The sequence below is a fragment of the Pangasianodon hypophthalmus genome, chromosome 9, assembly GCF_027358585.1.
Source record: "Pangasianodon hypophthalmus isolate fPanHyp1 chromosome 9, fPanHyp1.pri, whole genome shotgun sequence".
NCBI lineage: Eukaryota > Metazoa > Chordata > Actinopteri > Siluriformes > Pangasiidae > Pangasianodon > Pangasianodon hypophthalmus.
The window spans coordinates 12,814,072-13,061,638 of record NC_069718.1 but is presented as its reverse complement, the minus strand read 5'-3'; the positions used below and the strand labels follow the sequence as shown (position 1 = coordinate 13,061,638).

The 247,567-nt window shown below is 38.4% G+C and overlaps 12 protein-coding genes and 1 long non-coding RNA gene across 21 annotated transcripts; 6 read left to right on the top strand and 7 right to left on the bottom strand.

Annotated features, from left to right (window-relative positions):
• The first annotated feature begins 21,450 nt into the window (after positions 1 to 21,450).
• Positions 21,451 to 30,176, top strand: ldha (lactate dehydrogenase A4). The gene is made up of 8 exons (XM_026919190.3): positions 21,451 to 21,608; positions 24,161 to 24,292; positions 25,681 to 25,798; positions 25,910 to 26,083; positions 26,275 to 26,448; positions 26,614 to 26,731; positions 28,895 to 29,018; positions 29,130 to 30,176. The coding sequence occupies exons 2-8, from the start codon at positions 24,164 to 24,166 to the stop codon at positions 29,292 to 29,294; spliced, it is 1,002 nt and encodes a 333-aa protein (XP_026774991.1). The 5' UTR covers positions 21,451 to 21,608; positions 24,161 to 24,163; the 3' UTR covers positions 29,295 to 30,176.
• Positions 30,177 to 30,374: 198 nt separating this feature from the next.
• On the bottom strand, positions 30,375 to 40,953 carry LOC113529450 (tumor susceptibility gene 101 protein). The gene is made up of 10 exons (XM_026918639.3): positions 40,560 to 40,953; positions 39,214 to 39,301; positions 38,628 to 38,693; positions 38,351 to 38,514; positions 36,852 to 36,978; positions 36,363 to 36,420; positions 36,117 to 36,211; positions 33,762 to 33,964; positions 32,282 to 32,521; positions 30,375 to 32,134 (listed from the first exon to the last, which is right to left on the bottom strand). Exons 1-10 carry the CDS (start codon positions 40,599 to 40,601, stop codon positions 32,045 to 32,047), a joined length of 1,173 nt encoding a protein of 390 aa, XP_026774440.3. The 5' UTR covers positions 40,602 to 40,953; the 3' UTR covers positions 30,375 to 32,044.
• Positions 40,954 to 42,087: 1,134 nt separating this feature from the next.
• On the bottom strand, positions 42,088 to 60,378 carry hrasa (HRas proto-oncogene, GTPase a). Its single transcript, XM_026919333.3, has 6 exons — positions 60,107 to 60,378; positions 50,885 to 51,024; positions 48,501 to 48,679; positions 46,362 to 46,521; positions 45,259 to 45,384; positions 42,088 to 44,169 (listed from the first exon to the last, which is right to left on the bottom strand). The coding sequence occupies exons 2-5, from the start codon at positions 50,993 to 50,995 to the stop codon at positions 45,265 to 45,267; spliced, it is 570 nt and encodes a 189-aa protein (XP_026775134.1). The 5' UTR covers positions 50,996 to 51,024; positions 60,107 to 60,378; the 3' UTR covers positions 42,088 to 44,169; positions 45,259 to 45,264.
• Positions 60,379 to 62,851: 2,473 nt separating this feature from the next.
• Positions 62,852 to 73,642, top strand: lrrc56 (leucine rich repeat containing 56). Of its 2 annotated transcripts, none has more exons than XM_026919657.3 (13): positions 62,852 to 63,114; positions 63,639 to 63,790; positions 63,888 to 63,975; positions 64,715 to 64,775; positions 65,735 to 65,831; positions 66,617 to 66,814; positions 69,509 to 69,701; positions 69,840 to 70,034; positions 71,653 to 71,720; positions 71,848 to 71,993; positions 72,078 to 72,325; positions 72,416 to 72,725; positions 72,909 to 73,642. In XM_026919657.3, the coding sequence occupies exons 2-13, from the start codon at positions 63,653 to 63,655 to the stop codon at positions 73,054 to 73,056; spliced, it is 1,890 nt and encodes a 629-aa protein (XP_026775458.3). In that variant the 5' UTR covers positions 62,852 to 63,114; positions 63,639 to 63,652; the 3' UTR covers positions 73,057 to 73,642. The 2 variants fall into 2 exon arrangements, with proteins under 2 accessions (XP_026775458.3, XP_026775456.3); XM_026919655.3 differs by having other exon boundaries at positions 62,853 to 63,114; positions 71,653 to 71,738.
• A 3,080-nt stretch (positions 73,643 to 76,722) lies between these two features.
• rassf7a (Ras association domain family member 7a) lies at positions 76,723 to 108,682 on the top strand. Of its 3 annotated transcripts, none has more exons than XM_026919201.3 (6): positions 76,723 to 76,841; positions 100,748 to 100,929; positions 101,173 to 102,002; positions 103,985 to 104,159; positions 104,601 to 104,687; positions 107,019 to 108,682. In XM_026919201.3, exons 2-6 carry the CDS (start codon positions 100,827 to 100,829, stop codon positions 107,048 to 107,050), a joined length of 1,227 nt encoding a protein of 408 aa, XP_026775002.1. In that variant the 5' UTR covers positions 76,723 to 76,841; positions 100,748 to 100,826; the 3' UTR covers positions 107,051 to 108,682. The 3 variants fall into 3 exon arrangements, with proteins under 3 accessions (XP_026775002.1, XP_034163199.1, XP_026775004.1); XM_034307308.2 differs by lacking the exon at positions 76,723 to 76,841 and adding an exon at positions 81,174 to 81,451; XM_026919203.3 differs by lacking the exon at positions 76,723 to 76,841 and adding an exon at positions 88,610 to 88,996.
• On the bottom strand, positions 103,654 to 113,132 carry LOC128318832 (uncharacterized). The gene is made up of 2 exons (XR_008302285.1): positions 112,903 to 113,132; positions 103,654 to 104,876 (listed from the first exon to the last, which is right to left on the bottom strand). It is a non-coding gene; the product is annotated as an uncharacterized LOC128318832 (long non-coding RNA).
• Positions 113,133 to 117,489: 4,357 nt separating this feature from the next.
• On the top strand, positions 117,490 to 134,414 carry phrf1 (PHD and ring finger domains 1). Of its 4 annotated transcripts, none has more exons than XM_034307280.2 (18): positions 117,490 to 117,673; positions 118,478 to 118,636; positions 121,152 to 121,265; positions 121,872 to 122,053; positions 122,157 to 122,240; positions 122,841 to 122,974; positions 123,714 to 123,805; positions 123,981 to 124,147; positions 124,972 to 125,104; positions 125,220 to 125,332; positions 125,613 to 125,806; positions 126,103 to 126,228; positions 126,665 to 126,819; positions 127,175 to 130,003; positions 130,590 to 130,672; positions 131,874 to 132,017; positions 132,392 to 132,520; positions 132,671 to 134,414. In XM_034307280.2, exons 2-18 carry the CDS (start codon positions 118,543 to 118,545, stop codon positions 132,821 to 132,823), a joined length of 4,926 nt encoding a protein of 1,641 aa, XP_034163171.2. In that variant the 5' UTR covers positions 117,490 to 117,673; positions 118,478 to 118,542; the 3' UTR covers positions 132,824 to 134,414. The 4 variants fall into 4 exon arrangements, with proteins under 4 accessions (XP_034163171.2, XP_034163172.2, XP_034163169.2 ...); XM_034307281.2 differs by having other exon boundaries at positions 117,491 to 117,673; positions 121,869 to 122,053; positions 123,981 to 124,129; XM_034307278.2 differs by having other exon boundaries at positions 117,491 to 117,673; positions 121,869 to 122,053.
• Positions 134,415 to 134,539: 125 nt separating this feature from the next.
• Positions 134,540 to 140,882, bottom strand: irf7 (interferon regulatory factor 7). The gene is made up of 9 exons (XM_026918699.3): positions 140,654 to 140,882; positions 140,351 to 140,504; positions 138,663 to 138,831; positions 138,505 to 138,578; positions 138,174 to 138,225; positions 137,048 to 137,203; positions 136,444 to 136,836; positions 135,231 to 135,346; positions 134,540 to 135,132 (listed from the first exon to the last, which is right to left on the bottom strand). Exons 1-9 carry the CDS (start codon positions 140,746 to 140,748, stop codon positions 134,983 to 134,985), a joined length of 1,359 nt encoding a protein of 452 aa, XP_026774500.1. The 5' UTR covers positions 140,749 to 140,882; the 3' UTR covers positions 134,540 to 134,982.
• A 6,324-nt stretch (positions 140,883 to 147,206) lies between these two features.
• LOC113530015 (achaete-scute homolog 1b) lies at positions 147,207 to 149,419 on the top strand. The gene has a single exon (XM_026919682.3). It carries the CDS (start codon positions 147,647 to 147,649, stop codon positions 148,223 to 148,225), a length of 579 nt encoding a protein of 192 aa, XP_026775483.1. The 5' UTR covers positions 147,207 to 147,646; the 3' UTR covers positions 148,226 to 149,419.
• A 44,631-nt stretch (positions 149,420 to 194,050) lies between these two features.
• thg1l (tRNA-histidine guanylyltransferase 1-like) lies at positions 194,051 to 199,420 on the bottom strand. Of its 2 annotated transcripts, XM_026919570.3 has the most exons (6): positions 198,936 to 199,420; positions 196,675 to 196,851; positions 195,608 to 195,777; positions 195,257 to 195,345; positions 194,910 to 195,017; positions 194,051 to 194,805 (listed from the first exon to the last, which is right to left on the bottom strand). In XM_026919570.3, the coding sequence occupies exons 1-6, from the start codon at positions 199,121 to 199,123 to the stop codon at positions 194,644 to 194,646; spliced, it is 894 nt and encodes a 297-aa protein (XP_026775371.2). In that variant the 5' UTR covers positions 199,124 to 199,420; the 3' UTR covers positions 194,051 to 194,643. The 2 variants fall into 2 exon arrangements, with proteins under 2 accessions (XP_026775371.2, XP_053092571.1); XM_053236596.1 differs by lacking the exon at positions 198,936 to 199,420 and having other exon boundaries at positions 195,608 to 195,682; positions 196,675 to 196,741.
• Positions 199,421 to 199,764: 344 nt separating this feature from the next.
• LOC128318939 (probable pancreatic secretory proteinase inhibitor) lies at positions 199,765 to 201,062 on the bottom strand. The gene is made up of 4 exons (XM_053237150.1): positions 200,812 to 201,062; positions 200,419 to 200,450; positions 200,221 to 200,333; positions 199,765 to 200,030 (listed from the first exon to the last, which is right to left on the bottom strand). The coding sequence occupies exons 1-4, from the start codon at positions 200,861 to 200,863 to the stop codon at positions 199,985 to 199,987; spliced, it is 243 nt and encodes an 80-aa protein (XP_053093125.1). The 5' UTR covers positions 200,864 to 201,062; the 3' UTR covers positions 199,765 to 199,984.
• Positions 201,063 to 201,734: 672 nt separating this feature from the next.
• nipsnap3a (nipsnap homolog 3A (C. elegans)) lies at positions 201,735 to 207,201 on the top strand. The gene is made up of 6 exons (XM_026919981.3): positions 201,735 to 202,025; positions 202,952 to 203,162; positions 204,078 to 204,239; positions 204,998 to 205,147; positions 205,754 to 205,840; positions 206,084 to 207,201. Exons 1-6 carry the CDS (start codon positions 201,948 to 201,950, stop codon positions 206,158 to 206,160), a joined length of 765 nt encoding a protein of 254 aa, XP_026775782.3. The 5' UTR covers positions 201,735 to 201,947; the 3' UTR covers positions 206,161 to 207,201.
• Positions 207,202 to 207,930: 729 nt separating this feature from the next.
• On the bottom strand, positions 207,931 to 241,299 carry abca1b (ATP-binding cassette, sub-family A (ABC1), member 1B). 2 transcript variants are annotated; one of them, XM_053236764.1, is made up of 47 exons: positions 241,087 to 241,299; positions 238,133 to 238,240; positions 236,868 to 236,961; positions 234,476 to 234,617; positions 234,223 to 234,338; positions 230,257 to 230,378; positions 229,109 to 229,300; positions 227,676 to 227,765; positions 225,685 to 225,925; positions 225,057 to 225,196; positions 224,804 to 224,920; positions 224,461 to 224,655; positions 223,732 to 223,937; positions 223,446 to 223,622; positions 223,131 to 223,353; positions 222,503 to 222,724; positions 221,655 to 221,973; positions 221,371 to 221,545; positions 221,117 to 221,248; positions 220,759 to 220,898; positions 220,539 to 220,676; positions 220,220 to 220,440; positions 219,333 to 219,408; positions 218,965 to 219,203; positions 218,811 to 218,862; positions 218,588 to 218,707; positions 218,337 to 218,485; positions 218,103 to 218,227; positions 217,533 to 217,631; positions 217,144 to 217,428; positions 216,902 to 217,040; positions 216,732 to 216,812; positions 216,470 to 216,639; positions 216,184 to 216,361; positions 215,972 to 216,087; positions 215,734 to 215,878; positions 215,392 to 215,515; positions 214,320 to 214,449; positions 214,093 to 214,213; positions 213,926 to 213,988; positions 213,728 to 213,834; positions 213,489 to 213,630; positions 212,575 to 212,709; positions 212,095 to 212,198; positions 210,507 to 210,599; positions 210,034 to 210,277; positions 207,931 to 209,370 (listed from the first exon to the last, which is right to left on the bottom strand). In XM_053236764.1, exons 2-47 carry the CDS (start codon positions 238,196 to 238,198, stop codon positions 209,227 to 209,229), a joined length of 6,849 nt encoding a protein of 2,282 aa, XP_053092739.1. In that variant the 5' UTR covers positions 238,199 to 238,240; positions 241,087 to 241,299; the 3' UTR covers positions 207,931 to 209,226. The 2 variants fall into 2 exon arrangements, with proteins under 2 accessions (XP_053092739.1, XP_026775779.3); XM_026919978.3 differs by having other exon boundaries at positions 218,965 to 219,167.
• Between the last annotated feature and the right edge of the window lie 6,268 nt (positions 241,300 to 247,567).

Sequence of the window (247,567 nt, the reverse complement as noted above, 5' to 3'; positions counted from 1 at the left end):
ATAATTGTAACTGTGTTATAATGATGCTCATAAACGGTCAGCGTCAAATAAACCCTTCCTTTACTGTGTTTAATCACATTTTATTGGCTACTAGGCCCTATAGTGAGAAACCGGATTAACCAGTTGAAGCCATGCATTTTTTTAGGTAGATCCAGTTTTATAAATTATGATGTAATTTCCCTCTTATTAGGAGCATAATATTTTTAATAATTTTCAGTGGAAATGTCATATTTTATTTCCTGTGACTTAACTTTATTAATATGGCAAGATTGGTTGATGGTAAACCATGCATCTTGTATTGTCTGGCATCCACTTAAAATGCATGAGTATGTCACGTTTATCATTGTCCAGATCATAGAGTGATATTATTTAGCATATTTCTTCAACTCCCCTGAACAGGAACGTGAAACATGACCCTCCATTCAAATTGCAAGTAGGAGTTTTGGAAACAATTTCGATCCAATTTCTGACTTGTTACTAGCCTTTGGTCTTTCATTGTGGTGTAGGAAAGAACCATTTCATTTACATTTGGCTTATAACTTATAATTGAGATAGGATACAAATGAGAACTTGAGAGTTAAGAGTTTTGCTCAAGGACCCAACTGTGTCAGCATCAGCGTCTTATCAGTATCCCAAAGCCTTAACCACTGAGCCCCACTTGTATTTCAGTGGCTGATTGATGACTAGTTAACTTTACTAGTCACTGGCTTTAATCTCTAGCTAATGGTTGCATTATGTACATTGTTACAGTGGGAGTGGGGAAACGTGCTCATGTGCAAAATTACCAGTGACTATAGCTCAAAATAAAGATCTGCCTCAGAAGCAGAATGAAACTGATTGTTTAATAACCCATTAGAGGAAGTTTTAAAAAGAATTGTGTCAGAGGCAACATATTATTACACTATTTTATATCTGACACATTTGTACCTTCACATTTCTCCAACTAAATATTTTACTACCAGCAAGCTAGATAACCACAAAGTTATACACTGACATTAACTAGCCAGCTAGTCACATAGCTAGTTAATAAGCTATCATTAGGTGATAAAAGAGTTTGTGTTTTATATACCTTTTGGAGCTAGGTAACATTCTGGCCTTTTTTCAGTTTTTTTTTTTTTTTCAAAGTCACCACTTTGTGCTCATTCATAAAAGCCAAGCCAGAAAGCAGCACTTAACAGATTGTCACTAGCTTAGGTAGTGGATGCAATGCTTAAAAAATAAGCTTTACCCATTAGCTGCTTGAACTAATGAATTTTCTTCTGTCTCCAAGGTTAAACTGCACAGAGCGATTTTGGGTAGCAGTATAGCTTAAAAAAAAAGATAGGCCAGCTAACGTCAGTGGTGCATGTGAATGCAAAGATTTAGTGGAAACGACTTTGAAAGGGGCAAATAGGACCATCTGGAGCATGTGAAGATAGCATTATACTAACAGCCTCCAGAATGAGTCTTGAATATGGCACTGTGATTTACCTGTTTGCAAAAACCGCACCAAATTCCTTTACCAGCCTCTCAGATTTTCTCATTCAGAATCTCCAGACGGGGCCTCTGGAAACATCTGTAACTGTAGTGTGTAATGATGAAGCTCAGCATCTCCCTGTCTCCCCTGCGCTCTCACCACAGCTTAATCGGGAGACATAGCGAGCGGCCATGTTGTTTACTATTTACACACAGGCAAGCCCGGCCAAATAAGCAGAGTAAACATCATCCACCGTGTGTCTGATTGGCAACTTTCCTCTCTGTTTGTGTACAGAAGCCATCATCCCACCGTGGACAGGATTATTATACAGATCTATGCTAATGGGATGCAGATACCACTGGCAGATAGAACGGCGATGAGGGAAACCAGATGCACAGATCTGAAAAAGGTTGTAATGATGTAGCCAGGAGCCACAGAGCTTCTGTCTGGCTAAGACATCACCTTTGCTTATCAGAGGAACAGGTTTTAAAGGTGTGAGTCAAGCTGTGTGTGTGTGTGAAAGAGAGAGAATGAAAGAGAGACCAGGAGGGCTGACAGGAGGTGAGATTTCTAACTAATGAAACTGGCCTCCATGAACGTGAGTGACAAACGGCTAAACAGAACAAAATTGGAGCGCAAAACTGAAGGATACCTACACTTTTTGCATCATCCTAATACTAATTTTGGCTTGGTTTGATAGCTGAATGGGCCGCACAGGGCTGCGTACAGCATATTAGTCTACACTCACCTTCCAAATAAAAACACCTTTGCAAATATCAATAGTATGAGTGATTACATTGTAAAGTGCACATTTATCATTATTTTGCTATGCTCTTTTTCCTGACCTGCCAAAACACTCCAGAAATAAGCAAGTGCCTGCATGGCACTCCTCCAGCTTGGACTCAATAAAAAAAATCACTTGGAGTCACGCCATCATATCAAGCTTAGTCGAATGGAACTGGCAGACGATTGCGGTTAGCCCAAATAGACCTGAGGACCAGGAAATGGGAAATGGAAAAATAGTCTGACCTGTCCAGACAAAACATTAATATGAAGCTTACTGACAGCAACTGAAAAGCTTTTAATGTGCTGTTTTCAGATGGACTACAAAGAAACTCATGGATCTAAGACCACAGCCAGAGAGCAGCTGTAGGAAACAGCAGTCTAATGGTGGAGTCCAGACATGTGTTACATCTAACTGTCAGAGGTAGCTCTTTCACACTGATCTGACTTTAATTACTGTGGTTACTCTTAAAGCAGTTAAGGTTAAGATTTCCAATAGGGAGAACTGACCTTGGTATAAAAGGACACCTTGTACCTGGAGCTCAACATGTATATGAGTCTGAGGTGCCTGACCAGAGAAACTGATTAATGAGAGTGTCAGAGGCAGACAGAGAAGCCTATTACGCTCCATCTGCAGGCATTTAGAGGAGCTGGAGAAGAGCTTTCCCTCTGTCTGTCACCAAGATGCTTCATCCTTGCTGGCACACCAGTGTTCCAGGGTTTAGGAAGCGCAAACAGAGAGAGAGAGAGAGAGAGAGAGAGAGAGAGAGAGACTGACATCTTGAGATTGAAAAAGAGAATGTTGAAGATTTACAATGTATTCAATAACTGATTATCACACATTTTAACTTATTTGGTAAAGTTTCATTATTATAAGACAATCTTTATTAAAGAAGGTCTTATTAACAGTTTCTTGAGAACAATACAGATGTAGGTATAATGAAAAGCAATAATCAAGTAGAATTTTAATAATAATATTTGGATCAGTCCACAGATTTACTCACTTAAAGGTCTGGCATTTCCAATCAAAATCTCTTCTCTTTATCATCATAATGATCATCATTTCAGTGAACAACTTTAGATTTGCAGAATGTTTTCTGAATGTTATTGTTCTAGGAACTTTTGATTCCAATAAAATTCAGTGTCAGGTCTTCTGGGTGTTTTAGACAATGCTTTTAAAGTTTCTACATCATTGTTGCAACTTTTTTGTTTTAGATGTTATTTTTTATAATCTTTTCATAATGTTATTTTTTTGTCTCTGATCATTGTGTGAGCAACACAAGGACATTGTGAAACAAACCACTATTACAGCAGATGCTTTTAGAACATTGAACAAACACCATTTCTAAGCCTTCATAGAAACTGTCAAATACTTACTAAACATTCTAATAATGTTCTCTATTAGCTGGGTCGTAGTCAAGTTACCCTCAAGTGCAAGCCGAGTCTCAAGGCAATCCAGGTTGAGTCTTTGGCCCATTCCCAAATTGCTCTACTCCCTGCAGTCCTCCTCCAAATACACACCTTATGGCATTGACAAAGTGAGGACCTGGTGTGCGCTAGTCTTTAAGTCCTCAAGGGTTCACAAGCAAAAACAAGCATTTGGGTAAGTGCATTTTCACAAATGCAGTGATGGTGAAGTTTAGAGACATTAACATCCGTCCCTTCACCACAACAGGAAATGTACAAGATCACACCAATACAAATGATGAAATGTAGTATGATGAAATGGGACGGTGGGTAAGAAATCTTACGCCAAGAATTCAAAACAAGTTCTGAATAAAGTCCTGGGATGGGAGGAGTAGGGAGAATCTGTAGGAAGGTTGTAGAAGTACAATTTGAATAATATTATTTAATGTTGGAGAAACAATTATTTATGTAGGGTATATACTCATCAAAGACACAAAAGTGAATAAAACATTCAAGCCAAAGTCTCATTATGCTCAAGTCCAAGTCAAGCTGCAAGTCATGACTTATTTCAGACAGGATTGAATTCCTAGATGGAATTATATTAAAGATTGAAAAAGAACTGTGAAACTTTAGCACAAACTGTAAACTTTAATCTGCACCCATACACTTTCACACACAGGATAAACCTACTTCCATATTTATCTACGCTGCTGATGAGAGAAGGCAAACTGCAGGTGTGTTTTAAATTCAAACTGGGTCTAGTCTAAGTCTCTAGAAAATGTATGTACTTCAGCCCAGGAAGTTACACTCTGAGGCAGTCAGACACAAGCGGAAAAAAATAACTGTTGAAGAACAGCTTTTTCAAGATTGAATAGTGGCTCATATGTGACTTTGGGTGTAACATGTATGGACTTGACTTCATTCCACCTAGAGGCTGCTGTCTTTAAGTGTTGTGACATTTTATGGCAGATTCTGGTGAAACCAAGGTGAAAAAAAAAGTTTGCCCCTTCTTCTAGACCACAGAAAATCCAGGTGTGTAGTTGTGGAAAAATCAACATAAGATCCACAGAGTTTGATTCGATTGAGTGTATAGAGAAGCTGTTGTTTTTAAAAACATCAAAAGATACCGACAGCATCTTAATGATCAGTGAAATAAATATATTTACATTCTGTAGCTCTTTTTCTATATAGTGTATGTTGAGATTAAATCACTGTTGTTCATTTTCTATTGTCAGAATTTTGAGGCAGATGCAGATGCAGATGCAGGTAAACAAACTCTAGATCATGAGCAATACCTCGGGAAACATGGAAACACATATGAACCACAAAGCGTAGGTGACAAAAGCTAGACAACAAATGGTCATTAGATTACAACCTGAATCAGTTGCACATGATTAACTTCAAGTGCTGGGGCTGATGGGAAATGTAGTTCTGTACTGCTTTTAGCACTGACCTGGCATCTATGATTTCTGGAGCACTGGATGTGATTACATTAACCATAGCAATGTAAGTACTCAAAAATATAATAGGTCTTTTGGAGTATTCAAAGAGTATTTCGCAAAGAGGCCAAAGACCAAGGTACATTAACACAATGCTGTAAAAAACAAGGTAACCATTACAAAATTTCTACTGGTTCCTGTTGTTTTTAATAGTTTGTAATGGTTAGTAATATTGTATGGTTATAATGGTATACTGTAACGGTTATAAATATGGTATTTTTTTTTCATGGGTTGGTATCACAGTGTAAATGATTAGAGATGAATTTGATTCTTTTGTAAAGGGATTCAAATGTGTCCTACAGGAGTCTGTTAGTGTCTGATGATGACCTTGAGGTAACAGGCTGAGGTTTGCTTCTGTTCTTTTTTCAGCACTTCAGTTGCTCTGTAAGGAAATATAAACATAGCATTCATGGATATCTAGACACCACTGGGTAATAGTTCATTAAAATGCAACTACTTATTAACTGAACGTATATTGAATCTGTAACTGAATGAAGAATGAGTGGATTCTTGTAAACCTTTAAACTCATTTTATACTGATGGGAATACGTATAAGAGAAACCATTAGGGCAATTCCCATTAGGAAGTGAAACAATATTTCTATTTTATTTGTATTCTGGTTTTATTTTCAGCACAGTAGACTGTATACATCTCGGGTTACCCCATGGAGGAAGAGGAGAGTCCAGACTAGCCAGACAGAAATATATTACATTAGGTTACAGCACAGAGACAGGTTTATGTGTCATGTCAGTTTCAGCATGTGTTAGTTTATCACCTTCAGCGGGGTCAGTGGTAATTAAATCTGTGTGTATGTGTTTGTGAAGACAACAGAGGTGGGGCATATATGTGACAATGAATGTGTGCACATTGTAAAAGATAGCCCAAAGGTACATATCCATGGTCAGCTGGTAATCTGATAGGCTTTTACCATGCTCTCAGGGTGAGTGATTGATTCAACAAACCACAAAACATTCACTGGCTTTGTTCCAACCTGATAGCAAAACTGTTCCTCACACACACACACACACACACACACACAGCCCTAGCAACAGCCCCACACTGCGGGAGTCTTCACTAATTAATCCTCATAGCAGGAGAGTAAAGGAACAGCACTAGGTCCACCTACTGGACAAACACAGTTTACACCATTTTCCCAACCTGGAGCAGCAGAAATAATGAAAACTCCTCTAGCACCAAACTTCTTGTGTTTGATTTTGTTTGACGGCATCAGCAGGACTGCAGTGTTATTACACAGTATACATCAAATCCCATATCCTCATCAATCCTTAGCCTGAGCCTCACTTACATCACAATTTTATTACAATTTTACTTGACTGGGTCTTCTTGTCTACACCCTTAGCAAAAGGGTTTCCTAAAGGGTTCCCTTAGATGGTTAGGTGCTTAATTTGAAGTGCTGTCTGATAGAGAAACACTCTGTTGTAGCTTTCTACATAAAACCTTTAGGGGCTCCCACAGAAGAGCAAGCACTTTTTTTTCTAAGAGTGGAAGAACTGACTTGAACTAAAGAACAAACCTTGAACTCACAAGGTTTGGACTTTTTGAGTTGAATTTTTTTTTTTATTGCATTTTGCAAGTTATTACAAGCTACTTTTTGAATTTTTGCTTCTTCAGCATTAAATGTTACCCAAACTACATTACTAAAGCCTACTGCAATTTAAGTAGCTCAGGCCTGGACTTGGACTTGAGTAGTAGCTTAGGGACTTTGGACTTGACTTGGACGTGAGAGTGAAGTGACTTACACTTATGTAGGACTTAAAAGCTGCTGACTTGATATTCAACATTGCCAGAGGGAAAACCCTTCACATGATCAAACTTTGACTTTTTCTACTAGACCTATATGGTTTTTAGCATTTTTGAAATCTGATCACCCTCAAAAGTGAAAAGGGCGGGAACTGCATTTAAAGATTTCATTCCAATTCCACTGAAAGATGCCCACTTATACCTCTTCATTTATAACCTGATTTACTTATGGAAAAACAACATTACTGTCAAGTTTTAAAGAAATATAAGTTTACAAACCAAAAATGGTTATCGCTTTCATTATCAACATCATCCACATCAGTCTCTCTCCTCACCTGAGGTAAAATTCTCTCACAGTATTTAAACACAAGCCTCATCGTCGTCTCTTCACTCCAATGATCTGTCTTCAAGCTAACATCAGTGTTGAAATAATCACTGATTAGTTCAGTCACTTCTTTTATGTTAACTAAAATGTTTTTGTAATAATGTCTATTTAATAGGTCATTTAAACATTTCGAAACATTTTAAAACTCTGTTTTGATAATGATGTGATGGCACAAGAGCATCACAGACATTTTGATAGCTGCTATATAATTACAAACTGATTAGGCATATGTCCATTTTTTCTACAGCATGGCATCCAAAAACCAAATCAAATTGTTAGAAATCCACACTTGGGTAGGCTAGACTTGTTAGACTTGTTAGGAAGACTGACTGTTTTCATGATTGTGTTTGTTAAACTGGCTCCTCACCTGACATGATTTTTGCAGGCAGACACCAAGGCAAGGTTCGAACCTTATAGGTTTATAACCTTTGTACAGTGTTTTAGTAAAATATATTTATGCTACTTAAAGTAGAAATGTCAAAGTATAAACCTGAATTTTGCAAATTTTCCAAAATTCAGCCACAGTGATACATGACTGATTTTCCCAGACTGCCACGCGAACATGCTTGAAAGCAGCAGTTGTGGGAAAAATGTGGTATAGAATATAATAGAAATGACTCATAAATGATGAAAAGTATGAGACACCCAATGTGAGCGACAGACTGTTAATGAGTAATGAGTAATAAAGGCAGAAAGTAGTATGCATTAATATATTCCATTTAGTATACAACACAAGTGCTGTGTATGAGAATGTGTCAGGTATATATGCATCACTTGCTAACTATACTTGCTTACAGGGGGAGCCAAAGCCCCAAAAGAGGAATTTATTTGTCCAGGAGCAAATTAAACACTCAACAAGAATATCACCTAACTAATACATAAGCTGTATAAGCACATAATCTGACCCTAATGATGATGATGATGCTTTTTATTAATGGCAATTAACCAGCACATGTATCTGTACTCACTATAAGGTGACTAACTGCTATATAAAACACTAATTGTGGGCAATCAAATGGAGAATTTGAGAGTGTTGGGAATAATTAGGTTTTGCTGGGCGTAAATAATTACAGACTATGCTAATGTGAATTGCTGCAATGAGGATTCATCAGGGCATAATTACTGCAATTACATTATCCAAAGAGACACAAGTATTCACATAAAGCTTAACAAATCACAGCTCTGCAATTGTTTACCTCAAAACAAATCTTAATATCTGTGAACACAGACCCAGTGTTTCACACCTGCTCAAAGGCCCTGAGTCTGTGGTGTAGAGAAGAAGGGCTTACTCATACTTTACTGAATCATTGAAGCAACAGGGTGAGCTGTTTCTGTGGGGATTTCAAATTTGCTAAAATGAACATTTCAGCGTGTGTGATATTTAGCCCTGTGGGGGAAAATACAGGTCTGTGTAATTTTTTTATTTGTGAAATACTGAATAGTAGAAATACATTAGAAGTACATTTTTATCCAAAATGCTTTTTTTTTTTTTTTTTTGAAAAAGAAAAGATACATTTTGTTCTTTATGTTAAACCAATGTAAACAGACTCTTAAAGTTATAACACAGGTTCAGTTACGTACTTCTATGATGTTTCTTTACAACTGTATTTTTCTAACTAAGGGTACACCTGACATACTCTTGAGGGCACTACCCATGTGACCAGTGTTTTTTTTTTTTTAACCTTAGTATAGTACATCTTTTCCTGAATGGGTAAGAGATATAGTGGCTCAGTAGTTAAGGCTCTGAGTCAGTGATTGGGAAATTGTGAGTTTAAATAACAGGACAGCCATAGACATACTCTGAACCCTTAAACAAGACCTTTAGCTCTCAGCTGTTCATCTCTTTGTTTCAGCTCTTGTGTCAATAGTAAATCAATCTGGATAAAAGTGTATAAGTAAATAAATAAAACTTAGCAATTATTCACATGCATTGTATACATACACAGTATATATATATATATGTATATATTTACATAGTTGAGGTTTCTCAAACCAAGTTACACAGAGAGTGAAGAACACTGATTGGACTAAAGGGCAAAGCATCTTAAATCCACAGCTTCTGTCTTTCCTTTCATGGTGAGAGCGAATGGGTAGTTGCTGTGAGAGATGGATTGAGGAATGGAAGAAGCTGAAAGGAGCAGTGAGTATCGGCTTGTAAGGGGGTTGCTGAGAGTGAGTGACCGTGGCAGACGCATTAGTGCAGACATCTCACTCCTGCTCTGGCTGAACCCATTCAGGGAATGAAAGCATGGCTTCTAGGTGAACTATGCAAGTGAAGACTGTCCTGCTACACCTCCTCAGAGCTACACATACACACACACACACACAGGTGCACACTGAGAAAAGTGTGTATGCTGTTACAGTAAGGCCTGAAATTCTATGAATAGAGTTATTGTACCACACTCAGTGATACTTCTTCCAGGAAGGATATTTTGGTAAAATGATGGAGCATGCAAAAGTACAGTTTAAAGCTCTTTTCATATATTCAGCATTTAGTCTGTTTGAATTAGACCCTGCTGTGGCACTTAGCTGCAGACCAAGGCAAGGTTTTAAACAAACTCTAGTGCTGTTCAATTGCAATGTGAAAGTGACTTGACCCTGAACTGAACAAACACATTTAGTACTGTTTGTCTTTTCTCTATAAGACTGTATACTGTAATGATTTATAATCCGCCTATCCGGTTCCACCCATAAGAGGAAAAGTTCACTTTTGAGTCTGGTTCCACTCAAAGTTTCTACCTCATGCTCTGTCAGAGAGTTGTCTTGCCAGAAATCTACATCCAAATTTCTGTAACACTGCTTTGTGACAGTTATGATATACAAATAACACTGAATTGAATTGAACACTGAAATTTGAACCATTGTCATATGTTTCCACAGAGCATAAATATTTGGGTTAAATGGTAGAATCAGCCCACACAATAATTTAAAAACCTACTCAAGAATATAATGTACAGCATGCTGGGACATCCGGCTAACAGAAAGTGCCATCCTGCTACAATACTTTGTGTTGTAAGAACAAACTATGACATTGCTATTGTGCCTGTTAAACACACTGCCTATGTGAGCAATGCAGAATACTGCAGCCTTGTACTTTTCCTCTCGGAGAAACAGAAGAGCAGAGAGTCCTGCTGGCAGGGGGCCGCCTCTGCTCTTCCCCTGAGTGCAATAAAGGCTGATTAGAGTTAAGGCAGTAGGCAAGACCTCCCTCTCTCTGCCAGCTGCTGCATCACGCTGGAGCCTGTCATCTGTGAAATGAAGTTCAGATGGACAGATAGATGCCTGCTGAAAAGGGCACTACGGAGGAGGGTTGAGCGTAGGACAAGAGGAGAGAGGAACAAGAGACGTGGAGGAGAGGGGGGTCGACAGAAAGACAAGCTGCGATAGGTTTGACCTTGAGACGAATCGTGTCCTTCCCACAGTCGGCATGAATCACTGTCAGAGAGGATGGGGGAGGTCAATGAGAGAGCCTCTGCCTCCTGCTTGCTCTTTCTTACTGTTTCTTTCTCTCGCTTCACCTCTCTGTGTCAACTTCTGCCCTCCATGGTAGGGGGACAATTTTACTCTAACAACTTTAATTAACCCAAGTCTCCTCCTGAGCTGGAAATCTGATCCCCTACTGGAAGTTAAATGGTGTACATGTTTGGAAGGAGGGCTGTGGTGTTCCTGTGACCCGGCCATCAATTATACAACATTGCTCCTGTTTTATTATAGTCACTTCACATCAACTTCAGACTTCAAGCCATAAAGCTACTAAACTTTAAAGCAGATTATTGTGCTTTATTTCAAAGTAACTCTTTATCTTCTGAACAGGTTTATGTGAACAAGTGAGCATCAGCATGAGACCAAATGGAAATGGCTGAAAAATAGAATTCATATTTCAGATTCTGACTATTCAGTAATCAAATCGCCAAGCAGGCATGATTCACCTTTGCTATACAGCTGGTTTGAATCATGGTTCCATCATTAAATATAATAACATTACAATGTGCAATAGCATACCATCAAGTACAATTCAATATACTACAGTATAACACAGTGCATAACCAACTTGTACTGTACAGTGGAGTACACATAGTTACAGCTGACTATTTGACCATTTTTATTACTTGTGATAATAAAAAAGATCTGTGGCCCAACACATTAAATATTTTGTTAATTATTTGTTTTGTCCTAACGAAATGCGAACTTGCAAAAAAAAAAAAAAAAAAAAAAAAAAACATTAGCATTAAATATGGCTCAATGTGATATGGAGATCAGGATCTGTCAAATACTGCTTATCTTTTGAACTGCCCTTTTATTCAACATGAAGTAATATACTGTATCTTATACCACAACACTGTTCTCCAATCTGATTGGCCAGAAGGTCTTGATTAATTTTCTATAACAGCAGCTCTGACAATAATGCCTGCTGTATTTCAGATAACATGTTTATATTTCTCCGCTCATTATAATACATTCTAATACGGGGACTTGCATGGCGAAAACTCCACATAATTTAAACAAAGTTTAAAAACTTGTTATTTAAGAAAGAAAAACATATAAGCATTGATATGATGAAGTTTATCTGTTGATATGATGAAGGAAATATTATTTACCATTTATGGAAGGAGTCTCCAGTGTCAGTGCTTTGTAACAGTCTGTTAAGTCTCTCTCATTAACTTCAAGAGAGAGGAAAAAAGTCATTAGTTCTAATAAGTGATAACAGGAACTAATTTGTTTCATGGATGTTCTACAGTATTAAATGTAACTATAAATGGATAAAAAGTATGATGTTCTTCAGCTAATAAAAAAAATGTAATCATTGGCAAATTGCTGTGGTATAAGAGGAATAAAACACTTCTGGAAGTGCTGGTATAGATGTTATAACGCATCATATCATCTGCCATTGATTACTTTTCTATAAATGCATGTATAGGTTGTATTTTATTCCTTACACATAGTTTCCAAACATTATCTTGAAGATGCACATAGGTTTATACGCACAGTACAAAATATAACAAGAAGTGAAAAAATAGAAAGGTTTTGTTTGTGATTGGTCATCTGCTCTTTTTCTACTTTATACAATAAAATAATCTATTTCTCCTTTCTCTCTTTAACACTAATTGCCATAGATAGTTTAAAGGAAGCAGTTTTTGTCTTTGTCTCTGTTCCCACTGGAGCCTTGCAGTGTGAGATGAAAGATGGTGACTTGTGACACACACGTGCCAGATGGGATGGTGCCAGGTGTGTTTTGGGATTGATCTGAGCATTAAAATGAAGAGAAATGATGGGCAGGATCTGCTCCTGTAATATTTCAGTGTCTCACCGTGATTGATCTCCTGCTCACACTGTAATACTGTATGGCTTGTGTCATTTATCTACATGATTCACTGAAATCTACTAGTTTCCTTTTCTAAATCATCAAATTTTTATGCTGATATGACTGCACTCTTTCATATGCCATGCACTCTTTCCTTTCTGTGTGTATGCACTTGAAGACCGAATACAAATCATGCATTTGCATATCTTAGTGCTACACTCTGAAACTTTAATAAGATGCCTGATCATAAATTGTTTTTCCCTTTTTAATTTTTCACTAAATCTGGAATAATCATCATCCAAATGTGTTTTGAGAATGCCAAAGTCTGGCTGGCTGTCATCAGTGGGTGAGTGTGTATTCTAGGTCTATAGGTTTCTTCCATAAAATAAAAGCTGTTGCCTGAGCAGAGGCAGTGTTCCCTGCAGCATCGCCTGTGGGCACACGTGAGTTACAAAGACATAAAAAACACACTATCTGCAGGCAAAGCACACACAGGCAAGAACACATACATGAATATACCTTAAAAGTCTATAACAATGATTTTTTAGGGTGTAGTCAGAGTTTCAGAGGAAGATATTTGGCTGTGTTCAATTTTAAAATCCAAATAAACAAAGACATGTTGGTGGTCCGGATCACCTGATATTTACAGAGAAGACAGCTTTTCCCCCGATCAGATATTTTACTGCCGAGTGCAGAACATGCTTTCGGTTAAATGGCATGGGGAGTGACTGTGGATCTGTCATAGTTCGGAGAGCATTGAAAACTTGGGCTGGAGTTCTGGGTGGCTTCTGGGTGGCCCCCTGCTGAAGAGTCTTGGGTAGGAGCTCTTGAATATTCTAGAGGAAACAAGGAGATGGTGGGAGCAGAGACCTGACAGAAGTAGAAAACAGAGAGATGAGACTTTATATGAAATTAACTGGGAAGAAGGTGAAGCTACAGGCTTGGTCTTTCTCCCAAACTTGTTATTTCGTAGGTGAAGAATAAAACATGATGGGTTGTGCTGTTATAGAACAATAATCAACCACAGGGTGGTGTAATGCTCCTCTTCACATCGGCCCATTACAACCATTTTTCCATAACAGCACAACCCAAAGTGTTTTATTTCTCTTATACCACAACAATGTGCAAATGATTACAATTTTTAATTTATTAATGAATGGCACATCATACTTTTTATCAGTTTATAGTTACATTTAATCTCGTGGAACATCTATGAAACAAGTTATTACTTAATATATAAGCTAACAGTAGTTCCCTCTTGAGTCTCTTTTTATCTTTTTCTTGAAGTTATAGGACAAAAAAATGCATCTTGTCATGTTACTAAAAAACTGGAAAGCACAAAGTCCTCAAAGACTCTTACTGAATGCTTCACCATATCAATATGGGCTTTTTTTTTTAATCTGTTAAATAAGACTTTTTTATCCATTTGTTGTTACGCTTAGTCCCTGTGAATAAGCTGTTACTATAGAAACAATAACACATCATTAACCTGTGATTCGCCATAGAGCCAGAACTATTGTCAGAGCTACTGTTATAGAAAATTAATCTGACCAATCAGAATTCAACCCGGCTGTGGTATAAATGTACTGTATATTATTCTCACACAAGAAACAAAATGAACAGTGAAAACTCATATATATATATATATATATATATATATATATAGAGAGAGAGAGAGAGAGAGAGAGAGAGTATGCTTATGTATTATCAATGCTTCTATATTGTTTGGGGTGAAACAGGAAGAAATGTTACTGTATGCTTTTTAATATTTTTATGCATGTTATGTTTCTGTATGAGGCACTAAAAAGGCCTTGGAATAACTGCAGTCTCATTAAAATAACTGAGTCCAAGGAAAACATGGAATAATAATAATACATTATATTCCTGCTTTTTATGTCATTATGGGGGCAAACAATTTCAGACCTACACTGATAACTTCATCTAGCACTCAGTTAAAGCCTGGGAACTAATGTTGATTTCACTTCACTTCTTATGTGGAATATGGTCCAATAGTGCAATTACATCCTGAGGAAACACTTTCCTGTGGTGAACTAATGCTGATAACACACATTCCACTCCCCTGTGGGCTCTGCTCACTATATTCAACATATCAGTAAGTTCTATCAGTGTGTAATTGGGCTTGATGGTGCTGTAATCACCTGAGTGTACTATCTTACCATCTCATTAATGCACTACAATTGGATACACTGTAAATAAGGAGAGATTATTTACAGGGATGCGATGAAAAAAGGAAGTGGAGGGAACTGAGTAGGAAGCATGGGTTTGTACTTGTGAAAGAGAAATAAAATGATTTAAGCAGAAATTGTCTTGAGTATGGAAGTGTGTGTGTATATAGTGATGGATGCTGGTGCATGTGCGACTTGTATGGTCCAGGCAAGAATTACAGCGCTGAGCAGTGCAATGTGATTATGGGTCATTACGCAGTGACAGTCGCCCTCAGCAAGACACTACTGAGTGTAATAACACACTGATGACAGGTGACCCAGACATACAAGCGAACACAAGAACATTTATCACGGAGGTGTGACTGTGGGGTGAGGGAAATGATAAATGATGAAATAAATACTTCCTCAAGGTCGACTTTGGGAAGACTACAGTACACCAGAATATATGGTGATGAGCAAAACAACAGTTTCATGCTAAAATGAGACAAATCTATATCAGACACGCACTATTAATGTTTCAAACACTGCCCAAAGTGACGACAGCAAGCTGCTGAATAATATATGACAGGATTGTGTAAGGCAGTACAGAGTGTGTACCCAGCTAACAATTATTGGTCCCAGAAATGTTCTGGGGAATATTTGTTTTTTTGGTCCCAAATGCTCTGAGAACAGATCTTTTTTTTTTTTTTTTTTTTTTTCCTGTTTGGTTTTCCAGGAAATACTTACATGGAAATATAACATCCATGTTTCATTGTGCATTATGGTTCAGAGAACGTTCCCCTAATGTTAGCCTTAGCCATAGCCTTTATGTATTTTTTTTTTAGACTTCTGAGAACTTTGCGGTAACTTGTGGTGATTTGGAGAATGTTCCTCTAACATTCTGGTAACCTTGAAATAATTTGAACCTCTCAGGAAACTTATACTAACACGGGATGGTTAGAAGAGCATTCCCCTCAGTGTTCTGGTAATCTTTAAATAATTTGAACCCTTCAAGAACCTAGCAAAAACCCTATACAAAACTGATAGATCTACTGGAATCTCTATGAAAATGTTTATGTAAAATGGTTGCCTGTACCCCGAGTACTAGTCGGTATGCAAAAGCAACCTTTTGTGAACTTCCCATAAGACAATGTTGGGAACGTTTTTGGAATGTTAGTTTCTGGTTTCCAGAATTACAAAAAAATTCTGGTTTGTAAAAAAAATGAAAAATTTAAAAAATAAAAGCAACCTTTGGTGATTGGTGATTGACAGTCGTGATATAACCATACGAGAACGTTCCCAGAACATTATCAGATGGTTCTCCAAAGAATAACCAAATAGAAACCAAATACTAACATTACAGAAATGTTCTGTGTTTGCTAGGTAAAGGTCTTTAGGTTTCTAAAACATGCGAATGTGAATTTTTATTTCAATTAATTCAGTTTTATTTCAGTAATAAATGTCTCACAATGTTTCCTATAGCTATCTCAGTGGATCTTGAATTATACCTAAATTACTGTGTATTGTGTTTTAAATTAAGTGTATTTTAATTTAATCCACCTGCAAACACCTTAGTGGTCATTGACTACACATTTTCATTCACTTCTAACAGTTTCAAAAATGATTTAATTGCATGAATAGCACTGGTAGTGATATAGCAGTGTTATTTAAACATTACAGCAAATGGCAAAGTCCTAAAAAGTCCGTTTGAAAATTGGGAAATGCATTTTATTATCAGGTTGTAGACCATTGGTAATGATAATAGCTGTACTATCATTTATCACCACTAGATGGCAGCATCGCACCACACTGCAGAGTGCTTCCAGCTTTTTGTGGGTAAATAGTGGGGATGAAATAATTTTGTTTTTAACAAGAGCTTATTTTTTGTTTGATAACTCAAATGTCTACTACTCAATAGAATTTCCTTTTTATTTTTATTTATTTTTTTGACAGCCAGTCAATTGTGGCAGGACAAAATGGCACCACATGTAACTCACCTATAGTACACCTGGGTACCAACCAGCCAGTAATCACCAGCTGAAAGAGTTTATGTACTATGTATTACTACAATCATATAGCAAGGCATGGTGGTGCAGTGGGTAGTGTTGGTGCCTCACAGCTCCAGGATCCCTGGTTTGATCCTCAGGTTATTGTTTGTTTGGAATTCCCAAGATATGTTCTGGATTCATCACGACCCTTAGGGGCAAACCAGGTAGGAGGAAAGACTTGGGTGAACAGTAAAAGAGGGCTGTCATGTATGGATATCTCACCATTATGTTTGTGTTTATGTTTTACTGGGTCTAGATGTAAGCCATGCAGCCACATGTGGAACCAACAAAGAAACAATAAGGCCATGGGAAGAACTGTTGAGGTTGGTGTTACCCCTAATGAATGCAGTTGCTGAGTCTGATGCAGGAAAAAGGAGGCTGAGAACATTTCATACATGTGCAGAGGACAGTGGGGCTATCACTGACCTTCTCTCCATTCACAGTCAGGAAAACAGCATGGAACTGTCTTTTTGTTACCAAGTAGCCAGTTGTGAAGGTGGGGAAGTATTTTCATGCCCTTTGCTCTGAAGAAGCCAACTACAGCCTACACCCACCTGGTGAATTGTCTCCACAACAGAGATAAAGGGCAAGACTTTGAACAGGAATACCCACCCACCCTAGGGAGACAAAGCAAAAAATAAGCTAGCCTGTATTTCTATTTCTTGGGAATCAGAAGCTAAATTAATTACTCATTTAGCCTGAACAGCAGTTTTTTCTTTTTGGTACTTCTGTCAGAAGCGAACAAACTTACTCAAAATTTTCAAACACAATGATTTTGCTTTAAATTATTCAGTTCATCCCTGTATTACACTGATATCAATGATGTCACATAACAGTTGTTTAGTGGATTCAGTGGATTGGAAGTGATTTGTTATGATCTTTAATAAGCACAAACCTCAAACCCTTTTGCACTGTACAGTAGCCTTGATGATTCCAAACACAAGAGCCCATGTGCCTTCACAGTTGCCCCACTGCTGGGCTAATTGCTACTCTGAATACCTTTGGTGAATTGCTACTCACCAAAAGAGTTTTGGTGTCTTATTGTTGAGCTGTTGCGCTATTGGTGGCTATTTGGGCATGAAGAAGCAGAAGAAGCAGAGCTTCATTCCAGTCCTATGAGAGCTTATTATTCGGTTTCTACACTTACTGGGAATTCTGTGGGGTAGGAACATGATGGCAGCCTGGGAATAATGAATAAGGCTGATGATCCCCCAGACCTCGTCCAGAATCCATGGTGGAGTCGGATTCTTCAAGTACTCACTTTGTAACAATAATGCTATCAAAATAGCACTCCTGTCGTCCAGCTAGCAAGTTGGCCAGGCGGCAGTGTAAACTATCAGTAGGATATTTTCAGGCTGGTAAGCCAGTGCATGCAATGGGCTAAAGAGGCAACCAGTGGTTTAAAAAAAACAAAAAACTTCCAAGTCTAGTAAGATTGGGCAAGATTGGGCGAGATTTGAAGCTCTAGCAATTTCACCAGACCAAACTCAGTGCGTTATTTCCTGTATTATGCAATGCCATAAATTTACTTTGAAATAACTTTGAAATAAGACTTCCAAGCCTGATTTTCACCAAGTCTGTCATCAAATCATATCTCTGAGAAGACCATTAATACTATGCAGTTAATTTAGACTTTAGACTAATTTAGACTAAATCATTGTAGTAGTGTTGTAAGAATTAGAACCAAATACACTAAATATTGGGAGCCATAGAGCAACCAGGAAAATGTCATTTTAATGTGGCCATTCATTCTGTAGACAGGAATAATTCAGATATTTTGCAAATGCAACCTTGTCCTATACAAAACTAGATGGTGCCACTAATCGCTATGTTTCCCTTCTCCCTCTTTCCCACCTCATCTCTCTCTCTCTCTCTCTCTCTCTCTCTCTCTCTCTCTCTCTATATATATATATATATATATATATATATATATATATATATATATATACAAACACACTGACATTCTATTTATTTATTTACACTTTTATTAATACACATATATTACTTTACACTTTACTACTACTTTGTTGTACTAGTACTTATACACGCTTAAATTTGCACAAATCTAATCTAATAATACCAAATCTAACACCAGATAAGTGTATTCTTTCATTTAACTACTGTCAGCACTTTATCCTGGTCAGGCTCCATGCACATGTACGCATTCACATACTCATTCACAACTTTAGTCAATTTTAGTGTAGCTAATCCACTTACTGGCATGTTTTTGGGAGGTAACAGGAAACCAGAGAACCTGTAGAAAACCCACATGGACATCAGGAGAATGGAAACTCCATACAAGAGTAACCTGATCTCAGCATCAAACAGAGAAACCTGGAGTTGAGAGACAGGTATAGTCGACTCACCTCCTGTGTATAAAGCCTGACTGAGTTACACTTGCATGAGCCAATGTCCCCAGTGATCAACCCGCTGGTCACCACTGTTCTCAGCCAATAGATAGATAGATAGATAGATAGATTGATAGATAGATAGAACTTTATTGTCTTTGCACAGCAAAGATACTCAGCAACGAAAATACACTTTATCATCTACCACAAGTGCAAATAGTAGCACTGTGCAAGTTAATAAAGTTAATAAAGTGCAGGTTGAATATGTAATATATATACAGTAAATAAATAAATAACAAGGCTATGGGCAGTGAATATGTGCAGCAGCTGTTAAGTTGATAACAGTATGAATGGTAAATTACACTATGTCATAATAGAAAAACTCTAATAGGTGTAAAAAATATATATATAATATATGCAAGTATTCGTCATAAATATATGTAAGAGATACGTATGTACACTGTGTATATACAGTACCCAGATTATCCATGGATAATATACAAGGTATATACAGATAATATGCAGATATATAAAGATAACCTAGGATATATACTATGAATCTACAATTATACAGAGAAAATACATAATATACAGTATAGAATAGAGCTGCAGGATGATTACAGGCAATAAACCATCAGTGGCTTAACGGTGTAGTGTAGAGTTCAGGAAGATAATGGTCATGGCTGGTTCTGGTGCGAATGTTCCTGTATCTCCTCCTGGATGGAAGGAGGTTGAACAGTTTGTGACTGGGATGGGAGGAGACCCTGATGATGTTGCTTGCTCTACGCAAACCTCTACTGTGTTGAAGTTGTTCTGATTGACTGATTGAATGACAGATTAACACTTTTTGTCCCACCCACTGTTTGTCTTATATTTACATTTAATTATTTGACAGACACTCTTATGTAATTAAAAAAATATATGTAATAAAAAGCTAATTATTCCTTCGAAAAACGATTTTCTTCCTGTTTATGCCCCAAGTACTTGCTAGAACTGCTTCTTTTTGTCTGTGTTCTTGATAGGAATTATTTGAAAGTATTTTGTGAATATGTAAAATGTCGGTTTGATTTTGCGTCAGAAAAGCTTACTTCATTATTCATTCACACCTGGCTTTATGAATGCATCTGCAGTGACCCCTTGTGATCAGATTTCATATATCCTTTCAGCTGGACAAAGGCTGTCACTCATATTTATTACGTCACTATTCTGCTGTATTTATTTTTTAGGTGGAAATGTCCCATAAATCATAGCTCATGTACCTGTACAGATTGCTTCAAATGTTTTAATCGTGTGGTCTGCTAACAAAACTTATAAATGAATAAGAGATGAGATAACAAATGAAGCTATGAAACGCAGCTCGTTTTGTCTCTGTTGCGTGCTAGGGCAAGGCTAGAGACGCACAGAGAAGCGTTCATGTACACACTACAAATGTGATGTGGCCGTATGCTTCTCAGACCACCTCCAAATGTGGTTTGACTTATCAGATCACAAAGGGTCTTCGAGATGCATTTGACCCCGTTCACACCTGTACTTAGCGCTGTCCACTTGTGATCCAATGTTGGACGCAGGACACATGTTTAATGCCAGGTGTGAACAGGCTGATGATTCATTGACTATGCAAATTAGTTCATGACATCATCTGGTGACTTCTTACAACTTGGAGCTAGATTAGCTGCTTTCCCCTGAAAAGACTACACCTTTAGGCAGTTCTTTGGCTAAATGCCAAGCCTGTGTTTGTGCTGTCACTGTGACTTTGCCAAAAAAAAAAAAAAGAGCAAGTGTATTGTTTCTAAGGTGCTTCCAGGTGCAGCTTCTTCCTCATAGATGCCACACTGTTAAGAAGATGACATTTTGTACCATGCAAGGCTGTGAGTATTTTGTGAATTCCAGACAGTAATGTAGGGTGATAACTCAGAGACAGCTGTAACACAAGGAAATCTCATTTATTAACAGACCTAAAGGCAAACAGACTTTCATTCATGCATGCCTTCAGATGAAGGAAGGCATGTACAGACATCTACAGTAAAACACTGTTGAACCTTTTTTCCCCACAGAGGGGGAAAAAGTGAAATATGATTAAATGAGTTGTCAGCTACTGGAGTTAACAGAAAAACCTACATGCCACAGTAGCCTGTTTAAAAGGGGAAACCTGTAGGTGCTCATTTCCCACCACAACAGTTGTTTCCTATAAAGCTAACCGCCCGAGTCTGTTACTCACGCAGTGTGCGTGAGTAAAAACGCACACGCATGTCTGCAACCACTGTGACGTTTTCTTCAAGGGACGTGACTTTCACCACGACGCACGCGGCCACGCCCCTCTCATTAATATGCACCGCATGAGCTAGTTCCGCAGTTTATAAAGCGCCGCCCCCTCGAACGCGCCACCGCTGCGGATCAGCTCTGTTCCTGACATCACATCAGCTCAGCTTTAACCTAAATACATCCTACAGGGAGGTAAGAGTCAATGGGTGGTATGTTAAATTATTATTTTTAAATAGGAGACATTACAAGACGTCGAATTGTAATGGTATTTTAAAAACTGGGTGCATGCACATCACTCAGATGTATTCATTTGTTTGTTTTTTTCTCTTTAATATGTATGCTTTTCACTTTTCTCAATCACAAAGGATAGATCCGATGAAAGACTATGTAAACCGCTTGTAGGCTATTTATACTTGTGCATTGGGTTAGCCACGCCCCCTGTTGCTTATAATGATGCTTGTGATTATTGGGGTTAAAAAAATGAATCGTTGCATATATTCCTGGTAATTTTCTTTTTTTTTTTTTTGCATAGGGAAAGGTTAGATCAGGATAAGAAGGAGTAGTCTAATAAAAGCAACACTGTAACCAAGCCTTATCAGTTCTGCTTCAGTGCAGACGCCCCATATCCGGTCTGCCGTGTTGCAATGTCATTCTACACAGAATGACAACTTGTTGAAATCAGATCAGTTATTTTATAATTTATGCACGAACATCACCTGTTCAGTGCTTCCAAATAAACCTTACAAGCACCAATAGGTTGTTTTTGTAGCATGTCCACATGCAGTGTGTAGTTTAAGCTCCAGCTTGTGTAATCTTCTTCCTGTGGAACAGCAGTGCATGGCTCTAGCCCTCTCTCTGCTGTGAGTCAGACGCGTACGTGCCGACTTCCTCTCTGCGCATGGACATCTGCAGCTTCCCGCACGCGCCATCAAGCAATGAAGCTTGGTCCATGTAGTCATTTTTTCCTGGGTTATTCAATACCCAAACCTCTAATCCTTACTCTATGGACTGAACACGTCATCTCCTCACCATACTGACTTTGCTAACACATTATTACTGTGTGTTTGCTTAGATTCACGAGACGAAAGCAGGAAAAAGAGGTTACTGCTGTCAATTGTCCGGATGTCATGAGTATTACACAAGCCCCGCCCCTCCTCTGTCATGGCTATGAATAAGGCTGATTTTATGACAGAGGAGGATCATACTAGCATTTAACCAGTCAGACAGGCTGTTAAAATAATTCTGTGGTGTAAAGTCTATTGCTTCTATAATTATACATCCATTCTCATTTTTTTAATAAACAGTGATTTGAAATCATTATTCTCAAAGTGGGAACCACTAGTGGTCTGGGAAGTATAGCTACACTCTTAGATTGCAGGGAAAATGTTACAACAGTCCAGGGATGGATTAGTAAAGTTGGACAGGAACATGAGCACCCCACTATACACGAACCAATGCATGGAGCCGTGGCGACCCTGCCCCAAAACCCAACCCAGCAAACTAAAACACATACATTATTATATTACAGCATTTAAGTAGTCCCTGTGGTGCACAGTAGGTAGTCTTAGCTTAGGTGACTGGCTTCCTTATTGTTTTTCACATCGCAGATTGATCCATTCAATCGTCACTGTCCTGCTCTTTAACAAGCTCAGACTCCAGCGCCAGCAGTGACAGCACATTGAGTCTTCTTCGGCCCATTGTAGTTGATGCAACCCATTAGGGAAATGAATGTGCTTGGCTTCTCTTTCCTTTTTAAGTTTTCTTTTGTGTGGGTTTAGGCATAAACGTTTATTACATCCATGTATGGCACGTTTATTACATCCATGTATGTGTAGCTCCATGTATCCATGTGTGGCTCCCGTTAAATGACTGGTTGGGTTGGTTACAAATTCAGATCTGCACACCAATAACATTTACAATAATATTAACTTTATCTTTGTCTTTACATTCCTTGGCTCATGTTTTTTGTGTCATGTCTGTGACCGTGTAATGGGCTAGTCATTCACTTGTGAATTATGCTCATCAAGCGTTCCTGGCCACATTTCCAGTGGGCCCTGGGATGGTAATACATCCATGAATCTAACACAAGGGGTTCTTAGCTTTTAGGACAAGTGTTATGGTAGAGTTGGAATCCCATGCTTTATTTTGCATATATTCATATTTCATCCAAAGTAAATTACAGTCAGGTCGAGCAGATGTGGGTTACAATGACAGCTTGGCAGTACCAGAATTCTAACTCACAAACATCTGATCAGCAGTCCTAACTAGAGTCCTAACTGCTGATCCACCCCTGCCACATGCTTTAAATATTTTGTGTGATACATGAAGATGGTTAATTGGCTTTGTTTCAGGGGAATGATTAAGTATTTATCCTTCAAAACCCAATTATCCATGTGCCTTCCTCTATACAACGCTGTAAGAGCTGCTGAAATGTCAATCCCCTGTGCTTAACCTTCTCTAGTGCCTCCTCATAAGAAGCAAGTAAAAATAGGACATCCAGTAATACCAGCAAAGACACAGTCAGAGCTAAAGTGTTGCTTGTAATCATTGTGCTGGAGACAGTTATCTTATATTATACACGTTTTTGTGTTCATAATGAACTGGAAGGGATATGTAACATTTAAACTGACCCCAGCTAAAATAATATATTGAGTAATGGCTAAAATATCATTTATACAATGACTAATATATTCAGATTAAATGACAAACTGCACAGCATTCTGATATGAGCTGTCCTTCTACAGAAAATGGCATCCACAAAGGAGAAGCTGATTGCCCACGTGAGCACCGAGCAGCCAGTGGGCTGCACCAACAAGGTGACTGTGGTTGGTGTTGGCATGGTGGGCATGGCCGCTGCCATCAGCATCCTGCTCAAGGTGAGAGAGACACAACTACTATGCTTGTACAGTTATGGAGACTGTATGTCAAATGCAAATGTAACATTTTGTAACATGTATTTCATGCCAAAGTTTACATCCCCTTTGATCTCTGGAAAAAAAAAAAGTATTTAGATATTGCATTTTATCTACAAAACAAAATGTGATATTTTCAAGTAATGGAGTTTTCTAATTACAATCCTATTTCAAAATCAACAGTTACCTTTATTAGTGAGTAAATTTATGCATATATCTATGCTGTAGATCATTAATTTGAATTACGTTAACTGTAGGCAAGTGGGATACAAGTAATATACATTTTATATTCAGACATATCATTTGAATCATTTCACTATTGGCATCTTAACAAGGACTATTGGCCATTACTGTGTGGAGTTTCTCCCTTTGTCCATGTGGATTTCCTTATCTGGTTTCCTCCCACCTCCCAAAAACATGCCAGTAGGTGAATTGGCAATTCTAAATCCCCCCCACCCCCGTTTGTGTGTGTGTGTGTGTGTGTGTGTGTGTGTGTGTGCACGCGTACTTCACGCTTAGCGTTCTCGGATCCACCGCAATCTTGACCAGGCTAAGTACTTACTGAAGATGAGTGAGAGTGTAAATCTAAAACTCTAATCACATGTTGGTTCTTCATTACAAAGCAGGGGTATGAAAACTTTTGCAATGAACGTTTTCACAACAGATAGTTAAAGTAAGGATTTAAGGAACTGATATTTCATAATGTGAAGATATTTTATGAATCTTCTCATTGGAAGGTACAAAACGCAGTGTTATACTCATGTTTTAGAACTGAGTAGATGCCTGGTATGTGGTCGTGGTCATTTTGATTCCTGTTGAATGAATCGAGTCTGACAGATGGTCCAGAGACATTCCAGCTCTGTGAATACTTATGGGAGCAGAAAGAAGCTGGCATTAAGCCATGCTCCACCAACCACTCCTGTTACATTTAACACTATGTAGTATTTAGATATAACTCAATAAACTGTCCTGCTCTTCAGTCAGTACATCTGGTGTTCACGTGCACAGTAGTGACTTTGTAGCCCAGCCTAGACAGCCTTTTGTTAAGGTCTATCATTTAGATAACAGCTTAGCCAGATAGCTTAGATAAGAGCACCCACATAATTTCCCCACCCACAGTTGCACATGCAATGATTCATTTTCTATTAACTGGAAAATATGGAGTTTCATTATCCAGTCTTTGTAAACCCAGTATGTTCTGGTATACATTACTGTATAGCTTATATTGTACAAGAAATATTTAAATGAATGAAACAAGTTCTCTCAGCCAGACATGAATAATACTGAACCAGGACACACAGTATACCTGAGCTTTGCTGAAGGCCTGAAGCATGTGCTGTAATTTTGTGCAGGACATTACTGATGAGCTGGCCCTGGTTGATGTGATAGAGGACAAGCTGAAGGGAGAGGCTATGGACCTGCAGCATGGCAGTCTCTTCCTCAAGACTCATAAAATCGTGGCTGACAAAGGTGAGAGAGGATTTACATTGAACTGTTGAATTGAATGCTAATGTTAATTAAATGAATGCTATAAAATATGCCTGGCCAAATAAAGTAAAGAGTGTATTCTGTGTGTTCCAGACTACAGCGTGACTGCCAACTCGAAGGTCGTGGTGGTGACCGCTGGGGCTCGCCAGCAGGAGGGAGAGAGCAGGCTGAACCTGGTGCAGAGGAATGTCAACATCTTTAAGTTTATCATTCCTAATATTGTGAAGTACAGCCCCAACTGTATCATCCTGGTGGTGTCCAACCCAGGTTAGCACTCGTTTTCCAGCACAGCTCCTATTCACCTCCATCTGCAAATGAGAGCAGATCTATTACAATACGCTAGCAGATTAAATTATACTTAAAGCCATGACTACAGCCTGCCATCCTTGAATATATTTCTAACTTTGTATTTCCAATCTTTTTTTAATTGTTTAACCTCACTGAGATTTTCTTTTTAGTTGATATCCTGACCTATGTGGCATGGAAGCTGAGTGGCCTTCCCAGGAACCGTGTGATTGGTAGCGGCACCAACCTGGACTCTGCTCGGTTCCGCTTCCTGATGGGTGAGAAACTGGGTCTGCACCCGTCTAGCTGCCACGGCTGGGTGATTGGAGAGCATGGAGACTCCAGCGGTGAGATTTAAAATCTTTCTCACTCTCTTTGCACACACTTATAGGCAGATAGGCAATGTTTTTTTTTAATCCTTGAAATACAGGAGGGTTAGCCCTGCTAGCTCATTTACACCCGACATTTCTGAATATATCTGAGTTATATTGTCTCTTTTGCATCTTTTGCAGTGCCTGTATGGAGTGGCGTGAATGTAGCTGGTGTTTCCTTGCAGGGCCTCAACCCAGACATGGGTACAGACAAGGACAAGGATGATTGGAAGAATGTCCACAAAATGGTGGTCGACAGGTGAGAAGTGCATACTTAATTAAATGTCCTTCACTTAACTGAAATGCCATAAATATGGCAGTATTTTGAGAATAACAATGTGTAGAACTGAGGATTCCCTCCTTTTAGAAATTACAGAATTTAGTTTAGTATGTAACAGAACTTACTGTTACATGAACAGTTAAAGAACCATTTGTAACATGATGAAAGCAATGAACTTAAGCAATAACAGAAGTTTCAGAGAAGGTGCATGCCTGAAACTTCCCTCTCTTAGCTTATAAAGCTCTTAATAGCCAGTACTGCTCTCTGTAACGAGCTTTGACCCTGCTCCTCCCTGTTCTTCCTGATTTTTTCACTCCACGTGTGTCTTTGGAAAGGCAAAAGTGAACTCACAGCTGAAATGCAGGTTTTCCAAATTCTTCCCCACTCTGATCACTGATTATGTGAAGGTGTGACTAGCACTTGCCAAGTGCATGTTAGAACTTTGAGACCAGATAGCGAAAGGGATCTTGACTGATTTAGTAGTTTAGAGGTTAGGCTATCGCATGATGCAAGATAAAGTAGGAGCTGATGTTTATACCTGCTCTTTGATCTGGTTCGGATACCTTTCTTTTTTTTTTTTTTTTTTATTAAGCTGCTCTGAAAGGTGTGATAGCAGTTAGTTGTGTGTCACTATATACCAGGTGATACCAGTAAATTCTTAGTGAGTTTCTGTGCCAGGTTATGTAATATCAGCCATGTTCATGTGCTGCAAGGCAGATAATACCATCATGATTCTCCGTTAGTAGTGCTACAATGGCACAAGGTGAAGACATTCTATTACCGATGACTTTTTAGACACATTATTGCAATGATCACATTCTGAGATACTGGTTTAAAAAATTGGCACTGCCAGAACTTAGCTGTCTTTGGTTGCAGAATTACTAACTGGTCACTAGTGAGCATGTCACATCTGAACTTAACTTGTGAATAATATTTAATGAAATGTAAGTATGAAAAATTAGTATGACAATAAATCATGTAAATTAATCATGTAAAAAATCTTCTGCTATGGCTGGGTGTTTGGAGAGCATGAAATTCTCCAATAGTCAGATGTTTGTTTGTTTTTTTCTTATCCTCTGTGCACATACTTAAAGGCAACTGTTTCTCCCAATAATACCAAACACAGTAAACAGAAAAATTGTAACCCTTTTGTTCAAACCAAAGAACACAAAACATACAGTTCTGTCCTTTTGTGTACTTTGTACAATGTGTGCTTCAGTGATATTTAGTTTTAATTTTAGGGAAAAAGGATGATAGAATTCGAGTTCGAGTTCATTACACCCATGTCAGTAGTTCACATGCACCATCACATGCACCATTCATGTACACCTTTCACTGCTGCTGATATGAGTGTATTAGTAAAGCAAATGCAGATGAGTCACAGAATCACTGAATTGGCCACTGGTGAACATGTCATACAGAAAAATCACTTGCATTTCACATGTGATTATGTGAGTAATATGTGATCATGTGAAATTGTGTGGAAAAAATAATGGTAAAATAACTGAATCGTGTTGGGGGAAAAAAAAAATCACAAGTGAGAAATGAATTGTGAACGCATTAAATCGCCCTCTGATAATCCGACAGAATGTGACAGCTGACCGTATCCAGAGCGACTTCCAGAATTCAGTTCAATTCAGTTCAATTTTTATTTGTATAGCGCATTTAATAATGGACATTGTCACAAAGCAGCTTTACCAAAATATATAAATTCCGGATATAAATTTTAATTTATGAATGTATCCCTAATGAGCAAGCCAGAGGTAACAGTGGCAAGGAAAAACTTCCTGAGATGACATGAAGAAACCGTGAGAGGAACCAGAGTCAAGGGAACCCATCCTCATCTGGGTGACACCAGATACTGCCATTATAAATAATTCCCTTCTATAACTGAACTACAGTTCTAAAGCTGTCGTAGCAATTGTAGTCCTAAGCCATCGTAGCAAAACTGTTCATATCAACTGCAGTCCAAAGCCATCTTCATGGTTTCTCAGAAGTGCTTTACAGTCTCTATCAAACATATCCATATGCTGTGCAAGAGAGACAAGTTGGGACAAGTTCATGTTGCCATGGGAACCGCTTGCATAAGCATGTTTTAAACACAGACTCTAAATCATTTTTTTTTCTTGTCTGCATGGCCAGTGCATATGAGGTCATCAAGCTGAAGGGCTACACATCCTGGGCTATCGGCATGTCTGTAGCTGATCTGTGTGAGAGCATCCTGAAGAACCTACGCAAATGCCACCCAGTGTCCACCCTGGTCAAGGTGAGAACTGACAACTGCTTATGTTTGTTCTGGTCACACACATTCTCATTATCAAAGATCTATTGCTGTGACAGAGTTAGCATGAAGATGAACTCTCTGCCATATTTCCAGGGACTGCACGGTGTGAATGAGGAAGTTTTCCTGAGCGTGCCCTGCATCCTGGGCAGCAGCGGCCTGACTGACGTGGTGAAGATGACCCTGAAACAGGATGAGGAGAAGCAGCTGATAAAGAGTGCCGAAACCCTGTGGGGTGTGCAGAAGGAGCTGACCTTATGAACTGTAGCTCCACTCAAAAGTGATGCCCCAACATGTTTAACACTTTCCCTGATCCAGTCCTCAACCCTTTAGAGCTGATCCGATGTCTCCAAGCAGAACTCGGACCCATAGACCTACACACTCCTCACTATAACTTTAGAGGAGGATAGATATTTAATGTAGTTTTAAATGAAATGAGTAATGAGAGTCATCTATTATGGTCTTTTGTGAAAGTGAGTGTTTGTGTGCATGGGTGTTAATGCTTCATGTTGTCCTTTGTATCCCTGATGGTATGATTTTCGAAAGTAATATATTTGTGAGCAGGATGGCTGGCCAGTTTGGGTTTCTGTATGGTGTAAGTGTGCATTCTGAGCTTAACAGGCATTCCATCCCATTTTCTTCCCAAAACAATCCACAAGAGCACTTCCTGTCAATCCAAAACTGCATTGTATGTTTAGTGAAATGCCAGCACCTGTATTAAGGCATTTTCATACACAAAATCAATCAAGTGCTCTGATGCACATTTTTATTGAAGTAAAAATATGAGGTTATGAGACTATGGGATCAGTGGTAAACTAACAGTGGAAATAAATACTGGAGACTCAAATTATGTTGTGGCTCATTTTAACTTTGGCAGTACAATCAGTGAAAGTTCAAGTATGTCTGAAATGGGTTGTTCGTGCAACATTCACACCTACTTGTGATATGTGCACATTTTCTCATTTGCAAAGATTATTTTTTATATTTGTTCCTGTGAACTGAAATGGGCTTCTGTAAAATGGTGTTCATAGTGGCATTTTACTCAGACATGGGGCTAAAAGTGGAACATGGTGTGGTATAGCTACCTAGCATCTCACTCCTAACTCCTTTCACTTCCAAATAAAGTTTTAACTGTACAAAATATGCTTTTCTCCTCCTTCTGTGTATGTCAGAGTCTGAGAGGTTTTTACCATTAGACCTGAGAAGGGGAAACACATTTCCTTTTTAGCACCCTCCTGCTTTTGTGTGTCCAAAGACCCCCATTCTATTTAAGACTCAAAACAAATAAGCATTGTTGGTGAAAGACGCTACTACACCAAAAATAAAACTGCTACACCATCAGACATTAAACAAATCATCCTCCTTTTATTGAGCTGTTAATACTAAAGACTACAGATCTGAAAACAAAAAGGAAAAATAAGATGACTGGATGATCTCTATAAGAAAAAGACCCCTTCCTATTAAGAAAATCTAGTTAACCAACAAAATACATATAAATAAACAGTGATTTTTGAACTATGCTGTCAACATTTTCTTATTAATTCCTTTGGAACCTATTTGAAGGAATACAAAATTAGCTCTCATCCCAAAGCTAATTCTTTCACACACACAACACAGGCATACAGGCTCACTCACACATACATATGTAAATTCACACAAACAAATTAGACAGTAAAGGGTACTTTTTTAATGTTTGAAATGTCTGTTTAATTTTAACAGCTACGTGAGTGATAGTTGTACCACTAAGACTGAACCAGAACACAGCAGGCTTTCATCAGAAGCACAGGAGTAAAACAAATTACAAATCTTCCTGCCCTTCCTGAAAGGTGATCATGTTTGGCTCAGAATAAAAATAAAAGGAGTGCGGAGGACATCAGCAGCGACTGACTGGGCTACATGTTGGAGTGACCACCTATTGGTGAAAAACTAAACATAATCTGACCCATCAGATTTTGCTATTGAAACTGATAAAGGACCTATAGTAAGCTACGTAAAGCTTAAAAACAACATCAATACCAAGAAGGCAGAACAGAAACATAAAAGGAAGTCGTAAGATACTGAAAGATGTACATAACTTCCTTTTTTTTTCTCCTATATGCATGAAGAAAGAGAAATCCCCACCTGTAGTCTTGCCTCCAGTTTGCTGAACAGTTATTGTGTATCTGTCCTAATTACTGAATTTCTGATTATCAAGTAAGGGTTTATTAAGTAAAATTATTAATACAATGGTTTTGTTGTTATAGGAAAATAAGCAATCACAGGGTGGTGTGATGTGGCCTGATGCAAAGCTGAAGCTGATTATTTTCCTATAACAGCAGGTCGTAAGAAGGCGTTTTATTCCTCTTATACAACAGCAATTTACCAACAATTAAATTATTAATTAAAAAAGTCACCATTTTTATCTATATATAGTTACATTTAATGTTAATGTAACAACTTCCTGTTGAACCTTACGTTACAGCAGCTATAAACAGTCGGTACCTCACTATCTCTTGAAGCTAATAATGCAGCTTGTCACGTTACCGAGAAAGTCCTCTGTCCTGAAGATTCTCCCACGGTGGAGAACGTATTGACTGTTACAACATGCTGACACCTGTGACTCCTTCCATAAATATTAAATAATGTCTCTTTACAGAAAACTGCATTGTATCAACAATTATGTTTCACTGTTAACCAACACCACGTTTTTTAATCTGCTTATTATTAGCTTTAGATTATATGGAGCATCTGCCATATAAGTCCCTGTGAACATACTGTTACTTTAGAAATAATAACATATTAGAACGAGCGCATTAATATAAGCCTGTGATTTGCCTTGTGGCTAGCACTACTGTCATAGCTGCTGCTGTAGAAAACTGATCAACACCTACTGACCAATCAAATTTGAGAGTTCAACAGCGTGGCGGTATAACAGATTATCCAGTGTATCGTAAATTGGAGTGGGGGTGACACAAATGTTTAAGAAACAGAATACAGACAGAAAAAGAAATGGAGTTCAGTTGGCAGTGGGGTCAGTAGAGGTCACTGAGTCCAGCAGTCTTCCGAGCCTTTTGCATAAGCGCTCGTAGCTGGAACTGTTTCCTGGAGAGCAGGCGGACATGCTAGAGCAAACAAACACATAACAGAGAGTTCAGTGTTACACCCAGAAAGCTCAAGATGCTTTAAGGATAAATATGAAGGGGAAAAAAAACAAAATAAACAGTAGTAAGAGTTTAGAAAACAAACACAAATGAGAAACATGAGCCAACCTTGAGAAAGACCTCCAGATCAATGACGCCTCGGCGCAGAGCCTCTCCGAGGTAGAAGATGGTGTCTTCGATGGCGTTCTCCTCTGCGTACAGGTTCAAGATCTGCTTGTAGAGCGGTGCTGTGGGAACAATGACGTCATCGATATCGTTGTTCTCTGACTGATTCTCCATTTTCTCCAGAGCCTCAGTCAGTTCTTCATCTTTCTTCTTTAAGAGCTCAATATTCCTGTCCACCTCAGCCTGAAAACACACACACACACAAGCACTGAATAAGAAATGAAGATCTATACACATAAAAAAAAACAAAATTTCTTAACAAAAAGGTCATGGACATTTTCTGAATAAAGGTAGAAATTTAAAGTGGAAAAATACTCTCTAACATAGCTCAACTTTTGTACACTATGCCAATAACAGTTAGTTTTCCATCTTTTTTTTTTTATCATCATAAAAAAAATGGCTAAATCATACAGCTCTTTGGTTGTATATATAGAAATGGGCTGGTTATTACAACAATAAAAACATTTTTTAAAAAAATGTTTATTGTAAATAGTGTTACTTAGGCACTTAAAGATGTCCTATTGACCCCTGAGTGAGACACGTCACTTTAACATGAGCTACACCTCCTGGCTGCAAAAACTTAGCTGGAGGCTACAGTGATTTTCAAGATCAAGCCAGAATAAATTTTTTTTAAAATGTCACATTGTCCTGTTGGGTGTTGCAATCAGAAAACACAAACACATTTGTTTTTAACCTCATACTGTTGAATTGGACACCTTTTTAAGCCAACAGAAGACAATTGTGGTTATAGGCAATTTAGAGGGATAATTGGTCCTAATTGGGAGAAGCTTACAAGTCATATTATGGCCCAACCAGCACCACAGCTTTGTAGTGCAACAACGATGTCCTTAATGTTGTAATGATAAAACATTACATCTTGAACATGCGCACAAATGACACAGATAAAAGCATTGAGAGGCTTATATGCCTTCAACATCTCTCTAGTATAAAACCTTTGAGTTTCAATGATATATGTATATATGTCCAGACATCGCAGGGTAAACCAAAACTTAGAATCATTTTGCCACTGACAGGGCCCAAGCCATAAGGATCTTCTAGAAAGTGTTAGTTTAGCCGAATAGCACTACCTGACATAATAAGAGGATAACATTTTAGATATTGTCAGTCGGGTTCCTAAATAAAATCCATGATAGATTTTTCAGTCAGATTATAACAAACTACCGTCAGGTTGCTAGGCTACCAGGTTACGCACAAATCTTGTTTTGCTTACAAACACCAAAGGGGTCTATATTAGGTCATAAAATGACAAAACCCTAGCAGCTATTCACTAGGTATAAATGCCACTGTAACACATATACATAGTTCTCAAAAATGACCATTATAAGATATTTAATCCATGCAACACCCAGATTGACACTTTTTATGAAATAACTATTCATGACAGTGGCAGCTAAACTCTCACCACTTCCTGGTCGAGCCTGGACACCATCTCCTCCAGCTTCTGATGGCCCTTCTTCAGATCCTCTTCAGTGCGCTTAAGTGCGTCCAGCTCTGCCTGCGCCCGATCCATCTCCTCCTTCATCCTCCAGCGCAGTTTATCACTCACTGCCGAGATGAGAGAGGCACGGATCGTGTCCTCCCCAATGGTGGCGTCTCGACTCGGACCTGGAGAAAAAAGGAGAGAAAAATTCTGATATTTACATTTACATTTATGGCATTTGACAGACACCCTTATCCAGAGCGACTTACAATTATCTCATTTATACAACTGAGCAGCTGAGGGTTAAGGGCCTTGCTCAAGGGCCAAGTAGTGGCAGCTTGGCTAAGATACTTTGAGATATAATCTCAAAATTGTATCATGGCACTGCTGAATTCTGTAATCTGTCTGGTCAAAAGGTGTTGACTGAAAGGTTGTGAGTTCAAATCCCAGCACTTCCAAGCTGCCACTGTTAGGTCCCTCAAGCAAGGCCCCTAACCCCTCAACTGCTCATTTATATCCTGTCTTCATAAGTCGCTTTGGAAAAAAAAGCCTCAGCCAAATTAGATAAATGGACATAGAAAACACCTTGTGAGTGATAACAGACGTTACCCTCAATTATTTTCCTATAACAGCATGTCCCGAAATGTTTTACGCCTTACATACGCAATTAAGTCCCTGGAAGTTGGAGATGGAGTAATCTCTATAGGGTTGAGGGTTAAGTTAAGGTCAATGGCTGTTCAGGACACAATATGCTTTCAATCACATTTGATCACCTGACTTTACAAGTGCGTGGTTTACAAACACATGACTTCTGCCACCATTGTAAATCTTTTAGAGAACTGTTATGATTAAAACCCTGCTCATGCACACTGCTGAATAATGGCAATAGACTGCAAGTGGACTCAACCAAAAGCTGTATGCCTTTGGTCAGCATGCTGTGAATGTCACTGCTAAGATCAGTGCTGCATTGGGAAGCTCTTCATGGAACTTTATCCTGCTCTCAGGCCACTCCAGACTCTCTAAATATAGACACTCAGAGGCCAGGAGGCTACATGCTAGCCCTTTCAAACTACATCCACCCAGAACTTTGACCTTTGCTTCAACCGAATCTAGTTACAGACTCGACCTTTCTGAGCGCTCCAGCGAGGTCACAATAAGTAGGTATAGACCCAAACAAAAGGTCAGAGGTCAGGTAAAGGTCAATGGCATGAATGTAATTTTGTGCCGCAACTAATAACGGTATCATGCCCTCGTCTCACTGTACACTTTGTAAAATTAGCAAACTATAAAGAAGAAAGGAAATTAAAGGTTTCTAAAATAAGGACAGAAAAAAGAAATGGAAATTACAGCCTCTTACCAAATTACTAAACTATGCCACTGAGCAGTTATATAAACAGATTCCCAGAGAGGGAATGCAAAAAAAAAAAAAAAAAAAGCTTTGTAAATAAATACACATATGTTGCATCCTTACGCTGTCTGCCAATGTTTAAATATATGGACAAAAAAAAAAAGCATATAATGCAGTAGTAATGACCACCGCAAGAAACAGAACAGCTTGACATAGTTTCTACAAGTCTATCGAACTGTACTGGATGGATGAACACAAAAAGATATTCCTTCAGTTGGTGTTCTGATGATGGTGTTAGAGAGAGTGCTATCTAACACGTCACTCCAAAATCTCCCACTGGACTTCAACTGAATTGAGATCTGGTAACTGTGAAGGCCATAGCATAAGATTTACATCTTTTTTGGGTCCTGGAAGAGACCACTCCCATCAGAATAGAAATGTCTCATCATATGATAAAGGTGTTAGAAGAACTCTGTTAGAAGAACTTTGCATTCATTTGAGGTGACCCTTCCCTCTAAAAGGACAAGGCAATCCAAACCAGCTAACTTGAAGAACTACCAAGTAATGCTACACCATACATGTTCAATATAACATCATTTACTCTCGTAATCGTTAGAAGTAGTGAAATACGCTTTCATGGATAACATTTTCATAGATACTTACACATAAAATGTCTCAGCACCTTAGCATTTTCATTATATCTGCATTTTTTTTTTTCTCCATAAGCAACATTCATTTGGAAAGTATGGTCTCTGAGTAGCCTCACGTCACTGTTTACAGAATGACATCACCAGCTGTCTAGGTCTGTATTCGTATTTATGGTTTACCCAGATGGTTTTTAAGCACAAGTAGAAAACTTTATAATGTATATATATACTAGTTCTGTCTGTTGGAGCATATATGGGGTGTACCTAATAGATTCGACAGTTATTTTTAACTGTATTTAATGTACTACAAATCCCAAAATCCCTCGGGAAACCATAACTCACCCACAGTGGTGACTGGTGGCTGCGACTGGTAGTGTGCAGGACCCCCTGTGGCAGGATATGCACTCCCTCCAGGGTAAGAATATCCTGGGTAGCCACTAAAGCAGAGGAAGATACTCACATTACACTACCAAACAGATACACACTGCATTTTTTTTTTTTTTTTGAAGATTAGGACTGGCATCGCCAATAGAAATAAATCGATTTTTTATGATTTGCATGTATATGGCGGTTTTGTAGATGTATTACCATGGATTTGGGTTTGGCCCATAGGCTGAAACAGCAGGCATGCCAGGCATGTATGACTCTGGAAAAGAGAGGAAGAGAGAAAATATTAGACACAGCAGTACATCACTGGTGGTGGTAAGTGACATCTGCAGTCTAAGACAGGTATTACACACAATATATTATCAGAGACACAGATTTAGCTCAGTTATGGAAAAATTATGTCAGTAGTAGGTTTAAAACAAAATCTCTTCAAAATATAAAAATAGCCATGTTAATAATAAAGCCATGGCCTTTATGTAGATGAACAGTATCATCCAAAAATATTACCTTTTTAAAATGGAGAATTAACAGCACTGCTTTCATACACAGCATGCTTCCACATGGTACAGCTCTTTAAATCAATCACTATTTTCCCCTTTATAGATGTTTTTAGCAAGTTTCATCAAAGCTGATCAGACACAGGTATCGGAGTGTGTACATGGTTTTTTTTTTAAAATTGAAATGTCTTACGATTTGGGGGTCCTGTGGCCTGGAAAGCCTGGTAGGCGGGTTGAGTCATAGGCCGAGAGAACACTGGAGGCTCTTCTCCAAAAACAACAATCATCACTTGGATCAGGCCATACAGGTCAGACTGAGGCTGGAGTCAACACACACACACACACACACACACACACACACACACACACACACACCTTGATGGATATACTGATCTCAACTAATTTTAGTTGTAACATTAGAACATGGAGTCATATTTATCAGATATCTTAGAATGCTTACTACAATAGCTTTAGACCAATTACAGAATTACAATATGAGGTCGATATGGGATATGAACCTTATGAACCCATGAGAGGGCCAGTTATGAGAAAGTCCTAAATAAAGGTTAGTGGTTCAGTTTAAAAAGAATCATAAATGGCTAAATCTTACTAAAACTATCCCAATTCCTGGCTACCTATCTACAGAATATTTAACCAATAATGAATTATTCCATTCAGCTCCTAAAAAATGTCTCAAATGACTAAATTTTCATTTATCTTTTTATCTAAACTTTATTATTATCTTACCATTTCATGGGAGTAAATTTACACTTTACACTTTAATTGAAGGGTACGTACATCGGGCCTTCATAACACATTCATACGCACTACATAATTATTTTACAAAGCAATAATGGAGTATTTATGTAAAACTTATGTCAAAATCAGTGAGATGGCAAATATTTTTAGTAAGTTGGGTGCTTTGTCAATACATAAAAGCTAACATGAGCAAGAAGAACATTCAATCACTATTATGAGTCAACTGTTTGAGTCTGTTGTAGCTGTGGATTTTGTACAAACAACAGATTGATGAAAAATTGAAAAATTGTCTATGAAGTATCCACTTCTCATCTTACCATTTGGGGAGGTATATTTACTATATTTACTACTTATAGGAGTAGTATGAAATTTAATTCTCTTTAACTGAACTGTTGGTGGTCCATCTGCATTTAAAACTATTATGAAGCACCATTTAAATACACCACTTATTTATGAAACACATATACCAGTGAAATGAATGAATTTGTAGCCCTCAAACTAAAGTGGCAATCAATCTTACATTTATAACACTGATATGAAGCACAAACTAAAACTTACAAGAAATGATCACAAGCATAAAAAGAATAAAAAATAAAAAGGTAACAAGCGTGATCAGTCACCCCATAATTATAACTGAGGCTTGTTCCCTCTTCTCTCCTTCATGTACAGACGAAGTCACATAAAACCGCTAATGTCACCTCATGGGTTTTGATATAAACCCTTCATAAATTCTCCAGCACTGTTGTATAAAATATTTATGCAAGCTTAAGAATGTTATAAAGGCTTTATGTAGGTACCCTCCAAAAAAACGTGTTACCACAAATATTATAGTCACCTCTCTCGATCTGAGCTGGGAGTTAAATCAGTTCTGCATTAAGCAGAAGGGTAAAAAAAACATCAACAGATACTGGTGAATGTGCACAGGTGTCTTACATGCTTCCATTCGTGCAGATATGGCAGGTAGATCTTGCCATTAGCATCGATATGTTTCCCAGTCTTGATCATCATTGCGCTTGTTGGTTTTACAAAACAAATGGGCGGGTTGTAGGGGTATGTGTCCAACAGCCATAGACACACAGGAATATTGTATACGTTTCCTATAGAGAGAGGGGAGTAGAAAAAAATAATGAGAATCGAGAGTTTGTTTAAAATGTGAATGAAGTAAAAATGTTTTTGTTTAGGAAGGTGGGTTTGTCAGGGTGGTTTATACCTCTGTAGCTCACTGGCACTGTCCCAGTTAAACTCATTAGCTCCCTTGTTGATCCATCATTGAAAACTATGGGGAAAAAATAGAAGAAAACAAGTCATATAAAGTTTGACAAAAAAAATTAACGTATACAGTTTCCTACATACAAGACAAATACAAGACAAGTTTAGGTGTGACATTTACTTCTTTGGTCTTGCAATGGAGCTATGGAGGCTAAGTAAGGAATAAAACACTACAAGGCATGATGTTATTGGAAAATAATCAGCCATGTTGTGGTGTGGCATAGCCAGATAAATCAGAGTTTTTTTTACCACTCCAAAGTTCATTATTTTCCTATAACAACACATCCCAAAATGTTTTATTCCTCTTATATTACATCAAACTTTTTATCCATTTATAGTTACATTTAATGTTGTGAAATGTCCATAACGTTAGTCCACAACATAAGCATCAAATGCATTGGTTAATACAGTTCCCCCAAATATATCTTCGCTGATCAAATATATTTGGAGTACTGCAAACATTGTGCTAGAACTTTGGAATACCATTACTACAACCACAGGTTAACAACATTAGACAGAAGGCTTACCATAAGAATCCATCAGAGGTTTGAGGTCTTTGTATTGCAGGATAACATTTGTGATCTCACGAACCGTCAGGTCACGATATTTGTATTGCTGGATGAAAGATAAACAGAATAATTTTTGATTAACGATAAGTCAGAGTAAATAGATTGAGAAGCTTGATGTGGTCCCAATCTGCAATATATCAAGATATATTAACGTCATGAAGCACTTTTCTCTTATTGTGAGTATCATAACTGCAAAGCTGAAGTGCTAACAAGCAACTGACTGCATGTTAAAATCTATTTTGGTATTGTTCATTATGTTTGCCTCCTTATCCCTCACTAAATACAGCAGCAGTTTTAAAAAAATACTGAATTTGTTTATTTTCCAGTAACACAACCCGAAGTGATTTATTTCATTTATACCACAGCAATTTGCAATTCGTTTAATTAATGAAAGCACAATAAATACTTTTTATCCATTTATAGTTACATTTCATGTTGTGGAACATCTGTGAAACAGGTTCGTTCCTTTTTTCATTTGTTATAGCAGCTATAAACAGTCGTTCCATCACCAGCCGTTTTTTTCCCTTTCTCTTGAAGTAAATCAGACAAATCATGCAGATTGTCGTGTTACAGAGAAACCCAAAGCCCTCCATCCTTAAGCCTTTCCTGTGTCATAAAACGGCATCTCCTTCCAAAAACTCTAAAAAGAACTTCACCCTATTGACAATTACACACATTTTTAAAAATCTGGTTTACGTTGAGTGTCCTCCATACAAGTCCCTGTGTGAGTTTTACTATAATAATGCTAATGTATTATAATATAAACGTGTGACTGGTTTTACAGCTAACACTATTGTCAGAGCTGCTGTTATAGAAAATGAATCAACAGCTCCTGACCAATCAGAATCGAGAATTCAACAGCACTATAGCACATACTGTAGGTTTGTACAACATGGCTCCAGTGAGTTGTTGGCATGCTGGTAGCAAAACCTCAGCACAATTCCTGACATATATCATATATTGTGAAAATATCTTCATGTATCACAATATGATTCTTTTTTCTTTTTGCTGTGATATCATGGAGAAATACAGACTGAAAAAACCCACTTACCTACACATTATAGAGAAAATGAACTGAACCCAGCTTATGCACTGGAATGCCCCGCTAATTAGATTAATTACATTAATTACTCAAAACTAATGATTATAATCATTATAAAGTTTTCTATGAACAGAGTTACTAGAATTATTAATCTAACTAAAGTGAACCTACAGGAACGTTAGCTAGTTTTATTCAGCTTAACCTTAATATCCTTCACACACAGCTAACATACTGTATACAACAGCTAGCTAAAGTTTCTTACCTTCAGCATCTTTTTGAGTGCTCCTTCGTTTACAACCGCCATAACTGACACCCCAAATAATGCTCTTGTATTTCTTTAAAAATAAACTGAATATGGAGACCTGTAACACTGACCAGCTTTGTAGCTAGCAGGCTAGTTCCGTGCACCAGCCCCGGGCCCGGCTAATGCAAGCCAGGGCCAGGAAACTGTCAAACCGAGAAAACCGTGCTCAATAAGACCACTAAACGACGAAGAGGTCACTAATATACATCATACACTCAGAATTAAGATATTCTGGTCACTGATAACAATCACCGAGACAATATAGATAGACGTATTGCAATGTAAATAAAACAACTGAGTTAGCCAAAATGGATAGCCGCCCTGTCGCTGTATCCTACATTTCAAACTAAAAGTCTTTTCCTTGCACTTTAAAAGTTCCATCAAATCAAAATAAGGGGGTAAAAATATATGTATATATATATATATATATATATATATATATATATATATATATATATATATATATATATATATATATATACACACACACATACACACACATCCAATCATCCATCCATTTTCTGTATCACTTATCCTACATAGGGTCAGGGAGCCTGGAGTCTATCCTAGGGGACTTGGGGCACAAGGCAGCAGACACTCTGGACAGGGTGCCAGTCCATCGCAGGGCACTACCGCACACACACACTCACACACCCATCCACACACTTCGGACAATTTAGAGATGCCAATCAGCCTACAGCACATGTCTTTGGACAGGGGGAGGAAACCGGAGTACACAGAGAAAAACCCTGATTGGGGAGAACATTGCAAAGTCCGTGCAAAAAGTACCAGGCCTGGGAGTTTGAGGGTTCTGCGCAGTATCTTAGCTGTTCTTGTCGTTCTTAGGACTGCACTCTTCTGGACAAGGACCTCAGATGCTGTACCTGGAATCTGCTGGAGCCACTCTCCCAGTTTGGGGGTCACAGCCCCTAATGCTTCTATTACCACTGGGACCGCTTCTCGACCTTTTCATGCTCCATTTTCCGGATGTTACTGTTAGCTGGGATTGCCACATCTACTGAAGTCCCACAGGATCTTAGCTCTACTGTTCTCACTTTCTATGGTGTGTCCCATTGGGACTTGGGAATTTGTAACCCACACTTGGCACAGATGTTTCTATACACTATCCCAGCCACGTGGTTATGCCTCTCTGTGTAAGCTGTTCCAGCCTGCATCTTAAAGTGCACCCTGCTACTATATGTTGCGTTGTTTCAGGGGCGTCTTTTCATCTTGGGTCCTGTCAGCTGTGATAGACCCCTGCCTCTATGGATTTGTTGCTTAGGGCCTGTTCTTGTGCTGCCATGATCAGAGCGTCTGTGCTTCAGGCTGGCCTTTTCTAGCCACTGGTAGGATTTCTTTATGTCATATCTCAGAAAGAAAGAAAGAAACAAACAAAGACTAATTTAATGTGAAGTAAAATGTCAAGCTGGTCTTCATTTATAATGAAATACTGATAAAAAAAAAAAAAAAGAAAGAAATGACCAAATGACGTTTTGATTTTATTTTTATTTTTGACACTATTGTTGCATGCTTACATGGACAGTTGAAAAGCAAATGGCATTATTTCATTTAATTTTCATTTTGGCACCATTTTTGTGCACACACATGGGAAAAGAAATGACATTAAAATGCAAATGAAGATTTTAATTTTCGTGTTTTAATTTTAATTTTGGCAAAAAAATACCTCCTATAGATAAACACTGGCACATGAAGATTTTTTTCAGTAATAAACATTGGGCCTGCAAGGCTTTTTGTCTTTTTCCATCTATATGTTTACTATAAGACACACTGGAAAGTTTTTGTTAACATACAAAAAGCAGTAAAGAATTAACTCTAGAACATTCTGTATTATTTGTTACATTACTCATTTTCTGTAAGAAGTTCCTATTTCCCTATTTCTACATGTGCCATGAGAGGTTTGATTATAATTGAGCCAGCTTATGTCAGTGAGTTGTCTGAAAATGAATTAAAAAATAGCTAGTGATCATTTTAAATGATAAAGTGTGATTGTTTAATTTAAAGTCAAGGAGAACAAGTAGCCAGAACAAAGCATCGTTTTCTTCAGGGGCAAATTATGATCTCTTACTTGTTGACTGAGCTGCAAATCTAATATACCAGTAAAACTCCTACAGCTTGGCATTTAGAGTAAACTGGTTCGTTTTGTCATATACACCTATTAGGACAACTACGGATTCATTACAGTATTTCTGTCTTGTTAAATTGTGCTAAATAAGATTTTATCATAAAATACTTACTGATGATACACCAAGAAATGGGAGCAGTATTAAAGCTAGAGCATGTAAGATTACGTAGGTTCACCCTCTCTGGTACAAAAAGTGCTTGTATAGCACAACATGGGCTGTGTTATGAAACTACATAATATGCACTAAGTATAATATGCCTAAATAGTAATGATTCCAATTGTGTGCAGACCAACTATTTGGTACTGTGGTATGCAGTTTGGGATGCCATCAGATTATTCACAGACTTCTTTCATGCCTACAGTTGGGTGCGTGAAGTCATTTGACATATCTGAACTTGTGTATGACAAATTTCTGGCCAAGTCACAGCAGCTCAGGAACATCATATTATTATCATATTGCTTTTTTTTTCTCCACGGACTCAATAACCATGTTTTTTCCTTTTTAATAAAAAAATCCTGTGCACTATAGCTTTCCTTTTCCTCATACACTGGTATTGTATATGGTGCCTGAAGCCACTTGTGCCACATATCAAAATTTACAGCCATTATATATGGTATGACTTTGGAGTCTCAGGCAGTTAAAGGTGACTATTCTTAATGGATCACACTCCAAGAATCTGTGAGATCTTAAACCAAGCATGTGGGTCCTTGAATTTTTTTTTATTGGAATCCAGTAACTGCTCAGTTTGTTTTTGCATCAACAGTTTTTCTTTTAAAACACATACACAAAAACCATCACACATACAGTATCTAGTGCTGCAGCAGTATCTAGTGCTACAGTCCCCATGGTTATTGTCACAAATATCCTTTTTCACAACAATTACATGTTAAAACAACAGCATGTTAAGCAGAGCTAAACTGTCAAGAGAGGAGTAAATCCTGTATGGGATGCTGGATTGTTCTCTCTGCAGTTGGCAGATTCCTCATTTACAGACTTGCATGCTTCCCTCGGACAGCAATGGAGGAGAACACGATGTCTGCGATGAGGTGATTAGTGTCCAGTCCATATGAGAAGAGCATATTTTCGTGCTTAAGTCATGAGAGGCCTGACTTCCAGGTAAAAGCCAGTGTTGAGACATATATGAGTATAATAAATTAGATGAAATCCAAGGAGCTGCCCAGTATTAGCACTTGGAAGTTAATGAATAGGAAAACCAATACAAGTCATTAGTTGGGTTTTTAGGCAGATGTAGACAGCCAGAGGGGGGGTCACCATAGTCACAGCAAGGCAACTTCTTTCCTCAAATGTCCATTTTGCAGTCATTGCTTTACTTGGCATTATTTTGATCTCCAGGTATAATTACAGTCTGTAGTCCACTCTGCCTCATGGAGCCATTGGTCCACATATTACCTTGGAGAGGTCAGCTGAAGATGAAACAAGTGAAAACAGATCTTTAAAGCAGACACAAACACATATAGTGTACTGTAAAGAGTATACTGTATATGCTCATATACAAAGCCTTTAGAGATCAATCATTTTTTCTGCGTACTTCTGAACCAAGGTCTCATGAGAGTAGTAAAGTTCCTACCACTACTGGTCAAAACAACAATTTTGGTCATGTCAATCTTTTTATTATTTTTATTTATTATTTTTTTAAAAGATTTTCTGATCATTGTCATCTATAACATGTCTTCTCTTAACATGTTGTGGTGTAAAAAAATAAATAAATAAATAAAAATTAAAAAAATCACTGTTTGTCCACTCATGATCACTGCATTTTCTGAAACTTAGCATTTTTGGTAAAGGTTTTATATATCATATATCCATATTTCCATGAAAAGCCTGTTTCCTAATATCTATGTATGACATTGTAATATTATTATAATATACATGTCAATTTCCTATATAAATCTTATAAACCCCACTAACTAGAGTGGAACCACATTAAACCCCATTATGTTTAAAATCTTTTTTGCATATTAATTTCTATCTCTAATCAGAAGGATATTTTTGAGAAATTTCCCAAAATGTTTACTGTCAGATTTATATTCGATTTTGCAAAACAGCATAAAATATTTTACTTTATTTCATTTATTTTCTACATTAAAAAAATAAAGAAATGATAATCCAACGAACTACTCTGTAAATGTCTTTCTCTTTAGACTGTCTTCATAGTGAAATAAATATTTTAATTCAAACATCATCTAAAGACTACATTTTTGGTTTTATTAAGTATGCAAATATATGCATATTTTATTAGCTTAAGCCTTGATTGTATAAATAAATGTACATTTTTGGAAAAGTTCCAGTACAAAAAATAACAGTAAAATCAGCAATCAACTGTTAAAGATTGACTGTGATAGCTATTGTTTTTTTTTAAAAATATGACCCTATTCACCTGCAGTCTTTTGCGTTAAATTACAGTTTCAAAATGGCCTTAACTTACAAAATGTACCATTCCCTCCTCAGTCCATATATGGAAATTGAGCGGTGTTTGTGCATGTGATAAGCACCTTAAATCATGACACCACGCAGCGACAGCTCAAGCAGTCCTGTCCGCTTTCGTCTGGAGGATTGAGCTTCCTCAACTTGTGCTGTCGGATCTCCCGTACTAGTGTGTAGAAGGCATCCTCCACTCCCTGTGGATTACAGTCAACCATACATTAACTTCCACAGGAGACAAGAGCCATCTACAGACACACATTAACCTCCATGCACCAGCAGATCTACTGAGGAAAGCCTCAGAGATGACAGACTTCACTGCTCTCTCTCACAGGCTAGAATTATACTTCAAGTGATTCCAAATATCAGAATTTTAGAGAACATTTTGAACAAAGACACAAACACATGATATTACAGTAACACTGTGGAATTATCAGGCTCTGAACACTCAACATAAGAGAACATTTTGTGTCCATCTAGAGTCAATCTAAGGTTTTGAGTTCACCTAGATAAAGCTGGTGTGGAGAGAAAGTGATTGCTACCAGAAGCAAATCCTATTTCACATCCTATTCCTTTCCCCTTCAGTGAACTGGCTTTTCTACTGGGTGAATTTTATTTGTGTTTGGTCTAACTGCCAATTTAGCTGAAAAAGCAGAAAAGCGTAGTTTTCCAGTAGCTCTAGCATGGGGTTAAAAATTGTAACCAGGCTAAGGCTAATCTGTAGAAATTGCCACCTCAGTCATATATAGAACAAATTAAAAACATATTAAACAATTTTATTATTCTACCTAAACTGTTTCTAATTTAGCTTTATCTAGTGTTTGTCTTAGAATGATATGGCTGTCTGAACATTTGCTCGGATTTATAGAGCTGCTAAGATTCAGCAGCACATGCTAACAATGAAACATTTTATTGATGTAGATCTGCTGACTGGAAACATTAAGTAAGTTCATATCAGGCATCTTCAGATTTGTACCAGAGCAACAATGGATGATGATGAAAATAATGACCTGAGCGGTCTTTAAATTAGCAATGAGCAATCAGAGGCAGCATTATACTGTACAATGCATTCACTTCACATAACAGCTCCTGTGTGTTAGTTTGTAAATGTGTGTGTCTGTGCTTCACAGGATTGTACGAGTATAAAAGCCTGTAGTGAGTCCTTGCTGCTCACTTGTCTAGTCTTGGCTGACGTCTCAATGTAGGGGATGCCATAGCTGCGGGCGAGTTCATGCGCTTGCCGTGTGTCCACTGTGCGAGCTGGGAGGTCACATTTATTACCCACGAGCACCATTGGCACGTCATCCGAGTCCTTTACCCGTTTGATCTGTTCCCTGAATCAAGAAAACAAGTGAGGGAAAATTACTGGTCAAATATGAACATGGATATTATGTTTATGCTCACTTAAAGTCAGTGACCAATGATTCCACACTTCACCTAGCACTACCTCCCACAACTCATCCAATTTAATCAGATTTCAACTCCATTTTCAAGAGGATGACATTAAATTAGGTATTTAATCTTTAGTTACAGTGTTTAGTTACTCTGAAGAAACTTATAGAATATTTTATGAAACAATATAGAAATTACATTGACTCTAACAGCACAATTATTTGAGATTTCCTTATTATGGAATAGCACCTATTAATATAGTTGTGTCTCTAGTGTTAAATTCTAATAACTGTAAAGTGCATCTGAAATATGTGTATAAACACCTATAATCCACTGACTGTTTATTTTAAGTCTACCTTGTGATACACTGTCCTGGACTTGGACTTGAGTGACGACTTGACTTAGACACGCATATATTTCATGTCGAATTGGGATACCTGATGTGGGCGTTGACTTAAAGCTACATTCAGTAATACTTTCCTTTAGTGGAACTTGACTTGGATGTGTCTCATAGCAGCTTAGGGACTTTGGACTTGACCAGGGTGCAAGGGGATAGATCATTTTGACTCAGCTTGAGGGTAAGTGACTTGACTACAACACTGTCAGACACTCGTCTAAAAATGTTCGAAAACTGTTAGAACTGGAAATAAATCTGCCTGTGTATTTTCCAGTTTTAGAGGGTGGAACTGAATGGTTCTAATTTATTTATTAAGTTTTAAACCATATTACGAGATATGCTTTTATAAGTCACTCTGAAGCTTTGTCTTTTGGGTACCATAAATTACTATACTTCACCAAAATGAAAAAACACTATGTAGTGTGCACTGCCCATAAATAACAGCGTGTAATTCATTTATGCTGCTTCCCAGTTTCTCCTTGCATGTCCTAGAGTGCTTTCTATCTCCTCTCCACCCTCCTGCTTGCTCTTGAGTTCAGATCAATTTCACTGGTAGCTAACTGGAATCTCTCTTCTCTCTATTCTTTAGTTAGATACAGTAAACACCACAGAAGCTGGGCAAAGCTTTGTTTTGACAATTAAATAGAGAAGAATACAGAGTGTCCCAAAAGCCTCCATACATGGGGGAAATTAACACTTTTTAGCAAGATGATATTATTTTATTTTTCAGATAGCCTTTAAAAACGCCTTTGACAAAAGAAGAACGTATTGAAATCATTCTCAGGGCTGGATCAGGAAGCGCAAGGTTGCGATGGACTTTCACAGGAAACACAGTAAGCACTTCACATGACACTGTTGCCAAACTTATTAACAAATTCAAAAAGACTGGAAGTGTTGCGGACCAACCGAGCAGTGGACTTCCACAAACATCCACTGACGAAGGCACAACCGATGTGGTGCTGGCATACACAGTACCCTATGTATGGAGACTTTTGGGACACCCTGCAGATGGCATATTTTATCATCACCATCGATATTCTTTGCTTACCAATTGAATTGTTGATATTGACACACAGTATGGGCCTTGCAACAGCTTATGGAAAGGTTTAAGAGCACCAACCTGTTCACCATGTCTTGCTCTCCATAATGTCTTTTTTGGTTAAATACAAATACTAATACTTATCTAATACACAGATAGAAATTACTAAAGAACAAGTCAAATATGATAACTATAACCATTATATCTAACTATAATAACCTTTGAAACAGAAATATTTTACTGTTTGCAACATATTTAGTTCATAAATGTTCTTTTTTCAAATTGTTAAGTTATAGTTTGCTATGGTACATTGGTAGAAATGTGCACATTTTTGTTGACTAAGAATATATGTCATTTGAGTCAACATGAAATGGACTAAAATCTATATGACGACTTAACGGCTTATCACAGTTTACCATAATACCAATATTCCAACACACCTCTAACGGCAACTAATGTATCAGTTAAAGACACCATTCAACTACCTGTACTGATGAATGTCCTCAAACGACTTGGTGTTATTGATAGCAAAGACACAGAGGAAGCCCTCTCCTGTCCTCATGTACTGGTCCCTCATGGCGCTGTACTCCTCTTGACCTGCTGTGTCCAGGATGTCCAACAGGCATGTCTCACCGTCAATCACCACCTGCTTCCTGTACGAGTCCTGAAAGGATGGAGGAACATTTTAAACCCAGGCCTATCACATCATTACAGTCTCATCTCTAAAATTTACAATCTTTGCACTAGAAACCCCAGGTAAATTTTACAAAACGTCAGGACTAACTATATGAACATTGCACAGAAGTGTGTGTTCTTTTGCCTAGTAGTTATATAGTAGTAGTTATTTAAGATTGAGCAGTTTATGACAATACATCAATAAAAGAAAAAATATAGAAGAACTAAGGACAAATGAAGTATAATTTTTGTAGTGGTGTGGGTTTGGGTGGCAGTCAGTGGTCCTGAGTGTTTGTGCAGAGAGACCAGCTATGAAAAGGACATTGTTTGTCCAGAGACAGGCGTGGGCCTGCATGAATGCATGCACGCACACACACACACACACACACACACACACACACACACACACACATACACCCACATACATACATACACACACACACACACACACATTCTATACATTTATTATGGCTTTACTGCGATATACTAGAGTGTACTATGGATTTAGGCTTTACTGTGATACGCTGTACTTTATTATGGCTTTACTGTGATACACTATAGTTTACTATGGGCTTACTATGATACACTAGAATTTACTAGGGTTTTACTAAGATATACAAGGTGTCCCAAAAGTCACCATACATTTAGCAAAATGTATTCCAAAATTTTTCATACTTAGTTTATATTATTTTTTAAGAATTCCATTGACAAAATTCAAATTCAAAAAGACTGGAAGTGTTGCGGACCAACCGAGAAGTGGACGTCCACAAACATCCAGTGACGAAAACACAACCAAAGTGGTGCTGACATACATAGTCCCCTATGTACGGAGACTTTTGGGACACCCTGTAGTATAGTTTACTATGGCCTTACTCTGATACACTACAGTTTGCTATGGCTTTACTATGATAGACTACAGTTTACTATGGCTTTACTCTGATACACTACAGTTTGCTATGGCTTTACTCTGCTACACTACAGTTTGCTATGGCTTTACTATGATAGACTACAGTTTACCATGGCTTTACTCTGATACACTACAGTTTGCTATGGCTTTACACTGATACACTACAGTTTGCTATGGCTTTACTCTGATACACTACAGTTTGCTATGGCTTTACTATGATAGACTACAGTTTACTATGGCTTTACTCTGATACACTACAGTTTGCTATGGCTTTACTATGATAGACTACAGTTTACTATGGCTTTACTCTGATACATTACAGTTTGCTATGGCTTTACTATGATAGACTACAGTTTACTATGGCTTTACTCTGATACATTACAGTTTGCTATGGCTTTACTATGATAGACTACAGTTTACTATGACTTAACTCTGATACACTACAGTTTACTATGACTTAACTGTCATGTGTTATAGTTTACTATGGCTTTACTATGATACACTGTAGTTTACTAGGGCTTTGCTATAATACACTATGTTTGTTATGACTACAATGATTTTATTATGTTGCTTTATGATACCAAAGCACATTACATATTTACCCAGAACATGTCCATGGTTTTACTGCAGTCTGTCATGGTAACTAGGGTTAGTATATGCTAAAACCTAATACTACTGTGACCTTACTATTGTGTCTTATGGAAACTGTGGTAACTCTTGGATATAACATTAAAATGGTTTTATTGTGGCAAACTGTTATGTTACATTTTAGGGCACTCATAAGCAGAAGTACATTCTTAAAAGTGAGAACTTCAGAAACCAGTGAATACTGCTATTTGAAACGTTACAGAACTTAAGAAATCTGGAAATTTCAGGACAGTGCCAGCCGTTTGTTTCGTAGCCATGTATTAGCAAACCACAGCCTGAGAACCGGACAGCATATGGCAGTATGTTGGCACACACTACCACAATTATGCAACATTAACACAAAAATATAGAACAGTAATGTAACATTATTTTCGTTACTCTTATCAGTATATAGAGCTTACATCAAAACTGATATTAAAAATGCCTCTGACAGATACTCATTTGAATTCATGCCACTATTACCATCTCAATTAGGTCTTTGTAATTGCTGCATTTTAAGCATATTTCTCCCCAAAGGGAGGCTTTGAAATTTAAATTCAACACACATATACACAATACAGCAATGTTCAATCTGCATTAGCAAGTTCAAAACCACAGATGTGAAACACACATACACACACACACACACGCACATCCTACCTCTATGGTAGGGTCATATTCGTCCACAAAGTGGTTCTGGATGAGTTGGATGGTGAGAGCGCTTTTGCCCACGCCTCCAGCGCCCACCACCACCAGCTTATACTCAGTCATCCTCTCTACTCCTCTTCACCTGCTCAGCTCTGTGGAATTTTACAGTAACAGCTTTAAAGCAACAGCACATAAAACAAGATAGTGGTGAAATATGACATATTACTTAATTATGTAAATTATGTAATGATTACAGCAGTGCCCACGCCTGCTGGAAATAAAAGAAAATCAGGCCACTGGAAGATATTATTATCATTATTCATTACACATGAAATTTCTTTTTTTTCTGAGGTTTCCTAAAAACAAGACACCATTTAGGAAAATAACTACAATAAAGACATCACTGGTTGTTGTCACAAAATTTAAATTTACACAGTTTTTTAGTCAAATCAGCCAACACTCTTAGTGGACAGTGTCAAAATGGCATGACCTAAATATCACACTCTCTTTAAAAGACATCATTTAGCTCAGTAATACCAGTTGTACCTAAGCAGTTTAATTATATTTAATTGGAAGTATATTATCATTTGAATCACTTACAAAGTGCTACCAAGATGATACCTCTTCAATATAGTTAATACTGGTTTGTTTTGTTTTTAACCTGTATTTCTGTCTATTTTTTTATAAACAACAGTGTGTCATACAGTGTCAGAAACCACAAATGTAAGTGACTTCTATGGAGACCGAGGTTAGACGTGTGATGATTTGCATATTGCTAAATTGGTAGATACAAGCTTGTACATGTTACACCATGTTTTGGCTGTTTGACACTGCAGTAAATGAAAAATTGTGTGAAATTAATTTATGACCAATCATAATTTATGATTTTTATGAAAATCAATTAATCAGTGGTGTTCATCTACTGTCAGGGAAACGTATCATGTCATGATTTCTCATGATAATAATACCATTATATTCCCCCGCCGCTGTTGTACAGTAGAATGAGCTTTTGTATGGTCGGCAGTTTGGGCTTTATACCTCTGGCACACAAATCAAACGCTCTCGTATGATGGAATGTTCAGCTGTCTGTGGGGGTCAAAAGTCCAGCGTGTGGTGTTTTATAACAACCAGACACACCTTTACGGATCCCCTCCCACCCCCTGTATGCTTCTATGTTAAGGTGTAGGCCATTAAAGCAGTCAGTCATGAGCATAAATCAGGAGCCATTCATTAAGAGATTCATTGAAGGCCAGCAGCCCCAGACTGCACCCCAACCTCTCTCTGTGCCAGCAATCTATTAATTCATCCATGTCTAGATACACCAGTCCTAAGCGCACGAGGTTTATTTATTACACAACCAAATGTAACCTACAGCTTCTACAAAATTCCTGTCACTGTATGTATATTGAAGGAATATTTCATTAAAAATGCTAACTGGCCCCTGTCCATTATCAGCATTATCGATAATCTCTGTTTCAGCTGTTTACAGATTAGAACAAGCAATTTAATATAAACTTGATTTGCTTTGCAGCCATTATGGTCAGTGCTGCTGTTATAGAAAATTAATCAACACTTTCTGACCAATGTTGTGCCAAGACATGCAATCCTGGATTAGAACAGGGCTGTCAAACTCCAATTCTGCCTAGCACACATCAGTATTTTCGTGAGACTTTGAAATGCTGTAACCAAAGGCTATTAATTTGTAACATATATGTATGACATGCATTATACTGTATGCTGACTGTACAGGCATTGATTTTAACCAGCACTTCAGCCCTGTGAGATGTGAGCCCTCCCACACTGTTCAGTTGTGTGTAGAATGTGGGTGGTTGCTATGCTAAGGGTCTGCTATGAATTCTAGATATTACTGGTCTAGTGTGAAAGTCTCGAGTATTCAATATTATTGTTTGCGAGTTTGCGCAGGCTGAATAAAATGAGGCAGTAGGCCGGTTTTGGCTGCCAAATCCCACATGTGGTTTAGAATTACCATTAATAATACTTAATACACAGCTTTGTTTAGCGTAAGTATACATTCTTATAACTACATAATCATAGTACATTGTAAAGCCTTCAGAATAGTTTGGGTTTCAATATAAGTAGAGTAAACTAAAGTAGCCATTAGTTCAAACCAAATTTTGTAATGCTTCCCCTGAAAAAACTTGCAAGCATTCGGACAGACTGGGTGTGGTTTATGACATCAATCTGATGTCATCATCTACAACATCATGCAGTAAATTTCCACAAAACAAAAAAACAAAAAACCTGACCAGGGCAGAAAAGCTGTGACTCATTTACACTGTTTGGTCATACATTTTCCGAGTTGTCACGTTTTGAATGATGACTGCACAAGTGCCTGTCCAAACCCTTACTTCCGCAACTGAATTCAGCAAGGCAGCATCTTGTCAGCAAATTTGATGATGGTATTAAGGCAAACAGCAGTAGGCGTACACCATCCTGATTATGTATTGGTGTTTAACAATAAAGTAATGGACTGAGACTACTGGCAATGCAGAAAAAATAGTGCAAAATGAAAATAATCATGGTAATGGTTTTCTTGGGCATACAGGAACCTGACCCAAGTCAGCAAAAATAGGTCATTAGTTAGTTCACTGGTTACTGAGAGAGTTGCTGAAATGGCAAACAGGACAGTGTTAAATGTTTCTTATTAATGTTTTCACACATTACAAGAGACAAATACAAGGCTCAATTAAGTGCAGTTCATAAAAGGGAAAAATCTAACCTAGTGTAGTAAAATCACTGATGCTTGAGCATGGTCTCAAAGCATGGTGTCATAATTAGAAATAATTAAATTAACAGTAAAGAGCATCAAGACCGAATTTAAAATAAATGTCACAAGCACTTGCAGCCTTGGGTACTAGATATAGGAATTAGATATTAGGAAAAGTCAACTCCTAACATAGCACTGGAACACACTTTGGGGTAAGCAATATAGTAAAAATATCATGTGACATTGCCTGAAGTTTTTATATGTATCAAGATACTCTGATTTGCTGAGGTTGACGTTATAACACCAACAAAACAGCAGTAACACAATATAATCAAAAATACTACTCAATACAAACAAGATGTGCACGACAGAGGCGGGCGATAGGTAAGGAACAAAGCCTGAAAGAGCATGCTGTTATAGGAAAATAATCAATGACAGGATGGTGTTAAATAGCAACATGTTGTTAACATGTTGTTTATCCACGGAGTGCTTACCATAACGTATGAACAAGCACATTAATATAAATTTGTAATTTGAATTACAGCCAGCTCTACTGTCAGACCTGCTGTTATCGAACATTAGTCAGATTCAATAATTCAGCAGCGCTGTGGTATAAGACAAAAATATGATATTGCAGTAATTAAAAGAATCTTGGCTCCTGAGTGGCACAATAGAAAACATTCGTCCACTTGTCTGAAGACTGCAAGTTCAAGTCCCGACAATGCCACAGCCGTCCGAGGCTGGGAGCCAAGCGAGCTGACCGTGCTCTCTCAGGGGGACGGATGGTATATTCTGTCTCCCCTGTCAACTGGAGCGACAGTCACAGGCATCTGTGAGCACATGTATGCAGAAGAGGGTGGAACAGCTGTTCTCTGAGTGTGTTACGCCCTGTGATGCAGCAGTTTGAAAAGGTCTTGTAGCTAGTTTCATGTCTCTGTTTCATGTCATTTTCATGACCATATGCATTCCAAAATGTAGATCTGCTAAACTTTAGCTAATGATACAGAGAATCTATGGCTGATTGGATTACAACAATTTCCCAAGATCTTTGATTTATGCACAACCTAGAGGCAGAAAGGCAGTATGATGAAAAACTCAAAATAGCTGTGCTGGCACAATCAGAGCCACTCCCGGTCACAGCTGATGAGCTAGCCATTGCACTAACATGGTGGCCTGTGTGTAACCCCAGCCTACTAAACAAGGTACAGCTGGGCTTAACTGAACTTGATCCTCCAGAATGGATCTATAAAAGACCTGCCAGCAGCCAGAAGAGATGCTGAACGCTGTGTGAGGAAAGGACTGATGAAACACCCTGCGGATTTTGGATTTTCATGAAGTATGGTTTTAGGTTTGGATTTTTTTCTGAACAAAAGTCCCTCTGTCTCTTTCTCTCTCTCTCTCTCTCTCTCTCTCTCTCTCTCGCTCTCTGTCTCTGTTTCTCTCCATCCACGTCTATGCCATTCCTCTCATCAGGTTTCAATAAGTAATACTAACACATGATGAACTCTGCACACATCCTGGCCAGGTGATGTATTTTACAGAAACAAGGAAGAAGCTAACCAATAGATTATAGAGCATATGGTAGAGAGATGGCATCTGAAAAACTTATGAAATCCCCTAATGTTCCACGTACTGCCTTTTCCTTTAAAAGGCAACTATACTTCCTCATTAGGTCAGTTTCACTATCCATTATTGTCTTCAGTTAATAAAGAAAAAGAATGTCAAGAATTAAGACATTGCAAAAAACATCAAGTGGATATACAACCCCAGAATATAGTCAGCATGAGATTAGGATAAAACAAATATATTAAATAGATGATTAAGCCTATTTCTAAATATTTGACTACCTTCAAGTTTGATACTTTTGCTTCTTTTCAGAGATAGATTAAAGCAAAATTAAAATTACAAAGACTATTCAAGACTATTCAAGGTTGAAATTATAAATAAAACAGAAATTAATGATATATGTTTTATCATAATTTCTCCATAAGAATAATGACATAAATTCATAAGCCTACATATAGTCAAGATATTTTCACATATCTTTTGCTAAACAATTTCAAGATGTTTACTTTCAAATGGACTCATAAGACACATACAGCATCTTCTCCCATGTTGAAAGCTGCTCAAATAGGTGATTAATACTTATTATACTTTTAATACTGTGAGTCGATTTTCACCTACACACTAAAACCTACAACCGAATCTTTCTCTAAAGAGTCGCCAGAGACCTGCTACCTTTCAATTTGTGCCTGATTTGAATTTTGCTGCTAGCAGCCAACTATAAAACAAAGCACCGTAACATGCCATGCCTATCAAGTGAAGTAGGTCACAGAGCATGCAGTGTGGATTAATAATAAAAGCCAACAGATGGAAGTGAATCTGTTGAACTCAATCACAAGCGCTACAGCTTGTTGGGGCGTTCTGTCTGTTGATAATAGTGCTGAGCGAGGACAGGAGAGCCACACGGATGCTCCCTAGTGTCTGCCTCTCTTGTTTATAATTAGTTACTGAGCACGGTATGCCTTCAGAAAGATAATGAGCCCTCAAAGCGCCTCAGTTCTCAGCCTGGGATTGGCTGCTTTGTACTGTGGAAATCACAACACCGAATATTCAACCGAAATCCAGACATTTTTAGTATTAGTGCTTAAATAATACTAAATAATACAATAATCTGGGTTCTCCAAGCCAGTGACCCCTTTAACTGTAAAATAAATTCCACTGATCCCCTGAGTACAGATTTATTTAAAGTGTGCAATAACATTTTGTCTGGATATTTACATTTTGTTTGTATTGCTTTTGTTTGTAGCCATAGAGTTTCTAGTTCATGAACTTTCCACAGACAGAACACATTAGGTCCAAGCTTACATTATTTATAGTCCTGCTTGTTTATGAGTTATTGAGGTCTAGATTAAACCCATTCAATTCAAGTAAAAAAATCAAACAAACTAATAACTCTAAGAACATAATAATGGTATATAATATAATAATCTAATAACTAATAACTCTAAGAACTCAATAATAAATATAATAAATTTAAAAATAAAGAAAAACACACACACACACACAAATCCTCTGGCTATGCTTCACAGATCCCACTGCAATGGATAACAGATTTTACACAAAATATGTTCACTTGAAAGCCTGGGATACTACCTCTGTAAGTGTGATAAGAACTCAGAAAATATTTCTATGCAAATATATTGGGACCACACCTTGTATCATAACAGATCATAACAGACAGCAAGTGTTCGAGCCGCTGGCATATTTGAGTTTTGAGTTTGAGTGCTTCAGCAAATAGCATAAATGTTTTTCATCTTTGAAAGCTAAAAGACTACTGTACACAGATGACTATAACAACTTAACATCATATCCTCTAGCTCTGCTACAACATTGTACAGTAGCCAGGGGCTGCATATAGAATGTCATAGTGATATGGGTAGATGAACAGCTCATTCTGAAACTCTATAACCCCCCCGGGGACCCTGATTGTAATCTTACACGACAGTACACCAACACTGTAAAAAGGAAAATGCACATATAAACCCAAGAGCTGCACTTTACACATGCAGTGTGTGTGTGTGTGTGTGTGTGTGTGTGTGTGTGTGTGTGTGTGTGTGTGTGTGTGTGTGTGAGAGAGAGAGAGAGAGAGAGAGAGAGAGAGAGAGAGAGAGAGAGAGAGAGAGAGAGAGAGAAAGAGACAAGAGATAGAGCATCTATAACCACGGCTGGGCAAGTGACAATATTTGAACATTAGTCTCATATTCCTATGTGAAAATAATGCAAGAAGATCTTAATTAGTCTACTTGTGATCCAGCTTGCATTAACGATCGATACTGATCAATAAGGTTAACACTAATAAATGAAAAACTGTGAAGAGTGTTTTGTGATGAGTCAACTTTTCTTTCCATTTCTAAGATTACTTATAACAAATCGAACAGGTTAATAGATCCATTGCTAGCCTCCTTCAGCACTAATTGATTTTCATTCGACAGAAGATGGCAAGGAATCACTCGAGGGAAAAGGCTGACTCGAAACCGGTGGACGCGTCAGAGAGGCAGGGCTGGGCTTCTGTTTCCTCAAAATAACACCAGTGCATTACTATCAGACTCTGTCTTCACTGCAGTAGGCCACTTGACAAGCAATTAATCTGATCATTAGAATACGCTATAGGGAAAGACTAATTAATAATGCAGTAAGGAATCTAACCCATACAAATCTCTTGTATAAAACAGCCCTTTTATTTATATGCATTCTGTGTGCTACAGGCTGTGTAAATGCCTGGTTATGAGACGCTATTCAGCATCAGGAGACATGCTCTGAATTCGTTATCCATCTCTTAGAGCTGCACAATATGATGACAAAAACACTGTTATACACTTCGCTGAGTATCCTGAGTATCATCAGGTGTCAGTGTGTTTTATAATTTTATAATTAGAATTAAATTAGAATTTTAATTTAATTTTTATTATATTATTCACTGTAGCTAGTTACTAATTGGACCTTTTTTACACAAACTGTTCCACTGTCCCTCCTTTTCCTTATTAAATATAAAAAATATATAATTTTTCTATAATTTTGCTGCACTATCTTAAAACCTCAGCAAAATGAAATGCAGAGATACATATACACACTGTATGTGCGTATCATGATAAGTTTTTCTGTATTGTCCATGCCTTCTCTCTTTTTTTTTCTTTTAGAGACAGAGTGTTGAGAGATTTCCTTCACACATGCTTGATTTCTCTTTGAATGTTGAAAAGGCCAACTACAGGCATATGTCCCTTTTGCAAAATTCTGTTTGATGTTTCACTTTCTTACGCTGCTTTCATTTTCATTAGCTTCTTGTGCTGTCTACGTGATCTTGAAATGAAAAGCGTATTATGATTATTGATCTGCCTAAATGGACATACATCGATTCAAGCATTCATTCAAATTTCAGTAAAACTGTTATTTTTATTCATTCCTTTACATATATGTTATACAAATAGGAAAGAAACTGATCTTAGCTACACATTTAGTGTTTACGGGGAAAAAAATATTTTTAAAAATATATTCCCTTGGAAATGTTACACTAGGTATTGATTAAAATGAATCCATAACCAAATGGCATAGATTTCATGATGTCATTATACATTTTATATATATAGTCTGCTTACAACACACATCAGTTCTACATCTGATCCTTATAATGAGGACAATTGTACCAAACCTTCTCCTAGACTTTCCTGCACCCTGTTCACTATATAGTGTGCTATTTGGGGGTTTTGCCATCTTGGACAGTACAGCATGTCCAGAAGTATAGTGGAGAATATTTAGTAATGTATTGCAGTAGAAGCCAGGGGGCAATGCACAATTCACATAATGGACTTTGACATTTGTAGGGCCAGTAGGACACAACTTCAGATGTTTTGTCTTTAGACAATTATTGTTGAAAATATGACCTGTACACTTTTTTAGCCTGATTGTTTTACCCTGACTCAGTAGACTGGTCAAAGACAAGCTGAATAGAAAAAGGGGTATACTTTTATTTGCAGCTTTTGTGCGACAATTAATGCAAAATGCAACGTGTGTTACAGTCGTCCTCGGTTCACACCCTAGTCATGAATATCATGCAAAGCAATGAATAGCTGGTAAAACAAACGGGTTGTGCTGATGTGCACATGATAACCTCCAACCTGGCATTATTTCATTTACACAGATACACACTAGAGTGGCCTGTACTAGGCAGCAGAAGAAGGAAACAAGTCGTGTAGCCCGTGCTACTTCCGCACTGCTCCTGGGCTGTGTCCCAAACAGCACCTCACTACCATACCACTCACCCTGCAAACACACTACCTCAGCTACTACTGGCGTACTATTTCGGGCACTCTTTAGCAGGCGCGTAGGCGGTTTGGGACGCAGCCGGTGGGTTTTTTCGGTATTGGTGTCGGTGGTGGGGCGTCACCCTGCCTGCCGCCGACTCCCGACTGTCACATGGACACCAAAACTTCATTTAAACCTGCTTTTAGGCCTTTTAGGTCCTAGCACCTGGTACGTGTGGACCAGTTTACACTCAATCATAAAGATTTGTTGCTTTGACGAAGAGTGGGAACCGCAGGGACACTGAGCAGACACCGACTCGGAAGTTGTCGAGATCAGAGCCGGATTTTAAATAAATAAATAAATAAATAAATAGCTGCACTGTAGTAACGTGTAGTAGTAACGTAGTAGTGTATAGCCTGTGTGTGTGTGTGTGTGTGTGTGTGTGTTGTACAGTGCCTGTTGCTGTAATTAAACAAGTGGCACACACACTGAAACATTTCAGGCTCTGGAAATGAGATAAATTTCCTCCACAGTCTCTGAACAGCTTCAGCGACGCGCCTGTGATGAGCGGATCGAGAGCAGGATCCAGTTTGTCCTTACATTACTGTCCAGCTGAACACACAGCAGCCTGCACTTCTCTCCCAATACACTAGGATGGGTGGTCACACTGTGTACAAACTGTGATCGTAAATGAATGTACTCACGGTAAGCAGAGCTCGGATGTGTGGTGGAGGTGGGAGATCCTGTAGCTTCAGCCTGCTGTGTGTTTGGGTCAAATCTCCAACCCAGGAGGTGTGAGGAGCGCAAAGAGCCGCCGCTGCTCCAGTGTGGCGGAGCTCAGACCCGGGCTCACGATCAGATCAGCGCCACTCCGTTACTCCAAAACCTACGGCTACGAGTTGCTCGTGTGTATGTGTGTGTGTGTGTGTGTGAGCGCGCGCTGAACACAATGCGCTCCGCCCGAGTGCAGAGAGAGAGAGAGCTGCAGGCAGCCCACGCCCAGCGGCCGCCCCGATACACACACACACACACACACACACACACACACATATATACATACACCACTGGGGCCAAAGTCTGCGTCTGTGTGCTGCTGATGTTTCATATAACCACCACTGGTTCCATCATCACAGCTGGTTTAGGACTTTATTTTCATCCACAATTACATGTTTAAAACGTTTTTATTTGCATCATACTTATTCATGGCATCAATAATAATAATAATAATAATAATAACAACAACAGGATATTTTGCCACCCCGTGAACATGGTCCTGCTTCTTTTGAATGACTGTTCACCAGAGGAATAATTTGTAATAGCATTATGATATATACAGACATTATCTTCTTATTATTACAACTAATACTGCTGCTACCACTATACTGACATTATCTTCTGAATACTACTAATACTGCTACTACATTTACAGCATTTGGCAGACACCCTTATCCAGAGTGACTTACAATTACCTCATTTATACAATTGAGCAGTTGAGGGTTAAGGGCCTTGCTCAAGGGCCCAGCAGTGGCAGCTTGGTAGTGCTGGGATTTGAACTCTCAACCTTCAAAGCAGAACCCCAATGTCTCCTGCTGCTATTACTACTGCTGCTACTGCCACTACTACTACTACTAGTGCTACTACTGCTTCTACTACTGCCATTAGTACTACTACTGCCACTACTACTACTACTGCTTCTACTACTGCCATTAGTACTACTACTGCTGCTACTACTAGTGCTACTACTGCTTCTACTACTGCCATTAGTACTACTACTGCCACTACTACTACTACTACTGCTTCTACTACTGCCACTACTACTAGTGCTACTACTGCTTCTACTACTGCCATTAGTACTACTACTGCCACTACTACTACTACTACTGCTTCTACTACTGCCACTACTACTACTACTACTGCTTCTACTACTGCCATTAGTACTACTACCGCTACCACTATTACTACTGCTTCTACTACTGGCATTAGTACTACTACTGCCACTACTACTACTACTACTACTACTACTACTACTGCTTCTACTACTGCCACTAGTGCTACTACTGCTTCTACTACTGCCATTAGTACTACTACAGCCACTACTACTACTACTACTACTGCTTCTACTACTGCCACTAGTGCTACTACTGCTGCTACTACTAGTGCTACTACTGCCATTAGTACTACTACTGCTGCTACTACTAGTGCTACTACTGCTTCTACTACTGGCATTAGTACTACTACTGCCACTACTACTACTACTACTACTACTACTACTACTGCTTCTACTACTGCCACTAGTGCTACTACTGCTTCTACTACTGCCATTAGTACTACTACAGCCACTACTACTACTACTACTACTGCTTCTACTACTGCTATTAGTACTACTACTGCCACTACTACTACTACTGCTTCTACTAGTACCACTGCCACTACTACTATATCTACAACTGCTACTACTACCACTACAAAATAATAATACTCATCACAACAATAATACCGTAATCTTTATTTATATAGCATTTTCATCTTCAGTCCAAATTATCAATGCTTTACAGAAAAGAAAATTGAGTGAGCCTAGCCTCTAAGACTATTTTAGGTAAGCTATCTAAGACACATTATCAATGGTACTGCTGTTCGACATTATATGACCAAAACTTTGTGGACACGCGAACATCACACTCAGGCTTTTACACTAGATTTTGGAGCGTGGCTGTGAGGATTTGCTCATTGAGCCACAAGAGCTTTAGTGAGGTCAGGCACTGATGTTGGATGAGGAGGGGTTTAGTGGGGTTGAGGTCAGGGCTCTGTGCAGGACACTCGAGTTCTTCTACTCCAGTCTTGGCAAACCATTTCTTCATGGAGCTCACTGTGTGTACAGGGGCATTGTCCTGCTGGAACAGGTTTGGGCCTCTTAGTTCCAGTGAAGGGAAATGATAATGCTACAGCATACAAAGACATCTTATACAATTGTGTGTTTCCAACTTTTTGACAACAGTTTGGGGAAGAACTACATATGGGTGTGACAGAAAGGTGTCCATATACTTTTGGCTATATAATGTATGTTTAAATATTATTAAAATAATCACGAATACATTAGGTTAAACAATTACACTTTTAAGTTGGACATAGAGAGTCCTTAATGTTCTTTGAAACACTTTTGCAGAATTTAGGGATGATACAAGAAAATTCTTTCACAATGCTGAAAGCGTGTTTTTTTTTTTTTTTTTTAATTCACAGATCTATGCCTAAATAGGGGAGGGTAATATGACAAAATTATTATAGCATTAGCATAATGTTTGAAAGCACTTTCATGGTACACAATATATACTATAATATTTAGATTTACAAAGAACCTAAACATGTGAAACGTGAAAAACCTCGAGTTCAGTTAAAAAAAAAAAAAAAAAAAAAAAAGTTTTAACACGGCTCCATAGCTAATCCAATGGACTCCATTTCCCAGCAGCCCCAGCTCTCCGTCCCACCGTATCCAGGAAGGAATGTTCCCGTTGTCAAGCAAACCTTCCCCGCAGGCTACAGCAGCATTACCCAACGAGACAAGTTTGCAAAACAGTGCGAGAATAAAATGTTGGACGAAGATAAATTTATAATTTCCTGATGCTTGTAAGATAATATTTTTTAAATCAAACCTGTGAAAACGTGACGTGTAAACAGAAAAGTTGTGTTTTTAAAATAGGTGGAGAGTTAAATTAAGGTAAGTGAGGTGGCTAACTAGCAATATTATGCTATTTACACATAAAGTTATAACAGTATCATGAATAATTCCACATATTTATGATGCATATATGTATAATACACGTTACAGAAAAAAATAAGAATAAAATTTGTTCATTTTCATGGTTCATGCTAATTGGGTCATTATAAAATACACTTAGTGGAGAGAGGAAAAGTGGAGGGATATAATGGATGCCTGAATAGATCCAGGAAACACCCCATAACTATGGTGAAATGATGCACTGATGGATTTTATAGGCATTAAATTGTGTTTTTAATAGAAATCTTGATAAGCAGGAGAATACTAGACTGAGTCTTATAGAACAGGACTTAGGCCTACTGCTGAGTATGCAGAGATTTTTACTTAGTGTACTCTGTTCATATCATTTTAGAGATCGATGTTGAAATTGACGTTGATTTTTAAAAAAATCTTGTTATGCTGCTACTTCAAGAGATACATGTGTCGCACACACCTACGTATGATATCATGGATACCTTTTTCAGGCTGGTAAGAGAAGATGAATCCAGTTAGGCGTCCAGGCACGGCTCATTCTTTTGTGACAGAGTTTGAGGGTTCTGGGCAAATAAACCCGAATCCTGTGACTGCTAACGACTCAGATCTCCTGTTCGATATTTACCTCTCTCCTGCAAAGCTGGTAAGTCCTAAAACGCAGAATTCTGGAATGCCACAAGTTACAATTAATCTAATTGTGAAAACTGAATACCAAGATGTGTTTCTTATTGGCCATACAGAGAGCCCTGTCTGGGTCTGATGATCTTCAGCAGGTCACAAGCTTGGAGATGTGTGTTGACACCCAGCAAACTATCTTGGGCAACTTTGGTGAGGTTAACATACAGTCTTCTGCAGTTAAAGAGCAGATATTTTTATAGGCTGAGGTGATGGGTAAAGAAACTGACATGCATATAAACATGATTGTGCACACTTACGTTTTGCTCGCATTCATTGATATCAGCAACCAGGTTTTTTCATTCATTCATTTTCAGTGACCACTTTATCCTGGTCAGGGTCACAGTGGATCTGGAGTCTATCCCAGGAACACACCCTGGGATAGGATAGCAGTCCCATGCAGGGTACCATAAACACACATTCACAATTAGGGGCGAGTTAGATTATCCAGTCCAATTACTGGCATGTTTTTGGGAGATGGGAAGAAACCAGAGAACCCAGAGAAAACCCACTCAGATACAGAGAGAACAGGTGAAACTCCACATAGACAGGAACCTGAGATCAGGATTGAACTAGGGAACTTGGAGCTGTGAGGCGGCAACACTGCCCTCTGCACCACCAAGCTTTCAGCCAAATTAAATTTCTGGATCTCTGCTATGATCAGAGTTGCTCTATGTTGCTCCTTACTTTCTGTTCTCAGTTATGTTACTCACTTGTTCTTGAAGGATTCCCTTGACTCCAAAAAGCCATGATTGCTCAATGCACTCAGGCAAGACGGAAGTTAATAAGGTCAAAAAATGAATCATCTTTCTCTGTGCAACTGTTTTGTACTAATGACCTAAGTTTTACAAGATGATTTGTATCACCACTTTATTCTGTTGTCATATTGCAGGTGTTCACTTGCCCAATCTTGTGCAGCTGAAAATGAATAACAGTCTGATCTTATCTGTGCGGTAAGGTTTTCTCCTTTCACTTTTGCACTTTGTTCTATTAACAAAGTAGGCCAAACATGTAGAGGTTCTGTCAACATTAATTCAACGACATTTCTGGAAAAAAACAGGCAATATAGGAATCTGACGCACAGATTATGATTATTGGGAAATTCATGCTGTTCCTCTCATGGGTTGTGTGTGTGAGAGGGAACTCACTGTGCTCCAGGAACTGGTGATGTGTTCAATGAATCAAACGTTAAAGAATGATCCCTGTGATCTGGCACAGGTGCAAGGCCTCCAATTTCCCATAAGGACAGGCTCATGATGGGTTGTGGCCCTCCATTTTAGAGAACAGTAAGTCCCATTTCCTGTAAATGGTGTTGTTGTGTAGTTAGAGATTGACCCTGTGCCTCAAAGGACGGTTTTGTACATTCGCCCCATCTGGAGAACAGGTTTAGTTAACACTTGTACAAATCGAGAAAACATGCGTGAGCTTGAACATGTGTAATGTGTATATTTATGTGTCTGAGAGAGAAATGGAGACAGGTGGAGTCAGGACTGGCAATAAACCCTGTCTTTCTAATCCTGATTATTAATAAATTTAGCAGATTATTTAATCATAAGTGATTAATAGTAAGGTTGCGTACAGCTCTCTTGGTCTAATTTAAGTTTCACTCTAAAAATAATGTTGACACCCATGAAGTTAAAGGTGATTTACTCCACTTTGTGGTTATTACTGACAAAGCCAGATGTGAGGACCGGGTGGCGGAAGAGAGGAGAAAGGCCAAAAAAATGTACAGAAGCACTAGACAGCTCAGAGCTGAGGGGACATGAAAGACCTGATAGCATTTCCTGTACTGGGGTTCTGGGGCAAAGGGGGGAGTAGAAGTGTCCAGAGCATAGCTGAGGGGAGAGGATGAGAGCAGATTGCAAGCAGAGCAGAGGGAAGTGGTTGCTCATTGTTCCCAGTGTTTCCTCAGGGATCTCGGAATCACTCTGTCCCACCTCCAAGTGCTCTCCCTGGTTCGATGCGGCCTAGCCGACTTGGAAGGGCTCTCCTCACTGTCCTCGCTTAAGGTAATCACGACATTCATACAGTATGTGCTGTTTGAACATAAAAAACAGCTCTTGCTTTGTCTTTATTACGGTTGTTTAAAGATATAGTGAGTGAGTTAGGTGGACATCAAAACACAAAAACACATACGGCCAATCCATTAAGTATTCCCTCCAAAGCCGTACCCAAAAAAACACATCCATGTGCGCTGTCTAGGCTTTAGTAGTGTGGGTAGTTAAGTATTCGTAGCTTCCTAGTGGGGTACTACATAAAATCCTTTCTGAAAGGGAATCCTTCTCTTGTAGGGTTCTTCATAGAACTTTTAAGGGTTACCCCAGAGAGACAAACTCTGACAAACAAGGAACAATTTAGGGTGCTAGATGGAAGAGTTTCCTGAACTGACAGAGAACATGATTGATAGGCACATAGAGACTTCTCTTTGTCCTGATTGGTTGGATATTGGTGGCCCACATTACTTGCTTTTCTTTTGTTTACTGAGGCTTCTTTATTTTGTCCCTCTGAAGGAATTTATAAAATGTCTGTGTAGAACCATATAACAGAGGGATTCTCTTTCACAAAAGGTTCCAATTAAAACCATTAACCATTAAAAGACCCCTCTTTAAGAGTGCGAGATGCCACAGAGACAGTGGTTTTTACTTTGAGCAGATATGTTATGAGGAGAACAAAAAGTGTTCTGATGAAAACACACCTTTAGCCTATAGTACTGGTGAAGGACTTGATTTGTACCAGCATTTTCTAGAAGTGCACTTGTGATTTTTGCCCATGCTGCTTTGTTCTCTTCTCTCAGGAGCTGTATGTGGCCTACAACAATGTGTCAGACCTGAGCCAGGTATGCATGCTGGAACAGCTGGAACTGGTGGACCTGGAGGGGAACGATGTAGATGACCTGGTTCAAGTGCAGTACCTGGGTCTGTGTGGGAAGCTAAAAACCCTGACACTGGAGGGAAACCCTGTATGCACATGCCCCCATCCAGGAGCATCACAGGTACAGCAATAGCAAATTCACTATTAGTGCCAGTTTCTCAGCTAGACTTCTACCTAATTATACAATGTACTTTGCAAAATGACTTACAAAGGCCACTGATCACATGTAAAATGTTAATTATTTTTCTAAATGTTCAGTTGCTCTATTTGACCATGCCCTTTCAGTCAGTGGATTTATGTAAATATTACAGTCATGGATATCTTAATTTCTTCCATCCATGTTTATGCAGCAATTTCCCTTGGATGTGTGAGGATTTTCTCATGGCAAAACAACACGTTACACAATGCACGTTACAGTATGTCACACTAATCCAGGGGTTTTCAACTTTTTTTGGCCAGTGACCCAAGTGTAAGGGCCCAGGTTTCTCACAGCATGCAAATATTTGTACTTTGTACTGATCATCTGATTGTTATACACTGCATTATTATTATTATTATTATTACTATATTAGCAATTGAAAATATCTTGAATTTTGGCAAATTTATCTAATATTTCTTTTTATGAGATTATTCTGAATCAAATATAAATCAAAATATAAATTTTGAGCTTCACAGTTTCTTATTCTATTGGCAGATCATTTTGCTTCTTTCTAGAAATAAATGCTTAAAATTAGAAATAATATCTGCCAATAAAACAAAACTATTTCAAAAAATGTCAAGAAATACGTTTAATAAATCTTACTAAAATCTTACTAAAAAAATCGTATATTTGGTGTATTGTAATTTTATAACAGAAACTACTAGATGTCATTTTTTGGAGTGTACACATGCATCTGTGGAACATTTACGAAGTTTTAATTTTAACTAATGCCAGAGCTTGTGGTGCTACTGTAAGACTACAGGGTGAAATATAGCTTGTGCTTAGTGCTAAATATATTGTAGCATGAATATTATATTTTGCAGTGTTTCTAGACAGAAAACACACCCAGAAGTAGAATTCAAGCATAAAAATACACTTTTATTCACACGCCAACCGCCACTTTGAATAACATGGGAGCGCATTGGACACGGCACTACTGTGGTCTGATGTAAAATGAGCTAATATTGAGCTGGAAATTTAATAAATAAGCTAGTTTAATGAAAGGTTGGCATTGTAAGTATTATAATTTTAAAATCTGCTTTGAATTTAATAATAACAGTTGGTGAAAATCTCCTGTGATCCATATCTACAGTACAGCTCAGGTGACCCAACATTTGCAACCCTAAAGTTAAGAATATATGCAATGATTAAGTTATTAAATTAGTAGGTTAGTTACATAACCACTTATGTTTTTCCTGGACAGCTAGAATTTTTAGCTCATCATCTGCTTTGAATTTGTTTTTTTATTTGACCACTGATAATAAATCGATTTTACTGGCATAACCAGAAACAGAAACAGCTTAGTCATTCATTTCTTATTTAAAAACTGAATATTAGTCCCTGATTTCAATATTGTCTGCTTGCTTTTTGGTGCAGTATGATGAGCGGACATGAAGAAAGAGTGTGTGTTTGATTAAATTGAGCCTGAGCTTCTCTATGGTTTAGCTTCATAGCGCTATCACACCAGTCACTTCTGACATGTGCTTCAGCATTAAAGCTAAATCTATAATCAACACTATCAGTGCACTGTCTGACCATTTTATCGATTGAGAAATGCTTGCCGAGTGAGAGCCTTGCTCTGTGCTGTCTGAACATGTGCCATGATGGCATACATCCTGCTTGGTGTGTGAGTGTCACCCTCTCAGTGTATGTTTCTGCACACTGACCTTGAGGGCCAGTGCCATAATGGCTCTGCAGGTCACCGAAATGCAATTAGCCCCCGCAGGGAAATGAAAGCTGCTGTCTGATGTTTGATCTCGCCATGCCAGGCTGTATCCATTAGAAAGATCATAAACGGAAATGGAAAACTCAAGTTATGACAGACATGAGAGAAGATCCAAAGGACCCGAAATAATTCAATTTATTCAACTAAATTGTCTGCGAACAGCAGTGTAATTCAATTTTTTTTTCTTCTTATTTAAACTGATAGTGTGAGTTTGTGTGTGAGTAAATGATTTAAATATTTTATGGAATATTCAGAAATACACATTTGAGAAGGAGCACCCCAATTTTATTTGATTTCGTGTCTTCCTTTGGTTTCGCAGTAATCAGTTTATTCTGAGACCCCATTAGAAATTATGAAACTGGGGCAAACACGCAGTCAGGACAGAGTGTGCTGAATATGTATTAGCTCTCATGGTGAATAAGGGATAACCTCATCCATTTGTCTTTCTTCTATTCTCTCCCCCTCTCTCTCAGATGTGTGTTTGAATGGACTCTCACAGCTGTAGCTCTTGTTTATCATTCTGTCTCCCTCGTCGTATTGCTGATAGACATGTGTCAAACATTTGCTTAGATGCTTATGAGCAGTCACACAGACAGAGGGAAACTTCCGTTGTGTTTGTACCTCATGTGCTGCATTCAATATCTCTAAACATCTCTCAGCAGTCCACCTGATGAAATGTCCTGTTCACTTGGTGGAGCTGGAGTTTTGACAGTCGCCTGGAAGGACAAATCATGTTTTAGCAAGGACAAGAACATTCATCAGATTGACGTGCACTTCAGTCTAATCACCTTTCATAATGTCAATGAGTGTGTGGCCATGTTTTTAGATCCGTGTGGGGGGTTTTCCATTATGTAATGTAGATCCTAGTGTTGAGTCTGTTCGATTAACAGGTGTCTGAGTACAACTATAGGTCTGCTGTGAGGAAGCTAATTCCACAACTTCAAGTCCTGGATGATACTCCAGCAGAGGAGGAAGAGCCTCGCTACTCCAGTGCTATGATAGAGGATTGGGCTCTGCTTAAAGAGTCCATTAAAGACACTACCTCCATTACAGACATTGCCAGTGACTGCCTGGAACTCAAGGGTAATTTAATGAGCCAATCAATACATTGTTCAAGCAGTTGTTTATTTATTGTTTATGTTTTATACTTACTTTCAGCATCTAATTTTTTTCTTAAAGCAACATGATAAAAGTCAGTGCTATTGTGTTTTGTCTACATAGAATTAAGAGGTGCAAGTGTGTGTGACTTGTCACGGCCCGGGTCTGCCCAGCGCCCAGGCACCAGTGTGGGATACAGAAGTCCTCTCAGTCGCCCTGGCACTGCCAGGCCTCCTTCATCCTCTGTCAGCTCCAGACCGAGCTCAGCTGATTCGGATGCAGATACTCCAGACTACGAGGCCAGTGATTTGACACATGGTGAGTGTGTTCTTATATGTTACTATCATCCTCATTACGTAAAGGCAAGACGGTTAGTCTAGTTTAGTCACCCTAAACTTTATAAAATGTTTTTAATGAATAAATCCTTTCAGAAGAAATTCAATTAAGTGTACAGGTCAACGTTTTTATAGACACCGGGAGTAGAAACGTATCTAAGGATTAAAACATAATGGCATATGCTGTTATAAGAAAATCATCAACAGTGAGAGAGTAAAGAATTTTCCAATAATATTATATCACAAATTGTTTTATTCGTCTTATACCACAGCAGCTTCCCAATGATTAATTTTTTTTTATTATTACAGAATGACACATCATACTGTATATCCATTTACTGTTACGTTTAAAGTTGTGGAACATCCACAAAATAAGCTAGTTCCTGTTATCACTTGCGTTATAGCAGCTTTAAACAGTAATTCCCACACCAGCCTTTTTTTTTTTTTACCTTCTTGAAGTTAAAAAGAGAAAAATGCAGCTTGTCATGTTACAGAGTAATGCAAGGTGCAAGCCTGTCTGTCTTGCAGACTTCCTGTGGCAGAAAACTTAAGGTTACAGCTTTACATCTGACTGTTAAAAAGCACTGACACTGGAGATTCCTTCCAAAAATGATAAATAAGCATCTTCTCAACAAAAGCGTCGTGATATGTTGTTTGACAGTTTATATGGGGTGCATGTGCTATTCAAGTCCCTGTGTTATTTGTTACAATAGAAACAATAACGTATTAGAATGAGAGCATTAATATAAACCTTGCAGCCAGCACTAATGTCAGAGCTGCTGTTATAGAAAATTAATCAACACCATCTCATCACATTTGAGAAGTCAACAGCGCTGTGGTATAATGAAAACTATTACACATATGAAGTGTTGCTGCCTCATAATATAAGAGACGATTGTGGTCTAATTTGCTTGTCCTGCATTTACAGGCATAAATGAAATCTTGTTACTCCACTGTTCTACCAGGGGAAGCGGAGGGATATGCATGGCCAGGGGTGTTTCTCATTGGCATGCTTCTGTTCTATTCTGATGTCTTAAGAATATTTTTTGTGGAATCACCACATCAGGAAAGCAACAGACCAATGCTATGCCTAAAAATATAACTTTTGTCTGTTGGATGGAGGTAAAAAATATCAAATTCTAGAAGGAATCTTCACACCTGACTTTAGACCAAACTGCCCACAAAGACAACACACATGGAAATTATTATGTTTATTTTCTTCACTGTAGTTTCAATCTTGTGCACTTCTGAGCACAAAAGATGATCAAGTAAAGAAAGTAAGGAAATCAAGAAGTAAAGAAAGTAAAGAGAATTTATTAAAGTTTGAGGTGACTTTAATACAAAATGGTAGTGTTAGCTGCTCACATAATTAATAGCCATGCTACTCAGATTTTATTAAGTTGTCCAGGTCATTTTTGAATGTTTAGTTATAATAATTTTAGCCAAATATGCTTGCGTTTTAATTCTGAAGACATTATAAAGACAGTTTGGCAGTTAGATGAGTTCTGAAATCTCAGATCATATTTAACACTTAATACTAAGTGCAGAACTTCTAGGGTTTAATTTATAATTTCTGTTTATATTTGTATTTCTCTCTCTAGGGGTGGGAAGAGTTCTCTTCTGTGGGAATCCTCTTCAGGCCATTCGGGCACGACGACAGAAAATAAAAGTAGGGCTACCAGTCCAGGTGTGCATACTGCAACCCTAGAGGTGTGAGAGTAAAAATGTGATAAAAAAAAGAGGCTTATAAAGCGGATCAAAACATGTTTTATTGTTTTCTTGGTTTTCTCCTTTAGCTTCAAGGCCCCAGCTCTCACTCCAGACCCTGTACTCAGCTAGGTAGTTATGTCCCTGAGCACACGTATGATGTTGAAGAAACAAACAGTCAGGACCGCAGTGATGTGTTCGCTGAACTCAGAGCCTGGAGAAAAGAACATAACAAGTAATGATGGTTTACATGCACAGCTTGTGTGTTAGATATGTTACTTGCTATACTTATTGTACATGTATATTTATTACTTGATAGACGTCTTTTGGCCATTGAGAGAGACCGTCAGCCACAGGTGATGAGAATCGTGCATCGTGATGATGATGATGATCATGATGATCATGATGATGATGAAAATAAAGACAGCAGTAATGAATATGATGAAGGAGCCCATAGTCTCAGCCTCATCAGTGACAGAGAAGATGAAGAGGGAACCAAGGAAGGACAAAAGACTGGCCATAGAGATACTCAGTCTCCTGATTCCTCATTCCAGTCTCCTTCACCAGGTAGCTCATTTTGCTTCTTCTCATACCGTACAGGACTCACTTATAAATACTGAGCTGATGTTTCTGATATGTCTGGTGCTGCTTTTGCAGAGGTGTCCCGGCTCTCGTCTTTATCAAACCACACGGTGGCTCCGTCTCCACCACCCAGAGCTGCAGCGCCCTCTACTGGCAAGAGGATAGCAGAGATTCGAGCCCGCAGACTTAAAGTCAGTAACGTGGGGGTTGGTATGCAAAAGCTTAACAGGGAAACCATTACATCAGATGTAACAGCATCAAGAGATATGAACCATAAGGTTCTGTGCCCTGGGGCTTTGAAAATGCAACCTGCCCCGCCTCAGATCCATTATAAGCCTCATAGACCAGGCTCCAGCCCCATGATCTCTCCGCAAAGCGAACCCTGGTATGGTCTGTATTTTTTTTTTCAACAACAACAACAGCAACAAATATATAAAGTACAATATACATTATTACTTTAATATACCAAACTTTATACATAGTATAGTATAGTATAGTATAGTATAGTAAGCTTTAATGCATTAATACAATTTGTTAATTAATATTAATGTAAAGCTTTGTGTTTTAGTTCAACTAGTCCATCCAACAGTGAGCACAAGCCAGTCATTTGCTCAGTGATGCCTGAGAGGCCAACGCCCACACGTCCTCATACAGCAAGAGCTGCGCTGCAGAGACCTCCTGTCCTTCCCAGTAAAGCAAGTGGCCACCTGGACTGAGGCCTTCTGCTTCTCAGACATTGTGGACTGCTTATATCTCTCTGGAGGACATTTTAAGGCAGGAGCATGTGGGCTGAATGATGGAAGGAAAGATCTGTGGTTAAGAGTAATGTTCTCTCTCACTCCATCAGCCAGGCTTAGTGGCTTATGGCTTACGGATGCCTTGGCTAAGTGGACAAATTGAAGACACTGAACTGTATCATGCAATGAAAGTATAGTCTTCTTGCTCTATCATTTCTCAGGAAATATTTCGAAAGAAATAAATTTTTGTCTAAAAAGAATACACTAAATATTCCCCTTTCAACCTAATATGCTAGTAATTAGCAGCTGGTCCACCTGCCATACAGTCAGAACAGACACAACTTTGAATCATATTTTATGCACCACTAGGGGATGCTCTTTGAAAGTCAACACACTGACATTTCCAGCCTTTAACTAATGGCTTTTTTTAACATATGGCTTAAAGACAAATAGTAGGAAAAAAAATAATAATTTAATGAATAATTAACAATGTAATATGCCACAGACTACAAATAATTTGTATTTTTATTGTGGCTTTTTCATGTTAATATATTAACATCCTTAATGCCAGTTTTGTACTTTAGAATTATTATTTCTTCTTTAATATGTACAACAAAAAAACTGACAAAAAATATTTCAATATACAATGTTTATTATTATTATTATTATTATTATTATTATTATTATTATTATTATTATTATTATTAATAATAATAATAATAATAATAATACTTTGGCCACAAATATATTGTTTTAGAGCTATATATGTCTCTATAGAGGTATTATCATAGATCCAATATTAAGGTATTGCCTATCATTTGCTTATTGTGAAATCTGAGTGCTTTGTCTCAACATCACCACCCAAGTGAGAGTCTCTCTTGTTATCTCTAATCTTGTGAGATATTGCCTTTCAGTGCCAGGATTACATCAGTGAAAGAGATTTCATATCAGGTGACAGTACAGCACAAGACGTCAGCAGCATTTGTTCTGAGTGTGAATGTTTTGACTGGTACACCAGTGCTTCCTGTCTCTTCACGTGGCGTTTCATGTTGGTGTGAGGTGACCACCTTCTGTGCTGCTGCTGGATTTTTAGACAAGTCTATTCCTGTGTGGCAAACCTCTGAATGTGTGTATGTCAATCAAATGTGCACTACCGTCCCATCCACCCTCAAAAGACAAGGAATGTGTTGTATTTGTGTAAAAAAAACACAGCAGCCATGACTATTTCGTATTCAGTCAGTTCCTTGTCAAACATCTGCAACAGATTGATTTGGCACCTAGGTTATATTTATGTGGACATTATCACTGGGTAATCAGTTACATTGTAAAGATTGTCATAACAAATATTAGCACCTATCTCAAAGCATGCAAGGTTTTTTTTTTTGTTTTTTTTGTTTTTTTTTTTAAATACCTAATTTGGGTTTTAGTCCAACAGCTATCAACTAGGCCTGTGATCTTGCACAATTTCTATACATGCTTTAATATCCAGTTTTAAGGCTGCTCTTTATTCACCCACACCTGGTTGTTTTCTTTAGTGTAGCGTAAAAGCATATCAGTATAGCACAGTATACATAGATGGTTTAATTATGTGATTTTGGTGGCTTCTTGTTTTACAATATTAGTGCTTATTTCACACATTTTACACAAGGGCGCTTAAGCTAAAGAGCAAATATCCGCATGACTGCTAATATGGACACTGAAGTGAAAGAAATGATCATTACAGTAAGTAATGTGTGGAACAAAGAGCAGTGAACACAGTCCACAGAACACAAACATCTGACTCAGGCATTATTAGATTAATGGTCTATTCATTTTAATTAATTCTGAACAGTGTAAGGGTGGTTAGGTCACTTTAAATGCTAAGGTTTCTACAATTATTCACTTTTCCCCAGATTATTTTGTACTTCACCGCATAATCATGTTTAAACGTCTTTTATCAACACTGGCTAATGTTTAAAGTTTACTACATTACCCACAATGCCATTCAACATTCAATTGCTTTTAGTGTTGCCAGTGGGATATAGACGTTGCTTCATCTCTACAAGCAATGTAGCATGTTTTACTCAGTTATTCTGTACAGCTTTCTCACCTTCTCATCTGTACACTTAAACAGCTTCAACCTTCATGCTAATCATCATCAAGCCACCACTCTCACCACTGCACTAAACAAACTCATGGATCAGTAACAAGGCAAGCCGAGTCTCAGTCATAACTCAGAGCAACTGCTCTACATTCTGGAAATTTGAGTCCAACTATTACTGTCTTCACTATTTCTACATTGGCTTTCTCATTACTGTCACTGTGGCTGGGAAAATGTGAGTGAAAAAAGAAGCTCTAAAGGCCTTACCATTTTTACATCTGTGAGGGTTGAATAAACAACTGCTCCAGTACTGCAGGTGGCACTATTAAAATTTTATGACAGTTTCCATGACTACAGGAAGAGGATGACTGTTCTTCAAAGTCATCCATCTTGGAATAAGTATTTTAACAACCAATCACAGGCTTGGTCATGTAGTGTGAGGAGTCTGAGGAGTTTGCTGAGCTGCCATGTGCATGATATAACAAATGAAGCCTCTGTGTGATGTCTGTTTGCTCCACAGTTACATCGTCCACAATATTTTTCATGAAAGCCAGCCGAACATTTCTCTACATAAAGTATGCTGAGGCCTTTATTGTTTTTAGAAGCTAACAGAGAAACTGACTGTTATCCCTAATGTTTGAGATAGTTTAAGTAAGAAATAACACATGACAGACCTTGCTGTTATACCAAAATAATGCATACCAGGAGGGAGTGACACAGCACAAAGCGGAGTGCCGCTACCCCCGAAGGGCATTATTTTCATATAACTGCATGGTCTGGAGTGTGTTATTCTACTTATACTATAGTGATTTACCAATGATTACAATGTTTAATTTATTAATGAACAAAACATTGCACATTCTAACGGATTATAGTTATAAATATTGTTGTGGAACGCCCGAGAGACAAGTTAGTTCCTGTTCTCACCTACATTATAGCTGCGATAAATAGTCATTCCCTCTCTCTCTCTCTCACACACAAACACACATTTTACCAAGCAAACAGACAAAACAGAAAGCATAACCGAGACTGAGAGTGCTTACAACAGAGACTCCTTCCATAAATGCTCCTAGCAAAAAACTTCACATCACTGATTATAAGAATAAAAGTTTTTAAACCTGTTTATTATTAGGCTTAGATTATTTGGAGTGCCCACTGCACAAAATCCCTGTGAATGAGCTGTTTATATTGAAACAATAACATATTAAAACAAGCGCATTAATATTAAGCTATCGTTCATGTAACACCCGGAAAAACGTGTGCTGTTATACGAAAATAATGCACACTTTCTGACTAATCTGATTCAAGCTGTGGTGTACTTTATTTTATTTTATTAAATGCCATTGTAACTGCACTAGCCATGAACCCCTGTGACGTCAGAGTGGGACACAACCACTAACTTCTCACAGGAATAACAAAAATACAGCACCAACCAACAAATTATCAACACAATTTCTAAGAACATTACAAATACTTCAATATAAAAATATTTCATGTGTTTTAGTGTGAAGAGTTCCTTTAAAAGTATCTCACACAGGCGGTAAATATATAATAAAAGCTTCCCCTTTAAGAGGTGCCATGGCAACCGGCAGCGCGTGTTACCCTTCACTACATTAGATGTGGCTGAGAGCAGCGCGTCTCTTCTCTCCGAGGGGAAAAGTGCTACGGCTGGACGAGCAAGTTGGTAAGTTCACAGCCGTATTTCACTTCAGCTTTTCTTGTAAATTGAACCATAATGGCACCAGAGGCTCGTACTTCCTCCCCTGTATCGAAGTCATTCGAGTGTAAAACGACAGTGAATGTGTTAGCTGAATTAGCGTGCAGTGATATTAATGCTGTTGCTGTGCTAACGATAACTGGGCAGTTTGTAAACCGAGCTGCTGCACCAGGAAAATGTCGGCTTACTTCGTGAAAGCTGAATTTGGCATGAGACACTGCTCTGTGTGTGTGTGTGTGTGTGTGTGTGTTTTCCCCCAGCGCATTAGCTAGCCACGAATTGCAGCAGTGCACCTGTTAAAATCCCAGCTAGCTAGAATAACATTATACAAATATACCCTCTAGTTGCGTTATGAACTCAAGGCAAGTTATCTTGCCTCCTCCTCTGCTGTATTCACAGGGTTTACCCTGCTATCTGAGACTGTTTAGTACCTGAAGTTGTTTGAGGGGGAGTCCTGTCTGGTGTGTGTGTGTGTGTGTGTGTGTGAACTGAAGGTGTTTATGTTGCCTGGGAACGAACAGAGAGTCCTCAGCTGCAGCTCCCCCTCCAGCTCCTACAGTCAACTCCAGAATTGTTGGCACCCTTCAAAAGACCAAAAATTAATTCATATTCACTAACCACTTTATCCTGGTCATGGTCGATCTGGAGTCCATCCCAGGAATGCTGAATACTGCCGGGATGGAATGCCAATCAATCACAGGGCATCATGCACACAAAGTAAGTTCACGCCTGCTGGCATGTTTATGGGAGGTGGGATGAAATCGCAGAACGCAGAGGAAACCCATGTGGACACGGGGACAGCATGCACAGAAACTCCATGCAGAAGGTAAGCCGAGCTCAGGATCAAACCGGAGACTCTGGAGCTGTGAGGGGGCAATTCTACTGTCTGCACCACCGTGGCCGTCCATATGGACCAAAACGATTGTACAGCATAAACATTACACACGATGATTCACATTTTCCAGTCATATAATTGGTGAAACTACTTACTCACTCACTTACTTACTCACTCACTTTCTGTAACCTCTTTATCCTGATCAGTGTTGTGGTGGATCCAGAGCCAATTCCAGAAACACTGGACGCCACTCCGTTGCACGGCACTTATCTTTCCTCCAAAAAACAAGTACAACACTGGAATTGTGCGCTGTCGTGGGATGAGACTGAAACAGTTTTGGCCATGTCATAAAATATGGTTGTGAATCATTGATGCTTCGGGGCTGTTTTGTGTCTAGTGGTCCATATGCTCGAGTGGCACAATGAATTCTGCTAGGCATTGCTGTTATTCTCTACAGGGAAGGCTTCACTGAAGATTAATTGTAGGGTGCCAATAATTTGGAAGTGGTTTGAAGAAGAATTGGATTACTCAAGAAAATTCCTTTAAGTAAAGGTAAATATATGTTTAAACTCAGAGTTTCACTTATTGCATGTATTGCCTTTTGATGAAAGGGTGCCATTAATTCTGGAGCTGACGGTATAATGAATTCTGTCTGGACGTATCGCGTCTGACGGATGCATCGAACGGTGTTTGGTGTGTGGTATTCTATTACATGATGTTGTGCCAGGTGCTGAGTAAGCAGTAGGACAAGATTAGTGTGGCTTAAAGAGAACAGAGAGGCAAAACGATGCACACAGACTATCTGTGTCCTGAAGCCATAACAACATGTAAATACGCAGGAGTCGGGGAGTGAAGGATGGGCAGCACACGGCTTGAGTTATGATGCCGCTGATGTTTGACCTCATTCAGGCAATGCAGTGTTTTTGTCATTTTGATGGCTGCTTGGACTTGTGATATGTGTAATGTGATATAAGTGATGAAACAGGCTCCTCTGTAATCACTTTACAACTTGTCCTTATGTTTCCATAATCATTATCTCATGCTGATGCATTAGGAGCACACGCTTATTACTGCAGTCTGTCGACACTGTAGGTGTGACCATTAACAAGGAGATAGGACTGTGTTCGAAGAAACCTCTGTCAGTCATAAACCCTATATATGTATGTACACTGATATAGTCAAGTGACCTAAAGCTAATGAAGGCCATAAAGCGTTTTCAGAGATGCAGCGTTTCTCATATGGTATGATCATAAATGTCCTGCTTTAGTTTTGAGTACTAAGAGTGTGATGTTTTTCTGTCGGTATGTGGATCAGTCATTAAGCATTATATTACTGAGTTTAAGAGTAATATAATCAAATTTTTTAATATGTTTATGTGGAGCATCCAACATACAGTCAAGTCCCTGTGAATGACCTGTAACAACAGAAATGATAAAATACTAGAACGAGATCATTAATATAAACCTGTGATAAGTATTACAGCCAGTGCTACAGTCAGAGCTCCTGTTAAAGAAGATTAATCAACAGCTTATGACCAATCAGAATCGAGACTTCAGCAGCGTCATCATATCACATTACTCAGAATTGCTTATCTAATGAATTTTATATTGAAATAACTAGCTATATTAATATGGCAGTAGTTATTGATTTTTTTTTATCATTAACTTGATTATGTTTATTTGATTTAGTCTAGTTAATGTAATGTGGAAGCTTAAATCAAATAATGTTTTTCTCCCTCACTTTCTCTAAAGTCCTTCACATTGAGTCATTTGTCCAGAGGCCATGTAGAATGAGAACAAAAAGACTTGTGTACCAGCTGGAGATGGCACGTACTTATTCACAGATATCCCCTTCACAATCACACACACACACAAACACACACAGAGTATACTGTACTCTGTGAACTTGGCATCGGTCCATTTGGGTGACCCCTTTCTTCAATCCTTTAGCACTCTTCTTTCGACTTTGGATGATGGTACATGTCCTCTCTGAAATCTACACCCAGTTCCCACAGAGCTATTGTAGCCTCATAGGCTTTTTCCTTGCTTTTTCCTTGCTTCTTCCTGCTTGTTACATATAGCAGAATTTAAAAATGAAATGTTTGCAAAAATTATACATTTGTTAAAGACTTTTTAATTTATCTGTCATGCTCACGTGACTGAGAATATAGAGAACGTGGCCTCATGATTATACTGCACACTGATAGACCTATGACACTGGAGGAACTGAAATTTCCACACAGTTTGTACATTACTGAAGCAGTTATATAAAGGCAAGTTGTGTATTTGCCCTAAAATGTTACTTGTTGCAAAGCTGCTGAGTAAGCGTCATTTACTGAACAAAAGTTGGCCTTTTTCAGGTGTTGGACCTGATTGGCTAGAAGTAATGCCAGTTACTTTGCTGGAAAAGAGGGAATCAGGAGTATTCGGTTTAGCTGAGAACAGTGAGAGATTTCTCACTAGGAAATGGTACACAATTTGTAGGACAAGGACAGGAGTTTTAGGGTTAGCCATTTATATACTTTCTGTCATACTTTTCCCATTTAACAACTAACCACAGCATTTTAAACAATAAACACTTTAATGTTGCGCTAACTAGCTGTCAGAAAACCTTACTTTCTTCTTTTTTTCTGTTTCCTTTAATTAAGGAATGCTGGCCTAAGCAACTCCAACTTCCGTGACAATGTTCTTAGACAGAGACAAATCACTTTAATATAACTACTATTAAATTCTGGTTGGATTTAACATTTAACATGGATGCAACATTTAAAATTAGCATTAAAAACAGTGTCAACTGTGAGAACACCCCCAACTCAGAAAAGACCAGAAGCCAGAGGACCTCCTGCTTTTGTTCTGCAGAGGTCACATTTCCACACTGTGGTATATAATGTTAAAGATTAGACTGTACTACCCATCTCTAACTGCTGATACATGAATATCAGTACCAATTATTGCGTAGTGGGAAACATCCTAAAAACTTATGCTTTGGTTTGAAATGGTTAAGGAAAACAATCTGACTACCTTCTCAGCATGTTTGACATTTTTGTTGCCATGTACATTGTCTGAATTACAGAATTACAGCTGGCACTAAATTGAAAGCACACAGCTGTTAAACCGTTTCTTTCTTATTTATTTTTTTTTTATTTATTTATTTATTTTTTTGCCATTGAGCCTGCACAGTATTTTCTTTCAGCTCAAAATCATTAAATGTCAACCCCATTGTCTTTAAGGCATTGCACTTCAATGTATTTTTAAAGTGTCTAGCCTGGTTTTTAAATGCAAAGGTGGAGCTGTTCCTGTAAACAGGAAGCCAAAATTAGGTTTGTGGGATTGAGGCAAAAATGGAGACCTCACGTGTTGGAAAGGCCCCTAAACGGAGAGAAAGAAGACAAAGTTAGGGGCTTGGCATGAGGGCTGCTTCACTCGAGTTTCTTTTGTAACTATCTCAGGCCTGCATTCCTCACCCCCCTCCTCCTTTTTTTGTGCAGCATGAACAGCAGCCCTGCTGTCATGTGACTTTTTGTCTCAACAATTGGCAATGTTTGTCATTGGCCAGTGTCTTTGAAAGTGCATCGGTCTCCTGGGTAACAGAGCATGGCGGCACCACTTCACCGCACCCCCAACCCCTTATTTTTATGTCTCGCCGACAGTTTGTGCCCCCTCGACTCTATTAGGTAAAGATTCACCTCTAAGCTGATTTGTCTCATCACACAAATGTTTTGCCTCCTACAGAGTTAATAGAGGTGAGTAGATCTTCAGTACTGAATGCAAGAATAACATTTTGTGTTTAGGTTTGTGTCCCATAGTGGCTGGAGGCTCAAGTGGTTTTTAAAGAGGTTTTTGATTATTTCTTACCAAGCCCTTCAAAGCGTCCTCGGTCATAGTAAGGATAATGGAAAGTATTGGAAAGTTCCTGTCTCATGTCACCATGGTAACAAATACAAGTGGAATTTTCTTCAGAAGTGCGTGACAGTCCTGACAAATGATGTAAAGACAGAGTGTTTACTGAAGAAGCTTAACTTCAGTGTCCTAATGTGTTACTTTCACCTTGTTGACACATTAAATGCTAATATGTTGTGCTATGTACTGTTTTGTTTTGTTTTTTTTTGTTTTTTTTTTTAAACGTATGCATTATGGACTGCCTTGAACTTTTTCCCTCTCAGTTTTTAGACACTTTATTGTGTCTTGCAACTTTTGGTACAACTCCAACTTTATGCTGTTTCACAGCCAGAAGGGTAGAAAAAATATAGGAAAATGTTTGGCTCTTTAGTTTTATGGTACTTGTTGACATGATGATTGATTTAGTGCAGTATGTAGGGCCAAACACCAATAGTTTTCACATATGCAGTACACAGGCATCTACGACATAAAAACAGAAGGCTTCAGTTGAGAAGACAATCTGGAAAACAGAATCTCAATTTGCTTGCATGAATGACCAAATGTAATCCCCCCCTGCGTTCACACTAACCTAGACAACTCTTCATTTTCTACGTAAGTGCACGACATGGAGCTGTGATTTTTGGCGTCTGCGGCACGGAGACAGAGCAACATGCGACATTTTAGATTGAGATTTTTCTAGTTTCTATGCAAATTAGGTATGATGCAGTAAAGCGATAAATTCAATCAGTCAGCTCCTGTGAACTCTTTGGACAAGTCCTATAGTGTGATTTATCTCCAGAAACTTTAGTTCCTAAACACGAGAGACTTTCTAGTGGGAACACACTGTGAGATGCTGTGATGCATTCTGCTTTAAAAAAAAAAAAAAAAAAAAAAAAAAAAGGTTATTGAATAAATTGTTTGGTCAAGTTGTTGATTTTGTCAAACTAATAGTGAGTTTGCTTGCTACTATTTGAACTCACATCTTTATTATTTGTCTCTTAACTGACTCTTAATTGATCGAGGTGCTTTTCATGACAGCTCAGAATAAAGAACCCATATTTTCCCACAGTTCAGGTAGGTTTTGTGCTCTGCTGATAAAACAGCTTAGACAAGCATGAATCCCATGATGCTGGTTTTTGCTGATCTGGTGCTGGTTTAGCTGGTCACCCAGAACGATCATGCTCACTTGCAAACCAACATTGTTCTGGTCATGGATGCAATTTTGAGTTGTTTTTCTGGCCAAAGATGCTTTACTAAGCTGTTTTTATTCCAACAGTTATTAAACAACTATGAGAATGAGAGGATATTAATACCATACAGGTTCTTATTAATGTTCTTGATCAACTAAAGATTGTGGCATAGCTACACATAAACTGCGATAGAATTGCTCTATTTTCCTTTGAGAAAACCAATAACACTAAGCTTTATGGATAAAGAAAATGTGCAGAAAATGCTACAGACATGGTCATATTAAAATTTCCAGTTCTCAAAGTTAACCTTTAAGTAGCCCAGACTTAAACCAAGACAGAATATCAGTTAAAATGTGAATATTTGGGTGCGAGCCAGTTGTTATTAAAACCTGAGCAGTAACCTGAGACGTAACTGGCATGAAGTCATCTTTGGCTGGCTGAGAAGTCCTGAATTTCCTGCCTGCAGTGTGCCTGAGGTCTCATGGCCCCCAAGGACTGTCTCTTTCACAAATCCACCCATCAGCCATCACTTAGATCAGCATTCTTTCATTATTAATTTCTCCCTCTAAACCCTGACTTCCACCCCACTCCAAGATCTCTTACTGTGTATTCAACTCTACTGCAATTCAAGTACACACTTTATTCAATTTATTTGCATTTATTGGTAATGCAGGCTTTGTATTTAGTTTAGAATCTAAATGGCACCTGATTTATAACGAAAGAAAGGAAAGTGAAGTTGGTCATGGTTAAGATAAGCTATGCTTTAGTCAGTGCTGTATGTCTGTCAGCATAGAGCTTTGATGGAGGTTAGGATGAACCTGAAGGCTTTTGAAAGCGTCATTGTTCTCCCAGGATATCTGCTGTGTCTGTTTGTGCTTGAGTGAAGAAAAAAAAGAGTCTCTGTTTGTGTTAGAGAAAAAGAAAAAAGAGAAAAGTGCAAGATAGAGACTGTGTGTGTGTGTGTGTGTGTGTGTGTGTGTGTGTGTGTGTGAGAGAGAGAGAGAGATCCAATGTAAGAGAGATGGGATAGAAGAGGCTTATCCTTTGAAGGCGGGTTTACATTGCTTTTTGTTCCTCATGACCCCTGAACTTCTTGCACCTGACAGGCCACTTTTCTATAAAACACTTCCGGTCTGTTAGAAAAGCTTTCTTTTTTTTTTTTTTATCACATAGACGCATACGATCTACCAGCAAGACTCTCTGACTCATCTCACAACCAATGTGAGTGTCTCTTTATCTAGAAAGAGAATTTGGTCAAGAGATAAATAACATGGGAAAATGCAGTCCTCTCTCTGACTCAGCTATTCCAGCCCAGAGCTGCTAGCTGCTACATTTTTATCATGTTCTTTATTGGAACTTTTTAGTTTTTTTCTCCAGATTTATGAACAAAAAGAGGCCAAAAAGAACAGACTTGTCATGTTCGTGCTGTAGGTTGTTTCTGTTTCACAGAAAAAATGAAAAAATGTGATTTAAAAAAAAAATGGATTATTTTTCTTTTCTTTGGATTCTGCCTCATGTTTGTATAAGTGTGTGTTTGTGTGTGCATGTGTGTGTGTCTGTGTGCCCATGTCAGGATGACGGGTTGAGAGCTGTGGATGTTTTTTTGTTTGCTCATCTCATCTTGCTCTTCTTTTCATCTTCTCGTGCCCTTGGTTTGACCCGTGCCACTGCACTGCTGAGAAGAATGAAAGCTGTCTGACCGTGACTGGCCACTGACACATTCCAGCTGCCCTCATGCTCAGCTCCAGTGACTTTAACCGAATTTGCTTCCATTTTTAACACAGCTTTATTACATTAAAGTCTCAGTCAGAACAGCAGCCTGTTATTAGTACTAAATATTTCAAGAATACCCCTTCTGAAATATTTACCTTCTCTTTTAACTTCACATTCAGAGCAATTTATGTTATTTTGGAAATTTCCGGCTAGCCATCTGCTTAGCGTGTAAAGAAATGCCACATAACATTCCCAAAGTGAAATGCGGTGGTCTGCTGCTGTGCCTTAAAAAGACTGTCTGCTCCTCTAGCCAAGAGAGGAAATTTTGAACTTTCATTGTTAAGGCTTAGCCAGGGTTTATATTATCACTGTGCTTTGTTTTGGAAGCAAAATGAAAAGTGCACGCTGTTCTGAAAGAACACAGTATAATTTAACATTACGCAGCAGTGCTATCATTGTGACCATAATGACAGAGTGAAGCTAAAATTATCTGCCCTGAGCATAAACAGCAATCACACGACGCTACCTTGTTTTCGTCCTTTCCTCACATCGATGTAAAAGACAAGTCGATAAAAGTAAGAATGCTTTGAAGCCCAACCTGCTCTCATGCTTATGCGTAAGAGTTTTGGATTTTTGAGTTTTGAGCTTGGATTTACTTATTTAATTACCATGTTGCCTAGATTGTATGACATTTTGCCAGAACACCTACTTTACATGCTTAACTAGTCATAATGTCATTGCTAAATAAGCACCATTTTACAACCTAGTTTTGCTCGCTGTTTTTTTTTTAATGTCTTTAGGCTGTTGGCCTACATAGCAGTGGAGGTCTGGGGCGGATTCTTTAATGCACACCTGTGCACTCAGTAAAAATCCTGGCTGTTTGACGCCCAGAGACATTTTCTCTACAGAGTGAAATTTGTGGTCAGGTTTAAACACGTACGATTTATCAAAGCTCCTCTTATGACACCTGCTTCAACCGCCACTGCACAGGTATAATATTTGTTTCTATTATGGACATGGATGGTCTTGTTCTGCAAACATTGTCTGTTGCAGAGATGTCAGGAAAGCATTACAGGGTTCCTATTCAGTCTGCCGTTATGTTCTTTGTGCTCAAAGTAGGTGAGATAAGCTGTGTCAGATACGGTGGCTCGTTATGGAAATGGTATTGCATTACACTGTTCCTGCTGGTTTGGGTTTACTGATCACTTGCAACAGGGTGGTCTTTGTAAAAATTGGCCTTTTGCGTTAGGCTGCACTAAGAATGCTTACAAAAGCATATGACTATTACTACATAATATATTAGTATTTCTGTTAAGTGATTCTTTCTAGTTTGTTGTGGTTGTAATGGAAAAGGAAGAGCATGCCAGTAACATTTAAAACACAAACAAAAACAGAAAAGAAATTAGTATTGGGCAGAAATTAAAATTGTATATGCTATATGTATTTATTATTTAAAATATTCAAATATATTGAATAATGTATTGACATAAAATAGGTCAATATATTGACTTGTACTCACTGGACAGTTTTTTAGCATACATGTACACCTGCTTATTCATGCAAGTTATCCAATCAGCCAGTCATGTGGCAGCAGTGTAATGCATAAACTCATGCAGATTCATATCAAGAGCTTCAGCTAATGTTCACATCAATCATCAGAATGGGGAAAATGTGATCTCAGTCACTTTTACCTTGGCATGGTTACTGGTGCCAGATGAGCCTATTTAAATATTTCAGAAACTGCTGATCTTCTGGGTATTTCACACACAACATTCTCTAGAGTTTACACAGAATGGTGCGAAAAACAAAAAAAAAAACATCAGAAAGCACGTATCGTCTATTATGATCTATTCAGTACACTAAAGAGTATGTATATGTGAAAGAAATTGGGGAAATGTGCATGTATTGACACATTGTAAAAGTTCACGTTATTTCCACATTGTAATATTTCATTGCATTTGGGAATATCTGTAAGATTTTCTGGATGAAAACTGAATGAGAAACAATATTACAACATTACTATATTTCCTACACTGCAGCAGTAAATGGAATGTCGTGTGCTAATGAGAAGTGGTGAGTCATGGTTCTTGAGAAAACAGTTCTCTTCTTAAGGTTCATTTTTTTCAAATAAAGGAAATTTAGTGGAGCGGTTAGCATGCAGTTGTGAAAAATCTGGTATCTTTAACATCACACAGATTAGAGCTGTAGTCTTATCCCAGCATTGAGTTTGGGGGTCTCACGGTGTATCAGTAGGGGAGGAGAGATTAAATCCATGACTCCCAGGAATGCCTGGAGGCAACTGTGAAATTTAACCAGGGATAAACTAGGAGTCTGACTGATCATTTGATTTTACAGCAACAAGGGCTGGTCTTAATCCCAGAGCATTGTCTGGAATTTTTAAAGGACATTTTATAAATGCAGTTAGCTATTTTTAGCAGTTACACAGAGCATGCTTGTTTACAGACCTTGTTAGTTTATGAATAAATTATTTCTGCATTGCAACTCTCACTCTCCTAATGTGAAGTCACTTGCATTTCTAACCTGAATATTTAATTATTTTGCCTGGTGGGAAAAAAAATCAGAGGATATGACTCAAGCCTAAAACTTCAGTGAGTCCAAAGTAATGACTTTTTCTAATGCCTTTTTCTTTATTGTATTGTATTGTTTTTTTTTTCCCCCCTAAATTTCGTTAGTATTTACTTAAGACAATTCTAAACAAAGATGATGTTTAAAAGCTCTGGCTTTGCAGTATTATTCAGGCTACATTTTCTGTTCTTGTATAAGCAGTGGAATATAAATGTGTTTTAGTGTTTAGCTCTTTTTTTTTTTTATTATTGGCTTTATGGCTATGACAGCGATGCTGCCATTTGTTCAGCTAGACTTCACATGTAGAGGCAGAACTGGAAGAGAAGTCATCAGTGATGGACTGCAGTGTGCGTGTGCGTGTGTGTGTGTGCGTGTGTGTGTGCGTGTGTGTGTGCGTGTGTGTGTGCGTGTGTGTGTGCGTGTGTGTGTGCGTGTGTGTGTGCTGTTTGTTGGGGTGTACAGAATGAGAAGGAAGTGCTAATGGAAAACAGGTCTAGCCTTCTTCTAATGACCTGTTCCCAACAATCACTTCTGTCTCAGTAGACTGTGTGTGTGTGGGTGTGTGTGTGTGTGTGTGTGGGTGTGGGTGTGTGTGTCAGTCACAGTCTGTTTGTGTACCAGATGTTTGCATCTGTATAGCTGTCCTGTCCTTGTGTATGATGTTTGTGATTTGTGTGTAAGAGGTGCATATGTTTAAATATTAAACTTGTTAGGGCATCTTGTTTCAGCACACCTTAGAGGGTCATGTTTCCATCTGTTTTGTTGGACACTCCTTTCTCAAAGTCATTAGTCCAAACCTGAATTAAAGGCAAGAATTAGCATATGTGTGGGGAACTATTAGCACAGATACCAACAAGTGAGGGAGAGACTGAGGGTCAGACAAACACAGAGATGAGGATTACAACTATCACATTTGGACCTGTAGCAAAATATTTAGCTTGCTAACAAGGTGCCGACAAATAAGTGAAGCTTATTTGTGAAACTTAAGTATTTAGTAAGGAAAAATGGGAAAATGAAACTATTGGTGCAAAAAATAGAATAGATATAGAGTTATAAAAGGACTGATAGAATAGATATAGAGTTATAAAAAATAGAATAGATATAGAGTTATAAAAGGACTGATTATACACAGTGTATCATAATGTTAATATATCACAATATCAATATCATATTGTCATTTCTCCAGCCCAAAAAGAGAGAAACAGACACAGAGAGAGAGCTGAGAACAAGAGAATAAGAAGGGCAAAGAGATAGCATAGAGAGAGAGAGAGAGAGAGAGAGAGAAACAGTTTGCATAGTCAGTTAAGCATATGAAACAGAAACATCCGGAGCAAAGCCTCCACAAAAAACTCCCACAGTCAGCTGTGTGTCATGACAATTCTCTCTCTCACTCTCACTCTGTCTCTCTCTCGCTCTCTCTCTCTCTCACTCTCTGTCTCCCCAGCTAGAGGAATATCAGAATAGTTATTTCCATTGAGTAAAGGTACTATATTCTTATGCATTTTGTGTTTTTTTTGCATATATGTTAATGAGAGAGAAATAGAGAGAAAGTGTGTGAAGGACACAGAAACTAGGCAAGTGGAAATAAGACACTCCTCCTACCTGAAGAGAGGGAGGGACCTGCAATGTCAGCAGAGCTTACTGAAGCATGGAGAGGGAGAGAAAGGATCAGCAGCTTCAGACGTGAGTGGGAAGTGCACTCCGAGAGAGGCGTTGTGAGGACACACAGGGGGGCTGCATTCTTCACAAGCCTTCCGAACAACTTGCTGCTAGCGGCTCTCCTGAAAATCAGCCTGATCGTAACTAGCACACACCTTCGCTGGACTTTAATCTGCTTCACTCCAACCTGCCTCAGCTCCTCTGTGCAGACATCCGTGGAAGTTTTGCAAAAAAAAAAAATCATCCATTTTCTTTTACAAGGTAAGAGACAGCTTAAGATTGTGTGTGTGTGTGTGTGTGTGTGTGTGTGTGTGTGTGTGTGTGTGTGTGTATGCATGCATGGGTGTGTTTGTGTGTTAGTTCCAGCTTGCCGTGTCAGTTAGCTTTATCAACCTGTTGGTAGTGTTATGTGTTGGGACTGGAAGCAGGACAGGGTGAAACTCGCTTCACACTGAGCCTCTCTGTGTTCACACACCTGGCTATGAGATGACGAACCTCTGATAGAGATTCTGACAGAGCACGGTTTATTTGACGAAGAGCAAATGCTGATCGTAATCGTCACATTCCTTGCCAAACTTTTGACTTATCAAGGAAACGTCACAGATAATGGATGCCAGTCGTGTCATCTCTGAACTTTGTTTATTTTCAGTCCACTTCTAATCTCTTCTTGGCCTGTGGTGTGAGCCCGCTAACTAGGATTAGGTCTAGGACTGGGTTATAAAAGTTTATTCACACCTTCATTGTGTACTAGTTTTCTTATGCAATCTTGGGAAGTATAGTGTCACTGTTTTATTCTGTTTTTGTAATTCTGTTTTTTTTGTAATTCTGTAATCGCCCCCGAATCCCCCACCCCCCCCCATCCATTTATAAGCTCTTTCTATTTAGACAATCTGTTTCTCTTAGAGCTTAACGTTTTGAAGTTTTGTTGTGTGAGTGTGTGAGCTTACTTTTTTTGTACAAGTGCAACTTGTCATTTAGTTAACCAAATGCCTATTTTGACATGCCGTTAAGGAATCGCGAGCTCTAGCAACCTTCAGAGTAAATAATAATCAAGTCTGTTGGACACTTGACTGATCTGCTCCTGCAGACCTGTAAGAGACAGATGAGGCCAGAAGCAGATCTCTGGGGTTGGTACTCTAGGGTCTTCTCATGAGTAGTCTGGTGGTGACAGGCCATTTGGGGCTCTTCAGTACTTTCTAAACTGAAGTGAGCTGAGAATGACAGAGGTTACGTGCAGGCTGTCTGCTCTGTCCAGCCTGTATGACAGAGAACAGCATGTCTCAGCACAGAGCCATCCATTAGAGATGAGGCAACACTTCTGTGGGAGCTAAAGTATAAATTCAGCCCACCCTCATCATCTGTCAGTGAGAAAATAGTAGAGGCTTCACTCATCAAGCCTGGCTGTAGTACTGAAGGCAGCATTTTCAACTCGCTTGCAATGGAAGTCTAAGGGCAGTAATCAGTAATAATTAAAGAAATAATTATTGATTTGTAAAATGCAAATTTAAAACCACAGCTATTACACTCTAACTGGAAATGTTTTAGGATGAGACAGAAGCAATACAGTAAAATCAATTTTTGTATATTTGAAGTTAAGTATTTAGGCACTCCTGTGTTTACTTCGAGCTACAGCATCTTGACTGCATTGGTAACACATGAATTCTTTCCATGGAAAAAGGAGTCCATTTTTCCAAAAGGAAAATTTGTATAGACTTAGAGCTTAAATGTCCATGAAAATGGGGGGGTTGAAAAATGCTGGAATGTTACTTTAAAGCTCATCAGCATTTTAAAGGCATTTAGTTTTAATGAAAAGTGCAAGACTCGTTGAGCCGGCAGGTTGGTAGTTACATCTATCAGTACTGAGCAGAAAAACTGTGTATGTGCTTTCAACGAAGAGCTGATATTCATACCCAACAGCAATAAAGCAGACTTCAGGAGATTTTCAAATATTATGAAAATGTGACTGTGTTCTTTTTCTTGTTTCTTTCCCTTTCCTCTGTCTCACATTCTCACCTTCTCTTTCTCATTCTTTGTTTCTTTGTGTTCTCATGAATTGTCAGTTTCACTCTATGACTCTCTGAGCATTCACACTCCATTGACAGATCTGGCAGAGTGTGAAAAGAGACGTGCATGAAAGTGAGGAACTTTTCCAAACAGTACAGCATAAACCCATTAGAGGTCAGAATCCTTCTGGTGAAAATCTTTGCACTATTAAAGAAAATTTGCTGGACGTGTGCCACCCTGGCCCTGAGGAGCTGGCACCGGTGCCGTCTCTGCCGCTCCAATGGTCATTGAAGAGGTACAGCAGTGTGGGACAGGAAAAATGTCCCCTTATTCTTTATTAAATTTTGAAGAGCACACAGCCCATAGGGAGGCCTTACTTCACACTAGCTGTCACGAAGTGTGTGAGCATTCATTGATTTCTGCCAGTACAGAGCATGCCCTTGGATATAGGCCTGCTTGTGGGTATGGAGAGAAGGAAGGAAGACTGATCAATGTGGACGGCATGTCTCTGTTGAGTAGTGAATCTGGTCTTCCTCAGAGGAAGAGCAGAGAGGTGAATGCACTGGGCTTTCACCTGTGTGACAGCTGTCTCTGACACACAAGTGCACACACACACACACACACACATGCACAGAACAGTGGTGAAAGTGTGTACCAGAGCCAACTTTTGTTCAGTTTTTTTTTTTTAATTCCTAAGATTAATATATCATGACTATATCACATTTCATTTGCATATTTATGATCAGTCTATTTGTCTGTCTCTGTGTTCCGACAAACGCTCTTAGGGAAGCTGCTGACAAATTGGTGTTCTTAAAAGGATCGCACTTATCATTTGTTCAGATCTCCAGTGTGAAGACAGATTGCATCTGCAGAGGTGGAGACATGCCGTGCTTGTTTTTGCTTAGATAAGCAATATCAGCTACATTTCGAAGCTGGCTCCTCTCAGCTCACGATGTCACAGTCCATTGAAACTCTGATGATGTTGTAAGCAAGTGCTGTGTGTTAGATCACTTGGTGCTGGTGGTATGTACAAAAATTTGGCGTCGAGGCTTCATCTCCTGTCTCCTAGCTCTCATTTTCTGGTTGAATCTGAGCCAGTGTGAGTGTCTGCTGAAAAATTATAGCACCAAAATCAGTTTGGAGTTTGTTTGCTTCAGTTTCCTTTCTACCACTATTCCGCTCTGCACTACCGCATGGCATGCTACAAATCTATCCATCAATCAGTTTTGCTACTTATAAGAGGACTATTTAAAATTAAAGTATAAAGTTTACGACATAGCTACTTAGAATTCCTTTTCTGCTGAAAAGTACAGCACAGCAGTCATCAGTAGTTTTTATGATATTCAGTTGAGTACAGTGAGGGAAGACTAACAATTTCTGTATATATTTGGATGCATTGTGTATTTTCAGTTAAACTGCTGAGTAAACACTAAATCAGTAAATCAGACCTAGAAGCTCATCCATGGTTGTTACTTTTTTTTTTTTTTTTTTTTAAATTTACCCCCACCCCATTTTTTTCTGGTCAGCTGCCAATTCCTGCCTACCAGCCAGCTCTCCCCTGTCATACGATAGCTACCAACTGGGAAGGGTAGAGGCTAACACATGCTTCCTCTAAGACGTGAAACCAGCCAACCAAACCTTTTGCAAACTGCCACTCATGCTGCCTCAGAAGGCAGTGTAACACACTCAGAGGAAAGCACTATCCACACTCTTCCACACAGATGAGCTCCCAGACACCCATTATTGGCTAGTGTTGATGTGATTGACACCCAGAGATCATGGCCAGTTTTGCTCTCATGGACTCCTGGCCAGAGCTGTGGCATCATCAGGATTGTTGGTTGCTACTTTTTTAGTCTTTACTGTTTCCACTAGCATTGCATGTGAAACAGACACAGGTACTCAACCATGGTACAGCCAGTCCTGAAATCTGATTAGTGACTGTACCATGCCATACCCCACAGTGTAGTGGAAAAGCGCTATTTTTCTCACACTTGGTCAGGCTCATCTCATTGGCAGCGATATAGCTCACTTTTATCTGCGCTTCCCTTGTGCAGAGATGTCTTAGCTGTGAGAAATCAATCTCCGCCCGCTGTAAACTTCACTCTCCTCTGTACAGGACAGGCCTGGGACCCAAAGTAAATATACGACCTTATTCCATTAGGTGCATCATGAATATACGGAACAGAGCTGTAAATCCAAACGCCAGCACCACCCCTGCCTCTGAGACCTCTGACTAATCCTTTATTGAATCTCTTGTAATGAGTGTGCTGAGACTGGCACTTCACCCATCTCCACTACAAATATTCTCCTTTGTGAACCCCCCAAGCACTTAGCGGCTGTAGCTTAGTGCACTTGACTGATGTTCCTGTCTGTCCCTCTGTTTGCCTGTGCAACTTGCAGCAACTTGAACTTTCAGCTCCAATGGCCTAATAATTACTTGGATGCTGTGTGATGTGATGTTTTACATTCTCGTAATGTATAGGCACAAAAGCATTCAGCTGTACTCCTATAACTTCTATACCTGAGGAAGTCATGATCAGGCATGTAAAAAGAGAGAAAACTGGGTGTATTTCATGTTTTCAGCTCTTGTGCATGTTTCAGAGGCGCTTTGTGGAACAGGACAGGCTGTGGGACGTCTGGAATGCAGGCATTTCTTTAAGCTCCTACTCCTGGAATGTGGTGTTTTGCTGTGCACTTTCCTTTTGGAATTTTGTTTGTGCACAAATGAATCCATGTTTTTTCTACTCTATGGATTCAAAGTGTGTGATCAGGTGATCAGGTGTGCCACCTGGAACTTTACACTCCATAGGCATTCCTCGTGTTCTCCAGAGCCAAAGCCTGAAAGGGGAGTTTTTTTTTTTTTTTTTTTTTTTAAAAATAACATAGAGAACACATCGAGGCCTAGAGAGTGAGTAAGCAGTAGCTTGTTGGTGTGTGCCTTTTCTGTCTATTTTAGATGAATCTATAGCTTCTGTCCACTTCTGACATACCAGTCTACATTTTCCTATCCATCTACCGTAACTATATTCCAAACTTGATACTTTCATCCACATGGTAATTCTTAAAAATAATCACTGTAAAGCAAACCGTTTTTCTAACCTGTCACTTTCTCTGTTTTGCAAATGTGCAAATGGGCCCAAGCTTCAGACTGCTCATCTTCCCAGTAAGCGCTCACTATTTTGCCTCAAGCCTTGACATGGATCATTTACATAAATTTGGAGCAGCCAGCAACATTATACACAAAAGTAGCAAACATTTCTAAATTATTCAAAACAGCGGACATGGAAAAAAAAAGAGCGTAAATAACTAATGAACCAAGCCTATCCAAACCTATTAATGCAGTCTCTCTCTCTCTCTCTCTCTCTCTCTCTCTCTCTCTCTCTCTCTCTCTCTCTCTCTAACACTGTGTTCACACTGAATGGAAACACAGTCAAGGAATAATGTGTACTTGGCAACTGAAGACAGAATGCTTTCTTTGAATAAAACAAGTGTAATCATTTAGTAATGAAAGTAAACCGGTAGATCGTATTTAATTTTCCCTGCAGAAAGAACCCTCACACTCTGTTTATTTAATACCAGGATGGTTTTATTTAACTTTAGAAAGGTGAAATCCTGTTTTCTACAGTGTTAAATGCTGTTGAATTGCATTATTGCAAATTGTTGTTGAAATGCATTAAACAGAACTCACTAGCTGTTCTAAGGTCGAGCGTGCTTGCCTAAATTGAGTGCAGAGAATGAGCCGTCATGGTCGTCTGCTCAGTCTCTGTAATGTAGGCCAGTCTAGATTGTTATCTGCACCACTAAAAGGTACTTTGAGTCAGAAACTCGGGATGCAATTACCACACATGACACCTACTAAGAGTGCTTCACAAACACAAGCAACAATTACTGTGTGTGCGTATGTATGTGTGATTGTGTTTATTGGTCCCTGGAGCAAAGGCAGAGATTTTTGCCCAGTCCAAGCACGTTTGACTTTGTTAAAAATCAGCCCTGAGTGTCCACACAAGATTCTTCTGTTTGAAGACTTGCCAAGTTCCCATAATCACCGATACTGAAGGATTTTAACTTTTTAGTTTTAGTGTTAAGTTTTATGTAGAAATATACTTTTTAAAATTATTATTACCTTTCCCCTAATAACATTCATTTTCATCAGCTTTACAATTCTGAGGCATGTTTTTATATTGGAACAGAATGTGAAGGTAGATAGATAGATTTCGTACTTTTATCCTTACTCTCTCTCGCTGCACACTCAGTGAGTTTCATAATAATGAATTTGCTCATGAGAAAAACACATTAGTTTGAATATTTGCTAAACGAATGTACTGTGAAATGCTCTATTTATTCTCAATGGGTTTTTTTTTTTTTTTTTTTTTTTTTTAGATGCAGCCAAGCAACTGCTGTTCCTAATTAACAAGCTGTATGTGTTTGCATCATATGACTACCAACATTATACATGCACGCCTGATTCTTTGGTACAAATTAATAAAAAGGACACACACCATTAGAGCCTTGATCATTGCTTCATAATGTCCTTGCTCGTTGCTCGCCCACTGGTCTGGTTACAGATGATCATAACAGATGAATTTAAGTATCAATCTAGTGCAAGAGAAAATGGGGCAGGTTATAAAAACAAGTTTAACTCAGTCCTTCATATACAGTAATATTTCTAGTAATTCACTGCTTCTGCCTGGTAAGTTTGATCCTAAAAAAGGAAATCGTGGAATACGTCATAGGAAATGCATCCTATTCAGCTGCACCCTGGGTAATTATCAGTGAAAGATTATAAGTGAACAGTAATAATGTTTTCACTCATAATTTGGTACTGGGGCATGTTCAGGATGTGTTTGTCAGCGGCTAATCAAGACACAGGAAGCATGAGCTGTTATTGTTGGCGTGTACTCTGTAGCTGCACAGCTGTTCTGTTGGCTGATTGTAGCAGGAGGTGGGTTGCTTAGTGCTGGCGAGTTACAGCTGCAACATGGAACATGCGTACATGTGGGACTTTCTGCTCGTCCATGCTTTTTTTACCTGCAACGGTGAATAAATGAATGTGCATGTTTCTTAGGTTTGTATTCGTCCATAATTACACATTAGCCCTATTCAGTGTTGTTTTATCAAGGTGATATCTGTATTAAAATATTTGCTCTCTTTTACATACTTTCTCTATGATAAAGTCTTGCATCCAGCTGTTTCCATCAGCTTTCCCATGCATATTTGTGTTAAACATGGTGATATGATCACATTGCTAGATCCTGAATTTATAATAATGCACTCTTCCTAATGTTGTTTTTTTTTTTCCTCTCAGTAAATGGGTTCCCAGTGAGGAGAGTGCAGAGACAAAATAATACAGCCCATTACATTTTTGAGAAACTGTTAGAAAGCATTTTATGGTGATGTGTTTTCCTGAAGTGAATTCTGGATGCATGCACAAAGACAAATAAACACTGAGCAGCAGAAACACAAGAGGCAACATCTGTTTGTGAAATCAGAGACCTCTATCCTCTATCCTGACAGGACTGAAATTATAGGACCACCCTTAAGTTCACAGAAAAGCAGTAGGTAATTTAGGCTAGAATTTTCTCAGGGGTGGAGGATGAAAAGCACTGACATTGCCAGTCCAGACGAAGTAAACTGACTGAGTACAACCTGTAGGAGATGGAATTACCCGAGATCTCCATGTAGAACTAATCCTTCTGAATAGGGCTTTAGTCGAAGTACAGACAGGCTGCTGGAGAAAAATGCTGTTCTCATCATCTTGCTGGAGAAAGTATTGTGTGTACATCAGCAGGACGCCATCTGAACGCACAGAACAATGAATGGTATCTAACATTATTGGCCTACACTATTCAACCAGATTGGCACTGCCCATTGGTGCTTAGTCAAACCTTACTCAGCAACTGAGTCATACATGAGCACGTTGAGACCGTAGATTTTGGTGGGGCAGGACAACATTAATAAAGACATCGCCTCAGACAAAATTAAGTAGAGAGGCTATCACAGTTAACATCTGTTGTAGGCTACTATCTAATGAATTTTTAGAGTAATGCAATAATAGACAGTTGATGACATGCAGTCATCCAGCATGCAGTCTAGCAGCTTGTTTTGAGCAGTGTAGACATACCTTTGTTCAAATGTGTTTGATCTAGAAGGTGTCATAGACATCAGTGCAGACTGTCTGCACTTTATTAGAGTTAATCCAAATAATTTGCTATAAAACAAGATCATGGCAACCGTAGAATATTTTTAAACTAGCTCAATCTGGCAACCCTTTTATTAACTGTCCTGTGCTTTGCTCCTTCCCTGAGGAAGGTGCTGTGTTATTCCTGCCCCAGTGGGACACTATTAGTGCTTGTTGTAGTTCCAATTTTTGAATAAATAACTCTATGGATGCTAAGTTGGGCAGTGAGTGTGCTGGCCCATAACTGCACAACACCTAGAAAAGCAAACAAATCAGAGGAACATAGGCTTATATCTGTCAAATAGCAATTAAAAAAAAGTCTTCAAATTAGTATCTCAATGGAATTTAAAATGTATGGAGGCCTTTCTAAAGACTAATATTTTTTTTGAATGGATGATATTAAAAGTTGGGATCTTCCCCACCTGCCCGTACGTACACACTGCCACTGTAAATGAGGCTCCTGCACCTTGAAACTTTGAAACCCATGGGGTGCGGTCTCATCTTCATATAACAGAGTAAAGTGCTCTAAAATGCATGTTTACGGTGCAAGTATGGTGAAACTGCTGAAACATCCAATACAGATACTTAGTAAACTGAAGGACAGAGTATTGTCTAACTTTGTTGAGAATGAGGAGACGAGTACTGTATTTCAGTGAAACAGTAAAGGAATTATGATGGAGTGCTGTATGTTCATGCTGGAAATGTGGAAATATACATAAATGTTAGTTGTTTGCCTCCTATAAAGTGCTGCAGTTTCAGCATACTTGGTAAGAATACTGAGTATTTGTATTAGAGCTGATGCTGCCACGAATGCTGAATTGATGTTAGAGTGAATTTGCCGTGTTTCTGACTGGGTCCTGTAATGTGTTTTATACCATGAAAGTGTGTGCTGATGATTGACATGGTCTCTTCACAGATCTAAGCAACAGAAGTATTGGCTGAAGACTGATACACAGAGCTCTGACATTGTTGTTTGATCAAAACTACAGCTTTTTTCACTCCATATAGTTTCTCTCAACCATAGCCACACAATCGTTTTCCATATGAAACGGTTTCTGGATGAGAATTTAGAGAAATCTGTGACTGGCCACACCCTACTGAACATTTTCAGTCTTCAGGGTTTTTTCTTTTTCCTGTTTAGCTGTAATGAGATGATGAGAGAGAGAGAGAGAGAGAGAGAGAGACATGATGATTCCCATAATCATGGCTTTCTAGGAGTCTCAGGGAGAGCAGAGGATGGGAGGGATAGGCTGCTCTTGGGTGCGTCTGTCTGCATTTCTTGACTCTGTGGGCTGGAACATTTGTGAGCGGTCTGAGGAGCTGAGCCTTGCCCCGAAGATCAAAGCAGGAGTTTAGCATCTGAGCTGTGATCAATAACTTAAAGCTCTCAAGGGACGCATACATAATCATTTGTGAGAGCACACAGTGTTACTGAACTGTGAGTTTCCTGAGATGAATGGTAGTGTATATATTTCTTCAGAGTAATAGCTGATATGCTGAAATTTGCATTTTCATTTCCAGTTTTGAAAAAATGAGATACTCACTTGTTTCAGCAAACAGAAAACATTATACATATAGAAATATTAAAGACGCTTAAATGAATTCAACAGTATAGCTGGAAAAATATGTTTAAATATATTCTAAAAAATATTTGTTTCAGTCTGTTTATATAACTGAGGAGAATCTATGGATGTGACGTTCTCTCATTGTGATGTGAAACAAGCGAAATAGGTTTACAAATAAAAGTTGTATTGAGATGTACTGATTGTGGGTTTTATCCTGAGCTCACTTTTATTTTTATTATCGTAAAGTTGACACTTGCTTGGAATTGCCCATATTTACCAAGTGACACCTATCGATTCCACTTTGTATTTGGTTTCAGGAGCTGGTAGCTTTTGTAACCGTCATGCTGTATAGAGAAGTGTACCCTCGGGCCTTGACCTTGATTAATGCTCAAGCCTGTCTGAGCATCGAAGACAAAAGAAGATTTGTTTTAGTCTCTCACACAGGCCTGTAAGACAGCATTCCTCTGCCAGCTCATGGAAGATGGTGAGGGAACCAACCTGACTCTTTAGAGGCAGCCAACCATTATTTATTGGTATTTCTACAGTAAAGTAATGATGAATGAAGGTATCCGCAATCAAGACTCCAACTCTTTCAAATAATTAGACTAAAAGTAGTTGGAGTGGGAGGAATGTACAAGGAGTTTGATTAAATGAATGTGCTTGTGTGGGTACTCTTGGATTATTTCAGATCATTGTGCACCAGTATCAGCATGTACCAAGAACAGGTTGAGAGATTGTGAACAAGTAGAGATGAAGCAGTAGGCTAAAGCAGAACAAGCTGGAGGAAGCAGATGCTCTATGATGGCCTCAAACCTTATCTTGTCTCTCTCACTTGGTCCATGTTGCCAAAGAGCCAGCTCTTTGTTCCTCATTACACGAAGGGTGTTTTATTTGCAGCCTGAATGTCCGATGACTCATGCAGTGAACATTCAGAGTGTTTCTGGGAATTCTGTTATCAGCACATCGGTTTAAAGAAGTTACTTGATGAAGGATGAAGTCACAGCATTCCACTGGTTTCCTCCTTTTTGATGCTGTGCAAATCCTGGTACCTCTCAATTACTTTCTCTTTACATATAGTCAGGTTCATAAGTATTTGCACAATGACAAAATTTTTGTAATTTTGCCTCTGTACCATCTGTCACCACAATGGATTTGAAATGAAGCAATCAAGATGTGATTGAAGTGCGGACTTTAATCTTTAATTCATGGCATTTAACAAAAATATTACATTAACGGTTTAGGAATTCCAGCCATTTTTTGCAGCGTCCCTCCATTTTCACAGGCGCAAAAGTAATTGGACAAACTAACGATCATAAATATTAGGAATACTTTTAATACTTGGATGCAAATCCTTTGCAGTCAATGACTTTCTGAAATCTGGAGCCCAGGGATATCACCAAATGTTGATTTTCCTCCCTTGAGATGCTTTGCCAGGCCTTTACTGCAGCTCCCTTATGTGATGACGGTGAACTAACTCACCACATGCAACTATTTTGTGACGTTCCCCTCCATTCTTTATTTTAAAACCTCTTTTTCCTTGAGCATAATTATTGTTCTATGAATGCCCATTAATTTTGGCAGTTGCTGATTGAGCATTGCCTAGTTCCATTAAAAGAGGTTAGTCTTAGTAAATGCATTTGACTTTGTTTTACCATTTGTTTACAAAGGCTGCAAACAAGTGCCGTAAATGTGCACAGAGCCACCATCCATCACCCTACACTCACATTAATCTTCTGCCTGGAGCCTCATTTGCTACCTGCTGCACTGCCAAGCTCTCCGATGTTACAACCAAAGCTGTGCAATCTGTTCCTGTTGTTAGGTTTCAAAGTAGAGGCACTGGCACACATTCATTCAAACATTCATATACGCGCGCACACACACACTTTCTTTCTTTCTCTCTCTCTCTCTCTCTCTCTCTCTCTCTCAGCAGAAGTCTGTTTGATTGTCTGTTCCCTTGAGCACAAATCTGCTATAACTTCTTTGAAGAGAACAAACAGTGTGTTTAATTGGAGCAGAGCTAAGCTTTTGAGCCAAGAGTGACTTGATTTTATAAATTTGATTATCCACTGGAATAACCATTTGTCACAACTTGGAATTCTGGAAAACCTAACCATTCACTTTACCACTGCATTTTGGAATAAGCATAATTATGTTTTGGGAACATTGTGGTTAATGAGAACCTCCACTTTGTCTTTCCATTCCTAACATTTTGTCTTAACAGCTTTTTCACCCTTCTTTATCTGTATTCTGTTTGTATCTGTCCAGAACCTGCGCTAGGTCATGCAGTGCTGATCACGTCTGATCTGATCTGATCTCAGCTGAGCTGAGGTCCGGTGCCACGCTGATGGAGCTCAAGGTGTGGGTGGACGGTGTGGTGCGGGTGGTGTGTGGCCTCTCAGAGGAGACGTCCTGTCAGGATGTGGTCATCGCACTCGCTCAAGCCATAGGTATGTGCATACATTAAAAGCTTTTACATAATTTACAATTTTTTTAGAGAACTGTAATATAGAAATGCTAGTTTAAAAATTAGCAAGCTTGTACTGGAGCTTCCATTGCCCAGTAGGCTTGCTAATGAATTTTGTCCACTCCTGTATTTATGTACTGGCAAATTGTCCTACTGAAAGTGTTGGGTTAGTTGAAACTTCATGAAAGATTTCATGTGGCCTCATTGCTTCCTTTGCCTCCTGCAGGCCAGACGGGCCGTTACGTGCTCATCCAGAGACTGAGAGACACTGAGCGGCAGCTTTTGGCTACTGAGCGTCCTCTGGAGTCCCTGGCTAAGCTTGGGCAGCACAGTAATGAGGTGCAGTTCTACCTTCGGCGCACCGGCCCCAGCAGCAGCAGTGATAGCCACGAGCGCACACTCTCTCTTCATAAACCCTCTGAAACAGGGCCTCCAAAACGCAGTGCACCCAGAAAATCCCTGACCTTCAGCCTGGGCCCTTCTTCTTCCCCACGTACCCGACCCAAACAGAACCGCAGGACCCCAAGTACCAAACTCCTGCCTGAGTCCAGAGCATCTCCTTTGCCTCACACCTCCCATCTGCCCAGTCTGTCAAGAGAGGAAGTGTTCCGGCAAGTTCTCCAGCAGCAGGAGCGACTGCAGGCACTGGAGGCCCAGCTGGAGATCCTAGAGCAGGAGATGCAGGCATGGGATCAGCAGGAGGACTTGGCTGCCGCAGAGCAGACGCTGCTGGAAGATGAGGAGCAGTGGGAGGAGGAGCTCAGGACTGAGATGCAGCGCGAGCGTGCCATGAGGAGGCAGCTGGCTGAGCTACACGCCAAGCTGGATGAGTGCGGCACTAGCCTGCACGATCTCACCACAAAATCCACACAGCTTGAGCAGAACATTCAGAGGGAAAGGCTTGAGGCTGAAGCCCTGCCCACACAGGCACAGCCAGAACACTCTGTGGGCGCAGTACAAGCGGAGCTCCAGAGTCAGCTGAAACAAGGAGAGGACCTGGAGTCTGAGCTGGTGGAGACAGAAAAAGCTCTGGGAAAAGCAGAAATGCTGCTGCAGGTGAGCAGAGAGGATGTGGTCTTTTGTTAGCATTGGCTGTTATTTCTCAGTTGGAGGCATAGCAGCAAATGTTATGCCCTGTGTACAAACTCAGCAGAATTCTGACACCAAAACTATGATGCTCACAATGTGTATGTGTAACAACAATGTGTATGTCATGTTCAAAAGTGTTCGATCTACTTTCTACTCAACAGTTTTACAATAAAGATATAAATCATTTCTTTAAATCTCTGTTACTAATGTGTTTTTATGAAGAGAAACAAAACTGATGCTTGCATTACCTCTTGCTCTTGTTAGCCAACAGTAATCTCTGATTGCTCAGATTATTGATGGATAATCCAAAGTAAAACCTTTAAGAATTAACAGTAGTTTGGACCAAAATAGCTTTCAATATACTGAATGTTGTAAATGAAGTCTGAAATCATTGCCTCAGGCCTTTGCCCTAAACTCCATTAATTATCGTGCATGCCAATGAAACTGGAATTTTCCTCATAAATGAATAACATTCCCTTAAGTACAGAAATCCTGAGAGGAACATTCCAGCAGCAGAATGTTAATTATCATACTTTCTTACAGAGCATCAGGTGTCAGTGTCTAGCACTTAGACAGTTGTTAGTCTTGACTTGTCTGGCTCTTGACTTGTCATTTCACTAATTGAACAGACTACAGGTGTAGAAACACACCCTTGGAAAACAAATCCCTGGATTGCTGTTAAGAGCCACAAGGCATAAACTTAGGGATGTAGGAGTACTAATGAATCATGTCGACCTCTAGTGGTATCCAGGTAAAGTGCAGAAATGAAGAATTCTTACTGCAGTTTCTGCTGCAGCTGCAAACTATTTCTGAAGATTTCACCATGCAATTTACATGCAGTGTCTGATTCACCTTGTTTAGTAATTCACTTTGTTTAGTAATTCACTTTGATGTTTTGACATTATTTAGTCACATAATATCTACCCCTGTTGCTCAAGAAGACAGAAATTGGGTTCATTCTCTCAGTTCACCCAGTGCTAATAAGTTAATCAAAGCCTGTAGAATGAGGATTACCCACTAAACTAAACTGCAGGGCAGTAAACGTGTCTGAGCAGTTTGGCCCTCCTGGCTCTACAGTCTTTTAAACCATCCTGAGTTATTTCACATAAACACAGAAAAACACCAGGTATACAAAAATGACTTCCTTTACTTAGATTTATTATAAATTGTAAAAGGAACATTTTATATGATAATGGCATAAATGTATGAATTACAATTACTGTGGATTTATTGTTGGTAGTTAACGAGAATACCAAACAGGTGGCAGTTGGATATATATCTTTTTCTTTTTTTTTTTATTCAGCAACTAACAATGTATGAGGGTGACTCAAATGAAAACCTTACTAGCTTACCAAATAGGTGTCACAAAAGCGTAAATGCAAGTGTTCCTGCGCTTAATACATGTCTGGATTCCTCTAGAAAAAAAATGTTATTTATTTTACTAATGTCCCAGTTTATAAGGTTTTCATTTGGCTCACCCCAGTATTAAATGCTGGTTTACACTGGATTATGTAATACATTAGTTGAAAAACCTTTTAAGACATTAAAGACATGACAGACATATTATCCTGATTTTGTCCAAAAATGCAAATTTGGGCTGGATAGAATAATATTAATCTTCCTTTCTTTCTTTTTTTTTTGCTTTCCACCATTTAACTGCCCTTACTGTATGTCATAATAGAGTTTGATCTGATCTAGCCATTTTAGCTCCAAATGGTTGATTAATTCACACGTGTGCAAAAATGGCTCTAAATAATTTTAGTGGTATAAATATTTTAATGATATTGCCCAGTCTGTTTGCTTACATTTAAACAATGGCTTCTTGTTTGAAATATATTACTGTGAACCTCTTCATTTTAGCTTGATTTAAGCATAATGTGATATTGACCGGCTCTGTAAAATCATGAAAACAGTGTATTTGTGTAACTTTGTCCCTCTTGTGTGTCCAGGCTAAACAGGAGCAGCTGGACGAGCTGAACAAGGAGCTGAGGCAGTGTAACCTGCAGCAGTTCATCCAGCAGACTGGAGTGCTCCCAGCCCACAACTCCTCACATACAGACCTCCACCAGCAGCTGGACCAACAGGAGCTGGCTCAGCTGTTGCAGGACACAACCATAGACAGTGGTACGGCATACACAAACAAACTCACACACATAGCACAGATATCTGTCTTATGCAAATACAGGATCAATGTAGAGGAGACATGATTTACACATTCACTTGACAGTTACATCTTCGTCAATATATGCTATGCACCGGACAGGTTATAAAGTCTTTTTGACCAAGTAAATGCATTTTCATGCTCACACATTTCAGCTTTATTAGATTATTTAAGCAGTCATATAAATAGCAAAATACTATATCATACATCCAGTTAAGATTGTGACCAGAAGTCCTGTATGGATTATAGCCCATAATCAGGTTATTCAGCATGGTGCTATTGTTCATTTTTCACTACACTATTAAAATCCAATTGTTCGCTGGTTTATGTAGACACTGTTTTTCGATTTTAGATAATTTTTTTTTTTTTTTTTTTTTACATTAAAGATTTTCCTCTGTTCACAGACTCTCTACAGCGTCCCACAGCTAAGCAGTTTCTGGGGCATCCGCGCAACCTGCAGCACCCCCTGGTGTCCAGCCTGAACCCTGAGGGTGTGTATGTGTGAGTGTGCTGCTCATCCACCCTGTCCTGTCATGGCACCTCTCTCGGCCATGCCTGGTGGCAGCAGTGCTCTCTGGGTGGAGGTTCCCGCATGGTGCCCCCTTCTCATCCAACTCTGCTCTAATAAAGCTTGTAACTGTGTCCGCATTGACACCTTATCTGGCTGGCATCATACAAGGCTGTTAAAAAACAAACAAACAAACAAAAAAAATTTATCTATAAGACAAGCATGCATAGCAGTTAGGATTATGATATTCCAATACTTGTGTATGCAGTCTTAGTGCAGTATAGGATGTGTGCTCTCTGCATAGAAATAGTCCATTGAAGAAACTACAGAGGTATCCACAGACTGCACTTTTCCTAGGGGAAATCCATGTTTTACAATTAAGCATGGTTTATTTAAAAATGCTTGTGTCTTAGAGAAGAGGGTCACTGTGTGATAAATAGATTAAGAATAATTTCTGGACTTTATATTTCAGAGAGAAGTGCAGCCTGGCCTCCTATGAACTTCCTCCTTTTTTGTGCAGATCATCTTAAAAGTAGGTTCTGTGAATTTAGAATAGCAACAATGCAAAATCATAGCTTTGAAAAGGAATAGCTGCTATAATCTTATGAAATGTTTGAAACTCAAACAAACAGTAGAATTAGAAACCTTCAAAGTAGGGTTAAGAAAGTTTAAGCTCTTAAGCTTTTTTATGAAACTCTGGGCTGATCTTTGTTACTCGTATAAAGAACGTGGGCATAAACAAGTCTCTTAAGTCAAAGGAGTAGAGCTTTAATGCATGTGTGGTTAGATGACAGATCTCATTCAATCCATCATCTGCCAAATTACTTATTAATGCAACATTCCATTTTTGTGAATGTTGTAAAGTCCTTGTCTGGTGCCTTTCAAATAAAGTGTTGACTTTATGTCCTTCTCAACACTTTAGTTTAAGGGACTGAGAGCCTGATCTGTACGGCATCTTCAAAAGCTACATGTACAAATATAGTTCAAGCCATCATTAATCACTAAGCTGCTGTTTCATCACATTACTGTAAGTCATTGGCTTTTCAATGAGTGCAGTGTTTGTGCAGACACAGTAGAAAACTTATGTGAAGGTGTTTTCATGGCTCTGGTTTTTAAAATAAACTAAAGTGTTACTTCTCCTTTTGTTCTTTTTGATTTTGCAAAGACTTACTCTGGTTTTTTTTTTCCCTTCAATTTGTTTGCCTTTTTTGCTGCTGGTTTGGAGTTTGTGTTCTGTTTCACTGGTTATCTCTGTATTTAGCTCTGTCTCTTGGTTGAGGTAAACAGTAGAGAATCAATAACAAACTGTAGGTGAATTGATTATCCAAACTGTGTGCATGTGTGAGATCCACTGTGTGATGGGATGGCTCTCTTATTACAATGCCACTGACAGCACTTGTCTCTGTAACAGTTGTTTTATCAACACAACAAGACAGTGTGCCTGCTAATGATGATGATGGTAATAATAATAGTAATAATAATAATGGTAATATTGAACTGCCATTATTGTATGTTATGTTCTACAGTTAATGCAGTATTAGTCCAGAGATAAAGGAGTGAGCCTGTGTTGAACTATTTAGTGATCTAAATAGTAGAATGAATCCATTTGGTCGATTATCTCAAAATAAATAAATAAATAAATAAATAAAATAAAATAAAAGGTCAGTGTATAACAAAAGAGCACTGCTATGAATTCATCCCGTGCTGCTATTACAATGAATAATTAAGGAGTGACTCTACTAATATTCAAAATGCCTACTCCTTTAATTGTAGAGATGTGAATTAGCAACATTTTCTCATTTTAGAGCCAATCAAACAACAATTTTGCTAAAACACTGAAATAACTGACTCATTCAGTTCTCTGGAAGGGAAAATGCATCAGAGGAAATGATCAGAGTGAACTCACAAGCTCATTACTCTGTTACTCCCTTCTTAAAACACTGCCTGTGGGAAGTATCATGCGAAGCCTGCTGATTTGCTGATCCAAAGAACTCAACTCTGGATGTTGCTCATCTTGTCAGTATAACCTAGGAATAATAATCATGCTCTATGAAGATCTCTTTCTGCTTGAATGTCAAAAAAAACGATCTACGCAGGAAATGCATCTAATTTTTCCTTTTTTTTAAAAAAAAAAAAACTTGGCTTCCCTTCGGGTATGTGGGTGCCTTTCTCTTTTGGTTGCTGTGTGATTCCAGGTTTCTCTATGGCATTGGCTGAACTGGGATGGCTCACAGTGCATGGATTTATTTTTCCTAACTTCCAAACTCAAACACCTAGCACATCACGCCATATCATATTCTTGTGTGTCTTACAGTCGTGACATCCAGGGAATCATCTTGGAGGTAAAACCTGAAGGGCCAAGGATCTATGTACTTAACCAGCTACTGCTCTAATGGTCCTACTCATCTCATCAATGTAACAATATATTATGTATCTGCTGTATATACAAATATATGTTTACATTTTGTTACATTCCAAAACATGTATTTACTGTAAAATATTACCACAAAGATTTATCTAGAGAACTATTACTTTTGTTTATGTATTTAAGTCTAATAAAGACAGTGCTTTGTGTTTATATACCTTTGGTCTGTGTGTGTCTTTTTAAGCCAGTGTTATTTACTGATTTTTAAACTTAAATTCAGGTTAAGATACAGGTTTTATTTTCATCACAGTAAAATTAGACATGGCTCAAATTGTGGTGTGATTTTAACAAGTGTCAGAAATAGTACAGCAGATATAAAAAGATTTCCTCTAATGCTAAAGGAAACACACATCCTGTTCAGCTTGGAAAGCGTACTTTCAACATGAGCTCATACCTCGTATATGATACTGTGTGCACCGCATATCATGACACATCAAGAGTCTCATGATGGTAATAATATACAATAAGTATCACATGATACAGTGATGCACACTGCCTAATATTCACTCTGTCTGTTTGTAAGAACAAGCAAGCAAATAATGATCTGTTTCTCGCACAGATTAAGTTCTAGCAAAACACATCACTTTGTTAGTTTATGAATGTGTGACAAATATAGAAAAACATGTTGGTCAGTGATTCATTCTGAATGCTTTCTTACTAAATAACGTACTACTGTTCAACAATCTCAAAACAACGGTCATATAATCACCATCACATTGTCTGGACTGCTGCACATATTCTTCTGCTTGATCCATTCTTAATCGGTTGTTTCGCTATTATGATCAATTATGGAAAATCGGATTAGAGTGATAGCATCAGGGAACTGTCTGATGGCTAAAGGAAGCTAAATCTCAAATCCCTGCATCTCTGAGAATTATAGCATCCGTCAGTCCTGCCTGCCAACAAACACCATTCACACTGTCTACACAGGATACAGCAAATATAAAACGGACGAGCAGGACACATGACTCCTCTCTCATGGAAAGGTGGATGAATACTTTTGTGTCAGATGTTTGTGAGGTATTGCTACACAGGAAGGTCAACAGTTCAGTGAGTTTTATCTCATCACACATTCTCTTTTGTGCACCACTCATGGTATAAACACTGGTGCGAGTCATACACACCCAGCTGCCTACACAAAGCCACACTTCCACATGGATATCATGTGAAAGAACTAAATCTAACGTGCTATAATCACAAAAATGTGGACATGTATACACAAACATTTTGTCAAGTTAACGGTATAAATCTATATACAGCTGCATGTGTCAAAAACAGACTAGTTATAATGGTTAGTGTTGAGATGGAGGGATAAGAGAGGGAAGGGAGGAATAGAGATGCACTGACACTTTGATACCAAAGCTGCATTTTGGACAATACCCCATACTGCTTTGACACCGACATACTCATGAAAAACGGCCAACACTCTGCAACCTCTATGCAAAACATCCCAGGTGTGATAGTGGTCTTATGTTCATGTGCATGATCCATGTTAAGGCAGTTAAATATTACATGTTCACAGAATTAAATGTGTTACTAGATTGTATTTTTTTTTAAATAAATAAATAAATAAATGGAAAAGGGGGCAGGGGCATCAAATGCTGATCGGGAACGTCAGGTCAGTATCAGCTCCAATACTGATACTCAGTATCAGACTGGCACATCAGCAGGGAGTGAGGCAAAATAAAAAAAACAACAAAGTTGATACACAGTTCATAGATGTTTATTATACAGTGGAACAGCAGATCATATCTTGATAAATATGCTTTAACTCTTCAATACCCAAATTAAAATGAGTTAGTTATACTACTATAATACAAAATAAAGTACTTGGAGTCTCATGTAAGCCATTTCATAGTGGCTATACTACTGGATTGTTTGGATAATTTAATACTACTATAATACATAAACTATACAACTGTAATAGAGATAAAATATTTTACAGCCACAGGAAAATTATAGAACAGTAATAAATTAGTAAAATATAAAAGTCATTTATGACCAATGGTAAGTTATAGTACAGTAATAGACATAATGCCTGTAGGTAGGCTACACTACAATAATAGAGATTTAATTAGTTTATGGCCACACTTAGGCTGTACTACTGTAAGACACACAACCTCTTAAACTCCGATTAGTGTGAACACCGATACCTACATTCCTCACGTGCCGTTCTTATTATTGTCTATAGCTGCTGAACAAAGTAATAGAGTATGGTCACATACAGTCTATACTATTGGAATAATACAGGGTCACATAGTCTGTACTACTGTAATAATGTAGGGTCACAGTCTTTACTACTGTAATAATGTAGGGTCACATAGTCTATACTGCTGTAATGTAGGGTCACAGTCTATACTACTGTAATAATGTAGGGTCTCAGTCTATACTGCTGTAATGTAGGGTCACAGTCTATACTACTGTAATAATGTAGGGTCTCAGTCTATACTGCTGTAATGTAGGGTCACAGTCTATACTACTGTAATAATGTAGGGTCTCAGTCTATACTGCTGTAATGTAGGGTCACAGTCTATACTACTGTAATAATGTAGGGTCTCAGTCTATACTGCTGTAATGTAGGGTCACAGTCTATACTACTGTAATAATGTAGGGTCACATAGTCTATACTGCTGTAATAATGTATGGTCACAGTCTATACTACTGTAATAATGTATGGTCACATAGTCTATACTGCTGTAATGTAGGGTCTCAGTCTATACTGCTGTAATGTAGGGTCACAGTCTATACTGCTGTAATGTAGGGTCACAGTCTATACTGCTGTAATAATGTAGGGTCACAGTCTATACTGCTGTAATAATGTATGGTCACATAGTCTATACTGCTGTAATAATGTATGGTCACATAGTCTATACTGCTGTAATAATGTATGGTCACATAGTCTATACTGCTGTAATGTAGGGTCACAGTCTATACTGCTGTAATGTAGGGTCACATATAGACTATACTCCTGTAATGTATGCTCACATGTAAACTATACTACAGTAAAACTATGGTAACATGCAGGCTAAACTATGGTAATAAAGTACGGTCACGTATAGGTTATACCACTGTAATGAAGTTCAGTCACATGCAAGCTAGACTACTGTAAGAATGTATGGACACATGTAGGCTATGTAGGCTAGACTACTATAATGAAGTATGGTCAGATATAGGCTTTACTACTATAATGAGGTATGGTCAGATATAGGCTATACTACTGTATGAATGTATCGTCATATGTTGGCTAGACTACTGTAAGAATGTATGGCGACATGTAGACTAAACTACTATAATGAAGTATAATCAAATATAGGCTATACTACTGTAGGCTCTACTACTGTAATGAAGTATGGCCACATGTAGGCTACATTACTATAAAAACATATGGTTGCATCCAGGCAATATTACTGTAGTAAGGTATGGCCAGATCTAGGCTATAGTAGTGCTGTAGTGAAATACGGTGGCATCTAGGCTATACTACTGTAGTAAATTATAGTTGCATCTTGGCTGTACTTCTCTAGTAAGGTAATGGTCGCATCTAGGCTAGACTAATGTAATAAATGGTCACACGTAGTCTATACTACTGTAATAATGTAGAGACACATACAGACTATACTACACTACTGTAAAAATGTAGAGTCACATATAGACTATACTACTGTATGAATGTAGCATCACATACAGACTATACTACCGTAGTAATGTAGTCACATACGGACTATACTACTGCAGTAATTGTGAAGTCATGTACAGACTATACTACTGTACTAATGTAGAGACACATACAGACTATACTACTGTACTAATGTAGAGTCACATACAGACTATACTAGCGTATGAATGTAGAGAAAAATATGGACTATACTATACTACTGTAGTAACTGTAGCGTCATATATGGACTATACTACTGTAGTATTTGTATGGCTGCATCTAGGCTATACTACTCTATACTGTACAGGATAAACTGAAGTATTTCTAATTATATGTAAGCTTACTGGTCTAACAGACAGAAATGTAATGTACTGTAATAATTGTAGCGTCACATATAGACTACCATAATAATGTAGTTATATATATAGACTATACTACAGTATTAGCGTAATGTCATATAGACTATACTACCATAGTAATGTAGTTATATATATAGACTACACTACTGTATTAACGTAGTGTCATATAGACTATACTACCATAATAATGTAGTTATATATATAGACTATACTACTGTATTAACGTAGTGTCACATAGACTATACTACCATAATAATGTAGTTATATATATAGACTATACTACAGTATTAACGTAGTGTCATATAGACTATACTACCATAATAATGTAGTTATATATATAGACTATACTACTGTATTAACGTAGTGTCATATAGACTATACTACTGTAGTATTTGTATGGCCGCATTTAGGCTATACTACTCTATACTGTACAGGATGAACTGAAGTATTTCTAATTACATGTAAACTTACTGATGTAACAGACAGAACTGTAATGTACTGTAATTAAAATAGCGTCACATATACTACTGTAATAAGACTGTGGTCAGTGTACATGACTGTAGTCACATATAAACTATACTACTGTAGTAATGAGGGGGGCATCAAACTATTCTACTGTAATAATAACTAGTGGAACAATTGTAGTGTCACATAGTCTATACTACCGTATGAATATAGTCATATAGACTATACAACTGTGGTAATTGTATGGCCGCATCTAGGCTATACTACTCTATACTGTACAGGATAAACTGTAGTATTTCTAATTACATGCAAGATTACTGATGTGACAGACGGAACAAAACAGAATAATTTACACATGCAGGCTATACTATCAAATTGTCTGGATGGAGTAACCCTGTGGTATGTAAGCTACACTATTTAAGCCATATTACTCTGACTTGTAATCGATACTGTGCTGCTCTATAGAGAGTAGTAAGTCATTAGCCTGACATGTACACATCACTACAATAACTGAGACGATGAAATAGTTCAGTGACGTGTGATTGATGACACAGTCATAATGGAGATGGTGTACATGTGACCTGGAGCACGTACACCCTCTACAACAGTAACAGAGTCAAAATACCCCAATAAAGGAGAAGAGGCTTCCGGTGAGACGCATTAAACAAGTCTCCAGTGGGTTTTTCTTCTGTGCTGAAGTCAAGCTGAAGTCAGAGAGGCATCCAAAAGCTGGTTAGCCGCTGTCACACGCACAGTGGAGCGGAGAACAGGCGCAGTGTGCGTTAGTCAGTGGCTTACCTGCCTTCAGAAACTCAGCGACGAGAGCAAAGCCTACAGGGAAGCACAGGGCAATAAAGCACGCGCACAAATAAGTGCAAGATACTGAGCATGCAGCAGCAGCAACAACAACAAAAAAAACCCCACCATCAGTCCATCATGATGGCTGACGTTATACGGTTAGGCATTAAGTTTAATAATTAGTCTGGTTTACATTTCATCCCGGCATATAAATTATTCAGATCAACAGACGTTTGGCTGCACGTGCAACCACTTGAACAAGAAAAGGTTTATGGAGGGAAAACAAATATTCAAGAATTTAAAAAATGTTTCTTTAACGTATATTTGGTAACATAATTACTACACATTCAAAATAATCCTGAAAAATTTAGAAAAAAAAGTTATCCACAATTATACAACAGCATTCTAAAATTAAATGTCTTCTTTACTTACCATGAACAAATATGAAAACAATAACAGCATTAAGTGGTTTATTACTATAATTAAGTCGATTACTCACCACTCAAGTTTTCATTAAACAGCATCAATCAAGGGCAGAACAACGATTCCAGTTACTAAGAGGACGGTCCCATCAAAACGCGTGAAGCACTGCTGTAAGTTTTTTTTTTTTAATTAAATAATTTCTTAATAAAGTAACATTTTTAATAAGGTTCACAAGAAGAGCGCAAGAAGTTCAGTTCACTTGCGCTCCACCAACCCTGCCCACTCCTCTGCATCTGCAACCTGACCTGCTTATGCAAATGAACGTTTACCCGTCCTAACAATTAGCCAATAGAAGAGCGATGTTTCTGGATTAACCACGCCCTTAAAATAAAATCCCCAAATAGCGGGCTCTGAGAGGCGGGCGTTATGACACATACGGTTCGATTGACTCTGTCTGAGTTATAGTTGGGGTGCGGTGCGTTCGGTTTTGCACGTCTTACTTTGGGACTGAACCATTTTTACTGTGGTCGTTTCTTGTCTTTTTCGACATTACGATTTCAATAGTGCACTGTTAGTTGTTAATTGGTTTTTACACGCGATGTGTGGTGTAAAGTCAGCGATAGAAGACAATGTTTTAAGGCATTTATGAGTTTTATGAAAAATTGCTCCCCTCGCCGCCAAAACAAAGTGGTTGGACTCAGTTCGCTTGTGTACCGCGTTGCCATGAAGCTGGTGTGGATGTGCACGTAGCAAGGATGCAGCGGCGAGGGAGGGAGAGAGACATAGATAATATGAAAGAGAGAGAGCCGGAGGAAGCGATTTCCATAAAACGAAGTGACTGAATTATTGCATGACCCGCCAAACATTGTCCAGAGATGAGGATTTTCCATATAGAAATTGACTTTTAATTTAAATTGTAAAAAAATGTTCAAAGTAATGTTCAAAATGTTCATAGTAAACAAACATTTATTCATTCATTATTTTTTCCTTCCTCCACCTCCCCTGGAAAATAAGGAGATTTATCATAGAGCATAAAACAAAGCCAAACGTTTCAAATGGAAGATTTCTCATATAAATAATTATAAATACATTTAAATAGATAATTAAGCATAGTAAATAAACATTGATCAAAGCATAAAACAAAGCTAAAAATTATACACTAAATCAAACCATTAAACTTAAATCATACTCTACAGTTTTCCCTATTATTATTTATTCAAATATGTATTATACTTCAGGTTGATGTGGGTCTTTTTTTGTTGTTTTGTTTTGTTTCAAAGCCACTTGTTGGATATTTGATTATACATGTTGGTGTGGTGTTAAACCTCCCATTGTGAATGTACTATAGAGTTGCTGGGTGTAGCAAGCTGACATGCCATTTCTAGATGATTCATAGCTTTTGGTTATACAAGCACACTTTACGTGCAAAACTGCAGGCCCGGAAGCTTCACCGGGAGGCTGCGTTCTTCAGGATATTGGATTACGCATTAAATAATGACTCAGATCGAAGTGTAAAATGACAGTTTTTATGTGGCGTGTTTTAAGTCTGTAGTGGATGAAGCTCTGTTTACACGTAATGCTCTCAGTTCTTTAATGTAAAAATTGTACTGGTGGTAAATCCTTTGCCATTTCTTTGTTACTGAAGACATCAAACAGTGACAAACAGACATCAGTACAGACTCTGGTTGTCTTTCTTAGCGAGGCCCTGCAGGAACTGTAATGCAGCCATTTTTAGTTCCTGCTTGATTGAAATGCATTATGTGGTCTTCAGACTTATGCTTAGTGAAATGCATGCTCATGTTCCATCAGATTGGGGGACCAGCTAACCCAGTCAGGGAAATATGTAATTGTCAATATGAAATTTCTTTTATTAAATAAGCTGTGTTAATGTCTTAAAAGAAACCACTGAAGCACTTATGTGTGAAGGGATCCAATTCTGGGAGTCATGGGAGTTCAGTGGTAAGGGCCCTAAATTCTAACCACTAGCCCTTAAATGCATTCCTTGGGTAGTGTTCCATGACCTCATTTCCCCTTTAGCGCATCCATTTTTGTCAATCAAGCCCCCACTTCCCTAATATTCCTCAACCTGTTTGTGTTGAACTATTTTACAGTATCTCATACTTAAGAAAAAAAAGTCCATGTCTTTAAACAAACCATGATCTATAATATCATCCAAAAAAAAAACAAAAAAAAATTAAAAATAGCACCTTCATCAGTAACTACACTATTCTGGTCAGGTTTCCACATGGATCTGGAGCCTTTTCTGGAAACAATGGGGGTGAGGTGGGAATACACCACACAGCCAACCATGAACAATCACATTCTCACACAAGTTCACACACAGGGCAATTTAGTGTAGCCAGTCCACCTACTGGCGTGTTGATGGGAAGTTGGGAAACTGGAGCAGCTGAAACTCCACACAGACAGTAACCTGAGCACAGGATCAAACCTGGGACACTGGAGATGTGTGGAGGCAACACTATTTGCTGCGCCACCCTGCAACCCCAACCAAAAATCTAAATAATAAAAATACAGATTTTATTTTTGTACTATTCATGTGCATTTCTTGAACTGTGTTTGTGTTACTTTTTTTAAGTACCTCACTACTGAAGCCATCTTGAGTAAAACCGTTTTCACGGTATTTAAACTGAACAGATTTTTCTTGTTTACAGAACAGAAACTTTATTTATGATTTAAAAGTATTTTGATTACTGTAATTTGTAGGCGGTGAGGAAGTTAACAGCAACAGTACCAGTAATTTGCTCTTCAGACTGTGCCTCTTAGAGGACTGGAATCTTTCAGAAAGCAGTTAAATACAAGGTGTATGAACGACAAGTGAATGGATGGCTTATGTGTTATTAAAACATAGTATATTAAAGCCCAATAATTGCATTCATGTGAATAGAGGTTATTTAAAGAGAACTAAAGCCTCTGTCAACATGATTTCAAATGTTAATAATCTTTGTAATAAAGATTTTCACTTATTGAGCATTTGCAAAGAGTAGATTCAAGAAAAAGTGTAGATCTTCTGTACTGCAATCTGATCATAATCCACCTGTTTAGAGCTCTGTGAATGTGGCAGATCACAAAATGATTGGCAGTGGCATCTCCCCACCACATAAAATGCTAAAAATACATGAAATGTTCATTTTGGTCACTTCTGTTTGTGTTGTTGTTTCAAAGGTGAAGACTTTTTGAGGAATTTTATGTGGCAGTTAATGTGGGATTATAACTGCTGAGTGAGATTACTGTTCAAGCTACTTTATCAAGGCCATGCTGGATCAAGAGACTATCCCAGAATATATACTGTAATTGTATTAGAATCTGTAGCTTTTCAAAACAGAGGGTTTAATCATTTAAATAACCTGTATGCACAAGAATACAATTAGGGGACTTTATATGCTACATTTTAACAAAACTTACTGGTGTGGTTGATGGAATTGGGGCTGTCAAAATACTCCAACTTTCTCCCAGTCCTCACTATTATTACTACTCCTAGTAATTATAGTAGTTATTCCCATATGATGTGAATGCTGAATACGTTCCTTATTCCTTAAATTTTGATATGTGGGATAGCTTGACATCACCTACTTCCACTACAGCCACACCAACTGCAGATCAGTGTATTTTTTCCTACTGTATCACAGCAAATTGCCAACAATTCCATCCATCAATTTTCTGTACTGCTTATCGTACACATGGTCACGGGGGGAACCTGGAGCCTAGGGAACTCGGGGTACAAGGTGAGGGACACCCTGATCGGGGTGCCAACCCATCACAGGGGTTCCCAATCATGTCTTTGGACAAGGGAGGAAACTGGAGTACCCAGAGGAAACCCCTGAAGAAACAGGGAGAACATGGAAACTCCACACATGCAGGGCAGAGGCGTGATTTGTACTCCCAGCCCAAGAGGTGTGAGGCAACAAGTACTAACCACTAAGCCACCATGCCCCCACTGCCAACAATTAATTTTTTCAATGTAATAAATAACATCAATTTTTTTTAATCATTTTATAGTTGCTTTTAATGTTCACATTTGCAAAACAAGTTAGCTCATGTTATCACTTTTGTTATAACAGCCAATCACCAGTGAATGTTTATTCTCCGTCCTTCAATTAATATGACAAAAACAAAACAAAACAAAACAAAAAAACAGCTTGCCATGTTACCAATAAACAACACACCCTCCATCCTGAAAAAAACATTCCCATATCAGAAAACTACCTGTGACACTTATAAAGCTCTGACACTGGAGACTCCTTCCAAAATCACTAAATAATCATCTCCTTACAGAAAACTTCACCACATCAACAACAAATACAAAAAATTTTACAAACCTGTTTATAAGAGGACACTCTCACAGACATTATAACATTAAATGTAACTATAAACGGCTAAAAGTACAACTTGTACAACCTTTGTTAATAAACGGCATGTTTTTTTTTTTAAATCGTTGGCAAATTGTTGCTGTATAAGAGTAATAAAACACTGCGTTATGTTACAGGTGTAGGAAAATAATCCACTTCCCACCTCCCCTTCGTTGATTATTTCCCTATAACCGCACGTCCCTTCATGATTTATTCCTTAATTCATTTGCAGTGAATATCGAGTTCATCGCAGAAGCTATAAATAGTAGTAAGAAACTACACAAGAAAGCAGAGTGAGAGTTTGAGGTGAAAAGTGCGCTGTGTCTTTAAGTGTTACTGTGATTTGAGTGCCTTCCGCCATTTGCGTCTCTTCTCTGTGCAGCCGGTAGCGTCTGTCACTCCAAACCCAAACCGTGTGTGTCTGTGTATGTGTGTGTGGACTTCAAAATACACTAGTAATGTCACACACAGCTGTGTAGGGTAGGTGCACACAACTTACACACACTTAATACAGTGTATAAAGGCATGCATGCGTTTAACAAACCGCGGTTTTAACCGGTTGTGCAGCAAACAGCGGCTTGGTCAATAAATAAAGCGAGACTAGCAGAGGAGTTAAAATTAGCCCGAGTGTAGAAGGGCAAAGCTAGCATAGCATAGCATAGCATAACATAGCGCTTCGGCTAATAACAGTTAGCTGTCCTGTTATATGAGCTTGCAAGCACTGCATAAAGCCGGAAAAAAGAGTACTCGGTTGTTCTGGTACTAGTTGTCTATTTAGAGTAGTTTAGTCTTTATAATGTAAACATTATGACTTTTATTTACAGTTTTGTGTTTGTAGCTTGCGTTGCTTGGCACTTTCTTCACTGACTATACAGGAACCAAAACAAAGCGTCTTGCTCAAGGAAAAATACACAACAGATGATGTGATGCCAAAAGAGCAGGCTGGACTTTAAAATAAATGTTTTTGATTATTAATAGTCAGTGTGTGAAAAGGAGCAATCAGGATACCTTTTTATTATCTAGCGTTAACTACAGACTATTTGCTAGCTAGCTAGCTTTAAAGGCTGTTTTAAATAAGGTTATATGATAGAAAAGGACAACACAGTTCCTCCTTGCTCAGAAGGCTACACATACTGGAAATTGCTTTTTTTTTAATGTAAAATGCATTTACAATCATAGGTAAGCCGATATGATGATCTCGAGTTGGTCGTCTTGTTTGTATTATGGTATTATGTTTGTATAATATAGTTTATTGTGTTTTTTTTTTTTTTTTAATTTGTCCAGCACTTAGATACACAGAAGGTTACATCTGCACTGCATCAAGATTGTGGAGTTTCAAATGCTGAGCCATGGATGACGAGGACAGCCAGGATGAGCTGATCAACAAGAACATCTCCCATGGAAAAGGCAAAAGACCTACCACATCTATTCTCTCTGATGAAGGTATAGTGTATTCATGTATTTTTCTTTTCCCAAGGGCACTGATTGTTCAGATAGGGGCACAATGGCAATTAACACTGTTTCCTTGCACCTTCAGGGTTGGGGGTTCGATTCCCGCCTCCACCTTGTGTGCATGGAGTTTGCGTGTTCTCCCCGTGCTTTGGGGATTTCCTCGGGGTACTCCAGTTTCCTCCCCCAGTCTAGAGCCATGCATTGTAGGCTGATTGGCATTTCCAAATTGTCTGTAGTGTGTGATTGGGCCCTGTGATGGGTTGGCACCCCGTCTGGGGTGTCCCCCACCTTGTGCCCCGAGTCCCCTGGGATAGGCTCCAGGTTACCCCTGTGTAGAATAAATGGTACAGACAATGGATGGATGATTGTTCTGAGAGGTACATTATCTAAAATAAGATATGACAGGATATCTGCAGGTCCTTAAAAGTCTTCCGTATATATTAAGTATGTGAGAACTGCAAATATAATCTGGATATAATCTGACATCTCTGAAGCTCACTGCAGCCTTTTTTTTGTTGTTTTTTTTAGATTATAAAAAAAATTAATAAAAAAATTCTAAAAGATTATATGCAATGCTATAGCTCATGTACTTGGAGTTTGTGTAGTTTTGGTATTCCATTGAATAAGAAACATATTTTTTTTTTCCTTATAAAGTCCCCTCTGAAAATAATGGAACAGCAAGGCCAGTTCTTTTGTTTCTGCTGTACACTGAAGATATTTGGGTTTGAGATTAAAAGATGAATATGAGATGATATATCAGAAACTCAGCTTTCATTTCCTGATATTTACATCTCTATGTTTGTGTGTGTGTGTGTATATATATATATATATATATATATATCAGGGGCGTTTCCTCCGAGGAGGCAAGGCGGGCAGTGTCTCCTCAAAAATAAAACGACGCAAATATTACTAAAAATGACATGAAAAGTACAAAAGTCACTCGTTTTTATAAAGTAACACTGTCCAGCAGCGACACCCGCAGGTAAAGTTACAGCCCATTGACTTATAACAGAGACCCCATAACGTGCTGTGGGTTTAGTGGGGGGTCATTGAGAATGAATGGGGGAAGTCACGTGAGAGGAGGCAACGCCTCCATCGCGCTATAATTGGATATGATCGGTTATGATTGGATGTGATCGGGTCGTTCGATAAATCCCGCCTCTTGTTTTCGTGCGAGCTCTCGGCCCGAATGGACAAAATGAAAGTAAGTAAACAACTCACCCGCTTAAGATATCACTGCTTTGTGTCACGTCAAAAATGAAAACTTGAAATGGCCTGAAAACGTGATGACTGTTAGTTTTTAGTGAGCATTCAGTGTTTGTGTTTACAGAGCTTTTATGACGATGACCCGAAAATAAGTTGACTATTAAAAAGAACAGCTGAACATCAGTTCACAAATAAAAAAATATTAGTAACACTTTACAATATGGTGTCATTTGTTAACATTAGTTAATGTGTTAACTAACATGAACAAACAATGAACATTTATTACAGTATTTATTAATCTTTGTTAACGTTAGTTAATAAAAATACAGTTGTTCATTGTTAGTTCATGTTAGTTCACAGTGCATTAACTAATGTTAACAAACTCGTTTAATTTTAATAATGCATTAGTAAATGTTGAAAATAATATTAAATAAGATTAATAAATGCGTTAGAAGTATTGTTCATTCTTAGTTCATGTTAACTAAAAAGTGTTTCCAAAATATTGTTCAAATTGTTACTGCAATAATTGTTACTTTAGTTATTTTGGAATAAATGTAAAAATGCATAAAAACACTATGAAATGTATAATTAGTATTAAAAATATTAAATAAAATTAAAAAATAACAATAAAATACAAAATAAAATTATATTTGTTCTCTGTTTTTTATGTAATGTGTTTATATATATATATATATATATATATATATATATATATATATATATATATATATATATATATATATACAGTTGAGGTCAAAAGTTTACATCCCCCTTTACAAAAATGCTGGAAAACCAACGAATTTGTGGGACCTGATGGATTTTTTTGAAGAACAGCAGACAGTTTAACTGTTCAGGACAAGCAAGGGACTCATGAACAACTATCAGTAAACAAAAAAACACAGCTGTGGATCATTCAGGTAACAACACAGTATTAAGAATCAAGGGGATGTAAACTTTTGAACGGGGTCATTTTTATAAATGCAACTATTATTTTATCTTGTTGACTATATGTAAACATCTTTTATTTGAAATATCTTATTCAGGTCAGCACTAAATAAACAATAACGTGCATTTTGTATGATCCCTCTTATTTTGGTAAGATGATGAAAATTTTGCAGATTCTGATAGGGGGATGTAAACTTTTGACCTCAACTGTGTGTGTGTGTGTGTGTGTGTGTATGATAAATGACATTTTATGTGTAAGTGAAAATTCTTGAAAGTATTAAATTTAACCTAACTGCTGATGAGACTATACATGGTGCATTTATGCTGTTTCTGGTCTAATGCTTGCACTATTTAGAGGAAGATGGTGACGACTCACATGAGGAAGGTACAGATAGTGAGGAAGATGATGCTTCCCATGATGGAGAAGATGAAGGTGGTGAGGAAGAGGACGAGGAAGATGAGAGTGATCGTAAGGACATGATGATCCTTTCAGTACTTGGGTGCTATATTTTTTTTATCTTCAATTCTGTTATAAATGTTTGTGTTTTAAGACATGAGATACAGTGTGTGTACCAATACTGCTCTCCAGTAGTAATTACAATTTTGGGTGAAGTTGAGTTATGAGTGAAAAAGAACAAGTTGGACTTTTTCTTGCGAGAAAGTAACAAAGGTATAACATGCTCTGTTCTGGAGATGTAATAATGTGAAATTTGCGTTAACTACACAAATTAACCAAGGCCAGCCGCAGGATGTGTAGTTGCAGGGCTCTGCCCCAGTTTCCCCACAGCTCTTATTGCTGTCTGCCTTGGAACTTAGAGTGAGGGGAAATAAGCATCCAGACACTTTTGTTTTTGTTATTTAATATACTTCCCGTGCACATGTCCACTTCAGATTTACATGCATAATGTCTTCCTTATAAAACAAATGATCAACTTTAATATTATTATTTTTTGTGCACCCTAAAGCTGCATTAACATTTTTTCTCCTGGTATCTAGGTGCAGGCAAGTTTATGAACAATATGCATGTTATGCACTCTGTATTCTGTTCTTATACTGTGCATGTATTTGACAGAAGAAGATGGTGAACAGGAGCTGGAGGGAGCGGTAGGGACAGAACCGACTGATCTTGGGCTGAGCTCAGATGAAGATGCTGAGAAATGCCCTATCTGTCTCAACTCCTTCCATGAGCAGCCAGTAGCTACGCCCCAGAACTGTGAACACTACTTCTGTCTGGACTGCATTCTGGAGTGGGCCAAGGTGAGCATGGCACTGTACGATCAACAAACTGCAGGTAGTTTACACACTGTTACTTTGGAAGTGAATTCTTGAATAATAATTTTTTCCCCTCTCTTGTCATTAGAATGCCAACTCTTGTCCCATTGACCGCATAGTGTTCAGTAACATCCTACTGAGAAAATGCTACGGAGGAAAAGTCCAGAAGATGGTATGCAACCCATTGCTGATTTAGTGTTTTTATTTAAATGTGTGGCAGTCTGGCAAAACCCATCAGATATGGTGACCAAAGTCTGGAAAACAGCCCAAAAAAAAAAAATGGATGAAGAAAATTGGATTTTGGCCAAAATAGGGTTTTTCTGCCTGTATAATACTTTGACACATCAGCTTGAAGAAGCCATAAATATATGTTTCCAAAACTACATGGAAATGTTTTAATTTATTTATTAATCTTGCCTAGACTGTCTTTTCTTGCCTAGACTGTCTTTGTGTAAAGATGCCATTTTAACAAATGTAGAAAAGAGTCTGTCTAATGATGTCCAAATCGTTGCTAGCAAAGTGTGATTTCCTCTCCCAGTGAATGTTTGGCTTTAATCAATTTAATTTTGATGATCCTGCACCACAGTTATATGTGGTAGAAAATGTCAAAATTTCATCATGTGAAGTGTTTTCCTAGGCTGCCACACAGTTTCTCATAGTTGTATCTGTTTTCTGCCTTTAAATGTTTGACCATGACTAGTGATGAGAAGCCATACGGATATAGAGACCCTTTCATTGAAGAGTTGGGCCTGTTTGTCATGTGTACATGTAGATTACAGTTCAGAGGCCAGTGACACAGGAACAAGAGGAGCCGGTGAATGTGGATCTGGAGCAGACCAGCTGTGAGGTGTGTGGAGGGACAGACAGAGAAGATCGTCTGCTGCTCTGTGACGGCTGTGATTCTGGGTGAGACGTTCATGCTGCATTTGTATCTGAGACACTCAGGGTCATGTTTAACAGTTAAGGTTTGTAAGACACATAATCTTTCAATTTATGTTTTGCAAACAAATTTTATGTAGTTACCACAATGTCCTGTAGGCTTGTGCGATGTAGTAATGTACTCGGGTTTGCACAATATTCAGGGACAGTTATGTTATTCTCCTTGATGTACAAATTTGTTGTGGGACATTTTAGATAGAAAAGGTGAGCAAGTGTAAATGCTTGTAACCATCACATCATCACATATTGCTCAGCAAAGCAGGAATATTCCAGCCTCATCCTATAGGCTTCTCAAACCCAAAATGGTATAAATGCTACTTTTAGACTAAAAATAGTTGGTGTTACTGCATGCAAGGAAATCAGTAACATATTTATGTTACTTGTGCAAATGTTAACTGTTAATTTTTTGTTGTTGTTGTTTACATTTATTTTGGTATCTAAGACATGTCAACATATTGAAGATTAAAATAATGGATTGTAATAACTGCATTAAAATGTTTTAAAATATGTTTAACATTGATTTAAATAATAATTTATTGATTATAAAAGCAACATCGGTATAAGCATTTATGATCTTCTAAATATTTTTATGGGTAATGATGTTTAAGAAGGTAAAATCAATACTGCAGAAGCTTAGAGTTTTGTAATGTATTACAGTGGGGGATTTATCACAGACCTTTCTGACACACTTGCTCATCTCTTAAAGGTACCATATGGAGTGTTTAACACCACCCTTGGATGCTGTGCCTGTTGAGGAGTGGTTTTGCCCAGAATGTGCACCAAACACCCGCAACAGAAGTAATAAACCAGATTTTACCAATAGCAGCAAATAATTCTATTTTTATTTCCTGTCATTTCTCTCATTATAATGTACAGATAATACAGTTAAAGTATCTATAGCAGTTTTAAAAGAGTTTGAAACACACTCTTTTCACTCCTGACTTACTGAAAAGCCTTTTTATTTCTGTTTCAGGGGTTGAGAGGTTGAGTGAGGAGGAGAGCAGTGCTCTTCCTACCACCAGCCGCTCTCGGCCAGCAGGCTCCCAACCCTTACGTGCAATTGCACGGACGCAGCACAGCGAGAGGGTCCGAGCCAACGTCAACAGACACCGTATCACACAGGCACGCACTGCTGCACAGGTTTGCATGATGCTTATGTCTGGCTCTCCTAACATACTAGTGCTTAGATTTAAGAGGAGAACTGTTGGCTGTTGTCAGTTTCCTCAAAAGCATCACATTCTCAACGCTCTGTAGCTCTTTGCTTGCTAACACAGACTTAGATGGTAGAAACATTATTATAGGGGGCAAAAAATTCCTAAACCTACCAATCAGATGTGGCATCTGTTCTAATTGCCATGAATTGTGGCTGTCTGACACTGACCCTTGAGATCTGCATTATACATGGCACAGTTTCCCAAGATCATCCTAAAGTTAGGATCACATTGAAAAACTTTCAATGTGATGCACTCTCTACCATTTTAATATCATCTAAGGGTCTTTGAAGTGCATTGTGCTTGTAGTGGTTGTTGTAAAATTAATCTAATTCACCACGTGAACATTTTTGCACCTGTTGTCGTGGAGTGTTTCTAAATAAATATCCCTCATGCATGTGAAGACAGTCGTTGCAGTAGTTAGGTTGTACCAGTGATATCACGCATCCCTCAGTAAACTTGAGTGCCTACTAGCATCTATTGTTCAGTGATTTAGGCAGTGTAACATGAAAGGTCGCTGCCATGAGAACACCAGGGTTAGACATTGGTATATTGAAACTGAACTCTGCAGGATGGACTCGGACACACACAATGAAATTTCGTGTTTTGGTGGTGTGTTTTTTGTGTGTGTGTGTGTGTGTGTATATAGGGAGACATGCATTAAAAATCTTGACTGAGTACCGCAGCATAGCATGCCTACCTGAATTATTCCTGCATGCTGAGTGACATTGTACTGATTTTTTGCCGTTTCAGCTTGCACCTCAGTACCTGATGCGGTCCACCTGGCTGGATGAGACCATCAATGCTGTAGTTGCTGGACTTAACACAGCCGTGTATGTGAGGGACTTAACTCCCCGGCCAAGAGCTCGCAGGAGACGCAAGAGAGGTACCTAATAAAATTGGGAAACATCAGCATGGCTTGTCTCTGTTTGTACCCAGAATGCCGTTATATACTATATTTATTTTACCATTGATTTCTGCAATTTATGTCTTTAATATAGCACCAAGAAAGAAAACCGTAAAAGAAGGGAAGGACATTAAAGGTAAAACCTCAACCACGAAGGTGAAAAGGCGGAAGCGTAAAGTGAGGAGAACGAAGTTAAGAAAAAAAGCGGTATGTTGTGGCCTGTTTCACCCTGGCCTCAGCTGCATCTTTTAATATTTGTCAATGATTTGTCTTGCAACCAAATGTATGATAACATGTCCACTAGCTCAGATGAGAAGTACAGTAATTTGTAAGACATTCAAGTCAGAACTGCCAGGATTCTTTCTGTCCTGTTGCTTAAACGCTGAGAGGAGATGAAGTGCTCTTATTGATATTGATATTGATATTGTACCTTTATGCTCTGAGAGCCCCTGTCATCCTCATAAATAGCTCCATTGTGTCCTCCCAGGTGGTCAAAAAGAAGACCACATCTCAGGGCCGCATTGCGCAGAGTCTGGGCCTGAAGAAACCCAGCCGCAGCTCTTCTGTCCCCTCCGTGTATCGCCCGTGTGAGCAAACACTGGGCAGCATGAGAGCGGACATCGGGGCAGCCTCCCTCTCCATTTATGGAGACCCCTTTGATCTCGATCCCTTTGATAATGGGTGAGTTTCTGAAATGTTACCTTTAAATGAGTTTATATGAAATTAAATGATGAGAATTTGTCAAGGAGTTGAAATAAGTGGCTGACTGTTCATATACTCTTTATGCAGTATGACTACATAACCTAATTAATTTAGTGGTTACCCTTAATATATTTGCCTTTGTGTATTGATTCTCTATTTTATCTGCTTTAAAATAGCTATTATACTTAATTTCAAAGTTTTTACACATGCTTAGTTTTGCTTCCATGAGTGTTGGCAGTGTATTTTTAGGCCTAAAGAATGGAACTGTTTTTCAGGGATGAGGAGATGGAGCAGGCTCCAGTTCAGCCCTCTTTGTTGGAAGCTAAACGGCGGGGTTTGTCCCGCTCTGCTCTGCGCTCACACCAGCCTGTGGCCAGACCCATACTTGCTGGTTTTTCCAGGTAACCAGCCATGCCACGTGTTACAGCAAAGCTCTGTTCAACTAAAATTATTGCTGCACTGCAAAAAAAAAAACAAAAAAACAAAAAAAAAACTGAGAGAGCTGAGAGAAGTTAAATTAAATTCAACTAATAATTTTCTTTATTAGACTGTGGCAAATCTTAGTTTTACATCCTAGTTAAACCTAGATTTTTGATTTATGCTTCTTTGGGAGTATACAGTTTATCCATGTGCAAGGATATGATGCTTCTCATGTTTTGGTAATGTAAGTTGCAATCTTGTGATGAAAGCTAAAGATGTGAGCACATTTTGTATTAGCTTATTAAAGATTTACCAGGTTAAATACTTGGCTGGAGTACAGGATGGTCATGCTAGTGGTGTGTATATAGTTAAAGCATATCCCTCTGTGATGTGTGTGTGTGTGTGGTTGATTAACAGGCGAGGGCACAGTATCCCTCAGGTGGAAGAGATAGCCGAGGCTGCACCAGTCCCAGACTTGCTGGGAAGTATCCTCAGCGGCCAAAGCTTGCTGCTGATGGACAGCTCCGATGTGGTTATCAACAGAGATGGCTCTCTCAAAGCCCCCAAACCAGGTAAGTTTTCCATTTATACATGTATAATCTAAACTTTAACTAACTAAAATTAAATAAAGGCTTAATACTTTAGTCTATAAATTAGGTGATTTTACATTGCAGTTGTTGGTTCCACCATAAGCTAGTTGTGCAGTATGTTTACTAAACCATCCCATCCCAATCTACTGTGAGGTTAGCGTCAGTATTAGCGTCAACATGCATTAGAAACAGTTTGTGCATCAAATGCATTAAAAGAACACACCCTTTATTTTAAATAGTGACAGTGATCACAATATAAATTTCTGTACAGTCTATTGCTTTGCTGTGTAATGCTATATCATGGCCTGAGAGTGTTTCATAATTGTTCTCCTTTTAGCCTGTTTGTCATCTCCAAGGAGCAGCATCTCGGGAAGCTCTGCTTTAGAACGGACACCTTCCACAGGAGCAGCTAACTTTCACTCCAGCAGAGAGCCTGCACCTTCCTCCAGCCCTTTAACAAACTCATCACACAGCTCATTACAGCCCACTCCTGCCCCTGTAACGCTCTCAACATCCTGCCCACCCACTTCCCATGCACCTACTTCTGTTCTTGAACATCCACGCTTACCTACGCTTCTTCCACGCAGGCCAAATCCCACAAACTCAACTGGAGCTGGACACAGTCAGTGGGGCACCTGTAGCACCAGAGGCCAACCCCCAGCAAAGGTTACAAATGGAGCTCCTGACTCTAATATTGGAGAGAGGCGAAGTACCACAAATGTCCCTGCAAAAAAGCCTCCCCCCAAGCCAGTATGGGTGGATGTGTCTGTGTTGCCAAGAATACCAAAGATTAAAAGAGAAAACAGTTCTGTGGCAAATGGCAGCACTGGGAGCAATAACAACAACTTGCCAGAATCTTCCATGACGAGTTTAGCAGGTGACAAAGGCCGGCAGAGTTCAGTTGACCAACAGGGAGCAAGTGAAAGCAGGCAGAGTAGGCCAATAGATGGCCAGAGGCAGAGACTGGATAGAGCTGTGCCTTCATCTTCTTTTTCTAACTCTTTCTCTACTCCATCAACCTCTGCTAGTGTAACATCAGATTCACAACTGTCCTCTTCTTCTGCTATTAGTTTTCGCATTAGCAGCAGTGGCAACCCATGGCATGCTCGGCGGCTTTCTGCGCCTGATCAAGCCCTGCCTGCAAAAGATAAGGGATCTGTGAAGAGAAACGAGAAAGATAAACAGATGTTGCTGTCATCTTATTCCCAGGCTAAAAAGACCTCTGTGGAGAGTGAGGTCTATGATCCCTTTAATCCCACAGGATCTGATGCCTCAGACTCTGAAGATGAGAATGAGAATGACAAGACAGAAATGATTCTGCAAAGCCCTCCACCCACGGTACAAACTGTGGGGCAAGATGCTGAAAATGAAATTAAAACAGAGTCCATGGACTTGGATTTGCCTGTGGATCATGAAATATCTGGAATGAAAGTGCAAGTTAAACAGGAGCCAGCCTCTCCCAAGGATGACTCGTGGTCATCTCCTTCTCATCAGCCAGCCACCCTGCTTGCAACTCGGTCTGAGAGTCTTGCCGCTCTTGGGGCATACAGTGGAAGCCCTGTGGTCTCTGATGCTGAGGACAGTGGAAATTCTGAGGGTCAGTTAACAAAGGCTCTGGATCGTTCCAGATCTAGCTCATCCTCCAGTCATCACAGTGACCAGAAGGTCAAGATAGAGGTAAAGTCTGAACCAGATTTTGAACCTGTGAAATCCATGTCTCCAGTTGTGTCTCAGGTAACCAAAGGAAATGGGTTTATACATGAACTGTCATCCGTATCAGGACGTTCTGATGTAAATCACAAGAGCAAGGAGAAAGAAATAAGATCACCATGTGCCAGTTCAGGAGAGGAGAAGAGGTCACAGTGTGCTTCCAGCAGTCCTCCTTTCAAAGCCTCTGAACGGTCTGATAAACAGAAGAAACCCTCACAGTCCGAAGACAGAAGGCGATCACGTTCTAGATCTCCACGCCGAAGGCGATCTCGCTCAAGATCTAGAGAGCGAAGTCACTTACGAGACAGGAGGCGCTCGACTCGCTCCAGCAGCAGTGAAAGCTCAAGGAAGAGAAGAAGAAAGCATGAGAGCCATGACCGTTATGACAGCAGGGAGAGCGAGGGACAGAAAAGGTCCAAGAAGAAAAGATACTCTCACTCACGGTCAAGATCTCGATCTAGATCTAGATCTAGATCCAGATCAAGGTCAAACTCCAAAGAGAGGAGGAGAGAACGAACGTTTTCACATAGGTCTTCCTCCAGTTTAAGGGATAGAAATGAAATAAGATCAAGAAGGAAAAGGTCTAGATCAACTTCTAGAGAGCGGAGACGGAGAGAGAATGTTTCAGAAGGCCCTCGCCACAGAGAACAGCACACTGACAAAAGTGTAGTTTCCACTTGTGCTGAGGAAAAGGAGCCAACTGGTAGTATAGACAGAAATGCACTCTTACTGAAGGAGTCACAGAAAGGACAAAATGAATGTGACACTACACTTTCACTGGTTTCAATTAAAAAGGAGACTGATTCCAGTGGTCAAGAGAATTCACAATTAATTGAAGAGTCTGGAAAGCAAATTTCAGAGGATGTTCTTTCGATTAGTGTGTCACACAAACCACATAAATCCAAACCTATTGAAATCAAAGAAGAAAAAGACTCCCCACTTAATAAGATTAAAGAGTCCCAGCTACTAAAAGATCAACTGCCAAAACAGGTCAAAGTAGAGCAGATTTGGCCTGATGATGAGGATTCCTGCAGTGATGATGATGCTCTTGTGATTAATTTATCTTCACCTGGCCCTGCTCCCGCGGATTGTGAAAAGATGACTGACTGTGAATCTACAAGCCTGCCTGTGGTGCCAAAGGTGGAGATGGAGGTAGAACCTCTGCAAGTATCATGTCCAGTAAAACAAGAACCAATGGACTCTTCAGATGAAGAGATCAATGTCGATTATTTGATTGACAACTTGGACTTCATTAAGAAGGAGATGAAGGATGAGCCAGTAACTAATGCTGCAGGTGCCGTGGAGCCCCAGGCTGATATGGGCAAGGAGTCAGCAGGGGTCAAACAGGAGATGGAGTCAGTGTTAGTAATGGCAGGCACCAAAGCCAAATCACAGGGTAAACGCGTCACCTGGAATATACAGGAGCCAGTGGTGTCCCAGCCAGACAAAATGAGCAGTGAGTAAATTATTCTTCATTTTCCTTTCATGTAGATGTTATATTGCTGAATGAATTTTATATTGTTAATTACACTCTCAACTGTGTTTTAACGTGCAGGGAAACTGCAATGCTGTGTTGTAGTCATTTATTCTGTCTTTGTATTATGTATTTTAGGATTCCGATTTCATTTAGACATACTGACAATGCAGTGCTAAACGTTAAATGAAAATTTAAACTGCTTTGTGGCCAGTAAGCAAAATTTTTTTGACAGTTTGGAGGTGCTTCAAAAGTTATAACATTAGTGACTGAGCGATATTTCTTATATTAATCTGTAAAATAATCTAATTAAACAAAAGTAGAGATTGTGAGTTTCTCTTGTGACCCCGTTTATAAATCAAGCATGACACCTAGTTTGGGAACTTGTATGCTAGTGGATTAAAGAGAATGTGATGCAGAGTTGGGTTTGATAGGATTTTTGCTAATTATTTAGCTAGGAAGTGTCGATAATAGGGTGTAATATTAGTGTGTGCTGTTATATGTTTGAAAAATGTTTCAAAGTTTTTTTTATTTATTTATTTTTTGTCTTTTCTCTTGTCACTTTCAGAGCTTGCACTATTCAAATTGAAACTGAAGCAGGAAGGGTCCCGTAAGACTGTCTCATCCTCCTCCATGCAGATCACTGGCCAGGTGCGGTGATGTTCCTCTGCCTCTCAATATCTCAATACTATAACAACCCATCAGGACTTCTGTCTGGAGATAGAGTGTACATGCATATGACAGTCTCAGGGTGGCGGCAGATAGTGCTTTATTGAGTCTGGAGGGCAGAGCAGCTCTGTCATGTGACTGAAACTGAAAGTAAATGAACAGGGCTTTCAAGGGAAATGAAAATGACACCAGAGCTGGGAAATCATAACTTAAGGAATTACAATGACCCTTTAGGAAATGCTTACGTGTAGCATTTTGCAAGATTGCACGTCTGCAGTTCTGACTATGATGCTACACATGCATTCTTTTTTTTTTTTTTTTTTTTATGTTTTCCTCAGCCACAGTCAGAATATTTTAATAGTCTCCAGTGGTGAGACAAAATGTTTAAATGTGTACTTTCTTATATTAACAGCAGTACTGCTATTTGTAAATTGTGATTAATAGTTATTTAATGTGCTCAACACATTGTCTCAATCTATGGAAATATCAGTTATTTGAGTCTTTGTTTGAACTCTCTCCATTTAGGATAATCCTTTGAATGGCACTTTATAAGAACTATATTCCTTTAGAGTAGTTGAGCTGAATGTTAGCTAGATATTAAATGTATGTTTTGATGTTGGAGGATAAGAAATTACACCGGAAACAGCCGAGAATAATAAATACCCATTAAGTAGAAGAAAAATGAGCACGGCATTAGTTTTGAAAAGCCATACCAATGTCTGTGTGATCATCATCCTAAAGTGTTTTGTGTTACAAGCCATCTGTAGCATCTCTGAAACCAAAACTATTGTCATCTCATGCCTTTGATTGCATCCGATGTAAGCAATAAATTGCTTAAATCCTTGTCTCTGTGAATTTCCGTCCTGTATATTTATTACCTTCGCAACATAATGCAGTGCAGTGAGACAGCCTGTAACCTGATTAGTTAATATAGCAGACCATGTTGAAATGTTTTTAATTAAAGGGCACAAGGAGTCACAGAGATATTTTCTCTTCTCAGAGTATCTGTTTAGTGATTGCTGTTAGGATGGAGAGACAGATTAAATGAAGTATTTTTAAAAAATCACTTACAGCAACTGCCCATTGTTTTTTCTGCCCTTAATGCCATTGTAAGAATTATCATTGTCTTAAATAGTTAAGCACAACAAACATAAGTCACCACCATGTTTTTTCTTTATCCCAGGTGGCAGCCGCTGTCCAGGATGGATCCAAATCAGCCGCCGCGAGTATCAATTCTCCAGCACTGGAAGGGAGGTCAAACGCTGGCCAGGAGAAATCCAAATCTCGCAAAGAGGAGCTGTTGCAGAATCCTGATCAGAAAGACAAGGTGTGTGTGTCCGGAGTAAGATTTGTGGCATGTTTTTACAAGGTAATGGGCAGAATTAGGGAATTTTATATCATTGTATCATTATATATCATTATATCAGTATCATTATATCGTTTCATATCATTGCACAAATATAAAACCAGAACTCAACTTTGTTTGTGGTATCCTGAAACAAAGACAAATTTACAGTGGAAGAAGATTATAATTTAGATTTGGGTTAGTTAGATGTATGGTTAGGGTGAATCCCAAGTTTATGGTTAGGAGTGAATGGTTAAATTAATGCATTAATTTATCTTTTAATTAATTTTTGGGGCTTTAGAAATACAGTGGTACCAAATGTTAAGTCTGTAAACCTTTTATTTGACCAACTGTAGTACATGAAGAAGCTTCATATGCAGGAACGGGCCATAGAGGAGGTGAAACTGGCCATCAAACCCTTTTATCAGAAAAGGGACATAACAAAGGAGGAGTACAAAGAGATCTTACGGAAGGCTGTCCAGAAGGTATGCGAGTCATATGAGTGGTTTTCATCACTGTTGTTGGGATCTGTGTTGCTAGCCTCTGAATCATATGCAGCAGTGAAGCCCATGACTTCCTCAGAATCTGGTTTTCCATTGTTTAAAGTAACGTTGCTTCTTCCTCTTATGTACTAGGTGTGTCACAGCAAGAGTGGTGAAATTAATCCAGTGAAGGTAGCCAACCTGGTAAAGGCATATGTAGATAAGTACAAACATGCCAGGAAACATCGTAAAGCAGAGGAGAAGCAGAGTGCTGAAGGCCCCAAAGATTCCGAGACTCCTGGCTGATACCACAGTGTAGCTGCTAATCAGTAAACTTAAAGGGCTGCACAGTTGCATAATAAATGTAGTTCATTGTATTCTTTGTGCAGAGGTTCTCGCCTCTGTGAAACTACGCAAGAAAGGAACTAGTGATCTGGGGTGAACAAAACCATTTTACAGTGTGGATGTGTACCAGAAGTATGGTATGCTCTCTAGCATATTAGTACACTATTGTTAATGATGGTATAGTTTTTTTTTTTTTTTTTTTTTTTTTTTTTTTTTTTTTTTTTTTTTTTTTTTAAATCTTGTCGAAGTCGACAGGATCTTTTTGAAATGTTTGATAGACATTGTTACCAAGCTGAAATTGAAATTGCACCACTGAGGCTGCTCTTTTTTCATAGTTTTGGTTTGCCAATGTTACGGCATATTGTACTGCTGTCGTTAAAACTTTGAGAACTGGAAAAAATTGACCTTTTCAGAATAACAGTTGTTCAATATAACAGTATTTAGATATTAATAGTATAGATGTATATTTAGCACACTGGGGCTTGTTATAGATTTAAATCTGAAAATTTACACACCGTTTTCGTCAGTAAAATGTGTGATTGTACAGGATGCCTCATATGGCCAATATTCAGACTAGCATCAGGATGACTGTGTGGCATGGCATTTCCTGATCACAATGGAAAAAAGGCTTACCTAATTTTCCATTGTGGAAAATCTGCAAAGAATTTTTTTTTAAATATTATCACTGGAGAGACTATTACACTGTTAACTTCAGTTCAAAGAAGCTGAGCTCCAGTGTCCAGTCTGTCAGCAGCTGTTTTTAAACTCATATCACCATCCCAATTAATCTATTTTTTTGGCATTAATTTTAACAGATTCTTTTAAGCAACTATACAGAAGACTTTATGTACATATTCAAAGATTTGAATATTGTATCATGACTCAAACGAAATTTCAGTTAAACTGAAAAAATCTTTTTTCTTCTTTATATACTTAAGCCATATAGAAAATGTTTAACAACTGATATGACAGTGATGTATTTAGATTAATTGGATATAAATCATCTTCATTAATTGTTTTTCCCTCATTGTATCTGTTGAATATTGCCCGAGAGTTGATTTGCCAATGATATATTTATGTTTTTGTACAGAGATTTTAAGTGTAGGAGAATATAGAGACTGGTGCTGCAGTGCATCATAGGAATAAAGCTTCTTGAACGTTATTCCCATAAAACACGTGACAGATTTGTCTTTGGGACAGGGGAAGGATCTTTTTAACAAGGTGCTTTTGTTATTCTTTTCTTTGTGTTCATTTACTTTTAGCATCAGTAATTTGGAATTGGTGAAAATTATGGCAGAGTGTGTATTCATATCGTTTTATTTGTTCATGATTAACTCTGCATTTAAAGACAAAATCGGTATATTAGGCTTGTAGAAGCAGGAAATAATGTTTTCATAGTTGCTGAAGGCAGATTGTTGATAATCCTACTTGGGTGAAATGTGCTGCCTTATTACTGAATTATACTTGATTCTCATTGTGAACTGGAGAATCCATTCTGTTGATTTGTAAATACCTTTCTTTAACAATTTATTTAATAAAAGTGAAAACAAAAGTTCCTTGATTTTTCCACACCTGCATGCAAAATGTAATGAGATTGTCTCTGGTAAAGATTCTCAAGGCGTATTTGCTAGTACAGTGTATAAATTTATTTACTGTGCATATGACAAAGTATAATAGAAGAATCTTTTAAAGTAACAGATAAGAAAACTTTACAAATGTAGCAGAGCAAGGAGAATTCTTCACTAAAAGATAAAACACCTAAACATGGTGGCAAACTACAAATTTTAGTTCATTTGTAGTGAAACTACAAATGAACTAAAAAATTATTTCCTTCTTTTTTTTTTCTTTTTTTTTAAAGGTATTTTCTGTTAAACACTGAACAAAACAGGTAAAACAGTCTGTTACTTGCTAACTACTAGAGTTTGGGATACCTGTTTCATTTTGGAAGCATAACAGGCAGCATAACAGGTATGTTTTGTACACAAAGATTTTTGCATTGCTACGGCCAAGAAGTGCTGCATGACTGAGAGGACGAGTAAAGCCAGTATTGTGGTTAAAACCATGTTTATCAGCAGGAATGCAGAGATCAGCAGGCAGTGTCTAAATGAAGACAAAACACTTTATACAGCTGGAGGTGGTGAGAAAGTGGCTTCAATCAGTTCATACAAGCTATTGTGGGAGAACTGCAGGCTGATGTTGTCATTTTGCAGAGATGACGCTCCTTCCAGCTGTGCTGCCTTATGCAACTCACGACAAATCAGAGGCACAACCTGCAAAAAAAAAAAATTAATAATAATAATAAAAAACATGCTACAGGCAAGCAAAAAGGCAAATTGTTTCAAGTGAAACAAAGTAGACAGTATTTTACCTTCACAACAATCAGCTTTCTGTCCAGTGGCTTTCCATCTGGGAACTTCTCCCCGAAGCACAAATAGATGGTGTACTCAGGAGATCCACGTCTGTTCTCTTTGAAGTCCATAAGATCTGAAATAAAAGTGGAGGCTTAAGAAGCGTGCATGATGCCACTGATAACTATGTATTGTAATATAGTTTATAGATTTATACTATAACTATATAAGTTTCTGATTTCCTGGTATTCATTATATACCAGAAAACCTCTCCAGCAGATGCAGTCAAACAAGTAACCAAAGTTGTAAACAAATTCCCCAGGTACTGTAAGCATGTTGGAATGTAACCATAACAACAAGCTAGTCCAAGACATGTATATGACGGATTTTAACATCAATTTTTATTTATTTGGAAAACACAAAACTTGGAAAAATGAGAAACAGTAGAGTTTGCATAGTGTCTAAACAGACCTTATCAAACATATAGAAATGGTAACCTGCAGACTGACTTCTAAGTAAAACCTGTACAAGTTTTTTTAGATCCAGGTATAAGTCAGATAACACCCAAGAAATTGTGCTAATCAGCTTCCCAAACAATAAATTGTTGCACGTGTCACTTCTAACCTAATAGTTGGATGTATTTCTATTTACCTAATTGTCAATACCAATCCTGTCATGTCAGGACTCTACCAGTGTCAACAGATAGTTTTAGCCCACCTTTCCTCTTCCTGGGTGCACATTATAGCTAGAGTTTCAGATGTTGTTCCAAATAATCCCACACTGATGGTCTGATGATTTTTCAGGGTGTATCAGTGTTATATTAAGCTTGTTAAAGAAGTCACACATAGATTTTCACCCTATGCATCCTACAGTCATCATCCTGGAACACTGGAATGTCAATATTATGTACTTGTACTTATGTACAACTGATGATCTGATTTTATGATGAATTACATTCATCCAGATGAACAACCTACTGACATTGTACAATATGGTGCTCTGTTAGTCGATGTGAAAATTATCTCCTGGAATCTTATGTGTAAATAACAGACTTAATTTCCTTTCATTTCATTTATTTTCTGATGTTGGGACACTTTTATTGGGTGTTATTTCTTTCATAAACACTTGATAATAACTAAGATGATAAAACACAGTTCCCAATCTCAGATGCTAGTCTACAGATAATTCATTAAGATGGTAACATCTAGTTTTCAGTTGTCTTGGTTCTCCTACCTTTCTTGTACTTGTCGAAGCTGAACAGCAGTTCATTCTGGTTCTGGGGCAGCTTTCTGGGCTCTGGGTTCTGGATCTCGGCAGGATCGCACGTGCTGACGAACACGTTGCACTTGTCCTGGCGGAAGCCGTAGATGCCTGCGGAGCAGACCTCCAGGATCAGACCCCTTTTGATGTTGTCCAGGAGGCGCTTGGTGTACTGGACCTGTTTGTGGTCAGTGAGCGCCTCGGTGCTGGGGAAGGGCACGGACATGCCCCTCAGCTCTGACTCATCACACTGTGAGTGGAGCTGAATGCGTGGACCTTCGCACTGCACCTTCAGCATCTCCATTTTCCTGTAGTGAATGGAGATCTCCAGCTCGTTGATAGAAGGCAGGATGAAAGGCTGGTGCACTGAGAAGGCACAAGTAGAGAGATTAGAGAATTAGACACTGTCTTTGTGTCTGTATGTGGAACTAATTCATTAGTAAAGTGATGTTTAAAATGTTTGTTTTGAACTAATATGTAATCCATGGCTCTAGTATTAGAGTTGAGTGACTACTGTATCAGCGAACACATGTAAATAAGAAACAGAAATAGTGAACTTCGTTTTGGCTTTGCATACCTGTATTGTAGGGTACCTGTGCTAAAGGTGGTGCTGAAACAGGCAGGTTATTCGGAAGGCAATGCTGCTGCACAATTGGCATTTGGGGGATACAGAGGTTGGCGTGATCTGCTAGGTCTTGGATAGGTTGTTGATAGTCTGGCCAATACTGTATTTCTAAAAAGCAACAAAAAATATAATAAATAATTATCATATTATAATATTATCCTTTTGGATAATAATTATTATGGAAAAAGTCACTTACATACATATGTTCCTACAGGTAGCTAAAGAATTTAGTATTATACACTATTTCCTCCTAACTGTATTGTAAAAACAGTAATGGTTGTAATGTGGTTGAAATTGCCCCTGTGCACAAAGCGAGGTCCATGAAGACATGGTTTACCAAGGCTGGTGTAGGAAAACTTGAGTGGCCTGAGCCTTGACCTCAACCCCACTGATCACCTTTGGGAAGAAGGAACACTGACTGTGCTCGTGGTTTTGGAATGGTCACTTATGGGTGTGATGGTCAGGTATCCGCATACTTTTGGCGATATAGTGTATTTAATAGTAGCTGTTTAAGCTAGGGGTTGTCAACTGATGGACCCACCAAAATACTTGGAAAAATACTGTAGCAATCCCAATAAACATATGAAAAAACAAGCCGTAGTTCAGCAACTCTAGACATAAACCAGTTCAGCTTCTGTAGCATATCCACTCTTGCAGCTTGCTGCAGCCAATCACATGCATTTACTGTTTGGACATTATTTAGCTCTAGGCAGCTCACTGGACCAGAGACTAGCTACAGGTCAGAAAGGGAAGAGTTTACACAGAGTTTCATTGATTTTCATTTAGTTTTATTTACCCTGAACTGATTAGCAATTTTGTCAAATGGATTTGGCATTTATTATTATTATTATTATTTATTATCAAGTATGCTGTTTTATATACAGTATAATATTATAGGGTTATAGAAATATAATCACTTTGAACTATCTATAGCCATAAACTAAACATTAATGGTTAAGCATTAAAAGGTAACTGTTGTCATGATTCAGTCTTGCTAGCTGACCTTAGCAAGCAAAGAATTTTATTTAGCTGGACCTTTTGGGAAAGAATTTGGAAAAAGGTGATATTTGGGACATACCTGTGGGCTGTTGATTTAGATGCAAGGTGTCCATGTGGTTTGGCAAATCATACTGTATTGAAACAGGATGATGGCAATAAATGACTGCACTTTGAGCCATATGTGTTGTAAATACCACTTAGTGTACAGATTTTACTCTACGATTTTAGTCAAAGTACAATGTTTAAACACATCTGCTGTCAGTAATTTTACTTGGCTTTCTGGAGACAGATAAAAGTCATGTACTATGTTGAATTTCAGTGAAGACCCATCATCATTAATAGTTAAGATAATTGCCTTTACTCTTATCAGAACAGGCTATATTAATACTGTTAGTCTTTTGGAAACTTACCTCCATTTCTTCACATTGATTGTTTGTGGAGCTGTACAAGGCTTCAATGTGAATGCTCGAGCACTGCTGATGGTCTATGGAAGAAGACAGACGTGACTCAGTTTCTTATAGGCCGAAGTTAGAGGCTTTAATAACTCTGTTAGCATCAGGTGTCTTACTTTCAGGACGGATGATGCGGTAGATTTTATGGGGATTCTCTGAGTCCTTGGAGTTGTCATGGATCATCTTGAACTGTGTAAGGCTGTTGAGGGCACAGCGGAAGTTGGTCTTCCACTTTGCCTTGTCATTGGGATACTCATTGATCTTACCACTAACCACAGCCCATGCCTAGACCAGGAAGAAATGACTTTTATACGGCTTTGCCACATTTCTACCAGCAGCATATATGTAGTGCACTCGCTACCATGTCACTGTAGACCCAGCAGAGTTTTTAAATGCTTCAGTGTCACTACTGGGTTGTTATCAACCAAAAATATCCAGACTACGGTGTTCAGAAGTCAGAAACATACACTAAAGTAAAGATAGAAGACAAATGACACAAATTCTGCATGAAAAATGAAATATACACCTACATAACATTGCTGTGCCAGAGAGTGTAGACACAAGATTGGTTTACCTAACAAACTAGCAATTCAGTGTAGAGCATGTAATGTGCAACAGTGTTTGTGAAAGTATATGCACGAAACAGGAAATGATGTGAACTGAATAATTATTTCACAACACCACAAACCTTCCATGTGGTGAGAAATATGTCTTAAAATCATAAAATAAAAAATTTATTACAGTGGTGGACAACCCACTCTTATTAATGTTATTATATTTATTATTGAGTTCTGGTCACTTGTATTGAATGAGTTTAATCGAAACCTCAACAACTCAAAAACAAGTAGCCTATAAGTAATCTCAACTTAGACCTAATGTTTACTGTTGTTGGAAAGTTCTAGGGCTCAAATAAATAGCCAGAGGATTATTGGACATATTTAAATAATGTGCATAATATTCAAAAAGCTGGATTATGTTCATAAAACAAATGTGTTGACAAGGTCTCTAAATTTATTTTACAGTTAAAGGGATCCCTAGCTCCAAAAATGGTCATCAATTGCTCTAAAGATTCTTTTTGGCCATTCTTATTTTAAGTGCATGATGCAACAAAAAGATACCGCTAACTTCAGAATACAGCAACTGGGTGTGTTGTTTTGGATGAACCCTTGTTTTGGAGCAGTAATGGAGAATACTGATAGTGAAACATTCTGACATCTTCGAGCTACAGTATATGCTACACAGGTGCACTATTTGACATACTAATACACAACTAAATAAACACTCAGAAATAAAGGCTGAGAGATCACAGGTGGTACCATCCAGAATACATCTTTTGAACCTTTAGTAGGTATTGTTTACCAGGGAGGGTGTAGCTGGTGTAGCTTTAATTAGCTTTTAGAGCATTAGTGCAGTAATAATCCATGGCAGCAGACCCCCTCCAACATAACATAACTATAACTATATTACTATAACTATAACCATCTATTCACATATTAGGCTTATTATTCAAAATGTGCACAATAATATTCTGGCTATTATTATGGAACTGGTTTATTCCAGAAATTTCCACTCACAGAAGACATTAGGTTGAAGCTGACATCATTTATTGGCTACTAGTTTTTGAGTTACTGAGGACTGGATTAAATGCATTCAGTTCAACAGACCAGTCAAGCTGATTAATAACTACAAGGACTCAGTAATGCATTTAATAACTATGATAATGCTGCATTGTGAGTTCCTTGTCTGTAAGTATAGACACGACCCCGTGGCTATGCTGGAGGTTGTTTAGTATGCAGATACTCACTCGGAATATTTTGTTATCCTCGTCTCCGCAGTCTTTCCTCGAGTTGTGCTTCCACGGGATGCGGAATGTGTCTCTGTCGATCATGTAAAGTCCATCGTACCGTCCGGACTGCACCTGCTCTAGGAGCCAGTGTCCGAACTGCGGTCGCACCGCGCTGCTCACAACAACAACAACAACAACAACAACAATGTTATGTTATATTATGTTGCACGAGCACCTGTTGACTGCACACGTACAGTGTTCATTTCAATATCACTATAAGTTGTCAGTTTAAACCCAGCTTTACATGACGCTGCACTCTACCTGTTTATTATCGACATGTCGCTCTCGGCCAGGGGGTGAGCAGACGCTTTGTCAAAACAGAGTCGTGTTTTCGCGTTTTGTTCGCCGAGCGGCATGTTTATATCCAGCGTGACGGTGATCAAAAACAAAACAGGGGTTCAGTCCATGTATGGGTGTGCCGGTTGGTCACGCAGTGACATTCCATCCAGCCTCGAGGCGTAACACAGAGCAGCGCAGAGCCACGCCTCTTCCAAATTTCCCCGTCAGTAGTGAAAGGCAAACACAGTTCGGTTTCAGGCACAGTTTCGTCATCGTTTCATTCATACTGTATTGACACTGATCGTATAGCGTTATAACAAAGCAAGGTGATTTTACAGTTATTGCATACAGTACCTTTATCGTTACTATTATTATTTTTTTCACCATGCAAATCTATTACAAACATAATTTACAGCAATTACAGATAATCAGGCCTAGGGGTGAATACAGATGAGTGCAAAACCTTGCATACAGGGTATTACAGATCACAATAACAAAACTGTCAAATGCTGTATGTTATAATAATAATAATAATAATAATAATAATAATAATAATACCCAAAGAGATATCACTTCATCTCCCTTTCTTAATGCAATATTTGCATTTGCACATTTAGCTGATGCTTCTTTCCAAAGCAACTTACACTTGAGACAGGCCACAACTGAGCAGTTGAAGGTTAGGGGACTTGCTCGAGGACCCAAGCTTGGCAGTGCTGGGATTTGAACTCACCACCTTCTAATCATTAGCCCAAAGCCTATTTTCTCATTTGTATGTCCTCCCTTTGCCTCCAAACTCATAGCATATCCTCTGATCAGCTTTTGGAGCCTCCCAGTTCTTCTTGACATATGTGTTATAATTGAGATTACTGAGCTAATTGACCTTTTTCCCCCCTGAGGTATCTATTCAGGTCCTGACACTGACCTATAGACTATTTTTTCTGTTGAGTTTGCCTTATGTTGTAGATTGTAGTGTTACTGCAGGATACACTCACATTTTATTTATAACTTATGTATTTTTAAATGTTGGTACATCATTTGAAAATATGTAGATGTACAGTACAAATGTCTTTTTTAGTTCCAGAAACCATGGTGAATGCAAACCTTTGCAATCAACTGACATTAGAATAAAATAGACAGTGGAGGAATTTGTAGCCCTTTTTTTCAATTTTAAGATGGGAAGGAGACCAACAGAAACTGCCTCTGTGCAGGGCCTAGAAATGTATGGGGATCCCCTTTGATGTAACATAACATCTGTAAGATCTGATCCCTACATGCATTGTTTGTGTGTGTGTGTGTGTGTGTGTGAAAGAGAGAGAAAGAGAGAGAGAGAGAGAATGAGACAGAATGAGAGAGAATGAGAGAGAACGATTGAGAACAGTCATTCTAAAGGCATACCCGGAAACTTTCAGAGTGCACAAAAACATGCCCACGTCTTTTATGCCAAGGGGATTTCATCACTTCATACAGATATAGATACAAAGAGTAGTTGGCTGTATTGTACAGTTTTTATTACTTAATTCTAGGCTAATTACTCTCAGCCACTTCATGATAACACTTTGCCTGGGTTAATAATATTGGTGTATGCTGTAAATAAGGACGTCAGATAACTTCTTTTATATGTAGTTCCTGGAATGGCAGTTTAAATTTATATGTGCTATTTAACCCATAAACATTGTTTACCACACAGTAATGCATGTCTCATCGATGCTGGCCGTGTCTTTAGATTTTATAGCAATACAAAAGCCACAAGATGGCTTAGAATTGAACCAATCATTTTTAGTATTTTTCAGATTTTAGTAATAGTTTTAGCAGGTAAACAAATGACTAACAACTACTAATGAATACATGATACATTAAAGTGCAGCAACTGAATCCTGAAAATATGACATAATGTTTGTTTGATGTCTTTGGAAGTCATATTTAAATGCATATAATACTCACTCCACAAATACCATGTTTGTGTGTGTGTGTGTGTGTGTGTGTGTCACACAGCAGTTTCTATGCCACATCATCTCAGCAACAGGTGTGCGCTTCTCTCTATGTCTGTACACCTTTCGGGGAAAAACATGATTCTCACTGTATGGATCTTTTATTCAACTTTTTTTTTCCAACCACAAGACACGAGTGAAAACCAGCTGTGGATGTAGTTCCACATAACTGCAGTCTTCCAGGAGAATATTGCACTTTCACCAGCACATCTATGCATGTGCGTCTTCTATATTAACTTGAGGAAAAAGGAAATGAATCTCACTTGTACTGGTGCACTTCCCCCTTACAGCTCGCTGGAAGTACGATCATGCATTCATGTGGCTGTCCTCAACACGCACAGACCTGGCCTGGTTCAGCTGAACAGGGGTCCCCCTTCTTCATCCCCGTAATACACAATTCTCACATCCCTTTTCTCTCCTACACAAAACTCACATCAGTACAGAGAAGTACAGAGTCACACCAAGAAGTGGAGTATCAGACTTAAGTTTTTATTTAGATGTGCAGAAGTGGGATTTTTTTTTGTTGAAAAAACAATGTGATTACAATTCATTCAAACTTCTTTACTCCTGAATGTTTCTTAAAATCATATGAAATACAATGCTGCCTATGCAGCATCTGAGGTATTAGTGTAAAATCCACCTATTCAGATTATATATATATATATATATATATATATATATATATATATATATATATATATATATATATATATATATATGTATAAAAACATTTTAGATTTCCAAATGATTTCCAAATATTAGTTTTCCAGCACAAAATTAAATGTTACAGAAAAATGTTTGTATGTCAGTAAAGAAAGCAGCATTTTACATAAGAGACACTTTTCAGACAAAAAAACATAATGAAGGCTGCTGGGTTTTGCTGCAAAAATAAGAAGCAAGTGTGACAGTCAAAGTCTCCAGAAGAACCATGGTTGGTTCTGCAAGATGCTCAGTAAAACCTACAGCTCATTTCCTTATAAAACTGCACAAATTGTACCTGAGACTACTATATATTTTTTAAAAGCGAAGGATCGTCACACCAAATATTGACTTTGTTTCATTTATTACTGTTTACTGCACTATAGTATTTTTTTAATGTGGAAACATTTAATTTCATTATTTTTGAAGGCATCTTGCACTACAGCATTTCTTTGCATGTGCCTAAGTCTTTCGCACAGTTCTGTATGTATACAGTCAGGTCCGGAAGTATTTGGACAATAACTTTTGGAGTTTTTGTGATTTTGTCTTTATACACCACCACAATGGATTTGAAATAAACCAATCAAGATGTGATCGAAGTGTAGACTTTCATCTTTATTTTAAGAGGTTCCACAAAAATATGGCATTTACCATTTAGGAATTACAACCATTTTAAGCAAGGTACTTCCATTTTCAGGGGTTCAAAGGTATTTGGACAAGTGACTGACAGGAAGTTAATTGACCAGTTGGGGTCCATTCCCTCCTTACTTCAAGACAAATGAAGCAGAAGGTCTGGAGTTGATATCAGGTATTGAGTTTGCATTTGGCAGCTATTTGACTGGAGCTACCAATACGAAGTCCAAGGAGATCTCAATGCAAGTGAAGAAGGTCATCACTAGGCTGAAAAAACAACATAAATCTATAAGAGAGACAGCAAAAACCTTAGGTGTGGCCAAATCAACAGTTGGGTACATTCTTAAAAAGAAAGAAAGCACTGGTGAGCTCAACAACTTCGAAAGGCCTGGAAGACCACAGAAGACAACTAAAGTGGATGATCGCAGAATCCTTTTCTTGGTGAAGAAAAACCCCTTCACAACATCAAGAGAAGTAAGAATACTCTGGAGGGTAGGCGTATCATTGTCAAAATCTACAATCAAGAGTCATGAATGTAAATACAGAGGGTTTACAACAAGGTGCAAACCACTGGTAACATTCAAGAACAGGAAAGCCAGATTAGACTTTGCCAGAAAACATCTAAAAAAGCCTCCCATGTTCTTTGGACTGATGAAACCAAGATTAACTTGAACCAAAATGATGGGAAGAGAACAGTATGGTGAAAGAAATGAACAGCTCATGATCCAAAGTATACCACATCATGTGTCAAACATGGTGGAGGCAGTGTTATGGCATGGGCATGTATGGCTGCCAATGGAACAGGCTCACTGGTGTTTATTGATGATGTGACTGCTGACAGAAGTAGCAAGATGAATTCTGAGGTGTATAGGGCTATACTCTCTGCTCACATTCAGCCAAATGCTACAAAACTGATATGACACCGCTTCACAGTGCAGGTGGATAATGACCCTAAACATACTGCGAAAGCAACTCAAGACTTTTTGAAGGCACAGAAATGGAATACTCTTCAATGGCTTCAATATATATATATTTCTGGCTGTGGAGCCATCTATTTAGCTACGTACCTATTCCAAAAGTTAATCACATCTGAATCAGACCTAGATCTGATTTCTGCGCTTGCTGGGATACATTGGTAAGATTTACCATGAACGTGTGCAGGGAGGCCACCTTGTCCTTCTTGTTCAAGGTGTACAAGTCAAAAATAATATTCTTAAATATCAGCAGTATCACTTCTCACATATTACCAATTATCACATCTCACAAAAATTCATCTCAAAATGATACCTCCTTTCTTCCCCTGTTGAACCATCTTTTTCCAAGTGCAGCAGAGGCCCTAAACTGACAGTTGTTGACCTGATCACCAGGGATAGAGACCATGAAATGTCTATGCAGAATTTTTGACATTTATAATTAAAGTAAGGAAGGAAAGAAAGGCTACAACACATAACACCACCACCACCACCAGCAGCAACAACAACAACAACAACAACAACAACAACAACAACAACAACAACAACAACAACAATAATAATAATAATAATAATAATAATAATAATAATAATAATAATCATGGCATTTTTAATATTTTCATTCTTAATGTGACAGCCTCAGCAGGCTTTTTTTGGATTTTTTTTTTCTCTTGGCCTCAGTATCTATATGGGTTTGGTCTCATTATTTGCTAATGCTGAGATAATAGAGCATTGTGCATGCACAAACATTTTCCCGCATAAACACACGTGATATTTTCCACTGAAGTAACAGAGAAGTACCTAAAATTCATCCGGTTAAGTTTAGCTGCAATTACTTTCATTTCTTTCTATGAGAATTCAGAGAAACCTTTATGCTGATGTACTCGTGTAAGACGCTGAGTGGCTGGAGTCTGCAGAAGGAGTGGTAAAAATGCTGAGCTGATGAGGAAATAATGTCATAAAGAATGCAGAGGAGCATCATGCTTGCTGATCCGGTTGGGCCTGGCCTACTACCTCCCTCTGCTGGGGGACTAAAATGAGCCTGCTTAAAAATATCAATTTATATGTACTGAAACCGAGCCCCTTTATTCTAAAAGTAAAGAGAAATAATTCAGAAATATTATAAAGAATTTTACTGACATCTCTGAGCAGGACGTTGATGCAGTTTAGGTGGTTTTCATTCATTTAATTACTGTGAATATAATTACACAGAGTTCAACCCCTTTCTGTGCCTGAAGTGTAAAATGAACTGCATTACCAATAGTAGCCACTATATGTCGCAAGACACCTATTTTATTAACATTCCCATGGGTTTTTATGTGTTTGCTCTGGAAAAAAGTGAACGATGATCTTCTGTAAGACGTTTTCATGCTATAGCTATGAAATAAACAGAAATAAACCACTTATATCCTATTTAGGCATCCACTGTTTGTTATGCACAAATGTGGAAAGGTGGAGAAGTGCGTGTGTGGTGCACAAAGGGTGAAATAGTGCTGAGTGGGTGAACCGAGTCCTCATGACTGACTCGTTCAGATAATAAAGAATAGTATATGCTACACTGGGGGGAAAGTTTTTGATGGAAAAAGAAACAACTCAATAAATAACATCAGTGTTATTTAAATTATTCATTTCCGCCCTAACAAGCTGATTATAAACTTTGAACATTTTTGAAATTCGTTTGAATTTAGAGATTTACTTTGCAGCCACTTGCATAAAAATAATATTTTCACATTTTAATGCATTTAGGGATGGTGCAGAAATATTAATAATGAAGAGGCTAATAATAATCCAGGGTGAGATGGACAAGCCACATTGCATAACATCTGACGAGCCAACCTTCAGTAACTAACAGGACGAGATGAAAAGTGCAGCCTCTCAGGATAAAGTTTGGGCTGTCAGTAACTGTGCAGCAGCAGCACTTTGTCCAGCCCGTCATTTCCCCTGTGTGGTTGTGATATGCTTTCTTTTTTGTGTTCTCTGATCTGCACAGTTTTTAGGTGCACCGTTTGCGCCGCGCAAATACGCAAAGGGCACACGTTCGGCCGGGCGCCTGGCATTCACTTTCAACAAACAGGCAGCACCTTGGATACCACGGAGTCTACTTGGTATTTCGAATTTAAAAAGCTTGGGACTGGGAGGGGAAGTGGGAAAAACCGATAAATTGTATTCTTGCCAGTGGGTACACTGTTAAATAAAAAAAGAGAAAGCATTTCAAAGCACCAAAAAACTATTCACTTTTTATTTCTTTTTCCTCGCGCTAGTTTGCAAGGCGTTTTGCATCCACCAATGGGCTTTCAGGCTGCAGATATTGGGATGTAAATGAGCGCAGCGCGTGCTGGCGCAGTGAAAGCGTCGGATTGTTTATTGAGCCCCGTGCAGCCACGCGCCTGGCCCGCCGAGCCGCAGCTCAAGAATCCCGCAGCGGGGCGGAGACTCCCACACGAGCGTGCGTCTTTTTAAGGGGGTGGGGTGTCGGACGCGTGTTGAAAAAGGGCCGAGTGCTGCCAAAGTTTGTATCAGACCGAGCACTGGTAGGGGGCCAGTAGACACTTGGACGTTTCGACAGTGAGAACTGGCCACACACGCGAAAGACACGCCAAAGTTTTTCGCTGCCACTTTGTTATTCTTCTTCATCCTCGGTGGAATCATTGTACAGGTCCGTCCTGGCGTACCCCAAGATCGAGATGGAGACCAGCAGCAGTATGCCAACGACACAACTGGCGCAGGGTCAGTGCCACTTCGGACGCGTGGAGAGACGGCAAGAGTGCGCACTCTCCAGCGCGAGCCAGAGTCAGAGCAAGAGCAAAGTGCTGAAGAGACAGCGCTCCAACTCTCCTGAGCTGCTGCGCTGCAAGAGGAGGCTCAGCTTCACCGGCCTGGGCTACAGCATCCCCCAGCAGCAGCCGGTCGCCGTGGCGCGGCGCAACGAGAGAGAAAGGAACCGGGTCAAGCAAGTAAACATGGGCTTTCAGACCCTGCGCCAGCACGTCCCGAACGGAGCGGCCAACAAAAAGATGAGCAAAGTAGAAACCCTGAGGTCGGCGGTGGAGTACATCCGCGCTCTGCAGCAGCTCCTGGACGAGCACGACGCCATTTCAGCCGCGTTTCAGTGCGGCGTTCCCTCTCCAACCCTGTCCAACAGCTACTCCGCGGACCCCGAGTCGCCACATTCGTCTTACTCCTCTGACGACGGGAGTTACGAGCCTCTGAGCTCCGAAGAGCAGGAGCTGCTGGACTTCACCACATGGTTCAACAGATACTGAAGAAGTGCAGTGCGCATTATCACCAACTCCAGCCGAGCGCACCTGTATCCCCTGTATCCAGTCTTCCTGCTGAGCGCAGACTCAATGCAAACGTCAACATCAGTCCAGAACCTAACAGCTTTGTAGGTTCAAGGACAAGACAAGACAAGGCAAGGATTAAAGCGCTGATGAAGTTCGCAACACCACCGGGGAACCTCTCTCTCTCTCTTTCTCTCTCTCCATGTAATGATTGGAGGAGAAAGGACTAAAACTCGACGTAAAAATGTTTAAAAGTGCAATTATGGACTTTTATGTTGTGTGTCATTTCCTATCCGTTTTTAATCTACACCAGCCAGTAGAGATGAAAAGTCAGTGGGACTGTTTTGATTCAAAAGCGCGCGTTCACGCGGCGCACACGGGAAAATGCTGCGCATGCGCAGTGCGAATGTTGGCATACTGTTTGAAACGGCTAGCGGCTAGATTGTAGTACAGAAACTTGCCGTTATTGTCTAATGTGTCTCTGCTGATTTAACTAGTTGCTGACCTGAACGTTTTTAAAATGGAAACTTGTACTATAAACTGTATTGTTTAAAAAAATGAAGATTTATTTTTGTATGCCGAGCAAAACAAAACAAAAAAAAGTACACTGCCTGTGTGTGACGACGAGCATGTTGTAAATGAATTAGCTGGAAGATACACTGCGTTGTTGCTTTTAACACTGGATAGAATGCGATAGAACATATTACTGACTAGCCATGATGCTCCTTGCTAATGGGCAAAGTGTATGGAAAGGTTTTTACAATATATGCACTTGTTCTCTCTTTCTGTAGACTAAGAAAATGTACATATATGTGATTTAACAGATATGCTGTATTTTGTGTAAAATGTTTTTTTATATATATAAATAAATTCAGTCTATTTATACATAAGAGCTGCCTCTTTTTACATCCTGACCTTTGCAACTTCATCTTCACAGAGATGTCAGTTCCACACTTTATTCACATGTAGACACCTTTCATTTGCATTAATACAATTAACACCAAGACATTATTACGCCTATTGATGTGTATGTAGACTAACATGGCTTGATCAATATCAGGCAAAGGACTTACTAGAAGAAAGATGTTGGAACGATCCAAGATGAATTTTCCTCTTGGGTATAAAGTCATGCCTCTAGACACTATGGAGATGGATTATTTTACCCTTCATGTTGAGGTCTTTGTAATAGTGACACATCGGTCAAAATGAGGCGTAGGGTTGGAGAGGGCCACAAGGCCAAAACTCTTATTTTTGTCAGAGTGTAATGCATGAAGCTCTATTGTGCATGCCTTTGTAGGCCATTATCCATATTATAGCACTCATCCATTGTAAACAAACACTGGTGGCAATGAAATGAAATAATGACTTGAATTTCACCTGCAGCCGTTTGCATTTGAAATGAGCGTAATAAAGGAGACGGGACCTCACATCATGACCTTTTAGAAGAGAGTCAGTCCTATTAACAGCCCCACAGCTTCTCATATCCTGAGTTATGGAGTAGTGGTCTACATCAAAAGTGCATGTTACATTAAATGCAGAAATATTCTATACGCCCACTGCACTATACTGAATGAGTAGTCCACTGATTATGACAATTACTTATCTTGTAGGTTATGTATATAATTTATGCACACCAAAACCTGCCATATTGGTAAAAAGATTGTGTTATTTATAACAAAAAACCAAAAAAATGTCATTCTGTAAACTTTTTTTTTTCATGGAAGTCTCACTCAGCACACACATAAAGCCTAGCACCCCCTTTAACCCCCTGTTACCCCTCCACACACACTCTGAGCAGGTGCAAGGCCACGTGCCTGCAGTTAGTGACCCATATGTACTGATGTCTGCCGTTGGCCGTCATGCCTCAGTCTCATTCCTGTGAACTTCAGACCTGTAAAAAAAAAAAAAAAAAAAAAAGACCAAATGATTTATGGCAGCAATTATTCATCTGTTTATATAACCTTTTATATTTACAAAACCATCACTAGAATGATATATTCAATATAAATCACTCAACAGTGGTGTAGTAATCGAAATGATCAATAGACTCATTAGGCTCATTGTGTATAAGTAAGGTGTTCTCAAATTTTTTGCGGCCAGAGATTGTTTTAATTGTAAAAGTAATTCCACAGAATTTGTTCCACAGAATTCCCAGTATAATTTGAACATAATCCAACTATGTAAATATTAGGCTTATTCTTCAGATGTCTTTCTCATTACGAGATTATTATATCAAATATAAGACTATTAAGCTTATTTCTAGACATATTTACTAATTTCAAGCTTAAACATATTTCCTTCTTTTTGGAGATTATTTTGCTTCTTTCTAGAAACAAACAATTAAATCAAACAGCATTGTCTTCCAACAGTATAAGACAATTTCAGGCTTGAAATGAGTAAAAATATTTGTAATAATCTTATATTTGTTTAAAAAGCAATCTAATAAAGAAATATAGTTGAATTTACCTATATTCAAGATATTTTTACTTGCTAAGTTACCTTTTATGCAGTGTTTCTATTCCTGAGCTTTCCATCAACAGAATATATTAGTTGTGTTAATGTCCAAGTTGACATTATTTATAGGCTATGTGTCTTTAAGTTGTTGAGGTTTGGATTAGATCCAGTTAACTCCACTGGTTTAGTGTACCACATTAGACAAAGTGAACAGTTAGTCATTGTTTACCTATAAAATGCACATGTATGGCAGGTGTACCTGATCAAAGGCATGGTTTGAAACACCTCACCATGAATGTCTTGATGGCAGAGACTAAATAGATAAAGATAGTAGTCTACAGTACTTCTCCAAGATAACGAAGTAGGTATAACAAAGTGCCAACTAAGTATGTATAAAAGCCACAACAACAGCGCTGTGCTAGGAATGATCTACCAGCCAAATAATATCTGGTCAGTGGTTGTCCTGTGGTGGTCTCTTTCCACCGATATGCAGAGTAGAGGGTGCTGACACATTGTGCATAGCAAGAAAAAGTCTACCGTAAGCAACTGTATGCCTACAAAGTGACCTATATGATAGGTATACCTGGTAAAATGGCCAATAATTGTAGCTACAAGACAGGTATACCCAATGAACTGGTAACTTATTAGTAGCCAGTTGATTCAAAAGAAAAAGAGACTAGATAGTAGACGCTTCGTTTATGCAATATATTGTTTTACGGACAAACATTGTTAGATTTCATTTTGTGTACATAAGTATTTTTATAAAAATGCTGATCTGACAATATTTCATTTATCATACTGTACTTTTTTCACTGTGTGCCTAGCATGTATGCATAGCATGTTTTTCACATGGGCTCTGAGATGTCATTTATTACCTATGGACCACCCTGTCTCCAAGGCAAAACACAGTCTTCTGTATTTCATCCAGGCAAATGACTTCTGCTCTGTTTGTGTCATGTTGTGATCTGCTCTTATTTTTCCAAATAAATTCAGTCTTCCCTACAGACACAAATTTAAGTGGGCACCTGCTCTTACTGCAGAGAAGTTATGGCCATTTGGAAATCCTGTAAAGTTCAGTAATAAACTATTTTTTATCATCTATGCAGGGCAATCATTATAGCTCTACATCATAGCTGAGTTAAACTGTTTGTTATTTTAGTGATCTCAGTCAAGCTGAAGAGCTCTGAATCACATTTGGTATTTTCTGGGCCATAAGTAAGACTAATACAAGTGGTTTATAATAGTATGCAGACAGCTCCAGTCTGCATCATAGCACATTTACAATGGATATAAAAAGTCTACAGACTCCTGTTAAAATGGCAGGTTGTTGTGAAGTAAAATAATGAAACTAATATAAATCATGACAGAAATTTTCCCACCTTTAATGTGTAATTGCCAAGTATACAAATAAAGCGAAAAACAATCAGAAACTTTTTTAGGGAAACAAGGACAAATAGTAAGCTTACAATAACCTAGTTTCATAAATGTGCACATCCCTAAACTAATACTTTGTTGAAGCACCTTTTGATTTTATTACGCCACTCAGTCTTTTTGGGTAAGTGTCTATCAGCATGGCACAGCTTGTCTTGGCAATATCTTCCCACTCTTTCTTGCAAAAACATTCTAAATCCATTAAATTGTAAGGACATCTCCTGTGCATAGGCAGCTTCAGGTCACCCCACATCATTTTTAGTTGGATTCAGGTCTGGGCTCTGGCTAGGCCATTCAAGTACATTGATCTTCTTCTGGTTAAGCCATTACTTTGTTGATTTGGGTGTATGCTTTGGGTCATTGTTGTGCTGAAAGGTGAAATTTCTTTTCATCTTCATCTTACTAGCAGACGCCTGAAGGTTTTGCAGTGAAATCGACTGGTATTTGTAGCTATTCATGATTCTTTCCACCCAGTTGTGGCTGCTGAAAAGCGGCCCTAAAACATGATGCTGCCACCACCGTGCTTTACTGTGGATATGGTGTTCTTTTGTTGATGTGCTTTTTTTGCACCAAACATAAATTTTGGAACTATGGAATTACTATACCTTCTGGAATTCGTCTCATCAGACCATAACACATTTTGCTACATGGTTTGGGGAGATTTATTTGAGCTTGGATGTTTTTTGTGAGAAAGGGCTTCCGTCTAGCCACCCTACCCCATAGCCCAGACACGTGAAGAATACGAGAGATTGTTGTCCTGCAGCTCCTTTAATGTGGCCATAGGTCTCTTGGCAGCCTCCCTGGTAAGATGTCTCGTCCTTTTATAAATTTTGGAGGGATGTCCGCTTCTTGGTAACGTCACTGTGGTGCTCCATTTTCTCTATTTGTTGATAATGGCCTTTGCAGTACTCCATTGTACATCTAATTTTTGGAAATTCTTTTAAACCCCTCTCCTGATCGATACCTTTCGACAAGTGAGATACCATGCATGCTTTGTAAGCTCTTTGCAGACCATGGCTTCAGCAGTCAGATGAAATCAAGAAGATGTGAAGAAAATCCTACAGAAACAGCTGGTCTTTATCTTTATAATTTCTATGATGACCGCTGTAGGATAATTACTTTTGAAGATGAGATTGAATGTGATTGGTTCATTCTGAACACAGACACATTCACAATTATAAAAGGGTGTGCACACTCATGCAACCAGGTAATTTTCCTATTTTTCCATAAAATGTTTGTGATTATTTTTCATTTAATTTTTATACGTTGTAATTTCACATTGAGGGTGGAAAAAGTTCTGACATGATTTATCTTGGTTTCATTTTTTTACATAACAAATACTTGCCATTTTAACAGGGGTGTGTAGACTTTTTATATCCATTGTAAATGATGAAAGTGAATTTTCTGTATATAATTTGTTCAGCCGGTAGCATTGTCGCCTCACAGCTCCAGGGTCACCGGTTCTATCCTCAGCTCGGGTTGCTGTCTATGTGGAGTTTCACATTTACTCCCAGAATTTCTTCCGTGTTCTCTGGACTCCCAACTCTCCAAAAATGCTGGTAGGTTGTCTGGCTACATTAAATTGCTCCCAGGTGTGAATGAGTGTGTGAATGTGTGTGCATGGTGCCCTGAAATGGAGTTGCGGATGACACATCCAGGGTGTATTCCTGTCTCATGCCTAGTGTCCCATCAAGAGGACCAAATGTCCTGATGATGATGATTATTATAGGAATACATGCTAAATTTGACCTTGTGTGGAATTCGACTTGTAGGTTTCATTCAAAAATATTTATTTAAATATATATAAAAGAAAGTTCCTAAAGATTTATTCTTGGTTGCTGAGATCAATATTAGGGTTAAGTCAAAATCACTTTCAAAGTGTGTGTGTGTGTGTTGCTTTCAGTAGATGTTAATTTTTAGCCAAAAAAACACCAAGAAAGGGTGTGAAGAGGTCATTTTTCCCCCCAATGAGACACTTTGTAACACATCTTAGTACATATCTCTATCTGTGCAAACACACACACAATCAGTGATGCAAGGTTTATTGGAGAAGAAGAAGCTCTTCTATCACTTTGTCAAATGTGTGCATACGTGTCTGTAACCTTGAACTATGAAACACTACTTTATCAAGTGTTAAATTGAATCTACTCATTATAAATGACTCTCATCACAGGCTACTCTTGATGCTACCATCTAATACATGCTTCCTACACTTGCTGAATCCTGCTGCTACATACACAGACTTGGTGATGGTTTTCAAAAGTCCCTTCTCCACCTGCCCCTGCAGGATAAATAGGTGCACAGTGGCTTTCTTTCGTCTGCCAGGTTTTTATTATACCTTCTTCTAATGCGGACTAATGTCAGGAGGCCTCACTAGTGTTCTAACGCTCTATTTCAGGAGAAAGCCAGTCTCCATTCTGCAACACTGTGGGTTGGCTGCACACTCTGACAAAAAAGTCAGTAGACTTCTATCACTAAAGAAGATTTTTTTAATAAAATAAGAAAGGGGTTTGAATGTGCTCAGTCTAATACTTTCAACTGACACCTCTTAGAAGAACTAAAAGGAGCTCTAAACTTCAGACGACCTAACTCTCTCTCTCTCTCTCTCTCTCTCTCTCTCTCTCTCTCTCTCTCTCACTGAGCCATGAGGGGTGGGTGGGAGGGTCTGCTGCCATTTGCATGGGCCATTGTGCTGCACAAGTTTGGCTGCTTTTTTTTTCGGTGAGGGCCTTTTGGCCATTTACTTCCACTCTGGCTGTCTGTTTGGGGCCGTGAATGGCCTCCGCTCCAGGTCCCCACAAAAGCCCTTTTGTGCCATGGCTGCACCATATTCATCATGTAATGCCTGTAAGACAAATCTGATTGGACATTTCTGTCACTTTGATGTGGTTCCAGAGAGCGAGTGGCTCAGTAGTAGCAAACTTCTCTCTCTTCTGCTTCCCTCTCTATTTTTATCTCTGTCTTTCTCCATGGTTTCCTCTCTCTCTGTCTCTGTCTCTGTCTTACTAGGCCTATAATTCTCCTTCTCTCCATCAGTTTGTCTGCCTGCCTGTCTGTCTGTCTACCCCATCTCTCTCCTCCTTGCTGGCTTGGTTAATATGGTAGGCAGATTGTAAATTCAGTTAGAAGGGTTGGGGTTCTCATTGTGGTTGCAAAATTCATAATAAATACTTCAGCTACACAAAAACCAGGTCGAGATGATTGACGCCACTTTACTTTGGCCCGAACAAAAGCCTTGATTTGAGCAGAATACCAAATGAATAGGCCGAGCGTGCACTCAATTCAAACAATTTTAATCTGTCCTTGTCCCCTCCCCTTCTCTTCCCCCTCTCACTCTCCTTCTCTCACTTTTCTGTGGAACCCGCACTTTTTTTTTTTGCCCCATTCTATCTCTAGTTCCTTTTGTCAGAGGCATTCTTGATTTTTAGGGTAATTCTGGCCAACACAGCTGCTAATTGAGCTTCATTAATTTGGATGGTACTAGGCTTCTGACAGTGAGCTTATCAGCCTAATGACAGCTCATCGTTTTGAAACTTTGGCAGGTTTTGTATTGATCTTTGATGAGAACAGGAAGTTTAGGAGCTTATTTTTACACCGTGCCTGTGACCACAAAACATATACTGAAACTTGTGTACAGTTATGTAGAAAATGTCTCAGTATTAAATATAAAAATAATTCAGGATTGAATTAGTAGCAGAAGTGGCATAAAATTCACATTTTAGTACTATCGCATCTGTAGTTTACTGCAAAAGTTTGCATCCGCATGGTTTCTTGGAGCTGTATTTTAAAATTCTAAAATTAAATTTTGACAGCAAATGAATACAACAATATATGAACAAGAAAAAGACATAAGAAAACAATATAAGAAAAAAATCAAAAGAAAAATAGCCATTATCTAAAGCGTGTGACAGTTTTAACAGAAATGTCAAGAAAATTACAACTGGGAAGGTCTAAAAGATGTTCAAAGGATATGACAGAGGTTGGAGGCAGTTGTAATGGTCATGTCACATTCAAAAAAGGAAATGCAAACTTCTGAACTGATATTTTGTTCCTCTCACTATTAATATCTTAGCATGCACTGTTTGACCATTTTCTGGTTGTCATAAAGAAACCTAACACATTAATGTCTTGTTGGTATAAACTTTTATATTAATCCATCAAAATACAGGACTGGTATATTTTTGATGATGCAAATCTGAACATTTAAAGACATATTTTGTTGGTATATGGCTTTTTGCAGTAGTTAAAGTTGTCAATAAGGACAGTAGCAATTAGGGCTCATAACCTCCAAAACAAAGGCGCATGAACCAATTTGTATGGTTAAGGTTGCATAACCTTTCCTATAAAGTCATACTGTGTGACTTAGATTTACAGTATATGTACTCTATAACATGTATGTACTTTACAAAGATGATTAATAGCATACCAACCACTAGGAAACTCAGATGTTAATTGTAACATATTCCTGAAAATTCAATATTTTCATTAATTTGTAATGATATCTTGAAGCTCAGCACTATGTCAGTGCATCCTGCCATCAAGCTACATTTAAAAACCTTGGAGTCTATGCAATCAAACTGCTTCTTTTTACTGACCTGCCTATTTTAGTATAAGTCTGCAATGTGGTGGCAAAAAAATGGCAGCAGGGCAGATCCACCATGACCCTGACCAAGATTTGGCATAAAAAAGGTGTAGTAGTTGGAACATTTCAAACCACTTCTCTAACCAATTTTTTTCACATTCACCTCACAAAAGGACGGATTTATTCAATTTTATTTCTAAAGCACTTTTAACAATAGAAATTGTCATGAAGCAGCTGTACAGAAATTCAGATGGAGACTTAGAGTTCTAATGAACAAGCCAGAGGTGACGGGGGCAAGGAAAAATGATGTGAGAGAACCCATCCTCTTCAGGAAGAGACAGTAAAGTGAGATTATAAATCATTACATTAAATAGTTATAGAAGAGTAAAGACAAATATTACTAAGTGTGTTGAACAGATCTTCAGTATGAATACTGTGAATAAGAGTACTGGGATGAGCACAGAATAGTGTTTATGATTACAGCAGCAGTTCTTAGAAGGTACAAATCTGTAGTATTCAGTTGAGATCCTGGGCATAAAATGGTTTTAAAGAATGTACATGGATGTGTTAAATGCACAGAATTATTTGTTCAGCACCCTATTGGTGTGGCTTCCCCTTGATGTACTGCTCACTAATTTTTTTTCCTTTTCATTTAAATATGTCAAACATGCCAACTTCCTACTATGGCATTTTATACAATGTGTAACTAAATTGCTAAACCAGTATAATTGCCTTTCTACATCTCTGTTTTACACCACATCCCTATGACAGACATCTCCATTTTCTGTCACTATAATTCTACTTTACACATTACTAACCTTACAGTAATGTTAAACAGATTAGATGAGACAAGATACATGCACCCAAATCCATTAAAGGCCTAAACAGAGAAAGAACATGTGTGTGGCTCATTTTTCCCATCATTCTTAGTTATTGATTATTCGCCCGCTGCTCTTTTCTGGTCTTCCACCCCACCATCTTTGCCCATTTCAATAAAACCTTTCTATAGGACGGATTAGCGAGCACCATTTTGGGGATCTTTTCATTTCATTAGCTTGTGACCTCTCCAGTTAATTATCCTGATCTGGCCAAAGGCTGAGTCCTGCGTTTAATGATGCTGAGTGACAAACTGCCCAGAGAACCACACAATACTTAACACAGGGAGAGGGGGAGTGAAAGCGACTGAAAGAGAGTCAGAGTAGCATTTACTAGACATAAGTCTACAAGACTAGAAGTCTCTTGTGTATAGAGATGAAATGAAATATTTGCCCTAGAGGTACAACTTGAAGGTGTTTTAAAGGTTCTGGGCTTGACAGTCATTTTGTTCACATGCATGCATTCATTCTTTACAAACACATTTCTTTTGAGAGTTGTGGTTACTGCAGCCTAACCAATATCGTTTAGAAATCAGCGAGAGATTCAAACAATAACATTGAGTAGTTTAGATTACATGATAATAGAGTTAACTAAGTCCTTTAGAGAAACATACAGTACACTATATGGCCAAAAGTTTGCAGACACATGACCATCACATTCATATTTGCTTTTTTGAACAACCAATTTCAGATGTAGTCCCCTTTGCTGTTGTAATAACCTAAACTCTCCTAGGAAAGCTTTCCACTAGATTTTGGAGCTTAGCTGTAGGGATTTGCCCATTCAGCCACAAGAGCATTAGTGAGGTCAGGTACTGATGTCAGGTGAGAAGGCCTGAGGCGCAGTCAGCATTTCAGTTCATCCCAAAGGTGTTCAGTGGGGTTGAGGTCAGGGCTCTGTGCAGGCCACTCGATTTCCTCAAAACCAACCTTGGCACACCATGTCTTCATGGAGCTCTGGTTGTGCACAGGGGCATTGGTATGCTGGAACATGTTTGGGCCTCTTAGTTCCAGTAAACGTAAAATTGTAATGCTACAGTATACAGAGACATTCTATGTAATTCTGTGCTTCCAACTTTGTGGCAACAGTTTGGAGAAGACCCAGATATGGGAGTGATAGTCAGGTGTCAACAAACTTTTGGTCATATAGTGTATGTGTCACTTTGGTACTCTACAATCCCAGACTGCATTTTTAATTTTTGCGTAGTGGTTATGTTTCAGAGCTACTGATTTGAGTTTAAATCCCAGGACTGCCAAAAAGACACTGCTGGGCTCTTGAACAAGACATTCAACCTTCAACTGTCAAATATTTTGGTGTTTTTGTTTTTTTTTTGGTTTTGCTTGTTTCCCTAAACAACTGCACTTGTAAGAAGGTTGGATAATAAAAGACCAATAAAATGTAGGCTCGGTCTTCTGGAAGCCTTTTTAATTGTATCCCACAAAAGGTGTTGCCATTCATCAGAGAGCAGGCCAGCCCAACCTGGAGTAAAGCCACTTCACCTGGGGGGCCTACTTTAGATGAGCTCTCACTGCTCTCTCTCTCTCTCTCTCTCTCTCTCTCTCTGCATCTGTGGACAAGCTCTCACTTATTTATTCACTCTAATGTTTGCTGAGGGATAGCATCCCTTTACCCACCAAGTCACACACAATATTGAATGCAAACATCATCAAGGCCAAGCAGTTGGTGGCTCTTTGATTTCAGGCATTTAGATAAATATTGCTTACTAACAGATGAGGAGACAAACACTGAAATGTTGCAGTCAGGAGATTGAGGAGCTTCAAATATGGTTTGTTTTTCTCTAGCCTATTCCTCGTGTGTATGTGTGTGTGAGTGTGTATGTGTTTTTTTTTCCTGTTTGGATTTACTGGAAGCCAGAACAGTCCTCTCTGTCTGGCTATGCATGTAAAGAGAGTCGCCTTTTTGTTCCAACAATGGCTGAGAGCCAAAGCGTCCTCTTCAAACTTCCCTACTCTGCCCCTCCTTCTGAAAATGCTCCCCGGCACCCTGACTGAACCCCAGCTCCAAACACCACCCAATAAAGTGCTTCAGACCTGGAGACAAGCGTCATTTAAAAAAGCAGGTGTTCCCAAGTTTTTCGAGGACGTCGATTTCGAAATGAGAACCTTTAACTGGCCTGCTTTATGAAGCTGGTGCTAAAGGTAGCTGGCCAGGAGGGCCAATCAGTCTTATTTGACAAAAGCACAGGGCTGAGAGCTGCCACTCCATCTTTGAGAGGGACAGCAGGATGAAGCCAACCAGGGAACTGCTGATTGGTACCTTATTCGAAGGTGCCGGGTGGGGAAGCTTTCTTACAGGCTGAAGTGCAAAGGTCAGGCCATGTAATTATTGCTGTGCGTGCAGTGTTCATTAAATCTGACAGTGAGAGTTCATTACTGCTGTTTCATCAATAGGCTGCATTATGGCCATTACAGATACTTAAATTAGCATGGCTTTTCAAAAACCTGGAATGTAGCCCTAAAACATTAGTGCTTTATGCATAAGAAAGGACTTGTGATTTTGCCTACATGATTAGAAAACACTGCTTTGCATAACTATACATTTATAAGTACTCTTTCTTTTTCATACATATATTATTGAAATAATTAGATGATACACTGCACAAAAAAAGTTTTGGGAGACCTTACCTTCTTTCTTTGCCTTCTCACACATCAATGCTGTGAGAGATATTTGGAGAGGAAGGATCTAATGCTGTTTGTAAGGCAAATGCCTACCCAGTCACCCATCTATAACCTGTTTGGACTGCTCTGGGACGAGTCAGGTCAAAAGGTTGTCTAACCAGCTCCACAAACCTGCAGCCTCTCATGAACGCCTAGAAAAACCCACTCTTCATGTGGAGAAAATGTGTACACATTTTTTAGAGAAAAATATACAGAAAAATGTGATAGTTTTTAAAGGTTTACATGTGATAGTTCTAACCAAAATGAACTTATTACTAGTTATGTAAAGATAATGCAAATTGACAAAGAAAAATGTTAATTTATTAAAGAATTCTATCTGTTCCCTTATGTTTGATAGTCAGTGTATATTATTCTACACATATGTATGTTTACAATGTTTAAAAATATGCTGTCTTTTGTGATTTTCTATGTTAAGTGCCAATACTACTGCTACCAATACTAATAACAATTTTTATTTGAATTCATAATCTCAAAGGCTTTAATTTTGAACAGTTTCAAAGGTTAAAACAAAGTATTTATGATAAGGCACATTAATAAACTAAATCTACTAATCACTACCAATCACTAATGAATTAATTAATAAAAAGGTATTCAAGTATGTAAACAAGTCTATAGCGCATTTCCACTGTCTTCTGAAACACTATTAGAATTTAGGTCCAATGTAAGAGGTGACATAACTGTGCAAAACTACATGTATAATGTGGCAACGTGGTATGTATTTGTTACACTCTGTTCATTTTAGACTGATATATATCTGCTTTACGTTTGCTAGTATGGCTGTGCCACATTTAGCATAATATCACACACCACAAAATAACGTCTAATGGCCATTTCGTGATAAAAAGATCTCATTTGTCCACGAGATCAAACACACACACGCACACAAACACACACACACACACACACACACACTCACTCACTTTATAGACCTGAACTCTGCCCAGCAGTGATGGAGCAATGGCAGGATAAAAATGGAGGGGAATTTGGAGGTTTAAGCTTTTATTACCCATAAACACAGAGCGGTGAAGACATAAGCTCTGCTGTAAATGTGCACGGCACCTGCTTTAGTGTTGACTTAAAATCCGCCTCACCAATATCTAATCACACCACCAACAAATGGCTCCTCTTTCTGATAAATTGTATCAGAGTGGAATTTTTACTCACTTTAAGTGTGATGTTCAGCACACTGACTGTTATTCACAAAGATTTGGTGCTCAGCCTGGCTAATAGTTAGTCAGAAGAGGCAGGAGGCAACTATAGGACCTCCACTGGGGTCGAGTCTAAAGATATGGATATCTAGCACGAATATTAATAACAGATACCTAACAGAAAATTACAAACTAAACAGCTACATGCCTAACATGACCCCACTGCCTTATGGAGACACTTACCTCTTGGCGTTCACTATTAATAATGACATCATATATATATTGTTGTTTCCTGGTGGACTAGTGGTATAGTGCTATACGGCTAGTGGTTTGTATATACATACACACACATATATATATATATATATATATATATATATATATATATATATATATATATATATATGCCAGATCCAGCTATAAAGTCTGGTAATTAGATAGTGGTATTTAGATAGCTATCAGGTGTCTGGCTTTTTCTTTTATACTGTAGTGTTTATATGAATGTGACAAAAACCCAAGTGAAAAAAAGTTGGGCAGCTCTTTTTGTGTGGTTACAACTGAATTATTGTTTTATTTTACCTTTTAGTGATTTTTTTTACTTTTAGTGAAAAATTAAATGCAATACAACAAATGTGATCCACAGTATGTTGGTAATAGGATATTCAAATATTAGTCTGTATTGCCCAATTTGATGCAAAGCTTTGTGTCATTAAATAGTAAAATTATGTATGGAACATACAATGGATACCACATTTTATGCTACAATACAGGAGCCTGAATGTAGCTTTATAGGTCAACAAGACGTTAAATAAGGAGGGTGTGTCTGCTGGAATGTACATGACTGTCTGCCTCAACATTGCTTAACTTTGCATACACAAGGAACTTCGCAAAGCACAAGGTATGACTCATATTTGAGCAGAGAACCATGCAGACTACCAGGCCTCATGGCATCAAGGCATTTTTCTCAGCAGTAAAGTTGCAGACCAATCCAATTTTAACCAAAGTTTCTGCACCGTTGATATTTGCATGATAAACGCTGTGCAATTGATGGCAGTCTGGCAAAACTGGGCTTGTCTAGTCTTGTTTTTTTTTTTAGTGACACTGCCCTTAGGCTTGTGCTTTACAACTTGATGGATATACCCCATATTCATAGAGTCCTCTATCCAGAGAAGACTAAATTCACAGTATGAGACTCCTCATACTGGGGTTCTTTTTACTCTTTTCGATTAACTAATAAAAATTAGAGCGTAAAAGCCCAGGGGTGCGTGAGGGTGTTTACAGTAATACTCTAACCTAATTAATCACATCCTATACCACAGCACATTTTCATCAACTTTAATACATCAATCATCAGTGTAACACTCATGCTATGGCAGTGTAAGACAAATCATCATGCCCGCTATAAAAAATTAGATTTTAAAAAGTTTAGCAGGCCTTGGGTGAGGCTGAGTGAGAAGGGAAGAAATGCAAGTTCCCATGATCTTCTCCATCTGTTCTCCTTCATCTGACTCTCTGTATCTCTTAAGTCGAAGTGTGTGTTTTTCTTAGTCAGAGTGTGTGTGCGCATGTGTTTGTCAGGCTGTGGTGGTCCAAGCCTGTGTCGCACAACACAATAGAGATAAGTAATCTCATTGCCACTACAAGAATGTCAGATCTGTCCTCTTTTCTTCCAGGAGGTCCTTGAGCAGATGCCACAGTGGCAGTTCGCAGATGGGGTTAAAATAGGAGGGCAGTGTGAGAACTGAAACAGGTAGCCTGTCTGTGTAATTGTAACCCCCTTTGACTAAAACTTGACAGTAGGCCTATTAAAGAAAAAAACTTGCTGTTTCTACAAGAGATTGTTTGCTTTAGTAATAACTGTCAATTTGGTTAGATGTAGCTGATCAGTCTGCATTTCCTAAAGCTGTCCTGTTTGGAATTCACACAACTGGTGTATAGGTCATGAGTTAATTTCATTACTTGTGGTAGAGAAAATTGTAAAGGAAAACACCAGGTCCAAATATATATATTTTTTAATTTGCCACATACGCTCTACTTGCAGTAATACACTCTCAGAAATAAAGGTACCACACTGTACTTTTCCCTGTCGCTGAGTTTTACCATCAATGTACATTTTTATGAAACTTCAGTATCTTATGTATCTTTTGGCTTTTAGAGTAGCTTTAAAGGTACATCAGGGGTCCTTAAAGTCCAATTATGTACCTTAAATTATTTTTAAAGGTGTATAGATAGCCTAGTTACTAAAGGTCTCTCGATGGTACCATCCCAGCGGCAGGGAAAAGTACAGTTTTGTACCTTTACTTCTGAGAGTGTAAATTGTACCTTTCCTTGTAGCTAGGGTTGTGTTACACATGTTGTACCTGTACAAGACTATGCAGGACTTCTTTTTACCTAGAAAGATGCAAGTAGTGTACCTTTAAAGCTTAAAGCTACACAATATCCACGTCTAGATGCATATTAATGGCACAGATGTGCTCTTGAGGGTACCACCCCAGTGACAAGGAAAGGTGCACTTCAGTACTCAGCTCAGAGACGGTATTTTGAATGTAAACTTATTTAATCATTCACAGTAACCCTTTTCTGTGGCAGAGTGGCATTCTTTAAACCTTCCATCCATCTTTCTGAAATCCCACCCACGATCATAAGTGTAAATGAGATACACTTTTACTCTCTTAATTTTGCCGATAAGGAGAAACGGGTGATGCAGATAAAGCGGAACAGCTCGCGAGTTTATGTACCTGTATGCGCGAGCTCAGCGCCCAGTAGCCAATAGGATTGCGGCGCGTGCTGGACGGGTGCTGCTCGTTTCCCTCACGCCTGCGTGGCGCGAGCTCGGCCTTATCTCCTGCGCTGATTTTCGGTTAGATAACGCGGCGTGTGGCCGAGGAGATGTTTGCTGATTTTGTTTTTTCGCCTATCTGTGACCAATAGCAGGGGCTTTCTCTTCTAAAGAGAGCCTGAACCTTTTCAAGTCTGGACATATTTGTTTATTGCCGTTCGGGGATTTCTTCGTCTTTTATCAGTCCGGCCTGCAGGTGAACTGCGTGCCAAAAAAAAAAAAAAGGGCGCAAAATAACCTGGAAGATTGCCTGGAAAATTAAGGACGTTACATGCATTAATATGAGACTATATATGTGTGTATGTATATATATATAGTCTATAAAGTCTCCATGTGCCTTGAAGTTGGACAGAATTGAAGTGAACAATAAGTGATCTACATGTAAACAAATAAATTATTCATGTGAGAAAATGAAAAGTCTAAAACATGGAACCACATACCCTATATGTGAGAAACATGAAAAGAAACAAATCATGTGAAGAAAAAATAATAATCGCATGTGAAAATGAAAACATGAAAAATTAACATGTGAAAGAAAAATTGTCATGTGAAACAAAGCCAAGTTAAAATATAATTAATTGTTAATTAATTAAATGTGGTGCATCTGGAGCCTATTCCAGGAGCACTGGGGGTGAAGTGGGAATACACACACACACACACACACACACACACACACATGAGCTGATTGACCTACTGCTGTTATGTTTTTGGGAGGTGGAAGGAAACTGGAGAACCCGGAGGAAACCCGTGTGGACACAGGGAGAACATGCACTGGGATTCCACACAGACAGTAACACAAGCTCAGGATAGAACCCTGGGATCCTGGAATAGTGAGGCAGCAACGCTACCTGCTGCACCTGAGTAGGAGACAGAGCCCGATTTATTTCATGGATGTAAAGCAATGTGGGAACAGGGGAACAATGCTGCTCAGTTTAAATGGAGTTATCAACACTGACACCATAAAAATGTGATTACCACACTTTTGTGATTGGTATCTCTGTCTAGGTTTAATTTAACTAACTGCAAAGTGAATTATTTGGATATCAAATTTAATCAAAATCTACTCACTTGAAATGGGCCTGAAAACATGGTTGATTTATCTAGTAAACGTAATAGTTACAGTGTAATCTGACTACACAAAGTGTGCTAGGTACTGGGGTGATTCGTGATCAGGGTGCCATTTGGGTCTCACTGATATTACTTTTACTAATATGTATGTGAAATAAATCTAAAACACATTTTAAACATAAGTAAAGTATGTTTCATAACAACCTATGTGCATGTTTCAGATAAATAACTTAAAATGTATGAAACCTAAAATCTCATGCTTGAAACATTCTTTTCCATGATTTATTCATTATAGGTTATAAAAATTGTGCATTTTATTCCCACAACATTCACTCATCCCTCTTACCTGAGCACATTCACCCCATAAAATATTTATAATATTCCACAAGTCACATATTCAACAGGACGTTGCCTCATCCAAATTATCTGAAGATTGTAGGAAGAAAATATGTTCTCTCATTATTTTTCTTTTCTTTTTTTCAATGATATTGTGATTAATTGGTGAGGTCACTGTGAAAATACAACCATGATACCCAAACTAAAGATTGAAAGTAAATTATTAATTAAGAAAAAAAAAAAATGTAAATCATTAGAATGTCCTTACTGTCTTCATGTTATTAGCATGGACGCTAGTTAACCACATTTTAAAGATTTTTGGTAATTATATGGTAAAAACTTAACACTGTTGGTTTCAACGCTGTTACTCATTTAAGAACAAAACGCAGCCCTTTTCAGCAATGAAACCTTGTAAAAAGGAGAAATTACTATGTAAGTGACTATTTTTGAATAATCAAATGCATCTTTTCTTATATGTAATGATGGAAAATGCCAAAAAAAACCAAAAAAAAAAACATTTAATTTAGGAGTTACAAATACCACCCCAGTTGTAGAATCACCCACTGTCTAACAAGTTACTGTGTGAGAAAAATGCTTTGGATTTACTTTGAATAATGTTATAGCAGGAAAAACATTGGTAATAAGCCTATGTAAAGAGTGAACCATCACTAACTTATTGATGTGACATACCAAGCTACACGTGAGATAGAAGGATGGAAAAGGTATTTGCATGATTGTAAAAATCAGCAAAATGAGAGAGATCATAGCTAGAAACAAGCAGTATCAAACAAGTCAGGATGTTGGGGTTGGGATGTTAGTGTAGCTAGCATGTAGCTGTCTAGAGGTTGTGTGTCACTGTGATTTGTCTCATAAATATTTAAATGGATTTCACAATGTGTGCCTTTCTCTGGTACACATTACACATTAAAATATATACTATGTGTGGCTATTTCATGAGCAAAAAAGTACTACTTCTACTACTTCTACTACTACTACTACTGTTGTTAATAATACATTTTATTTATACAGCACCTTTACCAAGCTCAGAGTCACCTAGAGAATCAATCAAGACGACTGAAGAGTGCGTGGGCAAAAAAGCACAGACACGTTCGGGTGGTCTACCACATCATAATGACAGAGCAGGGTACTTTACATAAACGTCAATATTTCACAAGCCATGTCTGAACTCTGCTCACTATTGCTGTCATTGGAATACCAGGAGCACTGTGTAGCATGCAAATATACCCATATAGAAAATTAATGATGGCTCGGTGCCAACACACACATCTGGCTCATGTACTGCCATAGTATGACAACGGAGAGCTCATTCAAATTTAACGACCAGAAAACAGCCACAACTTAACAATACTGAGACCATATTACAGGTATAACCTGGACCAGAAACTGAAATGTCCCAGAATCCAGTTGCATGGGAAAAATGTTACTAAATGAGCAACCTTTGGTTCTAAATATACTTTTCCCTTGTCATAACCAAACCTTATATACTTAAACTCAGCCATATTTCACCTGGACTTGTCTAGTACCTGAACTTTTATATAAAACACACTTTGCTCATTGTTATGTGATGGTAAGTCACATTCTGTCAAATAATCACCATCAGGCAAATAATCATCTTGCCATCAGTCCACAGTGGAAATGCCCAAATCCACACCACACTATATTATAGGTTGTGCATTATCTTAAAACCACAGTGTATTATGGGTAATGTGTACACACTAGGACACAGCAGAATATTTTGAGGTTCATGACCATAAACTTATTTTCCACTATGCTTTTTAGACATGACCACATTTTGAAATTTTGAAATCCAGAAAATGTCCTATATAGTGAATCAGGTTTATCTTCAGACACAGGACTGTGTACTAATGGTGATGTACAATTCTGACATATTATTTAGTAAGGTAGTACGTAATCTGGGACTGTACAGCATGTGGCCTGGACGTTGGCCCTCTAAGATGTTAGGAAAAGATTTGGATAAAAAGTTATGCAAATGTGTTGAATGTGTGACAGATTGGATGGGTTTAAAGCTATTCATCGTGGAAGAAATTAAATGATTCAGCAAATATGGGTTATCTATTTGTTTTCTGCAGATTAATTTGGGGGAACTAGTCAATTCTATTATCTGTGTGTGCCAATATTGACTTAGTCTTTATTCATCATTGACCTTCTATCTATCCTGTAGTCACCTTGAATCCAAATGAGCATGGAGATGTGTGTTTGTCTACAGAGACATGCACAAAATGGCAAACACAGTAAATTTGAAGCCAGGAGATAAAACACAACCTTGTGTTTATTCCATCAGTGATTCAATTACCCAGAGTTTGGTTTGTTTGAACTTTCATTATCTCCATTTCATTTTTTTCATTGCTTTAGAGCAAATCACTAAAATTACTACATTGTGGTCCAGAATTCAGTAATCACTTTCTTTGTGCAATTTGTGTGTGTGTGTGTGTGTGTGTGTGTGTTTGGGGGGGGGGGGGGGGGGGGGGGGGGTGGAGCCATGGTTTTATATCTTGGTGAGGACCAAATGTCCACCAAGGGTTAGGTATATCTGATAGATTTGACCTATCAGGGGACATTTTGGCATATTTTTCTGGACATTTTGGCTGGAAAACTGAATTTTTGTTTTACAAAAACTGTCATGTTTTTTATATGTTTGTGAGGACCAAATGTCCCCACAAGGATATGAATATCTAACATTTTTGAATGTCTGGGGACATTTGCCTGGTCACCACAAGGGAAAATGCCTTTTTTCCCCTTTTGCTTACTGAGGTTAAGGTTAAGGTCAGATTTAGGTGTAGGTACCATAGTGTTAATCAGCTGAATTAATATTTCTGTCAGTGGGAGGTCCTCACAATGATACTAAGACAAATATGTGTGTTTGTGTGTGTGTGTGTGTATGGACAGGGTTGAGAAAAAAGTTTGTTTCTTACACTGTGTGGGCAAAGATACAGTAAGACACAATTTATTGGAAAACCCATTGAAAGAAACGCACACAAGTGTGTGTGTTTGTGTGTGTGTGTGTGTGTGTGTGTGTGTGAGTGTGTGTGTGTGTGTGTGTGTGTATGTGTTAGAGAGGAGTTGAGCAGAAAGCATGTTTGAGTGAGTGTGAGCTTTCCTTGGACAAAGTGTGCCTGTCTGTGTCTGTGTGTATCTGTGTGTGTGTTTGTGTGTGTGTGTATGTGTGTGTGTGTGTATATACGTGTGTGCATCTGTGAAAGGCACCATCTGCTCGGTGTGACAGTAATGAAGTGAGGGGAATTGTGGGACAAAAGCCCAGTCTCATTGAGTGCAGCAGTGGGTGGCTCTAGCATATTTCTCCTGCCCTGTTTGGGATATTTTCACTCTGTGACACTGTGGTGGCATCCACACTGCACACACTGCACACACTGCACAGGTACACCTAAAGACTTTCTTTATTTCTCCCTCTCATTTACTCCACACTCACTTTATATTAATAGATAACCAAATCTGATAAACAAATATAATAACTGGGTGTATACATATTACAAAACAAAGAATAATGAGACCTCCAATCTAAAGAATTAGGTCTTTATCCTATCATCTCTCTGGCTAGCAAGCCTGTGGCAGTAAACAAAACACCAGAAGACATAATCTAGGCATAACTGAGAGACAAATAGCTTTCTTGGTTGGTCATAATAAGCCTAGTTTGCATATCTTATCACCCCTGTGTGCTATGCTGTTGTTACTCGTAAAACAAAAAGGGGAAGAGTAGTGTTTGACTAGTCTTGCAATCGTTTCCCAATTAAAGCATGCAATCTAACTATGAAACAATGCTGAGTGTATATTGTATACAGTAGACATCGTGCACTAAAGGTTAAATCAGAATTCCTATTGCTATTCCTATCAATTTTTTTCCAAATTGAACTCTAGAGGTGTATTTTTGTAAAAATAACTTTATTATCGATTTTTTAATACTGTGAGTTCCTTCCTCCACCTCCAAGCATCACACAAATTTCTTTAATCATTCACTGACATTAATTAGAATTTAAGTTCTAGTTTCTGGTTAGTGGCATTAGCGTGAGCCAGGCCCAGATTCTACATACGCAAAGCTTATGCACGCACTGTCAGTGCTTAACAATCTCATACATCTAGATGGTGCTTTCAGCTGCCGTTGGGCTGAGGGCTTTGTGTGCCTGGGTTTGTCTTTCTCCTGCCTGTCATGCCTCTGTCCTCATGCAGACAGCCACTGCAGCCTGTTAGAAGCCCTGAAGGAGCCTAGTTTGCATATTTTCCTCCTCATACTTCTAGAGCCACAGTGCTGCTTATTAGGCCTCTTCTGTTCCAAAGGGCCCTTTCTTGCTGAGACTCGAGACGGCGTCCTTCTCTTATGAGCTCAAGGATAAGGCTACTATTATGCAAATGATGAGCCCTGCTACTAATAGGGTCTTTACACCAAAGGTTTTAATTCCCTTTTTTCCTCGCCAGTAAATGGGTAAAAGTTTTTGCTTTTTTTTCAATGTCCAAATAGGATACATCAGCGATTTGCTCCAAAGGAGAATTTTTTTTTTTTTTTTTAGGATGGTCGAGCTCGCCTACTGTATAGAGCCTGAATTTGGATTCTTTTTTGGTTTGCTTAGGGGGACATTTAGGAGGGCATTGCCTTGTTGCGACTGAGGCACAATGGCCTCATTCACTCAATGTTGTTTTCAACAAGTGAGAGAGAATAGGATCCTAATATGATACAAGCAACGTTTTGTGGGCTTAACCTGCTATAGATTTTGGCTAAGATAAATGCTCACTGCTTTTGTTTTAATGTAGCGTATGGATGGAGGCTTCGAATCAGTTTTGGTAAGACTAGACTTTATGTGTGTTCAGGATTAGAAAAAGGATAATTCACCTGAGTCAGTGATGCACCAGGAAAAGGGACAGCATTTTCCCACACCTCTTTAATTACAGAAATAAAATAAACAATCTCAACCAGCTTTCATACAGCCTGATACTTATTATTTGTAATCCAGTCTATTGGCAGATAGACTTTTATGGGCATTAATAGACAGGTTTGGAGTTTTTATATTATTTCATATTATAGTGATTATAGTTGTGGTTTTGGAAAACAATTATGCACAGCAATACATTAATTTAATTCAGAAAAACAAAAATTTAATTCAGTCTTTTTAACTAGGCTAGTGTATTTCATTCTCCCTTTGTCAATCAGGTGGTGTCACTCTTGAAAAATATATTTTGTTGGAGGTTTATGAGTCTGGGGTGTTTGGATGTACAAAAGCACTGCAAAGTAGGGTTTGTGTAGTACTATAATAGTTAGCCCAGGTGAAATATTAATATTTTAATATTAATGTAAGGAATAAAACACAATGAAGCATGTAATTACGCTACCACACCAAATTTGTTTTTCTATAACAGCATGCCCCAAAGTGTTTTATTCTGCTTATATCACAGCAGTTTTTGTGAATGGTTACAATTTTACATTGATTGAGTTGCAAAGAAATGCAGCTTGTCATGTCTCGAAGAGGCTTCTTTGTGGAACAGGACCTTTACAAAGCTCTGACACCCAAGATTCCTTTTATAACTTCTTCTTATAATAAAATTATTTGATATATGTTAGCTAAATGTCTCCTTATAGAATGCTTCACCATATCAATGATGGAATGTGTTCATTACTAAATAAACACATTTTTTAAAAATGTGTTTTATAAATAGCCTAAGTTTATGTGGAATGTCTCTCATACAAATCTCTGTGAATGAGCTGATACTGTAGTATTGGAATGAAAGTATTGTAGCGCATTATTATAAACCTTGTAGCCAGCAGTATTGTTAGAGCTGCTGTTATAGAAAAATAAACAATGCATTATGGCCAGAAACTCATTAACAGCTATGTATACCTCTTTAAGGTGAGAAGTTTAACATCCTTATATGTTGCTTGTGCAGAAATGTAACTGCTCAGCAATAGATTATTAAATTGTTTCATCTTGTTGCCTTTATTATGTATCTTCTATATGAAAAGGTGAATATAGTGTATCTTTAAAATTAATTGAAGATATATACATCTTCCTTAAGGTGCAGATATTCACTTTCTCAGGTGAAAGATACATAATAAAGACACAATTGATGTCCAATTCAGGGTCCTGCCCTAGAGAAGAGCAGTGGAATAGTTTAGTATACTTTAGTTTAATATGCTTTTTATCTAGAGGTGTTGAGTTCAATAAAAGTTAGAATAATAGCAATTATGAAATTTACTAAATTACACATTTGTAACGCCCCCCACCCCCTCACACACACACACACACACACACACGCAAATGATTATTGTGTGTTATGGTGTGCTCACTGCAGACTGGTAGGGCACTGGGGATGTGGCAGACAGGTTTGCTCATGTCTCCTGAGGCAGAGCCGTTATGAGCAGAGCGGAGTGGGGATTCTCTTGTGTGTGTATGTGTGTGTGTGTGTGTGTAGTAGAGCAGCACCCTCCCCTGCATTCCTCACTACAGTGTGTAGCTTCAGGGGAGACTCCTGCCCAAATGTCAGCATCCCATTACACCAGTAATTAAAGTTTCACACGATCTCTGTGCCTCATATCACTATGAAGCAAGAAGGTGTAAAGCAAAATATACTTACATCATTACAGTCTAAAGAGGGATTAAAAATCCTATTCTTTTGTCATCATAGGGTGAATGGGTTGGGGGTGATACTATATATGTGTGTAGGTGTGTGCGTGTGTGGAGGGCCTGGGGCTCTATATGTGTGACTAATAAATAGACCAGCTCAATGCACTTAAAATCTAAATCCATAACTACAAATTCACACTATTTGTGACTTCCAGAACATCTCGAAACCCTCGCCTATTGTCTTGTGTTTGTCATTCTTTTGGGGCATCTCACAACCTTCATCGTCCTCTCCATTTTCTGCAGAAAACAATGCATTCTGACAGCTTTGTCAAGCAGGAGATGGAGCTCCTGGCGAGCCCTGCTACCTACATTACTGCTCCACTTTCTTCCCAAATCAGTGTGACAAGAGCCAGCAGAAAAGGCGACACTCCTCTTTCAATGTAGCTCTCTGTTTTCTCTCACTGTGTCCATCAGTCCTTCATCATGTCCTCCTTTCTCTCTTTGTCAGGAAGCTCACTCATGTTTTTCGGTGGACTGTGAAGTAGTATTATCCATTGATGCTGTGTGTTTGGGTTTGTTCCGCTCGTCCATGCTCTCACTTCAGAACACAGACCCGTGTAAACTCCTTTGTCTGCCGCACACACTACACACAAACACGGGCGTGAATAAATCAACAGAGTAAAAGATTTTCTATCCATCAGGTGCACTTGGTAAGATTGTTAATACCTTATCTCATCTAGGAATTTGTTCACATATCCAGAACAAAGTATTTTTATAAACCTACAAACACACAGTACATATCTCAGTCATTTGTGTCTTAAAGATGTAGTCTGTAATATTTAAAAGCATTTCTAGACCTGTAACAATCACATAAAATTGTGAATTCCAATATTGCTATTATATAATATTATATTGCTATATAAACTGTAGAGTTTATAGGCATTTTGAGACCAGTAATAATCAACTATCATTAACAACATAAATATAAAAATGAAAAAAACATTGCTATGAAACAGTTCTTCCTAGTTTCTTCATTTCAGGCATCTGGTTACATATTTCTGACCCTGAAATTAGCTCTGTCCCCAGACAGAACATATCTGCTTGGCTCTCTCCTGTATCTATAAAAGGCAACTCACAAGGCATGCATACTTTCACCAGAGATGCTGGGGTCAGTTTTGGAGAAAGGAAAAGACTTTTCAGTCATTTCATATCAATTGCACTCAAGCTTACATGCAGCAGAGAACTCTTTTAAGTTAATCTGCGTTATGTCTAAAATCGTATACTTTGCATATTCAGTTCAGTGACTACTTGTATTTAGACCTGGAGATTCGTTTACTGTACTGTATTCTTAATATCTAAATAGTAGTAGTAGACTCACCCATACAAATAAAATTGTGGCACTTCAGACCTTTTTTGCCCTCAGTTTGAATTTTTATCCAATGCAGATGCAAATTAGAAGCAAATAGAAGCAAAGGTAAACATGTTGAATTTTAAAACTGTCAGTTGTTCGTATATGAGCAGGTCAGTGTACTACAAAGCCAAAATGCACTGTAGGTGATAATTCTGTAGAAAAAGGTAAGAAAATAATATAGAAAAGTCAACAAGACTATTATGGAAATGTTCCTAATGTTAAATCATTGATTGATTTAACAATTGAAGTTTGAGTTGTGACATGTATGTCCTTTTCTCAATAAAGTCTCTTAATTTGAATTTTTGCCTGAACCTGCCTTTACACGCTGAAGCCAGTCAGGTGTCAGAAAAGAAGGATACTAGATATCACGTACTGCTGCCTCTGGATATAAAGTAAAAACAAATGAGATGTATTTAAATTCCTATAGTGTGTGTCCATGGAATTGTGTTTAGGGCACTGTCTCTCAGTCAGTAGTAACACATACGGGAGGCCGAGGTGAGCCTGAGGGTGCAGGGTGACACAAGTATAGTGTGGTGGGAGTAAAATTAATGCCTATGGGTACAGTAGTTATCCTCGAACCCTCACCACCCCACCCCCACCCCCAATTCCTTCTGTGCAACAGGCAATAAACCATTTTTCTTTGCTCATAAATCATTATATATTAATCTTTCACTTCTACAATTATGCTTTATTTTTTAATACACTAAACGTGTCAGTGGTTCTTATGTATGTATGTATTTATTGTAGGAATTATGACCTTTATAGTTTGCTACTTTATATTTTATTTTGCTAATTAAACTTCAGAATCTTCTACTTCTACAGTTAAGGAGATTAGCTTTTCTATATACCTTATCTGTTCAAGTGCCATTAGTGTGAATATTAGTATTAATTACTACTAATATTTATATTAGTTTATTATTTACTGTATCATACACATTATAATACTTTTCACATTATAATACTTTTATTTGTATTACCTTATAATGTTTTTTCTCCTAAAAAATCATCATAATCAAATTCCTTTTTTGGGAGCCAATTTAATTTAACTTTATAGGTAATCTTTTATTACATTATATTATTTTATAGTATAGTTTAAATTTTTTTCTGCTAATAAAGTCATTATAAATTTCTACAGTTAGCTTTTTAAAATATATATTTTATTCTATGTAATACCACTATGTAATATTACTTAATATTGTTAATTTTACAGAAAATAATTGATTTTATTTGGGTATTCAGGTGTGTGTAAAATGTTGTTTTAAAATGATGAAATAATATTTATATAAAAAAAAGTGCATGTGTGTGTTTGTGTGTGTTTGTGTGTGTGTGTGTGTGTGTGTGTGTGTGTGTGTGTGTGTGTGTGCGTGTGCATGCGTCAGCCTGCAGTAGTTTTCACTTCAAATGTTAGCAATAATTCTGTAAATTCATTGTTTTGCACTAATGCATGAAGAGTTATGACTAAACTATGAGATGCGTCCTACTGATCTGTCCATGACCTCAGAGATCATGTCTACTTCACACTGATTCATGACTGAGAAACTGAGCAGACTGAGCAAGTTCTTTGGGCCACTGTAGTTCATCATTCTGGAGATGTCATGTTGATCCACTAGTTGTAAAGATCAGAAATAAAAGAGGAGGGGAAAAAGATGATAGCAAGCAAGCTAGCCAAATAATTGAATTTTATTTCTGTTTTAATAATAGACATTGTTACAAATCAGCTTTACTGGAAAACCAAATGAGCAAACCGAGGACAGCAGTGACAAGGATCTCTCTAGAATGGCATGAAAATGAAAACACACCTCTAAAGGGAAAAACCTATTCTCTAGGCAGTGATGAATAATCACAAATGAAATAGACAAAGTAAGTTCAGAAGTGTGGGATAATTTATGGTTTGGAGTTGTAATATATGTGTGGTGGTGTGGGACAACACGTCATATGTCGCTGTGGCTGAATTCTGACTAACAGCCAAAAAAAGATTAAAAATTGGAAGATATCTCACCAACTTGACATGAAAAAGTTTTATTTATTTTGTAACCTTGCCTTGGCTGCCTGCAAAGATCATATTAGATAAGGAGCCAGTTTAACAAACAAGATGGAAAGACAAAGAGTCTACCTTTGAAACTTTGTTAGTTTGCTAGCTAAATGTGATTTGCAATCAATTCAGCTTGTGAATAGATCTGTAATTGTTTCATCACCCAGTTGTTGATTATTTTCCTATAACATTATACCCCTTTATTTATTTCATATATAAATTTACTTATGGTTCAGGTGCATTCAAGGGAGACAAATTTCAGTTTAGGAAGTCTGTTGTTTTCACAACTTGTCTAAATGTCTAAATTCAGAAAATGTCTAAATTTGACCATATGAATGGTTTTTCCAGGCTGCCACACATGAGAAAATAAAAATAACAAGATAAAGTTCACAAAGATTAAAGAGAAAGAAACACAAACAGGTTATACTTGCCAAATTATTACTTTGTCTCAACATCTCTCCACATGTCAGGCTAATTACACTTTAAATATGACTGCAGGCATTCATTACACACTTTTTGACACCTATCCTATTAACTGACGGCACACGGTTGGTGATCTGTGTTTGATAACCCAACGACAACTGACCTAGATGTAGTAGCAAGGCTCTGAAGTTGTCTCCAAGAGCTGTTAAGGAGATGTAATATACTCTGATTGACAGGTACCTGTGGAACAGGGGGACGCAGGTATGCTCCATCTCGGTATGTGTGAACTTCTGATTGACTCTGACAGCTGGAGACACACAGCCCCAAGTATCTGTCAAGGTTACACACACACAAAGGAAAAGGGAAAGGGAAAGGGGGGAAAGGTAGAAAGACAAGTTGTTCACATCTCAGACTTGTTATGATCAGCAGCATGTAAGCATGCAATGCTTTACTCAGTTAAAAGTGCTATTACTCATATAAATGAATTCCCTGCTAAAGGTTCTTCACTTAAGTTACAGTAGAAAGTATAAACTCTTAAATTTAAATAAAGTATGAAAGTTAAAAGTACAAGAAAGATTCATAAAAGAAAAAGACGTCTGCCTCAACACTGATTTAAGTTACCGATTATAAAAGAATGCCCCTTTCACCATTAGATATTTAGCTAACTACGGATTTATTCCCAATCTCTCCAATGTTTGCTAGCATGATACTAACTCTAATAAAGATACAAACTAGGCAAATGCTAATAGCCAGCTGACACATTAGAAATTAAAACAAAGTGTAGGTAGAAACAGATAGATGATGGTGCTGGGTATTAGCTCTCAAATCTTTTTTGTTAGGAATTTAGACTCCTTCAAGCTGTCTAACGCTAAAAGCTAATGCTAATGTTTATGTAGTGATATGATTGAAAATGTAAAAAGTAGAGACTTTTCTTATGAAATGTAGTAAGTAAAAGTCAAAAGTATTATTTAATAGAAAAACTCAAGTAAAGTACAGATTCTTAAAACAGACGTAAGGTCAGTAACAAAGTCATTGTACTTTGTTACTTCCCACATCTGCAGTCCATTGTGCCTCCAACTGAAAAAACTGCTTGTAAACATGTAAATGAGTGTATCAAATTATTGCCAAATTGTGGTTTTTGCCGTTATCAGATTATTTTGTACATGAAAACAGAAACCATATTATTTTGTGCAAACCCGCCTCATGTGAAGAAATGACAATGGGTAGAATACAGACGTTGGCCTAACAGATCATGATCTGGGTAAAGATTGTGTAAAACAATTTTACGCCAACAAAAGCCTTTAGGGCCTCTCATTGATGACAGCCTTTAGTAAATAATACTGGGGAGATGTGCCAAACCCTGCGATGAGGTGGAGTTCCAATGAAAAACCTCTAAATTTGACTCCCTCTAGCATCTTTACAACCTTGAATTTTGACACAGAAGGAAGCATACTATATATTATCCATTATAATTAAAATGGTTAAGATGTGATTATTTGTTGACAGGCTGAATAGTGCTGAGTGTGAAAACCACTAAAATGAATAGAACACATAATCCCCAATTATCATGCTCAGAGTGACTATAACAACTGCAATGTGAACTCAAATGTAGTTTTGGCCTGTGTGTAAAATTGGCCCTACCTGCGTGCTATATTCAATGTGACAGGTCCCAAAGCTGTCACAAGAACTCTTCACAAACATCTGGTACTCAAGAACCACGTACTTTCAAATGAAAGATTCATGAGCCCTAATTTTATTTCTCATGGAAAAGGAGACAATTCTGTAAATTAATTTTCTAGCATTGGAACAGGAAATATGATCATTAAAGGTGTGTAATTTATTACAGTCTGTCATATATTTTAACATAAATACAAGTGCACTAACCAGCAAATAGTGATATACGGCTTTCAGAAATACTTTGGTGAACTTTGATTTTGCATTGTCATCCAATGGCACAACTGCTTTAGCTGGGGGCTTTAGATGGGGCTGAAGGAAAATTCCTCTTTAGTGTTTAGTGGTGTTTTGGACCTCGATCTGTAATAAGAACAATGTGGCATCCATATAGATATCTCTACATTTCTTGCAGGCTCTAAATGTAAGCACATAATAAGTAAAACATATGGTATAAAGCATATAAAGCTGGTAACTCATAAACAAAAGATAATATAAACTGTAAAACATACCACTTTATCATTTGTCTTTTCTTCCACACTATTTGTTTGGGGGTGTTACAGTCGCAGTTCGATAGATAGTATTTCACAAAGCCTTTGGAGCAGCTTCAAGGCATAATAACCAAACATAAATAACATAGTACATTTAAACTATGTGCAATGAAGTGAAGGCTAGCCCATCTGGTCTGATCCCACAGAAGAGCTACTGTAACACAAATTGCTGAAAAAGTTAATGCTGGCTATGATAGAAAGGTGTCAGGACACACAGTGCATCTCAGATCGCAGCGTATGGGGCAGCGTAGCCACAGAGGGGTCAGAGTGCCCATGCTGACCCCTAACCACCGCCAAAAGCACCTACAATGGGCATGTGAGCATCAGAACTGGACCATGGATGGACACGGACAGATCGAGCATCTGCAGGATGTGCTGGACAAATAAGTCTGATCCATGGATGACCAAACTCGCAACCTACAGGACATAAAGGATCTGCTGCTAATGTCTTGGTGCCAGATACCACAGCACGCCTTCAGAGGTCTTGTAGAGTCCATGACTAGACAGGTCAGAGCTGTTTTGGCAGCACAAGGGGGACCTACACAATATTAGTCAGCTGGTTTTAATGTTATGGCTTTAAGGGGGTTTTAATGTTATGGCTTTATGGCTTTCCTGAATTCAACGGAAAATATTGCAGGCAGGTCCAAATAAAAATAATGACTGTGCACACGCACACACTGAGGTTGAGGAACTGACAGAATTCACATGCCATGCTGGTTTTGCAGTGTTTCAGAGGGCCTAGTGGTAGGGTTAATAGTTAATTAACAATTAAATAAAACCTTCCTTTTCAGGCCATGTCCACTTCAGGTTTAAATCTAAATACAGATGGGTATTTGGAGCAGTAAACGAATACAGATGCAGATACAGTGTCATTGCATTTTTTGGAAAGCTCCCGGAAAGCAGACACCAACAGAAGAAAAGTGAATTGATGTATATTTGTGTACATTTAACAATAATTTACTTTACTTACTATTAAGATATAGCGGCATACATTGCCTTAATATATCATAATGTCTGAACAGCACTCAAAGGCTTCCTAACATTTTGACACCTCACATTCTAAGGCCTTTAAGATATGAAGAGTTAGGATTTATATAGCTTGCACACTTAATAAAATATATAAACATACTACATTGCAGAGGAAAGTGTTCAGCTCTCTTTAGCACATTATATGCAAATGTCCGAAGTACAACAGCGAGTGCTAAGTGCAGAGCAGTAGAGCATACACGGATAAAAATCAGCTAAAGGAGAGAGTAATGCTAGAGTGCTCAGTAGTATAACTCCAACAATAGTCAGCAACTGCTAAGATGATAACTGTATACCTTGTTTATGTAGTCATGCTTGCAGGCAAGAAGGGAAAAGGGAATGATTGATGTATGACAGTGGTAATTCTTGCAAACATTGTGCTATACATCATTGTGTGACCTTGTTGGAATCTCTCAGCGTGCATGTGCACAGGCACAAGGGGTTATTCAAATGTCACACATCACCACTGGCAGTTAGGAGGTGCAAAATAGCCCTTTTTATCAGTAGGATTATGAAGACACACCTCACATTTAGGACTCAGATTCATAAATCTCTTATTCATCATCAAACTCAAACAATATTTTGAAATAAAAGTGTCAGTAGTTGATGTTTTGTCCAATAGATGTCAGGGTTTTACCAATGCGCCAGTGCGTCTCAACAGTCAGTATGTCCAAGAGGTAGTTTTAAGTACTGCAAACTCACCTAGCTAGCTATATCAAATGTGCATTCAGAAGAGTTATTGTTAATCCAAGTTTTAGCAAAGCAAAAACCACTCAACTTAGTTAACTAATTAAAAACGAATGCATTAAAATGTGCTTGTAGTTGCAGGTAAGTTTTCTAATTGGCAATTTCACTTGCCGTGATTTAAAACACTAGAAGAATAAAGTTAAACTGGGTTCATGTAACAAACTTAAAAAAATTGTTAATAATTAACACTATAATTAAAAATACAGTGAAATTTTAAGCAGTGTCAGAGTAATAATGGAAGTAGCATGGTGCACAGTGTACTACAGTGTATACACTACAGGCTGGATTAGATGTGATAACTATCTTTTACTGTTGTACTTTTTACTGGTTAGTGCATTATAACTTGTTAGCAAACAACCCAGGCAAGTTGTCAATGTGCCAATCTTCCACTCCCACAGTGGTTATGTCTATTATCACAGAGGTGTGAACTGCACATTTCTAGTGTGTCTACTCACTTTCAAACATTCTGTTCAAACACATTTGGATTTTTAAATATTAATTATACAAACTTTTCTTGAAGTAATGCACTTTTGTTGAATATTATTTAGTCTTATGATTTATTTCTTGAAGTCTCCATAAAATGAGCTGAGATGAATGTTTGCCTACTGTATTGTATGTATAGTCACCAAGTCATGCACATAGAGCACACTTGAGAGGCAGTGAATCTGACATGCCACTGTGCAGTCAACCTCATGATTTTTGTTTTGTGGTAGCATATCCAAAGTGCTTATCAAAAAAAAAAAATGCAGAAATATATGACAGTCTTGAGGGATGACCGTTAGCCACAGCACCACTGGTATTTTAATAGATGTCTGTAAAAATGAATTTCTTGGGGGAAAATAGTTCTTCTAGAGAAAAGAGCTTTTTTTCCTTAGAAAGAAAGTGCCTTAAGTAAAAAAAATATATACCTCTGTCAACTGTTGAAAATGTTTACATAATTTAATGATTTTTTGTTTATGTTGCTTCTCTTAATATTATCTTGTCTCTGGCATTTCAAAAGTTTTAATCCTCATGGTTTTATTCTATTTGCTTAACTAACTAACTAACTAACCAACTAACTAACAAAAATCGTAGTTAGCTAACTATTGAACTAACTCATTAAATAAGTAAAGGAATGAATGAACGAACGAACAAACAAACAAACAAAAATATCAGTTACAATAAATTTATAAATCATATAAATCACCCTAAATATTTTATATGGCAATCTATTTGAACAAAATTCAGACACTGTAACTGTTGTTTCATTACAGCATTGTGTCTTGTGTTATCTTTACAGTGCTTATGCATATTTGTTAGAATGTAGTTTGGCAATTTTAACTGTATCCCAACAGGCTATAAAGATAAGTTGATGAGCTCATAATTTAGCTTACAGTCCTCTGAAGTGCAGGCATGTTCTGACATATTGAATGAGGACACAGATACGTATCATTGAATGAGGATTAAATATTCAAACTGAAAGACCAACCACCTCTGCACTATTTCATAGTAGTAATTCCTGGAAGCATGATATGTCAGAAAGTAAGCACATTTAGCTCTTTAATGATATGTTACTTCTGCACCATTAGAAAAGCCTCAGCAGCCCATCTGCAACCCTCTGACCTCAGTCTCACATTTTTGTTTTTTTAGAGCAGCATTATGCAACTTCTCCCCTGAGTATACACTTTGATGCAAGTCCAGCTTGCTCACGGGGTTAACACGGGCACTCCCTGGACACAAAAATCCTCTGCAGGTGGAGGTGATGCGATGAAATCTTAAGAGAATCCCTGCAGAGCATCACTATTCACACATCCAGGATCATCTCTCACCATTCCCTTAGACTAACCCAAACAGAAACCATTAAGTGTATGCTTTTTTTTAAGCAAAGAGCTTTCAACACGCTTGTTGACTCTGCCAGGTTCAAATCTAGGAGCACTGGGGTGGGCTACGAAAGCTTGGCTATGCTTCCAACATGACAACAAAACTCATCCCAAATGCAGAGAGCAAATTGCTTTGCATCCTGCCACAGAAGAGGCGCATTGTGAGAGTCAACAAGCAGTGCTTCAGCATCGGCCATGGGAGCATTGTAAGAGCGAGGGGAGGTCATGCAGTCATCGGGGGCGTTCTACGTGCTGCCACTGAGGTGGCGGCACAGACAGATGGGCTTGGCAGCAGAACAACAGAGAGGCGTCCCCCCCGATCTGCCCGTGAGGAGGACCACTCTAAAGTTTGCCTCTATTAAATGTCGATTATGTGACACACACTGCACGGATGGTGAACGGCCAACAAATGTCTCTCTGACCCTTGAAGGCCAAGCTCATGTGACAATGGAAACTGATGCTACAGGGCATTACAATGAGTTTGCAAGCCTGAGAAACTGACAATATGTTCTTTTTACAGCTACAGTACTTTACGTCTTGATTATGCATACACACAACTTAAATACAGTTATTTTTAAGCTTTGTGTTTGTTAGTACAGAATGCATGTAGTACAAATAATATTAGAATTAGATGTGCAGTTTATAGATGTTTTGTACATTTTTACATACATGCAGACATCAAATTTCTAAACGTGTATTTTGTCTGGTATAATCTAGTACAAAGAACATTATAGATGATTTCTATATGTTTTGTTAAATATCCATGCTGTGGTTCTGGACATGGCAGATGGTGCAGGAACATCAGGGTGCAAACCTACTGCTGGGCCTTTATTGACGCTTATATCACCATCCACCTCACTCATAGTAAACTTCTACCAGTTTCTATGGATTCATAGAGAGGAATGTTCTGTCAGAATCCTAGAAGGCAGGATGGGGGGGGGGGGGGGGGGGGGGGGGGGGGGTAGAAATGAACTAAGAAGAGCCAGGATTGTTTTGACAATATGATAGTGTCCTGACTTTTATCTTCTTCTCCCGCTCTCTTTTATCTTCCTTCTTAGTCTGTGTTTTAGCTCATTCTTCACTTAAATACTTTCAAATGAAACAAAAGTGATTGTAGGTCAGGACAAAATCTCAAGAGTTATCATAATGAGTGTGTATTATGTGGAAGATCCAGTCAAAACAAGCCACAGTGAAGGTCATGCAAGGAGGAAAGGGAGACCATGAGCGTCCAGTCGAGCGTGGGTGGATAGACGCACATATGTGTGCATGCAAGAGAGAAAGCATGCATATGTGAGAAACAGAGACAGGAGGAAAAAAGGGACCATGAGAAAGAAAAAGAGGACCATCTGTCTCATATTTTCCCTTGTCTGTGATAAAGGGAGTGCAGGATGAGAGTCGTGAGCGAGGCATGATTATAAGACTGACACTATCACTCCTTTCTCCTCAACGTACTGTGAGTGTGTTGTGCTCTCTGGATCTGTCCTTGCTGAAGTTTCCTCTGCTTTTTTTCAGTCAAGAGCCTCGAGATTACAGATGCATCCCTCTGACACTGCCAGCTTAAAATAGAAAACACATGACCCATTTCTTTCCATTTGTACTGACCCCACTTTAGGTCTATGTGAAAATGCTGGCACAACCAGTGCTTCACAAAAAGTAAGTCTTAAGGGACCAAATGTCAAGTTTTTATTGCTAAATACAACTGCGTCAGCAGAGGTGAAGGCAATACGAAGCCTTTTCCCCCTCCCTCATAGGTCTCCGCCGTCTGTTGCATACAGATGGACCTGAGTGTTTGAATCCATATGTGTCTGAATAAAAGAAGTATCAAATAGCTTACTATGAGCTAATGCTTAATACTGTATACTGAAATATTTACTGAGCAAGAAGATTAGTATATAGAACATAATTGTTCCATAATAACTAATATTGTACAATAATAACTTGGTCATTTTAACTTGAGATATGTTAAACTCAAATATTATATAAATATTAATTTTGTACTTAACAGAAAGTATGTTAAATGAACGCAAGGTAAACAATAGTAATGGATTAATTTCAATCCTACCTGATATCAGATATATTATTAGTTTCAGAATTATTACCATAAAAATGAGCAAATAATTATTGTACCAAATGAAAAACATATACAGTGACTACTGTATAGGGATACTGTATAGTGGTATTTAAACAAGGTATATTTTCAAACTTAAACAAGTTAAGTTTTCCCATGATGGTGGAGGACAAAGGGCTTTTACATGTCTGCAACCTCATATTTGGTCACAGGTAGTCTCAGCCTCAGATGGTCTGCCATGTGTGCACTCTTTTGACCACAAGAATCGGGATTTTCAAGACTGCAATTTCAATAGTTCTCTGCTCTGTGACACATCAAGTAGGAAGATATAGTTGCTAGATTGCAATTTATATATATATTAAAAAAAAAAAATATATATATATATATATATATATATATATATATATATATATATATATATATATATATATATATATATATAAATTTAAATATATTTAAAGTATATTTTGTTTAAAATTTATTCAAGAGTTTTGAAACAATGTTTGAAACAATGCAGAGTATGCATGGTTAGCCGTTTGCAGTGTCAGTCAAACAGACTCATCTTGTGAAAGTATGTGGACAGGTTTAGTGACAAAACACACCAGACTCTTTAGTGAAAACTAGATTGGATTGCAAGACTAGGTCACACTGTATTTATAGAGACTAAAAGCAATAAAAATAGATTTTGTTGATTTACTGTTTTTGTATTAGTTGTTGTTCTTCTTCTTTCGGCTGCTCCCCTTAGGGGTCACCACAACAGATAATTGGTCCACATATTTGATTTGGCACAGTTTTTATGCCGGAAACCCTTCCTAATGCGACCCTCCCCAGTTTTATCCGGGCTTGGGTCATGTGCAACCCCAGTGGCTGGGGTTGGATCCCCAGCTGGGAATCGAACCTGGGCAGCAGTGGTGAGGAAGCCGTGGCCTAACCACTACTCCTGCACAGGCCCTGTTTTATATTAGTTACTCCTGCCAATATTTTTGCCGTTTAGGTTCAGAGAAAATACCAATATTTAAATAAATGAATGAAGTATTTTTATTACAGGAAAGGTAAGTAGTTTCTCCAACTGTATGAACAGATAAAAAGTGTTATTCTATTCAGTCATTGTACCCATTCTCTGGAAGGGTGCCAGCAATTGTAGTGTTTACTGTAGCTAACTCGTTCAACAATGTTTGCTGTGCTGCATGCATTTATTTTAGTTTACAGTTCATTAACAAGTACAGAGTTGGCACCTTTACAGGCATCTTGGTAGCCATGTCAGTTATGTTGCCATCTGCTACAAAGGCCCTTCCCTTTTGTTTCATAGAGCATGACGGGACTATGTGATTAGTCCAGTCCAGTAAGTGAAAAAAAAGCCCATTCATATTTCTGATTCATATTTATCAGCATGAGTGCTATAGACAGTGATGAACACTGAAAAATAATCTAGAATAAAACATAGGTCCAGTTAAATACAAGAATTTGCCTCTCTCATGGCTTCTACCCCTATTTACAAATTTTATGTTTTGCCAAGACATAGGAAGTTACAGATATTTTATGAAGAATGAAAGATAAAAAGGATATGAAAGAGGTTGGAGGCAGTTATAAAGGTCAACAGTGGACATTTGAGTTATTAGATAATATTTATATCACATTTAGTAAGGAAAAGTTTTTTTTTCACTTTTACTTTAATAGTATTAACAATATTTTGCTGTTATGCTAGTTACGATAATGAAGGAACTTCTGTGAAACTTAACACAAAATTTCTTTTCTTTGCCTTCTTTTGTGTGCAAACTTTTGCACTCAACGCTACGTGATTGTACGGTATTGCTGAACATCTAACAGGCAAAACAAGCTCAGTGACAACACGAACATAGTGTTTAGGAAAAGGACGGGACACTGCTTATCTAAATGTAACACTCTCATGCTTGGTCTCAGAGAGTCTTCAGCTACTGTACATGGTTCTGTGTTTTATTGCATCAACCTGACTCATTCAATTAATGACTCGACTTGCCTACTATAAGTTTAAGTATAAGCACTGAACTATGGATTGAGAGTTAAGAACATTGGATTAGATTATGTCCATTTAGGCTTGGACTCTTAGGCCTCCCAGGAGACAGGAGGATCTATTGTTTATTCCCACTGATCCTCAGATGGCCATATTGTGGCTCTGTGGGATGTCAAAAGCACAAAGGCAGCCTGCTGCATTGTCTCACACTGCAAATGAAGAAGTTATCTGAGTGACAGCGATCAGAGGCTGGATGTGTCACAGGATGGGCTGTGTGTGCATAGTGTTCCTTTTTCATTAATGCATCACTGCGGTCTTGGGGGACCCAAAATTTCACACACCAATTTTTACAATAATGTATTAATTACAGTGTACAACCCTGGATTATACACTGCATCCTGGATCTCTTGACATCAAAAGTCAATTAAAAGCATATTGTAGGGAGAGTAACTTAAAAATTAATAATTAATAATACTTATTAATAAAAAAATTAATAAGTAAAAATAATTCGTAACTGTGTATGGTTTTTCAAAAATAGTGTGCATATGCCAGTGCTCTTTTCTTCTTTTTCAAATGAATGCCCTTATTGTATGGATTATTCAAAATGAAAAATATATTTAAAAATTATGAGCATCTTCCATTAGGGGAAGCTTCAGTGTTGTTAAAACATGACTCTGAAACAAATCCAAGTATTTTTCAACAACCAAAACATTAAAGCTAGCCTTCGAGCTATAAAGATTTGCATCTTATGTACTGAATTAATGTATTTGATCACTCAGTAGTTTAGGAAGTGTCATGGCAAGATTGAAAACAGAAAGACACTAAATTAGGCATTTGATAAATTGAACCTGCTTTGAAAAAACTGTTTTGCTACTGTTCTCAGAAGATTCTCAAAGCAACGTGTTTTATGGGGAGATGGAATGTGCTTGGAGGCAAACGGAGTCATGGCCTCATTTAGGGCCTTGGCGATAAATGTCCTATTCTTCATAAATCAAACTCCTTCTATTCCAGCTGTATTGATGCTACAAAAATTTCCTTTATTCCAGTCCAATAACAATTTCCAAAATGGGTTTTGATTACTGGTTAATGAAAAAAAATCTTACTTTATTTGAGTGTAGATACAAAGATAATCATAAAGTAATAGTACCTCATTATAAATGGCTTCTGTAGCTGTCCAAAAAGAAAAGAAATCTACACTAAGAGACAAAAGACACATCTTACGTGTATGCTGTATTAGGTAAGAGTGTGTACATTGTGAGCTGTTGTTATAATATTTTAAAAAAAAATAATTTAATAGCTAGTATATGACAGTATGTACTACAGTACATTAACAGTAAAGAAACTGTAATTTTTAACATTGGTCTCTCTCAAACTCTTTGAAGTGAGTCCTTTTTCTTGGTTATCATCATGTCATTTGAATGTGATCTAATGTGCTGCAGTGGAGCACCTTTAGGAATGCACATATTATGCTGACAGTCCTAATATGAAAATATCACACTATTGATACAGCAAACAACTAGCTATTGCCCTTGCATGCTACCTTGAGTTCACCTCATGCAGGAATGTTCAAAAACTACACAGCCTTACAAAATGCAGACTGTGATTAATCTGTTTGCCCTGAAATATCCTCACACTGAGCATGGCATGATTTATGTGTATATTACTCTCCAAAGGAACACATCGCATCTACCGTAGCTGGCAAACTCCCAGAATATAAACCCTTGCTGAAGGGGTTCAGGTGGGACATAATTTATATGTGCTAATAATACACTATAGATTTTTTTTTATTACAGTTTAAGACTTTAGATTTTGCATGCTGTCACATCTCCAATTTGGTCATATATTAAATGCATAATGGCATGTGATTTAGTGTCAGTTTACGACAATCTCTGGTACTTAAATTCTCATTTACTCTCAAGATACCTGTGTATTATTTGTTATGATACATATTTGAACATTTACAGTATGTGGTTAAATTATGTAAGAAAAGATTACGTATCTAGACTATAAATGTAGTAGTGTGTCTTCCATCCTTTTATATAATATGCCTTCGGTTTCAGTAGAGCAGTAACAACACACACGCACACTGAAAACCAGCCGGGCTTTTCCCATTAGATTAACTTGGTTAGTGTTACTTACTACTATTTACATAAATACACTGATGCTTTTTTTTTTTATTACTGGCACTATTCTATAGAAATAGTAAGCTAGTCTCTTATCTCTCTAGTGCATTTGCATTGGATCAGCTGGACAGGATAAGACCAAGCTGCACAATTGACACAGCAAAAGAGAAACTGAGACTCAAAGAGAGCAAAACTTGTCAGACAAAGTGTTGTATTATCAGCCCAATCTTTTAAACACATATGCAAAATGCCAGTGGCTTGAGGTGGAAACCCCTGAACACTGAATCCCCTTTTCTTTCTCTATATTGATGAATTCCCTTATCTCTCCCCACCAGTCACACCAAAAAGAAAAGACATTGCTGGGCTTTTGTGTGCCTCATAGAGCCCCAGTTTTGTTTCACAGAGTTTTCTTTGCCTCACTTGACACACCACAATTTTTTTAACCCCCCACCACCACAGCATTATACTTTTCCCTTGCTATTATTCTCTAACCAGATTCCCTGTGTTTGTTTTTTGATGGGGGGGGTGGAAGTGGGATGAGGTGAGGGTGAGGTCTCGAGAGAGGCGGGCGCAGACTGCGGAACAAATTTTGTTGTGTTGTGTCAGGGGCATTGGTTCCATACCATTCAAATGGCAATTGGCCCAATACTGCTATTGATAAGATGAGGAAAACTCAACGTTCTCTGTACCATTTGCAAAAAGCCCACAATCAAATTTCTTTTCCCCCTACTTTATTCTCTGGGATTCAAAAAATGATCACAAGCTGCATCCCTCCAAAGGGAAAGAATTCCACTGCTGTTTCTAAACAGCTAATGAAATAATAAGATCAGGTCCAGCTCATATATCACCCCTCTGCTCAAAGAGACACGCTGGGGCTTGGTGCGAAGGTCTCACAGGTCCCTCATTGTTCCTGACTTAATTTAACCTAATAAGCACAGAATAAAAAGCCTCAAAGAACAAAACCACCATTATTTAATTAGCTCTGATTTGTTTCTTTGTATCCAGTTTAACATTCGTGACTTCAGTGTCTACATTTATAGTGCATAGTTCACCAATAAACGTCTACAATTTTAAAAGAAGACAGTGTATAGTCTACCATCACCACCAGTTGCACTAGAATAATAACTAATAACTAATGCTGAAGTGTATTTATCATCTTCCTAGACATACATGCATTTTGTAAAATTATAATTTTATTTTACTGTATTAAAATCATAATGAACATGCATCTGCAAACAGAAATCACATCAGTGCCCTGCTTTTCGCCCTTCAGCCTTTGGCTCCTGTCTGTAGCAGCACTGGTATCCATTGGCATTAAGACTGGCATGCCAGAGGGTAACTCCAGACAGGGGAGGACATGCCTGTGTATAGAGAAAATCTCTCAATCAAGTGAACGCCTGGGTGGCCAATTAGCTAAAGGAAAAAAAAAAGCCTAGATGTCATCAACCCATTGAAAGAGGGAGCAAATTTTGTGACTGTTTTGTATTTTTAGCAAATTTCACTTTCTCTTTTTTTTCTCTTCACTCATGGTCTGTCACCATTATTTGAATACAAAATGAGGGCTTTGTGCACTGACACACTGAACGTTTATCACAAAAAAGTACTGTATTCTCTATTTTCAAAGAGTTTGCAAAGAATCCACCTGGAATATTTGCAATTATTGAAATGCCCTGCAAGTGTGTAGCTAATTCTCAGTAGATGAACTCTGCCTACACTAGAACAACACCACCATGCTCAGCCACAGGGCAGTCCTCCATTCTGCACTAAGGATCGTTCAAATGAGGTCAGGTCTCCAGCGTCATGAGTGCACGGCAGAGTCCCTGAGGCTGGGTACGGCTCTAATTAAGGAACCTGTGAGAGCCTGCACTCGTCCTGAGTTGCCGGAGGTTGGAGCAGTGGAAGGATAAGATATGCCCTCACATCAAATGAAGAGCAGAGCAGAGAGAAGAAGCTGGAGAAGAACCAAAAAACACTAAGTTAAAGGAGATCAATGCAAACTGAATCATGGTTGCAGGGAATAGAGAGTGTGCTGGTGACTACTGAATAATTAATAAATCAATGATAAAATGTGTACCTAATTAATGGTACATGTTATGGAATGCAATATAATGATATATTCATGGATACACATGGCCTTGTGATAGGCAGGCGCTAGACTCAAGCCTGGCTGCATTTCAGAGGAGTGGGAGCATGTGCAGTCATTTTTAATGATGGGGGTCTCTTCAGTTTGAGATGGAATTGTGCCGGACTAATTTGTGTGTGCAGGGACGTACGTGCTCGGAGCGGGGCTGCATGCACGAGGAGGGCTTTGTGTCTGAGGCCGCGGCTGAGGTCAACCTCGTGGGGCTCCGCTTCGGGCCTCCAACAAAAGCCATGGCAGGATAATCCACCCGAGGACAAAGTGTGTGATTAGCATGAGAAAGCAGCCTGGTTCTGGCACGGCAGTCAGGAGAGGGAGAGGGAGAGGAGTGCCGGTCTACAAGGCCTGCAGACTCTTTGAGCAGAGACTTTAGACGCACAGATCAATGCACCAGTGCGCAAACAAAAGAGTACGATTGTGCTGCTGTTGATATAAGACAGTGTGCTGGTTTACGCTGGTTTTTGCATAAAGATTTGTTTTATGAGAACGAGGTAGATCTAGCATGCTAAGTATAAGTGTGTGTGTGTGAGAGAGAGAGAGAGAGAGAGAGAGAGAGAGAGAGTGAGGGAGCATTTGGGCATTGCGAGCAATAGGATCTATGGCAAATCCCAAATCCTGTTGTGATGACTAAACTGCCTATTGAGGAGTTGCAGTCCTAAGCTCCCAGCATGTAGATTTTCCTCCTTTTCACAAACTTTCAGTGTCCTGCAAATGAAGAGGATGAGCCCAGCTCTTCTGTGTAAACCCTCTCCCCCCAGTCCTGTGGTTTAGAGCATTTGTTTTGTCTGGAAAGCAGACTCCTCCTGCTAAATCTCTTCTTCTCCATGTCTGGACTTTGGATGGTTTAAGATGAAGGATAGCTTCAGATGCTCCAGCAGATGCTCAAGAAGAAGATCTCCACTTCAGCCTTCTCACTCTTACACTATCACCCCCTTACACACACAAATATACACATGCATGTGTATGCTTTGTTCGTAATGCGTTAGTAACATGCAAATAATCACTGCTTTGTTTTAACTCGGTGGCCTCGGAGGTCAACTAAGGGGTCAGGAGTTCAGCATGCTGCCACACTCACCCAAAACATTTACACACACTTTTGTATGTGATACTGCTCTTTTGTTTCAAGCATGTGTGCTTATTGCCTTGCTATATTTTACAAGCCTATTGTTTTCTGGACATGACTATGGAGAGGCAGCCCAATTTCCCTCTGTTCTGTCTCTAACTTAGTGGGGTGTAAGTCAGGTCAAAGCTGTAAGTAAGACATCTCTATCATGGGATACAATGCACTAACTTTGTCACTAATGAATACCTATAAGATCCCATAGCAACCACTGCAAGAGAGCTCAGCTACAGGAAAAAGACCAGATTCCAAAAGACAGTGTGGTCAGCTGACTCTAGGACATATCATCTCCAACATGGAAGATTCACACACCCAGTTAAGAAAATTAGGTTTAAGTCTTCAGTTCTCACTGCCCAAATCTTTTCAACCGAATACCTAAACAGACACCCAAGGGACTAAGCCTTTCTGCAATGCCCGAATGATGTAAAATATAAAGTTTGGATATGATACATGAAAATGACTGATGAATCTGAAGGTAACTGACAACATTAATTAAACTGTTGCAGCTAAGAAATAGTAATAAAGAAATATAGTGAATCCAAATCTTCAATATAACATGATAATGAATGACTTGAAACATTACTTAATAATTTAATTGAAAAACAATGCCGGCCATTTCTTGCTCTTAATATATATATATATATATATATATATATATATATATATATATATATATATATATATATATATATATATATATATATACACATACATATATATATATACACATACATATATATATATATATATATATATATATATATATATATATATATATATATATGTTGTAATAAACTTGCTAATCTACGATGTCTAGCTTTACAGGTTAGCAGACTTAGATGTTACTTCTCAGTGCACTTCTAAACACCTACAGTACATACCAACGACTGAGATTCAGGCTCAACTCAATTCGTATAATTTGATCTTCTCCTGAAGTTGCACAAATTCTCTTCTCTAAAAGTTATTTGTCTGTTTGAGAGGCCAAATGAATGTGATGCCTACTATGGCCATGGGCAAAAAAAACAAGGCTTAAGCCAAATATAGTCACCCAAGTCCCTTGTCTCTGCGCTCTCACCTTGGAGATGAGGCTACATATTCATCCTCTCTACCTCAGGGAGCTGAGGTGGCAACAGAATGGATTTCTTAACCAGAAGAGATCATCCATCTTGTGTGTGTTTGTGTGTACGTGTGTATGTATGGGTTTTTTCATTAACCAAATAAAGATTTGAATGTGTGTGAATCAGCAGCAGATTTGAGTTAAGGAAGCCAGCAATTAGGTTATAAAGTTCTAGTCTGTAGGCCACTGCATGTTGCAGACATCAATCATTAAAATAATGGTTCTACATTAATATCACAGTGAGGTTGGTGCTGCAGTCAGACACAACATGATTAAAGGCAGAAGTTGAAGTGATAGTGTGGAAAGATGAATTCCTCAGTCATCGGTCCATAGCAAGTGACAAATCACAAATTATGTCTGTGTTAAAGACAGACAATATTCTCATTATGTTAAGTTAATGATGGACTATATTCTCAGAGGAAATACAGCAAAAACAGTATCAAATACTAGACCCATCAATATGAAGTTATTATGAGTCATTCGGGAAGTTTATCTGATTTTTTTAAAGCCAGTATTCAATATTATGCATTTTTGGACTTTATATAAAATGTAATTAATTGCACATATATTCCTAATATTTACAAAAAATTGTTTACTTTTGCTCATTATTTTGCTGTAAGCATTTTTAAAATAAAAACCATATAGTATACACTATAACAAGCCAATACATCAGGTTATACAAAGCATTTATTGTAAGATTTGTAAGTTAAATGTACTGTGTGCTTTACCACTGGATATTTAGGCAACACTTCCATCTTGTGGCAGTGCAGGTTTGATCCTGAGCTTGGGTTACTGTCTGTATGGAGTTTCACATATAGTCCTGTGAGAGTTTCCTCTAGATTCCTTCCACTGCACAAAAATATACCAGGAAGTGGATTGGTTATACTAAACTGCCCTCAGGTATGAATGCGGGTGTGAGTGAACGCATGGTGCCCTGCGATGCCCTGTGATGGAGTGTTATCCCATCGAGGGTGTATTCTTGCTTACTGACTGTTAAAGATGAATGAATGACTGAATTCTAACATTTAGCACATAAATATCAATGGAGGACAGGTAGGATGTAGCATATGGCCTACAAAGGTTCAGAAACAGTATATATATATATATATATATATATATATATATATATATATATATATATATATATATATATATATATATATGTGTGTGTGTTTGTGTGTGTTTGGTCTTTAGAGTAACCACTTTACCCTAGTCAGAGTCTCTCAGGAACACCCAGGGTGAGATGCTTATCTGTTGCTGGGCACCACACACACACACACATTCACACTCATTCACACCTAAGGGCAATTTATTCAGCCAGTCCACCTACTGGCATGTTTTCGAAGGTGGGAGGTAACCGAAGAATCTGGAGAAAACCCATGCAGACATGGGGAGAACATGGGAAACACCACACCAACACAAACCTGAGCTCTGGATAGGACCCAGGACCCATATTTAGTATTGTGGGAACAAAAAATGTAACAGAACAACGAAGTGTACAACCTTTTTATTTTCATTATATTCTGATGGACTAGGAGCTAATGATTTCAATGACTGTAATAGGCAAAATATTTTCTAATTAACTGATTATTAAAATCCCACCAGACAATGCAGAAGCCTCCATGGAGGTAACTGACAGATTTAACATGTAGGTCAGATTCATGAGCAATGTCTGAAAGCTCCATGATGCCACCTTGTGGTGTCAGAGCAGAGCTGCATGTTCATCCAGGTTCTTCCTTGCATCCAAATTAATAATCTGAATAATTTCTGACTTGGGAAGTGACCTGTATGAACATACTGATTGTACTCTGATGGAACATGACTTACCCGTGACTTCCTTCTGAGAAGGAACAATAGAACTGTTTCTTAATTATAACTAGGAATAGTGTTTTCCTTCTTAAGGCAGAGCACATGAGTCAGTCATTCTTTAACCTGGCAAATAAAAGCAGTACAAAAAAACTATATATAAAACTATATATATATGTAAACCTTTTATTTTGTGGAAATAAAGAAAATCTTATTATGTTTGTGTCAACACTAAAACATTTATTAGTCCAGCTCCAGTCTTTTCACCATGTTTATATTCAGCAGCTGTCTTCCTCTAAAATGTCCGGATGTTCTTCCCAGAACAAATCTCCAATTATATCACAGTTATGAGCTGTAACTTTTCTTCTGCTCCGTGTAAAAGTGACCTCTTTTTCTCCTTCCTCTGGCAACGTGATTGTTTTAGTCAACGTTTCATCAACCTGTAGGGTGTTTATGTAAAAAAAAAACAAAAAAAAAAACAATTATTAAATGAAAGCAAAGTAATAAATTACAAATTAGCAAGCTTTCTATTATTGCTACTTACCTTTTCCCAAATCAGTGTGGTGCCTTTTCTGTGTAGAGGTGATTCATTGTTGTAATTCATATTAAACTCTGAAAACAACATTTCATTCTTATCTGCAGACAAAGTTCCCTGAAACAATAAAAAGAAAATATTAAAGGATGTATGTGTGGCAAGTGATGAATCTAAAATAAATACAAAATTCAAAATGTATTTATCAACTTGTTTGATACATTATACCACATTTTCTATACAGTACAATCAATTATGTGAGGTAAATACTATATCTAATTTCAAATGACTTCATAAGATGTGTGCATTTATAGCAATAAATTAAATACTACTCAAACTGGCTTAGCTGTACATCATACATTTAGCCTCTCCTCTGCTTGAGCTGTGGAGAGTCCACCTTTTTGCACCAGTGTCCAAAAAGCAGTGTTGTACAAGTTGTTAATGTGACCTGCAGGATAAATGGAAAAATTATGATTAATAATAAGAATCACTGAATATAATTTTAATCAAAGGCTATATAGGCAAGTCTTTATCTTGAGATGTTTCACATCTGCTTTGTTGATCTGAGAATTAATTACCATATATATATATATATATATATATATATATATATATATATATATATTTTTTTTTTTTTTTTTTGACAGAGAAACATGAATTTGCAGTCATAAAAATATTTTTTCTTAAGAGAAAAATAAAATCTCACTCACAGTCAGCCTGTCTCCAGCTTAAGTAGTCTTTTAGATTACGGTTGGTTGGATATAAGACAACTCTGCCATCGAAGCCTGGAGGATAGAGCAGCGGCTGCTCTCCAAAATACTCCTTCCAATAAAACACATAGCTGGAGGAGAACTGTGATGCCACATGGGTCATCAGTTTACTGAGGGAAATGGAAGAGAGAATAAAGTCTCATACTGTTAACTGCAGGGGTGGACAAATCATAAATATATTAGCTAGTCCAGTGGGCAAATAAAAACTCCATGGCTTGACTAGTCCCATGATTTGTTTGCCTGGAATCTGACTGACTAGGCTAAACAGTAGTAGCTAAAGTAATGTAAATACATATGACTTTTCCATACATGCTAATTAATATGCCTAGTAAAAACTGTTCTACCAACAGCAGATCTCGCCTCGGCTGATGTGTGTAGTGCAGCAGGCAGCAGGAATCAGAACAAGGAGCTCACGCTGCAGTTACAGCACTGAGGTATTACACCACCATGAATTGCACTACGTTTGAACATTGCTATATACCAAATAAAAATATTGGTTTTGCTAAAGTTAATAAGGTGTATGTACATGCAGAGTTTTCCAATTTGCACTGCACACGTAATGGAGCTAACGAGTAATGGACATCTGTGTCACCCAAAATCTTCCATAAGTACATGCCCTGTACTTGCTTCACAGGAGATTTTGCAAAATAGCAGGAACACCATCTTAAAAAATGATCTTTTACATAACTCACAGTACAATAACGCTTTACACGAGGTGACTGAATTAAAATAGAACAGGGATATTAAACTGATTCCAAGTGTCTGAGTTGGCTGACCCAAAAAGTTACAACAGCCAGCATGACAGTGAAGTTTGTTTAGGTTAAAGTCACACAGTGTCCTAAACCACATCAGCAAGCCTTTGTGATATTAATGAAGAACTGAAATACTGACTGAAATCACTTAACCAGGAATTACATATTATTTTATTAAACACATCAACACATGAAGATAATTTTTTGCTAGCTTAGTCCAGAACAGTTTTGTGTCATTTTACAATTTGAGTTTACCTTCCTCTTCTTTTGAACCAGTTGGTTGATCTCTTAAACACAAAGCTGAACTCATCGCTCTGCCCATAAGCTATAACAATGTCCTCCAGATCCTCCATGACGGAGCGTGCGCTGCGGGCCATCAGGCCTAAAGCTCTGTCATCGTTGGGCTTTGTAAAGTTGTGCTGCTCAGCAAACCTGAAAGCAAAGTGTCCTTCATAATAAATAACAAGAAAAATATCCTCCTTATCACAGAGATGCTTACATGCACATCATATCAAGTTACCAATTATTTATTTATTCCACAAATACACATGCTTATACACCTTTTGCAGCTCTAGATATACACTCACTGGCTATTTTATTAGGTTCACCTACCATATGAACTTTGTAGGTACACAATTTTTTAACCAAAACCACACAGAATTCAGAAAGCAACTACGATGAAGAGCTAGAGTTGAGGTTCCCAAACTTTTTGCATAAACGACCCCAAATGGGCATTATAAATTTTCTCCAACCGTTGAACACCCAACATATTTATAGCACATGGGGTCGCAACCCCTAGACTGGGAACCTCTGGGCTAGAGGATGATTAACACACACTGTGAATGGAAAGGATGAGTTATAGCCTACAGGTACATGTACAATATAGAACAATAATATAAGGGTGTGTAATAAAGTGGTGAGTGAGTGTACAGATTAAGAACCTCACCACTGCTGCTGCACCTGATACATTTGTACCAGAGCAACACATACAAGCTACCATGTCAGTGTCACAAAGCTCCTGACAAACTATTCACTCTAACAAACTGTAGAGTCACTAACTGTAGGCCTACATGGAAAAATATGGTCATTCAGAATCTCAGTTCCTGTCAGCCCCGACACAAAAGCTCTGTTTAGGAGCAGGAAATTTCAACTCTTTTCACAGAGTCTGATCATTTGGATCAACTCAACTATAGGAGTCGACTCCCAAACAGCATATTACAATTTTGAGTATTTTGATACACACACACACACACACACACACACACACACACGCACACACACTCAACTGAACACCATCCCACTCTCTTTGCAATTTTTGCACATTTCTGTATTTACTACCCACACTTTGTTTTGCTGCTACTGTATTTATAAATTATTGTAAATAATTTCTTATCATTACTATACTCTCTACCTGTCTGCTACCCAATAACTGCTATGGCCATATATAGTATAAGCGTATCTACTGAATACTGTGTCATAGTATGTTACGTTTACATTCAGAGCAATTTATTATATTGTTATTCTTTTGCACTACTGTTATATCCGACATTTTCATACTAGAACTGTGTACTAGTTGGTCTCTTACTGTGCCTGTTGTCCTGTTTGGATACTTATTGTACTGTCTTAATTATTGTTCTGTTTTAGTAGTTATTGTACTGTCTTAATTATTGTCCTGTTTTAGTAGTTATTGTACTGTTTAATTATTGTCCTGTTTTAGTGGTTATTGTACTGTCTTAATTATTGTCCTGTTTTAGTGGTTATTGTACTGTCTTAATTATTGTCCTGTTTTAGTAGTTATTGTACTGTTTAATTATTGTCCTGTTTTAGTGGTTATTGTACTGTCTTAATTATTGTCCTGTTTTAGTGGTTATTGTACTGTCTTAATTATTGTCCTGTTTTAGTAGTTATTGTACTGTTTAATTATTGTCCTGTTTTAGTGGTTATTGTACTGTCTTAATTATTGTCCTGTTTTAGTGGTTATTGTACTGTCTTAATTATTGTCCTGTTTTAGTGGTTATTGTACTGTCTTAATTATTGTCCTGTTTTAGTAGTTATTGTACTGTCTTAATTATTGTCCTGTTTTAGTGGTTATTGTACTGTCTTAATTATTGTCCTGTTTTAGTAGTTTTTATGGAGCACCATGGTCCTGGAGGAACACTGTTTCATTTCACTGTGTACTGTACTAGCTGTATATGGTTGAAATGACAATAAAACCACTTGACATACAACGTTTGCCATATTTTGACAAGTGATCACTATCCTTTGCTTATCTATGACTAAAATAGTTCATTCTTAGCTTCTAATTAATAAAATAGAGGGTGAGTGAGTAGTGGCATTGCCTACAACTCACATATGAGAGTCGGTTCTCAATGGTCAGCTAAAAGAGCCGATTCAATGAGCCGACTCATTCCCGAACGACACATCATTAGCGAGCAGTGATGTGTTCACTTCTTAATAAACCACTGACATCTTGCAGGTTCTGAGGAAACAGCCCAGTTTAAAGTCACGTCACTTACTTGTGAAAATTGCGGCCATCCAGTCGAACGACGATGTAGCAGTTCCGTAAACACGTGTCATCAGTCTCAAAGCTGCGCACGTACTCAAACTTACTCTTCGCCATTACACAGCTTGTGCAAAACCGAGCCAGAGGTCCACTGCTCCTCTTCGCTAAATTTCCAAACAACGCAGAGACCTGACTCAGCATGGGATTTCAAACGAGATTAGAAACTGAAGAATCCTCCCAAGCTCGTGGCAACCTCCTGTATCGTAGTTCACCTAACTACCTAGCTAGCTAACTAGCCTGTTGTCAATCAAAGACATTTAAGACACTTTATTCGTTGATGAATCTACATGGACATGACATTATTATCAGATCACAATTTGAGACCGAATCCTGGACTGTGGGATTTGCCCACTAAACTCCAAAACTCACATACAGTAGTGATTGCAGTAGCATCATTTGTATTGGTCCGTCAGACTGTGCGGTCGTACTAAAACAAGGATCTAAAAAATTCGTTCCGCTGTGTGCCTCCTGTAATGCGGATTCGTTTTATTTGAAGGTGTTATGTGTTAAATTTCCATGCTTGTGTATTTTAGAATGTATCTGGTCTTAAATTATTTAAAATTTGCATTGATTATTAATAAAATACTTCAGTTAATGTATCTCAAAAAGCTAAGTAGCCTCTGTCCTCTGTTTTGGCATGACAAAGGCTTTATCTAATAGAAAGAATTTATCATGATTTAAAAAAAAATTAAATTTAAGGAGGAATCTGTGCAGTATTTAAACTCAAATAACATAAGGCAACATAATGAATTTACACAAATAAGTTCACAACACACTTTTTTAATTACATTGGTCTTTAATAATAAAGTTGAAAAGTTGTAGCCTATAGGCAGTACTTTTTAAGCAATACTTGTCTATGTGAGTAAAGTCTATACATAAAACTATATATGTTTACAATAATATGTTCAATATGTTTTTTATAGCTACATGAATGCACCCTAACAAGCATGGATGGTGAAAACAGAAGTGATAGTTATGTGAGAGGGGAAGTACACATCCTCCTCAGCAGATCCCGTCTTTCATAATCATGATGTCTGCGTTGGTTTGCCTAAAATCATACAGTCAGTCAGTGCTGCAGCACTGCAACATCATTACATCATTTTCTGACCGCTGACTTTGATAAATAAAGACAGAATTGTATGTACAAGAAAAAAAGAACCAGTCTAGTTTTATATTAATTTTATATTCATTTTATAATAAATCTGGTAGATTCCAGTGGTATGTATGACTATACTCACAGGCGTTGTACACATAGGGTACACTCATTGGCATAGGTGATGCCATCACTACCACAGACTGGAGCGTAGTTAAGAGGGCAGGCCTGAGTCAAACTCATTCCCCCACATGCGGGCTATGAAATGGAAACACAATCTCTTAAAGATAATAGTGGTCATAAATGAGTAATTATGCTCTGATTCTTAGCAGACATCTATTACCTTTCGGTACCGTGTTGACTTGTCTTCAGCATCTGGAAAAAAATGAGAAAAATGTCAATATGGAATCACATAAGTCCAAATTACAAAATCTGATTTTGAGAAGTTGAATAGGTTTAGAACATGAATCAGTAATCACTGCTTGAGTTCAATACTGAATTGCTGAGAGAACTATTATAAGTTTTGTTTAAACAAATAAATAGCTTTATTTAGTTATGATTTAATAAGTTTCATACTTCCTTCATTTTTTATTTACAATCCTACATTTTTCTTTTCTTGCTTTTCTTTAAGATGCATTTTTTGTAAAGGCGTTTTATAAATAAAGCTAATTATAAAGCTATCTTCAACAATTTATTATAACACAGGCATCTAGACCTAGTGTAGACATAAACTTACCCACAGAAAAGATGAGAATCAGGCACATCAGTAACAGCACTGTCTTTGTCATGTCACCAAAAGGTCACTGAGATTATCTGAGGTCTTGAAGATCTGACTGATTACTCTTGCTGTGCTGGATAATATGCCAGATAATTTAAGAGGTTGCCTTATATAATAAGTAAAACAAGACGGAGTGATGCCGATGTTGTGATGCTGATCACCTGCTGCAGGTTGTTTATCTGTGATGGAGAGAGGTGCTGATATTTTGACACGGGGCCGCCCCACCCTACCTGATAACAGAGCCTCTCTATTGTCCTTCCCTTTATTAAGGGATGAACATTCTGTCTGGCCAGAAAATTGCTGACCACATCCAAAATGCAGTGGCGTAAATAACATCCCTAAAAATAGTGTAGGCAAGTGATTTCTGCACACATACATACAGTGTTGTTTATCACTATTTATAATCACACATTTTTAATGCCCTTTAGATACCCATATTCATGATCACATCCATTTAATACCCTTTTAATACCCTTATTCATGATCACACACAGTAACAACCCTTAATACACAGGGTCCCAACCCTTTCCTGGACATGTTAGTGTTTTCCCTGCTATTTTAATTAGGGCTATTAATTAGCTGATTAGTTGAAGTGGGTGTGCTGGAGTAGGGAAACACTAAATGTGCAGGACAAGGGGTTTTCCAGGCCCAAAGTTAGGAACTTGTGTGATAATGCAATGTACAATTCTTGTGTTTGTGCCATTATATTAAGACAAGCTTGAGTGTGACTTCTCGGCTTCCGTATTACAGCGCTTTTAAGAGGAAAGTTTCTTTGAGGTCGCCAGAGACATGTTTCAAATCCCATACTACCACACTAAATAGGATGGTAAAACACTGTTAGTGTGTGTGACCTATAAACTACAGATATTTAAAAGTGTCATTGTAGTTTAAAGATTTATTACGAAGTTACAGTTATAAATCCAGGCTACAGTTTCATTATAAACCTATTTCAGGTTGCAGCTAGGCTGCTATTTTGGCATACTGTTTAGTAGGCTAGTATGCGGATTGGGACGTAGCCGTGGTCGACGGCACGTAGCGCTTGCAGTAGGCAGTAGGCAGTAAGGAGGTTTTCAGTGCTGTGCAAGTGAACAGTCATGTTTAAAATACGAAATGCGCTTCGGAGAGCAGCTGTTCAAGCGGACAGCATCATCTTTTGCAAAACAGGACGCCAGGTTAGTGGTTCATATGTGTTTCACTGTTAGCTTTGGCTTTTACTTCAGGAAACAATAGTTAGTGTGCGCGCGTGACTGCTGCACCTGGCTTTGTAAATAACGCAGGTTTAGAGCAACATGGCGAAGCTTTTCATCATTAAAAAACCCCAAAACATCATTCCTTGTAAGTTTGCTTTGATGTAGGTTTGGACGAGCAACAAACATCACGGGTATGTTAAACTAGCACTGATAATGCAGAGGTATTATCAGTTTACTGAGCTCTGTAGTCGTTTTCCTGACAGTATTTCTTTCTTGACATTGTGGCACTTTGTTGTTACTCTTTGTAAATGTTCAAGACCATTTCTTATTAAATAACCAACAGCATGGTCTTTGTATTACAGTGGAGACATTGTGGGAGGCCCAGAGGTCTGTAGGTTTATAATTAACGTGACAACAAGGTTCACTACCTTGTGGTGTTTTACTGAACTTAGACCTGACTAAAATAAACAAACTATTCTTCATCTGCAGTAACCACTTTATCCTGGTCAGGGTGGATCCGGAGCCTGTCCCAGGAATGCTGGGATATAGGCAGGAATACACCCTAGATGGGATGCCACTCCATCACAGGGCACCATGCACACTTCACAATTAAGGGCTATTTAGAGTACCCAGTCCAAATACCAGCATGTGAGAGGAAACCCCACACAGACATGGGGAGACTATATGAAACTTCTCCCAGACAGTAACCTGAGCTCACAATCGAACCAGGGATATTGGCGCTGTGAGGCGGCAACGCTACGCACTTTGTCAACATGCCACCCCTGATGGTGTTAGTTCACGTTTATTTTAGGGTTGAATGAAATGCAAAAGTTGTCAGAAGTTTAAGCCGTGTATCACTAGTGATCATCATTGGATATCAGTAATATCATATGTTTCCTTTCCCTCAGCACTCCAGGGCCTCGATCTCAACTGGGCCGCAGCAACAAAATGGAACTTTCTATGAATTTCGCACCTACTACATCCAACCACACCTGAATGCAGCCTTTCACAAGCTGACCAGCGAGAAGATCCACCTGCGCACTGCACATTCTGAGCTTGTGGGCTATTGGAGCGTGGAGTATGGAGGCCTCAATCAGGTCTTCCACATCTGGAAGTATGGTGAGAGCAATTTCAGCGTGATGTGTGTGAGTTTGGCTATTCTCAATACTTCCCACCAACTCTGCATCCACCATCTGTGTACTTCTGAAAAACCCCTGTGTTGTTGTTTTTTTTTTATGGGAGACTGTGAGTCATTGTGCAGGTTTTATGATCTGTAGTTCTGTCCCAGATGGTGCCCCAGGCAAAGCATTTGGGACAGATCATTGACATTTACCATTCGAAGATTCAAAGAGGAATGAAGTTTAGAGGGATTTTGTCATTGCCCTTGATCACAAAGACAAATAATAATGTAGCATAGCCAAATCAGCCACAAAGTCTCCTTTAGAGACATTTTAATATCTTTTTCTATATATCATTCTTGGTAAGAGATGGTTGTTTCTGCCCGTATCATACAGGGTGCTAATGAGCACTCTTTTATAACTCCAGAAATAATAAATGTCACATTATGGAACATGCTGTCATGTACAAACACTGATGGTAAATTGTAAGTGCATCATTTGGTACAGGGAAAATTTTTTTTTAAAACAGGAAATATGTAAATGTATTTATATACATGTATTATATGGCTTTATATTTATATTTTTTTTAACCACAAATCACAGTAACTAATATTTTCAGTTTTGTGTAGTCAAATCAGACTTTGTAAATCATGTCACGTATTGGCAAAAATTTTCAACTGACTTGAGGTCTAGGCGTTGACTGATTCTGAACCACTCAGCTGTAACTTGGGGTTCTGTTGTCTCCTTGGAAGATAACCCTCTTAAGTCTCTTGAAAACTGGAACAATCCCTGTCGATGAAAAGCATCCCTACAACTTGATGGTACTACTACCATGCTTCACTGTGTGGATGGTGTTGTCACGGTGATGAGAAGCAATGAAAGTCAAATTTTTTTAATGATCTCACATATATTCTAGACAGCTATGCTCAGCGGGCAGCAGTGCGGGCAGCGCTGGCGCAGGATTCCAACTGGATGGAGCAGTACATCTCTAAAGCTATGCCCATGCTGAGCTCTCAGGATAATGAAGTTACATATTTGGTGCCCTGGAGCAAGATCCAGAAACCGGCTAAAGAAGGAGGTAAGAATATCGTTTTGCTAGTTGAAGCATTCTTCACTGTTGCATGTGTTTGAATGTCTTTGGGTTGTATCTGTAATGTGGCATACCAACCTCTGGCTTTGTGTGGAATGTAAAGGTATAATCAGCAATTTTGACAGCAGTTAACTGAAGCTATTTGTTTTGAAACTCAAAATCCCACGAGAGGAACTGGTTTATGAATGCAACGGCAAATAAATTGTTGTAAATGTTCTAATTGTTTGGATGTTGGTGGTTCACAGAGTGTTCTGACTAAGAAATTGCTGACAACACCTTTGTGTATTTGTTGATGGAGCTATTCTAGACTATATAAAATGAATGCATATGTTTGAGACAGCTAGACAGTGAGAATGTGTTGGTGTCTAGTCAGTGAAACAAAGCTTTTCATGACTATGAATGGATGGGATTAAGGTTAAACATGTAAACATCCTGCTTATCTGTGGAGGAATGTATGTTTGTACGGTGACCAATCATGAGAATGGGATCAGCAGTGCTTAAACCTGTGAATTACAGTTAACATAATGGTTCTCCATCCTGTGTCCTACTGACAGAGAAAAACAGAAATATTTATTTCATCAATAGATCTGTTACAAATTGTAACAGACAGTATTTTGTCAGTATTTTATCAATCAGAAATATCTTAGAAATCCTACTCCAAGCACTCTGCATAATGATTGACTTACAGTTTTGGTTTGGTTCGGGTTCAGTCACCAATAAATAAAGTGCTGTGTTGCTTTCCTCAGGTGTGTATGAGCTGGTGTCGTTCCAGATGAAACCAGGAGGTCCAGCAGTGTGGGGTGATAGTTTTCACGGGGCAGTAAGCACCCACGCAGCTCCAGGATATGCTCACCCTGTGGGTGTTTTCCACTCTGAGTTCGGACTGCTCAATAGAGGTGAGTGTGATGCAGCGGTGTTCAAACTGTAGGCGATATTTGGCGCATGAAGGCTTTCTTTGGCCCATCAGGGATTATACGTTAGCTCAAATATTTTAGATCTTTACAAACATGTCAGTGTTTGTCTTTATGGCAATTTAAAAATATCTGTTCCTATTAAAGCGGCAGTTTGTAATTTTAGAGCTCTCTGCTGCATGCACGTCAAATCACAGATGCAATGAAAAAACTAACAAGGTGTCCTTGTTCTTTGAACTGACCCCACCCTGCTGTTGAAGCTATGTGTAACTTAGTTGCCTTTTAAGGCAAGTGGGCAGAGCTGAGCTGCTTTGTTTTGGCTGGGGGCGGAGCTAATTTCCAGGCTGGAAAAATTAACAGAATCCTAAAATTAAGTAACTAGCAAGATCCACTCCATGGTAATATTGAGAATCACAATTTTCCAAAGTATCTTTTGAATTATATAAATATAAGTTGGTCTAGAAACCCTTTAAAAGTAACAAACTGTTACTTTAAACTGAAGGTATATTTCAAATTTCCCTCAACAATTATGTATTTAAGGCATATGAAGGTGTCTCTGTCTGTAAGGTATTATCTTTGTGTGTACTGCAGTGCATGTTCTGTGGTGGTATGAGAGCGCAGATGATCGGGCAGCCGTAAGACACAAAGCCCACAGTGACCCTAGGGTTGTGTCCGCAGGTAACACCTCTCTGTCCACACCATGTCCTTTCCTACTGCCTGTCCTAACATGTAACAGCAAATCAGATTAGGTCATGTGATTAATTCCATGTCACTACTCATTAAGTGATATAAAGCTTTCACAGGAATTCCTCAAATAAGATCTATTGACCCAGGCTGATTTATACTTATAGAGAACCTATTGACTTTCTATCAAATGTTGAGCAAAATATATGATTTTTTTTGTGTGTGTTTTCTCAACAGTGCGGCAGAGCGTAGCCTACCTGGATTCTCAAAGAAACAAGCTGTTGTTTCCCTGCTCCTACTCACCTCTTAATTGAACATTTAAAACTTGCCTAATACTATAGGTGATCAGCTTTTGCCGTCCATTGTTTGAATGAGCGCTGAGTGTAGAGCTGCACAGCTCTCAGCTTATTCTGACAGGTGTGTGCTGGACTCCTTCAGTTCAGTGGTTTGCTTATGTTTTTGTCTTAATCAGTATGTACATGAGCATGTATGAGATGACAATAAGGCAACTAGAGCATTGGATTCTGAGTTTCCTTTCTCTCATTTTCTTAACCCACTGCATTCAACATTTCTCTTATCACTTTCAGCAGTAGTTACTGTATATGTGTGGCCTGAGAAAACCCTTGATGAAATTTTTACATTTCTACTGTATAGTTTTGAAAACCTTATCTATTCCTGAATTGAAGTGTGTTTCTCTATTGCATGTATCTCAATCAGAATTTTGGTTCACCTCAAAAGTACAAAGTGAGAAAATTGCATTTGAAGATTCGAGACCGACTGAACATGAGGCACCTCACAGATTTTGACAACTGGTATCAGATTACAAACTGAAATGGCGCTAAACTATCCCAAAAACGTAATCAAATCATGATACTCTCTGTTTGGGGGAATCAAGGTTTTTAGATATTTTAAGGCAGACTGTTTTTACTGCTACATTTCTTAAACTTGCTCCTTACACACCGTGATCTTTGCCAAGACAAGATTGAAAAGTAAATAAAAAAAATTTCCAAATTATTTTAGTGAAATATATTTGTGGTTTCTTTAAGTTGAGGTGTCCGAGTGTTATAGGAAGAAAACCCCAGTTTTGTCCAAAACTTGATCTTTCATTTTCCACAATTTTCAGCCACAGTGACATCTGATCGTTTTTCTCAGACCACCACACATCCTGGTGTTACTAATTTGATTTGTAACCAAAAACCATTACTTGAAGCTTTCTGCATTAGTAGTTGCTTCGTCACATTGAGCAACACCAGACATATCTGTAAAATTCATAGTCATTTCTTACATGTATATCATTGAATAATAATAATAAAAAAAAAAATTCAGAATAAAAATGTAATTCTTGCAACTTAAAATATGCTGGATGTTTTTTTTTTTTTTTATTTAAAGAAAACTTTGTAAAACCTAAAGGTGGCTGTTACAGCATGGTAGTACGAGCAAGCAAGACTGATTATTTTAAATACATTTATAATTCAGTATTCACATTTGCTGAGTTAAAGTGTGTTCTGGTTGTAGATGCTTAGGCTTTGTGTTCAGCATTTATCCTGATCCTAGATAAAAAGAAAAGATCAAGAAGCTTGTTTACTCGAACATTTAAAATTGTTGAGTTTCATTGTTAAGTACGCAACTATATAACACTAATTCTCCAGGGTTTTCTTTTTTTGGCACAATTGTAAATTTGCAAGGAAAACAGCAGTCACTTGCTGTTGAAATAGGACCACTATGTTACAACTATGTTGTGTGTTTGGATATTGAGAATACAGCCAAGTGCAAAAGTTGCATCTCTCATGATTTATGGGTTTAAGAGTAATATCTGCTTTATTTTATCTAAAATATTTCAGAATGAAATGTGGGGCTATCATGCAAAACGTCAGTGGACAAAAAATAAAATCATGAGTAAAATAATTAGAAAATAACTTTTCTTCATGCCTTTCTCAGTCTAAAACAGTGCATCATTTAGGTCAGACCTACGACCGATACTTCAAGAAAAGTCTACCTTAATGCCTTCTTGCTATTAATTATATTTGCACCACAGTGACAGACATTATTAAACGTTTATGAATCTTTTAGCCAGTAATGAAAAGTTTTTATGTTGTAGATTTATTTTATTGTGTATTGTACAGAGTAACAGATGTTCCACAGTCATTTTTCAATAAATCTGAAATGTAAACAGGTATTAAATAAGGAATGTTGCAATGCTGAAATGATTTTCAGTTCATCTAGAAAAACGTGGAGGTAAAACAAAACAAAAACGTGGGATGCTTTTTTTCTGTGGAAAATCCAGTGCAAAAAGATCAATAAATTTCAAATGAACACAGCCAGTAAAGTGCTAGGACTGAAAGGACAGACACTATAGCCATCCTTTCTCTTAGACCAATAAGAAGCTCTCTTCCACAATACTGATGGATCACTGGGTAGTGTATGTTTATACTCGATCCATAACACTGATGTCTGTTGGGTATTCCAGAAAGATTGGATGCCTAATCCATGATTAAGTGTGGCTTTAAAGGCCATACGTCTGTTCAAACCCCAGTGTTATTGTTTATGTAGGAAGGCCTTCTTTCCAGTCATTCACTGAAATGTCTTTCAGTCTGCTGAGCTCTTGTTTTTGCTGAGGTATACATTATAATCTGTGACTGTGAAACTGCCTCTCTTAAACAAATCGCTCTTCTTTAATTAAAAACACAAAAGCCGCACTTTACAGTACTTTTCTCACTTAATGTTAAACACTTAAGCTCTCTCAGATCACAGCATTGAAAGCCGAAGTTAAGCACTGTTTGCAAGAATATTAAAAGAAATAATGCCACATTGGACTTTAAAAAAATGGCAAAATTATTGTTTGTTCATAAATAAAGGCACATATTAATACAAAATCAAATTACCAGCAGTTTAAGTTGTTGGCAGCGCAAATGATTCTTCATCATGTCATTTCTAGTACAAATAAGAAACAGACCCTGAATTTATTTTTCTATCATTTGTAATACACTATTACACATTGTGCTTGAAAGATTTGTCAACTCACAGATTGTGAGTTCTAACTTCTGAAAAACAGTGGCACAAAGACAGGCTTTTTGGTCCTGTTCGTACAAAAACAAATTGATTGAAATATTCAAGTTTCACTCTCCCACTCATCTGGAATTTAGCATAGTGATTCAGACCTCTCTGAGCTACAGTACATCCAGACTGAACTTGTTTTCTTTTTGCATTGACTTGCATCGAGTTTCTCAGCTATTGCGTCTGCACCAGTGTATTCCAGCAGGCCTTACACGGCCTGCTGAGCAAATCGTTTAGCAGACTGCAGCACAAAGACAAGAATGACAAGGTGAAATACATGAATTTCACTGGCTCCAGGTAACTCCTAGTGTAAGAGAGTCTTTGGCTCATACGAAGCTCTCCTTGTGGTTCTCCTCATCCTTTAAAGTTGCTGGCAGGCTGAGCAGAGGAATGTTTACAATTGCCTCTTTACGTCGTATGGAGTGGTCACAGTGATCGTCACTTTGGTCCTTGGCAAAGTTAACAAACACCTACAAGAGAAGGATTCACATTTCAGTAAAAGTATTCTGAAAAAGAGTGTTACAATTGAATGATTCTTCTTAAAGAAGCCCTTTAGAGATAAAAGATAAATAAATAAATAGATAGACTATACAGATATGGCAGTGAGCTTCTGGACCTACTGAAATTGTCAACATTGCATATACAGTGATAGGATTGTAATTTGCTCTGGTTGCATTAAAGGTGCAGTTTGTAAAATTTATATTGTAATTTTATAAATTCATAAATTTAAGATCATAGACCTGTTATTTAATTTCATATAATTTCAAACACATACCTTTGGAAAAACCTGTGATTTGCAATACTGCTATTCAAGAAATAAGCAATAAATCTCACAAGTTTTTTCATTTTGGGCATTTCTGGCCCAGAATTTACCTCTGCCTAGCCCCTTTTGCTTAAAAAGCAAATCACAAAGCCGTTTTACCAGAGGAAGTGACATCACTTGAGATGGGGAAGGCTAGTTGGTGTAATTACAATTTACTCTGCAGGCAGCAGAGCACTCCAAAGATTACAGACTGCTCCTTTAAGATGTTTTTAAATGCTAATGTTTATGATTCAAGGTAAGGCAAAGAACTTTCTGTATGCAGCCTCTGATACATTCGTTTTAAATCCTTTTTTGAGAAGCTAAATCTCACCTGGTCCAGTGTGGTCTGGGAAACGGAGTAATCCTCTATCTGGAGGAAATCTTTGTGTTTGGCAAGAATGCTGAAGATGTGAGCGAGGGAGGACAGGGATGAGGGCAGCTGGTACTGCAGCATGTTTCTGTGTTTCTCCTTCAGTATACTGCCAGGCAGCTCGATCTCAATAAACTTCATCACGGGCTGCAGGTCTGGTTCGGGTCCTGCCACCCTCAGGATAATGGTGTATCCATCACCAAACCTATACAAAGAGGGACAAACACACACACACATATCTGTGTTAGAGGAACTGTAGATGGAATAAATGCAGTCCGGAGAACCAAATCAGATTATACACGTCTCTGATCTCCAGTGTTTATAATCATGTACTACAAGGATATCATGTCCTAAATTTGTATGTTAAGAATATTCAAGAACTCAAAAGGCTGGATATGAGGTATATAAGGTAAATTCCATGATATTGATCTCACCTGTTTTTCAGATGCTGGACACTTCCTAGACATCGGAATCTGCCGTTTACCATGATGGCCATCCTGGTGCACAGGGCCTCACACTCTTCCATGCTGTGTAAAAACGGAGCAAAGATTAGCACGTCATGTCGACATTCTCTCCCTTGCTGCTAGGCGAGTTAGGGCTGTTATGTCTTGATAACAGCTTGATAATAATAAATGAACTGAATGCACTTGAGTAGGAACCATAAATAAACTCTATATAGCCCACATCCAACCAAATTCATGATTTTGCTTACTAAACAGAGGCTTTAATCAGACATCAGAACATAGTTACTGACAGCTTTTAAAGAAACACTCCTGTGTTAATCTATACCTGCTCTACCTGTAGTGTGTGTGTGTGCACATGCACAGACAAGAATTTCCACGTTGCCCTGTACTGAGAAATGGACGGATAAAAAACAGTTTATTTGAACTCACTTATAATGGAAGCCTAAGGGCAGTCAGTAAAAGTCTATGCAGAACAGTTTGTTGAACACTTCAATAAAATCTTCAGTCAAAGTTATTAATACATTAATACACATATTATTAAAAAAGTCTTAGGCACCCTATTTTATTTAGAATAAACTTTGTTATAGATTTTTATTTTATGGCTTCTACATTATCAAGTCAGTACAAAAACATTTTAGATTTCCAAACATTAGTTTTCCAGCACAAATTTAAATATTACAGAATATGCTTGTATGTCAGTAAAGAAAACAGCATATTACATGAGAGACACTTTTCAGACAAGAAACATAATGAAGGCTGCTGGGTTTTGCTGCAAAAATAAGAAGCAAGTGTGACAGTCAACGTCTCCAGAAGACCCGTGGCTGGTTCTGCAAGATGCTCAGTAAAACTTACAGCTAATTTCCCTATAAAACTGCACACATTGTACCTGAGACTACTATTTTTTTTTATTCAAAGGGTTGTCACACCAAAAATTGACTTTGTATCATTGATTACTGTTTACTGCTCTTTATAGTATTTTTGTTTAAATGTAGAAAGCATCTTTGCACTACAGCATGTGCCTAAGACTTTCGCACATTACTGTACATTAAGCTAAATCTGTATAATTCACTCTTTCAGAAATGGGACTACTTTTTCATATTTTCACATTTGTTCTCAGTTTTAGCCTGATGGCATATAGAAACCAAAAAAACCACTAAAAAAGGGAAGTGTCTGTTTTCTGCTTTGTTCCAGTGCTGAAACTTTGGCATAAATTTAGCTTTGGTAAGACATTCTCTCATCTGCTTATCGAGACCTTTATTGTTAAAATACAAATACAGTTTTGAATTACATTTTAAATGTTGACTGATGAACCATTGCCCTTAGACTTCCATTATAAGAGAGTTTTGAGTAAGCAGGTCTTTCTGTAGTTTTTCAGTACAGGCAAGCGTCGACATCCTACTTCACACATATCCTGTAGATGTGGAGGATAGGGGCTAGATTAAAGAATGCTGGAGTATTCCTTTAAACACATCAGCTGTTTGTACAGTCCTGTTTGTAGTCCTACAATTTATCACTTCTCATTCAGAGTTAAAAACCTGAGAGTGAACAGATGCAGTACCTGTGTGAAGTCAGCACGACGGAGCGCCCTGCCTTGATGATGCTGTGGATGCAGTTCCACAGAGCTCTGCGGGCCTTGGGGTCCATCCCAGTGGTGGGTTCGTCCTGGGACAGATGGCACACGCACTTAAGTTAGCACACAGATTTAATACAAAAGATTGTATTGTATTGTATAAAGTTGCACTGAAGACCAGCACACTAACAAAGCCTTTAATAATGAGATTCTGCTTTAAAGATTAAATGTACATATTAGAAATACCAGACTAGGCCTAATATTAGAAAGCAATTTGTTCATCCTAATCTTCTTCCCTTAATGAGTGGTCACTAGAATCTCAGTTGAGAGCACAACAAAACAGTCGTCACAGGAATCCGGCCTGTGTTGTTTTTGTTATCAAGAGCTTCACAGACTGAGCGCATGATCACCCGGAGTGACAAAACAGTATGAGCTGATTGTACAAGCTATGGGGGAGTGTGTACATACCAGAAAGACCACTGGTGGGCCTCCGATGAGGGCCATGGCTGTAGAGAGCTTGCGCATGTTGCCCCCGCTGTAGCTTCCAGCTGCTTTGTCGCCATATTTTATGAGGCCCAGCTTGCGGATGCCCCACTCAGCCACCTAGCAGGAACACAGCATGTTTTTTTCTCTTTGTTAAGGGTTTATTATTATTATTATTATTATTATTATTATGTGGCTGCCAGCACTAGGGGGCAGTCTTGCATTTACCAAAACCAGCAAAAGGGCGAAAGGTCTCAGGGTTCACGAGAAGAAAGATAAAAGAAGCAAAGTACTGAATGATAAAGACAGATTTTGTCATTTGCATTGTACTTGAGGGTCAAAATTCTTCCACTGACAGTCACCTTCACTAGAAGGCACTGTTGCATCTACCAGACAAGCAGCATGTACAGAACTCTGCAACAAGGGCAAAAAGTCATGTGGCAGAGATGATGGCTAAAAGAAGCAAAGTACTGAATGATAAAGAAACATTTGTTCTTTACACTGTACTTGAGGGTAGTATTTCACCCATTTCTCTTATTTGGCTTTCACTTTTTTCCACCTTGGGCCTACTTTCCTCCAACAATATATTCTCAGGCACAGAGGTCATGCCTCCTTCACTAGGACTGACAGGGGCAGTCTTCAAACCTTGTAACATGCTAGCTAACAGAATATAGTAATGATGTTCCATCAGCTGTCATGTGCAGACAGACAAGCTGGTGTATTAATACAGAAGCAAATCAAATGTTATTTTTTAAAACTATGATAAATTTGCACAACCTCAAATCTCTTCTGCCAACTAACCCTCTACCCTAAACACTTCCCTGCAGATCGACACTTCTGTGAGCTTTGCACAAGTATAGATCAGCTCTTCATATTTTGCAGTCATATTATGCACTCACCTCACACACTTCCCCTTCAGGAACACCACGCAGGATGGCATAGAACTCCAGGTGCTCTCTGCCTGTCAGCAGGTCGTTGATGGCATCAAACTGAGGGCAATAGCCCATGTTCTGATGTACCTCATCTATTTCCCTGAGTATACTGAGAATGACAAAAAGATTGGGAAGATTTTATATTTTTTGATTATAATTTCTATATTAAGCATATAAAGTGTTAAATAAGTGTATTTATGTCTTACCTCTTCCTAGCTAGGAATGCCTCTCCGCTGGTGACTGCAGAATCTCCTGTCAGCATTTTAAAGGTACTTGTCTTCCCAGCTCCATTCACTCCAAGCAGACCAAAGCACTTATGGAGACAAAAGATAGAGTTCAAACAGTCAGCAAATGCAATAGCTTGTTTGGAAATTTCAAACAGGAAGTAGCTGCTTGTGTCTCACCTCTCCTGGAGGAATTCCCACACAAAGCCTATCCACAGCAGGCTTCTTTTTCCTCTCATACACCTGTAATACAAAAATACATTGTGATTAAGGCACCATTTAATCACTCACATTTTCCTACAACACTATATAGAACTTGTCTTAATAAACAAAAATCTTTGTCAGACCTTTGTGAGCTCTCGGAGCTCAAGGATGTCTCCTTGTCCTGCTCCACTGATAATCCTCTGCCGTTCCCTGGCCACATCCTCATCTTCCTCTCCAATTGGACTCAACTTAGGGCGAAGAGCTCTGCACAGCCACCAGGATCAGATGGTCAATCAAATTATTTAACAATGACCCCCTCCTCGCAAAAATGCCGACATTTTAATGAAATTTGGATGAAAATGATGCTCACCTGGGTTTGATAAAGAAGCGGTACTGGATGAGAACAGTGATAATGAAGAAGACCACTCCTTCCACTGCCATGGCAAACAGGTTCTTACCCACCATGTCCCATTCCAAAGGGGAGCGGAAATGGTTCTCTCCTGTATCCAAAAAAGGACCAAACTGTTAGAATTGTGTGTGTGTGTGTATGTATATATATATATATATATATATATATATATATATATATATATATATATATATATATATATATATATATGTATATGTGTGTGTGTGCATTTAGTGTCTTTTTCACTCACAAATTGAACTCACAAACAACCATTTATTAATCTATAGGACATAGTATACTCTTAAAAAAAAAAAGAATTCCTCAAGGAACACTGGATTGTTAATGGTTCAATTTGAAATATTTTGTGAAAGCACTGTTGCAGAACTCTACAAAGGGACAAGCTGATGGAACCTGTTTATTTTAAAAGTGTAGACAGCCTATTGGAGGACAAGCTGTGGAATATGACAGTGGAAACGGAGCCTCAGATCCATGTTTTTAAAAATTATTATTTATTGATTTATTTTTGGTAGAGATAATTTACTTATGTTACAGCTTCATTTTTAATTAATTTACTCATTATCTTTTTTAGCCGCTTTATCCTGGACAGAGTCATCTCAAGAATTCTGGGCACAAGGCTGGAATACACCCTGGAAACACCAGACCAGTGCTGTATGACTGCTAAGCATGTGCACATTCTGGCTGCTGGGGATTTTCCTTGCTTTTGACATCTGATAGCATGTTGTTACTAGAAACCAGAAATGGATATTTCTATTTAAGAGAATTAAACTCCCACTCTGGCCTGCCAGCTGAAATCTTCCACACTACATTACATCTCCAGTCATGTGACTATGACTTGTTTACTTTTTATTTCAGTTTTGGTAGCAATATTTCTAGTTTCAATTTAACTGTAATTCCTTATTTCACATTAGTGCATTATTTTATTTTAGCTTATGTAAATACTTTTGGGGCATCTTTTTTTTCCTGCCAACTACAACCCTACCTCAGAGATGTGCAATAAACAAGCTATTCATACCAAATCTCTCCAGAGCATCAGCCATGGCCTGATTCTTCACCATGTCAATCAGGCCTCGTCCCAGACAGAAGTGAGGGAAGATCAAGAGCACGTTCTTCAGTATGTCATTGATGCCACCAATTTTCTAAAAAGAGGGCAAGACAAGATTAGACAGTCAGTCATTCATTGGTTTTTGATTTCCAAGCATATTTTTATTGCTACTATTTTAATAAAAGCATAAACATGCAAATGTGTGTTCAAGTTCATAGATAAATATTTGACTTATATTGCACACCAGTTTAACTGAGGGGAATGGCTTTCTTTCAGAATTGTTGCTGAAAAGCTGAAGAAAAGAACACTTACATCGCCACCAAACAACTCCAGAACAAAAGTGGACACACTGCCATTGATCCCAATCAGTATGTTGACGCTGGTCAGAACAACGTATGCAGTGCTGGGGATCTTGAACAGGAAGGAAGCTGGGTACATCAGAGGTGTGATGGACCATCTAAAAGGAGAAGAGAACATTCATCATCATAACATTCCTGTTTATTTTGTATATTCATTTCAAAATCGTAGATTGTACTGAGGGCTCACTCACCCATACAGAAGCAGCAACAGGGCGAGTACTGGCAGATTGTTGGAAGACACATAGGCTTTTTGTTGGAAGCACACAAAGATGATTATGACCAGGGTTGCTGGGACGATGTAATTGCACTGAAACACAGAAGAATGTGTTCAGAAAAAACAGATACTCAGAACAACACATTTTTAAAAGCATAAAAAGTGCAAAAAAACAAACAACCAACATACCATATCCCAGATAAAATTGGCCAGCCAGTAGAGGTACGGCTGTACTCCGCTGATGAACTGCATATGCTTGGCCTTGCTCACACGTTCTTGGATGAGAAAGACAACAAAGCTAGCAGGGACGAATGACATAGCAAAGATAACGCAGATAGACACCAGGACGTCCACTGAGGTTGTCACCCTGAAGGAAAACAGGTTTGGAATATATAAGGAATCTAGTTACATTTATCTATACAGAAACCTACAAGATATGATTTATTAAAGGAAACAGAAAATGTTCATCACTCACAGTGCCACCTGTGAGATCTGCTCTTTGGTAAGGTTTAGAGGGTGATTGTAGGCTGTAATTCCATATTTGCTTGGGTCCTTCCCTGGAGGCAAATTGGCCCTCAGAATACCATTGTTCATCACACTGAGGAAGGATCCGATGCTGTGCCAGCCCTTGTTATTGAACCAGACCTGAGAAAGAAATTAAACATGAATCAGTTCCTATTCTAGGGGCCTAAGAAATGAAAATTAAACAGCCCACCTAGATGACTATTATAACCCACCTTCACATTATTTTTGGTGTCTAAGCCATTGATGAATGCAGAGAGACTGTTTAGAAAGCGATCAGCTGCTGTCCCTGAGTTCTAGATAAAAAAGAGAACCCACGTTATTATTTATTGAGCTAACTGTTGAGTACGAGTGATATGATTTGGGATAAAAATAATTAGCTTGCCTTCGGTAGGTGGAATATTTCCCTCACTCGAGAAATGGCATCATCAATCTCCTGAGCAGGTGGGAGAACCTGAGTGCTTCTGGCACCCAGTGAGAAACCTCCATATCTGAACTCATTCACCCAGACCTTGTTCTTCAAACTTGAATAAAGCAAATGTAGCAACATTAATATTTTGCAGAGAAAGTATTGACCAAGAGAATGACTGAGTTCTCCAGAAAGTCTGAACTGTTCTGACAAATTACCTTTTGCCAATGATTTGCGCATAAGTCTTCACCAAGTAGTCTGAGATGTTTCTTCCAGTCAGGTTTTGAAGTGTGTCCCTCTCACTGATCTTTATCTGCGGAGGTGGAAGGCCTCCAGCACCAGCAGGGCATTCTGGGAGCATCTTCTTGTTGCCATCACAGCTGCACTCACAATCTGGTGACGGGTTTTCCATGGTCCAGTTTTCACTCCTGAACACCTCCAACACATTTTCTGTGATCTCTGGTATGGACCAATCCTCATCACCCATAGTACAGGGAACATCTCTGCAGGCATGGTAGCACAGGGTAGAGTTAGTAATTCTGGATAAATATGGATTAAATATGGTCTTCATTAAATGTATTATTACTTGATATAATGATTTACTCACGGTATTGGTTCTCCGTCCATACAGCGTGTTCCAAAGCCAGGGCCTTCCGTTAGTGCGGAGAGTAAGTTTTGAGTGCTGGCATCTTCAGGTGCATCGTTGCTATTAGAAAAAGTAAGCAAAAGTGTACTCAGTCTCCATGTTATGACACAGAGCTTTGCATCTTTTTTGTTTCTGTTTTTTTTATCTTAAAATATAGTGTAAAGTTCCTGGCTAATGTAATCATTTCTCTTTATCAGATATTAGAAATTGTGTGAAAGATATGCTTATTAAGCACATCATGATAACTTGGAGTATCTACTGTTAACACACTATCACTTATAATCAACATAGCAAGAAAGAGCTTACATACTAAAAATTATTTGGCAATTTAGAAATTTGTATTGCAATCAAAACCTCCAGTCAACCACTTTTCTTGTAAATATATATAAACCAGCCCTATTTAATATATAATATATATTATATATGTATAGGCAGAAAGTAGCAGTGAGTCCAAAGTACATGCTGATGAAAAGTGCCTTGCTGAAAGTGGAGGTTATTATGCTAGATTAGGTGTACAACAGGGTTAAGTACCTGATAAAGGTAACTTGATCCTCATACATCCATGGCTGCAGGGCAAGACTAGGGTATTTTCCAAAGGGGGGGACAATGAGACTGAATACCAGGGCGATGCACACAAATACAGCAGGCAGAACAATCTGCATAACAGAACAGAGCAGAATTAAGTCACACAGCAACACCACCTCTAAATCTTTATTATGTTTTTCACCATTTCACCATGAGATTCCAGAGCTATTCACTTCATACCTGGGCAAAGAATCCTTTCCTGGAACGCCGAGCGTACAGGAACCTTTTCCACAGCAAGGCAACAAACTGCTGTCTCTTCAGGCTCCAGCCCTGGACTTGGTATGAACCTTTACCATCAGTGCTACTTAAGTGATCAGTCTCTCTGGAATCTAAGGAGCAAAAAATGCACAAATGGTTTTTGGTTGTAACAGTGGCTTGAAAAATAACAGAATATTCCTTGCTCTGGTTTAACTGTGAGTAATAAAAAGTACCTGGGTCAACTTCAGACTCATTGCAGTCAAAGTTGTCATCCTCAGTCAAGGGTTTAAGGCAGCTCTGGTGATCGGCTCCAAAAGCATGTCGTCTACGTCTGCGTATAGGCAGCGTGCCGTCTGCGCAAACACAAACAGGAGCATAAGAAGAGCTATTCACACATTTTTCATGTCTTTATCTCTGCTTTAAATTATCAGTGAAAATTACAAGTGAAAAACTTACCTGACAGCATTTCAGTATCAACTCCACTGTCCTCTGCCACTTTCAGGAAAATCTAAAAAGAAAACAGTAATAATAATAATATTAATATTAATAATAATAATATCTGCTTAACTAATAGGTATTAAATATATTTTTACTGGAAAGTATAGCATACCTCTTCAAGTGTGGTGTCTGAAACACCATAACTTGAGATGCCCAAATCAGCAAGGTGGTCATCCAAATCATGGAAGAGATCAACAAAGGCACCATCTTTAGCCGATTCATAAGGCAGGATGTAGGTGATCTCATGTCCCAGATCCTCCACCATGCGTGAGTTAGGGACATGCTTGAGGATCAGACCTGAGATTAGAGAGATGTCTGCAGGAACAACAGGTGAATCAGTCCACGAGGTGCCTGCGTGTACATTCACAATCACACACACAATTGGTTAGTTAGATTAATACCAGGATTTAATTTAGGATTAAGGTTTTATGTTAGTCTTTTAATTATCAGACTCAGGTTGCTCAGAGATTAAAAGCTTACCAATAGCTGTGGCAGCATCGCTTTCATGGTCGCTGCCCAAACCAGCATCTGAACTGCTCTCTGAGTCTTCTTCATCCTGAAACAGGCAATTCACTCAAGCTTAGAATTTTAAAGGTGCTGGATGTAGGATTGCCCTTTGTGGTAGGAAAATGTTATTGTAAGGTACTTGCGGAAAAACGTTTTAAACCATGGGTTTTGCTGTGTGGATTAATCTCATGCCTAAATAGTGTACCTAAATAGTAATGACAACAGGGGCATACTGACAAACTTTTTAGCATGGTAGTATGCTTTTGGGATGTGGCCTTGCTCATTATATCTGAGGATATAATTAAATGCTACCACAGAAGCATTATGATAATAAAAACCTTATTGTGAACATCGATATAATTGTCACATTTACTGAGTACCAGGTGAAAGTTCAAAACCTTTCAACAGCTCTTCTGTAATTTCACACCACACTGCTGTGTAGGCTCCTGTCTATCTGCACAGGAGGTGCGTCCACATGTCTGCAAAGCTGACAGATGCGAACTAGCCCACTAACTCTAGCTAGCTATATAAAATACAGCTAGCTACGAAACTAGTACAAAACGATCACCTCCGATTGCTTCTGATGTGTGTATTGCTATTACCTGCTCTGTGTTCTCCATGCACTTTATTACCAAATCTGTGTAATTTTTACTACAGCCAAAAATGTTAAAACACTAGTCAAAACACTGGCTATCGTTATCTCTGTAGCAAATGGGTGGCTATCATTCACTAGAATCCAATCAATTAAGGAATACATAAAATAAATGCCTTATCTATTCAGCAAGAAAAAAGCAAAAACTCCATTTGAAATATTTGTCCTATAAATATTAACAGAAGAACATCAGAAGAAAACTTCTTACCTTCTTGATATAAGACACAGTAGTGGTGGAGTTTCTGCTGGAGCTCAGAGAAGCTTCTGGTTCCTTCTTAACCAGTGTCAAGTAGTATCCAGTTCCCAGATGAGTTTTCAGGAAGAGAGAAGAGCCTACGCAGCATAGCTTCCCATGAGAGATGATGGCAATACGATCACCCAAGATGTCTGCTTCGTCCATGTGATGAGTGGAAAGGATGATGGTTCGGCCTGTGGGACAAATGACTTCTTACTACTGAGCTTAACTATGTCAGTATTACTGACTGAAATGGAGTATTCCTATAATACTATTAGAGACTGAGGCAAACCTGCACGATATTTCAGCAGGAGGTCCCAGATGCCCCTGCGAGCGTAAGGGTCCACCCCAGCAGTTGGCTCATCCAGAATGACCACCTTTGACCCTCCAACAAATGCAAGGGCCACTGAAAGCTTCCTCTGCATGCCACCTTTGGGAAAGCAAACATCATTACCACTCAAGTCAAACATGTCTGTGATAGTTTTATCAATTGTAAGGTCCATTCCACCTACCAGAGAGCTCACTGGTCTTGGACTTGCGTTTGTGTGGCAGACCTGTGTCATACAAGATCTGATCCATCTCATCCTTCACTTTCTTTTCAGAGAGGCCTTTGAGTCGTGCATAGAACCAGATGTGCTCCTCCACTGTCAGCCTAAATACACCACATATCCGAATATGATCTCCCAGAGAATGCACATCATAATTCTGAACTGAAAATTAACTTAAAATTTGGCTCGATAGCAGGGGAGGCACATCATTTTATAAGCAATTACAATAATAACTGTCACAATTTAAAATGCAGCTATTAAATTATGATCAAATGTAAATCAAAAAACAAAGTCTGTTATGTAAAGAATAAAGAGCACTTACATGCTGAAGAGGACGTTGTGCTGAGGGCAAACGCCAAGGCTCTGCCGGATAGCACTGAGCTCTGAACGGATATCTTTGCCCATGATGTATGCTGTGCCAGATGTTGGTGGAAACAAACCAGTCAGGATGGACCTGAAACATCGAATAAGTACTATCTATCACACTGTTTATGAAATGTCAGTCTGTCATATTGCACTTTGTGTTAAAAGGCAAAAAAACTGCTGTTGTTTTAAATTCATCTGTCAGCTTCTTACATGGTGGTGGTTTTTCCTGCTCCATTGTGCCCCAGAAAGGATGTAATCTGACCCTCATAGAATCCCAGTGTCAGGCCGTCTACAGCAAGCTTTTTGCCATGCCTATAGACCTTCACCAAGTTCTTAATATACACCCCCAGTTCAAGATGAGTGGGCTCTTCCTCAATGCACACAGCTTGAAAAAAAAGTACTGTTAGGAGAAATGCTAATTTTACAGCAAAAAAAGTTTCAGAGCCTTCCTAGTTTGTTTATAGTTAATAATATTATGTTTACAATGCTGTTACCTCCTGCATTTGCCTTCTTTCCCAGTATTGTGGGTGCCTGATTTTGCTCTCCTTCTCCAAACCAGTAAGACTTGGTGAATGGGAAGTACCATGGTCTGGGAATGCCATACTGACCAGGAAACACAGCCTCAATGTACCAGGTCATGACACCATAGAGGAAGGCGTCAAAGTACATCAGGATAATGGCAGTAGTGAGACTGTAGTCATCCCCTTCCATTGGGCTAGAGATGAGGTTGCTCCACTGGATCCCCACTCCCTGCTCTTCAAACAGGGCAAAGTACTCACAGCCATACCCAAAGGCCACTGGAGAGAGTATACTCTGCAGATAAAAACAGATTTAGCTGATTTAGCTCAAGGTATCACAGTTGTTTTAAATGAGCAATTATTATATTTTAGAGCCCTTTGCAAGCCTTCATTCTGCTGGTGACCAACCTCACCCCCCCTGTTGAAACTAGATAAACAGGGATGAGCTGGGGTGTGGCTAATTTCTGGGATGGAAATTTTTTAAACAGATGCCAAATTTTTTCCGGATCCAGATCTGGAAACTAGCAAGGCATTTTTGTCAATCAAATGCCATGCTAAATAAATAAGTGCAGCTTTAAGGGAAATGCTTAGGGTCAGACAAAAGTATATTTAATCTAGAATTGCAGTGGACGGCCTCCGTCACGTGAAACATGGCATAGCAGCAGTGACCTCATCTGCACATAAACAAAGCAATTCGAAGCAGTTGGTTTGAGCAAGATAAGATAAACCAGCAAGGTCGCTCCTGGAAAAGATAAAGGTCGTATGCAGGCTGCACTTTGCCACATGGTTACTGCTGGAACGTGCGCTGGTGGTTGTAAACTCACAGCGATAACTTTCGCAGGAAGACCCACGTAATCCTCCCAGGCCACACACAGCACATAGGGCAGATAGAGTGTGAAGTAGATGATTCCTCCGCATGCTGCAGCCAGGTTTGCCCTAGCAAATGCTGTGCTGATGAGGAAACACTGCATGATGGTGACCACAGCGAAGGAGCCCAAAAAGAGGAAGACCACACCAGGGTCACTGTAAGGAAGCAGGTTCCCCATCTGGAGATAAGAGATAAAAAAAAACAATGATACATTTGTTTATTGATCATTTATGATGTTGATTTACTGATTACTGCACAAGATCTATAAGTAAAAATAAAGGAAATTATACTGGGATAAGTATCTATTTGTCAGTATAAATAAGAGTTTTTAGTAGTATTGTAATTAGAAATATAGTAATAATCCAGAAAGGTGATTAGCCCTCAGTAAACAATTATAAAGATTATAGAGAAATAAGTAATACATAAAACTTTTCATTTGATTTATATTTCTACACTCAAATTCACAAAATCTCTTCAAGACAAAATGATAATATTTTGTTCTTTGTGTTTCTTATGGAGACAATATGTGATCTAATCTTATTAAATTAGTCATGAAAGAGGCTAAATGCACATATTGGCAATACCTTGAGTGCAAATACTAGGAGTCCAGCACTCATGAGAAGTGGGATAAGACTGCTGATGAACCAGCTGAACCACAAGATACCGTTGTCCAAACCCATAATCCTCATCGTCTCCTTGAGGCGGGCCTCCTTCTCGTAGACAACACTCTTTATTATAATAGCCACAGAGTACATCCAGGCTAGGGTCATGAAGAGGGGCATGGAACGACTCATCACACGCAAGAAACTACAGAGATTTAGGAGAGGAAAAAAAAACGATACCATTAGGATCTGGACTACAAAATGAGAATAGCAGAAATGACTTGAAGAGAAACATACATGTCGTCGACATAGCATGGGTAAGGCATCTGCTGGATGTAGACTCCAGTCTTCTCTTTGGTTCCTGTTACTACTCTGATGATGCTCTGCTCTATAACATCCTGGAGGTAAGAGAAACCGCCCCAAACGTACCGCAAGTCCTCAAATGGGTCAGCTCTGGGGCCAGGGTCCCAGTACCTAAACCAATAAAAAAAAATAGTTTGGCAGAATATAAGACCAATTATCTACCACCAAAATGTGGTGCGTATTTAATGGTTGAATGTAAAATGGCCAAATATTGACATACGCATCCTTGATCTTGTTGGTGCGCTCCACGTTGTCAATGTCCATGCGGATTTTGTAGTTGACATGGGGAGGAAGCTCAGAGCTGTTTAGGTCAATATCGGGGAACACAATTCCAGCCCAGAACTTCCTGTTGTCCAGCAGACCGAGAGACTCATTCACTAACTTCTCTTCAGTGCTCACAGGCTCTAATTTATCCAGATTCACACACTGTAAAGACAGAAATGATTCAGAGATACATCGACAGATTCTTTTAAACTAGCTGTACTGCTTATATTTGGGTTTTTACTGGCATATATATGTGGTTGGTTGGTTGCAGTGTCAGTGAAATGACCTCTTCCTCTAAAAGAAGATGGCTCTTGGTTATAATTTAGTGATAAAGAGTACCAGACTATTCATTAAAATATTCATTTAAGGCAGAATGGTGCTTACTAATTGGAGTCATTTCTTTATAATAAAAGACAGATGAATGGTCATATAATAAATAAAAGGTGGGTAATCTTCTTGTATTGGTCTAGACAAAAGATTTCCACTTGCTCCTTTACTTTCACTTCTTCATTTTATCTGTATCATAAGTTCATGTGGTCTGCACATTAGCCAACAACATAGACGTATGAATATGTTTGTGAAAGAGGAAGATTTCTTGTAATATGCTTGTAAATGTCTGGAAAACAAAAGAGATGGGAGAGGGGGTGGTTGAAGGATGTACATATGTACATAAAATAAAACTGACCTCCATGAAGCGGGATATGCTCATAATAGCTTGATCGGTTTCATTGAAGACATTTCTCCATGTGAAAGCTGTCCCAGGTGGACGAGTGTCCTCAGAATGCTTGGTCAGGAAACTGCTAAGATCCTGCACACTCCACTGAGTACCACTCAGCTGGGCACTGAAGAAATAGGCTGTGATGTTGTTCTGTAGTAACATCTGTAAACAAAGAAAGCAAACAGTCACAGGTTACACCTCAACAAACATCCACATTGTATCTGCTTACTGTATGCAAATTTGTTTCTAGAGATGAGCTGGTGATGTGCCCACCACTGGAGGGTAGCAATGAGCAAAAGGCCCAACATACCCGCACTAGGTCCACCTCTTCACTGTTCTCCATGAAGTTCCACACCTTGGGCCTGGTCTCTTCCCACATCCCGCCCAGATCTCTGAGAATTCCCAGCTCCTGAAATGTCCTGTTGACCTAAATCACAGAGAATAGTATGCAGAGAGAAATTGTTCACCTTCTTCACTTTCCACTGCAGCTGAGGGAAAATATTATAACACATAAATCAATAGCTTTCTTTTTCTATGTTGCATTCAGAGATAAAGGTGTTTACCTCTTGGATGATCTTTTGTGTGGCAAGGGTGTGAGGTGTGTACAGGATCTTCCCCATGAGCAGAGGCTTCAGTGCTCTCCAGATCATCCGTGAGATGGGGCTAGTCTCAATGTTCTTCATTAGATTGTTACAGTAGGGAGCTGCAAGAAAAAATATTAAATATTATTATACATATAAAATATTATTTAACAATGTTTATTTAACATTTATTGAAGGAGCCTCCAGTGTCAGCACATTGTAACAGAATGATTTAAAGCTACTTTAAAGCTAAAGTTAAAAAACTTTAGGTTTTCCACCTGGGAAAGTCTAAGGGTGAGGGAGGTTGCGATTTGAGTTTCTCTGTTATCAGCTTAATTTTTTTTTGTATAAAGTGAGGAAATGACTGCTTATAGCTGTGACTATAACTAACTTGTTTCACAGACGTTCCATAACATTAAATGTAACTATATTGATTATTTATAACAGTATAACTATATCTATAACAGCAAGTCCCATCATGTTTTATTCCTTACACAAACCACTGTAGTAACATGTTCTGCATAGCAAGATTTATAAACCTTATGTTACCAAACCGGATTTATTTCAGAAAGAGACAGCATGTATTAGACTAAATGGAGAGAGTGCTTACTGGTTGTGTTGTCGTAGACTGAAACAGGTTCCTCATCACTGCTGTTGTAGTTGCCAAACATTGCTTTGAAGTTGCTGTCCTCATACCAGTTAAGAGACTTGATTTTGAGGCCACCACCTTCAGGATGTCCACACACTATTCTTGACACAGCCTGGTACATCTGACTGGGTGAACCAGTGGCATTCTGGGTCAGGAAGAGGATCTCATTGCGGAGATCACTCCAGCTCCGCATGCTGGCCAACTGAGAAAAGATTATAGGGTGTTAGAGGCAATGAAACCAATGCTAATTAAACTGAGCCAGGATATATGAGAACTAAAGCAAGAGAATTCATTTTAAACAGCTATATCAAGTTAAAAAATCCCAGTGTTCTTGTGATTTGTTTATGTCTGTTTTTATCTAGAACATGTCTAATTAAAAGGTAAGGTTCTGTTTATCTCTTCTGTTGTTATAGTCTAAGATTTAATATGCAATAACATATTAAGGGGAGTGACAGCCCTGAGGTCTGCCAAAGTAAACGTGCCAAGTAAATACACCACCTCAAAAAGCTTGTTCTGATATTTGATATCGCAAACCCTCACAGGATACACTCAATACAAAACAAATTATGGCTGCAGAAAAAGCTACAAACGTCAGGCGATGCTCATACACTTTGACCCAACTACAAATATTCCTTCAGTCCCTGTTTCCATGTTTTCCTTATAAACTCCTGAGTCAACGAGAAAATGTGTCATGAGTTGAGGCAAACAGGAGAGGAGTGAAAAGTAACTATCGGTCATTCCCTTTAAAATCCAGAGCAGAGAGGTGTGGTGCAGATGAAGTGTTAGCTTTGACTCAGAGAGCCACATCAGCAAGCCAACCTGTCACATGCTTCCAATTTTGTAATTTTGCAAAAGTGCACCAGCAGAGGAGGGCATACAAGAAGGAAGGGAAACAGGAAAACAGTTCTTGGACTATTCCAGAACAAGACAGTCATGCTGAACAAACAGATGTAGAGAAAGAAAGTCTCAAAAAAGGCAAGAAAACAACCCTGAAAGTGCAAAAACACTTTTTATTCCACCCAACACCTCACTCCACTCATTTAATCGCTTCATCTTGGTGATTAAACAACTAATACTTGTATTTTGCTGGAATGAAATTCTGCAGCCACATTGGTCCTGTGTTCAATGAATGAGAGAAGACAGAGGAGCTTTTGTTTAAGCCCACAGATCACAGATTCCCAAGTAAAAGTACACTCTGAAAATGCTAACGAGTTGCATCCTTGGTTTAGGAATCCTCAGCTACTCTCTCTTTCTCTGGCTCTTTGTCTCTGTGCTTGTTCAGCTGTGCCTGGTTGTATATCTGTCCAGCAGAGAGTTGAAACAACTCTTCCCCCAAATGCCCCTGAAGGTACACAGCATGAGTTATATCCAGACACAATGTGACATTTTCAGTGCTGCCCCCAGTGGCTCAGACATTCCTGGCATCGTTACAGAGAGACTCGAACTTTTCTAGAAAATTATCCTAACACATAATCAATCCTCAAAATGACCAATAAAAAGGTAATAATGTCTGTCCATAATACTTTATCTGACTCTGAGACTTCAAAGGGAAGTAGACATTGAGGAAAAGAGAGTATTGTGGAAACAAGACTACAAGCAAAAGCAGGAAAGGCCTCTATTGAAGTTTTATTCCATACATCACTGCCACTGTATGTCTGAGATCAAAACAGTTTATTGTTTTCAGTCTGGTTAAAGGAACTGCCCTTTTATTCAGGCCAAGGCAAACATATATGCACACAAGATCATTTACACTAAGTAGATCAAATAAGTGAAAATGTGTTTAGTCTCAGACACACACACACACACACACACACACCTGAACATACCTGAAGAAGCTGATTGACATTACCATAATATCATGACACTGCATGGCTCTGTGTGTGCAAGCTTTCTGTTGTTGCAGCATCAAAGTATTTGAAATAGTTTGTAATTATACCAAACAGAGCTATTACCTCCACAGCTACAGAACTCAGGCTTTCCAAGAGGTTGTCTGTGGCTTTGGCGACATGCCGGGTGTCGTTTCTCTCAGATCTTACGTCTGACTGCAAAACAAAAGAGCATATACAGTAAGGCAAAGTATTCAAATCTAACCAAATCAACTCTATTTTGCTTAGAACTCAGAGTACACAATTAGTTGAATGCAAAACTTTACATCCCCTTTATTGTTTTAAAATTAAGATACATTTATCAAGATTATTAAGACAAGATACACTTATCCCCATTTATATGATGCATGTGAGAGCTAGCAAGTTTTCCTAGCTCATTTAGTTTTTTTCTTTCACTATCTAAATGATGAGGCTGTAAAAGCAAAACATAGATTAATATCTTAATAAAAACCCTACAAGACATTAAACCATAAATGTTGTATAACAGATGTGATGCCTTTCATTCATATTCACACTGTAAGGTTTGATAGAAATTCCACTGCAAAGTCACTCATTTATGTCTATTTCATTTTTTTCTTTGCCTGTGAGAAAATGTTTGTCCAAAAATCCTAGTGATGATGAGTCATGTTCAGCTTTCGATGATGGAAAGAATATAATGCTCATGGCTTTATAATGAACCGACAAAGAAAACTAAAGCTGCCGTGGCATGCTATAATCTCCAAACTGCATCTCCAGGCTACATGTTAAGGTAGGTGTGTAAAGAATTCAAGCCAAAACATGTCTAGTCCTCTGCTTGCTCTGAAAGGCCTTGCCCCCATTCCAACCCTCTCTCTTTCTTTGTACCTCTCTCTTTGTACTCTTTCTCTGGTTCTGTACAAAGTGCACATCAGTGGTCGAGTCACTTGGTGTGGTTTCTCAGAAACAGCTGTGTTCAGTGAGAAGTATAGAGGAATATTAAAGTTTCATGATAAGAGGAGATCATAACCTCTTCACCCTGTTCTATCTGTTAACCTTGAACTATATAACAGTGCATTTTCTTCCCTTTATATACACAAACAAATGAAAATGGAAAAAAAAAACGATCTAGTTCACTTTTTTTAATGGAGAAGTCTGCTCAGGATTCCAGGGATGGTCAAGATGTATCTGCTACAGTTGTAATTGTATACAATATCCGTAATATGTGTAATTCCACAAATATTGATTGCGACAAAACACCTTTTGGTGAAAAAGCACTTTACAACTCCCTGTCAACACCTAGCCATAATGCCTTTGATCAGGACTGTTTTCCAAACGCTCATCTTTCTTAAAAGTGTAAATCACTTTAAAAGGTAGAGATAGTATTCACCGTGATGCTCACTCTGCCATTTAACAATGATCTTTTGTGGTGCTATACAAAGATCCTACACTTCTGTTTCCAAACACACAAAGTTGACAAGAGCTATTGCTTTCCAAGATATTCCTTTTCTCAGTTAAACTTATTGTTAGCTGAATTGCCTTACTCTTAGAGGTCTGAAGAAGTCCAGGTTGGCCAGGAAGTGTTTCTCAGCTTGGTTCAGCCAGTGTGGAGATGAACTGCAGATGAAGTTGTGGGTGAGGTTTGCTACTTCACTGTTTGGGAATCTCACAAATTGCTCCAAGGTGGAAGTGTTGCACATGGTCCTCAGATGTACCCCATAGCCTCGTGTTAGCACCTGAAATCAGATAAAAGCAAAGAAAAGCTGGTGGTGTGACTCAAAATATGTGATTCTCCAGGAGTGACAGAGTGAGTATGTGTGATGCTGTGGCAGATTCATATAAAGAGTTGAACATCATTAATAATCTATAAAAGGGGAAAGAAATACTGTATAATATTATATAGTATACAGAAATGGGTGCCAAATTCAAGCAAAAAGCTGGTGACTCTGTTATGCTGTGGGGGACATTTATTTTGCAGGTGTTTTCATTCAACTTGTCCCCTTAGAGGGAAGAATCACTGATCACTTTTATCCTATGATGAAGTGTTTCTATCCTGATGGGAGTGGTATCATCCAGGATGACTTCATCCCCATCAACCAAACAGGAGGACTCACTGAATGGTTTGACGAGAATGAAAATGATGTAAATCATACGCTTTGGCCTTCACAGCCACCAGATCTCAACCCAGTTGAACTCCAATGAGAGATTTTGGAGCAAAACACCAACTGAAGGAATATCTTTAGTGGTGTTCATCCCTCCAGTACAGTTCCGGAGATTTGTAGAGTCTATACAAAGGCATGTTGAAGCTCGTCTGGCAGCTTGTGAAGGGCAAACAGCTTATTAAGACATTTTATGTTGGGTTTTCCCTTTAATTTGTCAGCCCTCTTTGCCACACTGTGAATGGCCATTTGCTGCATATTTTATCATAACTAAATACTCACTATAACTGAATTCAGAGTTGTTATGGTAATGCCCCATAAAAACAGTGAACACGTCTTAAATACTGTTTGAACATGAAAGATATATACTACTTGAAGAGAAAAATACCAATAATGTTGCATTTCATTACACAGTGTGTCAGTTAAATGAACAATTATCCAGTTGTAGCACATATTATAGAGAATAAATTGCAAAACATTATGTGTAAAACTGTTTAGAGTTGTCTGTTTAGTCTAGTTGTCTCATCGCTCACCTTTTCCAGGTTCACTTCTGCCATCAGAATATCCTGTACAACATTATCTGAGAGGGAAGCATTTTGCATGAGGAATGCAGACAGGGTTTCGTTGTCATTTAGGAACTCTTTAAGCTTGAAACCTGAGAAGAACAGAATTAACATGCTTTAGTAAATGCCTCATGAATTTCCTGAAATTTGACCAGATGTGATTTTTTAAAATAAACTGACCCAAGTACCCATCCTTAGATTAATTCAGGAAGTTTAATTTTATATTAATTATATCCCTTTTTCCATAATTTACCCCTTTCAACGGGATTCCTGTCATCCATGTCCCTAGACCTATGTTTTTACACATGTAGACACTTGCTGAATGCTTAGGAACTCAGTGAGGTGTAGGACCTTTGTGTGCTTCTGTTTCCTGGATTAGGTTTCGTTATCCTTTAAAAGTTCAAGTGCATGCCCCAGCAGGTAAAGCCTGGCAGTACACAGCAAATGTAGGCCAAGCCACAGGAACATTTCATCTGCCATGAACCTTGGTGAGACCAAAAATTTTAGAATGGTGTAGAAAATGGTGTCCTTTTACATAATTTACCACGTAAGGCTTGGAATATTTAAATGTCCTCAGTCATTTAAATGTTCAAACAGTAAGCATACTCTTAGGGGAAAATTTTAAATCTAAAAATCTAAAACAACAACAAAAAACACATTTAAAAAACTCTTGAAGAGCCTTTTTTTAAAGTATAACCGTACAAATGGACCAATATGTTTGGCATCCTGAGTAAACCTGTCGGATATCACTGTGGCCAAACTGGGTCCTTCTGATTATAACATACTTAAGAAATCAGAAATATATTTCACCCAAATGGTGGAATATATATTTGGATATTTGTATACATTTTTTGACCTCGCCTTAGTGATCTTCCTGCAAAGATCACACAGAGTAAAGCCAGTCCAAAACATACTGTGCTGAAAATAGAGAATGCCAGGCTTTGATCAGACTCATTATTACATATGAGTAATAAATATATATATATGACTATGACATGTATTTTGCTCTGTACAGCACATTTATTACTCATATGTAATCATGACTATGATCAAAGCCTGACATTCTCTATTTTCAGCACAGTATGTTTTGGTTATATATATATATATATATATATATATATATATATATATATATATATATATATATATATATATATATAAAAGCCTGTTAGTTCACATGATTGGACAAACGCTTCTTGTGATAATGACGAATGAGAAATACCCCGTAAAGTCACACTCTCAGGAGTCACACCTTGCTTCAGAAGGTGTTGCCATTCACACCTTCCCTCCAAAGGCCTGTTTAAAAAGTCCACTCTAAGTAGTAGCCTGACTGTCTGGCTTGAATGCCCCCATTCTGCTGTCTGGCCCCTCAAGGGAACAAAGGCTGGAAGTGTATCCACTCTCCATTCTGATGGAGGGGACAAAAAGCTCCAGCAGGCGACAGATTCCTGAATTTTTAAAGCCTTTCCATACTGGAAGCACTCTCACGGACAAAAATGGATAAAGTGTAAACCTGGTGAGGTGTTAAATGGGAACTGTGGTATCAATGAGAAAAGACATTTGCTCAGGCGATGAACGCTACCACTACCAACAAATATTGTCTAAAAAAACTAATAATCAGAAATATATACAGAATTTGTGAGAGTCTGGTGTTGCTACTTAATAAATGGATCAATTCTAACAATGCACCAAATGAACCATAAAAAAATAAACATAAATAACAGGACATAAGACTGTAGGTGAGAGAACACTGTTGTGTTATGTTCTAACTTATCATTATCTGATTTGTCAGTTACCAGAATACACAAATTGTCATAAACAAAACACTTTGATATTTCATAGTGTATTTAAGTCATATTATTACAAAAATCCAATAAAGGCGCCAGAATATTAGACCAGTAATCCCGTTAGCACAAGCAGTAAACACACCTTTCATGGCTTAAAGAAGAACAGCTAACAAATATTCATCACTAATTAACTCTGATGTTTGAAGTAAAGTAAAGTATCCTATTCGGTGTGATTATTGCCATGTAATAAGTAAACCCTAGACTTCATGTATAAAAAAGAATTCCAGAGTTTTCAAATTACTAGATTACTAAAGTTCATGTAAGCGCACTGGTTGAATTATTGTACGCGTAAACATTATCTGTGTGTTTAACAGCTCAACAAGACTACAGAGTCCAGTTCACAGTTTCATAAGATAAGAATAGTCCATAATCAATATATGGACACATCTCCATGCAGCTACATATAATCACTCAGCACCTAACGTATTATTCCGAATTATTCCCCTGTGGAAGTTAAATCATTCTACCTAGATAATATGTGGCAAAGTGATTTAATCAAATTGAGGACTGTTCATTTAAAACCATCACAAAAATATGGCAAGTTGTACAATGAGTTGGGAAAAAAAGACTCCACAGTCCTCCTGTGATGCTGGTGTGAATGAGTTTAAGCGGAAGTCTCTAAGCAGCTAAAGCCAATAATCACAAACCCAGTGACCCACAGGACTTTCAAGTCCTTTATCTGTTTATAAGGAGAAAATAATATAGACGAAATTAAATGTCAGCGCAGCAGGAGTAAACATAGAGACGCTCCACAATACCTGGAAAGCATGTTCAAAGCACCCATGTTCTTACAGAGGCCGAGAAGCATATGTTTGAAGCTGTAATTATATTAAATAGCCTTTCTAGTTTTTTTTTTTACTTAAATATGCTTGATAGAACTTTTGCCTGTTCCAATCCCAAACTCAGCACCAAAGCTGACCATTTGTAATTAGTCAGCTGTAACAGTGCCAATTATTTGTCAAGAGTAAACATGCTGTTAGACAGGATGGAAGTGTAAAGTCATAAAGATGAGGTAAGATGAGATAATGACTATGTTGATGATATAATATAGCCAGCATCCTTAAGACAGCAGTGCTTTATCAGTGCATTAATGCAGTAATGCTGAGTCTCTAGTATGTATCTTTGACGTAACAAATATGCACACCGTATAGAGCCAGTGATGACTAGCAAACTTATGTCTAAATCTGAGTCATAGCATGGCAAAAGTGAATGATGCTAATATAAAGTGAATAATGATGCTAATATAAGTCTAATTGCATTTTAAAATAGCTTTTTTATCCTGCTAGGTACCTTGCGGAATGAGAAGATAATTTGAGATCACTTTGATTCCAAAACTGACAAACAAGATATAATGAAAACTTAAGGTCTGGCCACCAAACTGCTGTTAAAGTAAGCCCTTAAGAAACAGATAAATAAAAACTTCATGTAATCCATCAGTGTAATACATCAATTTAACAGTGTTGTTAACACATTTTTGGCACACATGATAGAAGGAGGTCAATATCCAGTCGCCTAAATCCTAAATAGTGAACACCTGATGTATAAGAATAAATGATTGATTTGTTCTTGTTTGGGAAATATAACGAGTCACATTTGTCTTTACTTGTCAAACTTAACTTAACAGTTCTTGGACATCAACTTTTAGAATCTGGTGTAAAATGCTAGTGTAATTTGTCATTTCTGTGCAAAGAGAAGTTAAGAGAAGTCTGTTACTCAACAGAAGGAAGGGAAGCTTGGTGTCGTGTGAGGCCTGAATGGAACGGCATGTATATGCGTGTACATGTATATCTTCCTCCAGTCCTCACCCACACAAACTCTGTCACTAACTTGCCTCAGCTCGCCCAAAAGTTCTCAACTCTCAGAACTCCCAATCGCCCACATCCTCTTTCATGGAAAATTTTGCTCCATACAAATGGCATCTTACAGCCCACGACAAATACACATGGATTTACATATCTGATGCTAGACATTTATTAGACATTCACACGAAACACTTGCCTGAACAAAGCAATTGAAAATAATCCCTAAGGTTACATTACGCTTTAAGCACACGTTAGGAGTTTTTTCAACACACCCACTTTCAACTCACCTGAACTGTTCTGCATGGCTTTCACTGCATTGATTAACTCTTTGAACCCATCCAGACTCTTGTCATTTTGACTGTACAGGAGGATTTTCTTGGCATCCGAAAAAAGTCGTGATATTCTGAGAAAGTAAAAGTGAGACATTAGGCTCATACTATCAAGGCTGTCACTTCAACTGTGGATTACAACTTAGTTTACAACCATACTGGAATTACCACTGTGCTGCTACCATGTGCAGAGATGCAGGTTTAAACTTACATGGAATCATTGAAGTTGCCGACTACTCCAGGGGATTCTCCTGGGGTAGGGTGACGGAAACATGGGTTATTGGCGTTACACACAATGCCCTGGATCCATGGCAGAGTGCCTGCTGAGGGCATGGCTTTGTTGGGAAAGTGACCTGAGACCAACAAAGAGAGAAAGAGGAAGATGTAATTAATGCCTAACTGTGGAGAATACAGTTCCCACAATAAGAAAGACTGGGAACAAACAAAAAAAGAAAGGCTGGCAATTTAGAAAACAGATCCTCAGATCCTGCTGCAGCTCCTCAGTTTTTCTAAGAATTTTCAAACAAATACTGAAAATAATTGCTTAGATAAACTAAAGGAGAGATTAGGTGCCATCTATACCATTTTATAAGTCATGTAAGTTTCAGATTTCTAAAAGGACATGGCTCAGATAGCAGCTGTGGACCCTGTGATCATCTTATCTGGAGCCTAGGACAGGTGCTAGCAAACATCAGCACCTTTGAATCTCCTTTCATAGAGGAACCTAGTATAGAAAGACATTATTCAAGGGAGAACGATTGCCTAAGCACAATGTAGGACCTTTGGTCTAAGGCTGATGCCCCAATGAAGGATAACAAGTTTACTTGTGTGACAAGTCAAATAAGTAGGTCTGCTATCAGTCAACCTTAAGACTGCCAACTGGCCCTTCGCTAAGCACAGCACAGATAAGATAACATCCAATGAACTAGTGTACAACTACCATAAGTAAATACACTGTATGCATTCAACTAGCAAACGATCACATGTGTCATATTAACCACCATCTCTAAAACTAAGTTTAAGAATAACCTTAATGTTGGATGTATCAATCTGTATTTTTATTTAGTTTGCCTGCTTGTTTTTCTGTTTAAAAAAATTGAGCACCTCTTCAAAACTGGCCCCTGAAAAGAGGAACTTGTCTCCTTGTTTCTTATACAGTTGCAACATGCCTGGACACACATCCTGCATGATTCACAGCAAAACTATTCCACTGTCTTCAACCTGGCCTGGACGTTATGCAGAACTGAGACACAGCACAGCAAGCACTTCCTCCTTCAAATAGGGAGCCTGAACCCAGAGCCAAAACAAAACACTGGAGAACAGTACAATGGGAGAACTATAATAAGCCCATGCCATGTGATGGGAAATGTGTAATTTGTCTGCAATCAATAATAGTGGTGCAAGTGTATTAATCTGCTAATATACTGAATATTGCTAGTGAGTCAAACAAGTTGTTTATAAGTAGTGAAAAAATGCTATCTTGAAACGTGAATGGATGCTCAATGAGCACCAAGTGGCTTGTTCAGTGTGAACTTCTGTAACACTATTCAACTAGAAATAAGTCATACAGTAAGTGCACCAGCCCAGGTGCACTACAGGTCATTAAATGTGTCTTATATTACATAAATCTGTTTACACCAGTGCCACTGATAACATGCCAAGAGTACTCAGGAATATCATTTACACAGACTTTGACAAGGAGGTTAGAAGAGCATTGAGGGCTAATAAATTCCATGCTGCAATACTGATGTTATAATTGCAGGTAACACATAATAAATTTACTGGTTACTGATTAAGTGCTGATGAGCCATTTCTTGGCACACTGTTAAGCTTTCTTACCTGCAATAAAATAAATAAAGCCAATGCCAATTCTTTGCTTTCATTCAGTCGTTTGTTTTGAGGTAATGGATAGGAACGAATGACTCTGAATATCAGCATCTCATATTTCATTAAACTAGGGTTTTATGGTACAAATCCTTCCTTTCAAGGATACTTTCAAGGGATTTTCAAGAATACATTTTTCATACATTTAGTTAGAGAAATATAATCACGAAGAAAAAAATCATTAAAATACATAACTGGATCTTAAGGACCACCACTGCACCTATGAAAGAACAGTTACACTGAACCTAATGGCATTACAGTGCATGTGTCTATTGAAATCTGTTTTTAATCACTCTTATTTCTGTTTTTCTGCTATATTTCTCTGTCGACACTACATAAGTTGGCCAGAAGATACAGCTTACCCTCTGATTAAGAGAGCATTGCCACTATATGCTCCTTCTTATTACTGATAATGACTGATAAAGGCACATCATAAATGCAGCAGTGGAAAAAAAACCCCTGTGAAATCCAGTCAAATGTGCATTCTCACCTTCATATGATCTTATCTTTAGTGAGGAGTGGAAGTGTTGAACCATCACCAAGGTTTATTAAATGATTAATATGATTTTGTTTTTTTTGCTCACGGTAGCCAGTTTGTTTTCTACTGTCATATCAAGAATTGAGGGAAAAAAAGTGTTTTTAAAAGAGCATCTAACATTCATTTATATGCATCGGTCTGTCTCATAGTATTTTCACCACTGAAAATAAATTTGACTTACACTCATGTTGTTCATATGGGGGGTAGCTCAATCTCACAGCAATCAGGATGAAGAAGATAAAGAGGGGCCACACGATCTCAATTAGCAGCTGGAACTGTGTAATACAGACATGTGGAAAGAGCAGAGAGAGATAGAGAGAGAGGGAAAAAAATCAGGAGAAGACAAAGATCAGCATTTTCATGTAAGTGAGGACATTGTCCCTCATCCCCCCTCTTTAAAGACTAGTGCTTGTCCCTTGCTAATAGAGCTTTCAGGAAGGCAGGAGATTAGCACACCTATCCCGCAGACAAAACGTCTGCTGCAGCACTCTATAGCTGTTCCACAATGCTATCATTGGCTGCCTTTTATTCACAGCATGTATTATTAAAACATCATCAGTCATGCATAAATAATACATTTCCAGATATAGAAAGCATGTATGCGGAGCTAGCACTGAGACATCCAGTAATGTTGGTGCACATTCAATACTGGTCAATACTGACCATGTGAGGTACTGATCTGACTGCTTGCCTATTCTTGCAGTATGGTTTGTTTTTACTTAAGTGGAAGCATCTTGGATTTTGACAAGTTATCAGTGGATTACAGTAGCACTGTATACAACCCTCAAGCCCATGAAAGAATAAAAATTGTGTTTCTTGGAATTGGCTATGTGTAATCACTTAAACGGCCAGGATACATCATAGACGGTTAAGCGATTAAAGAAGCATTTCAAGAAGCATAGTTTCATTGTAGCTACTGAAGAATTTACAGTATTTATTGAATATGCATTAAGATGAAATAATGAATAATAAGCCAGAAGTTTAAGGGATTAAAACTGAAGGCCCGTTAGATTAATTGAGGACAGAGAGTTATCATGAACATCTGCAGCTGCTATGCCTGGAGCCCTGCTTCTTCGAGAGCCTCATAAGCTAACTTTGCTGTAACCAAAAACTGATAATCCTTGAGTCAGCAAGATTGTGCACTTTTTGTCAACAGATGACAGATTTCCAAGCCAAGAGTCTCAAGTGTAGATTAATATAAAGGTTAACAATGCCATCTGTGACCACACTAAAACTACTGTCATAAATATGGTGTAAAGATTTACAGCACAATAAACAAAACAAAATATCTGAACATATGATGAGCAATACATTGTAAATAGTGTAGCCTGTCTCTCTATGTTGTCCCAGCACTCAGTTACAGTACTTTATTGACCTATAAAAATGTCATTTACATGCACCATCATGTCTAAATTTACATTAATACAGTTTCTAGTCCAAGCTTACCGTTTGTCGTCTCCTATAAGTGAAGTTCTTCCACAGCAGCAGGCCCAGCTGAGTGGAGACAGACATCTTCACTCAGGTCCTCCTCACGCTGCTCTCTGCAGCTCTCAACTGCAATGACACAAGACGAGAGCAGGACGAGTAAATAAGAGGCATCCAAGTGCAACCAACAGAGCAGCTCAAAAGTCCAGGCCAAAGTGCAGCAGCCTATCTGAAATCCTCCTGCTCACGTCTTCAACGTCCTCCTCTCTGGTTCTGTCTCGTTGTATCCTGTCTACATCCCAGTTTTAGAGGCACCCATCCCAGAATTCCCAGAATTCCTGGTAATTAAGGACCTTATTGTAGGTGGAGAGTCATCCTCACAGCTCCACGTCCCTGCCCAGTCACGGCAGGGAGCTGCACAGCAACGGCTGCATTTGATCAAAGCGCTGCCATCAAAAAGTGGGCTGCTATTGTTCCATGCTAATGAATCTATTCCTATGTGTTGAGGATGTGTGATTTTCGGTTCTAGCCATCTTTGTTCAAAGTCCAGAGAAATCGTCACTGATTCAATCAGAATTGAGTCACTCAGAATGAGCTAATCTGTGACATTTATATTTTACTTCAGTAGAAAAAAAGAAGTATCAAAACTAAATACTTCACTGAAAAATCATAAATATGCTAGTCCAAATTAACTATAGATGCAGCCTTCTCTCACATATTAAGGCTGCTATAATATGATTCTGACATGCCATAACATGTTCTCCTTTCCTGGTTCATCAGTATCACGATTAGTTCTGCATCAGTAACCACATTATTATTTTTTTTCTTTACCAGATGCCTGATTTCCTCTTCTTCGACGTAAGTATAAACTCTTTAAGAGTTTTCACTTGACTATTAAACCTTAGTCAAATAAAATATTGTGCTAAATATTCTGTATAATAAAAATGTCTTTAAATGTTTTGATATATTTATATCACACCACACGTCCACACGTTTCTGTTGTTCTGCATAGTTAGTGTATTGTCTTGTGACCCACACTGTCCTGTTTTTTTTTTATTGTATTATGAAGCACTGATGAATTTTCTGTAATTTATTGCATTTTTTTCCCCAATACGTGCACTGCACATGTAAAGAACTGTTTTGCATTGTGCTCCAGTATTGTCATGTATTGTCTATGGTCCTATTATATTTCATCCTACTTCATATATGTGCATATAAATGGGATGTCAATAAAATCTACTTGAGTGGATATGTTTTAAAAATGTATGAATTATAATAGCAGACTCAAATACATAATAAAATCTTATATTGCTGGGAAAACAATTTAACATAAAGTGTAATTTTGTATATGACTAATTACTGAAACACACAATGTACCAAATTTATAACCTACACTGTTTCACACAGCTTTACTAACTAGTTACAATGGGATGATTGTGTGAGAGCTTACTATTCCTGTTATTGACTTAGACTGTCTGTAAGATGTACACCTAATATAATCACACAGAGACAGACAGTCATTTACTTACTCTAACATCGTAAAGAGGTCTTGACGAGACATAGTACTCTATATAACTTTTTGCAGCCAAGAACTCCCTAATCTTATGAATATAACTGGACTATTCACATGTTATACACATCAGGCAAATATGTGCAATCATATTTATTTACTGGAGCCATTTATTCCTAAACTTATCATCTACAGAATACAAAATCAGAACACTGTGATGTAGATTCAGTATTTTCTATCATACATGTATATTGTAGACCCCACTTTGAGAACAACAGCATTATAACATAACAAAACCTAGTTTAAAAATATATATATTTATATGCATTTTCTATACATCTGTACTATTGATACATTCACATGCATTCATTTCTCAAGCATAAAATAATCTAAGCATAGATCTGGTAAAGGACCAGAGTGACACAAGTGCTGCAACAAAGTGTTTCCACTGACTGATCAGACAGAAATCCATTTTTAAGTGTTATAAAGAAAAGAAAGAGTATAGCAGCAATAACCCTATATAGCACATAGACTCCACTTAACCCATGTGGTCTGCTCGCTATAGCAATCCCTACAAAGTCATATTGAAACACAAAACCACTTTTCATACCTGGGGATGTTCCGTCCACCAGGTATGTGTAATCAGGTACGAGCGCAAATAAGACACAGAGGAAACGTAACAGAGAGTGAGTTCACCTATTTGTTTTACTTATGTTCAAAAAAAAAGTTGGCATCAATTGATGTTTCACCACTTCACCATCAAAATGACCTGAACATAACCTGTGTGTAAATATGAAGGGGGGTAGAGCAGATATCAAAAATGTAAATGCTTCTTTCTTCATGTTCAAAAGAGAAAATGAATCATAAATTCATAAAGCACATAAAGGTTCATTTTTGGTATTGTTCCACTCTAAGTAAAACTGGTGATCCAGCGTCTGATGAAATCAGTCTGTATTTATACTTCTACATCTGGGATGACTTCTCGAAAAAGTGTTGAGAAGTCAGTAGGATAATAACTTTCCTTCACACACATCTCACTCTAATATAAACCGGTACAGTTGAGTTCAACCAGTTTGTGGCTTCAGGAGATTCCTTGGTGTATTAAGTAACAACATTACTGCATTGTTCTTCCATTCTGAATAAAAACACACTGCTGCTGTGTAATGAATAACAAATATTTGTCTGTTAAGTGACAAACTCTGTTTGTTCATTCATTTTCCTCCAAAAAAAGCTTGTGTTAAGATGTCATAAAGCTGATTTTTTTCTCCAAACAATAAAACAACACAAACGATGGCACGTTCTCGTTTTGGAGTAAGTAAGTACTTCAAAATCATTTGAATAACAAAGTTATCCAGCCATTAATCAACTAAAAGATGATTAGATTATCAGTATAAAGACTCTTCGCGTTTATTACTCGCCACGCTTTATGGGAAACATGAGAGGAAAAAAAACGACCATGCTTTACCTTTTTCCCAGACACACCTGATGGTTTGGTCTCTGGCTTTCGCTGTGTTTCCGTGTAAACTCGGTTTAAACTCGGTTTCAGTCACTCCTGCTCGGTGTGTGTTGTTAACGTGAGTGTGTCTCATTGGCAAAGAGCATCTGTTCCGCTCACTAGCGGCTTTATAGCGCAGCCAGGACGCACAGCGCAGAGGTTACCTTCGGTCACGAGGAATGAGGATGCGTGTGTGTGTGTGTGTGTGTGTGTGAGTGTGTGTGCGCTCGCGTGAGGGCATGGTTTTATATCGTGGTGGGACCCAAATGTCACCGAAAGGATAGCATATAACAGTTTTGACCTGTTGGGACATTTGATTTGACCCCACAAGAATTTTTCTTGTATTTTTAGTAAAATAAGTAAAAAACGCGAAACATTTCCTGATGGTTATTGAGGCTGAGGTTAGGGTGAGGTTTGGCTGTAGACATTAATGTGGCATTAATAATTAGGTCAGTGGACCGAACTCACACACACACACACACACACACACACACACACTCACAAATACACGCGCGTGCGCGCGCACACAACAAGACAAACATTCTATGTGCGCGCGCGCGCGTGTATTTGTGTGTGTATGCGTGTATGTGTGTTTGTGTGGGTGTATGTGTGTATGTGTGTTTGTGTGGGTGTATGTGTGTAGGCGTGTATGTGTGTGTGTATGTGTGTTTTGTGTGTATGTGTGTATGCGTGTGTGTGTGTGTGTGTGTGTGTGTATGTGTGTTTGTGTGTGTATGTGTGTATGCGTGTGTGTGTGTGTGTGTGTGTGTGTGTCGATGGGTGGATTGGGGGGGGGGGGGGGGGGGCTTGGCTGTTGTGTGAGTGAGTGGGTGAGTGGGATCTTCAGTGTGCAAACATCCAGCAGAAAAGCCGAAATGAGCCAATACACTGACTAGTGAACATCTGGTGATAACTGGTTTTATGTTATTCCAGCAAATATTTCTTTACATTTATATTTTGACATACTATGCTTTATAGTATGCTATTTTGAATGTAGCCTCACTCTAGACTGATAGTATATCCTGTCGTTTTTCTTTCAAAATGTGACTAGTTGTAATTTCTGAATTCTACACACAGCAAAATCTCTATTGTTGATTTAAGACATACAGATTTGAGTTAACTCTTTAAGCTGTATACAAACAGTTGAGGTCTAGATCCATCAGTTTGTAGAACTGTAAGTCTATAATGCTGTGTGTGACTGACCTTGGAAGTGGGAAGTCAGAATTATGTCAGTATGTTCAAGCTACATAGTGGAAAGAATCTGACACCTCCATGTAGGTCTGATGTTAGCAATGATCTAGCCAGCTTAATGTGATGAGTGATGTACATTTACCGCTTCAAAACAGCAAACTGTGTAGTCAATGTTACAGATTTAACAAGCAAATATGTTTGTCTTTTGATTGATCTAAACACTAGGTTATACAGCATAAGTCATTTAAAAGTAAAGAGGTCCTACTCTATTAACTGTTGGTGCTGTGAGCAGCCATGTTGATTTGACGTCAGTTGCTGAACTTGGGGTTGAGGAGACCTTCACAATGGTCCTGAGTTGAAGGGAGTGGGTTTTTTTTCTAGTCAGAGATTGGAAATCCCAACTTATGAGTTTTAATCAAACAGCGTAAGACAAATCTGTCAGCACAGGTGATATTGCTGCCTTACAGATCCAGGGGCCCTGGTTCAGTCCTGAGCTCTGCGATGGACTGGTGTCCCATCCAGAGTGTGTTCCTGTCTCACACTCAGGGTTCATGGGATAGAACTCGGATCCCCATCACTCTGACCAGGATAAAGCGCTTACTGAAAATGAATACATGAATGAATAACTTAATAAATTGCAATTCAATTTCATTGTACTTATACCATGACAATAAAGAAATGTCTATTCTATTCTATTCTATTCTATTCTATTCTATTCTATTCTGTTCTATTCTATTCTATTCTATTCTATTCTATTCTGTTCTATTCTATTCTATTCTATTCTATTCTGTTCTATTCTGTTCTATTCTATTTTGTGCTATTCCATTCTTAAAGGACTTAAGGCTTCATGCTCCTCAAACTAGACATTTTCCTGGACTATTTAAAAATCTTTCAACAAAAGATGGAAAGCCACATTTATAATTTGACCACAAGCACAGATGATTCATGTTTTCACTGCTTCATGCTGATGGGAAATGCATTTGTAAAACTACAGTACCGAGCCTAATCACAGGCTGTTGATAGCATCAGAGCAGCCAAAGGTTACCTAAGCTGACTCAACCATTATAGAACATGTTGCCTCTCAAACACTTAAAATGTCTCACATGCTTATCTGGGAATATTTGCCGAATTGTTTTCAACTGGATCACAGTGTTGCTTAATAGTCAGATCAATGCCAGAAATACTTAAAATACTTAGTACTTAACAATTAACCGAACTAAAGTAAAAAAAAAGAAAAAAAAAAACCAAAAAAACAAACAAACATGGGCTGTGTAGTCATTACCTATTCACATGTACTGTAATGTCCAAACTAATGTTTTTCTTTGCATAGCCCTAGCTTGGAAAATAGATAGGGTCAAAATGGGATCAGCCATGGAACTTAAGTGTGGCAGCCTGTCCAGTGCAGGGACTCAAACTCTAGACTTCCCACTTTACTAGTCTACTCTGTCTAGCCTTACCACTGTCCAGACTAAAGTACATTCCCTGGCTTTTCCCCTTTATAATATATTTCACTTTGTACCTTTGTACCTGTAAAATGATGTTGCAATATATGCGATATGAAATCAGTGTGAAATATTTAAGAAGTCTCTTTTCTTTAGTCCAAGGCAGAGTTATGAAATTTAGATCAAACCCTTATCTCTGACTCAAGGCTAAAGTTCAGTAGTCTCCCAAATTTCGCTCATTTTTACTGTTGAATTTATTACGTTACAGGTTTCGAAGGTTACTATTTACTATTTGTTACTTTTAAGTTAGGCTTTTTATTCTACTTGAACCTATTTTTTAAAACTGCTTCCCTTGTACCTGTCTGCCTCCTTTGTTTGAATTTAGTCTGTGTTAATGAACTAATTCTGGCCAGTGTAATTCTGTCTGATTCTGATTCTGAGTCTTCTACTGAATGGCTCTGTGTGTTTGCTCTTCTGAAAAGGAATGAAAGGAAAGTTAGACCTGAGAGGACAACAGGAGAAAGCATTTTCAACAGATTTGTCTTTCAGGTCAAGAGTATATGGAAATCTGCTATCATCCCCGTGTGTATCAGAGGTAGACTGGGATTCATATAGTAAGGGAATTTTATGCATATTCAGCATGCCTTCCAGACTGACCACAGGTAACCCCGCGCGCTCCCAATCTGGGGGAAGGGTCATGTGACGTCACGGCCCCGCGTGCTGGTTCAGATGCTGCAGTACAGCGCGTTCGCGGAAGTGATGAGTGGGTGTCCGACATGATGGATGACGAAAGACACCACAGAATGAGGAAATAACGGAAAGAGCGAAAGCTCTGCCAACGACGCTGTGCTGTCACTTCCAGTAAACTCAGCTATAACGTGTTTTTTGTGTGTGATCTTAAAAGGAGCTCGATAGCTAGACCAATACGACCTGAAAACCTTTATTCTCCATAATCGCAAAATCGGAAGTGGCTAATAATTTCAATGTTTTGGAAGCACTATGGATGTGCATTTCACTTGTGAAATCCCATAATGTGCACTCGTAGAAAAAAAGTGGTTCTTCACTTGTAGCTTTCTGGATTCTACTTTTCCTAATAGGCCTAGGAAGTCGTCCAAAGCAGTGGTTCAACCCAGGGTGTGTGAAGCATTGCCAGAGGGCCTAGGATTGATTGATGCATTTCTTTATTTATCCATCCATCTTCTGTACCACTTATGCTACACAGGGTCACAGGGAGCCTGGAGCCTATCCCAGGGGACTCAGGGCACAAGACAGGGTGCAAACCCATTGCAGGGCACAATCGCACACACACACACACACACACACACACACGTTCACTCATCACGGACAATTTAGAGATGCCGATCAGCCTACAGCGCATATCTTTGGACTGGGGAGGAAACCCCCAAAGCACAGGGAGAACATGCAAACTCCACGAGTACAGGGCGGAGGCAGGAATCGAATCCCCAGCCCTGGAAGTGCAAGGCAACAGTGCTAACCACTAAGCCACTGTGCCCCCCTTATCTGTTTGTTTGTTTGTTTGTTTACAATAGTGGAAATCACACCCCATGTGTCTGCCTGGTCAAATCAACTGATGGAGTTTAGTCCAAACCTCAGCAACTCAGCAGAAACTCAAGCAGCCTATAAATAATTTCAACAGGGAACTAAAGTGTTCTGTCTGCAGAAGGTTCAGGAATAAAACACCCTGTAGCTAAATAGGCAGAATATTATTGTAAACATATTGGGTACCATGAAATTCATTTTAGAGTTTTACAGTCACTGGCTGCAAAAAAGTTGAGAATCACTGCAATAGAGCACCTTTATTCTTTAAGCTTAAAGCACCTTTAGGCTTCTCCATAGAGGGACAAGGGACATATAATTCCAGATTTAACCTTTTTAAGAGTGTACTCCACACCTATACCATCAATGCACTTTGCCATTTGTAAGGAATGGGGAGTAAGTCACCATTTCAGGCAAAGTCTACGACTCAGTTTCATTTTCGTTTGTGTGATAAGGGCAGATAAAAGGCCTTGACAGGTTTCTGTGCTGGACCCGTCTTGTAGCTAAACAAAAATCAGCTTCCTCTACTGTTGCTAATTTCACCACGAGGTGACCAATGTTGTCTCTAATATTAATACCACTGTAAACTTAATAATGCTTATTTCATTGCAGCGTATTATTGACACCAATGTTATAAATGAGACAGATATTAAACAAATATTTAGTATATAGCTTTTCAAATTAAAGCATGTAATGTGTGCAAGCCTTTTGAAAGGTGTGGAGTGCACTCTTGGTATCATGTTTCCCGAGTGCATTATTCTTTATGGCTGACTGAGCTTGGCTTGTCCTGTGGGACGAAGTGTCCTGAGCCTGCAGAATCAGGCAGGCTGTTACAGAAAGGCTTAGATTGACAAAAGGGAAAACTGTCTGTTTATGAAGAAGGTTTTCAGAGTAATCCACACCAAAAATATTGAGAGATGTACAGTAGAACATACTACAACAAAGTATGCACTATATGGCCAAAGGGATGTGGACACCTGACCGTCACACCCATACGTGGGCCAAACTGTTACCTCAAAGTTGGAAGCATACAACTGTCTATAATATCTTTGTATGCTGTAGCATTAAGATTTCCATTCACTGGAACTAAGGGGCCCAACCCTGTTCCAGCATGACAATGCCCCTGTACACAAAGTGATGTCACCTGACATCAGTGCCTGACCTCACTAAGGCACTTGTGGCTGAATGGGCAAATTCCCACAGCCAAGCTCCAATATCTAGTGGAAATCCTTCCCAGAGGTTATTATGGAGCAAAGAGAGACCAACTCCATATTAATGCACATGGGTTTGGACTGGGATGTACAAGTAGAACATATGAGTGATACTTTCTGTATAATACATGTAATAACAAGACACAGCTAAACAAAACACTGCTGACCTATAAAAAAAAACAAAAAAAAAACATCATCATGTGTTTCTGGTGACTCATCTGATTTGGGGTAAAAGTTCACATCATAGGATCCAATAGAGGAAATACAGAGTGCCTTAGAAGGAGATAAACAGCTTCTCAACCAAACAAGCATGCCTAAACCACAATCCTATGCGGTCTGACATTATTTGAAACACTAGATCTTACATGGCTTACTTAGCAAAATGCAAGAATTGGCCAACTCATTTCTAATATGATGCCTGAACTTACATCTTAAATGTGTAGTTGGTGGTGGAGTTGTAGGTGTCATGTCATGCAGAGATAGAAAAAGCCTCCTCACCTTCATCCTAAGTCATCTAAATCTACACCTTAAATCTTAATCATTGCATGAGAAACTGTAATACTGTGCTCAGATCAGCACAAAAGGAAACTAGAGACGTTAGATTTGATTTCATGAATCAAAAGCTGATAATAGCAGGAAATTACAGGAAAATGAATGGACTAAAAAAGTTTTGATATACACTATCACTAAAAATGTTCACACTTATCTATTATCTATTCTGGTGCATATGTTTATAGCCCCTTGGCTCTTCCAAGATCGTATAGTAATCAATGTCGTAACTACATTCTGTTTCTTTCCAGGTAGTTTTGCTGTAGTTACTGATTAATTCATAGCAATTTCTATATAATATTCTTAAAGATGAATAATTTATAATTTATAAGCTCTAAGTTTAATGGGTTTTGTTTTTTGTTGAGGAAGAATCATCCACAAACTTGCTCTTTTTTTCACTAAAGTTATAAAGTAGCCTTGGTCATGATGTACACTTCACCTCCAGCATTCCACTTTGAGACATAAAAAAAAAAAAAAAAAAAAACACTTGACTTGGGAAGT

Coding starts and splice junctions, on each gene's coding strand:
- hrasa (XM_026919333.3), bottom strand. CDS start 50,995: ATGACTGAGTATAAGCTGGTGGTGGTGGGCGCTGGAGGCGTGGGCAAA. Junction 48,680..50,884: donor AATATGACCCTACCATAGAG/GTAGGATGTGCG, acceptor CCATCCTTTCAG/GACTCGTACAGGAAGCAGGT. Junction 46,522..48,500: donor GAGGACATTCATCAGTACAG/GTAGTTGAATGG, acceptor TTCTTGATTCAG/GGAACAGATCAAACGGGTAA.
- phrf1 (XM_034307278.2), top strand. CDS start 118,543: ATGGATGACGAGGACAGCCAGGATGAGCTGATCAACAAGAACATCTCC. Junction 132,018..132,391: donor ATCCTGATCAGAAAGACAAG/GTGTGTGTGTCC, acceptor GACCAACTGTAG/TACATGAAGAAGCTTCATAT. Junction 132,521..132,670: donor TACGGAAGGCTGTCCAGAAG/GTATGCGAGTCA, acceptor CTTATGTACTAG/GTGTGTCACAGCAAGAGTGG.
- irf7 (XM_026918699.3), bottom strand. CDS start 140,748: ATGCCGCTCGGCGAACAAAACGCGAAAACACGACTCTGTTTTGACAAA. Junction 136,837..137,047: donor ACAGGTACCCTACAATACAG/GTATGCAAAGCC, acceptor GTGCCTTCTCAG/TGCACCAGCCTTTCATCCTG. Junction 135,133..135,230: donor GAAAGCTGATTGTTGTGAAG/GTAAAATACTGT, acceptor TTTTTTTTGCAG/GTTGTGCCTCTGATTTGTCG.
- lrrc56 (XM_026919655.3), top strand. CDS start 63,653: ATGAATCCAGTTAGGCGTCCAGGCACGGCTCATTCTTTTGTGACAGAG. Junction 65,832..66,616: donor CCTCACTGTCCTCGCTTAAG/GTAATCACGACA, acceptor CTCTTCTCTCAG/GAGCTGTATGTGGCCTACAA. Junction 72,726..72,908: donor TCTCCGCAAAGCGAACCCTG/GTATGGTCTGTA, acceptor TTTGTGTTTTAG/TTCAACTAGTCCATCCAACA.
- LOC113529450 (XM_026918639.3), bottom strand. CDS start 40,601: ATGGCGGTTGTAAACGAAGGAGCACTCAAAAAGATGCTGAAG. Junction 38,515..38,627: donor AGTGCCAGTGAGCTACAGAG/GTATAAACCACC, acceptor CTCTCTCTATAG/GAAACGTATACAATATTCCT. Junction 32,135..32,281: donor ATCTGGAGGTCTTTCTCAAG/GTTGGCTCATGT, acceptor TGTTTGCTCTAG/CATGTCCGCCTGCTCTCCAG.
- abca1b (XM_053236764.1), bottom strand. CDS start 238,198: ATGTCTGTCTCCACTCAGCTGGGCCTGCTGCTGTGGAAGAACTTCACT. Junction 220,677..220,758: donor CAAGACCAGTGAGCTCTCTG/GTAGGTGGAATG, acceptor GCTTTCCCAAAG/GTGGCATGCAGAGGAAGCTT. Junction 215,516..215,733: donor TGGAGTTGTTTGGTGGCGAT/GTAAGTGTTCTT, acceptor CCCTCTTTTTAG/AAAATTGGTGGCATCAATGA.
- nipsnap3a (XM_026919981.3), top strand. CDS start 201,948: ATGTTTAAAATACGAAATGCGCTTCGGAGAGCAGCTGTTCAAGCGGAC. Junction 204,240..204,997: donor GAAACCGGCTAAAGAAGGAG/GTAAGAATATCG, acceptor TGCTTTCCTCAG/GTGTGTATGAGCTGGTGTCG. Junction 205,841..206,083: donor CCCTAGGGTTGTGTCCGCAG/GTAACACCTCTC, acceptor TTTTCTCAACAG/TGCGGCAGAGCGTAGCCTAC.
- rassf7a (XM_026919201.3), top strand. CDS start 100,827: ATGGAGCTCAAGGTGTGGGTGGACGGTGTGGTGCGGGTGGTGTGTGGC. Junction 102,003..103,984: donor AAGCAGAAATGCTGCTGCAG/GTGAGCAGAGAG, acceptor TTGTGTGTCCAG/GCTAAACAGGAGCAGCTGGA. Junction 104,160..104,600: donor GGACACAACCATAGACAGTG/GTACGGCATACA, acceptor CTCTGTTCACAG/ACTCTCTACAGCGTCCCACA.
- LOC113530015 (XM_026919682.3), top strand. CDS start 147,647: ATGGAGACCAGCAGCAGTATGCCAACGACACAACTGGCGCAGGGTCAG.
- thg1l (XM_026919570.3), bottom strand. CDS start 199,123: ATGCTGAGTCAGGTCTCTGCGTTGTTTGGAAATTTAGCGAAGAGGAGC. Junction 196,852..198,935: donor GATGGCCGCAATTTTCACAA/GTAAGTGACGTG, acceptor CTTTGCTTTCAG/GTTTGCTGAGCAGCACAACT. Junction 195,346..195,607: donor AAGCTGGAGACAGGCTGACT/GTGAGTGAGATT, acceptor TTTATCCTGCAG/GTCACATTAACAACTTGTAC.
- LOC128318939 (XM_053237150.1), bottom strand. CDS start 200,863: ATGACAAAGACAGTGCTGTTACTGATGTGCCTGATTCTCATCTTTTCT. Junction 200,334..200,418: donor AGTCAACACGGTACCGAAAG/GTAATAGATGTC, acceptor TCCATTTCATAG/CCCGCATGTGGGGGAATGAG. Junction 200,031..200,220: donor ACCCTATGTGTACAACGCCT/GTGAGTATAGTC, acceptor GTATGATTTTAG/GCAAACCAACGCAGACATCA.
- ldha (XM_026919190.3), top strand. CDS start 24,164: ATGGCATCCACAAAGGAGAAGCTGATTGCCCACGTGAGCACCGAGCAG. Junction 26,732..28,894: donor CACAAAATGGTGGTCGACAG/GTGAGAAGTGCA, acceptor CTGCATGGCCAG/TGCATATGAGGTCATCAAGC. Junction 29,019..29,129: donor CAGTGTCCACCCTGGTCAAG/GTGAGAACTGAC, acceptor CCATATTTCCAG/GGACTGCACGGTGTGAATGA.